Source organism: Atheta coriaria, unplaced genomic scaffold, assembly GCF_025399875.1.
Source record: "Atheta coriaria isolate IRGN ID8LTWV9N9 unplaced genomic scaffold, Caltech_Dcor_3.1 hic_scaffold_4_pilon, whole genome shotgun sequence".
NCBI classification, from domain to species: domain Eukaryota; kingdom Metazoa; phylum Arthropoda; class Insecta; order Coleoptera; family Staphylinidae; genus Dalotia; species Dalotia coriaria.
The window spans coordinates 3,086,130-3,311,466 of record NW_027045446.1 but is presented as its reverse complement, the minus strand read 5'-3'; the positions used below and the strand labels follow the sequence as shown (position 1 = coordinate 3,311,466).

General features: G+C 38.7%; 21 protein-coding genes, 2 long non-coding RNA genes and 1 pseudogene across 32 annotated transcripts; 9 read left to right on the top strand and 15 right to left on the bottom strand.

Annotated features, from left to right (window-relative positions):
* Positions 1-5,225: 5,225 nt before the first annotated feature.
* LOC135790407 (uncharacterized) lies at positions 5,226-19,011 on the top strand. Its single transcript, XR_010547755.1, has 3 exons — positions 5,226-5,348; positions 18,145-18,188; positions 18,256-19,011. It is a non-coding gene; the product is annotated as an uncharacterized lncRNA (long non-coding RNA).
* Positions 10,456-12,487, bottom strand: LOC135791008 (cuticle protein-like). Its single transcript, XM_065301320.1, has 3 exons — positions 12,377-12,487; positions 12,144-12,242; positions 10,456-12,079 (listed from the first exon to the last, which is right to left on the bottom strand). Exons 1-3 carry the CDS (start codon positions 12,392-12,394, stop codon positions 10,934-10,936), a joined length of 1,263 nt encoding a protein of 420 aa, XP_065157392.1. The 5' UTR covers positions 12,395-12,487; the 3' UTR covers positions 10,456-10,933.
* Positions 19,012-27,584: 8,573 nt separating the features above from the next.
* AsnRS (asparagine--tRNA ligase) lies at positions 27,585-29,643 on the bottom strand. The gene is made up of 4 exons (XM_065301553.1): positions 29,482-29,643; positions 29,068-29,412; positions 28,782-29,002; positions 27,585-28,722 (listed from the first exon to the last, which is right to left on the bottom strand). Exons 1-4 carry the CDS (start codon positions 29,498-29,500, stop codon positions 27,655-27,657), a joined length of 1,653 nt encoding a protein of 550 aa, XP_065157625.1. The 5' UTR covers positions 29,501-29,643; the 3' UTR covers positions 27,585-27,654.
* Positions 29,644-32,008: 2,365 nt separating this feature from the next.
* On the top strand, positions 32,009-35,908 carry LOC135791225 (nose resistant to fluoxetine protein 6-like). Its single transcript, XM_065301551.1, is given in 9 exon segments — positions 32,009-32,591; positions 32,732-32,913; positions 33,008-33,177; positions 34,012-34,190; positions 34,253-34,489; positions 34,492-34,516; positions 34,568-35,294; positions 35,365-35,580; positions 35,638-35,908. Coding segments are annotated over 9 exon segments (2,184 nt in total). The 5' UTR covers positions 32,009-32,269; the 3' UTR covers positions 35,764-35,908.
* A 141-nt stretch (positions 35,909-36,049) lies between these two features.
* Positions 36,050-36,904, top strand: LOC135791228 (3-oxoacyl-[acyl-carrier-protein] reductase FabG-like). The gene has a single exon (XM_065301556.1). The coding sequence runs from the start codon at positions 36,056-36,058 to the stop codon at positions 36,875-36,877; it is 822 nt and encodes a 273-aa protein (XP_065157628.1). The 5' UTR covers positions 36,050-36,055; the 3' UTR covers positions 36,878-36,904.
* A 180-nt stretch (positions 36,905-37,084) lies between these two features.
* LOC135791229 (meso-2,3-butanediol dehydrogenase-like) lies at positions 37,085-38,093 on the top strand. The gene has a single exon (XM_065301557.1). It carries the CDS (start codon positions 37,255-37,257, stop codon positions 38,026-38,028), a length of 774 nt encoding a protein of 257 aa, XP_065157629.1. The 5' UTR covers positions 37,085-37,254; the 3' UTR covers positions 38,029-38,093.
* A 79-nt stretch (positions 38,094-38,172) lies between these two features.
* Positions 38,173-39,106, top strand: LOC135791230 (3-oxoacyl-[acyl-carrier-protein] reductase FabG-like). Its single transcript, XM_065301558.1, has one exon. The coding sequence runs from the start codon at positions 38,266-38,268 to the stop codon at positions 39,034-39,036; it is 771 nt and encodes a 256-aa protein (XP_065157630.1). The 5' UTR covers positions 38,173-38,265; the 3' UTR covers positions 39,037-39,106.
* Positions 39,107-39,325: 219 nt separating this feature from the next.
* Positions 39,326-41,086, top strand: LOC135791227 (methionine aminopeptidase 1). Of its 2 annotated transcripts, none has more exons than XM_065301554.1 (5): positions 39,326-39,609; positions 39,755-39,982; positions 40,036-40,220; positions 40,276-40,609; positions 40,671-41,086. In XM_065301554.1, the coding sequence occupies exons 1-5, from the start codon at positions 39,450-39,452 to the stop codon at positions 40,901-40,903; spliced, it is 1,140 nt and encodes a 379-aa protein (XP_065157626.1). In that variant the 5' UTR covers positions 39,326-39,449; the 3' UTR covers positions 40,904-41,086. The 2 variants fall into 2 exon arrangements, with proteins under 2 accessions (XP_065157626.1, XP_065157627.1); XM_065301555.1 differs by having other exon boundaries at positions 39,605-39,702.
* Positions 41,087-41,366: 280 nt separating this feature from the next.
* On the top strand, positions 41,367-42,805 carry LOC135791322 (pseudouridine-5'-phosphatase-like). The gene is made up of 4 exons (XM_065301704.1): positions 41,367-41,797; positions 41,875-42,093; positions 42,147-42,379; positions 42,436-42,805. Exons 1-4 carry the CDS (start codon positions 41,737-41,739, stop codon positions 42,610-42,612), a joined length of 690 nt encoding a protein of 229 aa, XP_065157776.1. The 5' UTR covers positions 41,367-41,736; the 3' UTR covers positions 42,613-42,805.
* A 10,066-nt stretch (positions 42,806-52,871) lies between these two features.
* On the top strand, positions 52,872-75,401 carry PCID2 (PCI domain-containing protein 2). The gene is made up of 4 exons (XM_065301702.1): positions 52,872-53,023; positions 63,724-63,855; positions 73,647-73,815; positions 73,951-75,401. Exon 4 carries the CDS (start codon positions 73,952-73,954, stop codon positions 75,155-75,157), a length of 1,206 nt encoding a protein of 401 aa, XP_065157774.1. The 5' UTR covers positions 52,872-53,023; positions 63,724-63,855; positions 73,647-73,815; position 73,951; the 3' UTR covers positions 75,158-75,401.
* LOC135790805 (transcription factor mef2A-like) lies at positions 69,531-71,252 on the bottom strand. The gene is made up of 2 exons (XM_065301083.1): positions 71,241-71,252; positions 69,531-71,174 (listed from the first exon to the last, which is right to left on the bottom strand). Exons 1-2 carry the CDS (start codon positions 71,250-71,252, stop codon positions 69,531-69,533), a joined length of 1,656 nt encoding a protein of 551 aa, XP_065157155.1.
* A 2,028-nt stretch (positions 75,402-77,429) lies between the features above and the next one.
* Positions 77,430-220,320, top strand: dlg1 (discs large 1). 9 transcript variants are annotated; one of them, XM_065301701.1, is made up of 21 exons: positions 77,430-77,435; positions 127,637-127,770; positions 163,393-163,443; positions 168,451-168,537; positions 170,883-171,065; positions 188,047-188,082; positions 200,727-200,765; positions 203,451-203,726; positions 204,191-204,412; positions 205,248-205,398; positions 206,105-206,198; positions 215,452-215,820; positions 215,915-216,164; positions 216,239-216,341; positions 216,520-216,573; positions 216,766-216,807; positions 216,983-217,069; positions 218,711-218,860; positions 218,931-219,103; positions 219,168-219,369; positions 219,452-220,320. In XM_065301701.1, the coding sequence occupies exons 3-21, from the start codon at positions 163,399-163,401 to the stop codon at positions 219,556-219,558; spliced, it is 2,670 nt and encodes an 889-aa protein (XP_065157773.1). In that variant the 5' UTR covers positions 77,430-77,435; positions 127,637-127,770; positions 163,393-163,398; the 3' UTR covers positions 219,559-220,320. The 9 variants fall into 9 exon arrangements, with proteins under 9 accessions (XP_065157773.1, XP_065157763.1, XP_065157766.1 ...); XM_065301691.1 differs by lacking the exon at positions 77,430-77,435 and adding an exon at positions 120,157-120,439; XM_065301694.1 differs by lacking the exons at positions 77,430-77,435; positions 168,451-168,537 and adding an exon at positions 120,157-120,439.
* On the bottom strand, positions 129,903-130,756 carry LOC135791330 (larval cuticle protein A3A-like). The gene is made up of 2 exons (XM_065301711.1): positions 130,471-130,756; positions 129,903-130,404 (listed from the first exon to the last, which is right to left on the bottom strand). The coding sequence occupies exons 1-2, from the start codon at positions 130,480-130,482 to the stop codon at positions 129,907-129,909; spliced, it is 510 nt and encodes a 169-aa protein (XP_065157783.1). The 5' UTR covers positions 130,483-130,756; the 3' UTR covers positions 129,903-129,906.
* On the bottom strand, positions 132,548-133,098 carry LOC135791331 (larval cuticle protein A3A-like). The gene is made up of 2 exons (XM_065301712.1): positions 133,067-133,098; positions 132,548-133,003 (listed from the first exon to the last, which is right to left on the bottom strand). The coding sequence occupies exons 1-2, from the start codon at positions 133,076-133,078 to the stop codon at positions 132,548-132,550; spliced, it is 468 nt and encodes a 155-aa protein (XP_065157784.1). The 5' UTR covers positions 133,079-133,098.
* On the bottom strand, positions 136,472-144,347 carry LOC135790678 (uncharacterized; annotated as a pseudogene).
* LOC135791329 (larval cuticle protein A3A-like) lies at positions 138,349-139,172 on the bottom strand. Its single transcript, XM_065301710.1, has 2 exons — positions 139,016-139,172; positions 138,349-138,958 (listed from the first exon to the last, which is right to left on the bottom strand). Exons 1-2 carry the CDS (start codon positions 139,025-139,027, stop codon positions 138,437-138,439), a joined length of 534 nt encoding a protein of 177 aa, XP_065157782.1. The 5' UTR covers positions 139,028-139,172; the 3' UTR covers positions 138,349-138,436.
* On the bottom strand, positions 146,613-147,377 carry LOC135791325 (larval cuticle protein A3A-like). The gene is made up of 2 exons (XM_065301706.1): positions 147,354-147,377; positions 146,613-147,272 (listed from the first exon to the last, which is right to left on the bottom strand). Exons 1-2 carry the CDS (start codon positions 147,363-147,365, stop codon positions 146,613-146,615), a joined length of 672 nt encoding a protein of 223 aa, XP_065157778.1. The 5' UTR covers positions 147,366-147,377.
* Positions 148,483-149,083, bottom strand: LOC135791333 (larval cuticle protein A3A-like). The gene is made up of 2 exons (XM_065301713.1): positions 149,057-149,083; positions 148,483-148,981 (listed from the first exon to the last, which is right to left on the bottom strand). Exons 1-2 carry the CDS (start codon positions 149,066-149,068, stop codon positions 148,538-148,540), a joined length of 456 nt encoding a protein of 151 aa, XP_065157785.1. The 5' UTR covers positions 149,069-149,083; the 3' UTR covers positions 148,483-148,537.
* On the bottom strand, positions 150,090-150,923 carry LOC135791326 (larval cuticle protein A3A-like). Its single transcript, XM_065301707.1, has 2 exons — positions 150,890-150,923; positions 150,090-150,799 (listed from the first exon to the last, which is right to left on the bottom strand). The coding sequence occupies exons 1-2, from the start codon at positions 150,899-150,901 to the stop codon at positions 150,161-150,163; spliced, it is 651 nt and encodes a 216-aa protein (XP_065157779.1). The 5' UTR covers positions 150,902-150,923; the 3' UTR covers positions 150,090-150,160.
* On the bottom strand, positions 152,230-153,104 carry LOC135791323 (larval cuticle protein A3A-like). The gene is made up of 2 exons (XM_065301705.1): positions 153,073-153,104; positions 152,230-152,994 (listed from the first exon to the last, which is right to left on the bottom strand). Exons 1-2 carry the CDS (start codon positions 153,082-153,084, stop codon positions 152,320-152,322), a joined length of 687 nt encoding a protein of 228 aa, XP_065157777.1. The 5' UTR covers positions 153,085-153,104; the 3' UTR covers positions 152,230-152,319.
* LOC135791327 (larval cuticle protein A3A-like) lies at positions 153,978-154,873 on the bottom strand. The gene is made up of 2 exons (XM_065301708.1): positions 154,751-154,873; positions 153,978-154,695 (listed from the first exon to the last, which is right to left on the bottom strand). The coding sequence occupies exons 1-2, from the start codon at positions 154,760-154,762 to the stop codon at positions 154,063-154,065; spliced, it is 645 nt and encodes a 214-aa protein (XP_065157780.1). The 5' UTR covers positions 154,763-154,873; the 3' UTR covers positions 153,978-154,062.
* LOC135791321 (cuticle protein-like) lies at positions 155,926-157,133 on the bottom strand. Its single transcript, XM_065301703.1, has 2 exons — positions 157,050-157,133; positions 155,926-156,961 (listed from the first exon to the last, which is right to left on the bottom strand). The coding sequence occupies exons 1-2, from the start codon at positions 157,059-157,061 to the stop codon at positions 155,993-155,995; spliced, it is 981 nt and encodes a 326-aa protein (XP_065157775.1). The 5' UTR covers positions 157,062-157,133; the 3' UTR covers positions 155,926-155,992.
* LOC135791328 (larval cuticle protein A2B-like) lies at positions 157,497-158,522 on the bottom strand. Its single transcript, XM_065301709.1, has 2 exons — positions 158,271-158,522; positions 157,497-158,214 (listed from the first exon to the last, which is right to left on the bottom strand). The coding sequence occupies exons 1-2, from the start codon at positions 158,280-158,282 to the stop codon at positions 157,621-157,623; spliced, it is 606 nt and encodes a 201-aa protein (XP_065157781.1). The 5' UTR covers positions 158,283-158,522; the 3' UTR covers positions 157,497-157,620.
* LOC135791334 (uncharacterized) lies at positions 200,370-202,201 on the bottom strand. Its single transcript, XR_010548004.1, has 3 exons — positions 202,030-202,201; positions 201,664-201,963; positions 200,370-201,020 (listed from the first exon to the last, which is right to left on the bottom strand). It is a non-coding gene; the product is annotated as an uncharacterized lncRNA (long non-coding RNA).
* Positions 220,321-225,337: the final 5,017 nt, after the last annotated feature.

Genomic DNA, 225,337 nt, shown 5'->3' with positions numbered 1-225,337 from the left:
ATCAAGGAATGCCTTCGGTAATAACTTCCATTAGCGAAATTTATAAAAGTAAGAACACACACGTGGCTAAAAATTAAAACAATACATTTATTTCTAGCAAAATGCAAAAACAAAAAAAAATTGTTCTGTGCCTTTTGCTATTCAATTTAATACTAGGTATTATTTCATTGTATTATGTTGATTGTAAATTTGTTCCTAAATTTATTTCGTGGACAATTGGTGCAATTAATTCTACCTTTGATGTCTAGGGCGCCTTGTGTTCTATCGTCTCGCGCCGATTATTTTCGGAACTTTTGTTTGTTTTATTGCCTCATAACGTTGTTATAATGAAGCAAACTGTTTGGCTACACGCTATTTAACGAAAGCGAAAACGCACTAAAAAAGGCCAAAATCGATAAAAGCAACAAACAAAAGCTCGCACGTCGTTAACCTATCAACCGAACTGTCTGTGTATTTACGCCGCGGTGAGAGATTGGTGCCAAACACGAAACGCACCTCTCAATTTTTGGCTTCTCATTACCGTTCCGGATCCTGACGCATTGTTTCCACATTTTCGGCGGCGTCGCCACGTTTGTAAGCACTTTTGCAATAAATGATGCCCACGCGACTAGGTCTACTCGGAGCCGGACGAATTTATGACGGTCAGTGGTCACTCAGAATGGTTTGCACTTCAGAAAGCTTCTGTTTTGTATTCTCTCATCAACTGATGCGAAAACTAGCTTAATACTAAAGTAGATATTTGAATAATAGGACAATAAATAGTCAAAACCGGAAAAGTATATTCAATATTCAAGTGCTTGTTCCTGTATAAACTTATTATTGTCACAATGCATACAATAAAATACTTGCATAAAATATTTCAACATGAAGAATAAAATTTGCAAGTCTATAGAATGCCACGTGCAGTGTGTCGTCTGTCATGTGGTCAACTCGGTGATTCTCTGCGGCGATTCAGAATTATCAAATTTTGTAATTTATTTTTCTCTTTCTGCGCACAAAAACCGATGCATCAATACAATTATCTATTTAAGTTGTTAACTACTGGGTCTTCTGAAACAGCAAAATTTATAAAATTTAAAATTTTATTGATTGATTTGTAGAATTGCGTCAACTTGTCACATTTTAATTGTTTTTGGATTATTTTAATGAATATTGATTGATTTGATTGTGCCTTATAGTGTGATATGGGTTCATGTTGAAACACTTGGTGTTTCTTTGCGATTCGGCTGTCGAGGGCGCGTGTCTCGGGCACACTTCCGTGCAAACCTTTCTAACAGTTGGCGAGCGTGGCGTGCGGCAGGCGGTTGGACGCGCGCCCGCGTGCCCGCCAACCGGAACCGCCGGCAGATTTCCCCTCCGACGCCGTCGCCATGATGAAAACGCGTTTCTCTTTACAGTAAAACGTCTCGAAACAGAAGCGCCTTGTGGTCTCTTTTGTCTCAGCGACTTCAACGCGCTTCACCGTGAATTTTCTACCTCGACAGTTTCGAAAACGCCAAAAACTTGATGTTTCTAGTGTTTGGTGTTGAGGAAAAGTTGAGCATCTTGAATCACTCGATGTCAACGTAAAAAACACTTATGACGATAGACATCTTTGAGGACGCGATCAGGTCTGAAACTGACAAACTGCAACTCGCACCCTGAATATCTGGTAATGACCGTTTAGCACCTTCGATTGTTATCTCGAGTAACATTAGCAGGCAAACATTAAAGCCAAAACAACGATTATTTCAGTTCTCAGTTGCCTTCAGTGTCAATCGTTTAAGATAACATTAAATTTAAAACGGTTATAAACGCTTCAAGTACATGAAACAAATACACATTGAAAACTTCTAAATTTTGCCAGTTTTGCTATGTTATCACTTAATTACTTTTCCGAAAAAAGTGGCGAAACTATAGCATGGAAACCTTACTTCTTAATGGCCATAAACTAGGAACTACAAGGAAGTGCACTTTAATTTTGCTAAATTTTTCATTTTCGTATCGATTTTGTAAGACTTCACAACTTCCTGCTTCCATACACCACAGCAAAATCGCTATAAATTTATAAAAGGCGGTAAGGTGAAGGATACGCGTTCATATTAATAATATTTCCTGTCCGGTGTCATATCGTTTCATATAGCCGGGTTGAAAATCTAGTCGTGCATTTATGCGAAGTGTCTTTTCTCGTGTGAACCAAATGCGCCACCCAACTGGAATGAAAACTTAATTGCATCCTCTTATAAGTCACGTCCAAAACGTATTCAAACGCGAGACAGGATGCTCGCTATCCAGATCAAGAACAAAACAATCCGGTGAGCAAACAAAGCAGGTCTGTCTGCACGAATCAACGGATTGAAATAAAATTGATCAATAATTTTTAATCAACGCCTTGGCCGTCCGACAAATAAGTTAGAAATAATTAGCTGTAATATCCACCTACTGACTTTTTCTTTCACAATCAAGGCCGGCAAAATTTACGCTCGTGAACACTTTATTTCTTTTTTCATTAGACATAGAAGCATAGAAGCAGGAAAGTTTATTATTGAGTTTTTGTAGGGTTCTCGGCAACCCCTACAATTTTTTAATATAAACTCAGAGGTGGTCTACACTTTTTAGCTTGTGGCACGCCGCAAAGCACTCACGTTTAACCGCTAAAAATTATCATACTTTCCTCGAAAAGAAAGATATTACCCGAGTCGGCAAAATTATTTAAATGAAAGAAATTGAGCACGTGCTCAAAATATTAATTTCTCAGAAATTATACAATTATGTATTTTACTTGGAACTTTTACTCCAATAAGCAATATGTCAGCAAAAAGTAAATTTTTGAGTTTTTTGACATAAATTTAATTGTGACCCTTTTAGGTGTGTCGAAATTTGCCAGGTAGTAACTGACACTTGGGGTGTGACCATCAATATTTCAATATACTTTATACACAACCCTTGTTTGCGTAGGTTTTCGTGCAATATTGGAAACAAAGTTTTGCATCAAGGCGTGACATAAATATTATTTTGCAATTTCAAAAATTTTGCTCTAATTCATCAAAGTCTTAACCAATTTAGTGTTTTCTGGGAAGGATTTCCTTGTCAAGTGACAAGAAGTTTGGCAAATGCTGAAATTTGAAGTTGTTTTTAAGCATCGACCACCAATGGTTTTGATTTTCACACATCACATCGATGAATGCCACTTCACCGCGTCCCAAAACTTGGAATAATACAAAATTAAATGCTTCTAAACGACTTTATTAATACTCAGTCGCGGTTGCATGACGCTGCAAAACAGCGTCAAAAACTCTTCAGCGTTTCTTAATTGATCTCTCAATGTCCCTTTTGTCAATTGTTGGGAAATGATTAAAAAATGAAGGAATGAGAACTTAATCGACTTAACAAACTCATCCCGAGTTGACTTAAGTAGTTTATGAAGAAAACGGACGGTGTGTGAGGTCAAGAGTACTTCTCCACACCCTCTAAAATGTTAACCTTTGCTAAGTCAATTTTGCAACCCTATTCTTTACCAAAAAAATGCTTAAATAGCAAATTTCAAGGATTTATTGAACATTTATGCGCAGTTCAGCCTCCTACTAGGTGCGTATTATTTGTGCTCGAGACCCAGTTCCACACCCCTTTGTCCGAGCATGAAAAAAGGCAATCGGGAACGAGCCATCGCCAACGAGTCGACCATCTGTTGATAGCGCTCCATATGTAGAGCAGACGCCGTGCGCCGTCGGGATGCTGCCCCGCGTCAGAAGCACACCAAGGAGCACAAGGGCGGAAGAAAATCAACCTCTTGCTTGACGCCCGGTGGCGCACCCGTCGGAAAGCCCTCAAGTGTCGGCCATTTTTCCATGTACCTTTTTACACTTACCTACATACCGAATGACATACATCATCCCGAGTGTGATAAACGTAATTGAATTCATATTTATATTGAATTTCACTCTTTTTTGCAAATGCGTAATTTTCTAGTCGAAAGAACGCCTCATGTTGCCAAATAGCATGTGCAGCAAGGTCGCTAAAAAACGAACAACAATACGAAAACGCCCATACATGTCAAACCTATTACAAACAAATTACACAAGTAACATAAACGTGAAATAAATAAATAATTGTCAATTTGTGGGTGTTGCCTTGTAGAAATACAAAAAGAATTACCACTCGCTGCGAGTAGTATCCATTTCTTATTTGTGTTCGAAAATTAACAAGAAATAAATTACGGCAAAGGTCGTCGATTCTATATTTTGTCGTTTGTACGCGTTGATTTGTTTTAGATTTACACGCAATTGTGTGCTCGAGGTTATCGAAGTTAATGACAAAAGATTGTTCTATTACTCATCGACGAAAAATTTTCACCTTTGATTATTCGTCATAGGTTTCCTTTAACAGCGCAACAGTTGTATTAGAAATAAAACTAGAATTGCCAAAGACAACGTGGATTAATAATTGCTGGTTTAATTGCGGTGGGCAATTTGTATGCGACGTTCACAATATTGTGCAAGCAACTATGTTTGAGCATTGCACGAGAGCAAACCTTGCATTTAGCTAATTAATAATTATTCATAATTATCTGCGGGCGATTGCGCGCCTCGGAGAACGAAAGTGTTCCGCTCGAGTTAATCTGTCTCGCTGTTTGACACATTGCTTAATCTAAGGAAACATAACCTAGAATTTTCGCACATAACCTAATTTGATTCAATACTCGTAAAATCGTAGTTTTTAGTAGAAAATGAAATGTTTTTCATGTTTTTATTTTTTATCGGGATTATTTATTAAAGGGTTGACTTGAAAATCAACCCTGGACATATGTCGAACACGATGAGCACCCACTGATGAGCTTGATCACATATGTTGTAGCACGTTCTACCTGCTCCCCTTTCATAGTTTACATTCGCTTTATTTTTTATTTCTTTACATTCTTTGACTTTTCGTAACGGGTTTTAACATCCTCCATTCATCGGAATGAATAAAAATAACGCGAGGTTACAATCAATCGCGGAGAAAATCGATTGTTGTTTTCTAATCGTTTTCATCCTTTAATTCTATTATAATAATACGTTCAGCTTCCCATGGAGAAAATCAATCATTAATTTTATTGTAAATTTGTTCATTTGCGGGTGGCAAAATTATGCGTTTTGAGTTTGGATGAAGTCATTAAACTCGTATCACTGTGTGCAAAATGCTGGTTTTAAAATGCAATTTTTTTTCGTTGCTTCTAGCTGCTTACAAGTGCACATTGGCTGCGTTTTGCATCACAATGCGATAATGACACGCATTACATATGCGAATGCATAATCCAATTAGGACCAAGGTTCTCGTTTTCTTCTGGTTACACCATTACCAACTGGCTGACAGTGTACCAAAGTGTTGAGGTGAGTGAAAGATTACTTAAATTTTTGGGATGGGTGGGCAAACAAACTCAATCAGAATTAATACTATCTGGATTTACGATCAAAATTAGTTCAATACAAAAGGATACCGGTATATTTAGGTAAAAAAGCTGTGAAAATGTTTAGAAATTCTAGTGTCAGTGATAAAATCTTGATGTTTGAAAAAAGTCAAAATTGGATCACGTAGCTTCTGAATTTTTTAATCATTTGTGAAAGACGATTGAAAAGATGCTTCTTGGAAGTTTTATCAAATAATCAAGTAGATTTAGGTGAGTTTTGTGCATTTACCTTGTTAAACCTTCCCGATTTTGAAAGTGGTGATTTGGTCATTCATAAACTGCGAAAATAGGAGGTACAAATTGATCGAATTGGTTTCTTGGAAACATCGATGTCTACCTACCAATAAAATCGGCATTTAATAAAGCAGCGAAAATTATACGCTCAAAAATTGTGGTTAAATTATCAACTGCCACATTTTTTGCTTCTGTTTCGATGTTTTGTTTGTTTTCGGTGATTAATTGCTGTTAGAAACATTGAGTAACATTGGAAAACACTCGAACGCATTCAATTTGCTTTGTCATCGAATTTGGTTGCTTGTTTGCTATGAAATTCCACCAATTTTGGTCAAAATAGGACAAAAACTCGGAACGAAGCAAAAACCTCAATTTGTCCAACGACTAATAACAGTAATATCGTAATAACTCCTTGTTCTGTATGATTGCAAAACAATTGAATACGTACATATTGTTATATATTATGTGGATTTTTTTGTGCACTATTCCAAACAATTGTATGAGTGTTTTTATTCTACGTGAAGGTATGTTTCATCATCATCAAAGCGCAGCCGAGTGAAATTTTCATGTCACATCGATGCTTGATCAATTCGTCAGATTCGCTGCGGAGGGTCTTTTAGTTTCAACCAGCACCGACCCATATCGCGCGATCACACTAAATTCATCCCAAAATTGAAAAATCTGATACAGTAGTCCAAGACCGCAACACAGCGTACACATTTGCTTCCATCAACTGGTCATAAAGATGACAATCTACGATTTTTAAGCATAAGCATAGCCTAGGTCAGTGTTAAACACCCGAATTTCTTTCGTTTATAAGCTATAAAAGTAAATAAAGGGTTGAATGTCATTTTGTCTCATTGAGGATGAAAGTAACTGTGTGAACGTTGTAGACTTTTTTGTGATGCGATGAAATTCAGTATCAACTGTTTTGTGAGGCAATTTAGCGTAAAACCGCTTTGGGAATCAAGATCATGTTACTTTTTATGGCTTTACGTACTTACACTCGCGTTTGTGCGGAGAATAAAGCGCCTAATAACCGTGACACGTTAAAAATATTCAAACCGCAAGTGTTAACATTGCTTAAAAGTCTAATCGTTTCGACCACATTCGATTTTTTGACCTAAATTGATTGACACTTTTGCAATTTTTACTATTCTTTTAATATGGCAACACACATGGTTATTTAAACTAATTTAAAATGTGATTAGTCAACTAATAATATGGTTTATCATTGAGAAAGTCTAAAATTGTACATTTTAAGACCCAAAAACAAACAACATTAGTAAAATTAAAATTGTAGTGTTTCAAGAGTTTCAAGCCTTTTCATTCATAGTTTTTAATGCACTTCCACTACAATTACAGTTAAAGTTTGACGTCCTAGGACAACACAGTTAACGTAAGATTCTCCCAACCAGTTAATAGTTACATCATAGACTACACTTGTATTGTAAGTGCGCGCAGTAGTCGTAGGCCAGTCGGTAGAACTGGTTTCGTTTGGGTTTTTGATTGATTTAAAGCACCTATTCATTACGGTTATTATAACGGGCTACGGCACGGTATTCAATTAAATAAATATGAAGAGTGTCCTTCTGCCTGCACACGAGATGCACGCAGGTCTTGTTGGTACCAAAAATTTCGAGTGACACTAATGAATTTCTCAGCTCGCACGAACGGCCGGCGTGATTTTACTATCCGCAGGGGTGAGCAATTACCGGATGCCGGCGGTTTTTGAACTGAAATTAAAAAATAATTTTTATAAATGACCGTGGATAACGACGGAGCCTTAAAATATTTACGGACGCATTATTTTCATGCGTCAGAAACAAAAAGAAGACGACACACAATGGCACATTACGCGTGGAGAATTTATGCATGTTTAGCACTTATTTGGCCAGCTTTTGCCAATCCCAACTGCAACCGAATTATGTACAACAATTGTTTATTAACAGTTATTCGCTTGTGTTTATCCGTAATGAAAAAAGTGTGTGCGCGTGGTGAATAATTTGACGTCGTAATTAGACGTTTTACTCTTTTGTTTTTTGGTGCTGGTTCTTTTTTATGTGTGACTGCAGTGCGAATTGCACGCGTCTTTCGCCCCCGAGGTGACGCGAAACTTGTACGCGTGCATTTTTTGCGGCTGGAAGATGCCACGCGTATGCATTTTGCGCATTCCCGACTAAGCTCCTAGTACAATTTGCAGAAATTTAAATTGCCGAAACGTGTTCTCGATTGCTTTTGTTTTACTTTACAGCGGCCAAATTTACTTAGTGCAGTTGCCTTGGGTGCTATAAGGAAAAACGAATCCGAGAAATGTGAGAAATTTCGACTTGAAATTAAAGTCTTGCTGGAAATACAATGACATTAATACGTGTCATTTGTTCTACTAACAAGTACAAATGACTACGAACATTCTCCAAAGCAAACAAATGTCTAAAAAGCTCGGCGATTATTATTAGACTCATGCGAACACATGCGATTGTTTTATTTTATATTTTCGGTCATTTTATTATTACTAAATTTCCACGAGAATTGTTTGCGTGGTTGCAGTAATATTACAAAATGTTTTGCTTGTTTAATACGCGAATTCATAGAATTAGCCGCTTGATAGATTGGTAACACATTGAAAAACGGATGTTGATATATCGGAAAGCGTTGTTTTTGCTAACTTAAGCGACGACCTTTCGGTTTTCTGTGGAATTTCTTGCTTCTTACGACATTCGACGCATGCAATTTCTATTTAGTCATAATAATACACTCGTTGTTGAATTCACATCGTATGACTTGCCGACGTCTTACGTTTATAGTTTATATTTTACAATTTACGTAAATACCGAGTTTTATTCGACGCGCCGTAAAATTTACGTTACAATTAATTCCTTTGGAGAATGGAGGTTGAAAAATTTTAATATGATATCCTTCATAGCTGCCCAGTCAATCACTTGAACGATTATTGTGTGAACATTGCTCACATCGCAAATAAAAAATAAAAATCACAATTCCAAGTATTTAGTCATAAAAATGTTTAACAAAAAAATCAATCCAATTTATACTTAAATTTGCACCCGATTTAAAAATAGTTTGCCTTTTGTAATGTGATGCAAATGCAATCAATGCAAATTCATTCATTGCAACATCACACCTCGTAAACTTAACTTTCGTTTTCGCTCCGTTATGCTCAGCACTAAACGCAAGGCAGCGTATAATTTTTAATTTATGTTAATTAGCGCCGATATTAGGCCACGGAACGAATGAATGAATCGTTCACACTGCAACAACGTCAGTTTCGGCACCCCATTGTTCACCGCAAGCATCCCTCACATTAACCCGGCGATAACTCTGCGCCCCCGACGCGTTAATACGCCGCGGTGGTCGTCAACACCACAAATCGCACTGGTACCGCAATAATCGCACTCGGATGAAAGAAAAACGAATTTAAAACGTGCTGAAAGGGTGGGAATAATAGCGTGGAATAATAGATATAGCACATTAATGTGCATTAACAATTTTTCGCGCATCCCTTTTCTTGTTTCATTGACAAAAGACAAAAATTTAACGGCCCACACACGTCTATGATAAAACCTAACTATTACTAATGATATTTACCTTCTCAACTTTTACCCCTTACTAAAAACGTTCAAAATTAAGATTGCAATCAAGTTTTTATCATCTGTAAAAAACACGAACAATCTAGGAAGATTAATTGTTTTGTTTTAAAGTTTTAATGATTTTACAAACACAAATGTCTTAATTATTTTCCGCCATATGTAATTAATCATCAGCAACCCTTAAACAGTTTGTCTTTTTGGCGCACGAGCCGAAACTTTTGTTTTACGATTTTTTTAATCAAACTTTCTTACATAATTTTATATTGAATTAAAAATACCTGCTTCGTTTGTGTAGCAATCTGGATTCTAGAGCAAGGTTCTCATTGCTTTAGGGCATTCTCTCCGTTTGTTTTAACCCTTAAGGCTTGAACGTAGCCAATCTTGACCTTCACCAAAATTCCGTGTGGAATTTCGTCGGCGTTTCGAAACAATTTATGTATGTTGATTAAATTTTATGCTGCGGCGCGTTTTATATTATAATTTTTGGCATGTGGACGTGAATTATGTTGTGGTAATTAAGGGTGGAATTAAAGTAGCCACAGTCACAGTGGGTGGCAACACGCAGTTCCGCAAATTCTAACGGTGTTTATAGTAGAAAATAAAAACAAAAAAGTTGTAAGATGGAAACACGTCACAATTAACTCGGAGGTTCATTTGTGTTGATTGATGAGTTCTTCAAAGAGGAAACGCATTAAATAATGTAGTAGCTCATGAATGAAGTTGTAACTTTTCCAGTTTGATTGTTTTAATATTACGTAAATCATAAATCATTCAAACTAATGAAATGAAATTAATTTGCATTGATTTTTTGTATTGTATTGCAACAGTTGCTTTTCTTCCGACATGATGAACATGATTAACTCGTGAGAAAAATGTCTAGTGTCCACGAAATTCAAGACCAACCGCACTGCTAATAATAAACCCGTTAATAAAACATAAAGATTGCCATTTATGCGTGGCTTTCGAGCCGCCTCGGCGAGCCACTCTCGATTTAATGTTTATCGCCCGTCTTTAAAAAGCACTTTGCTCGGTTGTTTGTTCTTGCGATTCAACGCATCGTTTATGATAATTTTATAAGGCATGCGATGAAGTTGTTTGCTCTAGATGGACTAATACTGGACGATTATAGAGGGTTGCATCTCAAATCACAACCTAGAGAACTAGAAATTCAAATAAAAATGGAAAACGTTTTCGGGTTAAATTAACTTTATTTCGTAATATATATCTTTTTGTTTTATTACACATATACCTAGGCGTATATAAAAATATATTCGTTTATCGTCGATCGTCGTTTCATTTTCGGCCAAACAAAAATAAATATAGCTATAACATTGTACACACTTAATGGTTTCAGCCGTAGACAACTAAACTAACCAAATAGAACGGGTTTTAGGAATTAAGGGTAGAATAGTAATTATGTAGATGAAAAAATAGAAGATCTAAGAATGTTTAGATAATAACATGGATGGTGATATCCATGAGCTTTGATAGCCTTTGATTGCTTTGTCCGTTTGTGCTTAATTAAACCCTTTTTTGGATTTGACGCTGCGTTTGATGTCTTAATTTCACTTTATGTATTATACCGTAAGGGTTGTTGCAAACCCTTTTTAAGGTGTTTGGAATGTCAGTGGCGAAAAGGGTGTGAAGTGTGCAACTGATTAACAGTTTAGTAGTCGTGGCTATAGGAGTAGCCGGGGTTGGGGCCGTAATTATGCGGCGACGAGATGACTACTTCCGGTTTGTATCCCTGGTAGGCGTCATAGTCGACGTACTTCACTGGAGCTTCAGCGTACACGGCTTGAGTTGGCACTACTTTGGCTGGCGCCACTACGGTTTTGACAGTTGGAGCTGGAGCGGCGAAGTACTTTGCAAAAGGTGCAAAGAAGCGTGCGAAGGGATTTACAGCTTGAACTTTTCCAGCGACGGCAACTTTCGCAACTGGTGCGGGAGCTGGGGCAGGAGCAGCATAGATTTGAGGTTGGATATATTCCTGAGCATGGGCGTAAACTGGTTCGGGGTATTTGGCAACAATGGGTGCTGGTGCGGCAGCGTATTTTACGTACGCAGGTTCCGGAGCGTAGTTGGCGTAGTATTCTGGGGCTGGGGCAGCCTGGGCATATTTGACCACTGGTTGCACAACTTGCTTTACAATTTGAGGTTCAGCATAGTGGGCGATAGCAGGAGTGTATTCCTTGATAATTGGTGCTTGTTCGTAATGAGGTTCAGCGTGGATCTTGAACGGGGCTGGGTGTTGAAGCACTGGCACTGGAGCAGCGTACACTTTCTCGTGATGATCATGATGGTCATGATAGTGAGCTTCCGGGGCAGAAGAGTAGATGTGCGAGATTTCTTGTCCATAGCCGAAGTCATGAGGAGATCCCAAGTGATGGATTTGGGGGGCAATCACTTGTGGGACAGGGGCGATATGTTGCACTTGGGCGATTGGGGCATGATGCACCGGGATAGGGGCAGCTGCCACTTTAACGGCAGCAGCGATGGGAGCACCGTAGTTGTGGGAGACACCTCCATGGCCGTAACCGTTGTAAGCAAGACTGTTGGCAATGTGGGTTTCGGAAAGACTGTGTAATTGTCCATATTCGGGGGCAGCATGAATGGCAGTTCCAAGTTTCTTCACATCAGCATGGAAACCAGTGTCATCAGCGTAGTATTCTACAAGACGGGTTGTGCCATCGGGTTCTAGGAGACTGTAAGCTCCACGAACTACTCCGTTTTCTTTCACTTCCCATTGGGACTTGTGGTCACCAGTGTGGGGGTCGGACACTCCATATTCGAATTTGTAGTTTGTTGGTTTCTAAACAAGAAAGGGTTAAACGTTCTTTGTTTGGGAATAATTTAGATTAGATTTTGATTCTTACATAGTTATCATATGATGATGCATATCCTCCAAAGTGAGCATAGGGGTTTGAATCGTAGAGGTACTCGGCGTTGACCAGAGTTACCAACAAACAAGCAGACTGTAAAATAAAATTATCACAATTACACTATCCACACAACAATTTATTATTGGTTGTTTAGTATCCTATGTTATGTAATTCACGTTTGGAGCACATGTTGTAAGTGTTGTTAGTATATTCCAAATTTTACGAACCCAGAATTTAATCCACATTTTGATAAATTTTTCGAAGAGGATACAAACGACGCGAATCCCAACCGCGAAGTGATTTGCCCGTGCTGAAGTCGCGGGTTCTTATATAGAGTTTCCTCAAATCCGTGCAATAGCAACGCATAACTATGTTATAACACGGATTCGTGTATTCGCCGCATAGGTTCTTGTCTCTTCACGCCCGTGTTGAGGCCTTCACGACTCCAATGACCACATAGCTTATTCCGGTCCATACGCTACGATCAAACCGATTGAGCCAGACAAAGACCCGCGCAGTTCCAAATGCTGTAGGTGCAAAAGAGATAGTTTTTTGCTTTTGCTATTATGACTAGGTTATAAGTAATAGCCAAAGCGCAAATAGGTAATTCTCGTGCATATGACCAAAGACTTGTGTGTGCGTTGCGTTTCGTATACGCGAAATTGTGCAACGCGTGCCCACCACGCCGGCCAGCCGGTAGCCACCGGTGGCACTGGTGATACACTTTCATTTCGTCAACGAAATAACTCACGCTGCAATCCACACGAGGTGAGCACCGAGCACACCGCCGGGTTTTTAGTTATTTTGCACTAGATTCTTCGACTGTAGTTAATCGAACACGAGAACTCGAAAAATCCATGCGTTTACAAATGAAGTGATTTATTTATTACATGGAATTGTTTGCCCATGAAATAAATTAATTTGACATTCTTAGCATGACTAACTTGCTACAGGTGTTTTAGAGTAGTCAGGTTCCTAGAACAATTAATATTTGATTCGAACATGAATGAACAGCAAGCTATCATTAAGCAATGCTAGAATACCGAACAAATTTTATTGTTAATTAATTAGAGCGCGCAAGAGTGCAAGAGATTGAAACTGCAACCTTCGAACTAGAAAAGAACGGCGACCACCGGACAATCGCTACATTCGAACCAATTTATTAATATATTTTGTTGCACATGTTTCAATATACTCTATTATAGAAAATAACAAGAAAATTACAAGAATGAAACGTAATAAAATCTGTTTGCTTTGAAATATTTTACTGTGTAACAATTTGTCATTGATCGTTTACTAAACTAAAATGCGTTAAATTACAAATATTATTCAGTAAATTATTAAAAACTGCGCAATGTACCTGCTGTGTTGAGTGGGTAGTAATAATATGATTTTACATACACTTCTTTTCAAAAATTTTAACTTGCCAAAAGTTGATTTTAATTTTAAAATTAATGCAATTTTTTTAATAATTCGTCGATTGGCCGGTGTGTGCCAATCGTTTGCAAAATCGGCGCAGACCTAAATCAACGCCAGGTTTGCGTACGTATTAATTAAGGTAACGAAACTTCTGTTTATGTCCACATGCTACCCAATTTAAATGCAAAATTCTATCATGTCAAACCGAATCTGAAAAATTATCACATTAATACTGATTGAAAATGCATTAATCATACGATAATTAATTATTGTAGTTGGAGATAACACTTTCGTTTTCTACGTTACGCTTGGCCGAACAAATACAATTTTTAAACACACTGTGTATGCAAAACAAACTGAATATTAATATTATTAGTTTATGGCAGATTATATAAGAGAATGCAAATGTGTACCAACTGGTTCATTTACTTAATATCACCGACCTAACATTAAAATCAAATACTCGAATGGCGCCTAGGCTTAACAGACTTAATCACGCTGATATGTTTTTCTTCAGCTACATACTCGTATTAATGTTTATAAGTAGAAATCGAGAGTTGCATGTCGTTTCATGCTCAGTAACTTCTAATCGTTGGCGGCGTCCTACTACACCGACACGGATTGTAATATATTGACATTCACCTACATCTTACAAATTCGTGCATTGTCTGACTCTACTACGATCTCTAATATATTACGAGTATTTTAACTTAGTGTTTTATGCAAGAAAGGCTTGACATTGACTTTCATCGGTAAATCTTAGTTTAAATGCAGGAAAGGTGGACGCAAATCTCAATTTCATACACATTTTATACACGCGTAAAAATGGTTATTTAATCGCAGGTGTTTAATTAATTCAACAAGATACATGATGATTTATGATAGATTAAATGTGCACATCATTGACATCATCAAATGGAAATTTAAATTTTGTAATAATATACTTATAAATTGATTTTGATATGTTGTGTTGCTTTACATATTACGCGTTGATAATTATGAAAGTAGAAGACATTCGGAATGCCAGTTAATGTGTTGTAATGTTTTGTAATTTTTTATCGTTTTAACGGTCAATTTGCACAATGTGCTCTAGATTTTTTTCACTTTTGGTGTTAATGTCAAAGTTTAGAAGATTAGCACGCAGCATTCAATTAATTAACGACAATGTTTATGTAATCATTTAAACTCACCTAGAAATTTATATCTCATATTAAATATCATTTTATTATTTTTTGCTTTAACGAAAATATAGTACAACAACCTTTGAAGTAAATAAATTTTAGCAAATCTGTTAGTTTTTTGCACTTACATGCTGGTATGAAAAGTTGATATGCTCCGCTTTGCTTTGATTAATATTGCCAAATATTATGATCTATATCGATGAAACAATTTATGGTTGTTACATAAGCTCACATGACAAATTACCTGCATTTAAACCCGCTTGATTTTACGACTTTAATTTAAGATGGAATGATTTACTGTTTTATACGTAAAATATTAATCTGAAAAATTAATATTCCTGGGAATTCTTGGGTAGCACAATAATAAAATTTGATTTAAGATAATAAACTTATTTATTACTAAGATAAAACTTATTTCTAAGAGTACAAAAACTAATTCACAGCATACATAATACTTTTTCATTGTTGTATTGATGTCTTATCATCAATGAATCCCTATTAATAATAATACTGGCACGGTAATCATGTTGATAATGTACAAACTCCGTAACGACTTAAAACTAATCAACAACGTAATCCGTCAAACAATTATGATACATTTCTCAAGCGTTACTCTAACTATACTTACTTATTTACTTAGGACGATTGACTTAGTTCTGCTTCCTTACGTTTCTCTCAGCGCAATTACAACTAGTAGTACATTCATTAGTACAGTCCGTCTCACGATGTCGGCACTTTGGCAATAAATTACAAACGATTACAATTACAATTACGCATCGTTAGGTTGATCCAATAAGTCGTACAGCGCCGAGATGTAGGTTTGTGCCATTTGCAGCGTTTCGTACTTGGAGAGTTGACGGTCCTGCCCCAGTTGCGGGAGGTACGTGCGGAGGCGGTCGAACGCCTGGTTGAGGTTCTGCATGCGGCGGCGTTCACGTGCGTTGGCGGCAAGCCGACGCTTGCGCATCACAACGGGGGTGGTTCTTGTTTTGCGGCCGATGAGCGACGGTGGCGCATGCGTTTCGTCGGCGTCGAGGCGTTCGTAACTTTCATAGCTGCTGGTGGTTGAGCAGGACTCCCACGAGTTTGGTGATAGCGATAGACTACCGTCGTGATGGTGACCATGGTGATAGGACGTTGGTGCATCCAGTAGGAACATGCAGTCGTAGTCAATTGATTCCATTATGTTGTTGATTGATTAGCCGGTGATAAAATTGCAAATGTGTGTCGATACGGCACTACCGAAATTATTCACGAGCAAAAGTATGAAGACGAGCGGATGACTGTTGCGTGTGGATGCTCGATGAGCGAATGTCAGGGCAGCAATACCTGTTGTTCTTATAAGGCGCATCATGCACCCTTGCACGTTATCCCTACCACTGTGGGTTGCTCTTTTTTCTGTTCTTTTTTACTCTTCTGCTTCGGTTCCGTGTTCCCTTACAAATTTACACAATGCTTACCTGTACGACGAGCGCGTGCCACTTGATATGGAGGGAGGTAAAATTTTTCTTAAAAAATTCAACTCAAAAGAATGCAAAAAAAATTACGACTCATTTGCTTACTGATTTAAAATATTCATAATAATTTTTGATTCGTCTTCTTTAATTGTTTAGTTATTTATAAACAGTTAATTATAACACATATTTTTTTACGGTATTTCATATTTTATGGAAAAATACTCTTACAAATTACGTAATGATTCAACACAAATATCTAACGCATAGAATTTGGGGTGTCTTTAATTCTATTCATTAAATATAAGCCCAACACGTGTCCAACACGAAGACCGTTATATAGGTCGGCATATTCGTGTCACTAGTAGAATCTAACAGCATTACAGTGGCGTTGCTGCGGTCAACATGCTCCCACACTAAATTAAAAGCCTAAAAACCGAAGAAGACGATTATAACACGGGACGCATTGCGCCGCATATAATTCTCGTTCTTTTGTCAATTGTGTCTGGCACACGCGCGATCTCCGTCACCGCACTTGTCAAAGAATGTAGTAAGTACTTACGTTGTGGGTACTTCGCCGTAAAAGCCAATATAAGTACTGCGTTATGCTTCGATTGTTCCATATTTTCCTAGAGGCGTTTTCTTTGGTTTTTCATCTAAGTACCAAAGATGACTGCACGCGACCGCATGCCTCGAGTTACTCCTGGGCGACTGCATTGAATTGTCGAATATGTTAAATTATATTGATTTCGTGTCAAACAGTCACCTAAATATCATCCACAATTCTTAAGACCTTGCTCTTGACTTCTACCTTCCCTTAAAATAACGTATTTTTTGTATAGTTTGATGATTAACGGTACTGTGTACTGTACAGTTGTGAATGATTCTGTTTCTTTTATTTAAACGATATCTTGTTGCATCATTGCATGAATTGAGTTATAAGAGGAAATATCTATCAAAGTGGAACGTTAGAACGTTGTTTGCTTCCCCTTTGAAAGTCATTATCGGATATTTTTCAAATTCTAAATTTTTATAAGCATGTATTAGTCAGGTCGAGGTTTCTACGTCGCGCCAGTATTTTTTTAAACCACAATTCGAACGTCATCAGGGTTCGGGTCTTCTTCTCACTGATCTTCATATAATGCAAGCATAAAAAAATGTTCACATACATTGCTGCCCACTTTTTTACTGTATGTTTGGGTGGAAATCAAATGATATGTTGCTGTCGTTTGCCAAACAAGATCACATCACACCTCGAGTTTACACCACCGTAATTTCTTTCTACTTAAGCCCTGTTACCGAAACTGGGCACCGTTTATGCTTAAGCGTTAATGGACCCGAAGGAAAGTGTGATGCTTTGTAATTTGATTTGTTGCGCCTGGAATCAGTGCCGGTCGCCGACATTACCGTTAGTTTGGTAAATAAAAAAAGGATAAGAGGCGACAAAGTTGCGTAATCTAAAAATTCTTTATTTTTTGTTAACAATGTTTTGTATATTTATATATTTGTATACATAGGAGATTCTCTTGAGTTTTATAAATGATGTTAGTTAGTTTGTTAATTAATCAAGGTATTTGTATAGTCAGGTTTGCTTGCTGAAAATTAGTTACTCAAAAACACGTTGGTTTAAAAACGTCGCATTTGCTATAATGTTTTCTTTGATAAAATAATTTATTATAATATAATTCATTAATTACTCAATTAATAGTTGACATGCGTTATTTTTTTAAATTCCAATGGCTGATTTAGGCACCACATGTAAGTAAATAATCAATCTGTCCTTTAACACTTTAATGCAAAGTAAATCCAGTATAGTGTTCTTTAAAAAATGGGTGCCTGGAATTAATATTATATTATTTTATATAATATTAAATTTAATATTTCCAATATTTACATTTTTATGTTTTGAGGCACTAACTATTGCATATTTTATGTGTATAGCATCTACACTCAACGACGTAGAGTAGCCGTATTTGTATCAGATTGTAAGTATTGAATTTCTGTATTAATTTTTCTTTGTGTTTTGCTGCACTGATTTTAATACGTTTTAAGGGTTTAGAAAATAGAAGCAACCTCGTGTGGGAACCCTGTTTGTATCCGGTTGTATATATTAGAATTATTTGTTTTATTTTAAATAATTTCTGGAAAATCTCCAAAATGCCATTCTTATGATACGGTAATTGATAGAATCCAAATAATTAATTGTTTCAACCACGAAAAGGTTTCAACTTTAAATATGGGTAGCGCAATGAAATTTCCTGTTATGTTGCATTAGTTTGTGCAGCCAAAACTAGATAGCGCTAGTAAACCATGCGCTTGCTAAATAATTGGTGTGTGTCGCCGATACTTGTTGGCGCTAGCATTGAATGCAGTCTTGCGATCAATATATTCTTGGCTCAATCGTTGCTGTACAATGTTGATGTCGCATTTAATTTATTTATCTTTTTATTTTCTATTGCAAGCAGCATTTAACGTTTAATTGGATTTTAAAATTTACTTTATTTAAAAACGGAAAGGCTTACTAATAATTCTTGGGGTAATTTTTTTATATTGTTATAAAAGAAGAGTTGTTATTCAAGATACACCTCAGAAATCAAACAGGAACAGCCCCAAAGTTGTCTTCAAACTTTGGCACTTTTATTACATACTCTGTTAGTTAAATCGGCATAATTAGTAAATTGTTTATTGCAAAACAAAACAACCTTTAATTTAACAGGTTTAGGTATGCTTGCTACTTTGTATAATTTGTTTGAATGTATTTTTAATTTAATTTAGTATTAGTATAGACTTCTAGTGGTGACCTGCTGATACGTTGTTGTTGAGAATTTGGAAATCTGTAATTTGTTATTCAAGTTTTATTAGTTTGACACCCTACAACTAGATGGCGTAGTTGTTTTTGCGCTAGTTGTTTTCTTTAGTTAACACTGCTCTCCTTTCCGCTCCTGTCGTTCACCAGCTCAGTACGTTTTTTGCTAATTGTTGTTTTTGTTTCAATACCCACCGTTGATTAGCATTACGAATTCGATACATTGTTTCGTTTTCGTTTGATGTACGAATTAAAAAGATTAAGAATGTCGCGTGCCGTCGGCTGCGTTCTTGATCCTCTGGCGGCCTTTTTCGGGCTGGTCGCCAATTGTGATTTAAGATAAAATTCGGCTTTGTGCTTTATTGACTTTTCTTTGATAATACATTTTTCTCTAAAATTGTAAATAGGGTCTAAACAGTTAATGTTATAAAAAATTATTAATTATCTATCAGGTTTCCGATTTAAAATTTAATCGTAATTAATAGTTCCAATTCTATTCATGTTCTGCACTACCACACTGAAAGTGTCAGTGTATACAAACAAACTTGTTTTTCTTATCTCGTGCAATTCATGTGCGATCGCCACGCGGTTGGCTTGTGTACCACGTTAGTCTCATTTTTGTCGTCAGGTGATTTGCACGGACATTTTCATTATTATTCTTGGGTTTCTAAATGCTTCATCGATTGTGCGCGATTGATGTGTGGCGTTCGTACTACGCGGATTGTACATACTCAGTGGTAAAGTGTGAGTGATGTTCCGTCGGTCGCAGTATTCTTTTTGTAATATACGCGTATTTCATCGGTTCTACAATGTGAATAATTAAGGTCAATACAACTTTTTGGATATACCAAAACGGAAAAATTTGTTTTGCATCAAGGTATGTTTTCGCATTTCTTCGGCCATTTAAAAATTAAATCCATTATTTACTTTATTTGTTTGTACTTTTCAATTGTTTTACATGATCTATATATATATATCTATATATAAAAATGAAACCCGTTTCGCGTGGTCAAGCCATCACATGAAAACGGCTAGACCGATTTGGCTGATTTTTTTTGGCAGTTTTCTAATACTCTGTAGAAGGTTCTTACAGAAAAAAATATTAGGAAAATGACTCAGAAAGATTGAAAAAAAACCGTTTCCCGTTGTCACGCCATCTATGTGTGAGATTTCAGAACGCATATACAAACTTCGCATGACTTATTTAGTAATCTGTGGTAATTTGTGACATACCCGCCGCGCCAACAATATTGACCGGTTGATGTTTTTGTTTGGAGAAGGAAAGTCGCTTTCTCTGTCTGTCCCATTTTGATGCGGTTTTTTACTTCCATGGGCGGGTCGCTAGCGATGCGACTGGCAGAGAATGCCTTACGGCATTAAGTCCGCCTTTTGTACAATATTATTTTTTTGTGTAATAAAGTTTAAATAAATAAGGCGGTACGAAGTTCGCCAGGTCAGCTAGTTCAAAATAAAATTCTGATTTGTGCTTTAATTTATAAATTTTGTGTTTGGATTCCGAAAGTAAATTAAATTCTGAATGCAGTAACACAATTATAGATTAAAACCCTATTGACGTGTAAAAACCAATTTTTGTATTAAAAATGCAAATTGTATCAAACTAATTGACATTGATATACCTATACATAAATAATAAAATTATACAATACTACAATTACCTACCTGGTGCCCCCAACTAGATGTTTACGTCGGCTGACAATTCTCTTTCCTGCTTAGTCGGTTGTACGCGGTGGTGTCGTGAGCACGTGTTTTGTTTGTTAGTCTCTCTTCATAGTTATTAATCGCGTTTCTTGAGATATTAATGTGATAGTGGCATGGTAGACAATGAATTTGCGGATGTGTGGCTTGCAGTTATTGAATTGTCGCGCATAAAATCGGATATTGAGTGACTTATCCTAATAGGTATTTGTGGCTGCCGTCGGATACCGTCCCCTTGAAAATATGTCGAATGGATATTATTATTTATTTATTTAACGGTTAATTTGTTCAAATAAGCATCATTATATGAAAAGTCTGTTGCTAGCGGAAGGATAATTAAGTGAGTGGTGCAAATTAGAACTAACGTAATCATTAATTTTAATATTTATTTATTTTTATTTATTGTTTAGTGAAACCATTTGCTGTGAATTAAACTGGCCAAGCAGTTACACAGCCATAGATAATGGTTTCACTACACGTTAAAGGAAAACAAGTACATACAAAGTAATTTCTTATTTGTATGAGCTCCAATAAAAGACAATTTAATGTTATATTTGTGAGTTTATTTATTTTTGTATCCTTTTTGTCGTTTTCAGGAATCGTCTAAAAATAACATTCGGTTTAAGTTTCGTGTGCGCATGACGAAAAATAGGTATTCTTTTTAAAAACATGAATAAAAGAGCAACATTTCTACCTGAAACGAATAGAATATGATAAGAGAGTTCGGTGGCTCAGGTGCTTGTGCCTATACTTGCAGTTTAGAGATTCGTGGTTCGAATCCCAGTAGAGCGAGTATGTTTTCTTAAATATGAAAATAAATCCGAGTAATGTGGGTTGCCTATGTGCGCGCATCAGGAATGGAAATAAAATGGGATTCGGATACAGCGGAAAACGAGAATACTACAATGCAAGGAAGTTGCGAATAACAAGTAGTAGAGAGAGAATTGGAGTAGATAGAAGGAAGAGAACAGAGAGTAGAGTTGAAAAGAGGCGGAGATAGAAGAAAGAGAACAGGGTAGGAATCAGATTTTTAAATTTTTTGGCGCGTGTCGTTAGACAGTCTAAGCTGCTTCGATGCGTCCATTGCCCCCGGCCCAACCTACAGCTACGATGTCTCTGCGCTTCATCCCCGGAATACTCAGGCATATCAACAATTTTTATGGTGGGGGATCATCCTCAGAGAGAGGAAACTCCTTAAAAGGACAATCCTTATAAGGCCTTGTTCAAATATTTCTAAGTTTTAAGTCGTCTCAAGAGAGGGGACACTTAAAAATATTCTTACAAGTTCTGACCTGTACCTGAAATGAGAGAAGGAGTACACAAAGCATACAGGATACCTTAACAATTTTTATAGTGGGGATCATCCCCAGAGAGAAGGAACTCTCTTAGAGATCTGTTCCTGAAATGATAGAAGGGGTACACAAATCAAAGAACTCAATATATCTTACTATTTATTTAATAACAATAGAATACAATAGACTAAGAGCCCGTGACGGCCAGACTTTTAGATGAAATTTTGTCCATGTGTTTCTCTAACACATGTAAGAACGATCCCCAATTATGAAACCTGGATCGTGGTTTCTTTGGCAGTTAACAGCCAACAAAGATGTACAAATGATGACCTATGTTTCGTTATTTTAGCAAACTCCATTTTTGCATATTTTGTTCGTAACATTATTATAACATGCGCTGCTCATTGCCAGAGACCAAGAAGTTAAATTCTAATAATAGTCAAAACAAAATAGCAAATAGAAAATTCAACCAACAAAAAGGAAAACATCTAAACACTACAAATATTGCTCGTTTTCACCCGATGCTCCGGAAACTGATAAACAGGGTGTTACAAAAGAAAAATTTTAAAAACTACAAATATGGTCAATATTCACATCATGACGGGTGAAATTTATACGGAAACAACTATATTTTAACATAAATTCAAAGATTTTACCCGAAAGTCAACGGAAAAGTTAAGTAAAAAAGGTGCTACAAGAATAAAACACTTACATTTTAATATATTGTGTATATATTTATCATTTGATGATAGCATCAAATGCATAAGGTAACCGACGGGTGAAGCATCATCATAAATTGATAGAACATCCGGCAGAAAGCATCCAAATCAGCAGACGGCAAGCGACGGTACGTGGTAATACAATGGGTAAATACGATAAAGATAACTAGTTACTTGTAAATATTGATAGCAAAAAACGTTGAATAGCGTACAAGATTTTATTAGATCAACAAGAAACTTTTTAATTTAATGATGCAAAGGAGTGTAATTCGATTTAAAACGTTCAGCGAAAGGAGGAACGAGCCGACGGTCGACGGCAAAATGAGCGTGGTCGACCACATGAATATTGTCATTTTAATAATTCCCAGATACTTTTTAGATTTTTTTAGATTTTAGACCCAGGAATATACCTATCTTATCAACTGAAAACTCGTGCAGAAATTAACAGACACTTATTTCTTATTAAGGACACTCTAACCGCCACAACTCATCAAACAAAACAGCCACACATCCTCGTTACGAATATTTAGCTGAGGGCGAAAAGAATATACGGCGATTAATAAATTGAATAATTGAAGTCTGAAAACGCGTGGCTAGTAGTGAGACGCGCTCGCGGGCCACGCGGTGAAACGACTGCCGTGAACGCTGCGCGTTGCCAGGTACAAGGCAGGTACGTCGCGATAATACAGGTCAGTCGAACAAAAAAGTTGTTTATAAACAAACGTAGTGGTAAACACGTACCTACTTGAGAAGACGAAAGTAAAAATTCACAATATTGAAATAACACACATATACGAAATCCACTTTTACTTTCGATATTTCTCGACATAAGAAAAGTCACTTCTACCACGGCCCTAGTACGGTGCCCTAAACACGAGTCACTTCTACCGCTGCCCTTGTACGGTGCCCTGAACACGAGTCACTTCTACCGCTACCCTCATACGGTGCCCAGAACATGAGTTACTTCTATCGACACCCTCCCACGGTAAACCGACTCAACCATACAATATCCCTTTCAACATAACTCGCGATACGGAATTGTCATGCAATAAATTTCGATACAGGGAAATACAGAATTAAATTTCGCATCTGGGAAAATTATTCCAAACTTATTATGAACTACATAATAACTATGAAATAACTACAATTCAATATTGCAACGAGTTCTACGGCGCACACACACAACTTTCAATATAACTCGCGTTAGGGAATTTTGTGGCAATAAATTCATATACAGGTGACTTTGTGAGTCATTTAGTGGTCTGATCGCGTCAAAAATTGGCGGAGGGTTCTTCTAGGATTTCATGCTTATCGTATTTGTTTGCTAAAAGGCTTATATGTATTCAAGAGAGAAATGATTATTTTTTAATGTTAAAGTTTTAACAGTAATAAAGAATTAAATTTCACATTTAGAAAAATTATTATATATTTTAGGATTGTTCCCGCTCGAATTTTGGAGGCGGCAATTACTAAAAAACACTACTATAGTGCACTACTGTCAACCGGTCCCGAAATATGACCCGATTTCCACGATAAAACATAAAAAATATTTTAAAATGCCACAGTTTGACGGCGATTGTAGGTGTTCCTGACTGAATTCCGAGAGGAGTAAAGGCGTACCATAGAGAAACACTCTTCTTCTACAAGAATATAAAAAAATCATCCTAATAGTGCAAACCGTTCCCGAGATATAACCCGATTTCCACGACGAAACATAAAAATATTAAAAATTGTCAAAGTTTGAGTGCGATTTAGAGGATGATTTAGGGAGGCGGCGGCGGTATATATGAACTTAAATAGAAAGTTATTCGATGGCCGACGGTGGACGGCAAGTCACACGCGCACATATACAAGAACTCTTCAGAAACACACTAAAGAACACACGATGTAGAAATATTCTAATCACAATGTATCATATATTATATTGCAAATACTCTTGTTATGATCAAATGCCAGCGGTGTGCGATTGTATTAAGAAATATAATTTGCAGAATTAAACAAAATTCACAAGCAACGCGGCGAGCTGAAGCGCAGCACACGAACGAACCGATGATAAAAAGAGACTGACCTGTTGTCATAGAAGACTATCCACGTGCGCGCGCAAACCCACAAAGTCAATCTATAAACCCGTGGTATTGAACAAAATACTAAAATTTAAACTGGAATATAATAATAATTTGGAACGATACCATTGTATTTATGTCGTAACACACAGTGGCGGATTACGGCCTAGGCGCACTAGGCGCGCGCCTAGGGCCCCGGCTGCTTGGGGGGCCCCGGCTGCCTGAGGGGCCCCTGGCACTTATATGTCCCATATAGACATAGTAATTCCACAAATACTTCATCAGTTGGTTTTGACCTCAGCCTTTATGAATAGCGTATTGGTTTTCACTTGGCGCCCAAAACGGCATTTCACACGTGTTCGCAAAGCAACCGTCACGGATATATAGCTGACCTAAAACTTTTTATCTCCGATTTTATTTCTTTATGGCAAACTGTTTAAAATAAAATTTGGATGTTTTCTGCCACGAATTTTTGTGACCTTTTCTTGAATATTGCGTTAGAAAGTTGTAGCTATAATGCGAGTAGTATATTGCCAATTTTTTAAATTTCGAACATCTGTGGAGGAGATGAGTTGAGGAATATTCCATTGAGGTTGTAAAATAGCGGGTAACTCTCTTTTTTTGAATATTAATTATTTCGTCTTTCTATCATTTTTTCACATCTGCGGAACACGTTGTACCGACGTTTATCCTCCTACAATTTTTATCTAGATTTTTGGGGTGGTAGTTGGATTAAAAAAAAAACAGAGAGTGGTCAGTGAGTCGTTAGAAGAAATTGTACTTAGAAAGTTACATGACTATGGCTTAGATATCACAAACTGTAGGGGCCAATCTTATGATAACGCTGCTAACATGTCTGGCAAGTACAGTGGATTACAGGCACGCATAAAACAACATTCCAAATCAGCTGCATTCATACCATGTGGAAGTCATTCTTTAAATTTGGCTGGGCATACTGCAGCGGAATCTTGTTCTGGAGCATTACAGTATTTTATGTTTTTGCAAAATATATAACTTTCTTTGCTGCATCTACAAGACGGTGGAATATTTTAACTGAATGCATGAAGGATAAGAATTCTAAAAGTATCAAGAGAATAATTGATACACGATGGTCCGCAAGAGCTGACGCTGTTTTAGCCCTAAGACTCAATTATCAATGAAAAAAAATGAAAAACCAATTTCAAAATTAGAAGCAAAAAAATTATCAAAAGAGTTCGATCAATTTGAGACGGCATTGTTAACAATTTTCTGGAACAAACTCCTACAGAGAATCGAAATTACCAGCAAATACTTACAGGAACCAAAGTAAATATTCTTAATAGTGTTAGTTTATTAAAATCATTAAACGAATTTATAACAGAGGTCAGAAATAATTTCGAAACTGTTGAAGAGGAGGCTAAATGAGACAAAGAAAACGCAAATATGATGAAACGAACAAAAATGATACAGCATTTTCGTCAAGAAATTTTTTTATTATCAACATTTTTTATATTGTATGTGATGTATTAACATCAGAAATTACTCGAAGGGGCGATGTCTATATCAATGTTCTTAACGATTTTAAAATTTTCTTTGATTTAAAATTAAGCCGTGATGAGACTAATAATTGTGTAGAGCGATTATTGTCTAAGTATGAAAAAGATATTGAGCCAGAATATTTCACTGATGAGTTAACTCATTTTCTAAAATACATACAAGAAGAAAATATTAGAGATCCACATGAAATGTATGCAACATTAAGCAATGGCCTAAAATCACAAACGAATGTTGAAGTAGACTTTGCGGCGCCCGTACGCTAAAACTATTAATTTTACTGGACTAATAACCGTTTTTGAAAATTTTCGGATTTAGGGGCCCCAAACTTGATTTGCGCCTAGGGCCCCACTGAAGCATAATCCGCCACTGGTAACACATGTTGGAAAAAATGAATTTACAATAATCAAACTACATTCCTACTCCACAAAGAAGTCTTTGCATTATTCTACTCAAATCTTCGGTTGTGATTATGTAGCAAACTAAAAGCGATAGAGATGAACGGATTGATGATTGATAATCTTCGTTAAATTATTTATAAGATGACTTTGCAAATCGCTATAATTTCTATAATATTAATTACCTGGTTGCACATTAGCCCGAGAACTTCTGCTGAATGCAAAACTGATTTGAACAAGTCCATCCGACGGCAAAGCACTCACGCCCAAATCCGTGACTTAACACTGAAAACACAATAAATTCACTTTTTAGAAAAGTTCCACACGCGATTAATCATAAGCAAAACGCCGGACACATCTATTAACAGAGATTTTGGCAAAGATTAATTAAACACAACGTAGTTTTCCGTATTTATCTAACAACACGACACGCCGCAAGAAATACAAAAGTAATGCATGCGCGACCTTCAATCGATGCACTATTTTTAGTAAACAAAGTGTATTCATGCGCCCTCTATGAATTCTTTGCAATACCTCGCAAGAATATAAAGTGTTTCGTAAAGTGTCGCGTGAATATGTATCTGTTAAAATCTTTGTCTAAGTCAGTGAGTGTACAGAAAGTAAATGGTGGGGCACCCGTGTCTGTGTGTCACTCGTTCAGGAATGGTGTGCATGTACCACACGATCTAAATTAATAGCATTTTTATTTAAAAATGTAATAAACCAAAACTAGATGACGCTAGAGTGTCTTCCTTATATGAGACTAAACACGAAATAATAGCATTATACATTTTTGTGAAACTCCTCGACAAATGAACATAACATACAAATTGTAAGAACCAAAAATCAAGACGGAAAATGCAGCTTATTTTATTCAAAATTAAAAGTTGTATTCAATATTTTTTCTCAAAATTACCTCAATATTTAGGGTTTGCAATGGTTCAAGTACCTTGGATACAAGCAAACTTCGCGAATATGATAGCGGTTCAATAACCAGCAAATAAAACGCTCCAAACCAAGCCCATACCCGCCATGCGGACACGATCCGTATTTTCGTTGATCAGTGTACCAGCAGTACGGTGACGGGTCAATACCTTCCCTTTTATAACCTTCCAGAAGCTCATCCAGCTGCCAGATCCTCATGGAACCACCAACAATTTCGCCCACGTTCGGTAAGAGAACATCAACACTTTCAGTAAGACGATTATCTTCCGGACATCTAGGCATATAGAATGACTTGATTTCAGCCGGGAAACGACATAACATTATCGGCTTTCCGATTTTATCAGTCATCATACGCTCGGGCATTTCTGGAATATCCTCACCAAATTCGTAGAATGAACCATCTTCTTTGGTAATGTTGTTTTCTTTAAGGTACACCAATGCGTCGGTGTAGTTCATTCGCAAGAAGGGCCTCTCGGGTGGCTTGAAGTCCGGGTTCAATTCGTACACGATTGAACCAAGAGGCGACTTGAGCACGCGGTCGACCACATCGCAGATGAGATCTTCCAGGCGATTGAGGAGGTCTTCGAAGTCAATAAACGGACACTCGGCTTCCACATGGGTATACTCAGCTAAATGACGTCTGGTACGACTCTGCTCAGCGCGGAAACTCTCAGCGATACAGAAAACGTCTCCCATAGAAGCTAGGCATGTCTCCAAGTACAACTGTGACGACTGAGTCAAGTAAGCCTCTTCGCCGAAGTAGTCCATCTTAAATAGCGTTGAGCCGCCTTCACACTGAGTCTGCACAATTGATGGTGGAGTAACCTCGCAGTAACCACGCGCCAAATAATGATCACGGAATGTTTGCATCAACAATGAGCGCATACGCAATACCTTAGATGTGTTTTCACCTCGAATCATAATATGGCGGTTTTCAGCTTGAACTTCAGGAAGCGCATCTTCGTTGAGAATGGTATCAGCTCCTCCGGGAGGAGCTGAGCCAATCAGTTCCCAGTAATCAACTTGTAATTCATGACCACCAGGAGCCTATATTAAATCAACTTAAAATTAAGTTCCTGCTCATCAACTTCATCCAAAATACTTACACTTTTACCTTCTGGCACAGCCTTCAGAACACCATACAGCAAAACTGAAGATTCTGTAGATAGTACAACAGCATTGTATGTATGACACAGTGTATCATTAAGAACACATTGAAGAAAAGCAGTGCCATCTCTCAATGTTATAAACATCAAGTTTTTTCCTTGCCGACGTAGACGATGCACCCACCCATAGATTTTAATGCGCTGGTCGCGATATTTTGCACCTGCCAACAATTCATATACAATATTATTACCCAAACTTTAATAACAAAAATAAATCTGAAACCACCTTCAAAAATTCTGATTCTGGTGGCTGCAGGTAGACTAGGATCTTCCTTGATGACAATCTTCTTTGCTTCTTCCAAGTTTTGCTTCCTTTTCTCCTCATCATCTTCTACCTTTTTCTGCTTGTTTTCTGATTTGTAGTTCTCTCGAGCCCAAATTTTGGTAATCTTCTTTAACTGAGACTTGGCTGCAACATCATACTTCACACCCTCTTCTTTACCATCTACATATATGATTGGAAATGGCTCCTTGCCGGCTTTTCGCATAGCCTGCAGAATGGTTTTGAATGGTTTATCCTCTGTTCCTGCTCCATTTTCATCAGAACCATTCTTTTCTGATGTGTATAACGCTGTAATATACAATTAATAAACGTAAAATATAAAATAAAACATTTTATTTAAGTTTAAAAGTAACATACGCTCAGCGTCTCCTGACATGTTGATGTTTTTCACGTTAATCTAGTCGCGTATTGAATCTGATGCAATATTGTTCCAAGTTGAACACGCTACAATTCGGCGAACACCGCATTGACAGAACCTGAAACTGTGTGGCTCGGCGCTGCGGGAATTCCTGATGATACATACATACGTAGACGGCGCTGCCAACTGTAAAGAAGGGAATTTTTAGTTATGCAGTTGGGTAAAGTGCTGTAAATATTTTCTTAAACTACAATGCTTATAACATTTAAATTTTAATGCAGGAAGATTCTTCAAAAACAGTTTCATTACCAAATAGCTTCCAAACAACTTAAATACTTATGAAATTCGTATATAACTTTGTAGTAATTCATCAGATGTTTAATTGTTTATAAATTACCACGCTTATATTCATAACTTCTTAATATATTATGGCTTATTATTACAATTGCATAACAATCAGAACCAGTATACTCGAACGGTTCAATGATGATTGCATCATGCAGATTGTATTATAATAAAATAGTTCCTTCATTTCACACTCATATCATCCTATTTCTTTCTCTGATATACCTCAATGAAAAATTATATACCGAACATCAACATGTAAAGATTTTTATATAAGCTGTTAAACTATTGATGCACGCATGACAAACATACAGCCTAGCTTTCAATTATGTGGTTTGAATTGACGATAAGTCACTTGGACACTGCAAGTCGAATTACATCTAAGTTGTTACATGAACGTTGTTTGCAGTTTGTCTCATTGCATTTTCTGCATCGACATGCACTCTGCGAGTGTGTGCATTTGTGCATTGAGGTAAAGAGTAAAAAAGTGCGACTAGTTAGGGAGAGAAAGTTGTCGGCGCGAACGAGCGCGCTCAGTACTCGGTATAGAAGCTGGAATAGTAAATAAATTTTCTTATTAAATGCTCATGTAGCTTATGTACATGAACATATAGTGTAGAACAATTACGAAATTACTCATAAAACTTTAAAATCATTACAGAAGGAAAAATATCAATTTGTGTTAGTATCGCTTTCTTTCACAAAAGTGCCATCGTTTATTTTGTTCACAAAAAGTTTATGAACCGGTAATTAGTTAAGTAGCACCGTGGAGAAGATAGTTTACATGTTTCGTAATATTTAATTAAATTTGCTTCAATAAATCTGTAATAATGCAAAGCTTTTTTTTATTGTTTGCCGAAGATCCTGAGACGAGCGTTTAGGATGCTCTATGAACTTATGTAAGATGACAAATTTATTCTATGTGAGCAATAATCACTTTCTATTTGTTTTCGCGACCATTGTAATTCTTATTTTAGGTTTTAATTGTTTTATTTGCATTTCTATTTGGGAATTGTGGTAATTTGATAAAGTTAACAAAAGAAAACCAATCAAATTCAAACCTGTATCTATCAATTTATGTTATTGCAGTAATTACTTTGCGCTCTCTGTTTTGACTTGCTCGACCTGATTGCGTTTGCGTTGCACTTGCAATTCTATTTTATTTGCATTAAGATTATGTCTTAACCCAACATGACTTGTCATTATTTAGCATTTAATTTGATTGTAGACTAACACGAGCCTTATGCGTTCAAGTACTGCTGACCTAAAAGGTAAATTGTCTTGCACAATGCAAATAATGATCGTTACTTACATTTAATTGTTTAAAAATACTATATTATAATTTTAAGTTGCATATATTCCAACAAAATGAAAAATATGCATAAAATTTGGATGAATGGAAAGTTTAATACGTAAATGCCATAAACGCCAATGGATCAAAGTAGGAAAATAGTATTACATGGTTTTAATTCTCTTTGGTGCATTACGCAAAGATTGAATCTATAGTCAAAGCACAGACTTTTCTCGTGACAAGAAAATATTACTTAATAATTAAAAAAAAAATCTTACACAGATTTTTTTCAGTATTTTATTAAGTGTTAATTATTACTTTGATCATATGTAATAATTACGCTGTTATTTCTTTTTCTGCGTAAGGTAACCGTGACTATATACTATTAATCAGGTAATAATGTAGTAAAGAGTTGCATTGAGCGCACTTTGATGTTTCTCGGTGTGACTGACCAGGTCAACGCAATAATACGAGTACACCAACAAACCCACAAGAAAAACGCAAGTGTTAAGTAAATCACAAACAGGAAACTATTACGCTTTCTGTCACCAAAGTAATTTTTGTTGAAGCACTTATATGCCATGCAAATATTTGAACAATTTGTACGAGTAATGTGGAACATTTTCCCAACTTGTATAACATTTGTTAGCCATTAGAGCATTTACATGTTCGCGTGAGAAAATGCGAGAGAGAATCGCGAATGAAATGCATCTGGGTGAGTCGAATGCAATCCGCCTGAATTTATCCAGGTCGCTATGGCAAGCGCCAAGAAATCGCCAAGAAATCGAAAGTCGCTGCGATAACTTCGGCGTGGAAATGCGACTGGTTCGAATCCGCGATCAGACTCAACGCGCACTTCCATTGTCGATCCCCAGACGCGCTTGTTCTTATCCTGCTGCACGTAACATTCGATAACTTTTCGGCATAACAATTTCATTTGCGATAGATCGCCGCGCAAAGAAACAGGAAGAATCATTCGCGATCGCGTCTTCGGCGAGTGCAGTCGATTATTATTCAACGATCGCGTATAGCTCACATAAATTGAAGATGGATAAAACATAACTGGAAAAGTTTACAACATTTGTACATTTTTTTTTTCAATTTGTGTATAATTTAATAAAAAAGTTCTAAATCACACAGTGCAATTAAAAATGGCGGCCATTTTAAAATTCTGTGTCTTTTTGTTGAATGTTTATGTGATAAGTGCGACCACGTCAACGACTCCGCGTTTTATATCATACAATTCATCAGATTTGTCGTATTTATCGAATGGAATACAGTTCCCAGCACCGGAAACGCTGGAAACCGTCGCTAAATTGGAGGATAAACTGCCAAACATGCAATGGTTGCGAGAGCTCTATAGTCATCATCATTGGAATTCGCAACTTGGAAGAATCTCCGATGTCAAATGCAAATTCCAAATGGAAAGCTATTTACGAGCGTTGAAAAATGACTCGTCCTGGGCGATCAAAAGTACGTTCATTGTTAATATCAATCTTAGGTGCAAATAATTGTTTCCGGTTTTGCGGATGTAACAATTCTCAATAGATTTTTTAAAGCTATAACTTAATTGAATGCACGGTAATTGAATTAACGCGTTTGTTGTTCGGCAGTGTACGATGCTTCTGGTCGTTACACAACGAACTTCTTCTACGGCAACGACTTCTGGCTGGGATCTCACTCCTTATGTGTCGAGCTCGCCAATCCAGAGACGAACCGCGTGACGCCGCCGTTTCCGGTTCATTTCTACGCCGTCAAGATTCGCATTAATATCAACGGTGATTACACGCCAGTCGTAAGTGTGACTAATTTGATTACATTTACGAGTACAACATCGACACAGAGCTCAAAAACCAACTGAAACTGAATGTTGATTATGAAATTTGTAGACTCGGCAGATCATAATCGGACAATGCCTGCCTGCGGCGTGCAGCCCAGCAGATTTAAAATCTGTCCTGCTGCAAGAAAAGTCTCAAGCGGAATCCTTGGTCGTCGTCGATGTGCGCCCAGTTCCCGGAAGCTATCGCCTCATGGACGACAAGAAGTTTCACATTGTCGGGTGTGTAGACACCTTAGTTATTCGATTACACAAGCTGTTGTTTTGATCCAACATTATCTAAAATTTGCAGCGCGTGTGCTGCGCCTGGATTGCATTGCATTGCGCAAGATAGAAATAATTAAAAATCGACATTCGTATAGTGCGTTTGAATGAATGCTGCATGTGCGCGCTCGGTACTTTCCAATTCGAAAATGCAAAATCCAATGAAAGTTTCCGCGGCGTATCTTTCGTGTGTTTCTGCGATTTTTGCGCAATCGGTGCGATTTCTTCGTTTTGATCGGACCGCGCGCGCATTCCACAATTATCGCAATTAGACGTCGCGAAATCTGCACGTGCAATACTGCCAAGTTCCTCGAGCTTCCTCACGATAGTTTATGTAATAGCCAATGCGTGTTAGATGCATACTGCATCTGACCCGAATTCAACGGAAAGTGTATTACTTTTCCTTTCTTGCCAACGAGATAACTCACGTGTTCTATCAGAATCACAAAGTCAAATTGGCGTAAAAAACGACCAAGTTGCTCTATTATGCAATTGTTTTGCAAAAGTTTTCAGAAAATTATCACCGTCACGAATTGCGACATTTTCGTATGCATTTCATATATGGGCATTTATTATTATTATTTTAATCGTTAGTCGTTGCAAATTGCGAAAATTAGTCATAATAGCAATAGGCCAGTTGAAAGATTGTCCTAGATCCTCAACACTTAACCACAGTATAATATAGCTATAGTTATTATTGTGTTTGGCTAATATCTATTATTTGTTGCTCAACTTGTAATTAATAATTGAAAAGAAGTTAACGATCGCTTTTTGTCTTCGTCTGTATTTCAGAGGTGTAACGGTTGCAATTTTCATATTAATTCTAATTGCAACCGTTGTGGAACTCTACTTGAAACGCACGCACGAGCACACGAAGGTGCAGCCAGATTTGGAAATTTCACGTAATAATAATAACGCGTCTAACGAGGAGCTGAAGAAGAAGCAATTAGCACAACATAAACAATTCAATGGTGCGCGTCGTCAATTCATCAAGTGCATATTGCAACATAACAGCTAATTATTGTAATTTCAGCAAAACCATTGTCGTTTTTGTTATCCTTCGCTGCTTACACAAATGGGCAAAAAATTCTAGCGGTGGATCGTTTACCCAAGGACTCAATACGATGCATTCATGGACTCAGATTTTTTTCCATCACGTGGATTATTCTAGTGCACACTTATCTGGAAGTGTTTTCAATTGCAGACAACAAAACAATGCGAACTATCACAGAAAGATCGTTTGCGTATCAAACAATTTCAAATGCAACTTTTCAGTTGACACATTTTTCTTTATCAGGTCAGTTTAACCAAAATAATTTGTTTTTATTTAACTTTGGTTTCCTTTCAGTGGTCTCTTGGTTACCATAACATATTTCCGAAGTGCAGCTAAATCTAAAGCGAAGGAAAGCCGTGAAAAAATAAAAAATCCTCTTCAGATCGCCCAAATCTCAACATCAAAGTTTCTGATGATGATTGTCTACAGATGGCTGCGTCTGACACCAGCTTATCTATTCGTTATAGGCGTGAATGAACTAATCGCCAGATACACACAGAATCACAGTGTATTCTCCCCAGCGATGATTGATCACATCACTTGTGATCTCTTCTGGTGGCGCAATGCGCTCTACATCAATAATTTCTATCCCCAGCATGAATTCTGTATGTTATGGTCGTGGTACATCGCCAACGACACCCAATTCTACGTCCTAGCCACAATATTTTTAATAATCGCCGTGCGCAATAATAGATGCCTCAAAGCGGTCGGCATAGCCATGTTTGCGTTTATCTTCACTTCATGGGTGACAACGTTCATCATCTCAATGAAGTATAATTATGTAGCGAGAGTAGAGGAGCCTTTTGCGTTATTTGATCAGTTGTACGACAAGCCATGGTTGCGGATAGGACCGTACTTGATCGGAATGGCCACAGGGTGGTTCATGTTTCAACGACAGGAGAAAATTAAGTTACCCGGATGGGCTATACTCATCGGATGGACGTTGAGTTTGAGTTGCCTTGCAAGCGTTGTGTATGGTATAGGAAGGACTGGTTTGGTCGTGCCTACTTCAGCCTTCTACGTAAATTATTTATGAATTATAATTTTTAAAAGGACTTTTACTAAAATTGTATTAATTTGTACTGCTTCAGGCAACATTCAGCCATACCGGTTGGGGTCTATCACTTTCGTGGATCGTAATCGCATGCTGCCATGGATTTGGAGGTCCTGTGGATACTCTCCTGTCGTTTAGGGGTTTCCTTCCGCTGAGTAGACTTGCATACTGTGCGTATTTGATCCATCCTGTGATTATGGTTTACACCAGTTTGCTGATGGACGGAAACATTCATCTCTTCCAATTAAATGTGGTAAGTATCAATTTGTTTAATTTAATTTTCTCTTTAATTATTATGTTTTAATTGCAGTTAGTGTTATTTATGGGTAACAGCGTAGTGTCTTTTATGGTAGCCTTTTTGATTTCAATGTTTTTCGAGGCGCCCGTCGTCAGATTGCTCAAAATCATCTTTGCTTCCGGCTCCAAGGATGATTAAACTTGTTAGAAATTTGTTGATGCTGTAGATTGCGTAGCTGTAGTCGCGCGTGGTTTTAATAATTCGGTAAATATAAGTTGTAAAATAATTATCTATCCGTTGGTAGATCACCAGCAGAAATTTTATATTGTACTATAAAATTAATAAATTTATAATTAATAGAAAGTTTGTTTGTTTTCTCCAGTGAACTTTGTCCACTTGATGATTCCTGCTTTCATTTTATTTTGGCTCAATGTTTATGAAATTCCAATTATGTAACTATAATTCCAATAAATGTATCAGCAAAAGTTCAATGTTATCAGTTCGCTTTAATAGCTCAAGTCAGTTGGTTCAAGATCAAAACATGGATTTCTCCGAAAAAGTCGTTCTAATAACCGGCGCAACATCTGGTATTGGTGCAGAAACAGCAAAACACTTTGCTAAACATAATGCCAAGTTGGCACTTACTGGGAGAAACCCACAAGGCCTGGAAGATGTTTTCCAAGCATGTAAAGCCAACGGAAGTCCTGATGTCATTCTTATGCGTGGTGATGTAACAAACAAAGCGTTTGTAAACTCGATTATCTCCGAAACTATTAAACACTTTGGGAAACTTGATGTTCTGGTTAACAACGCTGGAATCTTAGAAATAGGAAGCATCGAGACTACGAATATGGATCAATTCGATCGAATGATGAACGTTAATGTTCGTTCGGTGTACCATCTCACACACCTGGCTGTACCACATCTGATCAAAACGCAAGGAGCAATTGTAAATGTTTCAAGTCTTGTTGGGTTGAGAGCTTTCCCTGGTGTGTTGTCCTATTGTATGAACAAGGCAGCTATTGATCAGTTCACGAGATGTGTAGCTTTGGAGCTTGCTTCAAAGAATGTGAGAGTTAATGCGGTAAACCCAGGAGTCATTGTTAGTAACCTTCACAAACGTGCGGGTATTGATGGAAAGGACTATGAAGCTTTGTTGGAAAGAAGCAAGGGTAATCATCCTTTAGGTAGGCCAGGAACTGTCGATGAGGTGGCGAAAAGTATATTGTTTTTGGCAAGTGAACAATCGTCGTTCATCACTGCAGCAACATTGCCTATAGATGGTGGTAAACAAGCAGCATGTCCACGATAAATAATAAAATAATTCTGAATCACTGAATGTTCATAATTTTTTTTATCAATAACCTTTTGATTTATGATTGACTAAACCATATGGCCTATGATTGACAAAGCCAATTATTGTTTCTTAGGTTATTCAATTTAGGTTAGGTAGGGTCACGAAAAATGTTGAGATAGGAAAGGAATATATTTGCGCTAAATTTGTAAACAAATATGTTAATTTCCCAAAAACTCCACTTAGAGCTTAGATCCAAACGCCAATTAAATATTGCGTTGTCTGCGTTGCCAGCTGTAGTTCACGTGACTGAATAACACTGCTGGCAGCAGTTCCAACCTGTTCGATTTCTAACCTTCCAATATACGTAGTGTTACCGAGTATACCAACCAAATATGGATTTTAAGAATAAAGTCGTGGTTGTCACCGGTGCTAGCTCCGGCATCGGAGCTGAAACAGCTCGACAATTTGCCACCCTCTCCGCGAACCTTGTACTTACCGGACGAAACGAAGAAAATCTCAAATCACTCGCCGCCGATTGCCTCAAAGCAAACAAAGATTCCATTCCGCTTGTGCTCGTTGGTGACTTGTGTGATGAACAATTCGTAGCAGGAATTATTGATGAAACAATTAAGAAATTCAATAAAATCGATGTCCTGGTCAACAATGCCGGCGTCCTGGAGAATGGCAGCATTGAAACAACCTCCTTGGATCAGCTGGATAGGGTGATGAATGTTAATGTGAGAGCAGTGTATCAACTCACAAATCTAGCTGTTCCTCATTTGATTAAATCCAAAGGAAACATTGTGAATGTCTCCAGTGTAGTGGGCTTGAGAGCATTCCCAAATGTTCTTGCTTACTGCATGTCAAAAGCAGCACTTGATCAGTTCACAAGATGCATTGCCTTGGAATTAGCTAGCAAAGGAGTGAGAGTGAATTCTGTGAATCCTGGAGTGGTGGTCACCAATCTTCATAAGAGAGCAGGGATGGATAATCAGCAATATGATGAATTTGTTGAGAGGTGTAAGACTACACAACCTTTGGGGAGAGCAGGAAATGTAGAGGAAGTTGCAAAAAGTATTTTGTTCCTTGCCAGTGATAATGCGTCGTTCATAACCGCAGCGACGCTTCCTGTTGATGGTGGAAAACATGCGCTTTGTCCTAGATAAATACATATCATGTTAATCATTATGTGCTGCTGTTTAAAACTTGAAATAAATATTTTGAACAAAAATGATGAGCGGTTTTTAAATCCTGCAGCATTGAATTGGCGCATGCGCTCATGCTAAACAGCTGATAAAAGTTACTAAGCCTAACTTGTTTTTGACTTGCAGTGATTCGTTTCACTCCTGCTGTTCGTGTTCAACTTGATCTGTGTTACGTAACTTTAAAATAGTTTAGCAAACATGAACTTCGCCGGTAAAGTTGTGCTTATAACAGGTGCCAGTTCCGGCATTGGTGCTGCTGCAGCAAAACAATTCGCTAAACTCGGCGCAAGTCTCGCTCTCACCGGTCGCAACCTCGATAATCTTAACAAAGTTTCCTCAGAATGTGAATCCGCCGGCGCTCCCAAACCCTACGTGGTCACTGGTGAACTTACAAAAGAAACCGATGTCAAGAACATCATGGACTCCATCATCAAACACTATGGTAAACTCGATGTGCTGGTTAATAACGCCGGTGTTCTTGAAACCGGCTCGATAGAGAACACAAATTTGGAGCAATATGATCGAATGATGAACGTTAACGTCAGATGCATTTATCAAATGACTCATTTGGCCGTTCCGCATTTAATTAAGACACAAGGCAGTGTCGTAAACGTTTCGAGCGTGAATGGAATCCGCGCTTTTCCCGGCGTTTTAGCCTACTGCATGTCAAAGGCTGCAGTAGATCAATTTACCAGGTGTGTCGCACTTGAACTTGCCACGAAAAACGTAAGAGTCAACTCGGTTAATCCAGGAGTGACTGTTACAAATCTACACACAAGGGGTGGTATGAATGAAGAGCAATATAAAGCTTTTCTGCAGAGAACCAAGGAAACACATGCAATGGGCAGGCCTGGACAGGCTGATGAAGTTGCTAACACTATTGTCTTTTTGGCAAGCAGTGATTCAAGCTTTATTACTGGTGCTTCCATTCCAGTTGATGGAGGAAGGCATGCTATGTGCCCAAGATAATTCTTTGCATTGTATTGCGAATATGTCATATTTTTGTTACATTAATCAATAAAACTTGCCTTAAAACATACCTTTTTGTTGAATGAGGAATACACTGCACCAATAATGGCGTCTTTTGGTCGTTTTATTGCGGAAATTCGTTGGAAATGATCAACCGCCACAAAAAAAGTGATGAAATGCGCTTTTCGTGTGGTTGGCTATTCTGTTGAATTTAAAACTAGTAACTTTTTGCTAGGTTTATGTTTATTTTTTGTATGTTGGCTACACTGCCGCAGCAGGAATAGCAGCACCCCCACTAACTCTACCTCTTCTTACATTCCACAAATACATTTACCGTTCGCTCAGCGCGACGCCCGTTATATCCATCCGACTTGATCCGGCTGACTGAAACTGTATGCCCTGTTTGGTTAAAGATGGCATCGTTGGGAACATGTGCGACGTCGGACTGCGGCAAAGAGGCCAAACTGCAGTGCCCAACGTGCATGAAACTGGGCATTCAGGGCTCGTTCTTCTGTTCGCAGGAATGCTTCAAGGCAAACTGGCGCACTCACAAAGTCATTCATTCATTAGCTAGTAAGTGATAGGTTTTGTTTGATAACCTAGTAACAATGTCAGTCACAAATACAATTTTTAAATTTATACGCGATTATTTTACTTATTACGCTCGTAATTAATACAATAGAATACTAAATTAACATTTAATAACATTGTCTTTTAGAGGGTGAAGGCATTGATGGGGGCAAAAAGGAAGACGGTGGTTTCAATCCATGGCCATCATTTACATATACTGGAAAGCTTAGACCTTATCCAATGTCTGACAAGCGAACAGTGCCTTCAGGCATCATGAGGCCTGATTATGCTGACCATCCAAGTGGTTATCCTTTATCTGAACAGGCTGTGAAAGGTTCTAGTCAAATTAAGGTGCTTGATGATGAAGAAATTGAAGGTTTGCCTATTCTCAACATTAATAATTCCTCTATTATAAAGAAAACTTTCCAGGAATGAAAGTTGCTTGTAAATTAGGCAGAGAAGTACTGGATGTTGCTGCAAGTGTGTGTGATGTGGGTGTTACAACAGATGAAATTGACAGAGCTGTACATGAAGCTTGTATTGAAAAGGAGTGTTATCCATCTCCTTTAAATTATTACGAATTTCCGAAATCATGTTGTACATCTGTCAATGAAGTAAGTATAAATGAATTAGATATACTTTTGAATAGGTTTATATAAATATTTGAAGGTGATTTGTCATGGAATACCAGATATGAGACCATTGCAAGATGGAGATCTATGCAATGTGGATATTACTGTGTATCACCGTGGTTTTCACGGAGATCTGAATGAGACATTCTTTGTCGGTAACGTCGAACAAAAACACAAAGATCTCGTGCGTGTCACTCATGAGTGTCTGATGAAAGCGATTGATATTGTAAAACCCGGCGAGAAATATCGCGAGATTGGTAATGTCATCCAGAAACACGCACAGGCTCACGGTTATTCAGTTGTGAGGAGTTATTGTGGGCATGGAATTCACAGACTTTTTCACACAGCGCCGAATGTTCCACATTATGCTAGTAAGTAATAAAATATTCGAAAATTTGCAAGTAAATCAAATAATTTGTTATTTTTATGAAGAAAATCGCGCGATTGGTGTAATGAAAGCTGGTCATTCATTTACAATTGAGCCGATGATATCAATGGGCACGTGGAAGGATGAATCTTGGCCGGATAAATGGACGGCGGTTACTGCTGACGGTCAATGGTCAGCGCAGTTTGAACAAACGCTTCTCGTCACCGACCATGGATGTGAGATTCTGACAAAGCGTCGTAACGCAACGGGACTACCTCATTTTATGGATAAGCTTTAAATTTTGAAGGGCCATGAAATAAAGTGAAATCTTTGTTGAAGAGGTGGATTTGTTATGTGTGTAGCTAGGATCTAGGATATTTGTAGTAGGTTTGGTATACATCTTGGATTATTCTGAATCATTTACTACTTTTACCAACCATTTTTGTATGCGGAATAAAAGGCTAAAGAATTTTCAACAAAACCAAGCAAAATGTCTCTTCTTGCAATCCTAACTTATCTTGCGTTTTGTTAAGAGGCATTAAATGAGGTTAGATCAAATGTTCAGTTGCAAATTCCCGCAAAAAAATCCTGCTTTGGTTTTTTTTAGTGGTTTAGCTCAAAAGCAATATTTAAATCATTGTCAAAGACAGTGAATTGCAAACAAATATAACACCACAGACTTCAAAATAAACATTTTGCGACATCTACAAGTCACTAGGTTTATTTAGTGAAAGTTTATTGATCTTTTCCCGTAAAAGTTATCACGCAGTCGTCACCAATGTGCAGCGTGTTTTATTTCCATATATTTTGCGTCTGCTTAGTTGTTTAATTTCTACGGGTTTAGGAATAATTTATGACGCAAAGCCTTATCAAATGTAAACATATTATTTATTATTTTGCACGTTGATCCGGTGTTATTACTTTCCTAATATTGCTACCAGCCAGCCAAACGTCACAAATAGCTAAATTGAAGTTCATGCTGCCTCGTGCCAGAGCAGTGAAGGCCGCGTGATAAACTCCCGTCTAGTGTTACATCATTCGCGGAAAGGCGCGTCTATTTCAAACCCGCACGCCGGCAAACTTTCCGTCTCAGTGTAATTCGAAATTGGGTCACAACAAGAAGTCAGAACTATGCCTGGTACGTACGCAGCGGTCACCCACGTCCTCTTCGATCTCGACGGACTATTAATAGGTATGTGAAACACTCTCAACCACATGCACTGTGCGTGGAATATTTTGAGCGCCCAGATGAAAATATACTTGTTTTAGACTCGGAAACATTCTATGAGAAAATCATCGGTGACATTGCTGGTCAATATGGAAAGAAATACACGAAGGAAGTGCGTGCAAGAATACTGGGCACGCCGGAAATGATGACTAGTCAATTGGCTGTAGAACTTATGGAATTACCATTGACTCCAGAAGAGTTTTTCCTGAGGATGCGTAAAGGAGTTGAGGCGGAGCTCCATAATCCTCCACTGTTACCTGGTACTAATATTTTTTACCAAATGTTGAATAGTAGGATTGAACAATGACTTTAGGAGCTGAAAAGTTGATCAGACATCTTGCAAAACACAAAATTCCTTTCGCCATGGCGACATCTGGAAGCAAAGAGGCTACGGACATCAAACTTCAAAGTTCAGCGGAGTTGTTTAATTTGTTTCACCATAAAGTCATGGGTAGTAGTGACGCTGAAGTGAAAAAGGGTAAACCCAATCCGGATATCTTCTTGGTATGCGCCCAGAGATTTCCAGATCCTCCAAATCCTTCAAAAGTATGATTATTGTTATTTATAGTTAGGGTATAATAATTTTTGAATCCATATTTTAGTGTTTGGTGTTTGAAGATGCTCCGAATGGTGTAAAAGCAGCTGTTGCTGCTGGTATGCAGGTTGTGATGGTACCATCCGACGAAATCAGCGATGAATTAAAAGAAGGCGCTACTTTAGTGCTCCAAAGTTTGGAACAGTTCCATCCGGAGGAATTTGGTTTACCAAAATTTGATTAAACACAACATTAATATCGATTATGAGTTATCGTGTCCTGTTCAGTTAACATCTGATAACGTATAATATGTAAATGTTACTTATTTATTTTAGGTCTATCCATGGTGTGTCAAATAATTGTCCTTGCCAGTAGGGAACAAAAAATCTATCAAAATAAAAATGTATTTTGTTAAAAATAAAAAAAATGTATTTTTACGTTGTCTTATAGAAATCTATATATGCTGTGGTAAAGAGCGACGCTGAGCGTCGGGACGCCGCATTGCATCCTCCCCCGCCGTTGGCAGATGGAACCGCGTGATAGTACCGCGCCGTGGCGCAGCACCCCGAAAACCACCCCATCGGATGACGTCCACGGTGCGAGCACACAGCGTCGACCAATCGGCACGAGCGCCATATTGACCATCTTCCTCACGCCGGGCGTTTGTGTGTGTACACAGGCAGCGTCGCGACGCTCGAGTGCCGCGCGCGTGTATCAGTGCATAGGAGCAATACGCGTCGCATGCACACGTCGAATGCACCAAAAAAGTCGGTCGTGCGTCGGGCGAAAGATACCAAGTGTCACCGGTCACCCACCACGCTCACGGTTCCAATCATATCTCACATATTGTCATTTCAAGTTCATTTCAGTTCGCGTTTGTTGTTCGCGGTGGTATTGTTGGTGATCGTGTTTTTAGGTTGAAGTTGTGCGCCATCGTTGTTCCGCAGTTGGCCCACATTGAACCGGACGCGTTCGCGGTTGTCCAACTGAGAGTGTCACTTGTTGTCGTCGTGCGGGACGTGATGCCAGTGCGGAAACAAGGTAAGATGGACGTACACACGTAAATTTAGAACCCGCAAGTCAAGCAAGCGGATGCGTTGCACAACGTGAGCGTGAACGTTCCTTGCACGTGCTTACTTTTTTGGAGGGGGGAGAGGGAAGATACTGCACCAGTGCCACCACTGCAGCACCCTAACACATGAACCTCAACGAACCCTGTTTTTTTTTTGTACACATCTCAAGTGCTATTTATAAATACTAGTGTAGAGCTGATTGCTGGTTGACCCTGGACTGGTTGCTTGGGTTCAATGAAACCTTTGTTGTGACTTCATCCCATAAACATGCAATGCGCATATTAGCGACATGCCAACCTTGTTCAGTGAAATGTTTTTCTTTGAGTGCCTAAGTATGAAATTATAGCCATGCCATAAAGGGTTCTATGGTTTTTATAAAGACCTTTGATTACCTGTGTGGTCACAGGGGTTGAGAGGGGCATGGTTAGTAATTTGTCACGGTCTGGCATTGTATTCCGACAGCAGGTTGTTGGACTGTCTATAATATACGATCAGTGTCACGGAAATAGAGCACTGGTGTGTTAACCTACTGCCATCGAAACGGAACACTACCGATAACGTGTTGGAGTGAAACTTTGGCAGCCTGCCAAACCTCACTTCAGGTTTTAAAGCAAACAGAGATTTAAAAATCAGCTTTTGATCAAATGAATCCTACATGTTTGCAGCTGAAATATTTTTGCTACATCTCGCTGGTCATATTTCTCAATCAGCTTTCGGATTCCCTGACGTCAGCACGTTTTCCCCAATCCGCCACCCCCGAGGCCTCTACCACCATCTTACCTTACCCTACTCATGGCTTTGACGATGAGTATGCCAATGGCAGCAAATCCGAATTGGGATCGCTTTACACTCGGTTCGCTTCATCGATGATTTACTCGCGCGACGTTATGAATGCTCGTTTTATTGTGACCTGCAACGAAAGGCGCTCTCGTATTCATGACACGTGTTACTGGCACTAATGTTTACTAAGCGTTATGCCAAGTTGCTCCTGAGTTTGCCCCACAAACACGGAAAGCACGTTAAATATGAATGCGCAAAATTTTGTTAGAAACTCTTCCCTTCTGAAAGCATTCCGCAAGGAAATACTCTGTTGTAACAGAATGAAAGGAGAAAAGAAATAGAAAGCATTAGAAGCAGTTCATCATATTATATCCTAAACTGGATAAACCTAACCTAAATCTAAGCAGATGGTGGTGTAGAATTTCGCGCGCAGAAATACAGATCGTTAATGTTCAATTCCACACGGCGATGCAAATCAAGCATAAATGAGGTCGCGTTTATATCTCATTTGAAACGTAAATCACTCGAAAACGTCATTTATCCTAGCGTATAACATCTGATAGTCTAATCTCAATTTAGGCAGGAATTACATAATTTTGCAACACGTGCAGCATGAATGCAGTAAGACTCCACATCACATCACGAATATATAGTGATGATTAAAATAGAATTAACACAGGGTCTTTGAAGGAAGGCGGTATTCATTAATTAACATTATTTAAATTGGAGCTTCATAGGCTTGTAAGGGTCTCCAGCCTATGACCAAGATGTCGGATCCCTGGAGTTAAAGTCATAAAACACATGATTGCGAGGAGAGCAACCGGTGAGTTACAGCCGCCGGAGTAATTTAGGGTCAGGAGAGGAATCTTCCTTTTGGTTAATGAATTTCTGCACCGGGGGGATATTCAGATCAGGCAATATTATTAGAATTGCGACATATAAGGTATGCTAAAGAATGTGGTGGCTGTGTGGTGGAAACAGCAACGAGTACCTTGAACTCCGCTTCGATCTTTCCGCATCGCGCCGGGCGGTTACGTAAAACGCTCCCATTTTCGTGGAATCAATAGTCGTGCTCTCGTTTTGATGTCGTCGTCGACTGTAGAGCAATTGGATCATATGAGAGCAATGCATTTTGATAAAGATTTACATTTTTAGATTTAAAAAAAAATTGTTTTGTTTAATTTTCCTACGCGTTAAAATTAATTAAACACTTAAATGACTTCAAGAGTTGCTGGGATGTTTTCACATAAATAGGCTAATAATGCAAGGGTTGTAACCCGAGCGTCCATAATCCAGACCTAGCCGAAGGACGAACGAATGACCTAGTTTTGTATCCGACCTCGGAAAATCTGCGAAATCAACGTATCAAGTTTTAAACTAAATTTAAACTTAATTTAACAAAATCTAGATTTCTATCAAATGAAAATATAAAACTAATCTTTTATTATTTATCGATTGTTTGAAAATCCCATCACAAAAGTCATGTAACAAGATTTTCCGCTTTCGTAGCCGGAAGAGGTGAAATACTTTCAGTCGTGTTACGCATGTTTCTTCCTTGAGAGCGCGCAAAGCGTTTTTTTTTTCTTCACACACTAGTTCGTGTCGTCGCTTTGAAAATGTTATGTCTTCAGGCATCAATTCCAATTCCACGTCCAATTCCGAACGAAAGCTAAACGCAAGGTACTTTGCAGCAATTCGCCGGAAACTTTATTTAACAAAATAGAATGTTAGCCGACGCAAGTGAGATAAAGCCCGTCGACGACGACGACGGCGCACGGATCGAAGGATAGATGTGGAATGTGTAGGAGAGCAAGAATTGGATGAAAAGCGATGGATACGTGCGTTTTCGCTCCGTATATCAGAATGACGAAAATTACCATTGTACTTACGTTGAAAGTCGGCGCATAGTTAGTTATTATGTGTACGCTTCGAATTGAGTCGATCCCCAGCAGCTCCTTATCGCTGCCAACCGCTTCAAGTTTATTCGTGTAATAATAAACGCTTCTTTGCATTCATTATGCGTGCCGTGCAGCGCATAGAAAAGCTTCATAGAAAGTTTCATTTGACGTGTAGCACTATAAACTATACAACTTCGTCAATGAACCGGGACCTCTATGTAGGCAACCCACATTTTACATCAGTTAAACTAGTTGTATATATTTGTAAATAGCACTGAAATACAAGATGAAAAATGTAAAATTCTTCAGATATTTTTATTGATTTCGTAAATATGAACAAGTTTTTGAAGAAAATTTTTGCAGAATTTATTATTCATATAATATATACTTTAGAATTATTAGAATTATCGATTAGAAAAAAACGTTGACATTTTTGACATTTTGGCACTACCCCGACATGTAATTACCCGGATGATTGATAAGTGCGTAAGGTATCTGACGAGTAATCCAACCCTGTGCGGGCGTGCGTCATGTTTCACTTTTTGTACCGCAAAAAAGTTTTTATTGTTTTTTTCATGCCTTGCCGGAATAAATTCGGCGGCGCTGCAAATTTCATGAATATGATAAATGTGCCTTCAGGCTGGCGCGCGGCGCAGCGTAACCGGTGACCGATTTCATTCGAATTTCATGCTCGAAATCAATGAATGTATCCGTGTAGCGATTCCTCTTCGGTGTCAATTACAAAGTCATTCAATTTCAAGTTTACCGATAGCCCTACGTACGTGATAAAAAAATGTGGTGCTGGCTGCAACTCGCAAATTAATTTCTGACTCGTACAGCTCGAAACGTGACAGGTTTACAAACAAATATTGGCGGAGGAATAAAAAATCTAAGAGAAAACGAAAACGAAGTGAAAAATGGCTGATATTAAAAATATAGCAATTTTGCAATATAATTTTGGGAAAAATCTTTCTAAATTCTAAATTGAAGGATTACATGTCTGACGTAATGAAGGCTGTTAAACACGGATGGCTGTCAGCGCGCGGTTGGAGAATTATAATCGTTAAACGAGCAAGAAGGACGCTCAGCTCCGGACGAAAGGCAGTAAAAACGAAAGCAGGAGAAAGATATTATGTGATGGAACCTCTGAAACCCTCTACGTTTCTTCCCGGCTATAAGTAGATTAAGGCAGACGAGGGCATTAAGAAGCGGCTGAAGGGCATCCAGTTATGACACTAAACAAAAGATGGGCAATATCAGGCTAAACAGCAATGGGAAAAATACCAATAATTTCGTTTAATACTTTCCTGAAGCATGGAGTATTGAAGATGAGCCGATAATTAAATTTAATTATCATGGACAGTAAAATTTAATACGTTTACTACTAAAATTTGACCAAAACACTGAAAGTGAAGAGCAAAATTTGATATTTATTACAATATGGGTTAAAATAAATAAATTTTTAATAAGTTCTAGCTTTCACTACGTTTGAAAACATTGTTTTCCATATAAATGACGTTAAAAACAATGTTTTCCACTCTGTGGTGTAAAAAAGCGTAAAGTGGCTCCATCTACAGCCGAAAACCCAAACTAAACAAAGGATAATTTACATGATAGTTGTGTGAACTGATTTTTTGTTTATTTCGGTCTAGTTAATGATTTCAAGTTAGTCCAGCGATAAAAACAAAAGAAAACATCAAGTAGACGAGTTTCCTTCGTCCATTACGCCATCATCATCATTATTCGTTGCGTTTCGCGTCGGATGTGAGGTGAAATGAAACGGAATTTGTAGCTGGTACAACTTTAGTGCCAACTATTTTCATGTTTACAGGATGTGAGTACAACAAACATAAAAACAAATGATCCGACATAAAATGAAAATCCTCCCAATCGATAAGTTAATCTAAATTTTATAAACGTACAAAAGTAGTTTTAATAATTGAACAAAATATAAATTAAATATTTATTCATGTCACGTTTAGATTTAGTGTAATCCGTTAGGCAAGTACGCTTGGTAGCGCAATGCGTAACGAAGTTTTATGAAAACTACCTGCATATTTCATGAAACTGAGCACTTTATTATAATGTCGGCGAATTACATTTTTCGCGCCGCGTAACGCGTCGCTAATGTTTGCCACATTAATAACAACGCTTCAGCGTCATTTGTTTGCATAACGTGAATTATAGCCAACAATTTCACTTAAATTTAATAGAAATTGATCATCTTATTATTTTATATTAAATGCAATGTTTTGGAGGTGAATTTGTACATGGAAGCAAGTTGAAATCATTGCCGCAATAAGTAATTACAAATGAAACTGCACGGAACAATTTAATCAAACCAGAAAACTTTGCGCAAGGCCGAGCGTTGATAAAATACTTCAACAACTCCGATGAACTTCGTTTAATAATGAACGCTCAATTGGCGACGCGCATTCTTCCGGCTGATTTATCCGTCATTCTTAGCGTTGCAGTCTTTATCTCGCTCGCGCTTATTCCGTGAGTTCTTAACAAAGTGCAGGATTTAATGCTTGGATGGAGCCATCATTGAATGGATGTTGAAAATGCTCTTTATCATCATACTTTTATTGAGATTTTAGTAAATTGTTTAAGAAGCTATAATTATATAATTTCACATTAAAGAGGAAAAATGGTCAAAGTTTCTCATTTTTCAATTTTTTGATTTTTGATTGCAATTTTTTCGGATACTAAAAGCGCTAGAAAGATACGGCTTAAAGATTATTAATCTTCGAAAAATTTTCTATAAGATAAAATAAGATAATACAAAAAAATTTGGGCGTAAAGGTTTAGAAATTGTGACTAAAAGTGTAAAAAAAAGAGCATTTTAATTATTACGTTTTTTTCAGTTGCAAATATCACGTTAACTAAAAGGGATAGAAAGGAACGAATCGGTGATTTTTAAACAACGGAAAATTCTTAATATGATGCGATAAAAAATAATTAAATAGAAAAATTACGCATTAACATTTTTTTTTGCGAATATCTCGCAAACTTGAAGCGATAAAGAAGAAATGATTAAAAATCTTAATCTACGGAAAATTCTCTACAAGGAAAATCAAATCGTACAAAAATCCCCAGATTTGTTATGTTTTGAACGTCAAAATAACCCTTTTTGAGTCCCTCTAGCGCTGCGTTGATAAAACAGCTTATCTGCACACTGTCTGGTTTATGTCAAAAAAAGTTTCCTGATTGTGCATAAAGTGAGTTTGTCGCTTTATCTGAGTTTTATCTAAGCTTCTATTCATTAATCTTTTATGCGTCGCTCGCACCTATTCGCATCCGCGTTATGAACACGACTCATTGTTGTTTGTCGCAACATGCCGCCGCTCCCGGCAGCAATTGGCAGCGGCAGCAATGTTCACACTCACGAGCTAGCTCGTCGCCAAAACAAACAATACGGGCGCGTTCGACAAACATCCCCTGCGAAGTGTTTTGCGTTTGCATTCGCATGCATTTTGGTTAACTACGATTGCTATTTTTCTTCACGCAATTACTTAAATAAACAGCGCAACAACCACTTGTGTAATGTGCTATTAGAAGTGTTAATGCACCGTATAATTTGTCATAATAAACAAATATTATATAATCAATACGTGTGTTTTATATAATTTCTCATGATAACTTTTAATAAAATACACGCTCTTTAATTAAATTATGAAAAGCACTCAAAAGCCTCGGCTGGCTTTGGTAATTACAAAGTTACAAAGTGCGCAGCAGTCGATGAGATTTTCAAACAACGCAGTTCAGTCAGCAAAAGGGCGTTAAACGCATTTGTCATGTTTTGTTTACGCTCATGGGCATTGATGTTTCAGTTTTATCGCAAGCCAAGCTGAAATGTTGTGTTTCGGCGCACAAACAGCGGATGAACACGTTCTATTTGTTAACCAGTGTATTTGAGTGGAATGTGTACAAAAAACACTATTAGTAGAAACTGATGGTTTACCGTTTAACGTACCAGCGCCATTGTTTTTCGCGTTCGCCGTTTTGTCTTTTGTCTTTTAATGTCGCGCGCACAGGTCGAATCGATCAAGCCACTCCAGAATCCAGAAGAGGAGATGTTGCGCGTTTACTCTTGTGCCGAGTGGCGTGATTGGCAAGAGGGCGGAAAACCGGCTTGTATTGCAGGTTGGCACGATTCACGTCGACTGTCGATGGACGAGTGATGGGCCAGGCAGGCTCTTTCGTTCGATTTTCGTCGAATTTCGGCTCGAAGCCAGTTTCGCTTCACCCGAAAGCCACTCAAACCGTCGTTGCGGTATTAATCTCTTGTTGACCCACACCCTTGTCAGCGACCCAGCAGCCGGGCACTTCAAACGCGTTTATAAAAATCTACGAAATAATTTCGCTTTATTTTTGGAAAATTTCACAAACTGGAAGCATTTTTCCTTTAAAATCTTTGTGTCTAAAACATCTCGTTAGGGTTAACAGTATGTTGCGGTGAGCACTTAAAATAATGAAGGTTTTAATGAGAGCTTTAGTTTGTGTAAGCTGTACTTCAGTGCAAACTCTCGTTCCTTTACCTCAAGTGCAAGGCTAGACGAATTCGACGCTTTTCTTTTATTATCCGAACAGTTTTTACCGTGTTTCCTTGTTTAACCTGCGTATTGTCTAAGGTGTTGCATTGCAAACAATTGAAATTTTTTCATGTGAAAAAAGTGCAATACTTTTGCAATTTCATTATTTCAAGAATAAATAGCTACTTTGTATCAATTGATAGTTGCACTTTACGCGTATTTTTTGTTGTAGTGCACTTCAGGTTATATTGAATGTGCGAACGGCAGTCAAAGCAAATTGAACAGGCAAGTGTGCATCAATTACAGAGGCATAAACGCTTCAGATTCCATGCTTGTCTCGCACAGCTTGTTTCTTTTCATTATTAGTTTCGCTACGTGCCTTTTAGTCTCCCAGCGTGGTGGTACTACTTGTAAGAGGGTTAAAAAGTATCGACGCTTTGCAACTCAATAGTCATTCAGGAACAAGGCGTGAAACTTTTTGGACGAAAACGGAAATAAGAGGAAACGTAAATGGATTGATGATAAAATAAGCTTTTTTCTACTTACATCTTTAAAACATCAGTTTATCAATGGGTTTGAGACACAAAAAGTGGTATTTTAAAGACGGACGGCTAAGGTTGTGACTAAAGTACTTTAGTCACGGGCCTTAGTCACGGGGTGTAGCTTGTGCCTGCGTATTTATCTACGTTGCATCACAAAACTGGGAAATAGAGTAGAAGTAGAAAAAATAGCGTAAGCATCATGTGGCTAAACGTAATTAAACACTCGATTGATTAAACGCTTGCCACGCTTGCTCATAATCAATCTCGTACTACTAAAATTGTAATTTTCTAAAAAGTTTTTTTAAAATTTGTTTACAAGTCTTGAATCCTTCCGTTTTGTAATAAATATCATAGTATAGAAAGGACACCAAAGAAAAATGTAGTAGTAACTTTATACGACCGAAAACAGTGAAAGTACGCATGCAAGATTCCCGGGTTGGAGTAGGATAATGGCGGGAAATCCACAAGGACATTTCTACATTTGATGCCGTCGTCGTAGATTCTAAGGTCAATTCACAACACGCTGGTCGGGATCATCGTATAAAACCCCAAATGGAATTGGGTTGTGACCAATATTACAAGGACAGACAATTTCCGCAAATAAAAGATGTTGATAATTTAATTCCGAAACAATTTTGCGGTTTGAGTTCTTACTTAATTTGATTAAAACAAGTTTTGCACTCTGCTGTCATTTCAACTACACGTTCTTGCAATACTTCTATATGCATGCCTGCCGGTGTCGGGAGGGCAAGCAGTCGCTGTGGAATTAAATAAAATTATCTTCAGACAGGCGCGAGATTCATGGCATGTGCGCCTCTCAACGCGCGTAACTTTGAGCGTCAGCCACGCAAGAAGAAGTTTCATTGCCGGCGCGAAAGCTTGGAGAACTCGAGCGAAAATGTTTTAGGGACGTTAATTTCGGTCGAAATTTATGTATGGCAGGTGACGGCTGCTAAACAACTACTTGTGCTTGCCACCACTTGCATTCTGCTCACCTTTGTGCTGTCGGTGAAACCTCAAGAGTTAAAAATTAATTTTGGTTACAGAATTCAATTATATTCGAAGTTCTTTGATGTTTTTACTTTATTTTTGGAAAAGAAAAATTGTGGGTATTTTTCAATGCTAGTTTGGTATCTATCAACATACATTTCATTCAATTCCACTTAGAGTTTGAGTTATTGTATGTTTTGGTGGACGCAGGCTGGTGTAACTGATGGCATTGGATGGCAACTGATGGCAATCACATTACATCATTTTCATCGCCCTTTTCTTTGCGCTCGGAGAGAATAATATAAAGTTTACGTAAGAAAAAGCTAGGTTTGCTAAAATGCCATCAAATGGAATTATTTTTTTAGTTAAAAAACCAAAAAAGCACCAAATCATTTTTATTACCATTTTTTCTTAGAAAAAAAAAATTTAAAAAAATAATTTTTCTTTCAAAAAATTAAATTTTTTTACTTTACTTTATTTTTTATAGTTTTCTATGTATTCAATCGTCTTGGCAAGTTTGCCTTTGCGTAAAATTTTGTTGCAAGCGAAAAAGGCCTGTGCGTTAGTGCACGTGCACGCCGAAGGAGATGGCCAGCGCGCCGAAGCGGGATCGATCCTTCTCCAGCGTTCTCCTGCTGGCGTGGCCGCTCGCGCCGCAAAGCGGCAACAGTAGGCCAGGCTGGTGCGCCTCGGCTATGCGGACGCACTCCTCGCCGAGTGCGAGTCCTTCGGCGCGAGTCCTTACCGCAGCGGCCGTCGAGCGTGCGGTCCGCGACATGAACCACGACTACTCGCGTCCCTCCACCTACTTTAATTCGCGCCTTTACAAAGTCACAGGTATATATCCAACAAATTTTCTTTTAATTGTGTTCTATTCATAAATATAAAAATAATAATAAATAGGTTTGTGTGTGTGTGTGTGAAGCAGAAGTAAATTTGTGGTTAAACATACGTTGTGATTGTGTTCGATGTGTTGTTCCAAAGTATACCTTGCGGAATTTACTTGGCTCTAAAGTTTCTATTGGATTTAACACCACCTCAAGGCAGTTTTGCTTCGACAAATGGCTTTTCTTTTACGTTGCGACAACTTTCTCCACTGTTTGGACCCTTGGTTTGTGTAAATCGTTGCAAACATCTGCTCTCAACGCGCACCTACAAGAAATAAGGTTACAAATTGTCACACGCGCAAAATGTTCACTTGTGAAACGTTTTTATTGCCGGTTTATTAACATCCGCAGCCGGCTGCCAGTCCTGCTGCCGCAGTCAATGGTTCCGCGTTGTGGACGCCGAGCGTGATGATGATGATGACGACGATAGAGCTGAATTCGTAGCCTAATGGGCAAAGTTAGTTTGTGCGGGAATCGATAAGGCGTTTGTGTAAGCTTGCAACTCGCTGAAAACGAGTTTGTTTAAGCGACGCGCGTTGGTGAAGGCGCCGGGAATGCGGATGAAGAAAGCGAGATTACATAAATTCACTAATATGCGCGCCGTATGGCAGAGCACAAACCTAGAACTTTGGCATTTTGTCATAATCGATGCTGCACGCAAGCGGGAACAGCGCGCCGAAGGACGTGAAGAAAAACAAATGAAAAACGGCCGGAATTGTGCAAACAAGCAGAGAGGGAAACTGAACAAATGCTGCAGAAATAATATTATATACTCAACTAATATGAAAATATTATTGCATTACTAAAGATACAATGTGGGTTTGAACGACCTTGACTATAAATTTTTGGCTGTGCAAATTTAATAAGCTGGATACGCGTACGGTTTGTACCGGAACTTGAAAGGAAAACGAGCACGGATGAGAAGATATAAATAAATGTCTGTATTATTCACGTTCTGAAACATTCGTGATCAAATTAGAGTGCGATATCAATGCGCATAACCCGCGCACAGCTTGGGGCCGACCGCGTGCCATGAAAGCGAATTTATGCAGGCGCCCTTTTTTTTTCATTCTTTTTCGGGGCTTTGAAATACTGACATACAAGAGAACGCAAATTTTCAAAGAATAAAATTATCAAAAATTTTTTTTCAAGATAAAAAAAAATTATAATATCGATTGAAACATTGCGTATCATAAAATCATCACATATGAAATGTAGTTTTCCTTATTGTTGAAGAAAGTACTAGATTTGTATTCCTCATGTGCGGTGAGGCACATTCATAATATTCAACATTTAATACGTTTTCCCCAAACGGCTCGCTTTTCTTTTATCGTAGTAGCGGGTGGTTTTTTTTGGGCACAAAAGCTTCGACTTGCCTTTTGCATTGCTTGGGTCCATACCGCTGTGATATTTATGATTTTTATTTTTGTTTGGCGCAATTTACGAATACGCAATACAAAAGGTGCGGCGCGGAAGCGACGGCGAAAACATACAAACGCTATTATTTAAATTCCCTGGTTGATCCGGAACCGGAATATGGAATGCTAGGGCGACTTGCAGAGATGCATACATATATCTATAATGTTAAGGAAATGTTATTATGCGATATTTATACAAAAATGAATAAACCAATGTGTGTTTAGTAACACATTGAGAATTTTTATTTATTTTTCTTTTCTTCTTGTTTTATTTTTAAATTTTCCGTTTTAATTTATTCCAATAGCTTAATTGAAGTCGTGGTTTTCATCACCCAACACATATGTTCACATTCCCCACATCTGCAGCTTGAATATTCACTTTTGCACCCTTGTTTGGCGCAATGTGTTTACATTATTTGTCGCCGCTTGCGCTTGTTCATTTCAGGTTGACTCGTTTGTTGGTTTGTCGGTTGGCTTGCGCCACGGCTATTTATCATAACACGCCCGCGCGTGCGCGTCACCCGCACCGGCGAGTGCGTGAAATAATTTAAATAATCGATCTTATTACGCGACGCCAAACGTTCTTGAACCGTAATACCTTAAGTGGAAAACGCGAGGCAAGAAGTCAGGTCATACGCACGCACCTGTTTCGTTCTGCGCGCGTTTTCTTATCATTTATGTGAAATGAGGAAACGACGCAGCAAAAGAGTCAAAATGTTGAGAAAGTAAAGGAAGCACTCATTTGAACGAATTGCCCTGGAGCGGAAAATGGAGTGAGATGGACTATGGCGTAGAAGGAAAGCGCACGCATTCGTGCAGAACGCACGACATTGAAGAAGTCAAAAGTTTCCAGCTACGCAAAGAAAGAACAAGAAACAAATGTAAATAATGTGACCAAGACTTGTTTTGTGTCCGGGAATATTTTATAGAATGTTACCAACAGATGTCAGAAGTTTAAAAAAATTAATGTCCAACTATAAAGTTGAAGAAACTTGTGTGTGAGTTGCAATTGAAAAATTCGCACTTTTATGATATTTTTTAAACTCTACTTATAACTGTCAAAAAATAAGTAGTCCTGCTTTTCCACGAGGAAAGTCGATCCCGACGGCATCGTAACGCCGTCTTCTGGTTGAGGCATTCTCATCCTATTTACTTTTTGCGCTGCGTCCTTAAAAATATCTCCCCGGTTCGCTCGTTTTTGCGCTTAAAAGTTTAATGCGCTTTTTTGCGTCTTGATTTCTCTTGTATTTTTCTCATTTCGAACCGGGTGAGTCTGTTTTTGCCGCTTAACTTTTCGCACTTTACGCATGACGCAAAATGGCGTTTCAAAGTTAATTTTTTTTCATTGAGATTGCAATAAAAACGACGTAAAAGTGAGAACAAATACTTTTCGTGTGCAATGCGCCACGAAGAAGATTTTTTTTTATTCTGGCAATGTGCCACGATGTCCTGAAATTTATTCACGACGTATTAGGTTCCTTTAGGTGGCACTCTGATGTCCTAATTACATTTGAGTTAATTAGAGTTAACGAACTGTGTCCTTGTTTGACCGATTCGAATTGTAAACTTACGTAATTTTTTGCAAACAAGATCTATGAAAATTAATTCGTGTTGTAGTTTAAAACGCGCTAACGTATGAAATGATGTTGTAGAAATAATTCATCGAGACACTGGCGTTCTGTGGCGTTCGGTTGAGTTAGTTGGCGCCTTCGCCATAGTTACTCGTCGCATGAAATTCCGGCCCGAGAGAAGAGTTAAGCGGAAAAGCAGAAAGGAGGCGGTCCGGGGAGGGTGCTGTTTCACGCTTTCCTGCTTACCACACGTACGCAACAAACAAACTCGAAATAGTGTTTCACGCTTTGGCGCACCGCGCAAACAATGCTTGTAAACTAAGAACGGAAAACTGCAAAAGCTAGCAGGACGCTAATTCACATGTAATTAATTTACAAGAGTATTTTTTCACACAAAAACTAAACTAAACTAAAAAACATACACTAAACGTCTGTTTTTGAATTAATATTTATTAAAACTCACTTAATATTAAAACATTTTAAATATTGACAAAAATATTTGAGATTTAAAAATTTTAACACATTTCTGACGTTTTTGCTTGTGTTTTGCACTGAACAAAGATTGTTTGCGCAGCGTTTAGAGGTCGTTTAGTTTCACAAAGCGTGCGCCGTCGCCGAAGGTATTTCAAACACCTTATATTCCAGGATCTAGGTAAATATTTGCATTGGAAACTTGGAATTACATAGCCTGGTTGTGTGGGCGTCAGCGTCGGCGTCGTCCGACGCAACTTTTTGAAGTCTTCTACATGGATATCCCTGTTGCAAGCAAAGCAAGTAAATAAAAAGACGAAAAAAATGCAGTCGCATCGTTCGTGATATAAATTTGCATATTATTAAGTTTCAACTTCTTAATATTACACTTTCCACTTGATGTACAACCAACAAAGCGTAAAATTCAAATAAGCTTACAACTTTAAAGACAATATTTATTATGAAAACAATTTTTTTTGTTGAAGAAAAAATTATAATGATTATGAATAGCCGTTGTGTATTTTTTTGCCTAGTCGTCTATAGTGGATGATTAATCAGCAAAGCGTTAAATAATCAATTATACAAGAGTAGGTACGCCAACTGACAGACGATTCCCGCCGAGCGACACCCGTGGGCATCTGCTCGATTACTTTGTGTACGCAAGTGAACAATTTGATGCTCGTATGCATCGATGCAATGTACTAAAAATTCCTTTGAGAAAGACTCTCAATAGATCATTGCCTCCCACACAAGCTTTCCAGCTATAATACATTAATTAAGCATTTGCCATTGTTGCAAACGCGGATAAAAGCATTCCTGTGTCATCAACTCGCGTGCTTTATAGATTTTGGCAACAAACAAAAGCACGCGTTAAAAATAATCAAACAAAACTCGGTGATTTATTAGACTTTATCTAATTTATTTATTAACCACAAAATTCAGGATATAAAATAACAATATAATTCCACAAATGATATTTTTCTATTCACCGAATCTAATTAAGCTGTGGAGCGTTGGTAATCTCGGAAACTCGAATAGTATTCGATTGCAACTGGGTCGTGCTGGTTTAAATGAGGGTATTCTCACGCGCCGAGAGTAATACAAATGCGCACGACAACGAGGCAATTTTTACTTGGCAACTTTGCACAACAACAACAACAATCCGCTGCTTTTTACCCACGCAGGTTGGCGCAATGGCGCTTTCGCACGAGCGAGCGAATAACGCCGTAACCCCTTAATATCCTTTATTCCATATAGTCTTAATGCATAACACTTGTTTGCGGTCTTTGACTGCGCGTGGTTGCAAATGGCGACTCTATAATCAGCACACGTAAGGAAGAAAAAGCGAGGGTGGCATGGCTATTGTACATTTGCGCACAACTTTAACTCCTGTTGTTATAGCTGCTATATATTTTACATACAAAAAGGACACGTTTTTGTGCGGGGAGTGACGATGTGGATTTTTCAGAATCAAGTAATAATAGAATAAAAATGTTTTTCGATTTTTTTTCTATCACGAGCTCGTGTTTTATGTAATATTATGACTAATGTTACGACTTCATGACTTTATTCCTCTCCAATCGGTATTTCTTGGAGATCTGCTGTTTCTACGAATTTTACACACCCCATTAAAGTTCGGAGAATACGCCTGAAGCCATAGCACCGCTAAGCATCAATCATATTGCTCCAGAGCGCAAAACGAAAGCAAAATAAACTCAGCCATCAAAAAACGGAAAAGAAATAGTAGTTTAAGGAGAAAAAAATGAAATAAAATAAAAAAATCCTTGGTATTGGAGTATTTCAGGTAAAAATTCAGGAAATGTGTAAAAGATGTCTAGATACTGGCGATTTTAAGTTAATGGAATGAAAATTGGACGTGGAAATATAAAGTACTATCAGAAAAGTATTCCGGCGAGTAACCAGTCATAAAGGTAGCGAAAAACACTTTTATTGGCAGTTATAGAACGATTCCCACGTTAATGTTTTCTGGAATGAAAAGTATTTTAATTTTGCGTTCAGATTATTCCAAAATCATGATTTTGAAACGTAAAATATTTGAAATTCTGAGGTTTGAATTATAAATTTTGAGTTTATGTTATGAGCAAATGTAGTGAATCATCATTCTTTACTAGAATCCTTTTTTGATTGCTAACAAATTTCACGCGATTTAAACCTTAGAGGTTTTACCTTTCCGTATCAAGCAGTAAGCCGATGGGAAGCATGGCGGAAGCAAGGAAGAAAATACGTTAATGCTCATAATTCAATATGAAAACATTTCATTGCACTATTTACATCGTAAATCCGCGTCCGTGCCCGCACCACGTTTGCCCCAAGACACCCGCTTTTATGCGGCCATTAGACGCGCTTTTTCCTCACAATCCCGCTGCGCGTTTTCTTTCCGCCGACGCGGCGGCGTTTTTGTGCGTTCTATTTTCTTTTATTTTCCTTTGTTGCGTTATTCAACTTGTATGATGTCGCTTTGTTCAATTTTGCTTTGCTTTGCTTTATTCAAGCTTCTTTGCTTTACACCAAAGATATATAATAAAAACTATTGCGGATTCCAAGTTTTCCTAAAAAAGAAAAAGAAAAAAAAATCAGCAACAGCGTCAAATGTATGAGTTACAAATAGAACAGAATTCAATCTTTGTCAAACAAACCTTTTATGTAATATAATGAAATGGTAATGAGATGAAAGTAAATTTAAACATTATTTAGATAATGCCTATTAATAAATTGGATTTTGATATGCAGATGTTGCCAAAAATCAAAATTGTAATATAATGTTGATGGTACAAACGTTTTCGATTAAAATTGCCACTCAAAACTCAATTTTGTGAGGTCGCACCAAACGCAAGAATTTAATTATATTCAACTCAAATGAAAATGACATATTGCAAAAAGCAACCGGTAAAATTTGATTACCGCAGTACAGCAAAATAGGTCACACATGCAAATGCGACATGAGCAGAGTAATTAAGTTTTATTGATTTGAAATTTAGCACTAAAATAACACTATTTAATTGACTCCAACAGCATAATTTATATAACAAATTTTGTACGTGTATTATTACTCTTGTCACACCTTGATTGAATAAAGAAAGTTTTGCACAATTTAATGCAGAAACTTTTTGTCTGCATACATTTGACTATATTTACATTGCACTCACGTTTATGCCGGGGCGGTCGCTAACATTCTACGTGACATGTGGCAGCGCAAATCCACGCCCCGCATGCCATTCTCAACTTTTCCCGGCGCCGCCACCAAGCTTTTGATATCGTGGAGAGATGTCGATAAGCGCATTGGAATACCACACGTTCTGGTTAAAGTTGCTATGCAATGTTATATGCATTAAACTCGTTCACAGAGAGGTACTTAACAAGTTTTTTGAGTTTTAAATTTCATGTAAGTACTTAACAAACAAGCAGCTTCCGAATGAACTTAAAGTTTTATTAAACTTTTGATTAAAATAATAAAAATGTTTATTATTTTGTTATTGATGGATAAATTGTGTTCTAAATTTATTTTTGCTTCAATAAATTGGCATAGTTTACAACTATTAGTGTTAATTATTGGGAAAGCGCTAATTGAAAAGCGTATGCATGTAGGTTGGTGCATTCCAAACATAGATATCGTTATAAACTTTAATTATACGACCAAACGAAATACCAGAATTTAATTTATGGTTTTGTTTATATTAAATAACATAAAATGAAGAGATTGTTAACTGGTGATACAAAAATAATTGAAAAAAGGATAAAGCAAGAAAATGTACAGTGCTGTTGACAATTTTAGTCAATTTCATGCTTAGTTCTCTCGAAATATTGGACATTTTCTTTGAATCAGCTTCTTTTGTGACATTGCCCTCTGCTTTCACTGCTTTCATAATGTCGCACGCATTCTTGGAGCACAGACAAGCGGTGGCAGTTGTTTATATTTACTGAAGCGGACGCAAGAAAAATAGAATAATGTCTACCCGCATGTGAATATTATAAAGAAAAAGATGTAACATTTTAAAGCTTGTTTTCCTACGCAGGCAGACCGCGCAGTTATACAGTGGTAGATGAGTGTAAAGCGAGTCGCAAAATGAAGACAATATTTGTGAAAGAATGCGAGTTGCTTTGTGTGCGCAAGCAATCCTTGGAAAAAAGGAGGATACGCGCAAAGTAAAGTGTAATCTTCAAAGGACTTGGCGAGTATGCATGAAAAATGTCTCGCTTTGCAAATTTATTTTAATATTGGGCGCGTTTATCATAGAAATGAATAAAAAATCAAAAAATGCAAAAAATACAAAAATTTTAATAAGTAGTAATAGCAAACTTTATCCCGTGACTAAAACTTATGACTAAAGTATTTTAGTCACGGTCTTTATCATAGATATGAATAATAATTCAAAAAATTCACAAAAATACAAACATGTTACTAAGTAATAATAGCAAGCTCCAACCCGTTACTAAACCCCGTGACTAAAGCACTTTAGACACGACTTTGGCTGTCCGTGTTTAAAATTACACTTTTTGTGTCTCAAAACCGTGGAAAATTGACGTTTTTAAGGTGGAAAACAAAATTATTAATTATCAAATGTTTTAACGTAGAAAGTTAGCTTTAGATTATATAGAATTTGTAGACATGAGACGGACATCCATATTCTCATTCATGCTGTTGCTCATCCGCCCAGAACGCATTCATGCGCGCACGTTTGCTTTCCATATCACCATATTCATTCAAACCATTGTACGCATTCACAACCGGCATTGCACTGGCGTGGCGTTAACACAATCAGCTGAAAAGGCCGACGTCGTCCATCCGCCACGTTGACGTGTCAATCGCACTTACACTCCTGAAACACTCCTGAAGTACATTCATAATGGCAATAAGCGTGGGATGAATGTAATATTGTGAAATACTCATATTCCTCGAGTGATACTTGACAAACGTCTGAAGTTTTCAGTTTCTAAGTAGCATTACCCGCGTAGTTGCAGAGTGAAGTGAATTGTAACCGTGGGTAGCTGTAGCTGTTGAATATATATGATCTTGAACGCGACTCGGTTCCGGGAAGGGTTTCAATTTCGTGCAGCTATGTCGACGGCAGGTTGCTTCTTAACTGTGGGAATGTTGTTGCGGTCTACTGCTTAATTGGTTTCGTGATGTTCATTCATCTTGGAATTGGTAGTTTTGGAATGGTCAGACATTCCAAACTCTCCACTAAGCAAACACACTCCTATCGGTATCTGTATCTGCGAGTAGTTTCATTGATTTCCATGTTTCAACAGGAGATACAAAATGTTCTATTTTATAAACGCAAAAACTGATATTCTCCGAAGCTCTGAAGCAATATTTATTCTAGAATTTGTTTCAAGTCCTCTGGTCTCCAATATCAGTCCGTATTTAAATTAAACTCAATTCCCACAGGCAATTTTATTTCCGGTTGTGTCTTACAGTCCAGTTATATTGCACTATATTGGATTTTTCGTGGCGCAAACTTTATTAAATATTTTCAAAGGGTCGATGTTGCAGGAGGAGTCATATTGAGATTTCAAGTTTTGCTCTACCTGCAGTACGTAACAAATTTAACATAACCTAAATTGATATCCGGTAAGCGCTGTGCACACGCTGCATTTGCTGTCGGTACACAATGTTATGCATCAGGACGTATACATAATCTAGAAGATTATTGCATTGGATTGTTGCGCGCGAGCAAACTATACCTATATATGGGTGGTGATATTTAATGCCTGGACGGTGAGCACCAGTGGAACTAAACGAGAATGGTTCGATAAGACTATCGGACGGACTATGCAACTCGTACACGCTCAAAAGCGTAAATCATAATTAATCAGCTTTCGTTTGGCTTTGATAGGATTTGGATTATGTTGTTCTGTTCTATATTTCTAGCTGGAATAGAATTTGCGTATGATTTGCAGTTTTTGAATAAAAATGTTCTATTATGCTCGGAAAAATATATTATTAATATTAAATCCCTCGGAAATGACGTCATTGTTGAGGTTTTTTCTCCAATTGATTCTAAATTTTATATTTTGAGTTTATAAAATGTTAAATTGAGTTAATTAGATTTTTTACCCGCGATTGCATAATATCGGCCTCCACATAGCAAATTGCTGATGGACAGAGTGTGAGAAAGGTAACGACGAAGGAATTGCGAATGGGGATGGCATGTTGAAACGTTAATGGCTGAAGCGGCACATGCCGTCAGGCTTTGCTTTCATCCGGATTCCCGCGCGCTGGGAGCAGCAGGAAAAGGACTCAAAGGCGAGGGACGGACGCTGCTGCGGCCGAGAAAGGGCGTGGATTGTGCTAATTTGAAAAATCGAGTTTGCACAACACGAATTGATTCCTCGACCGAAGCGCTAAAGCAATTATCTTTTTTTTCGTGTCTGCTGAAGAGAGCTGATTTGTACTACGGCGAGAAAATCATCGCAACATTTTTCTATTGTACATGCTGCAAAAAGAAATCAAAAACTGTAAAACGTTGTAAAATTAATCAAAACTTAACAACAAAAGTAGACAACTAGTGATTGATTGTGGCAGGATTTACCAAGGTGTACCTAGAGAGTTATTACAATATTTTCTGCACTTTAACTCATAAATAATTATTTTTCAGAAGTTTGAATGTAAAATCTGACTAATTATATCCAGCGCCATTAATTCAGCGTAGTTTCCTTGTGCAACTAATGAAATGAAAAAGCAATTTTCCCATTTCTCAAACTATGATAGTTAACGACCTGCTAGGATTGACAAAAAGTTACGCCGAAGCGAAAAGAAAGGCAACCAACCCAAAATAGTTTATCTGCACGTTAAGTTTTAGACTTAACGCTGTCATAGATAAATGGTCCGTATGAATTTCACACCCTATTTCTTTAGTTTTAGCCCGGCTGCTCTAAGAAACTCTTCAAAGTGACAGCTTTGCATTTCAGAATAAAACATTATCTTGATTCATTTAAAGTCGTTTTTCGTATTCGTTTTGCACGTCTTGATTTATACAAAAGGAAACCAGTAGGAGTTTTATCTAAGGACAAATTACGTTTAATAAATTATGCGGTCTAGATTTTTAAAGTTCCTCTTAGAATTTCTACTTACTCAATATCAGTTTCAGGCTTGACTTTTATCTCTATTCCTTTCATCGAGTGTATATATTATAATGTATAATGAGCACTTTTCTTTCTCATTGCAGAAGCCCATCGGGCGTTGGAGCTTCTTGAAGACTACCATTCAAAGCTGATCAAGCCGCAGGACAAACAGCTGCGACTTGCCATTGAACGAGTGATCAGGATCTTCAAGTCAAGGCTTTTCCAGGCCCTCTTAGGTGCGTTGAATTTGTTTTTAAATTTTTATTCCTGCGAGTTTAAGAGGGTTTACTCTTTGCGTTATTTAAAAACTCATTAGTGTTTTGGGCGTCGGTGATAATTATAAAATTTTTCAAATTCCCCATCGCAGAAAGTTTCCTTGTTAAAAGTTTTTCTTTGGCGCGTATTTGTCGCGCTTCGCTACCAGTCAAAAACAAACATTTCAGGCGTTGTATGCAAATGAAATAAATCCATATTTATGTTAGTTATTCATGTAGAATTTGAAATATTCTGCGGCGAATGCGTGAATGGGCGATGATCAATTTTGATAAAATAATATTAATTTATTTTAATTAATTATAACACGTAAAATTTGGTAAGCATTTGCGTAGTTAATATTAATAATTAATTAATTATTCATATTGTTATTGAATATAATGAAAAATAATTGCATAAGTTGAAAAGTATCGCTTGACCGAAATATTGGCTTCAACCTGTAATAATTATTTAATAATTAAACCACAAACATTTGTATAATTATTAATATTCAGGTTGCACACACAAAATATCATATCACTTATTATTTTCTATTGTGGGTTTATAGATATAATTCATTATACCATACAAAAACGTAATTTTCCTATAAATTAATTAATCAAGTTTCAGTTTTGTTTCGAAACCTGCACGATGCCAGCCTAATTAATCACGCTTCCCTCTTCCTCCTACGCTCTTTACCAACCCTTGCACCTTGGGCCTTAAAGCCTTTGCAAACTTGAAACTTGAGCAGCAATGATGAATCAACATACAACATTCGCAACAACGCAAAACTCAAACTTAAACAACTTTTACGTGTTCCAACTTCATTGACTTCTTGCGTTTTTGAGCGTTGTCGCAAACAAAGACGAAATTCACGCGTAATTTAAACTTTTCATCTTGGAACTTTATATTTTTCAAAAACAAAAAGGTGACTTTTTTTGAAAATTAATATCTCATAAACTGAAAGAGATAGCAACCAACGAATTACTGATTATGAAAGACTGGAAAATTCTCTATCAGATAAAAATATAAAATAATTACATTTCCTGCAATAAAAGGTCGAAAAACGCGACTAGAAGTGCTAAAAAGTGACATTTTTCAATTTTTACCCATTTTATTCAATTGCGAATATCTCGTAAACTAAAAGAGATAAATAGGTACAAATAGCAGAGATTATTCTACGGACTAATATCTATCGGATAGACTAGTTAAAGCGGAAATCTGGGAGATGAAATTTTAATTCTTAAGAAATAATTTCCAAGGCGGAGGGGATGCTTGATACCTTTTTTCGACGAAGGTGATCCTACAAGCAATAATGTAAATTATTTGCTAACACATTTATAAAACACACGTTGGATTGAATTCAAGTTGTTGTAGAGTTGTGATGATGGAGGCGCTGCGCATTGTGGTTATGTTTATTTCATCTACAAAACAGTCTTCTGCTGAGCGAATGCAAACAGCAAAATTGCTAAACAAATATTAAAACTCGGCAACAAGAGGAAATCATGTTAGTTTAGTTTGCTAACTCTTTGTTTCAATATGAGCGCAAAATGCAGAACAGTGAACAATTTTTATCAATATTGACAACCTATAACCGGATGGAAAGTTTCGAATGCTGAAATTTTGATTACATGAACACAATGTTACGTGACACAAGCAATGATCAATTGTTACGTTCCAAGTACAGAGTTACCACATCATGAAAAACTCAAAAATTAAATTGGTGCACTAATTAATTATTGATTTTGTGTTGATTTACATTGAAATATGATCTAGAAATAAATGTATTCATTATTTTAGTAAACACTTTAACCAAAACTGTAATTTTAAAGAATACTGGCTTTCAGAATAATGTAGGCAACCAACCGAACTCATTAATTCAAAGTAAGAGTATGCAATTCATATAGCATAATACAAAGCTTGCGTTAAATTGAAAGTATACTCTGGTGACTTTGTAATTTATTTTCCTGTGGTTGCATTTTATTAGCTACATAAAATGTATACAAATTTATAAATCAAGCTATGACAGATATTATTTTTAAAAGCCAGTAATTCTGCAGTTCTAGTTCAATTCCATGCGAAACACAGACCAGACTGAATGGTTCGACCTGAAAATTTAATTAAGCATGAGTCCTCGACGTAATGAATTCTGGGCGGTTCTGGTGCACGTCCTCGCTCGCCTGTCGCATAAATTTCGAACAACCTAAACGCTTCCAAAGCCAGAAAAATCCAACAACACTAAAAGTATGTCTACGTTCACGTGTCTGCGCGTATTTTTGTTTCGATTTGTTGTTGCAGTTGCAATTGCAGCGTTTTCATTTAGAATAGAAGTGGATTTAACTGAAAACTGCGAAAATCCAAATAGGTCAGACTTTTCCACACATATGTAACACTACTGAAGTAAATACTCTGCTTTACTATGTGATAAATTAATGTGAATGCGGATTTTCTGAAAAAAATCTAAATAAAAATGTATTCAATGTTTCCAAATGGAAAGTTGTTTGAATAAATCTTGTTTTGAAGTTTTAACTTGATTTGAGTGAAAATACAACTTCCTGTATATCGGATACAGTTCTATTATGGCGGAGTGCAATGCAGGATTAGGGCAAACGCGCAGATTAGTGAGTGAATGCGGAGAATGAAGCCATTTCGCGCTTTCGTGTGCCAAGTGCAATTCTCGGACTTTACGTAATTCCTATCGTAATTCGCTTAGACGAATATCCGGAAGGAAGCAACAGATTTACGAACTATCTCATTCCTATGACGACGCCTCTGAACATGATAACCTATGCAAATTGTTCACTTTGAGCAGGCGATTACAAAAGTGACTTACCAGCGTTAATTCGTGTCGATGCAAATTATTATCACGATTATGCAAAATCAAAGACATAATATGATTAAATTTAGCATGTAATCATGTCACGGACGAGATGTGATAAAACCAATTACGTATTTAAAAGCAGTGTTCGGTACTTATATCGCAACTCAATCATTGTCCAAATTAATTACTTGGTAATAAATTCTTATTAAAGGTTTAAATAATTGTCAACAATCATGAGGAGCTTTAAATTAACATTCCACCTACGTATTTGTGTTTGTATCCTTATTTCCCCACATCTAATTATAGATAATTAGGAACTGTTTGCCATGCAAGCTGACACGCATTATTAATTTTGCTTTAATTAGCCAACAAATTTGTGCCGGGAATGGGCGTTCCATGAACGCAGGATAAATTGGCTGTGACGCAATACTGCAAACAGTAAACACTACTTGAACGGTACACAAAAAGGGCTGAATTCTCGAAATGCAAAACAGTGAAAAATAATACTCACCAAGGTAGAAAAAATACAAAAGTTTTTAAATTGTCGTTATACCGCTGTGATTTTGATGGTTATGCCGGTATTTTTTACTTTTTTCAGAATTAATTAATTTTAATGAGTAGCAGTTGATAATCGCATAACTGTAGTCATCTCAACGTAGAATGTTGGTAATTTGTCGTTGGAGCTTTACCGCGCGCATACAATCCTCTCGTAAATATGCAATAAAATTTAACGATTTTACTCCAGAGTGGCGAAGACCATCTTTGCTTTGCCGGAAGCTAAAGTACGTCTCATGTGTCTCTTCATAGTCTATAAACCAAATTACAAAGTGCTTTCATTATTACAATATTAGTCTTATAAATTTTTAAAGATATCAAAAATAACACTTTGGGTAATTTATTAAATTATTATAAAATATTTATACACTTTACTGTATAGAATAATGGTAAAAACATATCACCTAACGAGTAACGTTGTAAATTAAAAAATATACCTTCTGAAAATCAGAAAAGAAATTTGTTTCTCTTTTATGTTATTGATGCAGAAAGATTACAATTAAAACACTTTATTATTCATTATTCTGAGTATTGTAAGTTGTCAGGATTAAAAATATTGAAAGCATAGAATTTTGAAGATGAGAAACGTGAGGCATTCTTGTTAATGTGAAAGTTATTCAAATCCAGGATTTATCCATTCCAGATATTCTTATATTCTTATGGATTTAAAAAGTTTGCGAACTCTGTATAAGAATGAGATTGAACGTTTGCGAAAGAAGGATAAACTGACTACATTATGGAGGATTCACGTAAATTATCGATTTCCAAATCTTCCTGCTTAAAATTCGGGAGTTGTATCGCTGCACCATATTGATCAGAAAGTTTTTTTTTCTTATGTTGACATCAATTTGCATGTACTTCATTGTTGGATTGATAAAAGTATATTTTATACAGCGGGTCTGCAGTAATAGTATATTTAGTATCAAGTGGCTAAAGGGGAGTTTATGGCACGAAATTGACGAGAGCGTAGTGAGCGTTTAATCAAGTGTTCAACAACCAAGCCACGTGATACTTATGCATAGCATTTTATAAGGTCTTGTGCAGCACCGTAGGCAAATGCGCAAGCGCAAGCTGCACCTCGTGACTAAAGTCTGTGACTAAAGTATTTTGTGAAAAACTCTTTAAAGGTGGAAGTAGAAAAAGTTAATTTTTATTTATTTATTTTTCTTAGAAAAGGCAAGATTATAGAATATAATACAATAAAAAAGAAAGAAGGTTTGTTTACTTACTAAAATAAATAGTTCACTGAACTGTAAAGTCCGCCGATGATTTTATGAGTGCACTTTGCATATAATGCGCAAAACGTCCATAACTCATACTTAAAACTTGATAACTCCTGATAATCTTTGAGAAAAACTTGCGAAAGTGCATAATGCAATATAGTAAAGAGTGATTAATGTCAAATATTATTCCAACACGCACAAAAAAGCGCAAATTGTTAATTTTCTAATTAAGATAATGATAATTTATTGACATATAAACATTAACTTTTAGAGTGCAATATATTTTTTATCTAAATTAGTCAAAACCATCAAATATTTCTTAATTGCTCAAATAAATATCACTAAGTGTTGAAAGTTGATAAAAAAAGCGACCAACAAATTTCATTTCATTTGACCATTATTACTCACATATCAAATTATAAATTTTACTTTTACTTGAGGCCGCTAGTTTGATGTTTAACACGTGCTCGAACCGCAAACAGAAAAAAAGAAAACCGGAGGTGTAATCAAACCAAGTTCAACGTCAAAAACAAATTTCTTAATGTGTTTACACTAACAACTAGGATTAGTTAATATTACTCTGAGTGTTATTAGTATATATATTATGATGTTAGTCAGTTGTGGTGATTCAAATTAGAGAAAGTAAAAAAAAGTCTCGTCATCACCTCAAACAGTTCAGTTGTCTTCGTTTACTCGTAGGACCAACTGATGAATTGGAATGTGAAGCATTGTGTTGGTGTTATGCGGTCTTTCACCTTCGTTTATGTCAAGTTATTGGGAGAAACTTTCTTTTACTCTTTCCGAGTCAGCATTTTTTGTTTGTCCCAAAACTTAATTATAATCAGCTTTAAGTGATGCTGTTTACGATAATGATAATAATAAATACAAGAAACGAATGAAAGTTTTATATATATTTTTTTATTTTTAACAAATTTTAAGCGCTTTTTTGCATGAATTTCTGCCTTAAAATAAAACATTTTTAAATAACAAGTAAATAATATTAGACTAGACATTCATAACGAATTTAAAACAGGCCAATAAGCGAGTCAAATTAAATCGGTCAGTATTTATAGCCGCCGTTACTGTCGTACTGCTGATTTATGGTCTCGGGGATTTTATAACTCGAGCTAGAAGTGCCCCCGTGATAACCGGAAAATCCGGAATATTTCCCGGTCGAGAAGGTGGCCGGGTATTTTTCGTAGCTGAACGAAGGAAAGTGCTTGGCGTAATCGCTGCCACTGCTATGACTGTTTAGGTATTTGCCGGCATATCCGCTAGCGTAGCCACTGCCCCCGAGATGTGCGCTGGAGGAGGAGCCCAGCGAGGTGGAAAATCCGTGTCCGAACTTGTAGCCACCGGCATCGGAGTGATAAGCGTGCTGAAGATGGGCGCCTAGTCCATTTGTAAACTTATGATCGCCGCTAAAGCCTCCGCCTGCTCCGTGGCCGCTTCCAAAATGGTGAGAAACACCACCGCCGTGACCACCACGCAGCTTAGAGGATAGGCCACCTGTGAGCCCAGCAAGTATCGAAGAGCTATGATGGTTAGATCCGTGATAATGGGGAACGTCATAATGCTCATTGTGATGATGATGGTGATGATGGGCGCTATGATAGTTCAAAGGTTTGAAGTGATCCTTGTGGAAACTGTGCTGATCAAACGAAACATGTGGAAGTTCAAAATGAGGAAGTTCTTGGTGTTGATGTTGGAATTGATGAAGGTCAAAGTGATGATACTCCTTGTGGGGCACTTTCACCGGTACATGGTATGGCTTCTCAATGGCGACTGGCACTTTCACATACACTGGTTGCGGAACCGGCCGCTCGACTGTGATGGGATACGGACGTTCCACATGCACTGGAACTGGTTGCGGTACCTCCACTGGTACAGGTCGGGGTATCTCAACTGGCGTGGGGATTTCTACTGGTACAGGCACCGGGCGGATATGATTAACTTGATATGACTGTGGGACTTCAATTGGAACAGTTTGGATGTTCTCTGATACAGAAATAGTATCATACGCATGGGAAGTACCTGGATTACCAATGGGTGCGCCATAATCCGTATTAATACTTGATGATACCCCAGATTCTACTGAATTATGACTTCCATCTTGGGATGAATAGTAGTTTTGATTATTTTGATTTAAAATTTGATTTTGATTTTGGCTGATAGCATTGTAATCAACAGAATGCCCCAATCCAACAAGACCATTACCAAAGGTTACAGTAGTGTATTTATGACCGCTTCCACCAACACTTGAAGCTTCTCCAGTTTGTTGATAATTAGCCCCGGTTGTTAAGCCAGAGCTTTGGTATTGAGCTCCTTGACCTGATAACGCAGAGTTTTGATACTGAGGAATTTGTGCCACCTGTGCCACTTGCTGCGCCGAGGGTTGATAACTCGCCAATAAACCTTGGTTATCTTGCGAGCTTTGACTCAGCACTGCTTGCTGTTGTTGCAGTTCCAGTTGTTGTTCTTGTTGCTGATGTTGTTGCAACTGCTGTTGTTGTTCTTGAACTCCGACCCAACTAGCACCGACTGATCCTGCATCCGAGGCTGAAGTTGCTGAAGCGCTTAATCCGGCGGTGGTGGCATATCCGGAGGTCTCTTGCTGTGCAGCGGCTGGCGGCGGTCTTAAATCTCCCGTGATATCGCCATGAAGCACTCCACAGCTAGCGTACGCTAGACTGGCTACCAAAATCTAAGGAAACACAATCAATTAATAATAGCAAAATTTATCAAGTGTGGAATTAATATATGTACCCACCAGCAATCGCATCCTTTCGTGGCGGTGCGTGCGTGCGCCAAAAATCAAATGTGACAACAAGTGCTCTCGTTTCGGGTTTTATACCTTGACCGCGCCTTCCGTGGTTCGGCGGCGCGAAAAAAGGAAACCGCTGTTACACACGAAGAGATAATATGCATCACTTTCGTTCTCGATGCCTGCGATCGCCGGCCGCGGTTGCTCATGTCCGTGCCCACTCTGAAATCGCCGAAATTAATTAGGCGCTTTTAATACAACGCATTCTGATATACTTGTATCACATTCTGCGGAGCGAATTTCTCTTCGTCGCTCTTCGGGCGTGCATTCCGTCATCGGAAAGACCGCCAATGGACGAACACATGCTTATGAGACTTTTGATGATAAATCGTTATTAATGCAGTTTATTATGAGCCATTTGCCGCGGAATTCGAGCGTGTGAGATCGCAGGAAGAACACCTGTAAGGTTGAAAAGAAAAAGTGAAGCCATGCGGATGTTCACATTTGTAAAACATAAATTATTATGAAATCATATTGATTTCAACTGTAGTTTCAACATGGATAAGTACAGAAAATTATATTTCATGAAATTAACTTTGGAATTACCCGAAAAATTTAATAATTTTTTTGATTCATTAATATTGATACATAAATTACTGTAAATAAAATAATTCAGTTCTTTTGCATCTCAACGCTTTCTCCAAATATGATACATTTAATTCTCTAATCATTTCTTTGCTTTGATTTACTGATTGCATTGTTATTTCTGCTGCACACTTAAAAACTGAACAATGTGTCAACATAATTTATGATTTCGATAAATACTTTCTCTGAGATTTGTTTCACAATCAAGAACAACACCAAGAGCATTTATAACATAATTTAACCAACAAACATCTTAATAAAACTCAGTCAAATAGTCTCTTGTCTCTGCCAATGCCAATTTAAAAACAAAAATCGATTTCTTTTATATTCAAATCAGTTTTCACCTGTTCGCCATAACACCGCAATCAATATCGCATAATTTCAACGCTGAGATTATGTTACCAGTTACCAGCATCAAGTCGAATTGATTGTGGAAGCTTGCGCTCGACGTCTGAGAACAATTACGTTTTGCTAAGTTCTAAAGCACCATGCATAAAACATAATGGCGTCCTTTGTCTTTTGCCGACCAGCTTCGATGTGGCAACGACATGTCGTGACAATAAACCAAGATTACGTCTGGTGGAACAATTAGATTATAGTAAATTTAGTGTAGTGTTTGGTTTGTAAGACTTTAAAGTTTTACAAATTGACATTAAATGTATCGGCTTCTACATGTTTTGCATCACGTAACACGTGATAAATCTGTGTTACGAGTACGTTCACAAGATGCGAAGTATTTTGCGATGTCGTGTGGTCATCCACAATCCACATCATAAGCATGACTGCTTGTGACCTGTGAGAAACAGTGAGAAAGTACTCACTGGGCGTAAACCAGTTTAAGAAAGTAACATTTTAAAGTTGTGCGATGCCATCTTAAGAATGTTTTCATGGGTGTGTGTGTATAATATGTTGAAACAGAATATGTAAAACCAAATTATACATAAATGTTTACAGCTGTAATCAAAATATCATGCATATCGTATTAACATTTGGGTTTTATTTAATGTGAAACTAATCTTTGCGTCTGCATTTAGGATTTAAATTAATCCAAATTTGTAAAATTTATATTACAGAACATTCGCACGGTTTTAATGTGTTTAATAGTATATAATATTATTTTACGTAATAGTTTAATTTCAACTGGAATAAATTTTGTGATAATCTCGTGATATTTGCAATTAGACGCATTAAACCGAATGAATTTTGAATCGAATTACCACCGCTCACATTTGCAATTCGGTATTCGTTCATGTTCCCTGCAAAACGGAATATTGACCAACGGCCTGGACCGAGGACGCAAATTGCAATGACATCATTTAATCGCAATTAACGGCATATTGCATCGCTGCGCACCAATCCGCCCCTGATTAATTAATTCGTCTGCCGATCCGCAGCGAATGATAAGGGTCGCGCCCTGAATATAAAATGATTAATTGCCAGCTTTGCACTAACTGCTTTTTTAAACTAATTTTGACTTTTTTTCTGTTTCAGGTGAGTTGGTAATTAATTATAATCTTCAAAAGGATAATCTTTCAAAACTAACACATGAAATCATAAGCGAAAATATGAAAAGAGAACCATTATTACGAAAAACTTGAATAAAATGTAAGTATTTTAAATTTTTATAGTAAAAATTCTGAATATTGAATATTAAGTACATGTTTACTAATTAACTTATAAAAGAACAATGCCTTCTTGTTTTCGTAGAAGAAATTTGCAATTTAAACTTTAACTCGCAAAAACCATTTACACCTCCTTTTAACGTAGGCAACCAAACGTACCGCATCCAATGGCACCGCATACAGCGCCAAACGCAGGAACAGAACAGAAATCAATAACGCGGCAAAACATTCGTAATATTATGTTCATAATTCATTAACAGTGGAGTAAATATATCTGAAAGTGATTCTGGACGATAGCTGTAACTACAACACAGGTAGGCTTATCTTATTCTGCATTGTGCTATATTAAAATTGAATATAATCAATCAATATTCCTTTCTAACCTACAACCATGTTTACATTTAAATTTTCTATGATAATTTACTGAATTTCTACCTGAATTGTTTTAGAATGATGTTAATGTCACTATCATCGTATCTGCAAGCGATTGACAAGTACTGGGACATGCAGGATGGCTACAAAATTGCGCAATTACTCTCAATCAAATACAATCAAGTTGCAAATCTTGCGCAGGAAAATCCAGGCAATCTAGTATCAAAACTGGTCAAGATACCTATTGATGAAATAGTTGCATGTCATCTCAAATGTGTATTTTATGCAACTAACCATAAGTTCCTGGATGCATACCAGCAGCAGAGCCAATTAACACAGGCTTTAACAAAAATAATGCAAGCCAGGAGGGAGGAAAATTGGTTCCTGCCTTTGATGTATGTAGCTTGTTTAGATCTGCGTCTCCTGGCACAGCGTGCCGAAAAGGATGGAATCGGTGACACTGATAAACCAGGCGAGATCCTCGAAAAGGCTGCAGAATGTCTCATGGGCTGTTTTCGTGTCTGCGCTGCCGATAACCGCGCATCAGAAGAAGACACAAAACGTATTGGCATGCTAAATCTCGTCAATCAGTTGTTCAAGGTGTACTTTCGGATAAACAAGCTGCACTTGTGTAAGCCTCTGATTAGGGCGATTGATTCACTGCCGTTCAAAGAGAGCTTTTCGCTGAGTCAACAGATAACGTATCGGTACTTTGTGGGGCGGAAGGCGATGTTTGACAGCGACTACAAGGCGGCCGACCAATACCTTACCTATGCGTTTGAAAACTGTCACAGATCAAATAAAAAGAACAAGCGCCTGATCCTGATTTATCTCGTTCCGGTGAAAATGTTATTAGGGTATATTCCAAGCAAGCGCGTGCTTGAAAAGTATGATGTTGTGCAGTTCTGGGACTTGGTGCAAGCAGTAGTCCAAGGAAATTTGCGCGTGTTCGATGAACTCATGATTGAACATGAAGAATTTTTCATAAAGTGTGGGATTTATTTGATTGTCGATAAACTTAAGATTATTGCTTATAGGAACCTATTTAGGAAGGTGTATTTAATTTTGGGAACGCATCAGATACCTGTGGAGGCATTACAAACTGCACTGGTGTCATTAGGGCAAGCAGATGTGGATTTGGATGAGACACAGTGTATTGTTGCGAATTTAATTTACGAAGGAAAGATTAAGGGATACATTTCACATCAGCATAGGAAAGTTGTTGTCAGCAAACAGAATCCTTTTCCACCACTCACTTCCTTATCATATCCAACTAATGGATAAACATATTTATTGCAACAAAATATCATAGATAAGTTTCATCAGTTTGTAAACAATATAGACCCAAAAGACGAACATCATGAGGTTATAATTGAGCACAAAGTAGAAGAAACACATTTTGACCAACGTGTTTTCTTTGAATTGTTTTTGAACATTGTGAAAAAAGTGCACAGCCAACTGATACAAGTAAATTAATTTTGTAAAATACTTCCAATACACAAAATATGATGAATTTTTATCAATTTCACATTTGGTGTTTTCCTGGGTTTTCACTTTTTCTGGTGCTACACTTTGTTTTGAACTGGAAGCATATGCTTCTTTAGTTTTGTAGTTATACTTTTTAATAATCTTATTTCCTGAATTGTTTGTTATTATTTGCTCAGATTTGGATGATTGTGTAATCTGTTCATCACTGACAGTCTCAAGTTTATCAAAATTATTATATGTAGTGATAATATCATCTGTTTTGTGTTTGGCGTGCGGGAAAATGCGCTTTAGTGATATTGATTTTTCAATTTCAATTATTTTCTCTTTGTGAGACTTCCAAGAATTAGATTTAGTCACCTCGGTATAACTTGAATTATCTTTACTATTACTTTCAGTTTTAACACTATCTGATTTAGTTGAAGTAGATATATTTGTGGTTAAACTTGTCTTTGTGATGGATGCATAGGTTTTAGTATCAGTTTGTTTTTCTTTAGTTTCCTCTTCATTTTGATGCTGTTTTTGCTCTTTGCGGCGATTGGCAACAAATTCATCGCTCCAAATAACTGGTGGTGGTTTATGTGCCTCCAACCACTCTGCGGTGCACTTGTTTTCGGGTTCTTCTTCTTCAAACCAAGAATTTACATGATGAGTTTTGCATACCTCGTGGAAACTCTCCGCGGACAATGAATTCAATAATTGTAGTAAATCTTGTGACATGTTTTAAAATGTGCACTTGGTTTCACAGTTTTATGTTGATCAAATTGAGCTGCAGTGGTGATGCACGTAATGCGGCGCTGTGCGCACTGAATTACGTGAATGTTTTGATTCTAATTTATAATATTGCATTGATCGCACGTTATCACGCACATTAGAATATCATACGTGCAGTCTGTGAGTCACAATCCCGTCTAAAAGTCGCGTTTTATCCGCCAAGGTCGGTGATGTGCCCGCGGTAGAGTAAAATACAAAAATCCCACATGTAACAGTTTCATTTGAATTATTCTCGGATCACACGCATTGCTTTCCGCAAATAAGAGGTTATATGGATTTACTGAAGTTTGATTAGTCACAAAACTTTCTCGATGTGCATACAAATATAATTTACAAGTGTTTATTAATAATTTAGAATTGACAAGTGTGACTGCTGACAAAAGTTTAAACGAAATGTAGAAAAGGTGAATGTTTTGTTTTAAACTTCAACTAAGTTATCAGTGTTTCGGCAATCAGTAGATTTATTCCAGATTTCCTGGCTTTTTCATTTTACTTAGCTTCGTCCATCAATCTTTCCGGATTGGGAGAAAAGTTAACGCACCCGGGGCTGTCGCAGCAGTCCGGGTCGAACCGCAATTTATTCACCGCAAGGAAACTGCGCAATTAATTGAAACTCACCGACTAATAGCCGCCCTTTGTTGTGTTTCCATTGATTGCTCCAAACACCACACGCGCTAACGGTTCCAGCGAAAATTGATTAGTGTTTGCACGTTAGCCCATAGTTGCTATTGATAATATTTTCTTATTATATCGTACGTAATAGAAAAAGATTACAATGATTTATCGGACCTGTGATTAAATTAAATTGGAACAATGCCGAGAAGGAATTGTTTCACTGGTGATTTAGTCAAATTATTGGAAGATACATTTTCGATGCAATTTTGCATGATTAATAGTCTCCTTAGAGCGCGCATAATGCAAATTGCGAATAAGTAAAGAGCGCCGAGCGGAAATTGAACATTGCAAGCAGCGAGCATCAAAGAGTATTTTAACACAAATTGATTTTTCGGAGTTGCGCTCAAAGTGGAATTTACTTATCTTGGCTTCGTCGATCGACTGCATTGGGTTCTTTATAATCTGACATTGGGGGACAGATAAAGTTGTTTGTCGTGAAATATAAACACTAAGAATATATCGATTTTTGACTAGTTAAATCGTGCATCGCAAGATCAAAACATTGATTTTGTAGTAACGTGAAGTGAAGTGTAGTGTAGTGAAATGTAGTGAAGTGGTTGTAGTGTTATGTAACATTATTGGTGCGGTAAAAGTTAGCAGAAAGTAACATCGAAGTGTTCAGGCACAGGTAACAATTCAAATTAGAAAGCAACCGTAATTTTAATAGCCCACACGCATTTAACGTGACTCGGGAGTTAAATTAAACCTCCTGCAACGCAAGCAATTAATGCCGAGTATTACAGCGAAGCGAATTCGGCTGAATGTTCTATTGTGAAGCTAAGATACAACAAAACTATAATTTAAATTAATTCTTTCTACTTCCACTTTTAAAGCGCTAGTTTTTTACATGGCTTTGAGACATTAAAAGTAGTAGTTTAAACACGAGCGATCAAGACCAATAAAAATGTACTTTAGTCACGGATTTTAGCCACGGGGTGGAGGCTGTGCCTGCGCATTTGCTTGCACGGCGCGCCACGACATTTATAACGTTTCATTTTCCAGTAATGTGCGAGCGAATTTCGAAGATTTAAAATACAAAAGTTCAAATACAAAAATCTCAACGTGGAAATAAAGTAGAAGTAAAAAAAATAACGTATGCATAACGTGGCTAAACGTTGTTAAACACTCGATTAATTAAATGTTCGCTACACTCTTTCACGATCTCGTGACTAAAACTCCCGTTTAGCCACTTGATACTAAATATACTATTTTACATACAATATACTTTAATAATATTATCTTAGTTGTTGATTATCCCAGTGGCGGATTACGGCCTAGGCGCACTAGGCGCGCGCCTAGGGCCCCGGCTGCCTGGGGGGCCCCGGCTGCCTGAGGGGCCCCTGGCACTTATATGTCCCATATAGACATAGTAATTCCACAAATACTTCATCAGTTGGTTTTGACCTCAGCCTTTATGAATAGCGTATTGGTTTTCACTTGGCGCCCAAAACGGCATTTCACACGTGTCCGCAAAGCAACCGTCACGGATATATAGCTGACTTAAAACTTTTTATCTCCGATTTTATTTCTTTATGACAAACTGTTTAAAATAAAATTTGGATGTTTTCTGCCACGAATTTTTGTGACCTTTTCTTGAATATTGCATTAGAAAGTTGTAGCTATAATGCGAGTAGTATATTGCCAATTTTTTTTTAAATTTCGAATATCTGTGGAGGAGATGAGTTGAGGAATATTCCATTAAGGTTGTAAAATAGCGGGTAACTCTCTTTTTTGGAATATTAATTATTTCGTCTTTCTATCATTTTTTCACATCTGCGGAACACGTTGTACCAACGTTTATCCTCCTACAATTTTTATCTAGATTTTTGGGGTGGTAGTTGGATTAAAAAAAAACAGAGTTCAAAAGAGTTCGATCAATTTGAGACGGCACTGTTAACAATTTTCTGGAACAAACTCCTACAGAGAATCGAAATTACCAGCAAATACTTACAGGAACCAAAGACAAATATTCTTAATAGTGTTAGTTTATTAAAATCATTAAACGAATTTATAACAGTGGTCATAAATAATTTCGAAACTGTTGAAGAGGAGGCTAAATCCCTAACAGCTCATCATTCTTATAAAGAGATGAGACAAAGAAAACGCAAATATCCATATGATGAAACGAACAAAAATGATACAGCATTTTCGTCAAGAAATTTTTTTATTGTCAACATTTTTTATATTGTATTAAAATTTTCTTTGATTTAAAATTAAGCCGTGTTGAGACTAATAATTGTGTAGAGCGATTATTGTCTAAGTATGAAAAAGATATTGAGCCAGAATATTTCACTGATGAGTTAACTCATTTTCTAAAATACGTACAAGAAGAAAATATTAGAGATCCACATGAAATGTATGCAACATTAAGTAATGGTCTAAAATCAACTTTTCCAAATATACACACTATACTGCAAATTTTTTTGACCTTGCCCGTTTCTAATGCAAGTGGAGAAAGGACATTTTCAGTTTTAAAACGAGTCAAAAACTATCTGCGCAATAGTCTTTCACAAGAGCACTTAAATGACTTCGCATTCATGTTCATAGAAAATGATATTTTTAAAAAAACTAGAGTACGACAAAATTATTGAAATCTTTGCCCAAGAGAAGGCAAGAAAAGTAAATTTGTAATTTGTATTTAAATACGATTACCGTTTTTGAGCACACGTACGATGAACTCGAGAACCAAGATAGCATTGAAAACGATAATCCCATCGATCGGTTCTGAAATCAATTAACGCACAACACCTGGTCCACCGCGAAGAGCGAATCGGAAGATAATCCATTAAATTTTGGAATAGTGCATGTGGATTAGGCCTGCTGGGGATACCACGATAAAAAAAAAACGCGCCAGGTGCTCTACCTCATGGTGGTGTGGAAATGAGTTTTTGGCACAAACGAATGTGGAAGTAGACTTTGCGGCGCCCGTACGTTAAAACTATTAATTTTACTGGGCTAATAACCGTTTTTGAAAATTTTCGGATTTAGGGGCCCCAAACTTGATTTGCGCCTAGGGCCCCACTGAAGTATAATCCGCCACTGGATTATCCACAAATTACGAGCTGAATAAACCAAACATTCAACTTTAGCCTTTTCACCGAAAACAACATCGCTTGTAGGCTAATGTAGATTTGTTCATATCTAAGATGTAAAGTCTGGTAAAAGGTTCGCGCGAAGAGCTGAAAATCAAATCCTGGTCCTGGGTCGACCGGACTTCGAATGGGATAATTCGTCCGGGTGCAAAGGACGAGCGCAAAGGTCGGCTGTTTGCCTTCCTGCTTATTATTATTAATCGCCAGGCCTTAAACGCACCGCCACACCAACGCGCGTCTCTGGATAAACATAATACCAGCAGTCTGTTAACCATTTAATTATACATGAACGTGTACGAGTATGTATTTCGAATCTCTCACTTCCAATCTGCTTCCATCCGGTATTCAGTGTATTATTAAAGAAAAACATGCCAAGAATATTTTTACTACACTAAAATCGTAATTAAACATAAGCCACAGAATAATAAAAACAATTTGTTCTTAAATTACCGAAAAAAATCACATTTTAAAGTTTTTCTTTGAAATATTTCATTAGAAACAATTACCACCTTCAATTATTCAATAACTTGATGTAACTACTACCTGAATATATGCCCGTATACCATTATTTCCGGCTATCAATAATTTTGGTTATACGCTTCATATAAATAGCATTATCGAAGGATGAATCCAGCCGGGCAACAAAACCACCCCGATAGAATGCAATACAGGACGCCGGGTGTGCATGCCGTTGCCCACTGGACCATCGGACAGGATCCAATCAAATTAACATCATTAATTATCCGTCAGCGCAATTTGATTCATATCTCTCTCAGGGCTAACATCGAAGCCAATAACGCGCCTCACCAAGAGTATTCTGGTTGATTCGAGCGCTGAATAAATATTGATAGGATTCGATTCAATGTAAGCACACCACTATTTTGTTCTTGCACATATGGTTGTTGTTCGGCTGGCATTGTCCCAGTTGTTTGTTTAACGCAATCCAATGCGAAATATTATCCAAATACTATGCAGTAGTAGCATTCAAGAGGAATTATTCATTAACATATTATATATTCAGTAGTGGGACCAGCAAATCTTTCGGAATCATGATTGTAATTTTAGAGTGGACACATATGTTCGCATGTAGTGTAACAGATTGCAGAATAATGTAAATATGGCGAGTGTGGATTACAGAATGGCTGACATTTTGTCAGATAGGTTATGTTTTATGCACAACTGATTGTTTTGTGTTCTCAAGCATCTACTTATCAACTATTTGCATATTGGTATGCTAAATTACTCTGGGCAAACAGAAGTCTGAGCTTGACGTGTTGAAGGTATTGCCAGCTGCGCTAAAGTCTATAGAAATGCATGTGCTTCTCAATTTCCCCGCATACTCACCTATGCCCTGAGTTCTATTGACATTCACGCATGTACATTTTGGCACACTTCTCCACCATCCGCTGGTATTTATGTTCCTAATGCGTTTGGTACAAACTTTGCAGTAATTACAAATCCTGCTGGTAAATTGAAAATCGGATCAATAACATAATGAGATAAATATCAAACTATTTTCGAAATGTCGGAAGTTTTGCGCGCGCTGAAATGTTGAAAGTTAGCTCATAACTTTTTTTTGTGTATCGTGAGTTGCCGCTGCGGTTATGAGTAGCGTGGGTGGGCCGATGATGGAAGGGTTTTCGGCTCGATTAGATATCCGCCCTGCGATTGCGTTAACGACGTCGGGGTTTGGCGTAACTCCAATTTGAAAATGACCAAATACAAAAACAGCTCCGCCACGATTACGTGCGCTGCTTTTTTTCCTCATCTCTTAGTTTTTCCGCATTGCAAATTTTGTATCCTTGACAAAATCTGCTTTGAAAAACAAACAGACGTATAAATTACGCTTGTTTGTTTGTAATGTTTATGGCATTTCTTAGCTGTGTGTAGTCTTTAGCGTGTCGTATGGTGTAGACATAAACGTTTTATGATTTGATTTCAATTTGTTGCAGGTGAGTCGCGCGAAGAGCGCTTGCAGTTGACAGTTTATAAAATAAAACCCGACGGAATAAATTGCATTTCATTTGGCACGAGTGCATCGCCCATAGCGCTCGGTAAGTATAAATAAACCATGCGAATGCAATGCGACAATGCGAATGTGAATATGGTGCAGTTGAATACAATACTGAGAATTGTATGCTGCAAGCGAAATTTTGACTTTGCATATTTCGTTAACTGTTGCTGATCGTTTAATCAGCGTAGTGCTTTGTTTTTCACACGACAAATAAATAATAGGAAATAATCAGTAAGTAGCTTTATGCGGATTAATTATAAAACAATTTTATAAATAAAATAATGAAGGTTTTAATTTTAATTAGAAAATCTCAACGATTTCCTTTGAAAAAACTCGTAATCACGTTTTATAAATTCAATTTATTCAATAAAATTTAATTTTAAACCCATTTTAGTTTAAAAATAAGGTTTTAATTAAAATTTTAAACAAATTGATTTATTATTCAAGGTTACAAGATAATTAATGTACCAATTATAATTCTAATGCAAGAGATTTGTATTTCCTGACCTTGTTCCTCGCTGCACGCTCATTTTTAGAGCTTTGAGCTTGTGTCAAGTGCGAAATTTTCAAATAAAGCAGGAAAAAGACAGGCATTCTTCCTGAAGGATTTTATCGCAGGGCGCAGCAAATAAATATACTGTCGCATCAACGCAGAGGAAGGGCGCTTCACAGTGTGGCGCTGGGAATTCAGTTTGATTGAGTTGCCGGATAAAAGCTCGCGTCGCGCGTAAAAAGCTTCATATTAATGTTGTCTGGCCATCGAGGACGACGTATCTCGACCGCTGGATTAAATTAAGAATGCCGTCGCGCGGATACACGACGCGCTGCGGAGGAGTGCGGCTTTTTAGCGCGCATAAAATAACCCCCTGGATGATAACGCGGCATAACGATCTTGTCAAGCTCGAAGATGATTAAAGCGTCGCTTTTATTTCTTATTTTGACGCAGTGCATGCGGGGCGGCAACCACACTGAAGTTTTATTTATCTCCGCTTTCATTATGTTCAAGTTTTTTTATAAGAAAAAAACAGGAAATAAAAAGGTAAAATCGTGGTGTGTTATCCAGGTGTGAACTATAAAACTTAAAAAATAGTTTACGAGAAAAAATGTTATTACCTTGATGAAAAGACAAAAAATTACCAAAAATAACGATTTCGTTGTTTTTATTTGATTTTTAGATAAAATATTAACGAAAAACTCTTTTTTATGGCAAATAAATATACTTTAGTCACAAGTGGCACTCGTAATAAATTATGATACTCGTGACCACCTACGAATGACATGACAACAATATCTTGATATGCTTTGATATCACAATTTCGGCAATCAGACATGACGTGAGCAGGTTTTGATCTGTCCACGCAATTATCGCACAATTTGCTAATAACTTGACGGTCTGTCACGTGACAAGGCAGGAAACAGCAAAGCGGCAAGCGAGTGAGCTTTGAACGGCTGCAGAAGCGGCCAAGATACTGTCCGGAAGGTGTAATGGATGCTTTCGAGCTAGGTGGGACAAGGGGTCTGTCGGGGACACGTGTCGTATCGTGTTACTGATTGTGTTAGTGCCCCCAGGACGAATATTAAGGCGGGGAGAGAAAGGCGACGCCAACGGCTTGGGCCTCATCCATCAGAATTAATGTCGTCACGGGCTATACCTGATTTTCTTCCGCCGGAGTGCGAAATTTATTTTGGAACAAACGATTTAACTTTTAATTTTCTTTATTTTTTCTTTGGATGGGATAAAAGTGTTTTGTATGTTTTAACCTTGGTATTTTTTTGGAATGTTAAATTATTCCATCTCAGTCATAGGAAAGAAAAACGGGAGGTTATAAGAGCGTGACACAGCGTCCACTTCAAACCCTCATTCTTATCGGCGGGAAAAGGGTTTATAGATGACAAATTTATGAAGACCAACACAGGTCCCAGCAAGCCGCATTTTATTTCTTTGCGCTCTGAATTTACGACTGAGCATAAACTTCCAACCGGACTGTTTTTCATATGCGCGTATTGTGCGTGTCTTTTTCAGTTCATACACATTTTTTCGCTTTCTGATAAATCTAAAACTGTTTTCACTAAAATTCACACAATTTCATTTATTTTACAAAAAAAATAACAACGCATTCATTATCGTGTTAATTATTTATTTGAGTGTCAATTGAAACAGAAAAAATCCAGTTTTATTTCGAATCGCGCATAATGCGGAATCCGGTTGCGAGTTGTGCGGCGCAGACGCGTCGCGCTGGTTATCACGAGGCGTTGCGCGTCGAGCCGCCGCTGTTGGGGCAGCAGTTCGCGAAAACCGCGTTCCGACCACGGACAGCCGCATCCCGTGCCGCCGATGTGTGCTCGCGCACTAGTGACCTGTTGACAGGATTCACGCGATAAATCATATACCATACATGTGTGAGTGTCTCGAGTGAACTCTCATGCATAACACTGCGTAATCATCCATTAATTAATAAATATAACAATATAAAACTATTTTTGTTGCCAAAATAAAAAAAAAAAACTATAGTGATAGTGTGTATGTGGAATTTTTATAAATCAAGCAAGATACAGGATTAATGAAATATTTATAATGATAGTGAGCAAGTAAGTTGAATTTACTTTTAATTAATTAACAAAAATATTATCACACGGAAAAGTTACCTTAATTATAGAATAATACACGTTGGTTAATCAAAATACAATCTGCCCATCAAAACTCTTTGGGAGTATATAAAATAATGCGGAAGAGAAAATTTTAATTTTTTTCTCTCAAAAAGTTTAACACAGAATAAATGCCCTAAAGCTGCATCCTTGTAATTCATGCTTGGGTCGATCATAAGCGTGAACGATTTTTAAAACTCTCCTTTCAACAGCGTGCCATACTCATATTTAACAACCATTAAAGTTTCCTGTTTTCTTGAACGTTTCAAAGTGTTTTTATAAGACTTTCCGTGAGTTCATCAACAAACTGACACCACTAAATTAACTTGCATTTAAAAATTACTAGCTTTATTAAAATACAAAGTTTTGTTACATATTTTTCATATTTTGAGAATATTATAAAAGGAAAGTATTTTATGCATACTTTTTGTGGTTTATGTGAATCCTTTGAAACCAATGCAGGCTCAGAAAACAGAGAGCACTTGCTTCGACATGTCGTGTGCAACCAACAAAAATAAGCCAGTTGGATCCGTTGGTAACCTCGACTCGAGTGGCGCATTATGCGAGATGTATATTCCGAGGGCAGCAAACGAAATGGCACATTCAGCCAAGTTTGCTATTGTGCGGTGCCCGGCGCCTCCACATAGCGCATCAAAGCAACTTTATAACTTTTATGTGTTTATCGGCGCGACGTAAAAAACCGCAACGTAGCGGCGTGACGAACAACTTCCGAGAAAATATTTTATTTTATTTTTTCCATAAAGTTAAAAATTGTATCAAAAATTACCACATATACAAAAAATTTGGTTGGAAAATATTGCAAATGGGTATAAAATTAACATCACTTGTACTACGAGTATGTAAAGTTGTAAAGTTATCGTCTCGTGCAGTAGATGTGCATGCACTGGAGAAAATCGCTAAAACGTATCAACTTCATTTTACGCGCGTCGAGGTGCCTTACGCTTGCCATCCCGATACTTTCTGACTTGATTTATAACTTTTATTTCTTTAATGGCGTGCGGCGGTCGCGTTGAAAATGTAGAAATGTCTCTCCGTTCTTAGCGCACCGGATTTCCATCGTGATGGATAACGTTTCGCGTTTTTCAATATACGTCGGTTTGCTGGGCATATATCGGAGACAAGCCGACAAACGCGATGAGATGGCAAAATTAAATGAATTTTTGTTTTGTGTATTACTTTGTTTTTATTCAAACAGTGCGTGATAATTATATTTTACTAAACAACACAAAACAAAACATTCTCTGATTGAATTTATTCCAAAGTTTTAATTAATCATCTACCAATACATATGTAGACATTATTTTGAAAACTAACTACATATGTAAAATGTGCTTTGATTTGGGTTTTGTTTTATGCGTGAGAAACAAAAATACCACATTTGCTTTTGTGTTTTTAATCATTACATCTTTTTGTTATAAATTCGTGTTAAATGTTGTTTAATACAATGGATTTGATTTATTAATTGAAAAAAGTCTTGATACTTACATGAAACATTAAATATTTAAGTTGAAATATCAAGAAACAAACGCTTGCAGTTTGTAGTTTCAGTTTTCATGTCAAGAAATTGGATTAAACCTCTTTAAACTCATTTTTATATTAAAAAAATTAGCAAAACCTGTGCCGAAACACTCCAACGCCGACATTTCGCAGTGTTTGGATCCGGCTGTTGGGCATTACGCTCTGCTTAAATTTTTGAACGACGCGAAAGCTCTCGGCGTCTTGCAGTGCGTCGCAGACGAACATCTGTCAGTCGCAGGTTGCCCTAACGCGCCCTGGCATTCCCGAAAATCGTGCAATAATAATCGGCCTGCTTTTAAGCAGTTTTTCGCCTTGCTTCCGTTTTCGGGTGCTTGTGTTTGTTTTTTCTTTGCGCCGCTCAAGCCGACCGTGTGTGTCTTATGTGTTTGAAGCTGAAGGAAACAGAATTTATATCTACGTCTGCAAAACAAACACGGCCAAAATTGTTTGTTGCCAGAAGGGGGGTGGCAGTAAACACACCCTGAACTACGGGACAGCGTTTGGGAGAGCAGCAACTGCCAACTGCATTCCTGCATTCGGCTGCGTCTAGGAAATTATATATCAAACTTTTAGGAAGCCCTTGTCCAAATTTAACGCATGCAAGCAAAGTTTGAATTGTTCCAGATGTCGATGAGGACTATATTTACTAGTCTTTATGTACATTCGTTTTTGTGTCGTTCAAAAACGTGACGAGTATTGACGTAAAAAAAAATGAATAAAATTTATGATTTATTTTCTGATTCATTCGTCGTGCGATTTTAATTAATCTGCCATTGTCTCCAACTCGGCAAAGTGCTCTGAAGCTCGCCCGCTTCCGCTTCAGCAGCTCATCGCTCCGGTCGCTGGTATAAGTGATGATTAATCATTTTAAAATCGTTTCCATGATCTCCAAGCTACGGTCGTCGGCCCTCGGAAGCTGATTGCTTCCAGCAAACACAAACTCTGCCTCGCCAGCCATGACAAACCTTCTGAATTGTTAATAAGCCCAGGCGAACGCCCACGCGAATTAAACTGATCTGCACGGTTAATAAATAAATAACCGATAAGTCCGAGAGTGATAAACGGCATACGAGACACACTCGTTCGGCTGTGATGAATATGTGCAAAATTACGGGCGGGAAGTTTGGAAAGCGAGTAAGTGATTGTGGATCGAAATGGAATGCCATGTAAGGGTTGATGGAAAAGCGGAAAGATAGACTTTTGGGGTGGACTTTGCATGAATATTGCTGCCTCATATAGGCATCACTTAAACTGCCTAGCATTAATAAAATATATACTCATCATAACAGAAACTCAAGCCTGCTTTTTCTATTTAGCTTGGTTTTAATTAATAAAATATTATTAGCAAATCCTGGAGCATGAAGGAACATAACAATTATTTTCTAAATTAAAAACAGTAAAGAGAAACGGATTGAAGATTATTAATTTTCTATTAGAAAACATATTTAAATCGGCAAAACAAGAATGGTCAAAACTAATTTATTTCGAAAAATTGGAATATCTTCTAAACTAGAAGCGGTAGTGACCAATCGATTGAAGATAATGAAAGTTCGGAATGTATTTTATGTTATTAAATAATAAAATATATAAATTTCGTAGGATATAAGTTCAAAAGTAGTGACTAAAAGTGCTAAAACGAGTAATTTTCAAGTTTTTTTCTTCTGAATTTTCTTTGTTTTTTGATTGGAATATCTCGTAAACTAAAAGCGATAGAGAGACGGATTGAAGATTCCTAATCTACTGAAAATTCTCTATAATATAAGAGTTAAATCGAAAAAATAAAAGCTGTAGAACATTAATTAAAATAAAAAATGCCAGGTTACTGAACGTATAATCAATAGCATTTCGTTAACAGCTTCAAATGCATCGATGGAATGCTTCAATAAAACATGTCGAACGCTCGTAATATCTGCAAATCGTTTAACTTCTATGCGAGCGCACCCGCAAACTGAAACAGTCAAATTTATTTTAACATGACGGTTTCAGGCTCTATTACGCCATAGTCGCGTTTGTTTCCTGTGCACGTAAACTCTAAACGACTTAAAATTCGTTGCACATCCACAATTTCAAATTCTTTTATTTTCAAAAAATAAAATTGAAACTGTCAACACACTTACGAGTTCGAGTACTCATATACCGTTGGCAGAATGAATATTTAGTGCTGGAATTTATAGTTACAAGTATTTTTACATTGAATATATCGAATATTAATAACGTTTTATAACATTATTCATCAGTAATACACGCACGTTGAATGTCGCCTGATGTTTTCTGTCTTTGCCTTTCCGGAAGTTTAACACCGTCGAAAATTTGACGACGTGTCGTAGTCGACAAGCACGCGCTTTGTTGTTTTATTTACTTAACGTCGACGTGTAGTGTCATGTCAATATCGTTGAGTAAACATTGCAAAAAGTTTTTTCTACAGAAAAAAAGTACCTGGAAGCCTACACAAAACACAATAATCCAAGTTACGAACAAAAATACGTGCGTTTGTTGTTATGTTGTCAATATCGTAAAAACGTTTAATTCTAATGCCATCATGCTGAAAATATCTCGGCAATAAATATTTGTTGGTAGTGTGCGAATACATAATGTATGTGAATGTGTTCGTGTGGGTGTTGAGGGTATACGTGTCGCTTGATTAAATTATCTTCCACCGTCGTTTGCTGTGCACTCTTCAGAATTGCCGCGCCGCGCCATATCAATTTAATTCTCTGATGCGAGAGCATCACAAAATGGCCGCCGCACAAACGCCACTATTTTCTTTTCATTCTCATCCTGGCGCTTCGCGCGCTTGCTTGCTTGGTTATTTATTTTAATGCTAGACAACTGCAGTTTGCCGCACTTGGGGTAAAAATAAATGTAGATATAATGAACCGGAACAAGGAGTAGGTCTAGTAAATACGATGACTACAAGTATGACTACTGGTCGTACTCTCTTGGCAACCGGTGGCGAAAGTCATTGTGCAATTTATACCTAGCACAATGCGGTTTCCTGACGTTGCTCTCGGTGCGGACGACAAAAGATAAATTGTTCTTTCATTAGAACGTGGGATGAAAGGAGGCGCGCGTGTCTGTGCAAATATTAAATTCAGAGCGATGTTTCTTCGCCGCGAGCGGCAAGTTTGTGATAGTTTACTCGTACTTCACGAGGAAACTGGAGAGATAGTTATTTTCAACAAAAAAACCAGAATAATATCATAGAAATGAAAAAGAGAAGAAGATTTTCAAAAATATGGAAAGGATAATCTTCAAAAACTGAATTTTAAAACCAAAAATCTAAAAAAATCTACTTCTAAGCCTTTTGCCGAAATAATCTTGATGCAAATGGTAATTTAATTAATATATGGCGTGCCTACCTCCCTGGGGTTAGCCATTCTCCGCCGATCTTTGCTCCATAAGACAAGCAAGAAGCAAAATGAAAGGAGACAAGCATCTTATCATTAGCGACGTGAGCAATGAGCGACGAGCAGGTGTTGGCTGCGATCGTCGACCGGGCAAATCGTGGAATTGTCTTAATAGATGGCATAAATCATGGAGGCAGGGAGGCGAATTTCACGCCGAAGCAACCTAATGAGAACCTGGCGACGTGAAATTCTCAAAACGCGCGAAATTAGAAAGAGAATTAATCGCGGCGTGTTGTGATCGTTGTTATAATTAGGTAACTTACACTAAGTGACGCGATTAAAATTTAATTTAATTGGAATTATTTACAGAAATAACAAAATAAATAATTAAAGTGTATATCGATTTATATACGTGTTTGATCTGGAATGCTGAACCGTGTTTAATACTAAAGTAAGAAGGTCAAAAGAACAAATGCATAAAATGTATATGGTTGTTATGGAAATGGTGCGCGTCGAGAAGTGGGCATCATCCGACAGGACTCAAGGGTGTGCTTGGCGCATCCATTTTTTCTTCACGCATCGATGTTTTTGCTCGCGATGTACATTGAACGAGTGTCATATTCTTCTGTAAGACATGCGGAAAATATTGTCGTATTTCAAGTCTTTTTACACTCTTTCCTTCGTTATTCCTTACGCCGGCAGAATCCTCGGCACGTTAAAGGAAGAAAAAGTAGTATTCTTGCGAACGATGCAGAAAGAGACGATGGCAACTGCTTGTTATATTAGAATTCTGAGAAAAACCTCGTTAGGTCCATAAAATATACCACCTTATATTTCACCGGCATTATTTTTGAATAAAGCACACGGTTTATTGTCTCGGTTCCTGGTTCGTAGCCTAAGCTTCAATACCAGTGGAAGCGCCGAGTGAAATGCTCGAAATTCTCGAACGTTTCAAAGCGTTTTCAGCGGCAGGTTTTACTTCTGCGAGCGCCTGTTTGGTCTCGAATCTCGAGTCTGTATTGCGGTGCAGCTTGGCTAGCGAGTGAACCTGGATGCTACACAATAACCATTTCACAATTTCACCTGATTCCGAGTATTGCTCATCCTTTTGGCAACGTATAGCTGCAACTCGTGTATTGCGGTTATGTTATATTTAGAATAGTATAATATAAAATGTTAGCTATTGGCAAATGGATATCTATAGGAAAAACTGCATTGGATGATATTTTTTCGCGTTGTGATTACAATGGTTTTTTGTTCATCTCAAAATGAACAACTTTCCAGCTCTAGAGATTTGAGTAGTATAAAATCCTGATTTTTATCCTCATCAAAAACTTTCGCAATTTAAACGCTGCAATTTTTGTTTATTTGTTTTGGAACAATTTAATGACTTAATTTGTTTTCAAAACTTTCAAAACTTAAATTACCTACGTAATTTATTTTTATTCTCCACAATAATTTATTATCTTCGTATTTACAGTCGATAAATACACAATTCTAATTTTTTTATTGGACTGTGATTATACTTGTCTAAACAAAAACTTTTCCTTGACATGGCAGACGATCAAAAAACTGAGAGTTGTGCTTGTACTTACAAAACTTCCAAAGTTTCCAATACTCGCTTGCAACTTTGCGATGAATTTTACATGAACATTTTTTATCAACTAAACTCAGCAGTACGTCGTAATGTTGGTGATGCAATGGTCAACAACTAGTTTCTGCGTGCAAAAAAAGCAATTTCATTTAGTCAGCGACAGAAATTTCTGCGATGGGTGAAAACATTGACAGTTTGTTGTTATTTTTGCTGCAATTCTATAAAAACGGAGTAATATATCAAAGTGAAAACTTTGCGTTTGCAGTTATTTCATCCATCAAAATATGATTTAGTAAAGTGCTTTCAAATATATTTTTATTGTGTGTCAAATACAAATAGTACAAAATAAATACAAGTTTTTTTAAAAAATGCAATTCAATGCAATTAATTTTTTTAATTGTGAAATTTAACTGTTGTTTAATTATACTGATGTAGACGTGTTTGTTTAGTCCAAAATGGTTACTTGCCACTCAAAAATGTCTCAGTTTGCAGAGTTATTTAGCATATTGTTCCAAAAGCTAAAAATGTTTGCTTTCGACACTTTCCCCGAACATTTGATCCTTATTCCGCGTGGAAAACCGAGCCCATACAAAAAAGCAAACAAAAAACACATAAAAAATGTCTTAAAACCCAAAAGTAAACCAAACCGGAGCACAAAAAAAGCGAAAAGTTTCCTATTTCAATTTACGCCCCGAATGACATGCCGAAAAGTTTGCTCCTTATCGAAGGGCGCGTTCTTTCTGCAACTTTGTCTGCAACAACAGAACAAAGCTGCTCGTCGTGCCGCGGTGTAGCAACGGATTGTGAGAAAAGGGTGGCGGTGGCATATCTGTAATGCGTAATGCCAGGCTTCCTCACGCTCGGTTTGCGCCTCTTCCTCCACACGCACGTCCCTGGACGAGAGTGGGAAGTAGAAAATGGGCGCGCGGAAAACTTATAATCGCTTTTTGTGCTCTACCTGCAGCGGCACAGGTTAAATTTATTAGCTCTCGCTTTGGTGCCGTGCGGCAAGCTCAGATAGGAGAGGAAGTTTGCGACGAGGATCTACGACCGGTGTAGCAAGTTCTCGCTTGCTTCAATATTTAATAGCACAACGCACACGCCCTCACGACTTGCATTACAACCGGAGGACTCTAGAGATGTACACTGAACGCGAGACATAAAACTTTTCAATGAGTTTTTGCGAGGCGATGAGATTTGAATTCATGCAGTGATTTCAAACAACAAATTTACATTTTCAACATAATCAAGTCGTAGATTTCTAATCAAAAATCAAGTGAGTTGAAATTATATTCGATTTTCCATCAAATTCTCGAAAGCGACTTGAATTCGACATTTTGTGGGCGTTTAAGTTGCATTTACCACATTTTCATCTCATGCAACATGCTATGAGATTTCAAAGTAGCGTTCATATCCGTCACGACGAATTTGGTTCAACGCCTAAGTACATAGACGTACTAGGATTTACTCTCCGTGTGGTATCCTCAGGTGAAAACCTGGTAACATTTTCATCGTGTACCTTGCACCTCGAAGTTCAACATTGATTTTCGTCGAGTCAAATTCAACTTTGCGTAAAATGTCATGTGAAACGGAGCATGATCTTAATACCACTTCAAGACGAGATGGTAATCCTTAGGGTGATTTAAAAATCATCCACTTCATCTGTTTATCTTTCGGATTCGTCCAAGCAGGAGTTGGTATTAAACGATTTGCGTCATAAAACATCAATTACACATTCGCGCCTCGTTCAAATCATTCGATCATTTGTCAAACGGCGCGGTGGAGGGTTGGTTAGAAGAAGGACGCGCCGTGGTGGTAATCGGCGAACATGTTCGCGCAGATAATAGAAAAACGTCTGCCAAAGAGAATGAATGGATAGATGAATTCCTCGTCGTTGTCGGCGTTGTCTCGCTCGATGCCATTCATCGCTCTTCATTCATTTTCGCATTTTTTTCGTTTTGTAAAAAATGATGCCAATATACAAAGTGTCTAAACTTACTTTATAAGTGTACTAGTACATTGGAACAAGATAAAAAGGCAAAACTTGGACGTTTGGTAGATGATACAGTCTGAAGACGTTTGTAAGTAATTCGCACAATGAAAAGAAGATCGGCAGTTTGTGTGACGAAGCTACTCGTTTGATTGATTGGTTATATCGGGACGAGTTGACGTTTTAAGTAGTCTTCCCGAGCACATTTTTGCGCACGCGCGACAAGCGATGAAAAATCGTGCGTCAGAATTTATTAACGCGACACAACGCGCCAAAAATGATAAAAAACATTTTTAAATTTAAAATTCGCACGTCTGGGGGGAAATTGTAAGCAAATGTTAGCCGCAAACACACTTATGTCTCCCCACGCACGCATATTCAAGACGCCCGTGAGCCGTTTATGTGTTCACGAGCGTGGAAGTGGTTGCGTTCGCATTTTAATAAAATCAAAATTCAATTTGGCGCGCCGCGTTGTTATGGTCGCAGGAGCGGCGCAGCACAATCAATTTTGTGCCGTCGTGCCAAATTTATAATTTCCATTTCCATTCCATTTCATCACGCCACCGTGCACATCATTATTTCATCGATGGCGCGCGCGATTTAAAAACGTCGCGCTTAGTGTAACGTTTGATTCGATTCAATCAGTTGCCGATCGACTCGCGCACGGACTCGATGCATAGTTATTGCGTCATTTCCACCATGGAAGCCTCGGTTTGCCTGCAAGCTTCTATAATACGGTAATAACGAATATGCTCGGCATGGCAATCCAATTATCAGTCCAGAGAGGCGAATATGATGCCTTTTGATGGTGTGGATCCGAAGCGGGATTGTATTGGCGCACAGATCCACCTGATACCATCAATTGCCTTTTGACCTGTGTACAGGTATATACAAAGCAAAAAATAAACCGGAGCTGATGACGTCGCGCCAAATTACGTTTTGATTGGAATCCACGCGTCAAGTACTTACAGAGTCCTTTTATGTACATGCTTTCAAAATTAACCAAGTTACATTTTCCATTATATGTTTCATGTTCGTATATCTTCAAGTTGTGATATTATAGTTTGCAATATTTTTGACGTCTGGTGAAACCATCAACATTCGATATAGGTTGCAAATGTTACTTTGGTTATATCGAGCGGTGCGTGGTTTTCGGAAACGCAATTTCAATAGAGCTGAGAGCGAAGAAGAGAAAAATCACCCAACCAGATAGGGCCGATACCAACAAAGTGGATATTAAAACGTGCCGGCTATCCATCAATAGCATACACAATTTGATTTTATTTTGGCTTCGTATTTCTCCAACTTTTCCGCATAGTGTGTTTCTGGAGGGCGCAAAAACGGAATCAAATTTTGAATCCAAAAACCACGTAATGCTTTTTGATGATAAAAAATTGATTTTTGCTCAAAGTTTCGTATTTTTTGCATGAATTTATAGAAAAAATCAGAAATAGTTTTAAATATTGAAAATAATGTAGTAGTTGATTGATAAATTCCGTGAAATAATTTGCCTGCAGTGCAAAATTAATAATCATCCAGCGAAAAATTTACGAACGTAGAATGTGCGAAGTAAAATGATAAATCATTGCGCTCTCGAAAAAGTTTCGCGTCTTTTTATCGCTCAACGGATGGCCGAGCAGCGTATATACAAATCGGAACTTTGCGCGCAGTCACGGCTCGCGACATTAAATCATTCGGATAACTCGGCGCCCCGGCTTATTGCGATGTAAATGACGATTTTACAACGGGAAGCGCGCATAAATATCAAATTCATATGGCCTTTCTATCGCGATGTTTACGCGAATTTTTCGACGCGCGCGCGCGGTTCGCGAAAAAACCGTCGTAAACTCGGCCGCTGCGTAAAAACCTTTTTAACTTTTACGCCCCGCAGCACACAACACTGCAAAGTATCCGATGGTTTTTCTTTCTCGTCTGCGGAGGGGCTTTGTAAGGGATATTTTTGAATATAACATAATGCAAGTTATGCGCCAGACATAAAACATAATCCTTGAGTAGTTTTAGTATGCAGCATTTTGCGGCGTCCGGAAATACGGAAATCATGGCATCATAATCTTTTCGCACGCTATTTAACATTATGACCTAACCCAGCCAATGATGTATGCAAATTTTCCAACAGCATATCAGTATGTAGAATATCCACTCGGTGACGCAGATTTTTAATTGCCGGGCGCGCCGAAACAAAACGTTATTAATTGAGACTACATGAAGATTAATGGCGCGCGAATGCCAGAAGACAGATTGCCATCAATTATTTATGCATATTTTTGTGACCTGAGTGGGTCTTGCGGTTGGCTTTCGCGAATGACAAGCGGAAACGCAAAGTGTCCCGGAAATGTAACAATGAAAAATGGCGATGCATAGCCCGGTTTTATTCATTCGCGTGTCGGTGGGTATTGTGCGACGGATGAGTGAGCCTCGACCGCGAGGAAATAATACATGTATGAAGGGGGCGGCGGGCCGGGGGGCGACCGAAATGTCAGTCGTGGTTTTATTTGTGAGGTGTTTAAAGTTCAGCGGTGGTTGAGTGGCAGCCGTGGCGTAGGTTTGTAATGAATAATATCATTTCGGAAAGGTTTTCAAGTCTCGCGTGGGTTTTTACACCTACAATCTGTGCGTTTGTTTACAATGGAGGATATTTATTAACCTGACATATTGTGATGTGTTTTTTTTTGTCTGCGGCGAGTAGGGAAATTATTTAAAACGTCCAAATGTACAGTTTGAAATTTTATTTCAGTGAAAATTAGCAAAACGCTTACCAAACAGATTTCTCTTTGATTTCGCTTTTTTGCTGCGCGCATCCACTTTCTGATTGCATGCACGCGAAATCTGCTGACATTGGACTGTTTTCGGTGCCAACAGAGAAACCACGGTGCACTTAACAAGACGTTCTTCGTGCGCCGGCGGGCGGCGACACGCTGTCGCTTTGGTGGTGGTGGCAGCGGTGGCTGGTTAAGTGGGCGTGCGAATGTGCAAATGCGCGCTCTGGAAAAAAGTAATGCTCGAAAAATGAGGCCGGCAAAAGTTCACTATATCTCTGCATATATACCGACTGACAACAGGGAAACAGTGAACGTCCAGCCGGTCTTGCTGAATAATTAATTGACTATAAAAGCTGTCGTGATGAGACGCTTTTAAAAACTTTATTAATTAAGTAATCCATTACAACGGCTTGCTACTCTTGCATTAACGCGATTTAAAACTGAAACTGAAACTTAAAATGTATAGTTTTGTTTTTTTCTGCAACGATTTTTGTTTTTTTGTTCTGTTTGCTCTTTGTTTTCATTAATAATTAAATTATGCAAACGCACAAAAAGCTTTTCCACTTAATAAGCTTTCTCCTTTTTGTGCTGTATCGTTGTGATGTTTTTTTCTCTTTGACTTTGGGTATGAATATTTTTTCCGCCTCCGAACTCACTCTGTTATTAAACTCTGCGCAACTTGTTGTCGATGCTCTGTGTGTGTTTTTTTTTCTACTGCGGTGGATGTTTGCCGAGCTGATGTTTGGCTTTTCGTTAATCAGCCGAAAACCCTCAACCAGCCGGCACAACGTTGTGAGAACTGAAGGAAAAAGCGCCTCGACGCGATTACTAAATCAATAGCGGAAGGCATCAATCAAATTTAGCTTCATGCAAATAGTTTGCTTGTTGGCATATTTTTTCGGCGGTTTTTCGCCGGCTCGTTTTTGGCTCATCTTGCTGCCATCAATTGCCGGCAGGATCGGATGTGGATGCCAATAGGTTTTGCCCACCTAAACGACCGCCTCAGCACCGCCGCCGGCGCGGGTGAAAATCATCCGCAGCCTACAGCATTGCCAAAATCAATACGTAATGGGTCCTAGTATACTCGTTAGGCTATGCTATGCATACACAACTGGTGCAATTTTTATCGATAAGTCGACTATTTCTCAAGAATCACTTATTCATAAACCTGAATAAAGTATATGCAACCAGTTATACACTAAAACTAACCAATTCTTACTACTATCTGTAATTGAAACTGAAAATTCTTCTAATTAAAATTTCCTGCAAGTTATTACAGCAGTTAAAAAATGCAAACATTTACAAACACCGTTTGCTTCAATGTGGAAATTTGGTGTGTAGAAAAGTTTGCGGGGAAGTTTATCCAAGCGTAATTGTATCTCAATCGCAGCAAGTGCACGCTTTATAAATGAAAAATTTAGTTATTGGTGTTAATTTGCGCGCCACCGCCTGCAGTCGTTGACGCGTGTGCGCATATAGCAGTTAATTATTCGAATTAATTATAAGCGGAATGTAACGCAACCACAATGCACACGCACGGCTTGGCAACCAAATGTGCACATTTGACGGACATTATTCGATAGTTCTCGTAGGCATGCATTAATTACTTGCGACTGCATTGATTGATTCACATTATTTCGTAGTATAAACTGAAAATTTTAAATTTAATCATTTTCGTGAATATTATTTTACTGATGTTTATAACCAAACTAAAGCACTACAATTGAACGGCGACAGCGCCTCTCTTAGTGAAGATCGTAAAGAGGCAAGTTCACGAACCCGAACTCGAACCGCTCTCAATTTACCAGGCAGCTCCCGGTCGGTTTGCTCAACACCAGCACTCAGAAAAGCCGAGTGCGGGGGTGTCTAGGGTGCGTTTAGCGCTGACCACATTTGTTATGGATTCCGCTCCTTCCGCGTCCTCGACCCTCTGGCGATGAGATTCGCCGGACGCGCTTTCGCAACAAACATTCCATCGAACAAGCCGGTCGAAAAGTAAACATCGCCAGATGCAGCCCGCTGCCGCCGCAAGCCGAAGCAATAGCAACTTGTTTACGAAGAAGACGCAAAAAGTGAGCTCGAGCATGCCTCGCATCAGCAAATTGCATTTCATCGAGTTAATCTTAAGCGCGCGTCGGTCTCGATTTGTCGCTCATCAATTTTTCATCGAATTGCGTCGACATCTCGCAGCCGCAATTTCTTCCGGGATGTTGCGAACGATGATGAGATTTGCCATTTCCTACCGTAATCATATTTAATATTAAATTGTGCAAAATAGGAGACGGAATTTATATTCATCGTTTATATAAATCAAAATGAACTATTGAGTTTCTTCGTTCTGTGGTATAATATTCTGCGTGTCTGGTTGAAAACGTTATCACATAGAAAATGAAGCAATGTCGGATGTCAGAAGGCGGCCCGCTCGATGCTCGGGATCTAATTAAACTCCACGACCGCAACATTTTACGCCCTCCCGTCCTCGACTTCACTCGACAAGATCAGACCCGCGCCCAACGGTTACCGGAAGTTCTCGCGCGCCGGTAGCATCCTCGTCACCTGCGAAAAAGGTGGAATAATTCTGCATTAAATGACTATGCTCTGTAAATTTACTTACATTTACCTCGCTTCCCGGACGCATGTTTCACAGGAAATTATGATATTTAAATTGTCGCCCGCTTCTAGTTTACCAGCACGTTGCTAGTTTTATCTAGTGTTTAAAAATTCTCGTTGTGAGCACACCGCGTTGTTTGAAGTGTCCACCATTAGTTTCTCTGCGTGGAGGAGCGTTTACTTTCGGTAGCATTGGTGATATTGTTCCGGAAAGCCAAACAATAAGACGGGGTTGAAGTGAAGGTCGTAAATATAAGTGGTGTACATTTGCGAGAATTTATTAGAGCCGTTTGTGCGCGGTGGGAACGGACTAATTTTCTCATTCAGAAACTTCAATCTCCAGAAATCCAGGGAAAGCAAAAACATTTCTAAAACAGTTATAGTTTGATGCTTAGAATTGAGGTTAAGATTTCTGTTGTCAAATACCCAAAAAAAGCAGTGAAAATAATTTAAAATCAATTTTTATTTGCGTAAATTGAGTTGAAAGCTGTTTTCATTATAATCAATTGCATTTTTAAACTAATTGAACAAATACCATACACAAACATTGAGTGATCAATAAATGTTTCAATTTATTTTAGTAAAATAACATTTTCATTGATTATAATCGTTTCACGTTGATGAATAACGCCAAGTATTCGGTATAAATATTTTAGAGTAAATTTAATCATTTGTTTGACTATAATGATGATTTATTTGTTGTTTTTCGTTGTAATCCAAAAAGGCAATCAAATGTTTTTCGCGTTTTGCTTTGATGTCAGTGAAACAATGCGAAATGAGTGCATGACTGAATTGGAGATGAAACAGTCGACTTGAACTACGTTTTCATTTTCTTTTCTTTCAATCGTTGGCATTGTCATTTGTAAGTGAAGAAGTGAGAATGTAAGCTTTTAGCAAAATGAAAACTGACCGATTGCTAGACGTCGTCGTCGGAGCGTGGACGTCGCATTTCGTGATGTCTAATGAATTTTGTCAGGATGTCATAAATACCATTTCACATTCTTTGTATTCCATTCTCAGTTATATATATCAAATACTCGTATAATCCGAGAGATATTTCCTGTTTTATATCATTTTCGCATTCTAGAAATGAATTTTTGTTTTATATAATTGTATTTTTGTTAGTATTTTAAAATATCAGCATTAATGACCCCAAGAATAAGAAAAAGGCGAAAAGTTTGCGCGTTAAAAAAATCATTAGGCATACACTTCTCTCACTTGGATTAGCATAATAAAAATGCGTCCCAGAGTTCTTGCCCTCCTCGAATTCCAAATCCTTGACAACGTCGGGCAGGAAACTGTCGATAATAAAACTTTATGCGCACGACAAAGAAAACGACGTTTTTACTGGTTTCGGAAAGCATGCCATTCGATATTCCAATCTGAAGTGCACTTGGTTGCAGCAATATTTATATTTGCTTTGCTCAGCCATTAGGCAAACCTATGCGCTTTTGATCGCTTCATATATTTTCTTTTATTTTGCATTTTCACGACCAGGGCTCCGCCTTTCTTCTTCAAGACACCAAACCGAAAACTCCATGGTTTCACTATAGTTGTGGCTTAAACTGGGTATAACTTTGTGAAAATTGCATGCAGATTAAGCCGGCTTTATCGTGCCTTTAACCATTAAAATCGCCCACTTGCCTGCCCGCCGCGCGGGCTCAGCGTGATGCATGTTGTGGGTTAATCCACCTACTTCGCACTTAATTCACGCTTGGAGTCGTTGCCGTTATTCCTGAAAAATTTATTACTTGTGGCGAATAATATATACGAAGCGCGCGCGGGGTTTTTTATTTTAATGATGCGCACTTTCAGCTTTCCAATGAAAGTTTTACAATGCGCGCTTTCTGCATCGCGCGAAAAAATTGCAGGCGCGGAAGAAAATTTATTGCGCGCATTTATGCCGACTAGGAATTTTAGTTTGTCATCTACGGTCATTATTTTTGCCTTGGGGGCATGTGAATTTAAAATATTTTGTCACTTATTTATTTACAAATTTTAATAATTTATATCCAGAGATAATAATAATAATAATAATAATAAATGACACAATTAATGTTTATGAACAAAACTTCCAAACCATATAGGTGCCACATAGTTGCAGTTTGTATTATTACAGCAGCAAGTCCCAAGTGGATTTGCAGCCCAACACTGCTAATGCGCCTCACTTTAAAATGTCATAATTCATCGCTGCATACGGTCCACCAACAAGCACACTGTAAACCTCTTATCTGCAAGTTTAACTGCCGCGCTCAACATTCAAATCCTTCAAATCCACATCGCCTACTTTCGTTGATGAATAGTTGAAGCGCAGCGTTGTAGATTACAGATTTCCGCCCGCAAGCTCTTAATTACTTATCACAATATGTCGACATAGTTAAAGTTCGCAACTTAATTTTATGTGTCCGACATTGAACACGACTTAACAAACAACTAACCAAGTGCAGCGAGGGTAACATCAAAGTGCACCGCACAACAACGACCAGCGGGTCGCAATCAAGTGTCTGCGACTGTTGCAGTTGAGTGCGCAGATTGGATAATTAACAGAAAGCAAATGCAACTTTGGAAATTTCAGAGCTCATTAGTCAGATTAACAGAAACTATAAAATATTTGATTTATTTATTTTTTACGGTTTTGAGACACAAAAAAATGATACTTTAAACACGGACGACCAATGCCGTGATTAATGAACTTTAGTCACGGGCTTTAGTCACGGGTGGAGCTTGTGTCTGCGCATTTACTTACGATTCAGTACAAAACCATATGAAATGGGGAAATAAAATAAAAATAGAAAAAATAGCGTAAACCTCACGTGACTAACCGTTATTAAACACTCGATTGATTAAACACTTGATACTTAATTTACTATAATTTATATTTATTTATTCCTATATCTTGATAGTATAAAATGATTTTCTGGAATATTTTGCGGCTGAAATATCTATCTTGGAGCATCAAACATGAAATATGTAATCCGGGCCAAAATCCAACAAACAGTTAGCGAATAAACCCCCAGCTTCCTGCCTTCATCCATCGCTCTGGTGCTGAGCAACGGCTTTTATATCTTTTTAACGAGCCTCCTCGCTCAATTTGCATAATAAAGAACGCGAATGGCATATTATGGTAGGAAATATCAAAAAGACCCTTAAAAGTCACTCCGGCAGGAATTTGCTTTTATCCGGTTACATTTCACAACAGCTGGTAACCCCCACATCACCACCAGAATAAATAGATTTCATAAATCTCTTATTTTTTTATGTAGACAATCACCTGAAGAAATTAAACTCGATTAGAATGGAAAAAATGACAGTAATTAGCTGCGTTACTTGAACAGTTAGTAGTTGACAAGGGTTGACTGTACGAGTGACAAGAAAGGACAAAAACTTGCGTTGATTAACCGTCCAATGTTCTGTATAATTTAATTCGACCAAGAAGAACGTCCGCCTAAAAACATCCGAGCTTCCTCTCGGCGCATAAGGAAGGCCCAAAAATAAATTAATCCCTCTGACACCATTACGCATTTTAACTGACGCGCTGTTTGCCGTTGTTCTTCTTCGCCTCGTGGAGGTGTTGGCGCTGCGAATCCGACTTTTTGAAAGTTAATTAAAGTATAAAGTCTATAAAGAGCTGTGATGCTAATTTATTTTTTGCGTGCGCTGCGGCTACCAGGCCATTATTAAGAAGACATCAATGAATTTAGTTCGAGTGGGGGCGGCGGTGGGTGAGGTTGCAATTTATGTCTGCAATTTTGTAGCCGGCGGGGCGGATGCGAGCGGGTTACATTCCCGCACGTCCGGGAACACCTGTTAGGACTAATTAAACCTCTTTTGGAAAATTTCTAATTAACTAAATCGACCTTGAAGCAGCAGAAGAATGGACGTCGACGTGGCCCATTGGCTTCTCAAATAATTGTTCATTAGAACCTTAAATTGCGATCTTAAATCATTATACCGAATGTTGGACACATAATGTTTTATTGCAGGTGGGAAGCAGGCGGAGGTTAGAATTGAACTTTTTCTTCATTTTTATGCTGGAATTCCGGTGGGACCAGTTGGAATTGTTCGCGAATACGGAATGTACGGTTCAGGTCGGTTGGGATCAAGCATGTGGCTCCCCACACGATTGTAAAACATGTAAAGTCCATCGAGGCCTTTGGTTAATTCCGATTGTAAAATGCAAATTCTTCTTTTTGAGGAATTTACGTTGGTGTAATATAATTTAAATTGATCGCCCTGTAGTTGATCCTCTTGACGCCTGGAAAGATATTAGGTTGTCTTTTGCGCTGCTTCATGTGCTAACGGCGTTTACCCTGACGCGAGGCGTAATATTCCATGACAAACAAAGCCACCCAGGATAAAATGCCTCGACGTGCGCCTTCACAAAACCTTCAACTCCTTCTCGCGCGCCTTGTACACCAATTTGCTTCACGATGGCTTTCATGCAGAGCTGGTTGCAAACATTTATTTTCTGCACGCCTGCAACCCACACATATTATGCATACCTACACTACTCACCACTAGAGTCGAGAGTGTAATGTCGTAAACTTGCCAGCCGGTTAACGTGAATGCGACTTAATCGTGCATTAAATTCGCACTCATAATTTTTACGTTTTCGGCGCACGGTTGTTGGCAAACGCTCGGAACTGCCCCGAGCAAACATTCTGTTTGTTTTTTACTGGGTGAAGACTAACACACACATATCACTAAAACTATTTCCGATGCCGTAGGGGTAGTACACCTCGCTTTGTAGTACACGATCGCTCAGTACTCAAATACTGGCCAGGTTTGCATTCATGTGCTCGCCTCATTGGAGAGGATAATATTTTTCGCATTATTCGGTTACACGGCACTACCATCCAGCCTTCTTTATCCAAAGAATGATGAAAATGGATGGTTGCGCAAATGTTATGCTGATACATATGATGTATGTGTAACATTGATGGAATATGATACGATAAAAGTGCTTAATCAATTCTTTTAGCACCTAACCTCACTTTGTTGCCCCTGCATGCCTGAATAATATTTACTGCTGACTCGTCGAATGTAAATATAAATAAAAATGGATAATATTTACATAAGCGGCTTGTAGAAATGTCTATTCGTCACAAATTCTAAACGATTCATCAATAAACAGAGTTTTTTTTCTCCTTTTCATCAATAAAATGAACAGTTTTAGATATTGGTGGTGGTAAAACCGTAGAATATCTACTACTGCTTACTAGAAATGGAAAAAATTGAGATCGTGGCCAAAAAACATTAATATATGGCTGTTACTTTCCTGTGCGTTCTGTAGTTTCCCATGGCATGCGTTTTTGTTTGGCTGATGTGCATCCAGTGTTGAGTTGGGTCGAGTTTCATTCGTTCAGCAAAGAGGAAATTCAAAGCAACAAATTTTCCAGCCCGACAGGAATTATTTTATATATTCATAAAGCACGAAGTGAATAAATCAGTGCGCTCCGAATTCATTCAGACAAGTAAAACATCGAAAAAAAATGGTTGATTATCTTCTTCGTTGTTTTGCACAACATTTTCATAATTAACAGTTTGCGTAAATAATTCGGGTCTGGTTAAAATAATCAAATTGTAATTTGAAACATATTTTAATATCTTTTGTTTTATTTCATGACGACAAAGGAAGTTTAAGCGAGTTTTCCGGATGCTTCAGTAAAATTTATTTTGCATTCGAATTAATTGAGTAAATTCCATGACGAAGCGGGCGCGGCGTACTTTGCCGTGCACTTCAATTTTAATGCAAAGTAGTAATTACTTCAAACAATGGCGCCGCCCGAATGCTTTGTGCTATAATTTCTCAATTACTGCATTTTGTCTAGTTGCAGCTGAGAGCTGAGTTTACGCGAAATTATTCCTTAATTAGGAACATTTAAAAACTTCTACAAATTAATAATATTAAAAATCACTCAAAATTAATTCCATTAAAATATTTTATTTCCGTATTTTGTAGCTAAAAAAAATGACATTTATTTTTCTGTTCGTTTGGGAACTCCTGCAATGTGTAGAACCTTTGAAGCAATTTGTATTTATTAGGCCGTTGGCGATAAATCGTCTTCACGGTCTTATCGCCGCTTTTCACACGCGCCGCCCCTGCTAACAACCGTTAGTCTTCCGTCCGCGTCGAATGCGAATTCAATACGCCGGCAAAGTCCACCTCAAGTTTACTTCTTCTAAAGTCTAGAGTCTATGAGAAGAGGACAAACCCAACTACACAGCTCACTCGCACATTTACGCCGGAGTGTGTTAACCGAATGAAGAAATGAAGATACTAAATCTAGCCAAGACCATTGTGAATTTAGAGCCAGTCGCACTAAAAGAAAATATATTCGGAGAGCGCAAGGCGGAATAAATCCATTTGTCCAATTGGACAAATTGGCATTGTTGTTTTAAAGCAGGAGCTGAGTGCTCACACAGAAAAGAAAAATATAGTCTGCACTCGAGAACTCGAGCGGAGGGTTTGTGATACACTTCGAGTATTACAAGAGTTGTTAAAAGTTTACACAGAGATAAAAACCGCAAAAAATAATTTCAAATAGCTTTATACACTCTCTCGCAGAGCACAGTGCATTTCAAGTTGAGTTTGTTGTCATCCACGTCGAGTATTCACCTTCAACCTGCCCACCTTTCCAGCTCAACTCGAAATAACATAATAGTATTTTCCGCACAGAATGCGAGTTGGATCCAGCAGACAGCCACATGTTTCCATTTCCTCGTGTAGCTATTTGAATATGCTCTACGTGGCTGATGTATGCATGCAGGGTGGAAACCACACCAGCTCGGAATGTCAGACCTGACGCGTGAAGTCCGGAGTGAAATCTTCCCCAGAGCGCAAAGCGTCTCAGAATGCGGCAACCTTTTCGTAGATTAAACGCTGATTTCGCTATAATTTTGTTAACGGGTTGCCGGGAACAACCGCATAGTTACACGCGGTGTGTTGAAGTAACTCGAACCCAAGAAGTGGTCGAGGAAGCGAAAACTAATATTCGAGTTGTGCTTTGGATCTTTAGGAGCTTTGGCTTTTCGTTTGCCAATTTTCCTTTCTACATTACAAGGAATTTGCTTTCAAAAAGGTTTTAAACCACTAAGTTAACTTCTACTAATTTATAATATTTAATAATTAATATTTAAATACAAAAAACGTATATTTGTGTTTGACACATTAAATCTTGTTATTTTTCTTTCTTTTTTCTCTTTAGAATTTTCCTTGCATTTGTTCGCATTTTAAATCGTTCTATTCGCGTTATTTACGTTTATTGCTAACACGTACACCCTCCATTTGAATTTCAAGGTGTGAGTTTTATTAACATTCTGCTTCTTAGAATCCCCAAACGGCTTTGTGAACAAAAATATATCTTACACGCTTTTGTACACTAAACATATATTTTCTTAAACGCGTATTCGTGCGAGTATCTAAGCTGCTTGGAACATAACAATCTTGATCTGAAATTTAATTAATTCCAACATGTATCATTATCAACACAAAAGTGTTTCACACTTGTTCCGTTAGTGATTATCTCCGAATTTCGCTATCGTATCATTCGTTTTCGTTCCCATTAACGTTCTGCTCTCTGTTTTTGTTGATTCTATTTGTGCGGGTTTTGAATGAGTATGCAAAACGTAAAGTGGAAAATTAACAATCCGATTTTGATGGTTGCTATTCGGGCGAGCAAGAAACACGCCGCAAATGTTCTCCTAGCACATATAACACAAAGAAACAAATAGACCGGAAGATGCGTAATTCTATTGAAAATGATTTCCCCAAAACGCATCATCGCGATGGGAGAGCTTCAAAGCGAGAGCCGGGTTGAATTGATTAAAGTTTATTCAAGTGAAACATCGAAAATTGTTTCATCTTTATTGTTTCGCACAAATTTAATTATCTCTCGGCGGAAACATAACGTATTAATGCTTTTTAGATTACAAATCATTTGTTAGATGATGAATTGGTCATGTTCCACTGTTTTGACGAAGGTTGACGGGATGACAAGTCAAAACTATGATGTAAAAGGGCTTTAAATAGGATAAAAGTTAAAAATCACCTTAATATTTCAATTCACCCTTCAAAAATAACAAAAACGGTTGATATTCTGAATTTTTACATCAATTATGAAATAAAACAGACATTTTTCTACTCCTATCATTAAAGCGCCAGTTTTTCTACGGTTTTGAGACCCAAAAATGGTACTTTAAACAGGCACGGCCATTATCGTGACTAAAGCGCTTTAGTCACGGGCTTTAGTAACGAGGAAGAGCTTGCAACCTCTTGCTACGCTCGTTTTGAATCAATTTCGTGACAAAACTGCAGTTTAGCCACTTGACATTAACATACTATTTATTCGAGTTTCAAAACTAGAAAAAGATTTTTTTTAATTTTTGCGCCAATTATCAAATACAAATACTTTCTTTACTCCTTTTAATAATTAACAAAGCGTAACAAGTAATATTTAATTACCACTCTGGCGTTATTGTAATAAATTCATTCATAAATAACTATTTTCTATTATAAAGCATAAACAAACACTTTTGTTCGACACACGTACCTAATTGCAACTAATGAATTTCAAACAACTCCCATTATTTTGTTGTTTGCTATATCAAACAAAGGACCACATGTGATAATAAACTTTCCACGTAACAATACATTTCATATAACTAAATATGGCTACATATTAATAATTTGGTCAAATGTAAACTGACTGAATTGAACATTTGACAATATTTACATATATTAATAGTACTCCAATATGTTACAACACAAACAAAAAATATCCAACCGATTTCATCAATTCGTTGAAATGAAAGCATCAACTTCGAATCTGGAACATGTGAAAAATTTATATATTTCCCATGTGTTTTATTATTTATGTATTGTTCAGTTATTTCATTTAATTTTCTTTTTTTTGTAAACAAATGTTTAAAATTTTTATTAAGTGTGATGCATATTAATACAACATATTGATTGTTCAGGTTTCCGGTGCTTTGTCAAAATCCTTGCATTGTTGGAGCGATAATACGTTGTCAAATGGTTATAGCTTAGTAGGTCTCTGAAGTTTGGTTTGTGCTGTGTATCACCAGTTGACACATCAACTGTCGGTTCAGCGGGTTAGGATAAACTTGGGATTGGCGAATCTCTCCCGAAACCAGGCAATTACATGCGGGTAATTAGTTGATTTGCATGCAATCTATAGAGACGGGCAGTAATTGTTTTATAAGTGCCTGTGTCGCATAACATAACCTATATTATATCTAGTCTAGCGATATGCAACCAAATATACATAAGCTGATTTCGGATTTTTCTTGCTTTTTTATATAATTCATGAATGTAATCACGTTATCGTTTATTTGCATCGACTTGCCGACGTCCATAAATTTCCGCTCTGTGCAATGCGACCTAGGAGCGTAAAAGTGTAGATATTTTATTTATGAGAACACGTTCGTCGGCGCTGTTTTATCTTGGAGCGTGTGCTCGCCGGCGGCAAGTATCGTCGCGGACGGGGTGAAATAATGGCCTCGACCGGCCGAAATAATTTCCTCGTTCTTCTTCCTTCTTTTGCTTTGCACGACCGCCGTCACCAGCCAGCGTCCACCGGCGTCGTGTCGCTTGGTTCATGAAAGTAAAGTAAGGAAGATATACGACGCCAGCGGCCGGAGAAGGGTGCCATCCGTCGTTACGTTTTTGTTTATTCCGGCAAACTGGCCGGGGGAAACGCACGTCGTAATGGTAATCATCTATTTGCATACTTTCCTCTTTTCCCGGACGCTTGCTCTGAGCGGAAAACGAAAGGTCTTCAACTTATTTTATTTGCTTGTTTTCCTAATCGAAGTTGTTCATTTCTAGACTCAAATTCAACACAAACAAAAGCGTTCATTTTATAAAACATTATTTAACATGATTTCCACTGGATTTAGCAAGAATATATTATTATTATACATTGTCAAATTATCGAAATCAAACGCATTTAATTAAAAATTAATTATTGATTTCATAGTATGATATTCTACAATCCGATGGTAAATTATTAATATTGGAAAATTATTACGCGCAACGAGATGTACCCACATTCTCTTAATTGTGTACTTGTCAGCTATAATGCACGGCGAATTTAATATCAATTATGGCACTGAGTGCGCTTGATGATGCACGCGTCGGTTTGCCAAAACGAAACTAATTGCCTTTTAGGAACATGTAGTGTTAAATTTAAATTCGATTAAATAGACTGAATATGCGCAACTTGCATATTGCACCACGCCATCAATATGCAATCATAAACCCCTTTTCTAAATAAAACTAAAAATATTTGAAATTTAATAACGAAATTGTAAAAACAAAAAAAAAACACTATCAATATATTAAAACCAACTTGTGACTACATTTTTTTTTGTTTTATATATTGTATAATATTTCAGTTTTAATTTCTGTGAGCAAATAAAACAAAATTTGATTTTTTGACGCACAAAAACATATTTCCACGTAAACTAGTCAATTATTAAATTTCTCGCGCACGTACAAACAATATATTAAAAGCAATAATAAAACAAAGAATGTCGCAACACGTCCGTTCGTCAATTAATAACGTTCGCACAAAAGCGGATCGTATCTCTTCAAATCCATTGCGCTGCCTTTAATATTTCATCCCATTCACGTTGTTGCATTACTGTGTACACGTACACATCTAAAGACAATGGCTCGATTCTAAATTGAGTCGATCGTGCACACAGCCCTGATCGAAAACATCGCACCCAGCGTTCTGGAAAGCTGCTTTTACTTATTATTGTGCGAGCCGGAGTGAAAACACGTTGAAAAGCGGCGAGCGTTCGACTATTATGTGTTATTACGGCGCGCACAAACGAACAACCATACAACAATAAAGTTGTTGTCTCTACAGAGAGGATACGCGGATATGTAAGTTTTATTCTTGTGCGATATGTGCACAATTTCAAGTGGAAACTGATTGTTTCCGCCATAGGGAGCATTTTATTTTATTTTTAGTAAAATATTAGTATTAGGAAAATATGCACGTTGAAAAGAATTTTTTGTTTGAGGTTACTCTTAAAAAAAAGTCAAAAGAAAAAGGCTTGGTAACTTTGGTTAAAAACTTTTCGGGCCCACCGAGAACTTTAACTTTATATTCCAACTTTGTACTACCTGCAGGCCTATCCCAACAGAGTCCAAGTTGGAGTCACTCTTGCATTCTGATATTCGACGTGATATCATATTCAAAACGGCCAGCAAAACCTAATATACACTATGTTCAAGAAAAATCTATTTATTTATAGGTAAACTACGGAAAAGTCATAAAATTTACTTGATACATTCTGTATGTTTACTTTGGAGTTGAGTAGAGCTTAGAATCCATTTCTAGATTTATGTACGACTGCTCGACAGCATTTCCTACACTTCTACAGTTTTCTTTAGCCTGATCGCGCGTGGTTTTCAGCTAGAAAACTTTTTCCTGCTTTTTTATATGTGAGCAAGAGACCTTGCAACCGACGACATTATTTTCCATGTCATATTACCTAGGGTTCAACCCGCAAAGGGTTCAGCGAATAGTCGCCGACGAGCTCAACCAGAGTTTATTAAAAATTTTATTCAAACCCGTCCGCTCCATCAGTCGGATTTATTAGGCACGTTTCAACTATTTAATTTACGTCGCTTTGAAATACTGAAATATTATTGTTCTTTCCTGGACGACACCACTTGCAAGTCGGTTGGAAACTTTTTACTTTTATTTTTATTTTCTGCGCGGCGCTGAGCAATGAAAAAGTTATCAAAATTATTACGTTTATATTTGTGTAAATGTGTAAGCATAAAGACAAACAAACCTGGCCTGGAACAATGAAGCAAACATTTTTCCAGCTTTACGTTTAGAAAATATTTGTCTAAATAAAGTTGTTTTTACATTTTTAGAGCAAACGTGGGTGGGTGTTTGAACGATGATATTATGATGATGTTGTTGAAAAAGCTGACGATCTTATTAAAGCATCAAATATTTGACCATTGAATTTGCGCGTTGCAATTTTTCCTCGCTTCGTGCAGTCGCATGTTGTTTTGAATTGGCGGAAGCGCCGCTGGAAGCGCTAAATCTACTGAATAAACGCAATCAATTTGTCAATATTATTTCAAGTCATTGACAACACTGGCATGAAACAATCAACGTAAACATTCAATTTAAAAGCGAGCTAAAAACAAAAGAAAATAGTGTTGAATTACCAGGGATTGAAAAAGTAGAAAAAATTTTCTCTTTTTTTTACAATCGTATCAAACACTTGAGAAGTTAGAGACGTAGAAAAATATGATCTTATCAGTTTTGACTGTTTTGCAATTTCCGACGTATCTGCAAGGGTTTTCTTGATTGCTTATCTCCCTGGGGAGGCGAACCTCAGGTTACGCTGCACCGAAACAGAGGCTAACAAAGCCCATTTACCTTTTTCCCTTTCGGCGCACTTCATCTATGCTTGCGCCGCGATTCCGCCGGCTGCGCAGGAATGCGCCCCGCCTCTCACGCACAACTAACAAACGACAACATGAAAAATCAACCCCACTTTGGGCTCATACCGGGAGCAGCATGCGGATGGGCTATGAAATGCACAAAAAACCCGACCTTTTGCAAACAGGAGAACACGAAATACCAAAACCCACCACATTAATATTTGCGCTGCGCAGCGACAACCCAAGTTAAAAAAAATACACTGAAGTATAAAAACCACGCGCCGCGAGCGCCGCTGGCAGCTGGCAACGAAGGTCCTGGATTCGAAATCCAAAGCGCAAGTTATAAGTGCTGGGAATTTTCTACGTGCGTCGTTAAATAATCGCGACGGTTGAAACTTGTTTCTTTTTCGTTTTTATTCAGGTTTTTCTTTGCTTCCCTTGGATTCCACCAAGCAGCTGAGCTGTATCTCTGGCATCCGTTCGGGCTGTTAAAACCTATAGTGTTAAGATCGTTCGCAATCTGATATTAACAGACGTACGTGACGAGAATAATTTACCGCGGTAATATATGGCTCGGATATATCTCGTCGATATTTATTCCGTTCCAACGCGAGTCGGCAGCTTTTTTCGTAAATCGGCTGAAATGATTAATTCAAACAATCCGACTGTTTGGTATTCTTTGCGCGCGCCAGCGTGCGTTCCACACTTTGGGGAATAAAGTGGCGGACGCGCCGGGCGTTGCGGTGTGCACTAATGGAACGCGAAATCAACATAATTTCACATTAACACCAACGCGGGCATTAAGCTGAATGCGGTCGCATTAGATCCACTTCACCACGCTGGTTATTCAAATAAACACAAACAAAAATGCAATTTTCTACGCCAAAAAACTTGAATTTGATAATTAATCATTAATTACACAGAGATAATAATTTCAAAATGTCTGCGTTAGTAACCATCTTGATTGTAGAAGCTGGAAAGACTTAAATTTCCACTCTCAGCTGCGATAACAAACTGCAGATCTTAATTGAATTGCACTAAAATTAAATGAACGCTGCAAATAATTTTAAGTGCTCCTCGCTTCTCACATGCGTCCTCCAGCAGCTCGTGTTAATTTAAATTCGTTGAAGTGTTAAGTTCGGCGAGAGCGGAAGAATCGCAAAGTTGCAATGCGCTCGGAAAACTCGCCGGAATCATGAATTAATGAAATACACTTGGATTGTAGCTGAACACTGAGTGCGAACGTAAGTGAAAAACTAACGTATTTGTACTATCAGTGGATGAGAATGTGCTGAAGAACTAAATTGGCTCAGCCTTGCGTTCACTTCACTTTCCACACTAAGAGTGATCGTTGTAAATTTCATTAGTTGCCTTACTCAGGCAACTCGTACTGCTAGTTTTTGTTACGCTACAGTGGCGAAAACAATATTTGTACAAATAATTCCTGCGTTGAAAACCGCAAACAATCCGAAGAATTTAATTAATTCCGGAATGTTGGCGGCAGTTTTTTCTTTGTTGGCAAAATAATGCATGTAAGAAAAGAATGAGAGTGAAAATATTAGACGTGCTGGAATGCAATGAAAATATGTATATCGCAATTGAGTTTCATGCGCGGAGATAAACTAGACCCGGAATTGGGTAAGACGACGAGATAAGAAGCGTTCCAGTCAAGCTGTGTGTATCGAGCAGGGCGTATTGCCACCATTGCTGCTACGCTATGAAAATGTGAACGCAATAATCGTAACTTTGAATAAAGCCGAAAGGAATCGTGCTGCTTATTGCAGGTTATATACCTTTTTCACTACAGACTTGCTATGAATATATTAAAATTTATTCTGTTTTTTTCAAGCTTAGAATCTCGGGAGTATCACGCTTTAATCAGAATTTATAATCGGTATTAGAATATATTGTAATTTGAATTTTCTAATAACAAAAGCGAAGTTTATCTCATCTGGGACGTGTGTTGATTAGCTTTAAGTAAACTTATAATTACTTGTCTCAAAATATTCTGTCACACATTCTCTTAGAAGTTATTTTCAGAGCATCGGGAACATGATAACGGAAATTACGTATTCAAATAATTAGTTTCTCATTCGATAATTTCGACATCGTGTGCTAATTTACTTCATCAGCATTTCCTGCGGAAGGAACTTGAAAATTTTGTAATAACATATTTGTATGCTTATAAACAGAAGGTTACAAGTTGGAAAAGTTTTTAGTTCACATTTTGTCTAGCAAACTGCTTAATATACGCTCGATGTTTTGTGAGGCATGGGGAAAAGTTTTGTTTTAAACAAACTTCTTGGGTTTAAGTCAACAAACTATGAGGGTTTACAAGTTTGCGTTTGAGTTAATAATTCGATAACTCTATTAACATCTTCAAGTATTCGTTACGGTGAATAAAAGGTAATTATTCTCGAGATAATTAACGATAACAATATTATTACATAAATAGTTTTTTTTTCTCATTTATTAGAAGTGGAAGTATCGCTGTGACAATCCAATTACTGAGAAATAATGATGAGGGAGTTTTATTTTATTAATCAGAGAAAAATGTCGAGTAGGAAGCTAGAAAATACTTTTTTTTTACTTTCACCTTTTAAGCAATAGTTTTTCGACAGTTTAGAAAAAGTGATATTTTAAACATGGATGGCTAAGGCCGTGACTAATGTACTTTAGTCACGGGCTTTAGTCACGGGGCTGGAGTTCTATTTTAGTAGGTTAAAAGTACCCACAAAGGGAAATAAATTGTAATTCAACAATATCGGTGCAACTATGCATCCGATTTGTCCTGTAATAAAAAAAAAGTATGTAATCTCATGCTACTATATGGTTTACGTTTGATATTTGATTCTAATTGTCCAAATCCTGTAACAGTACTCAAAACCCCTTGTTCCGTGCTGAGCTTGTGCTGGAATTGACATCCTTTTTCCTTTAGTCAATACGATCAACAATATAGGTTTACGATTCACCGCCGATAGGTAAATCCTGCGAACGCAAATGTAACATTCTCGTGTATCCATCGTAAACACCGCCTCGCAAATGCTAGAGCACGTGTGCAAATCAATGCGCGCCACATCCGTTCGTGCAGTAGGTTTGTTCGCTAGGCCGAGCACCAGCGATGCGCTTCCGTTGAATTAATGCGCTGTGTGCTTTGCAGTATTTGCTCACGAACGCCCCCGACTCATAATGACCCGCGGCAGATATTTATCTCGATTCAAAATTGCTGCGATAACATGACTCCTGCAGGGCTGTTTGTGAGTGGTTGGTTACTCCGACCAATATTGAAATTTTCAATTTCAATTACAATTTCAGCCGAGGAGTGGTTTATTTACTCTGCTTCCAATAGAAACAAATTGGATTGTTAAGAGGTTTGGTTTGTGGGTACGGCGTCATTGTTTTATCCATGCAATTAGAGTCACAATTGGCTTGATTGTCATGTCACGATTAGATGTATGTGGGGATGATAACGCATGCGGGTCTCGAGTGTTTGGCGACTCTTCAACGGTCCAATATTCCAACTTCGTGATGGTGCTTGTCATGATGTGCAATATCTACTACCTTGTCGACAATTGGCAGTCAAGTGTACAGTCAAGAACATAACCTAAATTCTAATACTTCCATTTTAACATTAACATCCATTTTGATATCAATTGATATTCGTTGGAAATCACATCTGATTTGCATTAAACTTCCATTTGATTCCGCAAACCAAAACGACGACGTTGCAAATTTCCCAATAGTCCTTCCAACCTGATGACCTGCTGAGCGTCTTTCAATTCACGTTTTGCAACTACTCGACTCCCATGCTTGACTGCATCTTGGAATTCCTCGGATACTTTAGCGCTACCTGCCAAGCTGCTTCTGATTCTTAATAGCGGGTTACGGATTTCCAATGCCGAAGGGTGGGCCGCAGATGGAGAGTGAATGTGTGCAAGCGATACATCTGCAGCAGTGAATGGGAAATCGGAAAATCGGTACTGCGACCCGCGGTCGTTTCCTTAACGCAGCTGCACGACATTCATTCGCTAGTTTAAAAGATATCCGACGGCATATCAGTGAGTTGCATTACGATTTCAAATGTATGGAATAGGAAATTGTATATTTTACATCAGTATAAAATTTAAAATTTTAGATTTAAACGTGTAGATGGAAAATATCTTTTTAAAAATTAACTTCTTTACCGGTTTACACATTTTTCGCTTGCGAAACTCGTCTGGGATCTTTTGCAAACCCTTAATCCATCCTCACCATAAAAGCGTTTAATGTCGTTTTAATGCTTGCGCTCCTTTTAAATTTTTCCTTTTGGTCATTTCACTGCACCCCTGCACCATTTGCACGGACTACATAAACGCAGAAACATCTGTAAACGGTTAGATTGCAGATAATTCACATTTTTATTTACTCGCTTTTAGTGCCTAGACCATTGCATTAAATTTTACGAGTAGATCCTTAAATTCCAAAACAAAAACACGAAGATATTCAATTAAACACATACCGAATTTAATGCTGAAGGCGTGTATTTCGTAACAATTGATCAATACGCGTCATTAGTAAACCGCGAGAAGAAGCATCCATGTTTAATAACGGTTAATAAATAACCAAATTTGCAAGCGCGCCTACCACGCTCTGATGGTTTTGAAATGTTCATTACTTGCATTACTTGCTGCGGCGCTAGGGCGTTGATGATGTTTCGAAATGTAAACGCCGCAAACTGCACGAACATCATTATTTGCCAGCCGGATGAATGCGGCAGCCGTCGCGGTGGGCTGACTTTTGGTCTATGAGCTCTTCGAAATTTAATTGCTGAAATTAATTTGGTTGTAGTCGAGTTAACCTTACATCCGGAATAATTTCATTTCGTAATTGTAATTGCAACAGCGCAAGTGGCACTATTTTCATTTTCACGTGGTTACACAGTGTGTTATACGTCTTGGATTAAATTGTTCATATAGCCCTTTAATGCCGGCTGTTGTTGGTTTACGTTATATGCGTCTCTTTGTTGTTGAAAGTCTCTTGGTGTTGCGCGGGCGACAAAGCAACATACCGGGGCAATTTGCGCTTCAACAATACGTCGCCTCGAATTGTTTGTCACGCTGCTGGTGTTCTCGTCCGGGCAAAGTATTATGTAAAGTATAAGTGACACATGCAACAACTAACATTTCCAGTTAATTACAACCTCAGAAACGCGACCAAACTAGCGGTTTTGTGGCTCGCTAAAAACAACATTGTTTAGTTTTTAGTTTTATTTTTAAAGACAATTTGTAAGTTTGAAAAGTTTTTCAACAGTTTGTAAACTTTAAGTAAACACGTAGCAAAGCATTCGTTATTTATCAACGAATTTATTTTGAACCATGTTCGATCCAGAGCGCAATTCGTGGCGTCGCGGATTTGTGGATTTGAGCAAAGGAAAGTTTTGTACATGTTGGATTTATGTCCCGTCCCAGTTCTAATTAATATTTTTGTCGAGTCTCCGCATCTTCCGTTCTCGCTTCTCTTAATTCCCGAACGGTCTTCTTTCCGCTCTCCAGTTATCTCTTTTCCAATCGCTGCTTTTAGCTGCTGGCATGGCAAACCTGTAATTTCATTCCTGAAAAGAGTAAATCGCAATCTTGATTGGACGCCAGCACCATTAAGACATTAATCGTTAATGAATTCCGTATTAGAATTCGTCCGTCCTGCGGTTTCGCTTTGTGCGATTCATTTATTTGCGTTTTTGGTCCTCGACTGCTGCCATCGCGGTGAATTTTCCGTTTCGTTTCGTGTGCTGCGGCTTTCGACCGCGAAGCAGGACGAGAAAAAGGGATACATAACTTTGACCGCAATCCGTGCTATGCACGCAGATTTTCCGCTTTTCCGGTTGTGACAAGTATGTGAACCCCGGACAAGGAGTGTATAGTCCATGCAGGCTGAGGTTGCCGCTCCTCTGACGGTTGCTAACTTTCTATAATTAATTACATTACCAGCGATTAATTAATTATACAATTACTCAGAGGCACGTTTCCAACTTGTCGTCGTGCTACGATAAAATTGCTCATGGCTCAAAGTTTGGGAATAACCCGGGATGACTTTTAACCCTCGAAATACAGAAATATAAATTTCCAGCAGCGTTTCGGAGCAATATTGGAACAATTTCTGTAATTGTTTGTCAGGATTTCTGGTATTGCTGACTCGACAATTTTTGGATATCCAGATGTTTTCTATGATATACATCACATACAGGATATATCGTAAAATATAATAATAGTTTCCTAATATTCTACAAACCCAGCTAGTGAGTATGAAATTCTTTAAGAGATGGCGATACTTGTAAGACGTTTAAAACAAGTTAGGTTACTTTTAGTTTCGCACTAGCAGTTGTTGATAGATGAAACACTCGATATCGAATAGACCGAGTCACGTTCGAAAGCAATCGGACCTCGCTTCTCTGTCAGATTATTCGGTGGCGTGCAGGGGAGCCGTCCGTTTTACCAAATAGACGTTCCAGGCTGGCTTCAGCTGTGCCGGGACTCTATATTCCCGATCACATCCACATCGACGACATCCAAAAGGGAATAAAAAATAGAGAACAATCGATCTGACGAGGCTGTGCGACGTTTCTTTACCACTCACGCGCGCGCGTTCTTCCTAACCGATTGCCGCGCATCTTCTGCTGCCTGCTCCTTCTGGGCCGTTTTACGCCGACTTTAGCAGAACTTCGTTTCCTCCGCTCGGTATTCTCTACATCACTTCGTCGATAGTAGTTGTCGTCGCGCTCACACGAGCATTTCCGTCTATTGAAATTTGTAAGCTTTTCACAAGATTAGTTTCATCTGGTTCAAGAGTCGTTCAGGTTTGCGACGAATCCCAATAATGGATATCGATTTTGTATCATGCGATTTATTCGCGGGCAAAATAAACAACATTGCTTTTTTTGGTGCAGTCGGGAAGTAAATGAATGGGAAAAGATGCAAAATAAATTAGTTACAGTGGTTCAAATAGATTTAGCTATTTGTATAGAATGGAGAAACAATGAATTACATTCACAATTCAGACTCTGGGTGAATTTTTCTTCAATTCTTTAATTTTACGAGGCATTTCAGCTAAAATTGCTTGTTTCTGTAACAAGAAATGTTTTTGTTTTATTTAATTCCATGCGTCCCATCACAACCCACGCTTAAATGCAATAGAAACTTAAATTGAAACACTCGCCCAAACTTTCGCCCTTTTTCGAGGTCTTTTTGGACGGCGTTTTACCTCAAACACGTTAGATCTCCACTGTAAAAGGTGCTTTGCTGCTTTGCGTCGGCCGGATCTGGCTGCCGTTTCGAGCTTGTGGCCTGCCCATGGCGTTGAATATCAAACACCCGCTGAACGTGACCGTCCGCGACGTCGTCAGTGTTGCGCGCTCGTACTGCGTGTGCTCCTCTATTATTATTCATAAAGTTGGAAGATAGTCCGCTGCACGAATTTAATTATAAATGCTCAGGGAACGAGCGCAAAGTTTCTGCGCTGTGTTGTGATGTGTGTGCCGAATGCAGGCGCGGAATACGCAAAGCGATCTGATAGCGCACCGGAGGGCAAAAAGCACCTTACGGAACGCAACTCGCTTAGCGCACATGAACGCGACAATAAAATGTTCAAGTATGTGTGCAACTGCACACCGCACGGAATGTCATTGTTTCCTCATGTGCTGTGTTGGTCCCAAATTACAATGGGAATGCATTTCGTTCTCGAGAGTGGCAGCGTTTAACTAGAGTGTGAAATATCTCGTTTTTGGCATTTGCAAAATCATCATTCTAAAATTAAATCATTTTATTTTGAGTGTTTTACTAAAATCTTTAAATGTTTTTTTTTAAATTTCTGTTTATATAAGCTCCTTCGATGCCTTGTCAGTTATGATTCTTATTTGAGCATCGTTTGTCCGTGCGTCGCAAACGAGCAGAATTCGCCTGTTTGACAAACTCATCCAAGCACATGAAGCAGTATACGTAAAGATTTCCTGCTCGCTTCCACGCAAGATCTCTAAATTCATGTTGCCTGTTTGGCGACTCTATTATAAGTTGGGAAAGGGACCCATTACTGAAGTTTTTACCCTGTTAGATGCCTTCGAATGCGCCGCCTCAAAAAACCATCCGCCAACTTCCGACATTTAAAAGATCTTAGACACGCTGTTTTCGGCGTCTTTACGACCCCGCTCACGGGTCTGTCGAATTGGATTCGTTCCGGAGATGTATATATGTATGATATCCGTGTGCGCATAGTTCAGCCTGCATACATTAAAACTTTTTCGATAGGTGTGATTATAACATTTCGCGCTGTTCTTGAGTCTTGGGTCGGGCGTGACGCGCAATCAAAAAAGTTTTCGCATGAAAATGTGGAAAATGCAGCGGCTATCCGGATAGGTCCGGAATGCGGGCGCGGGGGAATATTGCGAAAGTTTTAAACGCGAAATTGCTTTAGCATTGCTTTTTATTGAATCATTCCACGGGTGAAAATTGCAATTAATATGCAAAAATATCGCTCGCGATGAGAATTTATCGAGAACTGTAATGGATGCAATTAATTTTTATGTGAATATAGATTAGAAGTGAGGTTATGACTTTACTCAAGTTATAACCTAAAAAAATACAAACATTTTGCAAAATGCATGAATTGTTTATGTTTATGTCAAACATAAACGTAGAATACTTATCCGCATAGAAAATATTTAACCACGTGACTATTTCAAACGTTTTGTTGGTCCATTGAGATCGCATCGTAAATTTTTCACTTGCTGCTGCGATGCTCCTGCGCGCAACGATAAAAATGCAGGAGTTGTGTTCAAGCGGTTGTCGGAATATAGTGAATTTATTCAAAGGCCTTCCATATTTTATCTGCGCTGGCTTTAGCCAGGGAATAATGTTAAAGCTGACGTGTTAATCAATAATTCAAGTTACACTTTGTGTAAAACATAACCTTTTGAAGTTTACACAATACACAAACATTTTTATAGGTTAGACAAACAAAAATGAAAAAAATTTCATTTCAAAGGGTAACTTTTCCGTGTGGTCCACTATAGTCCACCTAAATTGAAACTAATGATCTTTTTCCGTCCCTTGATTATAGCCGGTGTTAGTGACTAAAAACAAAGCAGACATCTTGTGAACCACGCCTGGATAAAAGGATAATGTAGCAATGGAATTGGACCTCCACGAAGAATGTTTTTGTTTTTTAATATATTCTTAGATGATCCGTGGTGGGTTTAGTGTTGAAATAGTCGTGATGTGAATGCAGTTGGGGCATGTGCGTTGACGCTGGGCGACGGTTGGGTCATGTTCGCGTTTTGGCCATGAGGCAACCCGGAATGGCGCTCTTCGGAATGGTGTGGTTGCTACGCGTACGCGCGGAGATGAAGCGGTGCGCCAAGTGCCGCCGCCAGGAGATGCTCGCCGCCGCGCAGGCAACCTCGGACGAGCGCGCCGCCTCACAATCGACGTTCTTCACAATTGACGCCAGCCTGCCGCCGCTGGACGCCGAGTTGGCGTCCGGCTCCGGTCAGCACGCCCACGGTCCCACGACTTATTGCGAGGTGCACGGATTTAATCCGCCGAAAGAAGGTAACAATTGGATTCTTACCACAAAACCGCAACCACAATGGAAAGTTGGTTTCATGTTTAAATGTTTGTTGCTTTCGATTTTGCTGCTGTAACAAAGACCGCCATAGAAAGTAACAGGCGGTCATTAAAAGCAGAAACGAGTGGAAATGTGAGCAGGACGACTGTAACCAGAGACCAAAGCAAGGATGCTTCGTTTTTTTTTTGTTTCTGTAGCGTAGTGTACGAAAGTCGATCTAACTTTTGGTTGAAATAGCAACGGGTAGAACTCGAGGGCCCACACAATAAATATTACAACTACAATAATGGGCGGACGAGGCGGGCCTGATCGTAAAACGAGAGGTCCTTCGGATCGTACTTCACATCGTTCCGCACACCGAACATTTGGACGTACCTTGAGCGCTCAGAGCACCAATATGAGAATTGTTCAAAATAAAACCACAAAGGAACAAAATGTAGCCAAAAAAGAAACAAAAAAACCTCCCGAGGAGAAAAACGACTCCTGCACTCTTGCACTCTACTGAGTAAAGTTATTAGGGAACGTGCGTAAAACGGTGCTCATTGAAAAGCTTTCAGAATTTCACAATTTTGTTGAAATAAAAATTGAATTACGATTCAACTTTGAGTTCGTACCTACGAGTACTCGTAAGTGGCTTTAACAAACGCCGAATGAAAAAATTATTATTCTGGTACAAGGTGTGTTTCGGTGCGCTGTGCGCTTGATATATACCATAATGCTTGTTAGCCTTTTAGTTCTTGGTCTTGCAGTTAGTAAGCTCGAGATAGTTTGGTCGTTTACGGCGGAACTTTTAGTTGCCCCCCGGTTTTCAGGTTGTGCCCGATGTTGGTGATGCGGTTTTGCGCACCGTTGGGCAATGGCATATCTGTTTGCCTCTTTTTAGGGTGGGCGCTGAAGCAAACGCGCCGCGAAAAAGTATTTTGATGAATAGTTGCTCTGGAACTTTGGAAATTCTGCAACAACACCACACGTTAGACCAGTGAAAATGGCCAGAAGTGGTCAATCGGGCGATGGGTATCACAAACAACCATTTATTTAATTTATTGCTTTCGCAGAAAGTCGAAAAATAATCAAAAAATGTTTTTTTTATGACAAAAATAGAAAAATTAGGTTTTTATTGATTTTGTCAAATTGACTCATCATGGCTGTTCAGTTAATGAACACAATTGATTTTGTTCTCTGGTAGTTTCCATTTATAAGACTCAGGATCCTTTTCTAGGCACATAAAAGGCACATTTTGTTCGACGTGCAGGGTCCGCACTCAAAGTCGCCGCTCTTGATTAATCAAAAAGCGTTAGGGCCATCACGTGCAATTTAACTTGTCGTCTCGCCCGGCGAATTTCCAGCCCTGAAATTACCGTCTCCAAGTTTGGGCCTAACGGCACAACCCCGCAGATCCACTAAGCTGGCGAAGTAGAACGAGGTGTAAAAGGACCGCGCGCGCATACACGCGCTGAATTAAGCCCGACATTAACTAATCCCATTTGCATTGTTTTCTCTTTTGGCGACGGCGGCGGCGGTGGCGGCGCTAAATCTCGAACGTCGAGGTGTACGAACTGCGCACGCACGTTATTAGATTTTACATATTTACATTTAAATATTAAACTGCGCTTCCGGAAGCGTCTCACTAGCTGATGCAGGAAAATGTTTAGCATGGCTTCGTTAGGTAGCGAACGCGACGGCAACAATTTTGTAATTAAAATGCACCGTTGAATATTCGAGCGATTTTTCCGCTTGAGGCAAAATACAAACTACAAGTATAACAATCGCTATCATTATTGGCAATTTAATATCAGCTTGGTTGGTGTTTTTTTTTTTTTAAAAAAAAGGACAATGGAGTTTGTATGCTCGGGAAAGTATGCATGGAAGCAAGGCTTGTCGTTTTGAAATAACCAGTTCTATGTTAACGGCGGATAGTGCAGAGCATGGTTTCGTGACGCAAATAGAGTAAAGTGAGGATGCGTGGTTATGACTAGAAAATGCAGTAGCAATGCTCCAGGCGCAATTTTTTGCGAAAATAGAATTTTAAAATTATTTTGAGTGAATAATTTTTTACTATCATATTATTCTTGATAATACAAGCATATTATAATTTTTTTATTGCATTATATTGTACAATATTGTATGTTACAAAACCCGTAAAGCATTTCATTGAATTTAGTGCGTTTCCAACGATTTCTACACTTTAAGTCATGAATTGTTAACGCTTCAAAGACGCGTTTTTTCTATTTCATGCGAAATCCATATTTTCCACGAGAAAAGTGACTTTCAACAATTACTGATTGCTTTTGCCATTGCTACAGCTTACTTTATTCATTGTGGTTATCAAGCCTTATTCAGAATAATTGGAGTTGATATACCGCCACGTCCAATTTTATTCCACCCGGCACTCTCTGGAGATCTCTCATTGTCATATTACGACTCCAACCGCAATATCCCCGCGCTATCAATGCAATTACGCGGCGTCTTAATAAAGCCCCGAACGCAAACGGACTTTGACGCTCCCAGCGGGTTTCACTGCTATAAGATCACATTTCAACGCGCATCTCAAGTGGCCACCATTCTGCTTGCATCGTTTGAACGTGCTGTTTTTGTTGTGGCATGGATTCCTCGTACTCGAATTGTTTTTTTCTTGTTCAACGCCTTTTTTTTCTGCTTTATTTTCATAGGTTTCAATTTCCATTCATTTATCCGATAGCATCGATAATCCGTGCGACATGCGATACATTTTGAGCGTGCGGAAATTACCTGAGTGTGAATATACTGAGTGTTGTTTTTTTTTTTAATATTTTTATTAAGATAATTTTTTATCTCATGTGACTTTTATGGTTTTAATCGAGAAGTGCAGCATAATGTAAAATGCGGTCAGGTTCACGATTAGTTTTGCCACTAATCAGGATGAGTGGATGTCGAGGGAATTTTGTTAAAAGTGTGCGGCGCATAAAAAAGTAACCGAGATAGCAACCACCAACCACCAACCACAACCACATTTTAATAAAAAAACCTTTGTCGTTGCTTCCATCCAACAATATAGCCTAGTTAACTTTATACTCGCTGTGGTTCATTAAGTAAAATCTAATTAAAATGTCATTTGAATTTTTTTGCGCTAAAACATAATGTTTTTATAAATTTAATTATTAATAGTGTAAAAGACAAAAGAAACGTTCAATAGAAGTTTTATCAGTCTAATGACCCGGATCATTGCTCTCTACTTAAGAAAATCTTTATTTTATTACCGTCTTTAATCTTGATTACCCACAATTTACTATGATACTCTTAGAATAAAACTCTATATTGAATTTTTCTTAACTTAACGTGTATTTAATTAATTTCTTTGTTTTTATTGATTTTTCCATGGTTTTCTTGCCGTTTACGCCCGAGTTTACTCTTTACTCGAACGCGATTAATTAAAATATGTCCAGGATTTGCGATACAGAACTTGCGGTAATTACAATTGGATTATCTGGCTTCGCCTCAACCGACCGACCAGCTCCCGAAGGAATTTTGTCTTCGCATCGCTATGCTCCGGGTGGGAAATTAAAATTTCACCGCACGTCGCTGCACTCCCGAATCGACTCCCAAGCGCTACCCGTCCCTTGCCACCCACTCCCAAAACGTGTATTTTATTGTGTTCCATATGATCTTGTACTTTGTACCCAGTACTTTGTACTCCGGGCGCACGAGCCGACGGAAACCGAGTTGCCTTGCTGTTCGTGCTCATGCCGGTCGGCAAAGTCACGTACGATTCCAGCAAGACCTACTGCTGACTTCGTGACAAGCCAAAAAAAGAAGCGGAAGGTGGAAGAGCGTAGGTATCGGTCCATTGGAAAGCCGTGCAACGAGCTTTTCCTTTACAGCACTTTTCGCCACGCGATAACTCAATTACGCCTCGCTATTATCTATCACGTTCTGATGTCATCGTAACCACTTTTTACAATACTAATAAACTTTTACGAGCACCGACCTGGACGGAGCAATTTAAGTTTAGTATATTTCATTGGAAATTGCCAAAAGGGTACACTTGAAAATAATTAAACAAATGCAGTACTATAGAAGTGTTTGTATAATGACCCGCATTGTACGCACATAATAATTGTTAATTATTTGGAACCCGTATATAAGTGGCAGCAGAAAATTGGTTGACCGCCAATTAGCTTCATTCAAAGCTTTTGTCATAGCTGCACACAATGTATTCAAGAGGCAACACAAAGGAAGCTTGTTGACGTTGTAACATTTGCAAATTATTTAAATTTCAGGTGTAAAATTTCAATTTGAATATCTCCTTTGATACAAGATATTTTCACGTTTAAAGTTTCAAAATTTTAGTCCTTAATCTTACCTTACTTTACCTTTAGTGACCTGTGTTTAGGTACATGTTGAACAAGGTAATAAACCGTCGTTGAAACCCTTTAAATTTCACTTAATTAATGTCATTAACCATCGCGCTTGAAAACCCTTTCTGTATGATTATCTTCTGCATTGAATTAAAGGCTTCATTAATTTTTCTAATCACCAAAACCCGAATAAACAATGGATCTAATCAGCTAATGTATCCACTGATTCTATTACATTACATTTAAGCATTGTGGTTGGCGATTTTCAAAGTGGTAAATTAAAAAGTTTTGCGCGCTTGTAAATTTCCCCGCCATTATTTTTGCATTGTATGGCACGCGGCGGAAGCGAAGGAATCTTTGCGCACAATAAATTCTTTAATGGTTTGTTTAATGTGCGCCATCGCAAAGTTTTTCCTCTCTTGGAGCGCACAGCGCGCGCAAAAAAAGAAATAGTTACTTTAGTTGGTATTATCAAGATGCACATAACATTACACTGGTTGGGAAGCTCCGCTTTTGATATGAAAACGTACTAATTGTCTTCATAAACTGTTACCAGTGTGATATCGTAGAGAAAAGAATATTCAGCACGCAAAGTATTAAAATTCCTCCGCTGGGGTAATACTAGTATGAAAAATCGCCCTTGTTATTTTTCAGTTGATCCTTGTCCGCACGAATGCCCGCTTGTCTCGGGAATGCGGAAAAAGCTCGCGTTTTTAATCCGGCCATGTAATAACATGCCAGGCAAGTTTTGTGGATATTTATTGCCGCACAGCGCTTCGCTTCCAGGATGTCAGAGCTTTCACTAAAGAGAAGTTCTTATGCCTCTACCCGAATGAAAGCAGAGTGAAACCAAAAATTACGCAGAGATGTTCGTGCGGCCAATGGGGCGAAATTGAAAAGAAAATAATACAAAAGTTTTCGTTTCCAAAAGCGAAATGAGTTGTGAAGATGAGGGAAGTAAGACATAGATCTTGTGGTCGCGATAAAATACTCTCCGCGCAGCTTAAACTAGAAAAGAATTAATGAGGTGTGCAATCTCAATATCACTAAGTCTTAAATAACATTACCCCCCAGGCCATTGGAACGAAATTGGAAAATCCAATAATGCAACGGGTTGGATGGAAACTTTTACATTTTGAGTCGATTTAACGAACGTTTATTTTTTTCTTCTGATGACTTTATTATACAAAAATTTAAAAAACGAAATGACATGTTGAATATTATTACATAGATAAATCTTTGAACTTTTTTCAGCTGTCCTATACACGTTTTTGATTAATCGCGAGCTTTTTGATCAGTGCTTTTTTAATCAGTTGTCCAAAAGGACAAAAGGTTATGCGGTCGCATCGAACATTCGAATACATTAATAATCCGCACGCATATTTGAAATATTCAACCGCGTCAATCACGCGAGGATTCACATGTTCGAATTGTCGCGATGCGTTGCATAGGTATGTCACACACATTTTATCGACGTCAATCACGCCCACGCTCTATCCGGTGGTGTGGCGGTCCGCGTGAATGTGATTAATTATGGCCCAAGCGACGCCCGAAGAATGCGAACCGCGCCACCGTTTTTCCATTTCAATTCCACGAATTCGCTATTCCGCAAGAATTATTTTCCTTTTGCTCCTAGTTCCGCGTAATAGCTGCGATTTACAAAGACGTTACCAAGAATTTCGCGCCTTGCTGAATTAATTCCACTTGGTTTTCATCACGATGCTATGTAATGAATTTTGCGCGGTTGTAAGAGATTTTAATTGTCGAGGAATTACATTTTTTGCCATTTACGTTTTCATTCCTTTCAGACATTTTTCATTTCGGTTGGTTATTGTATCCGCAAGACTTGTAAGACTTCTGGGATGATTGTGTTTCCGTTGAGCTTGTTATTCTCAAGTTTAATGCGCTATTCACGTTGGCGTTATGATGCCCAGCATGTTTCTGTTTATGTGCGGGCGTAGAAATGGCTATTATCTTACATTTTATCACGCGATAATTCCGCTTCTTTGATATGCCATTCCTCCTCGCTGGGAGTTGAATGTAAGTAAATTAAGAACATTAACAAGCGGTAACGCTCGCAGGGGTTGTAAATTCGTAGAGAATTATTTATTTAAGATTGTAATTCAAAATATATTTTGTTTCTTACAACTTTTTACAACCGCGTAGCGCGGCGTTGTTGAACCAAGTGAGAACGTGTTTATTCTCACAATAACAAATGTTATCTTGTAATCAGTTTGATATAAATATTCGTGAAGTGTGCAACAACAAAGCAAACCGTTTTAACCTGGAATTTATCCGCGTGGCGACTGATGTGAGTTCCTAGCATAGTTAATAAAATATTCCCAGAAAACCTTGCCTTCCGGACGGTCCGTTTTAAGTGAAATAGATTCACCATCGGCTTGAGATAAACCTCCCTCTTGTATATGAATGAAGAAAAGAAAGCATGCACGGAATGCGGTGGAATATCTCACAATGCGCGCAGGCTGTGTTTGAATGATGGGCGGATAGGCAAAAAAGTGAATTTCATCTCAAAATCCCGGCTTTGGCCGCTTACGTACGTTCTGTGTGAAATTGATTTATCAAATTTGATTTCCTTCGATTTATTCCTCCGAATAGACGCTACACAAAAAAGCAGTGAATAAAGAAAAAAGGTGCGTTTTACGGTGAAAGGTTTGAATCAGGGCAATTTATTTAGAAAAATCATTAATGATCTGCTTTACGGATTTCCAAGTCTACTTTCAGTGTGCAGACGTGCAAAAACTGTTTTTTTACGCCGGCTGATTGCATTACCATCGTTCGAAGTCATTTATTCAACTCACAAGTGCTTTCTTTTCGGTGTGTTCGCAGATATTCAAGAGTTCTACGAATTAACACTTCTCGATGACAGCAAATCAGTTCAAGAGAAGACGGCCGAGACCATTCGGATCGCAAACAAATGGGAGACGAATGACGGACCGATCGCACCGCCCTATAACAATGAGGTGAGTTTTTAATTAGACATTTTGGTAATTCCAGGCGCCAGACAACTTAATTATGTACATGGCGTCGGTTTTTTGTTTTTCTATGAAAAGCGTTTGGATTTTCTTTGGAAAGTTGTTCTAATTACGTGAATAAACATTTGGTGGCGTCGGTGTGCCCTCTTTGATGTTGCTGGCTACTTACAAGCAAACTCGATTAAAATGTAAAACTCGACTCGGATTGAACTTTTGCACGGTGCTAATTTAATTAAACGTCTATCTTGGCTGAGATTCGAATTGAACGCTCACATTCTCGTGAAATCCGTGAATTGTTTGTGTTTTGATAAAAAAATGAATATTTTTTACTTGAGGCATTCATATATAGATGGCGCTAGTATATATTTAATAAATTGGTGCAAGAATTTATATATATTATTTTCTCTTGGTAAAGATGTTGATGTCAAGTGTGTAAAAAAAGTGAAAGCTCAATTTTACGCGTCACTCATAATTACAATTTAATTAGGCCCTTGTCTTGCTGCCATGGCTGCTTGAAGCTCTTTTGCGCCTTGTTTTTACTCTCATTATTGTGCTCTGGGTGAAGACTGGCGCGGCACAAAACACGCCGTCACACGTGCTGTTTGCATATGCTCCTGGGAGGCGGCGCGCGAGTGGAAAAAGTCGTGTCATTGCAAACAACGGCGCTCTCTGAATACAAATTGGATGAGTATGTTTTCGTTTCCGATGGCATTAATTATAACGAAATGTGTCGCGCCGTTCGACGCGATGCGCGCAGAATTTATGCTGGGTGGCAGGTCTATAAATGGCGGGGCGCCGCTGCCTCCGCCGCCGCCGACGCCGCCAACGTTAATGTAATTATGTCCGGGTTGGCGTATATTATTACGAGGACGTTGCAAAGGAAAACGGAGCAAGGCGCGCAGCGACAACGCGCTTCGCATGTTGACGTTTCGCGCGTATTGAATAAACATAATCAGCATAAATAATATTGGTTGTCAAAGCGCTACACCTACGATATGATCGAGAATTAATAGTTTACTTTGTGCAGTATACCTAACCTCACATTATCTTACATATTGTTGACAGAAGAAAGATCTTGATCATAACCTCAAATCTGCGCTATTTCATTTTCTGATGTTTTATTACATGATTGGAACACTAGTCGGCGGGCTGTTTCGGGAGGAGCATGCTAAACCTCTTATATTTTTTTTATTGTAAGCTGCTTGTTGTCGAGATTTATGTGCGCAAACAAAGGTTTAAATTCCAGCCGGTTGACGGTGCGACACCGCGACACGGTGCTTTCTTCCGCTGCGCGCTGGCTGGTATAAAAAGTACATAAAACGTCGGCGTTGTCCATTCGCCGCCTCCGAGGACTACGCGCGATTGCAATTCGAACGCTTTCGGATGTGCAGCGGCGTCAGCCGAAAACGGAATGGGCTAGCAATCAATACAGCTAACGGGTAATTTACTAAAAGCTACGAAATTGCGCTGCTTGCGCTCAAACTTTGCGTGATCTATTCGCAAACTATTGGCGTATCATTACAATTTTATTGTCGCACATTCTTTCATTGAATAACTCTACTTAGTCAGCGTATTATATATGAGTGGATTTTTCAATTTATGTTGAAAGTGAGTTAGTTTTAAGCGATTGTGAAATTTTTCGTGCTTCATTCTTGGTAGGCAATGAAAAAAGAATTTGCATTCGTTTATACACTGCTGGAATATAATAATCCTATTATGCTGAGCCAGTGCGCAAACAAACAGAGGCTGCGCGGTATGGTTTTCGCGTCGGCGGCGCTCGGAGGCGGCATTCCGTGACGTGTGGCAGCGCCGTCTTTTTGCGTGTGTATTATGCGAGCTTTTGAAATCCGTATAACTCGATCTTGCCGGCATGCACGAATGCCTTTCACGCTTATCCTCATCCATTGTAGGCATGTTTTTCTTCAGAATGCACGAAAAACAGCGTTAGTTTTTTTTTATCTTGTCACTCGTCTAGTTTGACTTAGTTGGTTTTAGTGTTTTTGCGATTTTTCTCTTGCGTTGTTTTCGTGGTGCAGCAAAAAATGAGATGGTTTTAGATCAAAGAATAATTTATTGAACAAAGAAGGAAAAACAGCTTAAGACTAGATATTCACATTTGATTGCTTAGTGATGGTAGGCAGCGTACGCTGGGGCGGCGTAGGCGGCATGAGCCACTGGGGCGGCGTAAGCGTGGTGGGCAATTGGGGCAGCGTAAGCAGCATGGGCAACTGGGGCGGCATAGGCGACTGGAGCAGCTACTTTAGCAACAACTGGGGCGGCGACCTTAACGGCAAGGGGTTCACGACGGACGACAGCGTTGAAACCGTGGATTGGGTCAGCGGTGTAGTCAACAGTGCGACGGAAACCATCAGAGTCGGTCAATGAGTAAGAACCCTGGACAACATCACCGTCACGTTGTTCGTGTTGGCTCTTGCTGTCACCAGTCAGATGGTCATCAACACCATATCCGTAGTTGTATTGTGGATGAGGGTCGTAGGCTTCAGCAACAACAGCCTTGGCGACTGGGGCGGCGTAGGCCACAGGGGCGTGGGCGTAAGCCACTGGGGCAGCGGGAAGGAGACCAGCGTTGGCCACAGCCAAAAGGGCGAAGAAAGCAACAACCTAAAAAAAATTTTAAAAAATCATTAATTACCTACAATTAATTATAAAATTTTAATGTAGATATACCTTGAATGCCATGATGATGTCTATTGGTTTGTGTCTGGTTGGATACAATGATAAACTCTAAGTTGGACTTCTTTATATACTAAGCATCATTTCCACTTCATTTTTTCGTTCTGCATGCCTCAAAGTTTAAAGAAGTGGCACCGGTACCACTCTAAACGGTACACCACTGACCGTCGTGGGGATACCTTCACAATTCGAAAGGACCACACCTCGGATAAGGTCACCATCGCTGCTGGTAACCGCCAGTTGGCGCTACTCGCTACTACACTTGCACGTTTCATCACACCGCATAATATGACATTCACACATGACGCATGCATGTCGAATCGAATTGAAATAAAAAATCTAAATCGGATTTCTAGTTCAAATTTTACATATATACAACGACACGACGTGGCCTGACGCGAACGGTTATTGATATTTGCTGTCGAACGGCTTTGCGATGCGTTGCATCACATGCGGAATGTATATCACGCGCGCTCACCATAATGGCGCGTCGAAAATCGAAAATCGCGATATTGCTTTATTGCTCTGACATTTATGGTCGCGGGCGCAAAACTAATCAACAAATCGCCAATGCTACACTTTCGACACATTTTTCCACACATATGCATCGATACTGTCCACATATGAGTAAAGAGGATTATAGCGCATATTTTTTAAAGAGTAACATGTTTGTTATTTTTTAATATTTTTATAAAACACATTCCATGCGAATATAAAGTAAATATTTATTATTGCGGATACGTTTACACACAATTCAAAAACAAGCATTTTTCACAGCGCACAAAAATGTGGCCTTAAGCGCCAAAAAAAATTAAAAATTAAATGTGCATTTGTTTAATTTCTTCATTGCCGTAAAAATTTAATTACAAGCAAAACTGTTGTTCATCATAAACAAAAACAACCTTCAAATTGTATAAATTGACTAATAATTCATAAAAATACATAAAAATAGATTATTAAAAGTGAATCTTAATAAATCAGACATGACATGGACAAGCACAAGGAAAGAAAGAAGAAAAAGGATTCCATTTATCTCAGTTGCCTAAAATAACAGGAAAAAGATGAAAACGGGATTCACTCCGGCAGTGAATCTTTAAGATCAATCTGCCGATCCATCAATTCAAGACAAAGTGGGCACACACCCAATATCTTCTCATTCACCCGACGTGGTTTTCGGCTTCAGGGTTGTTAAACGCACATCTCGACGCTGCGCGCTTCCGCCATCGATCAAAACCGTCTTCGGGGCATACGTGTTTGCCGCGGAACTCGGCAGGTACTCTCAGATGTTTGCACCCGTAATATAGTAATCGAGATGTGGATATGGCGCAGTGGTGATGTGCAAAGCTTCATTGTATGTCTAACCTCTCTCACCATTAACCTGCATTATTGGTAACTCGAGGATGTGACGCAATTTGGCTTGGTAGTCCTTGTTATCGCTCCAACGGGCAGGCAATAATGACGAATAAGATGATATACTAATTAACATAGTATTAGTGTTTGAGTTTAAACACTAAAGTCGAGGTATTTGAAGATAATTACTAAGATAATGACTATTTCAACAAGAAAACTTTTTTCGTGTTGAATTCACGTGGAAAGTTTCATTTCCCAAAGGATACCCGAGGAAAAAAAGTTGGATAATAGTTTATTTTATAATATGTCACTTGAAAGGTGAAAAGAAATTAGTCAACTTTTACTTTCTCATTAAAATTCAATATTATGCTCGCGTTGTCTGTCTTCTTGTGTTATGTAGTCGTCGTATTTCATATGGATGGGTTCGTGGACTAGTACTGGACTAAACGAACTGACCATGACACACTTTCCAACGATCGAGTGTAAGCAAAAGCGCAAGGCGCGGTTATGTAAGCTGCCGAAGAAGTTGAAGAAATGTAACACTCACACACACCTCACACGCGAGTTTGTGTAGGTGAACAACACGTGAATGCTTATGCTGTATGAATAATTTTCGAGTAATGAAAGTAGAAGTAGTTTTTCTGTTGGCACATTTAATATAAATTAAAATAACATTTCATAAATAAATCTTAAGACATTTTGGGTAACAATAATGGATGACTTAGTGGTGGTAGAGAGGGGCGGCAGCATAGGCGACGGGGGCGGCGACCTTGGCAACAACTGGGGCGGCTACAGCCTTGACTGCAAGGGGTTCACGATGTACCACAGCGTTGAAACCATGAACATCATCAGCGGTATATTCGACAGTACGCTTGAAACCGTCAGCGTCGATGAGGGAGTAGGAACCGTGGACGGCGTCACCGTTACGGACTTCTTGGGCGTTCTTGTTGTCACCGGTCAGATGGTCGTTGATGCCGTATCCGTATTGGTATTGTGGGTTGGGGTCGAATGGTTCTGGGACGACGGCTTTGGCGGCATAGGCGACTGGGGCGTGGGCGTAAGCGTGAGCGACGGGGGCGGCGTAGGCGGCATGGGCTACTGGGGCGGCGTATCCACTGTAGGCAACTGGGGCTACACCGGCTTGGGCAAGGGCCAAAAGGGTGGCGAATGCAACTAACTGAAAATATTAAAATTTTTAATTTAAATTTTTAAATTTTAATTTTTTATTTAGTAAACCTACCTTGAATGCCATTTTTGAAGTTGTATGTTTGGATGCTTCTAACTGAATGTTGATCTCATGCAGTCACGCTTAATTTATACCTAGCCGAAACTTACGCAACTTCATCTTCTCGCTCCGGCACACCCTCTCGATTCTCCTCGGTGAATTATTTATTTATTACAGAAGTGAATTTCTAATACATGCATTTGGCGAAGACCTCAAAAACGCCAACTAATTCCCAAACCAGTATTATACGCCGATGGTCCAATACCCAAACGCTCGTTTTTGTGTTTTGCAATCGAATCGTAAGCAGATCAACTCCGTCCCATACGCGCTCGCTAATAAAGTTACGGCGAGTAAAATTAATTTATCGATTTCATTCGAAACGTGCGTGCGTACATTGTGTGCATGCGAATAAAACATGATCGCATCCAGCGCTAGCCCCAGCATTGTGTATATACGAGAGTATATCGTTCGACATTGGCCGTAAAACAATGTAACGCCGAAACATGCACAACGCACAGGTGCGTTCTGCCGGTGCTCATTTAAATTTAATTTATTATTCATATCCGAATTCGAATGCGCGCACCATTCATCCTCAGTGTATCTAGAATTCTTCGGTTTACAAACGTATCATTGGAACAATCGCAAAACCTCATAATTATTATTTGATTTGTTATTACTCTTGAAATACTAATGTGTATAAAACTGTTACAAGTACAAACATCACACGATTATTGCAACTATATAATATTACATGCATCGTTAAGTTTTTTAAACATTTTTTTCTATTTTTTGAGCCAAAAATATAAAAATATTCGCTAAAAATTGAAAATATCATGGAATTTAATTTAAAATTCAAATATTTTAATTTGTAGTATTTTCAAATACCCAAAAATTAATTTTTAATGTAAATTCCTCAAAAATTAAAATTTAAAGTTACCTTTGCATTTTAACGTAAATAATTTCATAAAGCTATTTAATTATGTGCTGCATTGTAGGCTAATGCGCAGGCGCAAGCTCCGCCTCGTGGCTAAAGCTCGTGACTAAAGTCCTTTAATCACAGCCTTGGCGTCCGTGTTTAAAATATCACTTTCTGTGTCTCAAAACCGTGGAAAAACTATTTCTAATATTTTCTAAATATTTAATTCGATTGCAATATATTAATTTTTAATGTAAATTCCTCAAAAATTTAAATTTAAAGTTTACCTTTGCATATCAACATAAATATTTTAAAATATAATAAACTGAATGTTCATAGAGTGAAAGATACCTGCAGCCACCCCCCAAAGATGCTCACTTTGAAGTAATCTACATATATTTACATAATGCTACACATATATCTCCGCCAGTGTGAAAGCATCGCAAATTTCCATTTGAAATATAACAAATCGATGCCTGGATAGATTTAATGTGCCACTTAAATCTTGTGACCTCATTCCCTCCACACTCACTCTACACTCAAAGGCGCCGATGCTCGTCGGGGAATCTGTAAAATTCACATATTGCTTCCAGCGGAATGGTGGCTTATTGTTGTCGCACAATAAAAGCTTTTATTATATTGTCAGAAATACAATCTGTACGTGCGAATGCGCCAATGACAGCAAAAACGGACCTAGGCTAGGTCTACCAGTCTAGACTCGCGTTAAACGTTCCATGTTCTATGTTCAACAACGGAACGATATAATGTTGGCAGTAATAAGTATAACATTGCCGATGACAATGACTTGCCCAAGATGGGCTGGGGGCGGTTTGTTCGTGTTGGATCCGAACGACAATGGACGAAAGTGCCATCGCGGCGAATAGGGAATGGTTTTATACGCAATCGTAAAAATATTTAATGTTTTACATTTTGGAGCTTTGTAGGTATACTTGATGAACCAAGGCTGTCTCCTTCATGCAGCCGTTATAGATCTGGTGCTCCTCCACCAAAATTACGTATTCCGCGTTTATGTAAAGTCATAAAGTGAAACTATAATGTTTGACACTTACACCGAGCATACGTTTTAGATTTACTCACGTATATTTTAACTTTTATATAAACGTGTATTTATCATCATAAAAATTCAGTTTTTGTATGGAAATATCAATCATGTTGGACGCATACCGCACGTGTCAACAATGTCACCGCTTCGGTTTGAAATCATCAGTTTAATGTTTTAATAGTTCCGCATTTCTGTTATTTTTGTTTGCTGAGTGTGATTGAATGTATGCGAACGCGTGCTCTTTTTTGTGTGCGGATTATTTAAAATACTACGAATTCCGAGTTGAAATTCAGCGTAGGTCGTGATCATTTGTAATCATTAATTAACCATACAAGCGTGAACATGCGCATCGGCATCAGCATAAACATTTTCGGGAGTTTTGCATATATGACGAGAAGACGTGTACGTGCGAATAACGTGCGCTTCCGCATTAATTAATCAAGCGTGTTATATCAATTTGTGTTTGCAAATGTCATCACTAATTCCTTTTGATCATATTTGTCACACGAAATAATTTAATACCATTAAAGATTAACATCATATTGTGTTAGAATTTGTTATTTTTTTTTACTTTGCCAGTTTTCTACAGTTCTGAGACACCAAAAGTGGTATTTTAAACTCGGGCGGCCAAGGCCGTGTCAAAAGTACTTTAGTCACGGGGTGGAGCCTGCGCATTTGCCTGCGGTGCAGCACAAGACGTGGCTAAATGTTGTTAAACACTCGGTTGATTAAACGTTCTCTACGCTCGATCTTAAATCAATCTGGTGACTAAAACTAATTTTTAGCCACTTAAATACTTAATATTCTATCAAAGCTTGACATGATATTGCGTTAAAAAGTGTTATTTTCTTTTTCTACTTTTAGTTGAATTTCATTGCAAAAAATCAAATAATAAAGCAGAATTTATGAAAGTGGATGTAGACAAATTTCTCAAATTAAACTTAGCCAGCACACTGCGCTGTCTGCCAGAGTTTAAAATATTAGATTCCTCTCATAAAGTAATGCGAGCTCCATCTCAACATCTCGCGTAATAAGAAAAATGTCACTCTAATTTATATCTTTGTTTGTTTGTTCCAGGTAAGCGTAATAAACTACCTGGCAATGTTTTATCTGCGAGTGCGTGCTATATCGCTGGGCTTTTTGCGGAAACAGCGGGCGGAAAGAGCTTTCAAAGGAAGATGCGAAAAGTAATATGTTAGCGCGAAAAGGTTAGTGAAACGACGACATGGCTGCGTTTGAATAGTTAGCATTTGCATATTAAAACAGTGCTTTCGAAAAGCACTCGGATATTAAGCTCAATTTCTAGAGTTCCCCGAAAAGAGAATACCTTTGCTAGTGGGTACGGTAGGGTAGGAGGAGGGCAATAGGTGAAATTTGGTAACGACCAAATATTAAGATGGCGAAACCCCGGGCGTCGTTTGCAGTGCAAGGGAGCTTAATTTTATGCGAACATCATGTAGATGATGCGTAATGTGCCATTGGTACCGGTAAAGCTTGCGAACTGCTCGTGTGCTACTGCCTCTTGAATTATACATTCAGAAATGCCACAGCAGGGTAATATTTCTTTGTATATATTTACATATGGGCTTTTAAATCGTATATTTTGATATTGTTAATAAGAAAAATTGGATTCCTTTATTGAAAAATTTTCTAAATCATGAAATTTATGATGTTATTTATGATTTTTTAAGTTGAATTAGTTTTATGTCTTTCTACGTATCAATATTACTTAATAACAAATAGTTGGGATAGTAATCGACGTCATGGGAATTAAACCCTTCTAAAATTGATTGCTTTGCACTTCCAAGGATATTAATAATATCAGATTGGTGTGACATATAAAATATCTATTTCATTTCGTTTCAAAAATCAACAAATAAATAAAAAATCTATAAGTTTCTATAAAATTAATGGTGGTATGCGATGGCTGGAGCAGCGTAGGCGTGGTGAGCAATTGGGGCAGCGTAAGCAGCATGAGCTACTGGGGCGGCATAGGCGACTGGAGCAGCTACTTTAGCGACGACGGGGGCGGCTACTTTAACGGCCAAAGGCTCACGATGTACAACAGCGTTGAAACCGTGGATTGGGTCAGCGGTGTATTGCACAGTACGACGGAAACCATCAGAGTCGGTCAAAGAGTAAGATCCTTGGACCACATCGCCATCACGGTGTTCTTCTTGGGTCTTGCTGTCACCAGTCAGATGGTCATCAACACCATATCCGAAAGTGTATTGTGGATGAGGGTCGTAGGCTTCAGCAACAACAGCCTTGGCAACGGGGGCGGCGTAGGCCACTGGGGCGTGGGCGTAAGCCACTGGGGCGGCTGGGAGGAGACCAGCGTTGGCCACAGCCAAAAGGGCGAAGAAAGCAACAAACTAAACAAAAACAGAAATATTAAACCATAATTCCATATTTTGAGGGTTTAGATGGTTTGAATAGGCACCTACCTTGAACATTTTTAATTTTGATTGATTGTTGTTGATTGTACAAGAGTTGGACTGAGTGTGATAACAATCAACTATCAAACCTCGATATTTATACCTATCCACAACCGTACTACCCAAAGCTATGATGTAACAGAATGGTACACCTACCACCTCTTCTACTTCACCATTTTTCTACCTCTGCGTTTTGGGTAAGGTCAAGATTAATTCCGCAATAAAACTGCTTTGATTTATTCGGTTGACACGATTCCAAAGTACTTTCTCGCCATCGCCATCCACATCGCCATCGCCGTTTTGTTAACTGTTATGCACGCTTATTATTATGCTGGTTTGATTTGGTAGCAGGCAGCAACAATATCGATTTTGATAGCGCTGTGCTGTTGCAACCTCGCACGTAAATTCATAATACGTTTGTGGTTGGGCCCTCTAAACATAACTAATATTCAGAATTCACATTCACGTCGGTTACAATGCCGCACACAATGTTCCATGTAACTGGGAGCTGTCTTTACCGGTGAACTGTTTGCATATGACAATGTGCTCGGAATTCTTAGTTGCCAAATTGGCGCATATATCAATCAATCGGATTTGGCTATTTTGATATACAGAACAGTTTGTAGGATGTATTCCAGAAATTATTCGAGGAATGAGGTATGATTATATAATTTCATCTCATGCTAATTAAATTTACGATGTTTATAGTTCAGTTTCGATAGGAATTAATTAATTAATTGAAGCAGGAATTTCATTAATAATTAAAAACACAATAGAGCGCAAATAACTTTGACGTAAAATTAAATTAGATTGCATAAATTGTCTTCTGCGATGAATAAATAATATTTTTTAATTAAATTTAAAGAAAAAAGGGCACATATTAATATATATAGTTTTTATTTATCATCTTATAACAAAATATTTGTCTTTTTGTTTGTACATCAATATAAAAATAAATATGTCAATATTTAATGGTAATAAGCAGGTGAGCTGTATGCAAGTGGTGCATGAGCAGCATAAGCAGCAACTGGTGCAGCAACTTTAGCAACCTTTACAGCCAAAGGTTGTCTGTGGACCACAGCGTTGAATCCATTAATTGGATCAGCTGAATATTGAACAGTACGACGGAAACCATCAGAATCGGTCAAAGAGTAAGAACCCTGGACAACATCACCATCACGATGCTCTTCCTGGTTCTTGCTGTCGCCGGTCAAAGGGTCTTCTACACCGTAAGCAAAGGAGTATTGTGGATGAGGGTCGTAGGCTTCAGCGACGACGGCTTTGGCGACTGGAGCAGCATAGGCGGCAATGGGGGCGGCATAGGCATGATGAGCAACTGGAGCGTCAGCATAGTGAGCTACTGGTGCAGACGCCGCATAAGCAATCGCTGGTGAGGCGGAATACGCCGCGGTTGCAAGTGGATGGGCCTGATGGAAACCAATTGGTGCCCCGGCATTGACCACAGCCAGAAGGGCGGCAAAAGCGACAAACTAAAAATTAACAAAAGTTTTTAGATTGATATTTTTATGACATAGTTGATATGATACCTTGAAAGCCATGTTTCTTGATTGAGAGCTGATCGAATTATGCTTCTAATCTTGTCCAATTGCTATTTATACCAGCATCATGTCCCCATATCGACATCCGTCGCCATCTCATTAAACGCCATAAACTCCGAAATCTCAACTCTCAAAAAAAACTGCGTTAAGGTCAAGATACAAGATTAGTATGCATTAAATACTCCGAGCAAATATCAAAGCAGCAAATTCCTATAATCAGGTGACACGCCGCCAGCGCTGATCGCATTTGGAAATTATAACACTTTCATAACATTTTGAAGTTCAGGTGTAAACACACACGCACTGCGATTTCATAACGTTGTGCAATTACACACACGGTTTTAAATGCTACATAAACGCCATAATTGATTCTCACTCGAGCATCTAAATCAACTGCTGTCCGTTGGGCAAACAGCAGCGAATGGTGACAATGCGACTGATCCAGTTATGTGTACGATATATTTTCGTCATCGCATTTCGGTGAAATGTCAATTTCGTTGCAAAAGCATATCACGCATCGCTTCGTTTCTTAATTTGACCGGCAGCTCGTAAATAATAAAGTCACGTTGCGACGTTACTGCGTCGCATCATCAATAAAATCAACACGTGTGCTTTTTATAAACGATTTTTTAATTTGTTTACGTGTACGAGTAAGAGGAGTATTTTTAGGAGTTCAATAAGGAAGTTGTGTTAATTTTTAACACGAATAAAAAATCTGTTTTAAATTCGTATATTTTTTGCGTAAAACTTTATTGAAATATGGTTTTGCAGTGCAGTTGTAGTGATTAAATGCATTTGTTTGTTGTTGCCTTTGGCGTTCTTCAACACAAATAAAACTCTGTGTTTATTTGTTTGAATTATCGCAGTGACAAGCTACAAGTGGAAAATGTCAAATCCAACCAGTTTTGCAATACGCTACAAAAAATTGAATTTAATTGAAATAAATAATGAGTTAAACATTTATAATATTTTACAATTACATATTATTACGCGTTTCTATATTTATACTTCCATAAATATAAAAGATTTTTAAATGAATTTTTTGTGCCCTGGTTGTAGTATAGAACTAGTGCGGGCATGTTTTTAAACGAACTAGTTGCAAGCTCGAGCGTTTTTGCAATTAACAAAATAGTAAACAGTCATTCGTCGTAAATCAAAAAGTTGAATGAAATTTTAATGCGCTCGGAGTACGCTGGTCAGAATTGCGAACCATGGCGCTTCGGGCACGCTCACATGTAAATGACTATAATTATAATATGAACGCATTTTGGTTGTCAGCTATAAAAGTATGCAAACCTAATTATTAAAAATTTGCGCCGGGAATGAATGATGTGTCGTTTTGTTTGCGCTGAAAGCTATGCTTTTAGCACATTGAATTTGTGATTGTAATTACGAAATGTTTTTAAATAATCAACAATGTAGTTAGTCGGGTATTTAATTAGTTTCATGAAGGTAAATAAAACATGGAGTGTGTTTTTCGAACATTTTTAATGCATGATAAATAAACTTAATTTAAAATAATTTAATGGTGGTACACGGCGGCTGGGGAAGCGTAGGTGGAGTAAGCGGCGACTGGGGCAGCTACTTTAGCGACGACAGGGGCGGCGTAAGCATGAGCTACTGGGGCAGCATAGGCGTGGTGAGCGATAGGGGCGGCGTAGGTAGCGTGAGCAATTGGGGCGGCGTAGGCGTGGTGGGCGATGGGGGCGGCATAAGCGACTGGAGCAGCGACCTTGGCGACGACTGGGGCAACAGCCTTAACGGCAAGGGGTTCACGACGGACAACAGCGTTGAAACCGTGGATTGGGTCAGCGGTGTAGTCAACAGTACGACGGAAACCATCAGCATCGGTCAAGGAGTAGGAACCCTGGACAACATCTCCGTCACGGGATTCAACTTGGCTCTTGCTGTCACCGGTCAGATGGTCATCAACACCATATCCGTAGTTGTATTGTGGATGAGGGTCGTAGGCCTCAGCAACAACAGCCTTGGCAACGGGGGCGGCGTAAGCCAAGGGAGCGGCTACCTTAGCAATAGGGGCGGCGTAAGCCAATGGGGAGGCGGCGTAGGTGTTGGCAATCACACCAGCATTGGCGGCGGCGACCAAAGCGGCGAAAGCGACGAACTAAACATAAATAACATTTATTTAAAGAAATATTACTCAGTAATATTAAACAAGTAGACTTACTTTGAAGACCATTTTGTTTGTTGTGTGTTGGTTGACTATTGGGACAACTGTGATAAGCCATCAACTCCATTTCGCTTATATACTAATTTCTTGGCCCGTATAACTTTACACTTGCGTAACGCGATGTAAATTTTGGACAAAGGCGTGACTGGTTAGATTATCTCTGCGAATAATACTCATTTGTATCATTGAAGCTGCTCCAGTTTTACAATTTTAGTAAAATACCAACTGGTGGTCAAGCTTAAAACCATGCGGGAAAGTGAAGAAAGAATAATGCAAATCACTTTAAATGTGAATCAAAATATATCAATGGTCATGAGTTGACACAACTAGTTGTCTATTATGCAAACACTTTGCTTTAGAGTGACATTCGTTAATTGGTCGGAACTTGAACTTGGCGTTATGAATTCGTTTATATTAATAGCGATCATGACTTCAATTTGGAAATTTATTCAGAATAAATTAAGATTTTATTATATTTTAATTAAATATTATATTTTTGGATATCTAGGTACTATAATAATCATATAAAACTTTGAAAATAAAAGAATTATTACAATTGGTGCTACAGAATTTGACTTCAGGAGTTTTAGCCTTCGAAAATCTGAAAATAATTAAATATTAAGTGGCTAAACAAGAATTTTTGTCACGGATTTGATTAAAAGCGAGCGTAGCAAGCGTTTAATCAATCGAGTGTTTAACAACGTTTAACCACGTGATGCGTACGCAATTTATGACTAAAGCCTGTGACTAAAGTACATTAGTCACGGCATTGTCCGTCCGTGTTTAAAGTACGACTCCATGTGTCTCAAAACCGTAGAAAAACTTGCGTTTTAATAATGGAAGTAGAAAAACTTTTTTGGAATTTCCACGTGTCCAGATATATTCAGTTGACAATCAAGGAATACGATTTACAGTCTATCATTTGCCAGGTGACTTGAGTTACAAGTCTAAGTCCCAAGCGCGTCGCCGCCATTAAGTCCAAGTTTAGCCATTGGCGAAAGCTGATTACAGAATGCACGCGGCAGTTTGCTGCAGTCTGCTGAACGTTGAATGCTGAATGCTGAACACTGAATGCCGAATGCAAAGCCGTTGCCGTTGCAAGATAAATCCGATTCGATGTGAATTATGTTCACCCTAACTGCGCGGAATATCTTGAAATTGGAATTGATGGGGCAATTACGGGACGCGCTTCGGTGTGCAAGTACTAAGGACTGCAACGATAATTTGTTATGGAAATTAATTAGGTGATTATGTTCTTCTCAAAGACGCCAGCGGACCAGGGCGTAAAATTTAGATTTATGTTTATTTTGTGTTTTGGGTTTTTGTTTAGAAATCGAAGAACTTGTGTTTTCTTGGAGAAATGAAGAAATTTACTGTAAAATTTTATATTTTATTTAGTTATAAATAAATACATAATTGTATAAATCATATGAATCTAATGGTGATAAATGGCAGCTGGAGCAGCATAAGCATGAGCTACTGGAGTGGCATAGGCGTGATGGACAATGGGGGCGGCATAGGTGGCATGTGCAATTGGAGCAGCATAAGCAACTGGGGCAGCTACTTTGGCGACAACTGGGGTTGCAACCTTAACAGCGAGGGGTTCACGACGGACAACAGCGTTGAAACCGTGGATTGGGTCAGCGGTGTAGTCAACAGTACGACGGAAACCATCAGCATCGGTCAAGGAGTAAGAACCCTGGACAATATCACCATCACGGGATTCAACTTGGCTTTTGCTGTCACCAGTCAGATGGTCATCAACACCATATCCATAGTTGTATTGTGGATGAGGGTCGTAGGGTTCAGCAACGACGGTTTTTGCAAGAACTGGAGTGGCAACTGGAGTTGCAATATGAGCAGAGTAAGCCAATGGGGCGGCGTAGGTATTGGCGATTATACCAGCATTGGCGGCGGCGACCAGAGCGGCAAAGACAACAAACTGAAAGAAAAATGATTAAGTATTGGAGTCAATCTAAGTTATAATAATATCAGTATTACTTTGAAGACCATTTTGAGTTTGTAGGATTGAACTGTTGAGTGATCAACTGTGCTTTTGCTAAAATAATACCGCATATTTATATTGGATTGAATTTCCCTGCCACATTGTCTACCACCATAGAAACCAGAGGTGTAAATTAGGTAATTTTCGTTATTTTGTGGCAAATCAAATAAATAATCAGCAATTTATTTGACTTGTCAAAAGAATTGCTCCAGTTAAATCCAGTTAAATGACATTTTCCATAAATTTGAATACTTGTCGTTTACCAATGACGTGGGCAATGCAATAAAGTTTTTTAGAAGCTAGGTAGAAAGCTGTTTTTTGCTCAATTCAGTTTACATGATGTAGGATTTTAAAAACTGTAATCATTCATAGTTTTGCAGTTTTGCTTTATTAATCACAATAAATTAAATAAATAATTTTAATAAATTATTTAATGGTGGTAGACGGCAGCTGGGGAAGCAAAGGTAGAGTAGGCGGCAACTGGGGCAGCAACTTTAGCGACGACTGGGGCGGCGTAGGCATGAGCTACTGGGGCAGCATAGGCGTGGTGGGCAATTGGGGCAGCATAGGTGGCATGAGCAACTGGAGCAGCATAGGTGGCAACTTTGGCGATTGGGGCGGCGTAAGCAACTGGGGCAGCTACTTTAGCAACAACTGGGGCGGCGACCTTAACAGCGAGGGGTTCACGACGGACAACAGCGTTGAAACCGTGGATTGGGTCAGCGGTGTAGTCAACAACACGACGGAAACCATCAGCATCAACAACGGTGTATTGGCCTTGAACAACATCTCCGTCACGTTGTTCATGCTGGGTCTTGCTGTCACCGGTCAAACCATCTTGAACGGAGTATCCGTAGTTGTATTGTGGATGAGCATCGAAGGGTTCAGCAACAACGGCCTTAGCAATGACTGGAGTAGCTACTTTAGCGATGGGAGCAGCATAGGTCAATGGGGTGGCAACATGGGCGGAGTAGGCCACTGGGGCGGCGGCGTAGGTATTGGCAATGACACCAGCATTGGCGGCGGCGACCAAGGCGGCGAAAGCAACAAACTAAACAAAAAATAATTATTATTTGATAATAATTTAATTTTAACTCTTATTAAAATCTTACTTTGAAGACCATTTTGAAGTATTGATAAGAACTGTTGACGATAGACAACTGTGATGATTTCAGTTCAAACCTGCGCTTTTATACACAAAATGTGATGAATATTTTAATCTGAAAACCAAATTAAGCAGACACGCCCTTGTTTAAGGTCGTCATCAATACTTGAAACATAATTTAGATGTGCTCCAGTTCAATTCGATGATTTAAAATGCTAATCAATTTGTACCACATTATAAAATCAACGAAATCATGTGCAAAATCGAACAAATATGGGGTTTTCTTAATTTGACATTTGCAAGGAGCGCTATTAATTATTTCACTATTAATTACTTAATTAGATTAATCGAAGCACAAAAGCATTACGTCTCATTACATCAGAAAACTTGTTCGACAAAACCTTCGCATTGCTTTGGTTTTTGGCCTCTCTTAATCAAATCTCGATCAATTTCAATTTCATTGGCACCAAAACATATATTAAATTATCGATTAGCATACTCTTTTGTGAATTTACACGCACGAATGGAATGTCGGTCATTTATTTAATTCACACTTGATCCACGTAATAGTAATTGTAGAGCGAGAGCCAGTGACGGCCAGACTTTCGTCATTTTAGGAAAGATGAAATTTTGTCCATGTGTTTCTCCAACACAGGTAAGAACGATCCCCAATTATGAAACCTGGATCGTGGTTCCTTTGGCAGTTAACAGCCAACAAAGATGTACAAATGATGACCTCAAATTCGTTATTTTAGCAAACTCCATTTTTACATATTTTGTTCGTAACATTATTATAACATGCGCTACTAATTGCCAGACACCTAGTATGGTTCCAACCCTAGCCAGACACCCCTAAACTATAATATTTTTGAACTGCTTTACTTTCGTTATATCAGGAAAGCTGAATTTGAGTCACATTATGCAGAGAGCTATGAAACTGTGTTTTCTTTCACGCCAGACAGTTTGGACGGTTCTATCATCTTGCCAGACGCATTGAAAGTGTATAAAAGTTGCAAAAGTTAAATTGTTTAAACATGAAAGTTTCAGAAAATAGTAATTTTATTTTAACAAATCTTTATTAATTTTTATCATTGTTCTCGATACCGCGACTGAAACCGCGACTGAAAGTGCTCAAAAGTGCAATTTTTCAATTTTTGACGTTTTATTTCAATTGCTAATATCTCGTAAACTAAAGAAGATAGAAAAGAACGAATCGCAAAGTTATCGACGACAGTGATGATTATTATTAAATATTTGTTCAAATAAAATAACTATTCTCTGAAATTTTCATGTTTACACAATTTAACTTTTGCAACTTTTATACACTTTCAATGCGTCTGGCAGGATGATAGAACCGACCAAACTGTCTGGCGCGAAAGAAAACACAATTTCATAGCTCTCTGTATAATGTGTATCAAATTCAGCTTTCCTGATATAACGAAAGTAAAACAGTTCAAAAATATTATACTTTAGGGGTGTCTGGCTAGGGTTGGAACCATACCAGGTGACTGGCAATGAGCAGCGCATGTTATAATAATGTTTCGTACAAAATATGCAAAAATGGAGTTTGCTAAAATAACGAAACATAGGTCATCAAGTGTACATCTTTGTTGGCTGTTAACTGCCAAAGGAACCACGATCCAGGTTTCACAATGGGGGATCGTTCTTACCTGTGTTGGAGAAATACATGGACAAAATTTCATCTTTCCTAAAATGACGAATGTCTGGCCGTCACGGGCTCTTAGTCTATTGCTCATTCTACTATATTATATTATCTGGTAAATTTAAGAAGTAATCTACATTCTTTTTATTTAAATAAAATTTATTCTCATCTTTCACTAACCGAATTTTTATAAAAGAATTTTCTTGCGTGTAGAAATTATAGAGAGAATATTACATAATGATGTATTCATTTTTTTTATGCATACTTTTATTATGCATATAAATGTGTTAATTACAATTTTGTGGATGTTCATGAACCATGAAAATATGTAGAATATTATTCCTTAAAAATATTTACAAATATTCCGCTAAAATAGTACCATATGGATAGTTACTTTTATGGAGCAGTTATGAATTTAGGTATTCACCTTGTACCCGCTAAAATTTACAAGGTCACTACCTAATAATATTAATTATTAACTAATTAAATTATTGCAAATAGAAGCAGTTTGCGTAATAATAGAGCAAGGGTATAGATCAGTTTTCAATTGATAAAGTAAAAGCATATCTTGGATTTTCAATATTTTATTTCATCATAAATTAGGTTACAATTTTTAATAATTTAATGGTGGTACACGGCAGCTGGGGAAGCATAGGTGGAGTAGGCGGCGACTGGGGCAGCTACTTTAGCGACGACTGGGGCGGCGTAAGCATGAGCAACTGGAGCAGCATAGGCGTGGTGAGCGATTGGGGCGGCGTAGGCAGCGTGAGCTACTGGGGCAGCATAGGCGTGGTGGGCAATGGGGGCAGCATAAGCAGCATGGGCAATGGGGGCGGCGTAAGCGGCGACCTTAGCTACTGGGGCGGCATAGGCGACTGGAGCAGCGACCTTGGCGACGACTGGTGCAACAGCCTTAACGGCAAGGGGTTCACGACGGACAACAGCGTTGAAACCGTGGATTGGGTCAGCGGTGTAGTCAACAGTACGACGGAAACCATCAGAGTCGGTCAAGGAGTAAGAGCCCTGGACAACATCTCCGTCACGGGATTCAACTTGGCTCTTGCTGTCACCGGTCAGATGGTCATCAACACCATATCCGTAGCTGTATTGTGGATGAGGGTCGTAGGCTTCAGCAACTACGGCCTTGGCAACTGGGGCAGCATAAGCCAAGGGAGCGGCTACTTTAGCAATAGGGGCGGCGTAAGCCAAAGGGGCGGCGGCGTAGGTGTTGGCAATCACACCAGCATTGGCGGCGGCGACCAAAGCGGCGAAAGCGACGAACTAAAATTAAATAATCCAATTAATAAACTCGTTGTTGTTGGCGAGGCACAATAGTCTTTGGTAAATGTAAGAAGCATGTACCTTGAAGACCATGATGAAGCTGTTGTGTTGAGTTACAAACAAACTGTGATTGACCATTGGCTCGTGCGGCTATTTATATCGTATGAAAAAAGCTTTCTCTGACGCGACGGTTAGCAAGGATTTCATTATTCGGTTATGACCTGCTACCACCACCGCAAGACAAGGTCGTCTAAACTTGTTCACATTTAAACTGGAGCAATCGAAAATTGTGCTTCGGAGAAATGGTTTTCACTTTTTATTATTATTTTTGTCATTTGGTAACAGACCTCATACAGCTAACAGTTGAAGTAACATTAACAAATTACGTCCTCGGATTTATATTATTATTGAGCATTGTACTAATTATTCATAATTACTAATTGTTTTCTATGCATTATGATGAAAATGAATGTAGGTATTATTGCCTTAAGTAGATTTCCGTTAATTGCATTATTTTGTTTGATAGCGGAGAATATGTTCAGAAGTGTCTACGTGAATAATGGAAATTAATTTGTGTTTACCTGGAAATCATTATTATACGATTACTCGTTAATCTTGAAAATTAAAAGCGATGGATACAAACCGATTACAGATGCTTACTTTACGGAATTTTGTTTATAGTATAATTTAATATAATAAAATATAAAAATTTATATCGGCAAAATTTAGAAAAAGTGACTAAAAATACTATAAAGGGTGCTTTTTCATATTTTTAATGAAAAGTTTTTCGGTGAATATTTCGTAACCTCAAAGCGATAGAGAAGAGCGGATTGAAGATTATGAATCTACGAGAAATTCTCTATTAGAAAATAATAAAATCGGGAAAATAAGAGGAATTGAAAATAATTCATAAGGAAAAATGGGTAAAATAGAAAAAAATTTTGGCAATTTTTTGGTTCGTTAAATTCTATATATGATAATTCTGTATAAACAATGCGAATATTTAGTTTAATGACTATATCAAAGTATATAATAATTTCAAAAATGTTGTTGCATTTCCAATATTTATTATGATATGCGAGCATAATATTCATGAAAATTTATTTGATTTCAAAGTACTGGTGCACAACAAATCAAATTATTTAATGAAGTTTGTCAGATGCAAACTCATCGATAGCTCATCCGGGTGTAAAAAGTGATTACTCAAAACTAGGTTTTTCAATAATTTATTTCAGCATAAATAAATAAATAAATAAATTTTTCATTTAATGGTGGTAGTAGGCAGCTGGGGCAGCATAGGCGAGGGGAGCGGCTACTTTGGCAACGACTGGGGCAACAGCCTTAACGGCAAGGGGTTCACGACGGACAACAGCGTTGAAACCGTGGATTGGATCAGCGGTGTAGTCAACAGTACGACGGAAACCATCAGAGTCGGTCAAGGAATAAGAACCCTGGACAACATCACCATCACGTTGTTCGTGTTGGCTCTTGCTGTCACCGGTCAGATGGTCATCAACACCATATCCGTAGTTGTATTGTGGATGAGGGTCGTAGGCCTCAGCAACAACAGCCTTGGCTACTGGGGCAGCATAAGCCAAAGGAGCGGCTACTTTAGCAATAGGGGCTGCGTAAGCCAAGGGGGCGGCGGCGTAGGTGTTAGCAATCACACCAGCATTGGCAGCGGCGACCAAAGCGGCGAAAGCGACAAACTGTAAACAGATAATCCGATTATAGCTCCTTGCAAAAGTCTTTGTTTAATAGTCGATGTAACACTAAACAAGTACCTTGAAGACCATGTTGATGTTGTTCAGTTGAGTTCGAAACAAACTATACTCCAACAGTGACTTGTACTGCTATTTATACTGGATATAATACACCACCAATTCGCCAACCGGATAATATGTCGTAACAATGCGAAATATTGATTGGTCACCTCACCATCGATAAGATACGTGTATTTGCAAACTTGCTTGGGCACTGTTCGAGTTTTGGGATACGCGTAATATTACGCACGCAAATTATACGCGATTAGATGTGTGTAATTAGAAATGCTCCAGTTTTATAAATACATTTATTCAGCGGGTTTTGACTCTTTTTGTGGTTTTTAATCAAGTCTTATAATCTAGATCACATTGAGGTAATTTTGGAATTTTGTCCTTAGCCTTAGACATATTACTGTCACATAATACCAAATGTGCTTTGATTTGACGTATAAGTTTAGAACAGATATGTGGCTGAAATTGTTGTTAGTGACAGAATGCGGCCCACGCAATTTTATGATCTTGTCTAACTCGATCTGTATTACATCAGCCATTCATGCAGCTAAATTAGAGTAGTACAATGGCAGTACTTTCTCTATTACAGTAATATGAGTATTATAGTCTGCGGATGGTTAAATGGTAAATTTTTATGCGTCATTAGCTTATCTAAATTATATTGTGTTATTGGCAGCCCATTTCTAAAACTACGTTTGTTTTTGAACAAAAAAATGAAAATTGAAATTAGGAAGTAATCAGGAAATTTATTAAAGTGAAACTATAAATGTATAAGAAATATTTCGCTTTATTAACACATGAACCATCAAGATTGACAAAACTTTTATTATTTAATCAATCATATCAAACATAAGCAATCAACATCAACATTAAAATGCTTCAAGTTAATTTAGCTCCAGAGAGAATAATTGATCAATTTTTGTTATTTTTTAGCTGATATATAATTATGGGGTTAAATTATATACGAAATCTGACTTGGAATAAGCGATAGATCTATTCGGGGTCTTTAGAAAGAGGGTTAAAGGGGATGAAAGCACAATAGTTTAGCAGTTGCATAGATTTTATTTTTTCAGTAATAAATATAATAAATATATGCTGAGATTTTTGGAATCCTTAATGGTGGTAGTAGGCAGCTGGGCCAGCGGCGTAGGCTACTGGAGCGGCAACCTTAGCGATTGGGGCAGCGTAGGCATGAGCTACTGGAGCAGCATAAGCGTGGGCTACTGGGGCAGCATAGGCAGCATGAGCAACTGGGGCGGCGTAAGCGGCGACCTTAGCTACTGGAGCGGCATAGGCGACTGGAGCAGCGACCTTGGCGACGACTGGGGCAACAGCCTTAACGGCGAGAGGCTCACGACGAACAACAGCGTTGAAACCGTGGATTGGGTCAGCGGTGTAGTCAACAGTACGACGGAAACCATCAGAGTCGGTCAAGGAGTAAGAACCCTGGACAACATCACCGTCACGTTGTTCGTGTTGGCTCTTGCTGTCACCAGTCAGATGGTCATCAACACCATATCCGTAGTTGTATTGTGGATGAGGGTCGTAGGCTTCAGCAACAACAGCCTTGGCAACTGGGGCAGCATAAGCGACTGGGGCAGCGACTTTAGCGATGGGGGAAGCATAAGCATGAGCAACTGGGGCAGCATAAGCGGCATGGGCCACTGGGGCGGCGTATCCACCATAAGCCACTGGAGCGGCTGGGAGGAGACCAGCATTGGCAACAGCCAAGAGGGTAGCGAGAGCGACGAACTAGAAACAAATCGTAATTTAATATCCACTAATTCACTACCTCATAACACTTTAAACACTATAATCAATTTGATGGTTAATAGTCCATACCTTGAAAGCCATTTTACTTGATGTCTTGAGACTAGTCAACGAGTGAACTGTGCTCACCGTTCCGGATCACCGAGTTTATATACTTGATTAACACATTCACAATTTTTGGTGGTGGTTCATCCACACCCTAATTGCGGACCCACCTCAAACAAGGTCACGGTTACCTACGCGCACGGATTTCACTCGTCGTCGAAATGTCTCACTTTTTCTGCGCCCAGCGATCAGATTGCGCGAGCAGGTCATTCAATGGCTCCACTTTCGTTTGCGCCGACGGCAATTCCATCAGACCCTAACCCAATTTTATTGCCACGCCAAGAATCATAATGATTTTACACTCTACCAACAATCAACTAAATATATCACATAAATCACACGTAATCTCAGCAATTTTTATTAAACTATAACAATTAGGTCTTCACGAAGTGATTACTTTACAATTTACAATATAACCAAGGTTAATTTCTTCTTAACTACTCGTAAAACAATTCAATCAAGTTCGATGGTATTGCGTGATTGAAATTTTGCGCCAGCGCATATTATGTGACCATGCGCGAATTAATCCACAGGAAATTGAGAAATGTGCGGTGTGCGTCATGCGTTTTCTGACAATTATTTCAGCAGACACGTCAACGTCTTCATAACAAATAGAATCCAAAGATACTCATTCATCCTCCTTCGGGGAACTTGTTGATGAAACAATTCGATTTTCAGTTGGTGTCTTTCCGCTGTGGAATTTCACATTGATTGATCGCATGGGATGTGCGTTATGGGTACCGGGCTAATTTAATTTGCATTAGTTTAAGACATAGTTTGACGTCTCCTTTGCAATTTCTCTGTTTAGTTATCTCACAACTGCACGTTTTCGTCTTTCTCGAAAATGTCACTTATCGATAGAGAGGCAGAGCGAGATCGAGAATAATTGCGAGCGCGGCAGGCGGTGCCGAGCTGGAACAAACTAATTAATTAGTTTGACTTCTTAAATGTATGCCGAAGGCAGAGAGATTCAGAACTAGTAGTTCGACAATATACATACTCTAATTACCACAGGGATCTGGGATCTTTGTTTCGGTTAAAATTTGTATTCTCATTGATTCAGCGGGGGAGGAAAAAAGTTAAAAATTAGTTAAGTTAATTAAAAAACGTTTTCTATTTGGTGGTTTCAGCACGTCTTGCTGTTTTGCATGTTGGGTAGGTACGTTCTTTGAATAGTAAATCATGTTTGGTAGAAAGCTATTAGATTCGTGTCCTGGGCCTTCAGATGCAAACATGACTCAATTTGCATGATACAATCCACATGGATGTACATAACATACAGGGTGTTTTAATATAATCAATGGATATTAATTTTCAATTTGCTTTAATAAATTGGTAAATTAAAAAATAAAATAGTTACACATTAAGTTATATATACAAAGAGTCATATGACACATTTAGTGATGGTAGTAGGCAGCACCAAGAGGGGCGGCAACTGGGGCGGCATGCACGGCATGAGCAACTGGGGCAGCTGCGTAGTGTGCGACTGGAGCAGCAGCGTAGTGGGCTACTGGGGCAGCAGCATAGGTCTTAGCGACGACTGGCGCAGCAGCATAGGCAACAGGGGCGGCAACTTTGGCAACAACTGGAGCAGCAGCTACTTTAGCAACCAAAGCCTCTTTGCGGACAACAGCGTTGAAACCATGGACATCATCAGCGGTGTAGTCAACAGTACGCTTGGTGCCGTCTGGGTCAACAACGGAGTAGGAGCCTTGGACAACATCACCATCACGAACTTCGTGTTGGGATTTGCTGTCACCAGTCAGATGGTCTTCAACACCGTAACCGTATTGGTATTGTGGATGAGGGTCGAATTCTTCAGCGACAACGGTCTTGGCTAGAACTGGGGCGGCTACTTTGGCAACTGGGGCGGCGTAGGCTACAGGGGCGGCATAGGCGACTGGAGCGGCGACTTTAGCAATGGGAGCAGCATAGGCGTGGGCAACTGGAGCAGCATAGGCAGCGTGGGCTACTGGGGCAGCTACAGCATGGGCGCTGTAGGCTACGGGGGCGGCAACTGGGGCCAAAACTCCAGCATTGGCAACAGCCAAAAGGGCGGCGAAAGAAACAAACTGCAACAAATAAATATTATTTATTGTTATTCAACATAAAAATATTTTTTAGAAAAATCAAAAGAAATCGATATTTACCTTGAATGCCATGTTGACTCGACTAAGCGATTGAAGACCGAATTGTGAAGAGTACGCCTGCATGCTGCGCTTATATATTTCGCGAAGAGGAACCAAGCGAGGAGAGTTAGTGGGGCGAACCAGAGACCTACCCAAAATTGACCGAAATTAAATTCGCCATAGCACAGCCAGTTACCAATGCGCCGCCCTTGGAAAGGTCAATTTCTTATTTATGTCGACTTTCAGCGTGCTGCACCACGCGTTGAGACATGCACGGAATAATGCGCTTTTTACAAAACAATGTGGACATGAACGTGTTGCGTCACGCATCAACAGACGGTGCGCACATCAATTACAACTTTAACATCACACAACATATGTGCCGTTGGACAGTAGCAATATCATCATGAAGCAATATACAAGTATTGATTATTAAGTTTTAATAACATCAAATTCACACAAATAAAACGCCTAAAATCTGCCTAAAATTAATTGCAATAAATGCAATCGCAATTAGTTTATGTTTTAATGGCATTAAAATTGTTCTGGTATTGAATTTAAGTTCGAAAATATATTAAACATTAATTCGTATAAAATCAGCCTTGTGATGTTGAAATTTGACACTGAAAACGATAAAATTATCATAATTCATAAATGAATAGATTTGCTCTCGCGATAGAACGAAATAGAAACTTGAATATTTATTTTTGGTAATTCACGCTCAATAGCAACGCCGAATTTGTTTGCGCGTTAATTGCTTCATTCTGCATATTGAGATTGAGAGTGTTCAATGACCATGATCTGTCTTAAAATTCCCACGGAATTCTCATGCTATTCTTTAGCATTTACTTTTTTTTAAACAATTACAATAATAGCAGGAAATATTTATGTTTTTTGCAGTTTTAAATTAAATTACTCAATTAAAATTAAATGATAATCAAATTTTATTTATAATGATGGTGCGGGTCTTACAATAGGTCAATAAATATAATAACAGCCAGAGTATTTCACTTAGTGAATGTAGGTTGTGGGCGCTGGGTATGCCAGTTTGGCAATAGGGGCCTGATAAGCAAGAGGAGCTGGAGCAGCATAGGTCAAAGGAGCTGGTGCTTGGTAGGCAAGTGGAGCGGGAGCTTGGTAGCTGATGGGAGTTGCCAATGTTTTGGTGATCAATGGTGTGGCCAAGGGAGCAGCGTGCAACGCTGGAGCATATGCTACAGGTGTGGCAACTTTGGCGATGACTGGGGTGGCAACCTTGGTAACAACAGGGGCACCGAGTGGTTCACGACGGACAACCGCGTTGAATCCATGGATTGGGTCAGAGGTGTATTCTACAATACGGCGGTAACCATCGGGATCGTTCAAAGCATAACGACCGGTGACGATGTCTCCGTCACGCTGTTCATGTTGTTCCTTGTTGTCACCAGTGAGACCATCCTGGACATCATAACCGAAGTTGTATTGAGCTGGGGCGTATTCTTCTTGGACCAGGGTTTTGGTGAGGACAGGGGTGGCGATTTTAGCGATTGGTGCAGCGTAGGTTTTTACTGGAGCAGCGTAGGCCAATGGTGCGCTGTATTGAAGTTGTGGGCTTGCTAGGAGACCAGCGTTGGCAATTGCCAAAAGTGTGGCAAAGACTACAAACTGCAACAAATCAACTTATTAGAATCAATTTTAGTAAATGAAGAGAAAAAAATACTTGGAATGCCATTTTGGAGATTTGAAGATTGTTAAAGTACTGTAGTGACTGTTCGAAGAACTGAAGCACAGAAGACTCTGATGCAAACTGCAATCATCCAGCGCAATTTATACCAAAAACTCTACCAACCCTTGCAATACCAAAATACGAGTATCTTCAAGTACAAGTACAAGTACATGACAAAAACTCACAAAACAGGTATTGGTGCAAACATCTTGCATATTGCACTCCAAAAACAGAGAAAGGGTAAAAGTGCAATAAGTATTCAACATGTTGACATTGAAGCCCATTATACGAGAAGTTACCATGTCACAAGATATGCTCTCAATTTTGCACACTTCTGAGCTAAAATCCTATTAGGTTCAAAAATAATTCACTCGCTTGGCTTGAATGATTCATCAATGCTAACACTGGAATTGAGTTCTTACGATGTTATCATAGTGATTCTCTCGTCTTCTCTGATCCAGAAGAGCGATTACGTTTAATTGCGTTTCACTAATCGCCGCACGCATCGATGCTTTCGATTTCGATTGACGGCGTGTGTGTGAACTTGCGTGGTGCTCCTCCATCAGGCCCGTCAGTTTGGAAGCGTCGTAACTTTTACTTTCTTCGTCAATTGTGCGAGTGTAAGCGGCGACGACGTTGTTCGACATACCTGCGCTTGGTTTAGTGCGACCGAGCTTAACCGGGTTAATCGGCAGTGAAATGTAATTCATTACTTAACAAGTTACGTATTTGGCATTGAATTCACATAGCCTTTGGATACGCTGTGTGTGTAGCACGTTCTCTCTGCGTGACAATTATGTCGCTCTTATTTCGCGTGTTGAATTATTGAATATTGATGCTAAATATGTGTTTTAGAGGAAATCACATAGAAGTTTATCGTTTTTTGCAAATGTATGTAACTTATGAGGAGTTGTACGCAAATTTGTTGCTGTAATGTAGGTGGTTTTGTTAAATTTGGTTACTTTTACTTGTGTTTTACTCGCGCGCAGATGGCCCTGAGACAAAACTGCTTCTTTAAAGGTCAGCGCTGGGAGTGGTCGGTCGATATTCGGCATCGCCAAATTAGTAGCTGGCAAAATGTTAAACGATGCAATACTAATTTATCACAGAATTGTTGCTGTTTGTTCGTGCAGCTTTAGACATATTGATAAATATGATGGATGCAATAGTTTTTAAGTTTTTTATATAGATAAAAGAATATTTTACACATGGCTTAAGTTACGTCAGGGATGCTATTTAATAGTAAGCCTTAGCGATTGGGGCGGCGTAGGCGGAGTAGGCAGCTGGGCCGTAGTGGGCGTAGGCAGCTGGGGCGGCATAAGCACCATAGGCGGCGACTGGGGCAGCGGCGTAAGCGGCCTTAGCGACGACTGGGGCGGCAGCATAGGTGGCTACAGCTGGGGCAGCGACGGCATGGGTGGAGTAAGCGACAGCTGGGGCGGCATAAGCGGCCTTAGCGACGACTGGAGCAGCAGCGTAGGTGGCGACTGGAGCAGCAGCATAGGTGGCGACTGGGGCAGCGACGGCGGCCTTAGCGACAACTGGAGCAGCGGCGTAAGTGGCGACTGGGGCAGCATAAGTAGCCTTGGCAACAACTGGGGCAGCAGCATAGGTAGCGACAGCTGGGGCAGCAACAGCGTGGGTGGAGTAAGCGACAGCTGGGGCAGCATAAGCGGCCTTAGCTACAACTGGGGCAGCAGCATAGGTGGCGACTGGGGCAGCATAAGCGGCCTTAGCTACAACTGGGGCAGCGGCGTAGGTAGCGACGGCTGGGGCAGCAACAACTGGGGCGGCGGCAGCATAGGTGGCAACAGCTGGGGCAGCAACAACTGGGGCAGCGACTTTAGCGACGACTGGGGCAGCAAGTGGGGTCTTGCTCACAACAGCGTTGAAACCGTTGACATCATCAGCGGTGTAGTCAACAGTGCGCTTGGTACCATCAGCATCAACAAGGGAGTATTGGCCATGGACAACATCTCCGCTGCGGGATTCTACTTGGCTCTTGTGATCACCGGTCAAAGAGTCAGAGACGCCGTAGGAGTAGGTGTATTGTGGGTTGGGGTCATAGGGTTCAGCAACAACGGTCTTGGCGAGCACTGGGGCGGCAGCGGCGTAAGCTACTGGGGCAGCAGCATAACCGACTGGGGCGGCAACATGAGCCAAACCAGCGTTGGCGACAGCGACGAAAGCGGCGAAAACGACGAACTACATAAAAAAACAATCAAAATTACTCATTTTATTCCATTAAAAATTATTCCCAAGTAAGTGAAGAACGAAGAACTTCAATACACACCTTGAAAGCCATTGTTGATCACTGAGTATCTAACACAGGTAAACTGATGACAAGCTAGAAGTCCGCCGGCATTTATATAGGACCTTTGGTCAGCATTTCCTATTTGATTCACACCAATGAGGACCACGCCCGGGAGGTCATTCTTTGCTTACATATTGTTAAGACCACCGACCTTTCCTGGGCGTGGGGGGCTGATCAAAAAATTAAACTAGTTTAGAGCGCACAAACAGCAGCACTTTGAATGCGGAGATGATTAGCATATTTCATATTCGCATGGTAACATAGCGTACCAGTGTCTTGTCTTATTCAATACCTCGAAATTCTATGAGACAAAAACTTTTGGTTACGAAAATCCGCTTCCGAGATCCTATTCGTTACTGCTCGACAAAACGACCTTGTCATTGCCGTTTTAAACTAAGTTACACGACGAAAGTCGAAAGTAAAAAATACATTACACAGTTTTATTTCATATTAAAGGTATTCATACATATATACACATTGATCAAAATCAGAATAGTTGCTGCAATTGTATTACATTACATAATGGAGGAGGCATTATGTAATTTGCATTTTAGACGACTGTTACATAGGGCGATGCAAAACCCACGGGTTGTCGCACAAGATGAGCATGCGGAGCAGTGTAGGCGACTGGTGCTGGTGCAGCCACAAGATGCGCATGTGAAGCTGGAGCAACTAATCTCTGAGCATGAAAATGGGGCGCAGTAGCAATTTTGGCAACAACCGGAGCTGGTGCCAGAACACGAGCAGCTGGCACCGGTGCAGCGATCCTAACCGGGGCAGGTGCTACCGGGGCAGCTACCACTGGTGCAACTGGAGCAGCACGACTGACAACAGCGTTGAATCCGTTGACAGGGTCAGCAGTGTAATCCACAATGCGCTTGGTGCCATCAGGTTCGATGAGGGAGTACTGTCCCTGGACGATGTCACCATTGCGGTTCTCAATCTGCGATTTGAAGTCCCCGGTGAGGGTATCCTGGACATCGTAGGCGAAACTATACTGCGGTGCGGGATCAAATTCACTCTCAGCCAATTTCGCAGAAACAGCTACATGTGCCACTGGTGCAGCAGCAACCGGAACAATCGCAGCGGCTGGAGCCGAGGATGCAAAGCGAGTTGCCGTGATAGCCACGATTAGAATCACCAACTAAAAATGAACAATTATTATATTACCACACTTTTAATGGATTTAATTCATGGTACCTTAGATGCCATTGTATTGCTTGTGATTGATGTGGCTTGAAGTGATTTGATTAACTGATAACAAATCGTTTTCGCCGCGGGCTTTTATACCAAACAATTGCGCCTCATCGACTCATCTCGAATTTCACAATTTCACGCGACCGCTTGCATTCGGGTCCGGGCGGCGCATACTAATTAAGCTTGATAGGATGCAAGTCCATAGCCAATCTAGTCCGGGCGACTCCGCAATGCTCGTTACATTAACATCGCCAACTAATTCAATGCCTCGATGAAGTCGCAATATCGCCTCTCGGTCGCATCGCGACTATTACGCTTACTGGAAATTAGTATGGCAGCATTGTCGCTGCAGTTTGCATAAGACTTAATTACGCCGACAACGCTAGGTGTGCGCGGACCCTTATAGAATACTAAAAAGTTAAACATAATTGGGCAATTTAATTCAAACGAATACTGTTATAGCACATCATAATTGAATCGGTCGTTATGCATACGATAATGAGCGGGGTGTTCCTGAAAGTTGCAACGAAACATTGTTAAAAAACTCGGCGCAGAACGCAGAACATCAAAGAAACGTCCTTGCTAATTATTTGCTTTACTTAAAAACCTTGAATATTCGAGTCGACGAGGCGTCTTGTTGATTTTAATGTATGCATTTGTGAATTTACTACCATAAGCAGAAGTAGTATTATTGAGCAAGTTTTTGACTTCCTTAATTAATAACATTAAGTTTTAAACTTTGTACTTACATTAAACGCTTGTTAATTTTATATCTTTCTAATGTCATGAACATTTAGTGCTGTCAGTTGCATACAGAAACAGTTATCTTCTGCTTGCTTGGACTACGAATTTGATTTGTACATATTTACTGTCCAAACTTGCGAAACGTGAAATTTGCATTTGCATTGTATGCATTCTGTATTATGCACACCTGATGTGCATTAGTATTACCTACAATGATAAAATTCTGATATTTAATACTTTTTACGTAGTAAATCTCATTCGCACTAAATCTAAGATAATAAATAAAGTTTACGACTATAGGTTCTTATGGCACACAATGAATTTTCATTTCGTATCACCTCCGAGGCAAAAGTGTCTTAATGTTACACTCTGGAAGAGCGCCCAATAAAAGTGTTGCAACTTTTACGCACATAACGCGCATAAAAGTTACTAAGTAAAAATAAGTGCCCACATGGCGCACATGCTTCACATTTACCTCGTTTACCTGCTTAATTGCGGCACTGTGGTGTAACCTTTTGCTTTGCGTGAAAGTTTTTTGCCGAATGCGCTTTATGTGCGCCCAAAAACTGATAATTGTCTCTTGTTTCAACTGCAGCGGCTTATAATATTAAGCTCATCAAGCGTATATTTAATTATTTATTCTGACATCTGCTGTGTTTCTGACATTTTCGAGCCTGCAATGCACTTGCATTGCATTTTTTGAATGATCCAATCAAGAAAGGGAAAGGACTGGCAGGTTTGGAGTATCTGGTGACCGGATGGTGAAGGCGAATGTCTGTGCAGCCGCTATTTATATTATGCAATCGTCAGTGCCTCTTACATTATGTGCCAAAAAATAGTTGAAAATTATTTTATTGAAAATTCATATTTTTGGTGGAGGCGCCTTTTTGAAATTTATTTTCAATTGCAGTTTAAACACTTTTAAAAAGCTTGAATTATGTTAAGATTTGGCATTTAAATAGGCAGTTATACATATTTTTCAAATTCATAAAGAAAATGAAAAACGCACTTGTAAATTTCATCAAATTAAAAAAAATGCTGGGTGGTAAAGATGTGTGCGATTTAAAGGGTCTTTGAACTATTAGCGCAACAGAAATTTATTTATTTTCGCGGCACTCACAAAGCTTGCTAGTGATGAAGAGCAAAGCAACAAATAAAAAATAAAAAATAGTGCTGCACTGGTAATGGCGGCAGCAACGCCTGCGCCAGCGGCAACATTCAATTAAACGTTTTCACAATTGCGTTAAATTGGTCGTGTGATAATTTTGTCATTGCTATTTTATTAACAACGCAGTGAAATGCGTTTATCCAGTATGTAAAGCACGAACGAAAGCAAAATTTATTCATTCTGACAAAAGTAATTTTTATCTCTGAGCGCAAAATTTTTTTAATTTTTTTATCCGAGTGTATCGTACTTCAATGCATTATATATTGGGTATAATATGTGAGTAATAGCTCTAGCCAAAACAAAAAAGTAATAGTTATCCAATCGATGCGTTGGGCCTCTGCCAAAGAGTCAATTTTTATAACTGAAAAATAAAATCCCATTATTTACTCGTTTCCGCATTTTGTTTTTCGCCCAATCGAAATGAGTTTGTGCAGTGTTTCTATTTAAATTTATATTGTATCGTTATTAAAATATAGGCAGAACAGCTATGTGTGTGGGTGCTTCAAGTGCCTATTGTTCGATACATCATCAACAGATTAAACGTTGAATGAAAACGAAGTTGTTTGCATTAAAAAGTGAATTTTAATTGACCTGCTTAAATATTCATAAGTGTTTTCGATTCTTTTTTGTATCGGTTGGAGTTAATCACGGGTGCTTAGACGATTTCAAGTACTTTGCAGAGTAGCCAGCTCGGCATAACTTAATCGAATAGTTTCGTGATGGGCGGGCGTGGCCCGCGCACCGACATTGACACACATCGACACAATTCGACTTAGTAACTTGCAAAGAGACTTAAGAGCGAAGAGCACAACGAGTGCTCCAAGTGCTCAATTTCGTAAATGATGTCGACGTCAATTTTACTCTCTGATCATATCAGTTCATATTCTAGTATTCTAGCGTTGGCAACATTTGATGAAATTTCAGAATGTGAAATGTAAAGTTGACGTAAAAAGCAACGTTTTTGCTTTTTATTTGCGTGCACAATTATGCAATTCCGCCTTTATGCGCAAAGTTGTCATTGTCCTTTCGTAGTTCCGACCATTCGGCGTTAAAGTCGTGGATATCTTGTCTTTGAGGATGCGACGCGCAGTGCCGTAAAGTTGAAAGTGCACACAATGGTAATATGCAATTAATGTTTTGATAAAAATTTCCAATTTGTTTAGATTGTGCTTTGTGCGCTGCTGCAATTCGTGCTCGCTATCTTAATAAACTCGTACGGTTTGACTCGAGGGGGAATTGCTTCATTCTGATAAACATTCGTGCATCACCCACCCATTCTTTTTCGGGGCATCTGCGTGCATGAAAACATTGAACTTTACGATCATCGAGGCTACAATTTCTTTGTCTAGCAAACTTCACATCAACTTTGTTCGGAAAACACTTTAAACTCATCATAATTTTTAGCTCGGGCAAAAAACTTTGCTTATCAGTCACTAAAATTGACTCAAACACATTAACGGTTTAATTAACATAAAAATATACATATTTTTCGTTTTATAACTTCGATAGCAACTAAATTCAACTTAAAACTCGGCAGAGTCGATGAAACGCGTTCGAATTTCTCATTTAAAGGTCGTAAAATCGAATGGTAATGACATCGCCACAGTAAAATCGATGCAAAAGACGTTGCCAAAGGAAATAAACAAATCATTTTTTAAGAATTTCAGATTAAATTCTGTAATATTCATTGTAGTTGTTAATAAGTTCATTTTTCAATTCGCAACAGTATAAAAACAGAATCATTGTTGAGTCATTTGGACCAAATTGATGTCTACAATGAATACTTAATAGTTTCGAATTTAATTGTGCAACAATGGCGCGCGCTTTCCACGCTACTACTAAACTAGAACTCGAAACTTGCACTACGACAAAAAAGCACTACAACGCTCGTGATCGTGACGCAACTTCATCTAAATCACTAAATCATTCTCATTTCTCATTTACATATACCTTGTTCATCTACTTCGACTTCGACTGTGACTTGAAATTCACTTGTTTCACAAGCAAAAACTTTAAATTCGAAATAAGAGCTGATTGTCATTGTTTTATATTATATGCTATTTGATGCGACTGTATTCATTGATTTTTTCGGTGTGTTTGTGTCGCTGCGACACGAAGCAAAAAGCACTTCGAGAAGAGTCGAAGATGAGATAACTTTCGCAGGAAAATTGTCGGCAAGTTCAGTTGAGGAACTTGCGAAAACTTTGTATAAATAATTATGAATAATGATTTTTGTCACGAAACGCCGCTTTGGAATGCGGGAAAAGTTTTTATCTCAATTATTTATTATTGTATTCAGGGATGAAGACGAACGAGAATGGACGTTCATTTCCACTCCTTTAAGCACATTTTGAGCTGCATTTGAAGGAGTTGTCACAAGTCACGAAGTCAAAACTTTTCAAGTATAAAGTCGCTAAATAATGTTTCCAATTATGAGGCGGAAAGTTTTTACCTGTAACAATTTTTAACTAAAAATATTTTTTTACTTATTTTTTCGATATCAATTTTAAAATAATATAAAATTTATTTTGATTCTGCCGGAGGATAACTTAATCCATACCACCTAAGGGCCCATAAAGTATAAAACTCTCTGCGCTTGCATTCACTCTGTTGCGGAATTAAAAATTATAATGCTGGCGAATTTCCGCGCGAGCTTTACGTTTTTATACGTTTGCTCGTTTGCCAAGCGATGCGCGAAAAAAAGAAGAACGCTCCCAAGTCAGAAAAAGTCGGGTCTGGATGCGAGGTTTCCGCCAAAGTGGCAAAGTTGAAAAAAGTGGCCGGCCAAATTGAAAAATTGAAAACGAAATGAAATTTCATTCCGCGACTAGATTTACGCAGTGTGCGGCGATGAATTTTAAACTCGATTGCGGCACTCCGGGAAACTCAAAAATGCTGGCAATTATCACAAATTAGCATAAGCATAAGCCGCACCGCGAGAAACATAAAACACTGCGTTCGAAGAAAAGACAGAAAGTCAAGTTATTGTCTTGTCATTTCGTATTAAATTCCTCGACCACGCATTTTTGACTCTAAACTTTCGTTGACTCCATTCGGTTCAAATCCAAAGAGGAGTGGTCGATGTTTTTAGACATTATGATAATCTCTCGGCTATATTTAAATTTATTATGTAATTTGACGACTCGTTTGCTTGGAAAACAATGTGATCTTTACGAGATTGTCTTCTAAATATGTCTACTTTTTTTGTTGCAGGGCAAGATGGTAGGTGACTTCAACAAGTTACAAGAGACCATGTTTCATAACGTAAGTTGAACTATAAACATTTACTATTCCATAGCATAACGTCCTTTAATATTATTATTATATCATTCAATATATTTATTTCTTATGCATTTACATATTATGTATAAATATTTGCTTGCTCGGTGTCTTAAGATTTTTCTCGTATTTTCCGCTACGTTAGATCAAACAACCCGAGTTTGATCAATCACCGCATTAAAAGAGTCTCCCGACTGAACGTCCCGTATTTCAGAAAGAAAAAACTTTACTCTGATCGTGTTTATACAGTCTGGTGACATAGGATACTGAATCTGTCCGCTTAAGCAATAAGTGAAAAGTTTGCATCAGCTGGTATAACTTCTGTGCATTAGGAATGATTGTGAAAACTCATAATTGATTCTGGGATACGATATGTTGGCGTGCACGATTAGCCCGTTGACACTAGATATAATTAGTTCGGATATGATAGGATCTTTATGCCATGTTATATTATGTTATGCTATGCTCGGCGAAAACGTGCAGAGGTCGCAGCCTCCGGCTAAATCAATATCTTTATCGGTATGCGGAGCATTAATACTTGGCTTATCTACAGCAATATCCCAAGATATTACTACGTACATAACCTAGTGATTATATCAGCAAACAGTTCCTTCCAGACTCCAGTTTGAACGCAGCGGAAACTCCTCGCGGTAGAATATGTCGGGGAAAAACGTGGAAAGACTTTTTCTTTCTTTTAAAAAGTAAAAAATCAACGATTTTCTAACCGAGAAAGAAAAAGCTTTTTATGTTGCGTTGTACGTATATTACTCTTCGTTTTATTTAAAGCACAATATCATCTTGGGTCTTATTTACGAGAAAATCCCACACACACAGCCAACGAAACATAACGATAATAATCATTAGAATAAGGGATGGAAAAGAACCTAACCAAAAATGGGTTTCTTTCAAGTTTTCTTTTCTGAGGGGATATACGCATAAATAACGCAGATTTGAAAAAAAAATACTAAAAAAAATATTTTTGTTGCCTGTATAATTAAAAATAGTTTAAAATGCATAATGTGTTTCACTAAATTTCTAATCTCAGTCATAGTTTAAAACATAATTAAGAACTTCGAACGCATGTCGCATCAAAATCGCGCTTCACGTCAAGCACGTGAAAGCTTCCTTCCTTCCATCCACCCACTTGTTTCTGGTCGGCTAATTCCGGATGAAAATTGAAGTTGGCGGATTAAAACCAGTTGGAAACCATCGCGCACGAATAGACTTGGCGCCGAGGCGACGAGTAAAATAGGCAAACTTTGATCTGCCTGCGCGGCTCGCCACTTAAAAACCCTCCTCTAATTTATTCCGGAAAACTTTTGCGTGCTGCCGCCGACGCACTTGTCGCAGAATACGCCTGCCCTCTCAAGTTCCATCCTTTCGAACGTCTGAGCATTTGAACGTGCATCATGCTCACGCATTCGTTGCCGAGGCGTGTGTTCTGGATGTCCTGAATCTTCGCTTGTAATAAGCTCGTTTTCCTGGGTTTTCAGTCTTTGGTGCTTTACAACGCACTACTATCGTTGAATATTTATACGGAAGGCTTTGGGCGTTCTCTGTGCTAATTACATTACAAAACAAAGCCCAGAATAAACTAAAACTAAGAACTCTTTTGATGTAAAACAAAAATTACAATAGGTTTTATCCAATTATTATTATATCAGTGAAACTTGGGTAATTGTTTGAACATTGAATCCGCTTGTGGGTTCTACCTCTTGTCATACGTGAATCTACCTCGAGGCGGGTGTTTAAACTTTGCGTAGTTCTGAATAATGCGTCTACGGTTTCTGTATTTGTAGAGGGACTGCGGCAGTGAGTAAAAACAGATGCTAGGATGCAGTTCTACCATTGATGAAGCGCAAACTTATCGCCGTCGGTAAAACAGAGCGCGCCGTGGCTGAAACTAAACATTGGTGTGAATCCGCAGCGCGCGCGGTTTAGAGACAGTTTTCGTTTCAGTCTCAACTGCTCACGGAATAAAGTCTACTTCACGGATCGCCTGACACTTGCGAGCTTTCAGCGTAATTAATATTTTAAGTTTGCCCGCAATCCCGAAATGCAGATTTTGACTGCTTATGGCTGCCATCCGGTTGGTGGAATTAGCTACTGCATTGCAGTGTTTGCATTCGAAAGAGATCACTAACTAAAATTGCAAACTTTCAATGAGAAAAAAATTTGCTCGTTTTTTTTTGTTGTCGGCGCGTGCCTGATGAAATTCCATATTTTACCGCCGAAGCACTATATTTTATGTTATGTGGCGGAATCCGTGCGCGTTTTTGTTTAGTTTTAAATTGTTTTTCGCGTCGTTTTTTCGCCCGTGACGCCGGTGGCGGTGCGCTATTTGCTCGATGGCACGTAGTAATCCAGCGCATCCCTTTTGGCACGCCTGCTCGCCGCCACCATCTCGACCACCGCCATCACCACCAAAGATACGCGGACGTGCGCGGACGGGACGAAGTTTTCGCTCGTAAATCTCCGATCGAAAATTATTTATGGGTCGTTCACGTGCGCGTCTGTGCGTTGTGGGCTAAATGATGATGAACTGGACGGAACAAAGGCTGGCGACGCATCGGCAAGCACTGACTGATTGATAGCAAATCATGCTTGAAGCAAAATAATTCAATAATAGTCCGGCATGTCGCCGGGGATGCCAAAGTAACAAAAAGTATTATCCGATTAAGATATTCGCTGGATCTGCGGCGGAATTCAAAATGTTTCATTACGACATAAACTTTGTAGCGTTTTGTGCGCTTGCAAGTCTGATAATACTTTGAAACTTTTGCTTGTTTTGGCATCCCTTAGATTCCATTGTATTCATCAAAATCTAATAATGCAGGTGGATTCGGAGCGCTGCGACATTCATTAGCTCGTGCCGCATCGCACTAAACAATGTATAGATTAAGCATTCAGCTGTATGTTCACATCTGGTTTCAGATAGTAATTCCATCCTATTGTTAGACACTGTTCTAGATTGGACAAAATGACAACTTTTTTCGTGAAAAAATCAGAGTAAAGTCCGGTTGCAATTTTTATTGTCAGGAAAAACAACCATGCAGTTAGTTTTTTGTTGAACAATGTTTAACTCGTCATTAAACAATAAAATAAAATTTAAAAATTAAATTTTATAAAACATAGAGTACAAATTTATTGAATTTCAGTACTCTCGTTAAATATTTGAGAATAAAAATTGTTTCCGATAACAGAATTATATTTTCTGATATTGCTTTATTGTATTATGTTTTTAATGGTTTTTTTTTGTATTTTCATCTTTTTTACGGTTTTGATACACAAAAAGTGGTACTTTAAACACAGATGGCCAATGCCGTGACTAAAGTACTTTAGTCACGGAATTTAGTCACGAAGAGGGGCTTGCGCCTGCGCAATTGTTTACGGTACAGCACGTTGTTAAACATTCGATTAATTAAACACTCGCTACGCTTGCTCTTAATCAATCTACCGTTTAGCCGCTTGATACTTAATATTCTATTAACACATCGGTAACAAAAAACTGTAAGAAAATCAAATTTTATCCAACATAAAGTACAAAAATATCGCATTTCAGTATTCACGTTAAATATTTGGTAATAAAAATTGTTTCCGATAACAAAATTAAATTTTTCCGATATTGCTTTATTGTATTACGTTTTTTAATGTTTTTTGTGTGCACTAGTTTGTTGGGCGAAGCAAGTTTGATATTTTCGAGTTTTACTAGATTTTATTGAATTAGTTGTGCTTTATTACAACTTCAAAGCTATTATTAATATGCTCGGGCGTGGATTTCGGTCGTGTGCATTAATGAGGTGACAGTGCGCTCAATTATCGCAATGTCTGGCGACCGCGTTGGCATTTTAAATGTCACGAAATTAAATTGATATTTATTGTTTTCTGTCGTTTTGATCTCGATTTCCAAACCGGACTAAAGTTTAACAGAGAAGAAAAAAAACACTATGAACTAATAAACGTAGTCAAATCAAGCCGCGATTTCGTCCTTGGCCTTAGACAAATTTAACTTTTTTGAAACACGAATATCTACGACTACACCAAACATTATTTCAATATTTTATTTTTCAACTATTTGGAGCTCGTTTATTTTTGGTGTTTTTCATGTTGTTTATCAACTATAGTGTAATATTACACTCATTATTAACAAATACTATTTATGAATTTAATATATTCTTCATTATATTATAATTGGAGTTTTTGGTGTATTCAGCAATGCACAAACAAGAATATTAAAAATAAACACGTTTTCGTTTAATCATTAAATTATTGCTCACAATATTCGGCACGCCCGCACCGATTTGACGCAATTTTTTCGCACATATTCTCTGCAACGCGTTTTTCTAATCAATGAAAGGAATCTCTCGTATTTTGGGCTTGACTTTAATAAATATTTTGTTTTAACTAGGTTATTTACACTTATCTACACAATTATTAACATTAAATTAAAATCTAGAGGCATTTCTGTCTCAATATAAACCAAATCTCAAGTACATACATTCACAAACTTTATTTTCACTCAAATCCAAAATACTACGGCTACGGTTCAAAGTTTATCCGAAACTTGTTAAACAAAACGCAAAGTTTTAAATATCGACGGATTTAACATGGAAAACGTATAAATCTTACCGGAAAACTCTGAAATGAAACGCGGAACTTTTTTCTGTTTCCGTCTGCCTAGCTACTTGAAGAATTTCTTATTACATCCATTCAGAATTTCTTTTAATTATTATTATAGCTCATGCCACTTATCCACCCGAATCTTATTATTTTTTTCTCGCCTGCTTTTTTTACTCATACGTATCGTGGTGTTCTTTCTTATATTTTATGATTCCTTGATGATGAAGCACTTTGCTAGCGCAGACAAAAAGTGCTTGATGTCTCTATGTTAGTCGGCAGGTTGGGAATTGGTTGTACCAATGTACATCTGTTACTCGCACGCGTTTCGTTTTTCCTGGTGTGCGTGTTAATTGATTCTTTTTTCTCCGTCAGGTACCACCGCTCACACACATGTTACATGGACTACAACATCAGGGGCAGTCCACAAGCAGAGAAAACATACACCAAACTTACATAATGGTACACAAAACTTACAACCAATTATTTTCCTACAAATATTTCTCATTCATAGCAAATTTTAATTTTTTACAAATTTTTTCTTGTTTTTCTCGATTTTTTTCATGTTATGAATGAATTTTTAGAATTTGCATGCAACAAACATTTGCACGGTTATTCCACCAAAAACTTTACCGGAAACTTGAGCTTTTAGCATTATTATAAGAATATTCTATCCCCTATTATATAGTTTTATAGAGATAGAATTCTTGTCTGGTTAACTAGGACTTTATAATGTTTGTTACGAATTTATCTTGTTTCATATTTCAAGAATTTATTTAAAACGACGAAACAAATATTAATTAAAAGTTATATGAGCTTTCCGTGTATATGAATAATGTTAACGTAGAAGAGCAAATTTGAAACACAAAATTGCGTTCATTTAGATTTTAAATATTTAAATATTTTATTTGCGCTTCCTGAAGAGTGTGTTCTTGTCAGTTTGCGCCGACGGCTGGCTTTACGTTATTATAACACACCTAATTTGTATTTAAGCCCAAGCAAACGAAATCTAAACAAATTTTAAACAAAGTTTATTTATAAATGCTAATTTAAATCAATAATATTTAGAAGTAGATGAAAATCCTGTCAGATGGAGCTAGGTACCGCGGTTTCAACAAGTAAAAGTACGAAAACTGTAGCGCCGCAGGATTTCACATTCTCCTGCTGCTCGTGGTTACGCTATATGTGTACAGATGGCGTCGCAGGTCCACGTTGTCCTGAGAAGTTCTGTAATCTGCAAATTTCCCGCGTGAAATGTCCTTTGCGCTCAGTGCTGCGGCGATTACGTCAACTAAGCGCTTGGTCCGGGCGCGGCGTTGCAGGATCCCGTTGCTCCGGCATCTCCCGCCGCCAGCGCAGGCGGTTGTGCTCAGCTGGCGGCGAATTTCTCATCCGGTCGTCCTTCGCCCGCCAAAAACCACTGACGAACACGCCCGCTTAAAAAATCGTTTGCAATCACCTAAACATATCAAGTGTTTGTTTAAGCAGTGCGACTGTAAATTTCCGTAACGTAAATTCCTCTTTCGCTTTAAATTAAACAATGTTTCTACAACCGGCTACCACGTGTATATTATTAAGAGCATAAGTTAGCCGCGTCCGGGACTGGAATGGCTCGTACACTTACGCGTAATTGATTATATTTATTATCGTGATTTAAACCCAGCGCCGGCGGAATGCGCGCGTGTTTATGTTACCATTCGGGATGTGAGATGTGAGCAGAAGTTTATCCATTTTTGATGTTTATGCAAAGCGTAAAATTAGAATAATATGATGGGCATGTTCCGTGCGCAACGCTAAGCTTGTTGGAGCTTTTAATGTATAAAATATTAAATGTTGCTTTCGTCGGCAGCGGTAAAAAACGACATTGACCCAGACTCCGGTATTCTTGAGCACGCGTTGAGTGGAAATTCGGCCGCGTCAGCCGATTTCAATTTGCATACACAGCCTGCACAGCCAGCCAGCACTAATTTCGCTCTCGTGACTCTTGCTCCCCAGCCCCTAATGTGCAATAGAGTAATGCATGACGTTGTGCTCGTCCGTTTTGCGCCGCCGTTCGGGTCGCGCTCGAGTGATGCTCGATTCGCGTTCTAGCGCTCTAAATTTGATTGTGGACGCGCGCTACAGGCGGGAGGCGGCGAGCGGAAAGAGCCGCATGCTACCTGCCACAGCAACAACGTTCAGTGTGTCGTCGAGCGCTCCAGGCGCGAATCGCGGGCGGAGTGTCTTCGCGGCCGAAGGCGAATCGATCACGCCGGAAAAGCCAACAGACTTGTCCTTGCTGCACACTTGAAAGCTCAGGCAAACATTACCAGCAATTTGGGCGCCACTTTACAACGTGTCAACTCACATAGTGATTTTCTATGAAAAAAGATAAACCATGATTGATTGGGTGTCAATTGTAAGGCATTCGGGCCGGCGTTTTTCTAACTATATGTATGCAGTGCCAAATAAAGTACGCAAACGGCGCAAACGTAAAGAAAACGCTTCGATGTACATGCACAATTCGCACTCGTCAAATTGTTCCTGCTGTTGGGCCGATAAGGTTCAGGTCAGTTTAAATCAAATCCTGCATGAATTTCCTACCTGGGACCATAAAAAAACAAATTTTATTCCATTGAAAGCATCTTGTTTATTTCCACTTACCCTAAATTGTCCTAAATAAATATTTGCTTCTCCTCGCATCAACAATTTCTATTTGTAAAGTTCACTTTATTTTTAAATGTGTTTTTTTATCTATAGCCGATTAAACACAAACAATATTTCTATGTTTGTTCAATGGTGTTTACAAAGGAAATTTGTTGTTTCAGAAGTCTCGGTACGCTGACGATGACATGCCGCCGCCGCCGTCGCCGCCAACGGCGCGCGAGGTATCGCTGGACGCTGTCGCGCCCCCGAAACAGGGCTCGATGGAGCGGATCTCGCGCCGGGAGACACCCATCCAGCGCGATGATTTCCATCGGGAGCGGAATGATTCGCTCACTGCCAGCAAGGTGAGTTATTTTTGAATTTCCTATGCATCTGCGATACTTGTAGGTATGCTGTGTCTACTCGAGCTTGATTAATGTGTGAGGTATTCATCCAATATAGATGTAGTTGAACGAAGTGAACTACTAATTGGATGATGGATGGATTATTATCTGAGAATACTTAGTGCGCGTTTTCATTATATTAAAAGCAGCTGCGTCGCCAAAGCTGAATTAGCAAAATTTCTACAAATTATTTTGAATAATCAGACAGTCATATTTAGCTAAATCTCTAGCTAAACCACTAGACTAAACATTGATCTGTCTCATTCACTGCTTTTTGGTTTACGACTTTTTTCCAGACAGTTTTGCAACTTTAATGTTCAGGTTAGAAAAAGTGGTCGCAATTTCGCAAACAATGAAAAACGTTAAGTTAGCCAACTTTGATTTGGTCCTTCGGAATGTCCCGAATCTATTTGATCGATTTTCTGTCTCTTTTGCATTTAAGACTTTTTTCTTTTGATTGTTTGGTTAACTTTACGAGTATCATTAATTTTATTTTGTCTGATTAGTCTGAATCTTTGAAAGCCTTCAAGTTAGCACAGATATAAAAAAGCCAGGATTCAATCTTGACCAAGTCAAAACACCACTTGTAAACCTTTTAACCACAATTTTATTGCTGAAGTCGTGATTTGTTCAAGTGCAGACGATGATGATTTTTTTACGTAAATAATTTGAATTCTAAAAATAGTACCTAAATTGGTTTTGGGAATTATTGCTTTCGTAAGAATATTATGAATATTTCTGTTACTCAAAAAGTTAACAACTTTTTTAAGTAAAACACAACACGGATTTTAGCGATTTACCCAAATCCTTCTCAAATGCTTCTCATTCGTATTTGGCACCCGCTGAAAATAATACATGAACACGCACGCCGAGCGATCAGTTTCAGCCGCACAGGAGGACAGGGGTTCGCCCCCGAAATCCATTCGCAAATTAATTCTGCTCAATTTGTGGTCGAGTCACGGCCATTACTTTCCCAAATCGCCGATCGCGCGCCCATTCATTCGCGCACACTCCGTCGCATGACCCACTCGTTTGCACACGAAGGAAGAGTTCATAAATCAATGATCAACGACAAAGGTACGACCATTTCGCCACTGCACAATACCGTACGATAACAAAATTGAAAAACTTAAATGAAAAGCACACACATTTTGCTACAAATTAGTTTGATTAATAAAACGTCGCGGTGCTGCTGGTGGTCATTAACGCGATTGGCCGTAAAAGTAATTCTGGCGTGTTCGTCGATTAGTAGCGAAACCAGCAACATTACTCCGAAGCTATTTGCGGCCGCAGCGTTACATGGACAACCTTCGAAATGTTGTACCTATGCTCACGTAGTAGTAGTGGTTTTAATAGCAGTTGTGACATTAGCAAGATGGTGGTGGTGATGTGGGAAAGCGGGTTGATTTTCCACATCGATAACGTTTGGCAATGCGAGTGACGTCTGGGTTTTAAGTGCCTTGCATCCATCACTCTGGACCAGTTTTTGAAAATCAATAAATTATTAATTCTGTTTTTAAGTGCTTAGAAACATCTTTCAAAGAGAAAATCATTAGTCTATGCATAATTGATACTGGAAACTACTTCCAGTCAACAATTCAAAAGAAACCAAAGCAAATTTTGGCGTAAATGGGTCGGAAGAATCACCGAAGGAAAGAAAATAACAAAAGTTTCCTTACTGGGGATGTTTTTGTTTCGTTCAAGGCCAGATATCAGCACAAACAGATAAACATTTCGATTTTCCACATATGCCTAACATACAAATCTTTATAATACAAGAAATTCATTTCATTGTATTGACATGTTTTATACTGGTATGTTTTATGTATATTGCGTTCGGGTAGGACCTCTAGTGGGGAAATCTTCCCGAGGTTACGCGCCGGCACGCCACAGGGGCCAGACGGGGGCCGGCGTCGGCGGCGCGCTATCAGCGGCGTGCCCGCGCTGGCTGTTGTAGTGATACCGCGTCGTTGCGCACAGCCGGTCCTCGCCAACTCCGGAACGAAACCGTTCACAAACCACTATTCTCTACACACCTATAGGAAAGTATTGACAATTAAACTACGATGACCCACACTGATAACACGTGAATGTGCACGTATTAAAATTTGTGATCACAACACTCGGAAATATTTAATTCTGTAAATTCTGTGTAAATTGTGTTGAAATTGTTTCTATGGAGGAAGAATAAGCAATGAGTGATTATTGATTGTTTTCAATAAATTTTAATGTGACGATTATTGTTTCGGGGACAGTTTGTATCGCGCTGGAACGAAACAAGTGTGTCGTGTCGAGTTGACATTGACCTTAAACGTAAACACGTGCGACTTTTCAACGATGGAGTATTTAAAGCATATTAGAGTGAAACCAGCAACGAAAACTAAAACTAAAGCGAAGAACAATTGACTTGTAATAGAGTCACGCATTCTTCGGACGTCATCAGTATTATAAACGTGACTATGAACAGAAAAATTGTCCTAGTTTGAGAGTCGCTCTACAACAAACTGCGCCGGATTTTTTTACGCTCTTCGGATGAATTTGGACTTGGCTCGTTTCCATGTTTCATCTTTCGTCTGCCATCAGCATGAAACGTAATATAAAAACATGGCGAATGCTTTTTATTTTAAATTCGCTCTGAATGCTTAAAAATGTGTATCACCATAATAAAAAACACGCGGGATATTTTTTATATATGATTTTGTTCACCAAACGCAGTATTTTCGTGTAGAATCTACGATGCGTTGATTTTGTCTCGTGTACCGCATTGCAGGTTCTCGACTACTCAGCAGGGGTGTGTGTACGAGTACGTTGGGTTACGGCTATCCTGTCAAAACGCGGCAACACATTTAACGCGCGCGCGTATTTTCCTGATAAGTGGTTATGATAATAGTAATTTTATGCTATCAATAATGAGCGTCTGCGTTTAAAATTCTGATGGTAAACCGGTAAATTCTATCGTAATGTACCATAAACAGATATAATAATCATTAAATGAAATATTTGACTATTATTGCTAATGCAGGTTGGCGCTTACAATAGTTATATGGATTTGTAATCATAATTTAACATTTTATTGATTGCTTAACATAAAATACCAGCATTAAAAGTACATAAAAATTTATAGAAAGAAGGTCGCCAAAATTGTTTAAAAATTGTGAAATTTCCGTCTCAATGTTACATAAAAATAAAAATAAAACAGTAGAAATTTAGGTAATTATTGCAACATTGTATGTTTTTGCTACATTTATGTAATTTGAAGTTATTTAATTATAATGTAGGTATTAGTACAAGTCGTGAAGGTGGAAGCGAACACGTTTTATGTCAGCAATTAGACAAATGCACGTGCGTGTGTTGTCCCGCACCGACGAGTAAATAATTCATGCGCTTCACCTGACCTGTACCATATGATGGCAAACATAAAAATGAGGTCACGCAAGAATAAACAATTTTTACATATCCAGATAATAAAACGTGATCTTTATCATAAAACTCACATTCGTTGTTTTTACTACATATTTTAGTTGCAATTCACTCGAAAAAACTTTATCGAAAGTTTCTCTATTATTGATATAATGATTCATATTTTTATAATCTTTAGAATTATAAAGTGCGACCTATAAATTCAAAATCGATAAGAAACTGCGATGATAACAGATGGTTTTAATCATTTTTCGGTGGATATATGATCAGTTTGCGTGAGGAGAGGTCGGTTATTGAATGATTCACACGTCAAAACACGAATAAAGGTACGCACGATACCTGAATGTATTTGATACCATCTCAAATAGAATTACTTTGTTCAAAGTTACTCGCTACGTGGATACGTAATGTGTTATCGATTCAATGGTTGACACTGAACTACATACGGAAATACTTGTGTTAGTTCCTAAAACAATAATTAAAGTGTTTTGAAAATATTACATTTAATAATTATCAATAACAGTCAATAACAACGAATAAGTGACTGATAAAATAATAATTTATTAAATATTTTCATATTTTGAAAAAAAAAATTTTTTAATTCTATGGTAATTATTGCAAATCCGAAAGTTAGCTATCAGCACAACGTGTTGGAAATAATTAACAAACGTTTTTCTTAAAACCGTGCACGTGCGTTCCCGCTAATTACAGTTGCGCAACGCGTCGTCGCTCTTAATATTCATGCATATTGTGCACATTTGTGAGTACGTGACAATAATAAGTCTTCCAATGGCACGCAATTTTGTTAGCAGTTCCGTCTCGCTAAACTAATCCAGGCAATCGCAAAATAAAAACTAAAGTAATTACCTCTACATGCGACAAATTAAACAAGTAATTATTGGAAAATATTTAATTGTTTGTTGGTCCATGTAATAACATCTAAATCACGCAAACTTATAAGTTATGTTATGTTATGTAAGATTTGAGTAAAGTGGAAAAGTTTAATTATTAGTTTATTCTTTTAATTAATCTCAAAAGTTAAGTATAAATATCTGCTTTAGGTGTTTTTTGCAAGACGTGAATTATTTGTTTGTTTACGTTTTCTCGTTGCGCGCGTAAAATCAATAATCCAACAGGTTTTGAACGCGGCGATTTTCCACGCCGTGGAAAACCGTTTAGCGCGCTCTAGCGGCTGTAGCACTGAACTTAAAAACCGCGCGCTTTTCCGGCTAGGAGGCGCTGGCGGTACTTTCAAACTCGTCGCGACAACGGAAAATCGCAGCGCCGACCTTATCGCGGCGAATTTTTAGTAAACAACATTGAGATTGTTGTTATGCTAGTCGTCGACACAATTCCCAACGTAGCGTACTCGTACCTCGCGAGAATACTTATATTTACAACGTGTTGCAACGTTTGGTGAACAAAACATTTAAATTTTTAATAAATATTTTAGTGTTTCACATGTGTGAGGTGAAAATGACGTTGTGATATTATTAATATGGTAGTAGGATTTATTTGATTGATTGTGATGAAGTTGTGAGGAGTGATTTTTTGTGGCAACTGTGTAATCAGCGCAGGCAAAGTGCGGCGGTTTCGCAGCAGTCGCGTGCAACAAGTGCGTTGTTCTTGTAACACCAACGGGAAGGATCGACAAGGTGCTAGAATGCCCCCGATCCTGCGCACGCCCGATAAGATGTGCTCGCTGTGTCCGCGCCGCAAGCACACACCGAAGAAGTTGGTGCGTTTTGATTCCATTATCGCGACGTACGCCACGTACGGTGATGGCACACCAACGAGACGGGTAAGCAAGCAGACGATTATCATTTGTAAAAATAAGAAAAAAATTATAGTGCAGTGCACTTCACGACTAGACTTTATTTCTATTGTAAATCAGTCAAGTGGAATATAACCCTTTCTTTTTTTTGTGAGGATTTACTCTATAGTTTTCGATCCAAGTTAAAATGTCTTCTGGTCTTAGACCAGTAAAACTCTAGACGAATGACTGATGCCACTTGCAGGCGATCGGCATTTAGCTTTCACGCGACAGGCTTTTACGGTTTTAAGTGCCTGAAATGACATCAATTTAAAGCGGAAGACAAGTCGAAACGTCTTCTACTTACTTCACAATCATTCTCAAGACTTCGGAATCAGATTTTCTTTCAAACCAGAGATTTAGACATAAGTGGCCTTGGTTTATTGTTTTAAAATTCAAGCGATAAAAGACTTCGTAGGTTTTGTTATTTTTCCTTCAGGAAAATCTGTGAAATGAATGGAATGAAATGCGCGATAAGGCAATAAGAAAACTTGCCTTTTCGTCAAGTTTCTTTAGTCGTTCGTTTATTTTTTGTGCTGCAATAGCAATTCTCCGCAGCACGGATTACACCACAAAATCGACATTATAAGAGTTAACAAGATGCTTTAAAAACACAATCGAAAGTTTTAAATCTCCCCAAAGGAGAATTACAAGATATTTTCAATTTTCACAGCGCTAACAAAGCGATATTGATTTAATCTGCTGAATGGGTTGTTGCACTTTCGTTTTTTTCGAAAATATTTTTTGTGTTTTATCAATGAATAATATTTTCGCACCTTCACTTGCCTTGCAAAAGCAAATACACTACACAGCGCATTACACCTCTTATCAGCTTGAGTAAATAAAAATGCCAATGCCACGATAATGAAGTCTACTATTTTTAAATTGCCTAAATTTTTGCTTTTTCACTACGTGTAGCAGACGTTAGCAACGCTAATGATTTTAATTTTTAAATATTTTTTGCTATTTGATTTGCAAGCGTTGCACAATTTTCAATTTGTAAATTTTTCCTCCGACGTTGTGCCATTTGCTTGAAGTGTTTCTGTTGGAGTGTTTGTCGATATAATTGCGATTCGCCTCGAGCGGACGACGGTACGGCGCTGATGGAAAAAGCAAACAAAATCAATCAGTAATTGATTTGGGGGTTGAACCTGTTGTCGAATAAATCATCACCTTCGCGACGGCGTTCCAGCGCGAGCTGTGAAAGGTTTTTGCTCGTTACGCGTTGATTAGTTCTCCACCCATGGACATTATTTTCTAGGATAGACCATTCGCACCTTTACTTTGAATTGTTTATTTTATTTATTAAACTAAAAAATAATGAATTTATTTTTTGCGTTTAAATATAAATAATGTGACACCCAATGTCGACGACGTAAAATTTGATTGAACATTTGGCGTGACAAAATAGCGCCCCGTTTAAATCCTGCTTACATCTTAACTTCATTTTCAATATACATCCGGCTTGCCGACAACGACGATTCTACTCCCCTCTACAGTATAGAATGAGTGGGAAAAGCGTCCAAACATTTTCGCATCTGCCGTTGTCGTAATCGAATATTTCTCTCCTCGCCTCGACGCTTTTCTTCTCTTCTCCTCGGCTCTCATCTCGCTGCACACCACTTTCATTCAATTTTCCATTTCAGTCTGCTACACGCACTCACACACACAATACGCGTTTCATTTCTTCTTTAGCTCCGTTATCCTTTCTTCCTTTTTTGCTTGTTTTCATCGCCACGCAGGGAGAAGCGGTCTGATATGGATGTGTACGCACTTCAGCCGTCTTCTCCATCTTCCGATCCATTGTTTCCGTAACGTGATATATGTGGCCATTATTATTTAGCGATAGAAGTGGAAATTGATTGTATCGCCGAAACCCATTATCGAACGTCATGCGTGTTTGACACCTTTGAAATGCACTTCCCAGTAGTTCTTCGCCTCCGTTTCATCTCGAATGTGTAGAAAAGATCGGAAAAGTAATAGCGAATACAGACCGTAGAGACATGCGTCATCAGTTATTTTTAACATGAATATAAAAAGCGACTCGTGTTTTGAATACATTTCTGATAAATGTAATTCAATTTTTTTGAATTCAATATTATGTTTCTAGTTTTTTTTCGTCTGCATATTTACGTATTTTTTGCGAGTATTTTAAATATTATTTTATATATAAAAGTGATGTTTTACGAGCCACTTTTTTACGATGGATGTTCAGAAAGATTTTTTTCATATTTCGGTTATAACCCAATGCGACAGATCGCAAAAAGACGATAGAAGGATGCGCGCGTCGTTGCGTTTTACCTATACACAATTTTATAGCTCGTTTTATATCCCTGCATCAATACTGATTGCGCTGCATAAATAAAGTAATAACTGCAAGGGAAACTTTTAACACGGGTAAAAATACTGATAAAAACCTGATTCTCAACTTGAAATATTTTGCTACAAATTTTTATAATAAAATTGCATCAACACGTCAGCGCCTGTTTTGTTTCACATCGTGAATATTTCTACATATTATTTTATTAACAAAAATTGTTTTTTTTTCATATTTTCAATTCGTTGAAAAAATATTTATTATGTATGAATAGACCAATTTTAGATAGGAGAATGTGTAATTTTCGAATCTGCATACGAATAAGCTTGATTATTTTTGTCACTGTTCGTTTTTTATGCCACATATAAAAAAGTTGTGGGGCTATAACAATTAACAAACGTTGCGCGTTTTTATTTGTTTGCATTTCGTGTGTCGCCTTTGTTTGACAGAGTATTTACGAGCGATTGTGTACAAGCCTGATGTTAATACACGCAAAGCGTAAAATTTTTACTTCAATCAATTTTTTTTGTTTTTCATGTTTGCACTGCATAAATGAAATTTTTCATGATGCGTAAATATATATTTCTGTATTTAGTCGCAATGTCCAACTAGTGCGACCATTGAAATAGTTTGTTTGCTCGCCACTTCACTGTATGCCAATGTTCCATACGGTGGACGCGCCGGGCATCAAACACAGGCTTCGCTGATGGCAATAGAAAATTGAACATGCAAGGACTGAAGCATCCGTGGCAGCTTGCAAACATTGCACAACCACATAATACCACTGCCAGCGTGCGAATAAATACGACCAGCGCATAATAATAATAACCAGCAAATGTGACGGACAACATTAGATAGCAGGGTATAATAGCCATCCGCACGCGCCGCATGCACATGCCGAAAATGACTGGAAATCGAAACCGTTCAAATTGTTCTCGTATTCACTCGTATCACTCGCGTACAAGTTTACTATGGTTGGGTTACAATGCGTTGCACATTCCGCGCATGGCACGAGCATTTCGATGGGGAGTTGAAATCGGCACTCCGGGGAAATTATGCGGTATCAGCTGGCGGATCGGAGCATTTTGTGTGAATTAAGCACATTTCACTTCATTATTAGTGATGTCGCCATTAAACATTCTCGCGTGCCGTAGCGCCGCTGGAATGCGATGGAAAGTCAAGTCAGAAAATCAACGGAGAGGGGAATGAGGTTAAGAAGGCGAGGGTGCAAGGATGCGGATCAGGAAGGCAGGAAAACAATTGCCTGACGTTCTAATTAACTAAAATCAGAGCGGAACTAAAATTGCTGATAGTTGCAACTCTGGCAAGATAAATTTCCTATAATTTAAGTCTTAATCGCAACGAATAACATACATTTCTGTTTATTTTTAGATATTTTTGCTTGTTTGTTAGTTAGTTTTCCACACCAAGAGTCAAAATAAATCATAGTTAAGTGCTTTATCCGCCAGCACACTTTATCTACATGTTGCGAGGCAAAAGTTACGCATTCTAAAGTGTACACAAACTTTTTTCGGTGCTTTATGATTTCTTTTCGAAATGTGCTCCAATTTCACAGGTTGTATCAACATTTTTACAGCCGCTGGCAAGACAAGCTGTAAAATTCATCGTTTTTAAAGCTGCAATTTCTTCCATTAAAACATAGTACATTCTGTTGGAACACGTTCCGCGCTAGTAAAGTGCGTGTACAGAATGCAATAGCGCTCGCGCAACACGAAACATGAGCAAGGATCGCCGGAAAAAAAGAAAAACGCAAACGTTTAGTGGCGCCAATGAGATTAATAACTTTCCACTTTTACCGCCCGAGTTTACCACTCGGCCATTCTTTATCCTGCCACGCGCTCGGTTTTTTCCCGCCTCTGCGCTCCGGATGAGACATTTGGAATTTAGAATTTTGGTTTTAGAATTTATTTCGGCTACATTTTGGAGATCAAACAAGCATTTCTAACGTGTTCAATATTTGATATCTTTTCAAGTACCTACGTGTATGTCAAGTACAAATGTATTGCTCAATTTCATTTAGGAAGGATATAGGTTGTTGCTATAATATTTTCTATGACAAAATAATTTATTTTCGATATTTAAAAAAAAATTGCATATTTTGATGTGCGAATAAGTTTAATCATTTGCACATTTGATTTTTTTCTATATTTTTAATGTTACCGTGCAGATTGTAAATATTTTATGTTATGAGTTCTAGTCAAGTTCGGTAATTTAATATCAAGACTTGGAGCTCGACATTTTCCAATTTTCTTTGTGTTTATACGAAAATGAAACAATCGATTGGTATTTGATTAAATCTCATCATATACAAAAACCGAATTAAATTTTGTCCCTCGCGTTTCGCTTCCCATCCTTCGTTAATCCAATTTTGTAAGTCCTTTTTAATATGCAATAATTCCGTGTCCTATATATACAAGACATTTTCCACTTTCTAATTCCGTAAACTTTTGTTTTTGCGGCCTAATTTTCATATCAATGACGTTTTCATTTTCGTTCATAAAAGAATGAATAATTTTCAATCAAAGTTTGTTATTCTCGCATTGAGATTGAAGTTTCTGGAACGTCGGAGGTAGATTCATTAGGGATGATGTAAACGTAACGAGTCACGTCTAGCGTAAGAATTTTACAACGGCGGCGCCGTCCCGCTTTACGGTAATTGGGTAAACGTTAAGGTAAATATGCGTTTTCGTCCCGTATTAGAACGCGACGGATGCGGCAGCGGTGGCGGAGGCGGCAAAAGCGTCCCGTTTCGAGCGCCGCCGCCGCCACCAGGCGCTGAACGCTCAAGTCGCATCCAGCATCCGTCAGTATTCGCGCGCACGCCGCCTCGGAAAGAGGTCCTGGAAGCAAAATACTTCGCAAAGTAATATCACGCTCCTATAAACCACGTGCTACTAAATAAACATTTTATTTAGAAATTTTTATTAAACAAAAGCAAAAAAATACATAAATTTTTGAATTTTGTGTCGAAAAATATACAAAAAATGTTGCGTTTAATATTCAAGTGGTACATTCGCTTAAATTCATACAATTAAAACAAGTGCAAAGAAAAAATCAAGTGCAGCGCAAGGACGAAAAGCTATGGGCTTCAACAATAAGAAGTTCAAAAAGTTTCGACGGTTGCGCTTCTTCGGCAGGGCGAAAGTTTATCTCATGGTGCGATGGCCAATGCTGGTATGTGCGCATAAATTCATCCATGATATATGCTCATGATACTCCTTAAAACTACTGTGAATACACAGTTTAATATAACTTCGGGAATGGCCGAAAGCGCTGAATATTGTGCATATTGCAAGGCCACATAAATTTTAACCAAACTGCAGTTGTACTCGTAGTTGCTACTCACTAAATTGACTAAAGTTTGGAGAACAATGTTATTAAAACACATCAATATCATGATACTATTTTTATTGTGTGTGTTTGACGATTGTATTTTTTCGGCGGTCATTTTTCGTTTGATGCCGCAATGTGTCGCAGCGCGCAGCCACAGGCCAAGTTTGCGAACTAATATAAAAACTTTTGCCAGGCAATTTAACCAAATTAACTTTTAAACAAAACATATAATGTGCCTGCAACATGTTCCGCATCTTTTCCTTCCTCGCTCTCATTTATTTTTTCGCTTGCAGCTTTTTTGTTTCGCGGGTTGTTGATGTTTTTTGTGAGGTTTGCCGAATGTTTTTCTTGTTGTTGGCATTCGGGGAATGCTGGCTTTCGTATTTATTTGCGGCGCGCGTGTCCGAAATTCCGCCGGATTATATCGAGATTCGCGAAATTTATTACCGCGAAAACGAGAACGAACGCACCTACATCAGGCCGGCGGAGGCGGTAATGGCGGTGGTCCTGCTGGTTTGGCGGCGACAGACATTTTTTACCATTCGCTTGGTAGCCTTTGATAAGATTAGCTCGTGACGAGTGCAAATAGAAAAAATGTGCCCCGCATTCGCATTTTTGCGCGTTGTTTGCCAGCCCAAACAAATTTAACCATGCACAAACGACAATAACGAGTTTTTCGTACGGCAACCGCCCGATGGCGAGATGAAGCGATGCTAATTGAAGCGCAAATTTGTTTATAAAATTAAAACGTGCAAGTTGCCGCCCTGCCGCTTAATTTTCTTCGAATTAACTCCCGTTTTGCGAAAACAAAGCGCATTCGCACATCGCTTCATCTGACAAACTTAATTTGAACGTATTTATTTGCTGCCTGGAACGTTTTTTGAATTTTATTTACGCACACATGCATGGGAGGAGGGTGAATTGTGCTCATCTGCAATAACAAACAGTCTGTAAATGAAATGATAATAATTTGTTGGCGTGGCGCGCCAACTTTTTAGCAGGAGCATAAACAAGGCGGGACATAAAGTCAGCAACTAATTAACTTTTTGCTCTCGGAAATATCAGCAAACGGGCTCTCATTAAAATTTAAGAAATGCGTCTCTTTACGTTATTGCAGCCAATTAATCATTGCCATTCTCAACGCAAAGGTTAATTAACTTACATCTCAGTATGAAAATAAAATTACGCAGTAAAATTTATTTGACAACGACAATTAAATCAGTGAAAACAAATTAACTGAAATTATTTCCGTGCAAGTTGAATTTCTTGTATAAAAGTACAAAATAATAACCGATTACTTTCAATGGTTGTCTGGCCCACCTCTTCGATTAAACCCACGCTAGCTGGTACTGCTTGGTGCAGACATTTCAACGTAATGGGCACATTAGTTCAGAAAACGTTTTCATCCGTCGCTATTACGCTGTAAAATAATGGGCATTATTAAGTTTTTAGTAGAGCTTTTGTCTTATCGCATGGAAATATGCATTTTTCCAACTTATTAGAAATTGAACTTAATAGTCTATTCCTCGTACGTAGTCACGCATTGCGATGCGAAGTAAACAGTGTAATCTGGATTATTAATTCAAATTCTACTCTCGGATGTTTTCCCTTTTTTTCCGAATACCAAGAGAGTAGCAAAAAGAAATAGGTTTAAAGAAGGAAAAGTAAAGTTCGTGAAACGTGAGGGTTTTCGACTGCTCGTTGTTCTCTCATTTCGACCTCATTTCTCTGAGTATTATTATCATTTCGGCGAAAATTCTATTTCGTCCGTGTCGGCATGCGCGCGATATAAAACATTCGCATTGTCGGTGACCCGGCGTGTTCTGCTCAGTGTTATGAAATTGTATTCATCATTTATGCCACTCAGTTTGTACGGTGCCGCAAGACGGCGCAGGAAAGTAGCAGGAAAGGTCGAGCAGGCGAGTATTTGTTGGTCTCATGGGTCATATTTACTTCCATGCCATTCCGGGCTTGGTTGTAGACTTACAAGGAAAGCATTTAGTCGCGTGGAGTGCAAAAACTCCAAAGCAACGAACGAAGAAGAAAAGGCGTTATTTAAAATTTAATTTTTATAGTGCAAGTTTGCAGAGCACGAAAGACTTGAACAAAACCAACAAGAAATAAAGAAAGTTAAAAGATGCAACATGCAATTCTTTGCAAAATATGTTTTCGAGCTTTTAAAGTTTGTAAAATTGCATTTTTTTAAAATTATTATCGTTTTATCTGATCAATCAGTGTTTTCCACTGAATGAGCGCTTAGTCATGCTGCGTTGTACGCTCTATTTACACAGGTTTCATTGTTTTAACTAACTGATGTGATGATAGTATCACATATCGGAAGTTTGGTACAACAAGAAATTTAAAAATATAATATTTCATAGCGCAATATTCAATTTCCTGTAGTTTGTGATCATTTGGTAATTAGACACCATCGCAGCATTTAATTAACAAGGTACTTTGATTATGTTTGCCTTTAGCACACCCACAAATGCAATTTTCTCCAAGAATCAACAGTGCGACATCAGCTAAAATTAATACGCTCGGTAGTCAGCATATTAATTCCATCCAGTGCGTCCATTACAATCAAAATTCGTCTCTAGACCACCCACAAGTGATAATTCCTCAGTGCACTTCAGTAATGCTTTGAAATATCATTGTCTCGTACGGAATTTGTTCATGTGTCGAGATTCAACGTATCTGCGTAATTCCGAGACACGTGAAATGTAAGAATGCGAGAATTCCGGCGTAAAGGTGCACACAGAGTGTGCGATATAATAAAAGTAATAAATTTCAAGGCAAACACGTGGAAAATGTGGAAAACGTGGAAAAGTTTGAATGCGCGACGCCTACAAACGCGGCGCTGGAAACAAAAGTATCCTTTTGATGTAAAAACAGGACCGAAATTGTGTGTGCGCTCGGTGTTCTGTGTCTGTTCTTTCAAATTTCAACTGCGCATATTTGCGGGATTCATTAAAATAACGGCTTATTAAAGCGTTACGGCTTTGTCAAAGACGAAATTTCAGCGCCAACGGGCTGCAATAACATCGTGCGGCGCTGGAAAATCACAATGAAGCACAAAACTAAAGGATTTATAAGAAACTCGTGTCAGGAAGCAGACAAAACATGATACACAGACAATGCGAGAAACGCTGCTTTCCATATTCCAGCTCGTTTGTATTTTCATTGATAATTGCGCAAAGCGCACAATCAACATCGCAAGAAATTCAGAACGATAGCGCTAACGAGTGTTTTCAAGGCTTTTCATCCCATGAAAATCTCTTGAGAAAAAAACAACTATTCAGTTGTTGAAATTGTAGAATGTAAAATTTATCCGTGGCGGCAAAGAGATGTCTTTATTTACAATCTATGGTAACACACATCGAGTCGTTTGTCGCGCTCTCCTTGCGCCTGCCATTATCCTTGACTGTTCCCGTTTTAACTACCCAAGCATAGGACGTGGGTTCGGGGGAGACTTCTCTCGAAGCCCGGGTATCAGCACGCTGTTGCACCGCGACGCGGCGGCCTTCCAGGAGCCACATAATGAACTGCTCAAGTGTTACTAAGCCAGAGGGCCTTCCATTATTTACACGCGAGAAGAACAAACAACGGCTTCCGTATTTATAGTCACTAATAACATTATGCGCGAGGGACAAGTAGGAATATAAATTTCCCACTTGAATTACTATTCAAGAAAAAAACAGACGAAAGTTTAAGAATAAACTGTTTTTATAAAACCACATTCATAGTAAGTACGTAGTATTATTTTAAATTTTAGATTTCAGTTATTTTTGCGTTTATTTTCATCGCGCAAAGTCGAATCGATTGATTTTTTATGGATTCAGCGTGATTTGGCGCGTCGTTACCATTTCCGTTGTATATATAGATATATATTGTCGGTACAAATTGAACAAACAAGTCGTCCGTAAATATTACCCCATCCTGCAGCTACAGGGATATAAGTATATTGGGGAATGCAAAAGTTGGAAGGATAACGAGCGTCGCAGCGCCGTCGTCTCGGATTCGTACTCGTTGAATGGTTCGCAATATGCGGAAAACTTCTAAACCGACGCAAAAAATATGCCTGAAACAAGACAAAATAGAAGAAATGTATTCAAGCAAGAAAGTATAGTTTGAGATGATTCTGTATTGAATATATTCAACCGCAAGATGGTTTTAATAACAACCCAGACCATCTACAATTTTATGCACAAGTTTTAAATCTTTATCGGATGTTTCGTTTTGCATTTGAATAAAAATTGAAATTTTTTGTTTGGATCAACATAAATCTTGTCATGTGATTTAAGGAGTATAATTTTGTCGGTTTTATTGTTTTCGCGCCGTTGCAGTGATGATGAATGCACGATTGCACGTAAATTAAAATACGCGTGCCTTGCGCGACGTGAAAAGTCCATTTATTGCTGTGCCGATGCGGGGGCGGCTTGGCGGAAATGCGGGAAAACGAATCCGGGCCGGATTATTAAACCTCCATTAGCACTCGCCACGCTTCCTTGTCCCATTCTTGTTTCGCCCGATTTTCGCGACTGTTGCTTGTCGCACAGTGCTGTAATACGTAATCCGGGCGCGTAGTGTGTTATGCAGGGATTGGGCCACCGAGCTGGTGGAAATAAACGCGAGCTCAAATATCATGAAAAAATATTGCCTGAATTTGCGCTCTCGCGGACAGAAGGAGAAAATATGAGCATCAGTTATGTTTTTTTTCGCGTGCATAAACCAATAGGTTTTAGTGTGATTTTCTTTTGTTTAAAAATGTAATCTAAAAAAGAAGTCAGAATCAGTTATTAAACTTCCGGTTTCTAATTAATTATAAGGGATTCATGTCAAGTGCAAAGACTAACAATTCTGTCGCGGCTGATTATCAATCTAATTACTTCCCCTTTTAATCAATCAGCCAAGCGGGGGTGGCAATAGCTTAAAATCGAACTCAATTATTAATGACGACAGTGCTGCTGCCTTCGGTAATTCCTCATTGCCAATTCGCTAGCAATGCGAGTTATTTAAGCAGTTGTAAACGTTTGTTCTGGCTGTTACTGGTGAGAACTCGTCAGATTTTGCCGAAGCAGGCGTCGGTTCACTTACAAATTCCAGCATTGTCTGCTCGTCAGTCACGCGATTCGCTTGATTGTTTTGTGTGTGCAGAGAGGAAAGCGCGCGCGGTCGTATTTCAAATTCGGTTCCGTCGCGATTATGATTAATGGTCGGTTTTGTGCGCGCAGACAAAACGAGCATAACAATTACGTCTGCATGCAACAACAGAATATGTACATCAATTGTTTTCAGTGTCGGAATTTGTCTTTGCGAGCGTTTTCGGCAACAAACCTAAAATATAATCACTTTTGATGACTTGTTAAGGTATTTGCCGGCGGAGTTTGATGGATTTATTGCTTGGACACTTGCGAAACAAATAAATTACCCTAAATCTAGCTCTCCGCCTAATTCAGATACAAATTATTCGCATGACCAGCCTGTGCTCCTCATCCTCCTTCTCTTCTCTTCTATTCTCGAATCCTAATGTTATGCAGATCTAAATATGAATTTGGTTGCGGATAGCAATATCCAAACCGCGTAGTGGCCGGTCTGGGATGACCTTTCGAAAACTAAACACCCGCTTTGCATAAAGGCCTCCAATGCAAATGTGACTGGAATCCAGCACTCGAAGTGCTTCGTCGACATTCCGGCCGAATGATACATCGGCACGCTGCCCCCGGAATTCACTTACAGTCAGCGCCGGCGTTCGACTCACGGGATAATTAATTATGGCGCGATGTGTAATTAAGAGGAAACCGATCTCGACTGTTTCGCATCGAATACGCATTGACAGCTTCTCAACCCCGAATTGTGTTAACGGTTAGCGGAAGCATTTCGAGGAGGGCTCGTAATGTGATGTGGTGCGATTCTGTCATTATCCTTAACTTTTAACACTTGCTCTCAAGTGGAGTGGGGGTTGGTGCGAACCAATTAGCATTAACCCTATGGCTTCATTTGAATAAGCTGAAACTAAAATTTTCCTTTTGTTTCAGGCTACTGACAGCTGGCAGGGCAACGACAGTGATCAAGTAAGTAACTTTTATTACTCAATATAAACAAACCGTTTGAACTCGCAAACATATAAAGCCTAGAATAATATTGATCCTTAATCTTGTGCTTCCTCGAACACGCTATTGTATCCTCTGTCCGGTGGGGATAATTTGCCGAGTTAATCTTCTATCTTTAGCCCTCGCAAATTTTGAACATTTTAACTTATCGCCGGCCTTTCAAACCCCAAAACGCCGTTTTGGCTAATGACGAAGCGGATGAAAGCCTCCGCGTGTCTGGAGATAAACAGATGAGTACCAGCTCATAGACCTGATACAAAACCCTTGTTCATTAGGGAATCCAAAATGTGAAAACACTTTGTCAGCGCAAGTCATTCTTCATAATTAAACCAGGACATGTTGGATACAAGTAGCTTTTGATATAATTAATCGATGCGTGCGTATTGAATATTTCTTGGAAATATAATAGCCGAATTTCAATTGAAATCGGCCACTACAAACCAATTGATTACCAACTACGATTAGGATCAATAGTGTTGTGCAGTATTGATGCCTCTGACAGTCGAAACAATGTCGAACATGCAATCAAATTGCTTCTAATTGGACTCCCGGCTCTGATTGCATCGATTGTGTCGACATAGATCGGAATGTACATATGGATTATTATGGGCGTGCTGAAAAATAAAGTATTAGGTTTCGATGAAATTGCGTTAGTAACAGTCGAATGATAGGCGATTACACAACGGCTGTTGTCATTTATGCATTAAGAAACTTCACTTCTACATGAAAAATCAAATGAAACCTGTAATAACGTAAAATATTACGTGTTACATGATTTTTATTTCAGCGGTATTTATAGACGTATTGCAGTTGCAATATTTTTCGATGAAATATTTTCTGTCAAACGTAAATATCACGCGATATTTGGCTTTGATCTTTGATTTTTTTATAATGCATGCGTTTTAGTACATTTCAGCGCTCCGATTCCCATTTTATTGTGCCGTACAACTTTTTGTGAAAGCAAGCGTTTTCTACACTTGCGTTTACGACTCGTCGGCCATAACTCCCTATAAGTAACGCCAGAATGTTAGGCCGTGTGAATTTCATATTTCACGAGAACCGCGTTTACGAATGCGCTATATTATGCATATGTGGGGGTGTGCGGCAGGTGGGCCGACGGTGGCGAAAATTTATTTTGCAAGCAAAGCGTTCGCCGCGCGATTCGCACCTGCGTTCGAGCGAACGGCTTTACCTCCGCCGCCGCCGATCACCGGATCGGAAAACTGAATTGAAATTTAATCGGGTTTCATTCCCGGCGGATGCCGATGTCGCAAACACAAGTCGAAATTATGCATTCGTACGTTTTGCATGAATATTTCGCGTTGGTGTGTTTGTGTGTGAAAATGGTTTGATAAAAGTCGCCCACTCGTTTTTATCCGCGCGGCCATGAGACTTTTACGACGTTAACGTATCGAACCATTATCCGATTTTCTCTTTACAATCTTTCCGCGGCGAAAAAATCGAATATTAAACGGTCACATGACATCGCACTGATTGTGTGTTCGTTGGTTCGATATCTACAAATAGGTCATATTTATACCTCCGAATTCAAAGTGGGAACATTTTGAGCAGTCGTGTCATAGGCAGCCAAGTATACGCATCATAACTTTGAATTTAAGTCGACTCGTACGAAGTCGTCTACACTCGCCGCTGTTCAACTTGCTGCGCGTTCGTGAACGCTCGTGAGCGTTGGTATCGTGTGAAGCCACTTAACGATAATGCTAGAGTACTCTGCGCATGCTCAGTCCACGGCATCAAGCTAGCGCTGCGTCGAAGCCGCTGAACAAGTGGTCCTAAAATGTCGTTACACTCGCGCTCGCAGGTTTCCGACTGAAACGAAACCGAAGCCCCAAAAAATCTCGCGTTCGTTTTTTCGGTCCGCCGGCGTGTATTATGTTTGCTCGTGTTGTGTAACGCGTTTCGTGCGTGCGAGTTTTGTGCAATGTTCCTAAATTATTTACGTAAAAGTGTTCTCAATGTTGTTCTACTCACCTGCCCGGCGATTATGTGATGTGTTATCAAGAAAATAAGCAAAAGTTGTACATCGGCGTGTCTACTATTACCGCGATGGTAACAAGTGGTTAATTTTATCATATCTGACGAAATTTCGGGACTGAAAAACGCCCACACCCGCAGGATGATTAATTTGGTATCAAACAATGTGAGTATCGCGATGCTATGAATTAATAAGCGAGCAAACTTTGTGCACGGTGGTTCATGGTTGTTGTGGGTGGTGTGTGCTTACTGTTTACATTTTGGTTTGGGCCAGAACTGTCAGAATACGCAGGAGTTTCAAAGATGCGCTTGCATGACATAACCTCCAATAGAAATCAAGATTTACGTTTTGGATTGGCATTTGATTAAAATTTAAGTCCGAAACTTTAAATTCCAATTAGATATCTTGTCTGTGGCTTGGCTTTCGTATCATTCGAGGGCCCACACCCACTCGGAACAGGTCGAAGGTGTATCGCATATCACCGGTCGGCAGGTCTCGCTGCGGTTGGGCAAGCGGCAACCTTGCTGGTACACATCCGCACCCAGGGACGGACTCTTTTCATATCTCTCATATGCATCCACCTAAATATGCCTTACGTTTAATGGTATTCATATTTAGATCCATTTCTGTTTGCACTATCACATTCTACACATTCTCTCACCATACATGCTTAGAACCTCACCGATTATGGAACTGGTGCTGGCATTCGTGTTTCATCACGTTTAGCATGCTGTGCGAAGCGGACGCAAGCGCTGCTTTAACACATATTAAGTAATTATCTATTTTATTCTATGAAAGCCGGCTGTGTTGTGGCACAACTGAAGAGGAATATCGAGAGAAGAAGGGTTAATGCCATGGTCAATGACTCATGGTCATACAACTTACTTAAGTCAATGCGCCTTGTCTTAAAGCTGAGTATTTATGAAAAACAACGCATAATATAATATCTGCAATTCAAAATAATATTTTATTAACAATGGATAACGTATTCTGCGAAGAAAATTCAAAAAATGAACTAAAAATCGATTTTCTTTGTTTTTTAATTTTTTTTGTAGAAAATTGAAATCTGATATGAAAATAAATATGAAAACGAATATACTAATGACTAGTTAAAGCAACATACAATGCGTAAATGCAATAACATTAGTCCGTAAATAATTTTTCTTCGAGCAGTTAATTTAAATGTTAGTTTAGTCTACTTTGGTATTTCTGGCAGTGTAAACTATAAGCAAACAAAATGTAACAAAACATGATACGCTTGCACAACACATGAAGTCGTACCGTGTCGGAGTTTGTTTGATTTTTATTCTTTATTGCATCACGAACTCTCGCTGTCGTTTTTGTTCTCGTTTTCAACCATTCACTATTGAATTCTGGTCCATTTTTTATACTTTTAGTTCATGTTCACGTTTACAACTCTGACGAATTAAATTTACGATAAATTATTTTGACTAAAATGACGACGAGGAAGAAAAAGAAGACGCAGGAGGTTGGGTTCATTAAGAAGGTGTCTTCTTTGTTTAATTTGGACACGGTGAGTCAATCGCATTCCTTTCCGATTTATATTTCTATTAACAGTACGTTTTACTCATCAATTACACATACGTTACACCTGATAAGATCAGAACTATTGATGTTATTGGTGCGTGGATTGTATTTTTATTCGTAATCTAATCATTTGTTGATTTTGTTTGTTTTCAATTCTGATATGATATCACTGGAATCAACTTTAAGTTGATTCAGCACTTGGCGTATTTATATTAATTTTTTTATCGATACACCTTGCTTGAATCAACAAAATATAATCACAATGAAAATAAAATATGAATATGTTTTATTAATTTTAATAGTACAATGGCAAATTGATTAAAAGTTATAATTTTGATTGCTAAATAAAATTACCTACGTACATATTTGATTAAACAAATAACGTTTGTGAGAGTAATAATTATATTGCGGACACAATATCGGTATATAAATATTGTTTGTTTGAGCGCGAACTCGCGACGTTATACAAATAATTTCGGCGCCTCGACTTGATGGACGATTTCATGGTGTGCTATGACTTTATATTGACCTTAATTTACCTAATGATAACGAACGGGCGCGCTGCGAACGATGTGGAGCACTTTGCACGCATTATGCGCGAAGGTTTTGCGTAATGTGCTCCGAAAGTTGATGTAGAAGTTGAATTAGAAGTAGAATTGTGCGTTTCCCCGTGCGCTCAGTTGATGTATGTTAATTTTGTGATTTCGACTGTGGCCGTGTGGTATTTGTGACTGTTGGAACATCACAAGACTTGTAAATTGGTGAAAGTGTATGACAACACATTTCGTAATTAGCTATACAGTGTGTTCATGTGTAAATAAAGATTTTAATACATTTGAATAGTAAATTATTAGTAAAAATCTTCACAATGCAATTTAATTTAATTTTTCACATTATTTGTGATGTTTAAACCGTGGATATCTGGTAAATTAAAAGAGATAGAGGGGAACGGTTTGATGATTTATAATCTATGGTAAATTCTTAATAAGTCAAGATAATAAAGTACTATATAAATTTCTTTGGGTAAAGGTTTAGAAATAGTGATTAAAACTATTGAAGGAGCGTTTTTATCATGTTTTTCGGAGATTTTTTTCTTTTGCGAATATCTTGTAAACTAAAAGAGATAGCGAGGAACGGATTGAAAATTCTTAATCAACGGGAAAGTTTCTACCACATAAGCTATTAAAAACATGAAAATCATCTGCGGGATCGAAAATAATTCATAAAAAAGCATGCTTCTCATAGTCCTTTAGATATTTCTGAGTGTAAACAGAAGGGTTGGTATTTTCGTAAAGCAATAAAGCCCCAAAACAAAAACTTGCCACCGTGTTCGGCTAAATTGAATTCTTGTTCGCCGAAATTATACATCGACCGTGCAGCGTTCCGGCTTTGGGGAAACCGAGATCCTCGCGCGTCACGAGACCACCGCCACCGCCGATGTCACTATGCTGCAAAACCACAAGCAGCGACGTACTAAATATTAGCAGATACATCTAACAAGTCACCTACCTCCTTAATAAAGCTTCCAGTGTCTAGAGTATTAAAGTTTCGGTCATGCATTTCGAAGTTTGGAGGAGCTATCAGTGATTGCTACAAGTTGGCAGCTTTCTAATAACCCGTCATTGTTGTGGTGGGTGATGTCACAGTGTCATGTTACGGTAACAGTACATGACCTTTAAAAGTTTCAATTTATTCATGGACACGTTCTTCTTGTTGTTTTTAGTAATTATTACTTGCTGAATTTAAGTTGAGATAACTTTTTATTTATTGCGTATCCTAGATACCTAAGTAATGGTTCTTGGATATTCTAGGATGCTTTGAAGGCAAGTACCTTCCTGAATCCTCTCTAAAGACACCTTTTAGACCATCTTGTCTTGTTGTTCGAATCTATTCACGTTCAATATACAACATCCACATGCTTCCCGCCTCTGAGGACACGTTTCCGTTCTCTTTATACAAAGTACATCCTAGAAAGTAACTGCTTGGGTATTGTAATTCTGTTAGAAGCTATCCCCCGACCAGTCCGCCGTTAGGTGTTGGTGTGTAATTTACATACGCACCTAATCCCTAAAAGCGGACGGACCGCGCTGGCACGAGCCAACTAAATTACACCCCATCGCGCACCTGAAGCGCGCGCCTAATGAGTTTACATAGTTTAATGGAATCACTGTCGTTACAATGTTATAATTATGACCGCGAGCAGCGCACCGAGTGCCATACGCCTTCATTATTATTATATTAACTGCAAGCACCCGAAATTGCCACTCGGGCCTTTTAAGTCCTGCTGTTGTTCGTGTTGTGCGCGCGGCTTAAAACGCTCATAAACGGTTTTCTTTTTACATGCAATAATTCTTTCTCCGCACAAGAAGCAAGGACCTCGTGCGTCTCAACAGCGCCGGAAGGAGCGAACAAACGCGCCAGAAAGGCTTTTGTGGAGGTATTTGCGCGGGCAAGGGCGAAAGTACTTTCTACATTTGGTTTACATCCGTTAGGTTGCAGCAACGCGCGGCAATGAAAAGAAGAGTGCAAACATGTGCGTTCATTGTTTGAAAAAGCGGGCTTTTCCGACTTGCAAGTTAACGATACCATCGGCCACATTACAACTGGCTACAGAGAAGAGGGCCGTTTGAAAGCCGTTCCGGTCTTTGTTGATTAAACACTCGAAGCGCGCTGAAAACACCGCCCAAACACTCGAAAAAACAAGAGAATACATAAGCCAACACGAATTAGCTTGCGAGACTAGCTTTTAATATACTTTCGAGGGGATCAAATCAAATTGAATTTCGTCGTATATTTTCAGAACGTTTTTTTTTTTATTCAACGTTATACAACGGAAATTGTGTCTTTTTTGTTTGTTTTTGATACAAATAGGACGACAAATTTCAGTTGCGAAAACATCCGGTGAAAAAATGTCATCAAAAATTTTATTTACGCATTGAATATTTTCTCCTATTTTATATTAACTCTTATTATTGACAAGAGCAATTACGCAAGTTCCTAGAATTTCTTTTTCTCTAGAAGAATATAAATATAATTAATTTTCATTTTCCACTAATAATAAAAGCGGAGAGTTCTTATAAAGCGCATTTATTTGTTGTATTTGCATTTAATGATCGTCTTGTGCGGAAAGCACGAGATGAGTTCGTAAGTTACATATTATATTGTTCCGGAAAATTGAAAATTTCGAAACCTGTTGGCAATGTTTTGCACGGTAATAGAATAGCGCGAGATGCGATGCGGAAACTAGTTACCCAAAGTTTTGTTTTTCGCTTTTAATTTCCCCAGCACATTGTTCACTTGAAAATGTTGGGGTGATATTTTGATAATGTAGACACAGATAGCAACAGAATATTGAAAAGGTGGAAAATTTAAATTGTCTATTAAAGTTAACTTTCAATTAAATTCGAAACTTTTTCAATCTTCAGGAGAGAAGGTGTAATATCAATTTCCGTGTGATATAACCACAATTTTCCCCTGGTCTGTGTAACATTTACGTCTAAAACAAAAATATCCGCACAAAAAGGGTTGCGGAGCATAAGTAGGCAGTATTGCAGATTGAAATATATTGGGAAAGGCATTATTCCGGTTCCTGCTTACGTTCTGAAAGCTCTGGCAAAGGGAAATCGCAAGAAGTTGTCATATTTCTCCTTTTTTCCATCTTGTATTTGCTCATGCTCATGCTCACACCGTGCGCGACGACGGAAAGGAACTGAAAATGTGTCGTTCCCAATGATGAAATCTGCCCTCAACAACAGATTTCCTTTCTTCTTTCAAATTTCCGCGTTTCTTTGAATACAGCCTGTTACCACTAGCTATTGCGTTTCATATCCGCATTATTACAAAGTGTAAATATTTATATCTGGTAGTTCTATCAATATCCTGCAAAGAATAATATTTTTCTAAGACTCAAACCTGTCAATACAAAATATTTCTGATATTACTAAGAATAATGATTAATTTTGTGGTTTGAATATTCACTAGGGACTACAGACTACAAACATTCAGTATGTGAATGAGAATAGTCTGTGAGCATCAGTGCATGCGATGATAAGCGGACATGGCACGTCGCCGCCACATTGTTACCGACACTATGTGTGCCGCAATGGCCGACGTGCTCGCAACTCTGACTGAGCTGATATTGATGGACCTGATGTCAGACTCTCAGAATAGCGCCACAGTTCATACCCAGCAAAACAATGCGCTTTTATTTTCTATTATCCGCACTACGCATATTAAGTCAGTGGAGTCGCAACAGATTGCGGTCGTCGTGATTGAAGATATCCGACGCTGTGACAGTGCGAAATTGAGACCGCGAGATGCGGTGATAGAGATTTAATTAGATTTGCGCGTCCTGCGACGAGCGAGGTTACGACTTACGACTCTGCGGTGAATTGTTTGCCCATAATTTATTAAAACGATTCAGTTGATGTGTGATGTCTCAGCACCAAGTTACTATCGGAATTTCGGAATCAATTTGTGGTTTAGTTTAATCAAGAATTTCTCATTTTGAAAATTTTGATTTTCAGCTAAACTACAAAATCTTTATTTGCTGCGATTGTCTATCCTTATTAATCTGTGACAATATAAAAATAATTTGCAGCATTAAGCCCGCAACCCAAAAGGTTGGTAATGGCGAAGATATTTCAGCCTCGGCCTCCGTTGGCGGATGGCAATCATTTCGTTTCATTTCGTTCTCAATTTACAGGCCCCAGCAACAGTGTTGCCCAACCACCCTGCCTCCACACCCGCGCACATTGTGGCAATTTCTCACTCGTTTCGCGTCTAGTACTAAGCGCGAATTAATCCTTTGTTACTTCTTTTTGCGCTCGGCCGCTCAAATCGCGCGCTCGTATCGTTTATTTTTCTCTCGTCGCCCGCGCCCGGCCATCACCAGCAACAAATGACACTTTTATTAAAACTCCTAGAGGGGTTTATACGCGTACGTGACCCGAACGGGTCTTATTACTTTTCGAGATTTCATATACCATTTCACTTCGAAGGCGACGGCGGCGACTCTGCGCCGGTTGCACCTTTCGCCCATCGAGAAATTATACATGCCGCCTCCACGTCGACAGGAACTATTAAATCATCGTTGCTAGTACGACTGGCTAGGGGTTTGGGATAAACTTATCCCCGCGACGGGCTGGAAATTTTAACTGCAAAATCATTTTGCTTCTTTTCAAAACTCTACGAACTTTCACGGGGGCGAAGCCAAAACGTTTGCGTTTTTTTTTTTGTTTTACGTTTGCTTACCTTCCAAGTTTTCAACTTTTTGAAAGTTTTCGCACTCCGCGGCTTCGCGAACGTCTAATATTTTTTTAAACGTTTAACAGCGTATTAAAGTAATGAAAATTAAACTTGTTATATTTCATCAGCGGGAGTATTTAAAATTCTAATTAATGTCATTAAATAAACTTTTAAACGGACGGAACTTTACAAAGGAAACTCTCAACTTTTACAACAAGGTAGTTCAATAAGTTTTCTTGCAATTTGCTATAACTTCTTTATATTCAGTTCATTGATTCCTTTTTTTTTTCTTTTTTGGCATTTGGAAAAGTTTGATGCGTGAGAATTTCCAGCCGGTTTCATTTTGTCTTTCTGGCTACGCACCAGGAGTGTTAGTACACGTGGAAGACATTAAAATTAATAATCGGTCTTGGAAAGTTGCGCAAATTTTCGGCACGGCTTGTCAGCTCAGTCGTCTACCTAATGCAGGATATTTTATTTAATTGATGAGCAAATTTTCTTAATCTTCAGCGCCAGCTGCGTGATATTTTCAGCAAAATTTCGAAAAAATTGTATTTTTGATGATTTTTTCATTCCCTAAAGAGTTTTTATGTAAAATGGCAAATGATGTGCTTGCACTCACCCCAAAATGAAATCTTACCGTGAAAATCTAAATGAATTATTCAATATTTTGCAAAACGCCGCTGCTTTATGATTGATTTCGCTTTTTTACGTATTTTATCGAGACATAAACAGCCCATACGCAAGCGGGGCCCTCTCTCACATATTTCCACCTAATACATCGACGGAAGAACTCCGAAATGATGATCCGCATGGCTGCGTTGAGCTTTATCTACCCTCGCAAACAAGTATGAGTGCTCACCGACAAACACACACCATAGCATCGGTACATGCACGCGCATAATTCTTCGTTTCGCGTCGAGATTTACAATTTAGATTGATTGCGAATTCATCGCGTCTTGCGTTTACACACATCATCAATCACGCAAAACCGCGTTAACTATAATTTTATTTATCATTGCGAGACGCAGAAAAAAAAAGCAAACACGCACCAAGCGAGAAAAAATAAAACCAACAACATTTTTTATTCAGTTTATCTTGGTCAAATTGCAATTATTTCTAATTTTGCTTTTCAGTTCGTAAATATTCACAAATTACTATTTCCTGAAGAAGCGGTAGCAACATACGACTAGTAATTAAACCGCCTCATTGTCGTCGTTGTCGTATGCCAACAGATAAACTTATAATAGTCATGGCGTACACCACAAAGGTGTGAGTGGGCGCATATTGAATACCTGCGCGCATTGTTTGCTGGCTTGCAGTTTACACGCGTGCTCCACGTTCGATTTACGTCCCTTCTGCTAAATTATTCGCGTGTTTCGTGCTAGCAGAACCGGCGCGCATTTAACGAGATTCATTAATATTAAATTACGTGCCCATCATGCCGTTTTGCGCATCGTCGTTTGCTGCACATATTCGCTTCGGTGATTTTCGACGATGTCGTGCATATCTACATAACACTCCAATTTGTGGATCATATACTCGTAGATCATAAGAGTTTGAATTTTAAACTAGTTGAATGTTTGGAACCCTTTTGGTCACAAAGTATTTTTGATAAGTCAATTTCCAACGCGTTGTGTCAAAGCGAGCTGCTCCACCTAACCAGCGTCAAAACACAGCGAGTTTGGAAAATAATTAAATCGAAAAGCGTCGTTTGATGTCCTCTGTTGAAACCGCATGAATGCGAAATCCGCTAGCTACAAACAAAGATTTTTCTACTCTTTGTGTTTCGACGTTGATTAACATTTTAAGCAGGTATCTAATGGAATAAACAAGATTTTATTTCAATTTATCATCCGCAATGCACAAATTTAGCGTGATATTAATATATCACCGGAAATTCAGTGTAAACACACAAATAAAAGCAATTTAATGCAAGCCGGGAGTAAATTAAATTCGCGTGTATGTTGTTGTGCAGTGCTGGTCTATTTGATGTATTTGCACATCATGACGCCTCCGCTGGTTCATACCGGGATACGAGTGCGCAATAATAAGCGAAATAAAAAAATAAAACCCAGTCGTTTCGACCCTGTAGGGCATTTTCCGGCGCGCGCGTTGCGATACTAACTTCATTGCGAGATTTTCACAGATTTGCTTTCATGCAAAGCCTGAAATAGAGTGCGAATTTCATGTAATATCGCGAACTTCTTTTTTTGTCTTTCCCGCGCGCAGTTTTTACTTTATGCTGAAAAGTAAGTTTAATTTGCGTGCCCCTTTTAGTTTGCGGTTGCGGCATGGAAATTGTAATTAAAGCTTAAAGCGTAAAAAACATTTTTATTTAATTTGATTTCATTTTATATCATTTCATTCGGACACATGGGTAAAAATGTGGAGGTTCCAATGGAAATTCAGTGTTGTGTGCGCGCAGAAACGCAAATTTAACGATGTTAAAGTGCATGTCATATATATGATCGTTATTTTCCATTTAATCTCGTTGCAGCAATTGCATTCGCCAGCACAATTAGCAAGTTAGCTATCGACTGATTAAATTATCCAATCTAACCGTGCGTGAACGACGGCAGTGAATAATATCGGGCATAAAGATGTTTCTACTCGGCGGGCAGCATTCAATTTCGATTGAAATGCGCGCATTGGATTCCATCTCGGATAAGTAGGTACGCGAGAGCAGCCAGCGAGGGTTGGCAGTGGGTGGCGAAAGTCGAAAATCAGCATGCGGAATGTATGCATAGCGGCGTCTGGCGCGCGCTATCTGGACTTCCGCACCGGTTGAGATGTGCTCCTCGGCGCTTCCTATCCGCACGCGCGCCATTCCATTCCAGTCTGCTCGACGTCACTTCCACCTTTGCTGGCGTTGAATCACAATAGCATTGCGATATGTTTTACTACAGCCATCCCAAGGAGCGCCACCTGCATTTTCATATCCTAAAAATATCCAAACGTAACTGATGCAAGTCATGTTTGCACTTCTTGCTGATGGTCTGTTTTCTTATCCCGGTGGAGGTGCAGGTGTTTAGAGTGTGGGAATTATGCCGTATGAATCTTGTAAATAAATGGCGGTTGTAAAAGAAAACTCGCAGCCAATGATAAATCGCGCCACGATCGTGCGAATACGTGCCCGTCATGCATTTCCCGTGCTTTAAAACCCATTCGCAGCGCGAGGCGATGGACATAGGTTAGGAAAAAGTGGTGTTGGTATCAATAGCCCGGAGAAAAACTATATTTCCACGCGCGCAACAAACAGTGATATGTTACGCTCTCTCCTCGAAAAGTAAAAAAAACCTCCGAGGGCAAATTTATACTGATGGTCTTTGATAGTAAACATGCGTTATGTGCTTCTGATACATTTGCAAAATTGAAAATGGAAAATATTGATATTGAGGATTTAAATCTACAATTTTAGAATTTATTTTTAACGTAATATAATAGCTTTGTGAGGAAAACCGCAGTTTCCAGGGATTAGCGTAATTTAATCTTGTTACAAAATACGCACCAATGCAAACCTCTTCATTCTGTGCCTACTGATATCCACCCATTTGAATATAGTTGAAATTAGCACAGCTAAGTGTGCCAGAAGATGATAACTGATGTAGGTTTCAATTTTGAGGCAACCAGACTCCAGTAGTCTTGATTTGTCATGATTTGACGTTGACTTCCGGTTTGGAATGCGAGGGTCTTTCGTATACTAAGTATTCCCTTCCACAGTGTGTTATCCCCTCAACGAGGTTAAGATAAGATGTCGGCGGTGCTTGGTGGGTTGGCATATTGAAACTAATGCTGTTTTCTTTTGTTGCAGGCGCACTCGCCGCTGCTGGGCTCCGGAGACAACAAACCCGTAAGTGAAACGTTTGCACGAGTCGAGACTCGTGGGAGACGCGAGACTTTTCTCACACCAGTTTTCCTCATTCCGAAAGACCACTCTTGCTTTGAGCCATTACATATGGGTTTCCTTTCCTTTCTGGCCCCCGCATAAATTACCCGCCGGTCAGAAGGGTGGAAAACAACGCGCGTGGTTTTCTTTTCTTCTAATTCTTTGTTACTTGTTTCACTTTTGCGCTAATGGAAGCGGGAATTACTTCCCGTGGAAATTCTAAAAATACGCTCAGATGAGTTTTATTATTATATTACGTTCCAAGTTGGTAGCTAAAGTTTCGAGAGAATGTCGGAATTTATTATTGATTTGCATTTCCGGTGGAGATTGGTTGTCGCATATGCGTCGCGGCCCATTTGCGCAAATAGCAATTTGCACCCGCAAACAGAGCGGTTGTGCCGAATTTAATAAACCGACAGCGGCAGTTATCGCATGCGACGCACATCACTGCGCGTTAGTTGCATTGTCACCGAAAATATTTGTAATTAAATTGTGCATTTAAAAGCTTTCCAATTACGCACCAATTACACCAGCGTGTGTCATCAACTATTTGATTACTATGGACCGCAATGGTTAACTGCGTCCCAACACATTTCCACATTACACTGGTTTAATTAACACAATGTTTTACTCAATATCTAAATTAGATTAAACGCATTTACGCGTAATTATGTTAATAAATTATTTAAATGTCTTGGTAAGTTTATAATGAATTTAAAATTTAAAGATTCTATTCAGAAAGTGAAGTTGAAAGCAGGCGAGTTTTAATGCATATTAGCGTAAGTAGTTGGTGCTTGATGCCCTTGTCTGCCAATGGCGATGAGTATGATAAAATGCGTTTTCTTTTATATCTCCTTCTCACCTGACAACGCGCGTTGCCCTTCGCTCTAATTTAATTAGTTTTAATAATAACGAGGCATGCGCGCGCGACGAGCGAGACGTCGAGAGATGACGACGCGAGGAAACGCGCACGGCGGAACTAAAAAACGGCACTAAGAAGTCTTCACTCTTCACGACTGCCGTCGACTTCCCTGCGAGAGGTCTCTTTATGAAGCGCAATTTGCTAGCTCGTAGAACCGTTAAGTTCACAAGCGCAGTAATATCTTATACCGGAGCATCCAATTCAACAGTTTAACATTTTTAACCAAAACAAAGGAATTTACTATAATACAAAGTTTAAAATATTATAAACATATTATTTGAGTACTTATACACCTATAATAATTACTATTCGACGTTGTTTGGTGTGGATGGCAAGATAGTAATAAATAAATGTTTTGAAGACACATCGTATGAATCTCTTAGTTCTGTCGTAAGCTAACTGAACTAAAAGTAGGTTTCCGAACGATAGATCACACACGACCGGCGAGCAAATGTAGCTTTGCACGTTCGCTGCATTACGCGCCCGTAATAATAAAGCAACTAGGCGAAATTTAGTTTTGATTCGGTCGCGGACCAAGTCGTGCGCTCGCGGGCACAGCGCATGATCTTGTATTGTGCGCGTTTGTTTTTTTCTCTTTAAATTTCCGCAGCAAAACTATCGTCACTTCAAGTTTTGCACTTTGCATGCGCCGGTGTTGTTATACCACGACAAGAAGTGGTGGAAAGTAGAAATAAAACAAACAAAAACGCGAATAATAATGGGGTGCGGTGTGAAGCGCAACGGTGAAAAGTCGTCGAAATTGGCGGTGGGTTTTTCCAGCTTTAACATCTACACACAGCTTTTTATAAACTTTTTTTGTGTTTAACTGTGTAGGCGTGTATCTGTGTGTGTTTATATTTGTGCGTTTCGTTGCTTAATTTAACGCGGATTGCGTCAGGCTCCCGTTTCGTTTGTCGTTTTTCGCATTCGGGAAACTGTGCTGCGTGCGCGTGCGGAGAAAAGGCATAATTCGAGCTATTTATATTATGCGAAAAGCTTCGCGTTCGGAAAACCGACGATCGAACATTCGTGAAATTTAAAATCCGAAATAATTTATGCACGCACGTTCTGTTGGGAGCGCCGCTGCAAATTTTGAAAATTCGCAGTGTTTTAATTATCAATAGCGCGCGTCGGCGATATATTTTTTGATTAATTTGTGTGTTCCGGGAACAGTGCGTCCATTGAGTGTTTGCGCTGCGTGTACTCTGCGTTTTATTATGATTTATATTCCCCGAACGAAATATTATGTTTGGTGCACTTAATTAAAAAGCGAATTTCAGTGGATATTTTCATTCACAGTAGCAGCGCGGATTGATGCGGCGTTCATTTGTAAAACTCGTGCAATATCCGGTGCTTGAACAAAATGTTCAACACACATATTATTTATGAATAGAGAATGTGGCTACAGATTGAATTTATCGAATTTTATCAATGTGCGGTTTTAACCCGGCCGCGAAATGCATTTAACCATCATTTTTCATCGCTATTGAATTTACTCATAGTCATTGTGATCAACTTCATTAATTTCAGTCAGTAACAGACCTGCGGACAGCCAAGATATCTTTATTTTTTATTTGCTATCCAAACCGCCTACATTCTCTTCCACAAAAGCACTAATAGAACCAGTGGTATCACTATGAATCCTGAAATGTTACATTGTTGCGTCTCAAACACTCAAGTGACACTTGTAACGTGATATGTGTCTTATATCATATTTTCTGATTTAGATTAATGGCGATGACGAATGGGAGTATGAAGAGATCCAGCTGGAGCGCGGCGGCGCCGGTCTGGGCTTCAGTATTGCAGGCGGCACTGACAATCCGCACATTGGTGACGATACAGCCATCTACATCACGAAGCTGATACCCGGCGGCGCCGCCTCCACCGACGGCCGCCTGCAGGTGAACGACTCAATTCTGCAGGTGAACGACATCAGCGTTGTGGATGTACCACATGCCGTCGCCGTGGATGCACTGAAAAAGGCCGGCAATGAAGTGAAACTGGTAAGCGCACACAAACATTGTATTGTTCAACCCATTCCAATGCGGATTGTTGCGCTGAAAGCCAAGGGAAGTGGTACCACTTCTACAGTTGGCGCAGTTTAATTTGAATCCGCCACGCGAAATAGTTTGCCCACTGAATCGCAGCTGATATGGCGTGTTTGTACCGCAGGGCATGTGCACGCCGCTGCCCCTCGGCCCGTTGCGGCTTTAAACTTTGTGCTCAGTCCGTGCGGCACGTCCAACGCGCGACCTCTGAACTTCGTACATTTTCCAGATGCCCATATTTTTGTTACCGCAATTGTCGAAAATTTATGGCGGGCGATCCTTCAGAGGGCTGGCCGTTTTCGGCCCCAGTTCAATTGTACGCGAGTTCAAAGCATACTTGAAGCCCTCTCCGAAAACCCTGCCCTTTTTGTGTGGGACGGGGAGTGAAACAGTTTTATTTATTACTTTTATTCTTGCAGTACGTCCGGAGGCGTCGGTTGCCGGCCAGCATGCATCTACTCGACATTGACCTGGTGAAAGGGAACAAGGGCCTGGGCTTCAGCATCGCTGGCGGCATTGGCAACCAGCACATACCCGGCGACAATGGTATCTATGTCACCAAGGTGATGGACGGTGGCGCTGCGCAAGTTGATGGCCGGCTTGCAGTTGGTGACAAACTCGTCGCGATCAGAGAGCCGGGTGTATGTACTTAAAATTATGTATCAAATTTCATCAGTTACAAATTCAGCTCATATTTCACTTTATTTTTATTTTTTGTTTACATCTCATTTACATAAGCTGCCCCCGCACGTTTTTGCATTTTTATTCCATTTGGATAACTTTGTTAAATTTGCGTTTTGCATGGAGTAAAAAAAAGCACCTGCCAGGCGCAGATGGAGTGCGCATGAATGGCTATGGCATTTCAATGCCCGGCGCCTCCACCTCCGCGCCCCCACAGTCCCTCAGGTGTGCGTTGATTAAATCCTGGCATCGAATAATTAAAATGCAATTGCCACGCTTCCTTGTGCTGCAATTTACGAGCGTATGACTGGCACACACCAATGTGGAAGAATTTCATTGTTCTCGCGTAAAACTTAATTGCTTCGTTTTACGTATTTGGTAAATTCTCGGAAGAGACGCGTGGAACGTGATTTATCAGATTTATAACCTCGACAGATTATTTACACCTTTGCATTCGCAAGTATTTTATTTTTCTCTTTGATGAAGTGGGCAATATTTGAACAAAATTTCACGGTGTGTATTTTTGGTGGTTATGAGTTTGCAAGGGTTGTAAAAGTTGATGTTTTACTGCAAATGAACTCATAAATGTGCTTGGGCAGTTTATTTCAGAGATAAATATTATCTTCAGGCAAGGCATGCAAATATACTCTTGTAATTTTTGGTCAGGAGTCAGACGAATTTTTGTTCAAAACTGTATTTATTTTGTCTTTTCAACTCATACATGTAAATATAATTTAAGTAATGTTCTAGCGAAATGAAATTGTTTCCTATATTTATTTTCCTGTACCATTGCAGCGAGGTGAAATGAATTTGGAGAATGTGACACATGAAGACGCTGTGGCAACGTTGAAAGCGACGCAGGACCGCGTAACGCTCATCATCGCCAAAACACAGAGTGCCTTCAATCCTCCACCAACATCAGAACCATCATATTCACCACAATTATGTAAGCATTGCATATTTACTATCAGCAATACCAACCTTTACGACGCTGCAGTCAGTAATGCACAAGTTTTTAGTGTCACTAAACTCGTCGACGTTTTGATTTCTCTGGACAAATGATTTCGAAATCTATGAGAAATTGCAAAATCCAGTTGAATCTGATTGATTCGCATTTTCTTGCGTGCTGGGTCCTATCGCGTTGAAGGAATTGATGTAGGCAGTAAATAAGCTGCGCAATGAATTTGATCTCGAATCGCGTCGTAAATCTACCGACTAGACCAATTTGATTCACTTCCTAAAATCTTTTAGCACTTTGTCCGTAATAAAACATACACTATCGGGTCGATGACGTCGCGGCCACGCAATTTTACGCCCTTCGAATAGGAGACTCGCGCGAGCATCTGATTAGCGAGCGTCGCAATAAATTTAAAATAATAAAAGTGCACTGCAAGCGCTTGAGACGTCGTTTAAATAAACGAACGCTGAAGATACGACGACGGCCGAAGATGGATGCACGTGACGAGCGAGCGAATCGAACGCGTTCTTTACCTCTTCAGCGACTTCGCGGCGGTCACGTTTGACGATCGTATCTCTTCCGCCCGACACTCGCAACGACAGACACTTAATCGATCCTGTTTATACAGGTTTCTTCTCTCTTTTTGCACTTGCGACTGCAGTTTCTACATTTTGAAATTCTTGCTGTTTTCCAGCCGTGAAGCATCCGTACGCAGAATCTCTTCATTCATCATTACTGGCGCTGCAATCGGCGACGCCGCGAGCTGTCAGCGCTGAAGACATCACAAGGTGAGTGTAAAATAGAATTATTTTACAATTGTATATCGGTGCTCAACCCGCTGGAGGAAAATTATTTCGTATTGGATGGTCGCACATTGTTTGTTTGCCAATTTTATGCGGCCCGCACGAGCGATTCAATTTTCCGCAAGATAAATGTTTGCGTGTCGAATTGCCATAAATATCAATTATGTGGATTGCACGGGGACGAGAGACGATCGTCGGGCAGCGATAAGAGCACATCGCATCGATTCTGCGCTCTCTACTCGTGTAGTTTATGCGGAATTACACCAAATGCATGTTTTCTTATCTCGATGGACGCCCGCCGACGCCAGCAGCAGTGTGGAACGTCCGGGCCGACAATAACAACGGAAATATAGAGTTTCGGGAGCCAATTTTGCATGGAAATGGCCGAAAAGAGTAAGTATTGCAAACGCAATACCAAGCAATTGGAAAAGAACGATTGGTTGCCTATAGTGTAGTCAATTTCTAGCGTCTACTTTAATGGCGCAGAGAGAGGTGAAATAATTCACAAATGTTTACGGCGCGCTTACGTGCATTCACACATTCACGTGTTTACGATAATGAATTTCACTGTTTATCCCGGCATTCTAATTTTAAACGAAGGGGCTTGCACCGCGTTTACTTTACTTTCTCTTGAATGATGAATTTACGTTTATGTCCTCCCTAAAACGCAAGAAACAACTTCCATAAACGCGTGTTATGAGTTATTCTCGTTAATGACTGGTTGTTTTAATTATGATTAACATTGGAAGCGTTACTAATATGATAGTTAACTTAATCACGTTTTAAGGAAGACCACAAACGGGAAACTTTATTTGCAGTTGGAAACTTGCATAAAACATTCATGATTTTAATGTTTGGTTTTGATTTCGGCAAAATCTGCTACATGGAATATTGGATTTCGAAATTCCACGTAGCGATCAGCTTTTATTCAAAAAGTTGCCAAACTTTTGACGACGCTGATTGCGCCGAATAGTTTTCTCCTTTGTCACCGAAAGTTTGCGTAGAAAATGCGCCTGCTGCATGCATATGTCGACTCCCGACAACATCCACTTGAGGAGTTTTGTGAAGTCGTTCGATCAAAGACCGATTCGTTGTTCCACGCTTGCTGCGAATCTGCATCTATATTCGATTTCCATGTTGGCGCATTTTGCAATTTGTAGGAATGCCGCCTGGAACAGCACGTTTTCATACTTCACTCAACGTTTTCCGTATTCTTCATGTGTGCCTGCCTCTCCTCATGCTTCATTCCGTTCGCGCTTCGTATTCCATTCCCATTCGCTGTGTGTGAGTCGTTCATAGTTTTCTTAGCCTGCGTTTGACATCGCGTCTTGAATAACTTATGAGAAATATTTTTGTTCGCCGGCGAGCGCGGTAATAATTAATAGCGCATAAAAATGCACGTTTCGGACATAAATTTTCGATAATGGACAACGATTCTTTGACTTTCTTTGTGCACCTTTTACGGATATTTCGCGTGTTATCGCTGGCCGGTTCAGGAAATTTAAATATACCGCATTGTTTCGCTCGCGAAATAATCAAGCGTAAACTCTAATGGTTGTTTAAATAACGGGCACGTGCGGAGGTCGTAATTGCAGCAATATTGTTTGTTTCAGCTCGCGCCGGACAAATCAATACTTTTAATGAAGCTGATTATTGATGGCAATTGATTTGCGAGTATGCAACATATGTTAATTTCTGGTTATTTAAAGATGTGTATCTCTGCGCATCCGATTACCATTAATTTTATTGCTTGTATTGTCGAGTGAAGTTTACTACTTTTTGTGGGTTTGCACCGCTGCGCGATGTCTTTTTTCGGTGAGAAGTTTGAACGTTTGACCCACTTGCAGCGGCTTTAACATCATGTTTGATGTGAGCCCGGGTCACTAATGAGTGAAGCTTTAAAACTTCACCAATTATTATTATATCAATACGCTGCGTACAAGCGAAATAAATTCATTTTAATTGCGAAACTCTATGCGTAATATTTTGAAATTTCAATCTCGTATGTTCAGTGTTATAGATTCGTATTACTTTGGCTTGAATTTAAATCCAAATCAATTCGGCTGGATTTAGATTTTCGCTCGGTGTGCGCCGGGAGAAAAATGTACATTGCGGAATAAATTAAAAACGCTACTACCTCATTTCAATATTTCCAATTAAACAAATATTGAAATCTGAAGTTGGCAACTTTTGTTTCGCCGCCGAAGTTTGTAATTAATGAATTTTGCAGGCGCAGGCGCTGCTGGCCTCGACTCTCAATAACACATATCGACGCGTTCGCTCCTCGAAAAGTCACACCATTGCGCCGGAATGCTGGAATGAATAATGCGCCGGCATGCGCGATGTGAATACGAAATTGTATTAACTTTGTTACCCACTTTCGCCGTTATTATTATTTCCAAGTCAGGGGTGTCTTCAAGGTCTGTGTGCCGAACTATTTCGACAAGTTAAAATCAGCAATCTGAAATTCGCCAACTATGAGTGAATGCGTTGCGCTGTCTCATGGTCTGGATGTACAAGTTTCTAAGTTAGAAGTTAAATTGCACCGGCTGCATTCTGCTGCGCTTGTGTCTTCAAGTTATCGCGCGTACTCTTCACGGCCCATGCGCATACACATTTTGAACCATAAATAGCCGAAGTTATTTCGTGCTCAAGCTTACACATCCTGGCGATTATAAATAAATACGCCCGATGAGAATTGCAACTTTAGACCTGAGTTATATTTGCATACAATGGAAATTTATCCAAAATTTCGTCTGGTTAGTAAGGTGCATTAAACTGCAGTTTTATTGCCGTGGTAGACGTCTGGAGTGTAGAAATGCAGACGCATGCAATGCACCCCCCATGCGTTAAGCTGGTCGCGGTATGGGTTCTTCGGCGTGTTGAGGGGTGCGGTGAGGGGTCACGGCACCCCTAGCTCGTTGATTGTAACCGTCGAAGGGTCGTGGTGGCCGCTTATTCAATACAATACCGATAGTGCTCATAGTGTTCGCTCTTCAGACTCGTACGGTTTCTTTCCATGATACTTATTTCAGTTTGTTACTGAAGCCCGCGCGTGCTGGGTTGCCATTTTCTTTCCGAACGAAATTTTTGATTTTTCGGGCGTTCGGTATCTTTTCGTGGCTCCACTGGAATATATTAAAAACGTGCGTGAAAACTTACAAGTCGTGCTTGACTCGCTCGAACTTGTACTACTTTGGAAGGTCGGCCGCGAACCATTGGATATAGACTCGCGACTTACCAAGTCGCAAGTCGCGCTCGCCGCAATCTCTGATTCAGTATTCACGAATCCGCGATTGCGTTCGAACGCTCGCCACGCACGGCACTAAACAAGCCGATAATGCCCGTTCGTGGGTGTTTGCCACAACTTGAGGTGTTTTAAAATCACGTGTTTTTCTCTGCTTTTAAATTTGTGCGCGCGTCTTGCCGGTGTTTTAGTTTTGTGTGATTGTTGTTGTTTGTGATTGTGGGATTGCAATCGCATCCATCCATATTTATAATCAAATGGACGATGATGGCACAGATGACTTGATTCGTGCCACTTTGGACGTGGAATAGGTGCGTATATGGTAGCGAAATGTCGTCGACTTGGATGGTTTTGTCGTCCATGTTGGCAGACGGGTGATGTTGAGAAGTGATTCTGGTCGCAGTCGGACTTTATTACCAATATTTAACAACGCTGCGCACACATTACCAACAGTAAATTGCATTTCGAACACGAGAAGCGTGACGTGACGCATATCGATTTAAATAAGTGTTTGGACGTTTGGTCAAGGGCATATATAACGAAATATTTTATTTTTTGTGTACGTAATTATTTCGTCTCTGAATGTGGGAATATTGCATAAAATTCGCGTATTGTCATCTTTAAAATTCTAAACAGAAGGTTGTTGTAGGTGAGGATTAGCATTTTTATGACGGTCGTAAAACGCATGTTTTCGTTTCTTTTCTTTTTTTTTTCGTTGCGGTAGAAAAAAACTAGTGTCGTTTGACTGCAGAATTCATGCTTCTAGGGGTAGTTTGTATTTTATATTGTGACCTTATCGGGTTTGGAGCTGGTTTGTGTTTTGCGGTTGAACATAAAATTTACGCCTAAAGTCTTGCAAAGAAGCATCTGTTGGGGTGATCTGATCTATCGGCGCAGCTTGTGGAACGTAATAAATATGAAAAATTACCAATTCGTGCATTATTAGTCTGCCATCAAATATGCTGCAGGTTTTTCAAAGTGCCTACTCGTTTAAACAGTTTTATCTGAGTATAATTGTATAATCAATTGAATAATTCATTTCCATTAGTGTCGGCTCCGGATGCCACGAAATTTACCAGAATGTCCGACATTCCCGGAATGGCTTGCAATCATCCTGCTGAACATTAATTTAAGAAAAGCAGTTTTTAGTAGAGTTGCCACGAATAGTGATTTGGCCGAATACCGAATATTCGGCAATGCTGTTGGCCGAAGCGCCGAATATTCGGCTAAGTACGATTCTTCTCCACGTCGTAAGAAGAGAAACTTGAACGAAAATGATAAGACATTTGAAATACACGACAGTTTCTGGAACTGCTTTGAGGAAGTCGCTAAAGATAATATGCGAAATAGTAATAGGCAAATGAGATGGATTTTTATTTGAAATCAAATCGCCTAGATCGGAAAGCTGATCCTTACAAGTGGTGGTCAGCAAATGAAAAACAATACCCAAACCTCTCGAAATTTGCTAAAGTTTATCTTTCTTCTCCCGGGAGTAGCGTGTATAGTGAGAGGTTATTTTCTGAAGCTGGTACCATTTACGACGAAAAGCGTAATCGTTTGCTATCGTCAAATGCTGAAAAGCTTGTTTTTATCCATCACAACCTACCGATGATTAATTTTACTTATTAAAGTATTTTAATTTGATAATAAATACATATCATGATTAATATGATGTGTTTTTTTTCTATGATTTGGTATTCGGTATTCGGCCGAATAGTACCTATTATTCGGCCGAATACCGAATACCAAACAAAGTGGCCGAATAGGCCGAATACCGAATAGTAGCCGAATATTCGTGGCACCTCTAGTTTTTAGCATAAATTGGCACAAATGCATTTAGGTTTACCCCCCATTAAGTTCTTCTTCCTTCATTGCTGTTAGTAGTTTCACTTAACTCTTGCAACTGTGGGTACTTTTCTCTGGAGATGCACAAGATGCAAATGTAAAAATGCGCCCGCGGGGTTGTCGCCGCTCGCTGACCTCGATTATTACCGCTATCGCTCATCCACGCGCGCCGCGCGTCTCCAACATGAATATTAATTGCAGCCGAGAGTTGTCGGCTAATGAGGAAAGTTGTTCGGTGCGATGTACTCGCACTCGACTCGAGGATGCTTCTCGCAGCTTCTTAAAGCGGTTATAATAGTTTCGTTTTTCTTTCTTTCTTTCCTGCCAACTTTTAGCCGAGCTATCAGTAGCAATCGTCTGGTTGTAACGATGGCGTTGATTATAAAGTTTTGCAACACCGCCCCGCAGCTACAAAATAAGGGGTATGGCACGTCTTCATTCTTCACCATCTTGGGCGGTAATTAGTGCGGTGTCGCACCGAACAGGCGTTTGCGTAGGCTATGTTTGCACCCAGTAATTCAGAGGAAAATTTCAACATGTTGTGAGTAATATTAGAAAGTCTCATGGTCGCATGGAGGCCTAGCCTCTACCTACTGTATGGAAATCCCTTTCTGTTGCAATTAATAATATGCATTTTCACCACACCGTCAAAAGTGTTGATACTAGTCGCTTAAGACGTGTGTAAACAGATGAGTAGCACAAGTTGGACATGTAGAAAGTGCACTTTCTTGATTGAGAAAAGGAGATGCGTCGCGATAATCATCGTAAGTGCTGGATAACGTTTTAGGTGTTAAGCGGTTTGAAGTTTCTTCTTCTGTCAGATTCAACTTTAATTTCTACGTGCAAACACCTCTATGTAACAGTAGTTGTTAGCCGACTGATTAAGTACTTACACACCGGTGCAGAATATAATATCGGACACACCTCGCGTCCGTATATTACTTGTCAGCCCGTCATGACTTTGCTTACGGTTATTGTCGGCGCGCCTCGGCTGCAAGCCAACCCATACATCGCCCATGTCACATTTATGCTATGATATTAATTAAAGCGTGCCGGAAAAAAGCCTCCAAACACGTCTGGGCGTTTCTTGTTCGCCGTTGCTACTTGAACCGCGAGGAAATTACGCGCATTATTCAAATTGCCGAGTTCTAAAACTAGTATTTGCTGTGTTGGATGGAGTGTATGAGTGGTATGCAGTTTGCAAACTTTTGGCATGCGAGAGTTCATCGAATGTATGCATATACTCGAGTTCGACTCGGCCCGAAGAACCAAAGGGGAACTATAAATGTTTTACTGCCCGCGCCGTATCCATAATAATAGCCATGCCATGCAGCGCCGAACGCGCACTCACAATTCCGTCAACTATTTTTAGAAAGTAAATTTAGGACGTCGCTTAATTCCAAATTTGGGTCTCTCGCGCGCGCCTCACTTGACTGCATCCGATTGAAAATCTTGTTGAGCGGGCGGTTCATGTAGAGCGTGAAACACCTACGGGCGTATTGCAATGACTTCTTTGACTCCTCCGAAGCGGCATTAACGTCTCATAACTCTCGAACTTAGCGGCTAATTGCATTTTCACTAATAAATAAACAAATATGCAAGTATGCATTGGCTAAAAATACAAATACACACAAAATGTCATTTTCTTTACGCTTTGTGTAGTTATGATATTTATCGGTTGACTTTTCAATTTAAGAAAATCTAGAACGTCTGCGCGCCAGCTGCCGGTGCGCTGAAAAATTGCACCAGAACGCAATTTAAAGTTTAAACTATAAGATCAGAGCACCAGGCAGACGCCGAGAGAGCGGCCGAACTTAAACTACTTTTGAAATCGAATAAAAAACTCCGCCATCGCAAAAAGCACACAATATTTTTATTACGCCCGTCTCTCTGGAGTGCCTCCGGGACGCGCATTCCTTCATCTATACGTGCGGAGCGCAAAAACTCTTTTTAATCAAATGCTCCAGGGGAACATGTTTGCCGAAGACCAAACGAACGAAAGAGTTTCGGCGTAGCAATCGACGACTCTCTGTAATTTCTTCATCCGTTCGCGACAAGATACAAGTTGGTCAATTCAGGTTTTGGCCTCGATTTACACGTACCAAATCAATTACCAATATGTCGGCGGCATCACTGCAGCATGGATACTATTTATTTTAACAAGTATTTAACGGTTTACGATGACCGCTTGGTCTTTTCACAAGCATGTGTTTATGTACGAAATTTGAATCGATAATGATATGCACGTCCACAAGCGCTTCGATTACTAGTGTGAGTCATGGAAAGCTGTTGGTAATATAAGCGCGTCGACCGCGACTGGAAGCCAACATCACTGGTTTATGCAATGCGACGCAATGATACTAATTATACATGAACTTCGTCAGTGTGTGAATCAGTTACCGAGGCGTGTGCGGGCTTCGCTGGAGCAGCGAAGGCGCCATCGAAAAGTGTCTGGCTTGTGGATTCCGCGACTATTTGGCAAACGATAGTCGTCCGCCGATATCCGCAAAATTGCAATTTCCTAGCCACCCCTGAAAGTGCTTCTGTGTGTTTCCCGTGTGACAACATCGTTTAAGGTGCTGGGTGAAATTATGACGAAAAACAAACAGCAGTCTTTTCCGCTTCGGACGACGTTCGCCACGCTGAGCCGCCGCTTTCGGAATAAAGATAAGCTGAAAAGGTATGACATTCCGAGCGTTCTTGTTTATTACAACCGGGCGTCGCACTAAGCAGCCCCTTTCTATTCCGTGTTTTGACAGAAAACGGTAATAACTTAATCTCGTCGGGCGCATTTCTTCGTCGCCGTCGAGAGCCTGTTTTTATTGTTTGCCCTGTTATGGAATGTAGGTAAACACGACTTTGGGTCAGCGAGCAACAAGCGTATTCTGGTTGGTTTTATACACCGATTTTTTTTCACTCAAACAGCCGGTTGTGCGCATACGTAATCAAGGAAAACCCCTTTAGCGAGAAATTCCTTGAACAAATATACTTTGAGTGTGTTTATTGCTAATTATTATTTCATGGTGATATGATACCGAGGGGCCATTTACCCGTTTGCATTATTTATATTTGGCGCGTTTTGAATTACGCGTTTGTTGATCAAACTATTTCGAGTGTTGACAATGGGGACACCAAACGCTTAAATTACTAAAGTATTTGTTACCATGACATGCCATTTGCGCTAATATGTTTGTATATAATAAATTTGTTTGGACTTTCGTCTGCGCAGAGTCGCACCGGGAATGTCATCAAATTGACAACATGAATTATAAATCATGTACCGGCTCTGCGCACGGTATTCATTTTATATAACAGCAATTTCAATTTTCTATAGTACTACGGTATTTAATTAGAAACAGGTAATGGTGTATGACACAATGCAATGTAATTTAAATCGAATAAATTGTTGATGCACCTATATACGCTCAAGGATAGCGTCGTGGTCTAATGACGATACGTCACGAATCTATAAACAGGAAAATTCAAAGCAGGTCCGGGAAGGAAAAAAATCCCCCGCGTTTTGGGATCAAGGTCTGGACTACTGGTCTGGCCTCCTCGAGTTTAAATATAGACGTGCTGTCAGTAATATTGATTCCGCCGCCCGCCGTTCGTGCACCACCTGTGGGGATACGCTCGGAGGGCGGCGGAGCGCAAGCGTCCGCACCCCAGCGGGCGGCTGCTGTCGGAGCCGGAGCAGTTCTGCCAGTCCCGAACTCCTTGCCGTAGGTCAAGCACGCCGAAAAGTGTCGTCGACACGAGACTTCCTTCCTTTCAACATACATCGCATCTATCGCCAGGTTGTAATACGCTTCATCTTGTTTGATAAGATTGCATTTTTCTTGGAGATATCATGTTGCACGAAGCAAGGCGCGACACGTGAGTTCGATGTGACTATTTGTCAACCCAGCAACTATCACCATATGTGCCCAATGTGTGACCATCCAAAGAACTCTCTGTTTTCTTAAATTCAATGATGATATCAAAATGCGAGAGTTTTCTACTCAACCAGTCGAGTCCTGAGATTCCTGGCTTGACGATAGAAGCAATGAATTTCCACTTTGATCGCTGAGCATTTTTAAATTTTTTTGTTTGTTTTACGTTTATGATTGGAAATTTTGGTTCATTACAAATGATTTTTTTTTATAGAGATGTGAGGACGGTCGTTTTGTCGAAAGGCAATAGTGGTCTGGGCTTCAATATCGTCGGCGGCGAGGACGGCGAAGGCATCTTCATATCGTTTATTCTTGCTGGCGGCCCTGCAGATCTCTGCAACGAACTGCGCCGCGGCGATCAGATCATCAGCGTCAACGGCGTGAATTTGCGAAATGCCACGCACGAGGAGGCGGCCCAAGCGCTCAAGGGTACTAGCCAGACGGTTACGATAGTCGTACAGTACCGTCCTGAGGAATACAATCGTTTTGAAGCCAAGATTCACGATCTTAAGCAACAGATGTCCCAACAGGTTACTAGCGGGACGCTGCTACGTACATCACAGAAGCGATCACTCTACGTCCGGTAAGAATTTGATTTTAACAAATAAATATTAAATATAATCTATAGAAATGTATAAACAATTCGGGATTTATTTGTGCAATTAATTATTTTTTAGGGCACTATTTGATTACGACCCAATGAAAGACGATGGCCTGCCAAGCAGAGGACTCGCCTTCCATTATGGCGACATTCTCCATGTCACGAACGCCAGCGACGACGAATGGTGGCAGGCGAAACGCGTACTTAATACAGGCGATGAACAGGGAATGGGCATCATTCCCTCGAAGAAGCGCTGGGAACGAAAACAGCGTGCCCGGGATAGATCTGTCAAATTCCAGGGACATATGCCCAACATTCTGGAAAAGGTAAAGCGCGCACTGTCTGGGGGGGGCTTGTAAATTAAATCCTCTGTAATTGCATTTTTTTGTTCCACCTACAGCAATCCACGCTAGATAGGAAAAAGAAGAACTTTTCATTCAGCCGGAAGTTCCCCTTCATGAAGAGCAAAGACGACAAGTCCGAAGACGGCTCCGACCAAGAACGTAAGTCATTATCACTTTGGAATTAACTCCTCACGCACTAAATACAATTACACGCACAATGTAACTCAATTTTGTTAAACATTTACGTTGTTCCAAATCTTGTTAATGTCTTTTTTGTTTTGTTATGTTTCGTATATGCTTATGTCTTGTAATGTTTAATTTGCTTTAATTTAATTAGATTCCCAATCTGTTTCACCTATTTCTCCAAATGATAACGATTCGAAAATGCAATGTAAGTATTAACCACACGACGAAAGAAATAGAAACCCTGTGTTTAGTTTTTTGTTTAAATTTTAGATTTGTTAGATTTCATTTGAACACACTGTCACACAAAACGCTAATTGCATCTGCTAACAATTAACATACATTCAATGAATTAAAGTTTAATTGATTTCTGATTGGGTCTGTTGTTCTTTTGTTTTAGCGTTCATGCTGTGCTACACCCAGGAGGATGCAAACACAGAAGGTACAGTACACGTTTGCTATTTATTGACGTTCAGAACACTGAACACAGAATATATATTTCAAATATCTATCTACTTTGACAACAAATCGAAACAACTTTTTACCATAGCGGTGTCCTTTTGGTTTACTATATGAATTTTTTCTTTTTTGGCTTCTTTCTGTGTTTCATAGTACAGGTGAAATATTATATCGCGTTGAGCTCCCGTACATGGAAGAAATCACGTTAATATATCTGGAGAATAATGATAATTATGACAACTATAGTAAGTGTTAGTGTTGTGACTGCATGGCAATTGCCAAGTGCCCCTTTTGCACAAATATTTAAGCGAACGTGTTTCTTTTTAGACCCTTGTTCGTTCAAAACAAAACGTCTCTCTTTGTTATCCCATATGGTTTTTGATTTAGTTTGATTCTTTGCGTTTGTTCATTTATTTGAATATCCAAAAATATTTGCTAATTAATTCGGCAATATTATTGAAACGCAAATAAAAATCAAAGTAACCAAACCAAATTTGATCAGATTTGCAAGTTTTGAATTGTCACCATCCAGCTAGTAGGTTCACCTCATTTGTTAATAAGTTACACATTGTTTTCTTCTCGTGTGCGACAACAATTCACTATTTTTGTTCTCACTAAAATGATTAATTGAAAAAAGGCTTTCCGTACGCATACATCAAATTTAAATAGTTACTAATTAAATTTTAACGGAGTATTTGCTTAAATTGTTAACAAAATTACATCTTCGTTTTCCGAAATCAAAAATTATGCGTTACACACTAATACTATGTTCACTATTTATAATATTTTACTCAAAACTTGATGAAAACATAGCTCCAATAGTAGGACGCTCTTTGAACCGATGTTTCATTTTATTTTACTACTTCAGTAAATTATTTTCACCCCAAATCCGAATGCGCAATGAATGTTCAAGCAATTTTTTCTACGAACTTTTGATTCAATTCTCTTTATCTAAATTAATTCAACGTAAATTAGCATAGCATATACTTAGAGTCGTGAATGTGTTTATTGCGTTTACAGTAGTGGAGATTAATGAATTTCTGCATTATCCAGCGAGTATGATACGATAGAGTTTTAACGTTTATATTAGATAATTATATTGATAGTTTGATTGTTGTATGTTTCCACTTTAATTTCTTCCATTTGATTTGCCAGTTAGCTACGATTTATTTCGAATTTATTTCGGTGCCCATGGAAAATTAACTGACAAATTTTGCCATGAAATCAGCATCCATAGAGTTATATATAAACAATGTTGAGAAAAGTAAAAATCTGATTGTCTATGGGTTCTGATTTGGTTCTACCATATTTGATACGTGAATTAAAATGCTTATTATTAGAAATGCGTTTCTGAATTTACCTGCTATGATTTTGAAACATTTGAATTTGGATGTGTATGCTCTTAACTATTTTAATCGATTAATTCTATTTACTGCCCATGAATAGATTTACATTTATTGTTCTAATTGGTTTGATGAAAGTAAAACACGGGTGGTGGATACAATTCTTTATAGCAAGCAAACCGCTGCTGATGTTGATGGCGAGTAATCTAAAGAATTAATTAAGCTCAACATGTACAGTACAATATCTCTGTGCTTCACGTGTATCGTCCCGTATGATGATGTCTTGTGATAAATGTGCTCACGTAATATTTACATTCCGATAGCCTCACGTGTTTTACGTGTACCAAACATCTGTGTATCCACCCACCAGTAGCAGACAGTTCTCGTTCGATTCTCGTTGGTTGGCTTTCATAGAGTTGAACTTAGAGTTGGACTTTAGTTGAAACCAAAGATACCAATATACTATTTTGAATGATCATTTCGTTGAGTTTTGAGGATGGTGGCAGCGCGTACTTTGCAATGAATCTTTATCGCCTTTTGCAGGTAATGAGGAGAACGTTTTCTCGTACGAAGCTGTACAACAGATGCAAATATCGTACACGCGACCGGTCATTATCTTGGGGCCGCTGAAGGATCGCATTAACGATGATCTCATATCAGAATTTCCCGACAAATTTGGAAGCTGTGTTCCACGTAAGTGTCGATTTTCAACTCTTGGCACATTACTGAACAATTGAAACGATTAATTTGAATGTTATTGCAGATACTACCAGAGCAAAACGTGAATATGAAGTGGACGGAAGGGATTATCATTTTGTCGCCTCCAGGGAACAGATGGAAAAGGATATTCAGAACCATTTATTCATTGAAGCCGGGCAATACAATGACAACTTATACGGCACTTCGGTTGCTTCCGTTCGGGAGGTGGCTGATAAGGTAATATCTATAATTATTTTCGAAGATAATCATCTAAGTGCACCCTGGACGTAATTAATTGCAGGGCAAACATTGCATTTTGGACGTGAGTGGTAATGCCATCAAGAGATTACAAGTGGCTCAGTTGTATCCGGTTGCAATATTCATCAAGCCGAAATCGGTGGAGTCCATCATGGAGATGAACAAACGCACTACAGAAGAACACGCCAAGAAGACTTACGAGCGGGCACTGAAAATGGAACAGGAGTTTGGGGAATACTTTACAGGTAAACTTTGATTTCAAATTTTGTGGGTTTGGGGTCACAATCAGGAGGACTTAAATTTCGAGTATGCATGTTTTTGTTATAGCGGTTATACAAGGAGATACTCCTGAAGACATCTACGCCACTGCAAAGGAGCTCATTGCCCAGCAATCTGGACCGAAAATCTGGGTACCGACCAAAGAAAAACTGTGACCCGAGGCCCCGCCGGTTTGGACACTACCGCCGCGCTCACGCCTGCACTAGATTTTCTCTTTCGGAAAGGACTTGGAACGCATTCACATATGCATACCGTTTCTTCACTCTTATCTACGTGCAGTGCCTCGTTTCACATTTTAACATGCTGAGCTATTTCATGATTTCTCTGGCAACACAAAAATTGACGCAGATGAAAGAGTAAATGTAAAAAAATACGTCTATTCTCTATTTCGAGTAGGCCCTCCCCCTCTTCTCGGATAAGATTTAACACATTATATTGTCTGACATGAACGATGTTCAGGCCGCTTTTAAATAGTTGTCGACATCCTCAGAATTATTTTGAAATTTTTACACATACATCGCACTTTTGTTATTTGTATTAACAACCTATTCCATATTACGACATGAAAATGAAACAATAAGGAAGAAAATTACGGTATTTAGAGCCAAACATTTAATGAAACATAAAAATGGAAATATGTAATAGCCAATTGTTAAATTTAGGTAGTTTTATGAATGTTTTGTAGTGTATGTATGATATATTTGAGATTTCCCTGCCAACTTAAAAAATATTACTATGACAAACCTTCAAAATGGAGTAATTTGAGAAAGAAAAATCAAGTTGTACATACACGGAATATCTATGTGTAGCAAAATCCATAAACCTGTTATTGTTATTTGAATTAAAACAAAACAAAAAGTTGTGACCTAACTTATTTAAGTTAAACGAATAAATTTTAATATTTAATACCGATATAAGATTTTTTATTAACCATAACCCAACTGGGCTATTATGAAATTTTTCTTTATTCATTTTAGTTTTCTACTTATTAATGAAAGTTTAGAAAATTCTGTATAAGATAAGATGATAAAGTATATAAATCTCGTGGGGTAAAAGTTCCGAAATTGAGACAAAATAACGCATTTTCATTGTTAAAAGGATTTGTGAAATTGGAATTTTGTTTTTATTTTAATTTTCATAACTTTAATTTTGAGTCTAACTGTATCATTACTAGATGGGACTAGCATGAACTAAAAATCGTAAAATAGACTCGCACTGCTTATTTCTCTGCTTTTGTATATAAACAACTTTTTTGTGTCGCGTTGCCATCTCTGCATGCCGCATGCTGCATATTCAAGTTTAGTTTTGATCGCATGTATTCTGCCTATTGAAATTCGCGCACAAGGTCGCGGGCCATCGATGCGCCGGCTTAGCGTATCTCTTGCTTTCTTATCATAAACTGCGCGTTGTTGCTTGCGCAGTTTCGGCATTCGCTATCGGTGGATTGCGGCCTGGCAGCCAGTATCGTGCCGGTCTCTGGTTGTTCCACTCGTATTTTACGCGGTTCGTATTGTGTGTCTGGACGTCTAGACTTCCACTTTTAGATTTGAGCGCATGAGTTGTGTCCATTGTAATTCGCGCCTAAGCTCGGTTTGTCGGCGTGTGCCATTGATGCGTTGGCTTTACGCATCTCTTGCTTTCACCTGCGGGGTTTGGGCAGCAGGTAGTCTTATCAAAAACTGTCGCGTCGCTGTTTGTGCAATTTCGACATGTGCTATCGATGGATTGCGGTCGAGCACCCAGTTTTGTGTCGGTTTCTGGTTGATGCAAAAGTATTTTACGCGACTCGTATAGCCTTCTATTTTCCAAATTAATCTTATTTAATATTTATGTGTTTTGTCTTTAAATTCGGTTTTGATCGCGCTTAAAGTGTAACACAAAGTGTAACAAAGTGATATACATCGCCTCCATGTTGATTTATTCATCATTAGGATGACCCATCGTGCTGGTGTAAGTAAACAGCCCAGATTTTTTGTTTTTCTCCGCTGGTGATTATAATATTATAATATTACTAAATAGTATGAAATATTTTTGTTTTAACATATGTTTTGTTTTTTTATTTACAGTATTTGCCGAGCCTTGGAGTCGATGAGCTCTGTACGTTGTTTTTGAAGTGAAAACTTCTTTAGAATCGTTGTGATATCAAAATTAATGAAAAGACAAGGAACAAATCGCAGACTGACAATTCTCAAATAAGCTAGTTAAATTGGAAATCTAAGACATGAAATTTTAATTTACAAGAAAAAATGGGCAAAGGTAATGAGCAATTTTTATAATCTAAATTTCGAGACTACGAGTACAACATCAATAAAAGATGCACCAAAAATCATAGAATGGACTTGTACTGCTTATTTATCTGCGTTTGTGTATAAACAACTTTTTTTATGTTGCATTGCCGTCTCCTCATGCTGCATGCAACATATTCTAGTTTAGTTTTGATCGTAGGTATCGTGTTAATTGCAATTTGTGCACAAGGTCGTGTTCGTACGGGGCTCTGAATGGGAGTCACTTCTACCGCTACCACCGAACGGTGCCCTGAATAGGAGTCACTTTTACCGCTACCCTCGTACGGTGTCCTGAATAGGTGTCACTTCTACTGCTACCCTCGTACGGTGCCCTGAATGGGAGTCACATCTACCGCTACCCTCGTAGGGTGTTCTGAATGGGAGTCACTTCTACCGCTACCTTCGTACGGTGCCCTGAATAAGAGTCACTTCTACCGCTACCCTCGAACGGTGCCCTGAATAGGAGTCACTTCAACCGCTATCCTCGTACGGTGGCCTGAATGGGAGTCACTTCTACCGCTACTTTCGTACGGTGCCCTGAATGGCAGTTAGTGTTGCTTGTTGATCCAGACGTATTTTGCGCGACTTTTATCGTTTACATTATGTTCGGTCATCACTCGACTATTTAATGGTAATTACTAGTCATATTGCTGACTACTTGCGCGTTAAATGTACTAAAATAGTTGATATTTGATAGTGTTTCGTGTGTGCAAGGCTTGGTTGCTAAATTGCCCCCATTGGGTCCGAAGTGTCTTAAAGTGGCCGCTAAATTGAGCCCTTTTTTATTTTCCAAAATATGCGCTGGGAAGCCTTCATTTTTTTGCGGATTCTGTTAGTGCAAGTGTTTTTATTGAAGATGCAATTCTGCCGTCTCGCGAAATTTTGTCCTATGTACCTCAAAATTGCCGCTAAAAGTTATCCATTTTTCATGTTTTCTTTTCTGCTTCGGAGCTTCCCGAATTGCGATGGTCGATCCTTGCACTATAATAGAACAAGGAATTAAAATATAATAAACAACGATACCCCCTCTTAACAATTTAATTTGTTTCGCAGATTTTTGTCATCGTTAGCCCTTGTCGTTTAGCCCATTGTGTTGCAACACAATTCACACGTATGATAGCATTACTTGTTTGATTTATACAGTCATGCTCGTTATACGTACGTCTATTTAGTCATTTTGCGCGAACGGGGCATCACACAAACTTCAGCGATGAAGAATTAAATTCTCCGTCGGTTTGTATTGTTTGTTGCAGGAATTCAATCAGCAACCCACGATAATTTGCATAAAAGTGTGACTTTTTTCAATTTTTTTTGTGAACTCCTTTAAAGTAAATTATTTTAAATTTCCATCTGATAGAGAACATTAGTTTGTAATTATACCGTGTTTTTTGCGCAGTGCAGTATTCCAAATATAAAAGATAGTCCCGTGTCTTGCTGATACAACACAGAATTAACTGTTTAGTTTTCCCTTCGTAAATAAAAACGCTAAAGTTGTACTTGAAGATTCTACTCTGCAGAATTCTACTCTAACCGTCTTTAAATAACCGTTAAAGTTAGCATTTTATTTTTCAGTTTTCCAAAGCTGGAGGCGGAAAAGGGGTCATAACACAGGAAGCCCTCGTGATATTTTCATTTTTTCTTCGGCTTCTGTTAGCGCAAGAATCCTTCTTGAAGATGCACTTCGGCAACACCCCGAAATTCAGTTGTAACTGCCTTAAAATGGCCGCTTAAGAATGCTCTTTTTTTGCATCCTTCATGACGGTGGAAAACATTTCTTGCAAATCCTTTTAGATATTTTAGAATTTTTTTATGGACTCTGGTAGAACAAGAGTTAATTCTTTAGATGCACCCCTGAACTCCCGCAATATTCGGTCGTAACTGCCGCAAAATGGCCGCCTACGCTTGACCAATTTTTATGGATTTTATAAAACACGCGGTGGAAAACAGGTCATAACTTGGGAACGCTTTATAATATTTTAGTTTTTTTTTCTTTATTTTAAGATAGGGCAAGAGAACATTTTTAATATGCACCCCTAAACCCTTGCGAAATTCGGTTGTATCTGCCTCAAAATTGCCCCCAAAATTAAGCGTTTTCTTGCAATTTTTAAAACACGCGGTGGAAAACAGGCCATATCTCGAGAACCTTTTGTCATATTTTAGTTTTTTTTTAATTTTATGGTAGGACATGAGCGCATTTTTAAGATGCACCCCTGAAACCCTGCGAAATTGGGTTGGAACTGCCTCAAAATGGCCCCCAAATATAGGCGTTTTCTTGCAATTTTTAAAACACGCGGTGGAAAACAAGTCATATCTCGAGATCCCTTTGTCATATTTTGGTTTTTTCTTCGTTTTATGATAGGACAAGAGCGCATTTTTAAGATGCACCTCTGAAACCCTGCGAAAGTCGGTTGGAACTGCCTCAAAATGGCCCCCAAAGTTAGGCGTTTTCTTGCAATTTTTAAAACATGCATAATAAACCACGACACTCTTTCCCCGCACTCTTTGTTCCGCAGATTTTTATTATCGGTTGCTCTTGACAAAGTGTTGCAACACAAAACACACGTATGATAGCATTACTTGCTTAATTTATTCAGTCATGCTCATTATACGTACGTACGTCTTTTAGTCATTTAGTGCGAACGGTGAGTATTCGTTTGTTGTGTGATTATTTCACTCTTTTCGTGAACCTCATCGAATTAAATTATTTTAAATTTTCATCAGATAGAGAATTTTCCAATTTTCCAAAATCTATAATTTTCTAGTTCATATTTCTTTCAGTTTAGAAGATATTCACTGTCGAAAATCGTGGAAATCAATTATCAAGCACCCTCCCCTTGCCCACTATATCTTATAGAAAATTTAATGCAGATTGCAAATCTTCAATCCGTTCCTCCCTATCTCTTTTAGTATCAGTATTTGTTTGGCTAGAACCATGCTTTCGAGTCGCATTTATATCAAACTACACTTCGCGGAGTCGTTTTATTGCATGTTTAGTCTCTGCGTTATTTAATCTCGACTTGTTCGCAATGTTCTAACCATCGTTCTCATCTCTGTTTCAGCAGTCTTCTTTAGAGTTCCAAAGGCCGAGTCACGAGTTAAATTTGAATGCGACTCTCGATTTAAAATAAAATAAATATTGACCCCTCCTTCCCGCATATCCCCTTAACAATGCCATTAATTTTTTATGACGAAATATTTTTTCTCCAAATACAGCTTCTGTAATAATTGGAATTTTTAAATTCTGTTTTCGGGTTCTGAAAGTAGATTAAATTCTGAATGCAGTAACACAATTATAGATTAAAGCCCTATTGACATGTAAAATCCTATTTTTGTTTTGAAAATGCAAATTGTATCAAAGTAATTGACATTGGTATACCTATACATATATAATAAAAGTATACAATACAACAATTATCTAACTGGTATCCCCAACTAGATGTTTACGTCGGCTGGCAATTCTCTTTCCTGCTTAGTCGGTCGTGCGCCATAGTGTCGTGAGCACGTGTTTTGTTTGTGAGTCTATTCATAGTTATTAATCGCGTTTCTTGAGATATTTATGTGATAGTGGCATGGTAGACAATGAATTTGCGGATGTGTGGCTTGCAGTTATTGAATTGTCGGGCAAAGAAACGAATATTGAGGGACTTAT

Bases quoted from the DNA above. Each gene is read 5' to 3' on its own strand.
- LOC135791008 (XM_065301320.1), bottom strand. The intron at 12,080-12,143 runs GTAAGAATCAAA...TTTCTTGTTTAG, and splicing joins CATCATCATATGATAACTAT to AAACCAACAAACTACAAATT.
- AsnRS (XM_065301553.1), bottom strand. The intron at 29,003-29,067 runs GTGGTTTCAGAT...AATTGTTGGCAG, and splicing joins CAGAATCAGAATTTTTGAAG to GTGCAAAATATCGCGACCAG. The intron at 28,723-28,781 runs GTAAGTATTTTG...GATTTAATATAG, and splicing joins CTGTGCCAGAAGGTAAAAGT to GCTCCTGGTGGTCATGAATT.
- LOC135791228 (XM_065301556.1), top strand. From the start codon at position 36,056: ATGTTATCAGTTCGCTTTAATAGCTCAAGTCAGTTGGTTCAAGATCAA.
- LOC135791229 (XM_065301557.1), top strand. From the start codon at position 37,255: ATGGATTTTAAGAATAAAGTCGTGGTTGTCACCGGTGCTAGCTCCGGC.
- LOC135791230 (XM_065301558.1), top strand. From the start codon at position 38,266: ATGAACTTCGCCGGTAAAGTTGTGCTTATAACAGGTGCCAGTTCCGGC.
- LOC135791227 (XM_065301554.1), top strand. From the start codon at position 39,450: ATGGCATCGTTGGGAACATGTGCGACGTCGGACTGCGGCAAAGAGGCC. The intron at 39,983-40,035 runs GTTTGCCTATTC...AAAACTTTCCAG, and splicing joins TGATGATGAAGAAATTGAAG to GAATGAAAGTTGCTTGTAAA. The intron at 40,221-40,275 runs GTAAGTATAAAT...AAATATTTGAAG, and splicing joins GTTGTACATCTGTCAATGAA to GTGATTTGTCATGGAATACC.
- LOC135791322 (XM_065301704.1), top strand. From the start codon at position 41,737: ATGCCTGGTACGTACGCAGCGGTCACCCACGTCCTCTTCGATCTCGAC. The intron at 41,798-41,874 runs GTATGTGAAACA...TACTTGTTTTAG, and splicing joins TCTCGACGGACTATTAATAG to ACTCGGAAACATTCTATGAG. The intron at 42,094-42,146 runs GTACTAATATTT...CAATGACTTTAG, and splicing joins TAATCCTCCACTGTTACCTG to GAGCTGAAAAGTTGATCAGA.
- PCID2 (XM_065301702.1), top strand. From the start codon at position 73,952: ATGATGTTAATGTCACTATCATCGTATCTGCAAGCGATTGACAAGTAC.
- dlg1 (XM_065301691.1), top strand. From the start codon at position 120,172: ATGAGGCAACCCGGAATGGCGCTCTTCGGAATGGTGTGGTTGCTACGC. The intron at 188,083-200,726 runs GTAAGTAACTTT...CTTTTGTTGCAG, and splicing joins AGGGCAACGACAGTGATCAA to GCGCACTCGCCGCTGCTGGG. The intron at 203,727-204,190 runs GTAAGCGCACAC...TTATTCTTGCAG, and splicing joins CCGGCAATGAAGTGAAACTG to TACGTCCGGAGGCGTCGGTT.